This window comes from Tyto alba, unplaced genomic scaffold, assembly GCF_018691265.1.
Source record: "Tyto alba isolate M040663 unplaced genomic scaffold, T.alba_DEE_v4.0 Super-Scaffold_42, whole genome shotgun sequence".
Lineage (NCBI taxonomy): Eukaryota > Metazoa > Chordata > Aves > Strigiformes > Tytonidae > Tyto > Tyto alba.
The window spans coordinates 7,206,787-7,428,428 of record NW_024881318.1 but is presented as its reverse complement, the minus strand read 5'-3'; the positions used below and the strand labels follow the sequence as shown (position 1 = coordinate 7,428,428).

The following is a 221,642-nucleotide window of genomic DNA, read 5'->3' as shown; positions in this document are numbered from 1 at the left end:
GGAAGGATCTTTCAGACAGTAAATCTTAGGACAAAGCTGGAGTGGGCAGGGGAAAACTGAAAGTTTAATTTCAGATGACTTTCTACATTTACTAGCTGCATCAGCAACTTCGGGTGAATCCAGGGCAATCACATCAGAGCTGGAAAAAGAAACAAGTAAGAGCCCTCTGTCAAATTAATTTTTCATTGCTGTAGGTGATGCAGTTGAATGCAGAGCTCCTGGAGCCTGACTGGTGCCTTTTCCGGGGGGTTCCTATGTGTGCCTCTGACAAAATGCTGTCTCATACAGCTGAGGATCACGTTTGCTTTGTCCATGGCTTCACAGCATCGACAGCTTTTGGCTGGCCCACAGTCAAGGACACAGAAATCTTTCCCATTTCCATTCTGCCAGGTCCTTGTGTGTCTACCCTACACTGGGCACTACTGAACTCCCGCGTGATGTCCCTCACTCCAGCCCATCTGACCTCATCCGTGTCTTCCAGTGTTGGCAGCGCTGCTGCAGAACTCTGTGTGATCAGCAGGTTTTAGTAGAAATCTCCAACTCTGTATGCCAAAGTCACTCGTAGAAGTAGTGGCTTTCCACTGCTTCCTTGGAAATGTATCTTTTCTAATGCTACCACCAGCAGATTTAATTATCTGTATCCTAAAATGCTCTTGATTTTCACCCCCATCGTTACAACTGTAGTCCTCCGGATGCCCCAGTGTTTGGCAGCATGGATGTGCAGGGGAGGCTGGCATTTCAAAACAGGGCACATTCAAATCCCTCCCCCCTCTGGGGTTGTACCTACGTAGGAGATGTTTATCTGTGGTGTTATGAGCTGGCAGTGGTCCTGTAAACCCAAAGAGGAGCTTTCAACTCAGAGGTGGTTGGCTGGAGTGATGCTTTTAAGATCCTAACAGGAAATGTGTCACTTGTGTTATGTGTTCTCACTCAAAGCTCATCTTACCTGGCACAGGATATGACAGAGATTCATGAAAGGGTAATTTTCTTCCTTTTCCACATGATTACACTTCCCATTCTGGTCCATTTATTCACACTATTCTTGGGCTGCGTGCGACAAAAGTACCAAATAAAAATACCCCTTGCAGCAGCTCTACCAGTTACAAATCACGAGCCGAGTGCCTCTGATTTATTTTCTGACACCTCACTAACGCACTTCTCTTCTTCTAATGTTTTACAGCTCTAATGGGATCCATCATCTGTGTGAAGAGCCAAGGCAAAGCCCTCCACAATGCAGCGATGCACTGGAAACCATCTCCTTGTGTGGACTTCCCTTCTTCTCTTGGTCATCAGCACGGCCCCAAGAGGATGATACCCCCTCCTCATCTCTGCTGCTCAGAGCAGCGAGGGGGCAGGACACCCCAAGAAATTCTTTTTGCACTTACATAAAGCGGTGATGTGGGTTAGTGGGTAGATTTGGGCAAAGCGGTGGTTCTTCTGAGCGTTCAGGACTGGCTCTTGGAAAGTGAGGGGCTGCACTTGCTCAGCTTCCCTCCTCCATTGCTTGGGAGCGAGGAATGATGGAGGCATCCTCACAACACGGGGTGCCAGTGAGGATGGGACCCATGGGAGTGGGTCGTCACCGAGGGCAGCTGGTGGGTGACTTCTTAACGGGCCCTCCAGCTTTGCCTCTTGCTTCTGGGGGAGAACCCCAACCCCTGGGCAGAAGGGTCATCTCCAGCATGGTGAAGTGATGCAGCCAAAACCTTGGCTTGTAAGCACATCCCTGGTGGGGATGGTCTCTGATTTTCTCAGAAAAGATGGGAAACGGGCCCTACCTGTCTATGAGATGCATCCCAAGGAGGAAAAGACACAGATTTGGGTATTTCATCAAATCCTATGTGTTTCTGATGGTTCTTTATGCATGTTGGGTCTTTTCTTGGATTGTTACTGTCACATATCCAATCCCATGCTGAACATTAGGCTGGACAGGCAGAGATGGGTGCTGACCCTCAGTCTGTGGAAGGACCAGAGCTCTTCAGAGAACTGTTCTCAGCTGCAGACAGATAAGAGATGGAGATTATCCAGACAAAATTCTGGTGGACAATCAGACATGGGAACACCAGCTTCTAAAAACACCGCCATTTCTACAACCAGCCAGATTCCCAAATACCTCTCATTAAAAAAATTCTCTGAGATGATGAAAAATCCAGTCACTGGGAGTCACTATGTGTCCACAAACCATGCCTGTCTCAGGAAAAGCCAGACCTGGGAGCCAGGGCTGTGCAGGGGAAGCAGTGTCTACATGGTACGACCTTCCCCAGGTACCCAGGGCTAGGTGTAGGTTTGCTGCAGCAAGTCCAGGATGTACTAAATAACCAGGCACTCAACCCATCCCTTAGCACCTAACACTGTCTTGTGGCTTTTTGGTGTCTGTTGGCTCCAGGGGAGGTGTGAAGCTGCTCAAATGATCATGCATTACTTAGGCTGCAGTGAGTAAGCAGATGCTTCTGCTTGAATAATTGAAGGCCGCGTGTTTACCTGTGCTGATGCACTCATTTGCCACAGGTGTGTTGTAGATGTATTCTTGATGACGAGCATAAGACAGCCCCAGTACAGCCCTTGGACTCCTCTTGTGTCACCAAGCCTATGCCACCATCTCAGGCCCTGACACATGGTGCCTGGGGTGTGATTAAGGGACTGGAGAGCTTTGTCCTGCCCCAGAGCTGCTGCGGGGAGGTGTAAAACCAGGCTCAATAACATTCTTCATTCTGTTGGGTTTTATTTTATTCCATCTTATTTCCATCACTCACAGTGGGTTCCCCCTAGGTTTGAAGACCACTGTCCCCTGCAGAGGACAGGAGATGGGTGCAAGTGGCCTTTGGGGTAACCCAGTGCAGACTTATATGCCATTAGAAGTCAACAGTGGGAAGGTGAAGAGCAGGCTGGAGGTTTGACATCCAGAGCAGAAGACAAAACACTGTGAATAAATCCTTATGAAAAGAGGGGGAACTTCAGAAGGCAGCTCACAGCATGTCTCGGACAAGCCTTGATGAGTCAAAAACGCTGTTTAGTTCATCTCCTCCCTTGTGAAAGGAGGATGAGCCCCTGGTGCGCACCTGACCATCCCTCCACACCTCCTGGGAGCATTTGAGGACCTTTTTCTGTGGCTGGGATGCTGCTAAAACACGGGCCATTAAAAACCCCATCCCACTTGGAGCTGTGGAACCACTGGCTCCTCTCACAAACTTTCCTTCCTCCAGCTGCCTGTTAAAAGGAAGAACTGGAGCAATTTTTAAAGCGGTCCCACCTGGGCATGGCATAAGGCAGGGAGCATGCTTTCCAGGAGGGTCTGAGCTCCCTGCCAGCCAAAAAAAAAGTATCCTTATGTAATGCTTTATACCCTGGTAAGCAGCAGCACTACATGCTAAGTCCAGGTTTTTGGAGGGGTGATGCTGAACTCCCCCATTCGTCGATGGCTGATGTGAGGTCTTGCCTTAGGCCAGCACTCCCAGCTCCTGAGGGAGAAAGGCAAAATTCTAAAATGCTCAGAAAGGTTCTCGAAACTGCTTCAAAATTAGCTTTACACTTGCACCCTCCCGTGCCCCGGGGAGGAATTCCCTTAATTCCTGGTGCTCCAGGCTCAGCCCGACCTGCTCCCAGCCCCACTGAGGCTCTTGGAGGTGGGGGGAAGGGGGAGTGGGAAGGGCTCTTGGCAGCACTCAGTCTGCAAAGGAGGTAATATTCATGATGTTTAATGCAGTTTGGCCACCGACATTTTAGCTCCGAAAGCCGGGGCTGGAAGCAGCCTGTGGGAAGGCACTAGATGGCACCAAAGCCGGAGGATACAGGCGCCAGGCTGCCATCGCTCCCCCCGCTGCATCCCCCAGAATGGGGGAAAGTGCCCCCAGAAACAGGCAAAAAAAGGCTTCTGGATGTGAAAATACCACATTTTTTTTTTTTTTTTTTTTTTTTTTTCCCCCTAACCATACTGGATTCAGTCACCTTGGCCAGACCCTGCCCACACAGCCAGCATCTGTCCCACACCAGGGAAACAGGCCCCAGGAAAAGCAAAAGAAAGAGAATCATCTGGATGGAGCACTGAAATCAAATCACCCAGCTGTGATTTCGAGGTAATTAACCACTGATGAGTCTGATGGAGGGTCATTTCTCAATGGTATCTCAATAGAATGGGTATCCAGCCCAGGATGTGGGAATGCAGACAGGGGTCATTGACCTTACTTTGGTTTTGGTTAGTGCAAAGCCACCTTGAGAGCAAGGAGTGGATTTCATGGATAATGTATTGCAACGTGCTTGATTAGTGGCAGAAGTTGCAGGGGTTTTGCAGAAGGCTGCTGCCAAGCATGTTGCCAGGAGAGGGCTTTCCGCAGTTACATCCCAAAGCTGCTGCTCCTGCAGGGAGCTGGCGGGATGCTGGGATCGGGAGGGCTCGGGGGACCACCAAGGAAAACATACCAAAACCTCTGCTCCCCAAAAATATGGGCAGGACAGAGGAGAAAGGATGAATTTGGAGCTGTCCTGCTTGAAACAGGGTGATGTGAAATATCCTAAAGCCAAATCCCTGCCCTCTCTGGGAAGGCACAGGGTCGACCTCAAGGGTGTGCGCTTAAAAGTGCAGTTCAAAGGAAGCATTTGATCAGCCCCAATATCCCGCTCTGAACTCAATGCAGCCAAACACTGCCAGCTCCCAGTTTGCTGCAACTGTCACGTGTCAGAAAAATGACTTTATTCTTTAGGCTGACATACCTATGCAAATGGAGAATGAAATTCCTTGAAGCAAAATAATTCAATTTCAGCAAAATGATGAAACATAAATGAGGGCATTACAGAATCATAGAATCGTTTAGGTTAGAAAAGACCTTTAAGATCATCTAGTCCAACTGTTAACCTCACACTGCCAAGCCCACCACTGAACCAGGTACCTAACGTGACACATCTACACATCTTTTAAATACCTCCAGGGCTGGTGACTCCCCCACTTCCCCGCGGAGCCTGTTCCAGAGCTTGACAACCCTTTTGGTGAAGAAGTTTTTCCTAATACCCAACCTAAACCTCCCCTGGCTCAACTTGAGGCCGTTTCCCCTTGTCCTATCCCCTGTCACCGGGGAGAAGAGACCGACCCCCCTGGCTCCAGCCTCCTTTCAGGCAGTTGTAGAGAGCCATCAGGTCTCCCCTCAGCCGCCTCCTCTCCAGGCTGAACCCCCCCAGGTCCCTCAGCCGCTCATGCTCCAGGCCCTGCACCAGCTCCGTTGCCCTCCTTTGGACACATGATGCCCCTTCCCTTTTGCCACAATAAATTGTGATTCTTTCTGAAACGAGCTGGGGAGGGCACTGGGTCCCTCCAAGCAGCTCTGAGCTCCCAAAAATCCCTGCTCTCGGGAGAAGAGGAAAAACTGCCTTCTGCTTTCTCAGGAGAAAGTCCTGGGCCGTGTATCTGAAATCTGCTCTGGCAAAATAGGGGCACAGTGTTCTCTTTCCCACCTGCCAAATCGCTGCTCTTTAGATCTGAGATTTTTACCTGTTTTCTTATTTTCTCCCCATAAAACTTGGAAAACCAAAATGCTGAAAGGTTTCATTTTAAGCAAATGCATAATGATTTTCTCTATCTCACCACTTATTTTTTGGAGAAAAGAAGAAAAGGGAAGGGGTTAAAAAGCAAAAGAGTGAAAATTACAGGGAGGCAGAAAATAGAGGAGCAAAATAAACATAGATTAAATGTCGGTGTAATTATATCTCAAATAAAGCCCTTTCATGAACCAGAAGCCCACAACTTTCTGGCTCCCCACCTGGGTTTGGGTTGTTGTTGCTCCCAGGCACGGCACAATGCTATGGTGTTTGCTGGAGAGGTTTCTCCTCCCTTTTCACCCTTTCTCTATCCATTTTGTCTTTAATTATTCCACCATCACGTTTCACTGGAGGTTCTCCTCCTCAGCTCTGGTGTCCCAAGCCCAACAGGTTTTTCACCTCTTCCCATCTAAGACCTGAGACCCTTGAAATGTCAGAGCTGTTCTTCTTCCTGGGGTAAGACTCATCACTCTTGCCCAGAAGCACCACCACAGATCCAGCCATGGCCGTGCTGTGGTGGTATCACCATCGACATCAAGACATGCTGCCAAGGAAATCATTGTCCAAAGAGTAGCTGAAGATCAGAAGATAATCAAAGCCTCAGACCGTCATCTAGCAAAGGGATCACACCACACCATCCATGTGCTTCATCCCTACCAGATGTGAGTCATCAGGTCTTTTCATCCCATCAATCCCATTGCTCCCCATCCTGCTGCAAAATGGCCTCTGCAGGGTGCAAGGTGCCCTTCTTGAGCACACCATGGCTTCAAAACTGATGGAAAAAGCCCTTCACTGGGTCTTTTCCACTGTCCTGTCAGAGGCCAGCCAAAAAAAAAAAAACCCCAAGGTTGAAGGAAATAGGCTCATCAGTTTTTGAGCTTGACTTCTTCAAGGATTTCATCCAGCTCAGTTTTGCAGAGAAGGTGAAAAATCCCACATCACATTGAAATTACCAAGGGCTTTGAGGTGGGAAAAGGGTGAGTCCCAGGTCTGGCAATGAGCTGAGTGTTATGGTCACCCCCAGACCTGCCCAAGGATGGTGCCTGATGTGCTGTATGTGCCCCAAAACTTCTCAACTGCTCTGTACCACATTTATATGTATTGAATACAAATCTCTCCCCTTGGCTAAAAGGAGAAGCCTTCCCCATGGGACCGAGGGGTGAGACACCCCCGGTGTCCCAGTGCCTGTGCTGCAGCATCTCCAGAACATCTATTCCACGGGTAAACCGGTGGCAGGTGTGACATCCACCAGGCTGGAGAACATTGCATTGAAGAAGAATTTCATGGTGTTAAATTTTTAAAGAGAGCTTGGAACAAAAGCGGGAGGATGACCCAAACTGGGGGTGCCGAGGACCCAAAAGCTGCGTTGGGAGACACCGACAGGCCCTGGCCAGGCGGGCAGGTGGAAGGCAACGGCTAATTTTAACACCAACCCGTGCCTGCGGCATTTGCGCGACACCCAAAGCCCCAGCGACGGATCGGGTGTCCCGGGGAGGGGGGCGGGATGAAAAGCAACAGCAGTGAGGGCTAACCCCCCCCCCCCCCCCGAAATACCCGCGACAACTGCCACGGCGGGGCCGGGGGGCCACGGGAGCAGCTGGCCAGGGCAACTGGAGCTGGTGGTGGGGCTGGAGCCACCAGCCCGGGGCCAGCAGTGGTCTCTGGGGACCATGGAGGGGACGTCGGGGTCCGGGACTCCACCGGGTCCCATCCTGCAGCCATCGCGGTGTCGGTGGGCGCAGGGGGGACAACGTGGAAATCTCTCCTCGGTCGACTCACGCCTGGACTTGGCTACGTTGGCCCCCTCCAGGCTTTTCAGACCTCAAAGACACACAAGACGTGTTTAACACAGCACGATCCAGCGGATCGCAGCTCACTGGTGGGAGCGGTTCCTCGCCACTGGTAGAAATGGGGGGAAAGTGGTAATTTTTCCACGCAGCACCACAAATGGGGGACGGGAAGCGTTTCCTTCCAGCGTAAGCAAGGAAAAAACCTCCAAGTATGCTCCTTCCTTGGAAATAGCTCGACGTGTGCCACCTGCAAATACTGAGTGTAGCAGAGCCGGGGCCAGCCGAGCCATGGTGTGGGCACTGCTCAGAGCAGCATGGTGACAACGGGGAACAAGGTCCAGCCTTTCCCCGCCCAAAAACCCTCCTGGAATCAGCGCAACCTCCTGGGAGACACCGAGGTGGGCAAAGCAGGAGGGAAAATCCAAACTGGGATGCAGCCGGGTGGGCGCTGGGCGGCAGTGGGCACCCAGGAGGTTCCCTGCTCCTGTTTGAGGGGAGCTGGGCGCAGCAGTGGTGTGAAAATTAACCTGAAAGAGCCTTTTTGGGTCATCACAGCTCCAAGGGAGGCGGCGAGGGTGCGCGGGCAGCTGTCCCCACCGCCTGCGGATTGAATTTTGTAATCCTTCCCATGCTGCTGGGGCTGTAATCTGCCCCTCTGGCTGCGGGGCTGGGAGGGAAAAGGTTAAACAGATCCAGGTTGCCAGAGCCCGTGTTTTAATTCAGATGGGGGGCGGGGGGGGGGAAGAAAAAAGAAAAAACCAACCAACCAACCAACCAAAAAACCCCAACAAAACAAAACGCCACAACCACAAAAAAAAACGCAAAATAAATCCAATGATGAACACAATGCATTAATCCAGGCAAACAAATCCACTCTGTGTGTGTGTGTATATATATATATATATATATACACATATATATATATATATACCCACATTAGGAAGCTGCAGAGTGCTTAAACCTGCCAGATGCACGGGATGGATAAAGCTAAGCGGGGATTAAGGGGGGTCCCCACGGTGGGACAGCGGCCGGCAGTGTTGGTGGGGGTGTGTGTGTGGGAGAAAGTGCAGTAAAAACAACCCCACCCTAGCCCGGCCAAGGTGGAAAACCCACCCCAAAATCGGGTTTTCCATCAGGGCTCATGGGACCCCACACCCTGGCACCAACCCCTCCTGCAGGGCTGGGTCTTCCCCACTTGACTCCAAGAGTTTTCAATCAACAGGGGTTGGGGTTTTTTTTGGTTTTTTTTTGTTTTTTTTTTTGAGGGGGGGGGAGGTTTGTTTGGTTGATTTTTTGTGTGTTTTTTGTTTGTTTTTGTTTTTTTTTCTTTTTTTTGGGGGGGTGGGTGGGTGGGTGTTGTCCTTTTTAAGCCATGGAAGGGTTTTCGCCCCGCAAGGACGGGCGCTCCGAGGCACGTGGGGACGCGTGTCGTCGTCCACCACCACCACCACCCAGACACACACCCCCACCCCCCTTTTTGGGGTTACCCGGAGCCATTTTGGGTCAGCGACGCCCCGGCGGGTGAAGCCCTGTCAGGGGCCGCCCACACAAACACGCCGCAGTGTCACCCGTGGGGGGTCACGACACACACGACCTCCCCCTCGCCGCCGGGCCCCACTTGACGTGATGTTTCCCACACGCTCCGCGCCCGCGGGTGGGTGGGTGGGTTGGGGGGGGGGGGGGCTGGAAATGGGCGCGCCTCCCTCCTCACGGGTGTTCCGCCGGAGCGGCGAGGGCGCGCCCGCCATGGGGCTGGGGGTGTGTGTGTGTGTGTGTGTCTGTGTGTGTGTGTGTGTGCCCACGCAGCGTGGCGCGGAGCTGCGCCCACCGACGTGCGCGTGTGCGCGCAACCCCCCGCCCCCCCCCCCCCCCCCCATCCATTCCACCACCCCTCCGCCGCGCCCCGCCCCTCCCGCCCTCCCTCCGCTTCTCATTGGCCGCCGCTCCGCCGGTGGGCGTGGCGCCCGGGCAGCCCGGGCGCTGCCCATTGGCTGCCGTCGCCTTTGTGTGCCGGCGGAGCGGGGCGGGCCGCCAGTCGGCGCCGCGTCGGAGAGGGGCCGGCGGGAGCGGGGCCGCGCCACAAAGGCCGCAGCATGGTCCTGGTGCACGTCGGTTACCTGGTGCTGCCCGTCTTCGGCTCCGTGCGCAACAGAGGTACCGCGCCGTGCGCCGCGGGTTCGCGTCCCGGGGCCGGGAGAGCTGGGTGGCGTGGGCGAGACACAAAACCGGGGGGGGGGGGGGGGAATGCGGGGTGGGGGGGCTTACGCGCCGCCCCGCCCGCCCGGCGTGCTCGGCTCGGTCTCCGCGCCCCCCCCCCCCCCTTCACCAACCCGGTAAGGAGGAGGGGTGCCGCTGCACCCCACTTCCCTAACAGCCCACGCTTTCCCCCCCCCCCCCCCCCCCTTCTGGCTCCTCGGTAGTTGGGGCGAACCCGCCCCGCTCCGCGGGTGCGCTGGGCTCCGCGCCCTCTCCCTCCACCACCCCGCAGTGCCCGTTCGGGGGGGTGTGTCGTGTCGTGTGTCCCCCCCCCGCCCCCAAACGGGGCCGCCGCTCGCCCCGCTCCCGCCTGCACCCCTCCAGCCTCTGCTTCGGTAGATCCATTTTCCTTTTTTTTCCCCCCCTCCCCCCCCCCCCCCCCACTTTCCCCAATTTTTATTTTATTTTTTAATTTCCCCCACCACCACCACCCCGTCTCGCCGTGTAGCGTAGCCACCAGGCCATTTCAGCGTAGCTGTAGACGATAACAGCCATTTTTGTACCTTCATCCTGTTTAGCTGAGTACATTGCACTGTAAATTCCTGTTAAGTGGATTCATTTTGCTGTGGTCGTTGGGCGCAGAGTCTCCCGAGGGGGGTGGAGGGGAGGCTTTGGGGAGTGTGTGTGTGTGGGGGGGGGGCAAACGATCCCAAATTGCGGCTGAAACACCCCGCCCCCCCCCTCAAAAAAAAAAAAAAAAATCACGCAATCGGCCTTCATTCCAAAAATAAAATTGAAAAAAAAGAGTTGGAGAGTGAGGTTTGCGATTAAACGGGGTCGGAGCTTCCCCCCCCCCCCCCCCCGAAGCCGCTGGCCGCAGCATCCCTGCCCCCCGTGGGCGCCCGCCCGGCCCCACCAGCCACAAGTGTCCCGTCCCACCAGCGCCGTTCCGACGTGGCGAACGCCCGTCCCGTGTGTGTCCCGAGTGTCCGGCCCCCCCACCCCCCTGACCCTCCGTAAAATTTGGCTCGCGAAAGAAAAACGACTGGCAAAATGGTTTTCCATTAAACAGGGATAACATTTTTTTCTGCTGTGCTAAATTACTTCCTGTTCTTATTTTGTGGGTAATTTTCTGTATCGAATATCCTTTGGTTGTGTATCTTCACCTTTTTCTTGTACTAAAACTAAAGCATGGTCTGTATTTTTTTACATTACCTAGTTTCTGATGTAAATCTCTCTGTAGAGACATACCCTGCTGAAATGTAATGTGCTGTAGCCTATACATCTGCTCAGTGTACGCTGCTTTTGTTCTGTTGCCCTTCCATAGCATGGTGGGCCTTGCCTTTTTGTATTGTGTGCATGATGACATTGTTACACACGATTCCACTAATACTAATATACGATCTCTCAATAAAGAAACTAGTTTTCCTATATTAACCTAGTGTGCTTTTTCTATTGCTGTTTTCCCATTTATTGTCGTATCCTGCTGTTTAGATTTTTTCCTTGCTTTCCCCCATCATGAGGTTTGAGTGAGTGGATTTTTTCCCCGTAGCGCAGATATGGGGGCTTTTTAATACATGTTTTTTTTTATCCTATCCCATATCTACCCTCAGCATTAGTCTGTGTGTACATACTCCCTAGATGCACGGTCCCTATTACCGTTGTGCTGATGCAGAATTCTGTTTTATTGCAGAATAGCCAAAAAAAAAAAAAAAAGTGTTTAAATCCAAGCCCTCATTATTAATCAAAAAATTTAAGATAAATACTTGATGAAGGGTCTGCCGCTTATTTTATTCTAGTTACAACATTACACATTCCTTACCAGACGGATGTCAAAATGAGAGGGATGACCTACGGATGGATGGGGGGGAATTATGTTGTGGGGTTTTTTTTTGTTCTTTTTTTTTTTTTTTTTTTTTTTTTTTTTTAACTCTGATTAACAAGACTTAAATGAACCTGGGGAAAAAAAAAAAAATCCCTTTAATCTATTCGCTGTGTATTTAAACATATACATGTATGCAAGTGCCCTGCCCACCATCTGCTAGGCAAGAAGTTGCTGTGCCTTGGTCCCGCAGCGACTGGCACGCTATAAATATCTTCACTAGACCCCTGCAAGGCAGGGCTTGTAAAACCGTCCCAGCTGCTAATGTTGTAACTACATTTTCCTGCTTGAAGCCTCCAGGCCCACCATCTTCTGAATAACCCAATTTGGTCAAAAGAGCAAACTATGGCATTGGAAGAAAGTCACCAGGCACTTTAAAATAATGGGAGCAGGGAGGGATGGAAAACCAAATTGTGGTCAGCAAGCAATTTTGCTGCAGCTGCAAAGCGATAATAATACTGGTCACCTCTCCTCATTCCTGCTCCAGACCTCCTTTCCCAGGTCTGCAAAATGTTCCTGTAAAACCTCCCAGTTTTGGCTTGGATGCTGCCAGAAACTGAGGGAAGTCAGGACTCCGGAAAGGAGGAGATGGGGCTGGGGTTGGGCGGAGGGGGGAGCATCTTAATTACATTTCCACAGAAGGGGGGAAGACACAGGACTGGGTTTTTTTGTCAATAATGAGAGGAGGACAAATTCAGCAGGTTGGTGGTTCCCACTGCTAAAATTTCAAGAGGAGCTGCTAGCAAACAAAACAAAAGCAAGTGGCTCCAGCATCCCGCCCTGCCTTACCCCAGCATCCCTCGAAGAGATGCATCATTTTGCAAGGCCATGCCTTTCCACCTCCCTCCTGGCTTTATCCTGAGTTTGGTTGTTGGTTTTTTTTTTTTTTTTTTTTTTCCAGTTTTATTTTGTTTTTAAAAAAACCCCACCCATTTATTTATTATTTCCTTCTCCATATTTCCTTTTCCGTGTATCTCGATAACTGTTTGGCCATCCTGTCCCCCTCCTCTGTACGAGCACCAGTGGGTTGCCCCCCCCTGCTCCCCCCTGGATGTAGTGTATGCTGTGGCCCTTTGTTCTCGCTCCATCCTCGCCCCCGGCCAGCGCTGAGCTCCGTGCGTGACACATGTCCCCATACGCATCCCGAGGAGGGAGGCTGTGCTTCTCGCTTGCATGAAGGGAGATGTGCATGCCTGTTGGGGCTGATCATTTTCCAATGTGATTTTTAATTTTTTTTCTCCCCCCCCCCCCCCCCCCCCCCCCCCCCCCTTTATTTTATTTATTTATTTAAAAATTCAACCCCTCACCCCATGTGAGACAATGAGATTCGGGTTATGGCGTGGAAAAAAATGAATCCCACCCCTCTACCCCATCCCAAAGCCCCGACACGGATAAACCCAGTCCCCTCCGAAACATACCTCGTGCTACAGACACCTGCCGGCAGCTGCCCCTTTGTCTGGAGCAGCGGATTCACTGCAGTGAGCATAATAACCCCCCAGATCTTCTGCAAATTAGCGCTAACACAGACCGAAACTGTTTGGTCAATATACTCTGAGGATACCTCCGTAATCTAATAATACAGAATGCTGCTGGGTTAATGGCAACTGGTACTAAGCAATTTATCATCCACATCATATTTTGACCTGTCTTGTTAGAAACACATTCTTACAAGAGGAAACATTTCCTCCACCACCACTACCACCTCCCAGCCTTATTAGCCAATAACCACCAGGCTTTCATAAGCTCATCATCCATTAAAAGCATCCACAATTTAATGACTTAATTCCTTTGACACTCTGAGTCTTGAAAAGCCACCTGGTACAAAGAAAATATTTTTTTATTTTAGCATCGCGGGCTGAGGAAATCCAAGACAAGTCACGTGCTGGTGATGCTGCTGTGGGTGTGGAGGCACATGCAGTGATTTCTATAGAGCCTATACATTTCTCCAGCACCAACCTGTATTCCTGGGCTGCTTTAAATAACTTCATTCAATCACAGGGAGACGGATAATCCCAGACACAGACAAAACGGGCTCTGAGATTCATTTATATAAGGGTTGTGTAAAGGTCTTATACACATCTGCATGCATTTAATGATGCCAAGGGGGAGCTGGACCAGTCTATCTCTCACACGGGGTTTGGGTGGTGTCACAATTTCCATCGCTTCTAAGAAAAAGAAACATATAGTGGTCACATTTTGCTCATATTGGGAATTATCATCAAAGTCTCACGAAAGCTGATCTGGATTTACCTTGCTGTGTGCAGATCTGGCCCCGTGGGAATGTGTTATTTAAGAACTGGTGAGTTGGTGCCTGAGCGAGAAAGCAAACGCAGCTGGGGAGGAGTTTGTGGGGGGTGTTTGCCACAAAACCCAGGAGCTGCTCTGGTTGGGGGGGACACAAGGCGGTGGGGACACAGCGGGGACACAGTCTGGCATCGCTCGGGGCGTCCCGGACAGAGTGTGGGGTGCCGAACTGGGGGGTGAGATCCGTAGGCACCAGGATGCTGCCATAACCGCCTCTGGCCTCGGTCCTCGCCGAGTCGCCGGCCTTGCGCTGAGTCCTTCTCCGTGAACCTCCTGGAAGGACTGCCCTAGAGTAAGTCTGAGCTTCCTCCTTTTTCGCTGTTCTTTTAAACCCTGCTCGTAGTTTGGGGAGCACCTTGGTAGCTCAAAGGGGAGGATGGAGCACGGCTGGGGCAGGCACGGGGAGCCCCGTCCTCCCAAACATGTCGGAGAACCCACCCACCCACCCACCCCCCCCCCCCCAAAGTGCCACGGGGAGCACGTGTGACATCCAAGACCGACTCATCCCTCTCCACTGACCGGACGGAGGATGGTCGCAACTGCTGGAGGTGCAGGGGTGGAAGGAGAGGGGAGGATGGCTTTTTTGGGGGCTCTGTGGGGCATGACTCTGGGTAGCAAGGGAGCATCCATTCCAACCTGTTCACGTGCTGGTTTAAAGCCAAACCATTTGCTGGGGCTGCCTCATGTCAAAACTGGAAGGTCCTTATCCCTAGATGTCTTCAAAAGGGGGGGACGTGCTGCAGCAGGTCAGCAGAGAAAAGCCTTTCCCACCCTTAACCTTGGAGTACTCGTTTTGGGAAGCATTAAATAAATATGCCAGACATTCAAGGGGAGACTTCACAAAAGGTCTTCTACATCTAGATCATCTTCGATATCTGTAACCTCCCAAGACCAGAGTTGGTTTGGCAACTGGGAGAGATGTAATGGCACTGCCAAATGTCGTGACTCTTGGGCATCTCACGTTACTTGGGTGTTTCTACATAAACTTGCAGCTCCTGGAGTCAGGCGATAGCACAAGGCTTTTCGATTAAAGGGTAGGCTATAAAGTAGAGCTTCAAATCACTGCTTATGGAAAACTTCCTGTTCAAAACTCAGAAGTCAGCTACAACACTCGGGAGGTTTTTCAGCCAGTGCAGTGGTTTGGGAAGGAGAGGGGTGATGTGTGGCTGCAGTGGGGCCAGGGCAGAGACCTGCAGGGAGACAGTGAGAGTGGGGCTAAGACTTGGTGGGGAAAATAAGAGTTTTCTCCCTTTTGGGTTCAGTTCGGGGAGATGAAGGGGGTCGGTCTGCATTCAGCATTGGCAGAGGGGTTGCGGTTTCCTGAGCAGCTCTGCACAGGACCACATGAGAGATACCCCCCATTAAATCCTTGTGTGGCCTTGTTTGACTCCTAAACCTTCTTAGGGAGAAAATCGGGTCTTTTGGGAATGGCTAAATTCTCCTAAAATAAAAAAGCCCCCGATGACTTTCCAGCCAGATCGACGGATCCTGGTGGTGGCAGGGACCGCGCTCCTGTACCAGAGAGCTCAGGTGGAAAGAGCTTGGCCAGGATGAAGGGAAAGCAAACCCATGTCTGCTCCATGCCTCCCCACCACCTTTGCTTAACCCTTTCTGCTCCTCCTCTGCTCAGTTTCACAGTCTCCCAGGACCTTTTCTCACCCATTTTCCTGCCTGCTGGTCATTTACATTTCCCAGCCCCAGCTGGGTTGGGCTGGTTGGCACGTGCTGTCATGGATCCCTCTTGGTAAGTGTCCTTAACCGCTGTTGTTTTCTCTCCTTCCCTTTAAAGGCTGTAAAATGTGCCTACAGGAAAGTTGCACGTGTACGGCTTATAGCTCTTTAATGAACATTATTGCTTTGGTTTGAGCGACTAAGTCCAGTGGGGTCAGGAGCAAAGCAAGAGCTGGAAGCAGTGAAGATGCAGGTTATGGGGAGAGGCAATAAGGGGCAGCTTAGTACCCATGGGCTGGGACCCTTCAAAGTGAGGTCATGCCTGTGGGAAGACGTTTAGATGAGGATTTTGGTAGCTCGGAGAAGGACCTGGATGCCTCTGTCTCTCACACCACGTCCCTGTGCTCCTGGCCACTCGCAGCAGCTGCCCTGCCTGGAGGTGACACCCCGAGGTGTGGGTGACTGTCAGCTTAGATGGAACCACCAGATGTTGCTGTTTTTTCCTGGGGGGCTCAAGTGATGCTGTGGATCTGTTACCATACACTGCTTCTCCATCTCCTTCACCAGGTAGTACAAAGAGCAGCCATGTCCTTAATCAAGGCCCAGAAGGCCAGGCCATGGGTACCTTCTGGGACTTCTTTGAAGGGACCTTGAGCAGAACTCTGGTGGAATGGGACAGCCCACCAGGCCACACGTCCAGGCACCCAACACTGGGGATGAGTTAGGAGCTACTCTGAAAACCTCTAAAAGTCTCTTTTTCCGGGCTTGGGAGGGTCTCTAAAAGACATTCAGAAACCTGGTCCCTTGGACATCCCTCATGCTGCAGCTGCTTCCCGTGTTGGGCTCGTCTATTGAGGGGAGTGGGGTTGGGAAACATGCCCATAGCAAGTGTGCCCTCCCCAGTGGTGCTTTGCGTGGTGTCTCTGGGCTTTCTCATTCTCCTGGTGGCACCTGACTCTTCCTTCAGTCACACTGCTATCTCAAGGTACTGATATATCCAAAGGGATCTTGTTTTTTTTGGAAGCTGTGGGTGCGTAAGGAGGTACCACGCATAAGCACTCACCCAACCAACTTGTTTCTGTGATATGTCTGCTTGAAAACTGGGCATCTACAGACAAAACGAAGCTCTCTCCTCTTTTTTTTTTTTTCTTTTTTTTTTTTTTTTTTTTTTTTTCTGATAGCAGAGGAGGTGCCTGTTATCATGCAGCCCTGCAGCATTGGGTAGGATCTCATTTGTCTGTGCTCCTTGGGGCAGTGGAGGATATTTGTCTGGTCCATTGAGGACAAATCATCATCATCATGGGAGCTGAGACTTAAATAGACTCTCCTGTGAGTCCCAAACCTCAGTGAGGAGCAGCTGGAGTCACAAATGAGCTGTGGGTTCATGGTGAAGCTGCCTGGACGTGGGATCGGGCACCAAGCTGGAAAGGTCTGAACTTGTTTATACCTACAGAAATCCAAAGTAAGTCCTCAACTTTTAAAAGAGTTGCTTGGCATTTATACTGAGATGAGTAAGATGAGAATCTAGTTTCAGGTGGGGTTTTTTTGTTGTGTTTTTTTGTTTGTTTGTTCGTTTGTTTGTTTTTCAAAAAAAAAAAAACCCAAAAACCCTAACCACAGTCTAAAGGTATTTTGTTTGCATGAGGGCTTGGTGATGCATTTATCTTTGCGAGACTATCAGTGTGTTCTCAGCCCTGGTGTGGCAGTTGCTGGCAAACTTGACCAGGAGCTTTTTAAATCTCAGGCAGAGTCTGAAGGTGATGGGAGTGCTAATGCTTCAGGAGAGGTGTTCATCAAGCCTGGCAGTTTCCACAACCTCCAGGCAGAAAATACCACGTCCCTAATTTGCCTAGCAGGAAAGGAGCTGTAAATCTCATGCAGATTACCGCGCTTGTTGTGGTTTGCTAAATCCACATTTCTCTTTCTTGTAGTCTGGCCTTTAATATTAATATCTTTAATTTCATTTATAAATTCACTTATCAGCTTTCATTAGTCATCGTGTTAATGATCCGAGGCAAGAAATTTGTCATTTGACGTCAAAAGGCAGATTAAGGGACTTCTAGAGCCTTGGGAAACAGCTTCATGCTGCACCGGAATTATACTGGTTGGCATATGAGACTAATACTATGTATAATTTGCATCTGCTGCTCAGGGGATGAGTGATTATTTTATATATTTAGCAGAAAACAAGAGCATTTCTTAATCATAAATGGTGTTACATTTCCTGCAAACTCTGCAGTATTATGAATCATTGGGCTATAAACATCTTGTTGCCAGAGTGCCTGGTTTTGCATTACCACAGTGGTAAGTCCTGGAGGGTCGGATCCTGACAGCTTGCCTTCTCCTTGAGGGGTTTTACTTCACAAGTGGCTAATTGAAATTAAGCAGTTCCCTCAACACAAGGAGATGGAAGGGACTGGGAGTTGGTTAAGCTTTGCTTGGCCAAAATTGAGCATCTTTGGTCTCTGTTCTCCCTGATGGGAGATGAAGGTGTTGGTAGGGTTTGGAGATGGGTGTCTAAGGCATGAAAATGGGGGAAAAAACTCACAATATTTGCTCAAAATGTGGAACTCATTGGACTGAAAACAGATGAGATATAGCATCCCCAGGCACTGGTCCATTCAGGACCATCACGGTGAGGTTTTATAGATGTCAGGAGAAACCAGCATGTTGGAAGCAGCCTTACCTTGTTCAGCTGTTACTTGTGATATCCGACAAATCTCTGGGGGCTGAGTTAAGGAGGAGGAAGCTTTCTGTGCAGAGACAGCATGGCATGAGTGGGCTTGGGGTTACAAGGCTTTTTTATTTTAATAGTGAATGTCTCAGTTGCATGCAACCCTATAAAAAAGGGTCCCCTCTTGCACTGTCCACCTGCAAAGCCCATTGGCAGCACCAAATTCCCTCCATACACTGCACCTCTGGGCAGAGCCTCCTTTGACATGGATGGGCTGCAGGTAGCTCTCCATGAGGCTGAATGAAGAAAAATTTATCTGTTGTGTCCCAAAAGCGCTTATGGAGCTGGTTTTGCTCAGCCCTTGTTGGCCTGAGTGGGAAACTTCTATATGAACCTGTGGTAGGTTATCCTTGGCTGGACACCAGGTGTCCACGAAGCCGCTCCATCACTCCCCTATTCAGCAGGAGGAGGGGAGGGCAGAAAATAAGACGGAAAAGAACTCATGAGTCAAGATAAAGGCAGTTTAATACAGCAAAAGCAAAGGCTGCATGTGGAAGCAAAGGAAAACAAAAGATTTATTCTCTACATCCCATCAGTAGGCAACGTCCAGCCACTTCCTGGGAAGCAGGGCTTCAGCACACGTAGCAGTTGTTCCAGAAGACAAACGTACTAGTGAATTCACCCTCCTCCTTTCTCTTAGTTCTGTTGCTGATCGGGTGTCATACGGTATGGAATATCCCTTTGGTCAGTTTGGTCCAGCTGTCCTGGCTGTGTCCACTCCCAAGGTCTTGCCCACCCCCAGCCTATTGTCCTTCGGAGGTGAGGCGGAGGCGATGTTGGAGAGGCAGCCCCGATGCTGTGTGAGCATTGCTCAGTGACAGCCAAAACACTGGTGTGTGATCAACACCTTTCTGCTACCAATACACAGCACAACGCTTTGAGGGCTACTAAGGGGAAAATCAATCCCATTTCAGTCCGACCCAACACTGAACCTGAAATAATGGTTATATCGTGTGTCAAGTGCAGCTCTGGGAGAGCCCGGAGGTGGCAACAAACCTGGCTGCGGGCTGCAGGCTGACCTACACTGTCTGGCATTACGATCACCAGTGAGAGAATCTGTCCTGGGTGGGGAAATGACAGCCTGGGTGAATCCGAGTGGGCGTGGGGCAGCTGGAGGTTGGGGTGAGGTGGGGAGATGGAGCCCTTCAACCTTCTATCTGCAAGGGCTTAAGGGTCACCCACAGTCCAGGGAGTGAAAAGGGCCTGGGGGTGCTGGTCGGCAGCCGGCTGAGTGTGAGCGGGCAGCGTGCCCAGGTGGCCAAGGCGGCCAGTGGCACCCTGGCTGGTGTCAGCAGTAGTGTGGCCAGCAGGCCTGGGGCAGGGATCGTGCCCCTGTACTCGGCACCGGGGAGGCCGCAGCTCCAATACTGGGTTCAGCTTTGGGCCCCTCGCCACAAGAAAGACACTGAGGTGCTGGAGCGTGTCCGGAGAAGGGCAACGGAGCTGGTGAGGGGTCTGGAGCACAAGTTCTGTCACGAGCGGCTGAGGGACCTGGGGGGGTTCAGCCTGGAGAGGAGGCGGCTGAGGGGAGACCTGATGGCTCTCTACAACTGCCTGAAAGGAGGCTGGAGCCAGGGGGGTCGGTCTCTTCTCCCTGGTGACAGGGGATAGGACAAGGGGAAACGGCCTCAAGTTGAGCCAGGGGAGGTTTAGGTTGGGTATTAGGAAAAATTTCTTCACCAAAAGGGTTGTCAAGCACTGGAACAGGCTCCACGGGGAAGTGGTGGAGTCACCAGCCCTGGAGGTATTTAAAAGATGTGTAGATGTGGCACTTGGGGACTTGGTTTAGGGGTGGGCTTGGCATTGTTAGGTTAATAGCTGGACTCAATGATCTTAAAGGTCTTTTCCAATCTCAATGATTCTATGATACTATACTTTGCCTCTCTTATCAAAGCAGCAGAAAACCCCATCGTCCACTCTTATTTCATTGCTCAGCTCTCTGCTTGAGTCCTTCCTAAGTTAAATTAGCTAGTGGTGGCTGGACTGTTGTCTCTGAGGCTGTTCCCTGAATCTGTGAGCTGAAAATGTAGTATTGCATGGGAATTGGGCCCCAAATCAAGGGACGTCACGTCCCAGCAGCAGCAGGGGTTTTCATGGGTGAGCAATGGGTGGTGGACCAGCAGCTCAGCTGATAGCACTTCTATTGACCTGAATTACTGGAGACTAGAGCTGCGTGAAAAAAGAGATATCTGGTTTTGATGATGATTATTATTTTCCGGTTCGCTGGCTGAAAATTTATTTTCCTGGTTTTATATTGTCTCTGAGTTTTTCAGCAAAAAAAAGGGGGGGGGGGGGGGGGCAGATGGAAGGGCTTTTAAATGATCCATTTGAAGTGAGACGAAATAGGCCACTACTCCAGAAGTGAAATGCTATCTTATGGCAGAAAATGAAACAACATCAACTGGATGCAGGGAATAAAACCAATTCATCATAATCTTTCAGTTGGGTTTTTCATACAGAAGTATTTAACCTAGTCATGTTTTTTTCCATATCCAAGAAATGGATTCTGTGTTTTGTATTCATTTGGAAAGCATGCAATGGACAGGAATAGACTGTCCTAGTCCTCCATGTTCTTGTACCATGAAACTGTGTTGTGACTTTAGTGTGTGCAGAAATTGGACTTAATCAACAGAGACTACTTGAATGCCTGAGATGAGTCTTGTAGAAGCAATGGCTGTTCCCAGAGAGGGAGGTTGCAGAAAATGTAGTTGGCCTCTTACAAAATGAGGAAGGTGATGTCAGCCCCTGCTTCTCCTTCCTTCTCACCTCTATTGTCAGTGAGGGTGGGTTCCGGGCTTGTGAGGACCGGAGGTGGTTTCCAGTATGAAAATGGATGAGAGCTGAGGTCTGGAATGGGATGTGCAACCAGTGTTTTGCTCCTACTAGGTTCATCCACCTGAGTTACTTCAGCCTGCAGAAACAAACGGCACCTTCTCCATGGCCTTGTTTGATTTGAGTAGGAAAATCTGTCTGGCACGTGTGATTACAAACTTGCTGGTGGCAATCCTGGGTGTTTTGTCAAAGGAGAGCACAGAAGCACCCTGGAGATAAGGACATATGATCTTGCCCTGGGACATCTGCAAGGAGAGTCCTGTATTGCCAGATCCAGATGGCACGTGATGCCATCCAGGTGCTTCTTCTACAGGGTGCAGGTGTGTCCTGGGGAAGGAAACTATTACCAGCAAGTAGTAAACAAGCTTAGAAAGACAGGACATGGACCAAAGGGAAGGGAGGCAAGGTAAATCCCCCAGTTCCTTGGACAGAAAGCAGTTCCTTCTGAAAGGAGTTGGGGTGATGTGAGGGAAGCCAAAGTACATTTGTTTGGTGTCCAGTGTGATTGTTCTTCCTGTAACAAGCAATTTTGAGCCCCATTAGCAAAATCAAGGACCAGACCTCAACAACGTCCAGGAAGCTCATAGCAGTTTTGAGGATATGTTACACTGGCTTGTGCATTCACCCAGAGTGTGTGGGACTGGCTGTGCTCAACCCCTGTCCTTGTCCTAAGTTTCCTTAACCACAGCCCAGCATCTCTTACTGGAACTCCTTCTACTGGAAATTGAGCAGAGGAGGTCTTTTCAGCCTGCTCTGACCTTGATACTGGCAGTCCCAAGCTTAGACCCATCCTCTGGCTCTTTGTAGAGACATAGCATTTGCCTGCTCTTCAGCAAGTGCGTTATGAAGCTGGTTATATGCCAGATGAGAGGTCCTCCTGGCCAGCACTGATGTTGGTATTACCTTCGCATGATTTCTTCACTTTTACAACTCTTTTCCCCCCCATGCTTTATATATCTGCCATGTTTTCCCCTGTAGATGTTTTTTCTTCCTCGCATTCATTCCTCAGGCACCAAAGTCTTCCTCAGGGTTGGTGCTGTCTCTGGAGCTCAAAGCTGCTGGAAACACTGGAGATGCTCAAGCATGCTGGTCTCTGGTATGTGTTGGTGGAGGGGAGGGTAAGGCACTGCTTGCCATGGGACAGTGTGTCCAGAAGGTAGAGGACCTCCTTGAGAGCTCTGTGTGGGCTGAAGGGGTGAGGAAGCTGAAGAACAAGTGCTGTCCTCTGGCTTCTGCATCGGGAGATGGCTGAGATTGATGATGTAATATCTGGTGTAGGGAGGGCAGTGATGGGGTGGCTTATCTCATCATGGTCACATCGGTCCTTTGGCTGGGGGAAATGAGCATCATGGTGGGATGCCAGCTGGGCTCCAGGTACGTGTCCCTCATCTGGCTTCACTTCTAGAAAATACTGCTTTTAGAGGGGGCATGGTTTTGACGGATGCTTTGCAGAAAAATACCTGTGCAAGAGAGCTGTGGCTCTGTCATCACGTTGAACAGGGAGCGCTGGTGCCTCTCCCTCACCTCCTGATTTTGGTGCACCGGCACAACTGGTCACAGCTTTCTGGTCCCACAGTGGGAATGGGAGTCATCAGGGGCCCTTTCACAATGCCCTGCGATTCAGATGGGAAACAGGGGGACAGACATGCTTTGTAGAAGCCCAACTCACTGGCAGCAACCTTTGGGTGGGGCAAGGAGGTGACATCCAGGCCAGCGTGACAGCTAAAGGGCATCAAAGAGGTGCTGGGACCCTCCTGTGATCCAGGGCTTGGCAGGAGGATGGTGAGGGGGAGGAGGGATGCACCAGGGCACCCAACAAATAACCCTGCTTGGAGCTGCCACCTCTGCAGAGGACTTTGGGGTGTCCTCTTTGAATTCAGCCTCTTGGAGGTAAGTTTAATGGAGCGGGTGGGTGCACAGAGTTGGCACCCTGCCCCATGAGCCAAAATGTTCCTCTCCAGTCCATGAATAGACCCAGCTCTTGCTTGCTTTCCCTTTTTTTTTTTTTTTTTTTTTTTTTTTCAGCGTAAAGAACAAGCCCGTTTCTAGTGATGCTGTGACGCATGCACTTTCGCATCGTGCCAGGAAGCTGGAGCTTTGAGAAAGCCAACAAACATAATGAGACTTTGTGATTTAAAAAAAAAAAAAAAAGGATAAAAGCCCAGAACACAACAGTAACATGAAAATGCAGTGTTTGCCAAGGTTCAGACACCAAAAAGCCAGTGGAAAGGTGCTTTTGTTCTTATTGATGCCTGCTGTGAAGGGTCTGCTCCCCACATCTCTTGGGGTTTGGGGTTGGCTGTGGTGAAATTCTTAAGCTGTAGGAGTTGTTTTCCTGGTATGTCCGTGTGCATACCACCTTCCATGGTCAGAAATGTGGCTTTCACCTCTGGTGTCCTGCTCTCTCCAAAGAGCAGGGCTTTAAAATTCCTGGAAAATTTGCATCCGTGGGAGATGGCTGTGATTGATGATGTAATATCTGGTGTAGGGAGGGCAGTGATGGGGAGGCTTATCTCATCACGGTCACATCGGTCATTTGGCTGGGGGAAAGGAGCATCATGGTGGGATGCCAGCTGGGCTCCAGGTACGTGTCCCTCATCTGGCTTCACTTCTAGAAAATACTGCTTTTAGAGGGGGTGTAGCTGAGCTCTGGTGTGGAAGTGCTGGCTGATGGTGGAGGAGGGAGGGCAACACCCAGCAGGAAGCATGGGAGGCTCTCAGGGCAGCATGTGGTGGACCAGAAAGTCAAGGAAAAATGGCAACACAGAGAGAGGTCCCACACCGTGGGCTGGGGTTGCTCGTCAGTGCAGCCTGGTAATGGTTAGGCAAACTGTGGGTCTCCATCACATCCCAGCTGGGCAGGGGTTGGGGGTGGCCATCGACTGGTTTCTACAATACTAAGAGAAAAGGAGATGTTTGTCAAGGAAGCTGAGCTGCTCTGAAGGGCTGGGCACTTTGGTTGAACAAACCACCTCTTGTCATCAAGAAAATGGGGCGCTTGGGCGTGTGGCAACTCTGCCCGAGCTGCACCTGTAATACCAGGGCATCTCTGCATTTAAAACTACAAGCATGTTAATGCCATCAGAGCTTTACACTGCTGTGCTGCTACCCTGAAACACAAAGAACAGAAATCCATACACTCCATTAGAGCAGAAGAGTAAATTACCTGAACCCAGGGGTCCCAGGAGGAAGTTTGCTAGCCATACAGCTTTTGTTGTTTCTCTAAAAAAAAAAAAAAAAAAGAATGATCCCATTGTGTAAAATGACAGGAATCAGTATTTTGCCCATCCCTCTTTCTGTGCGAGGGTATTCAGGGCTTGGGGATTGCCCACAAGCCTCTCTCTGGGGATAGATGGTTGCAGATCTGCCAAATCTTGGACAGCTTCTGAGCCAGCCAGTACCTCCTAATGGAACTCGGTTTGATTTACTTGGTCAAAATGCTCCTTCTGCATGGAGGAACAGGATTAGATGGTTTGTAGTCCATCTTTCTCAAAAGCACAGAATAGAGTTTAGAAATGCGGCATGTGGCTCAGCTGGTGTTCTAGAGACACCGGGCTTTAATTAACATCACTGAGAAGTTCAGATCCCAACTTTAATTCCTTTTTGTTTGTAACTGTGAGCTCTGAGGAGTCAACAAAATTTTGTGTCTTGAACCGATGTTATTTTTTTCCCCAGAGCTGGGCTGAATCCCAAATACACCTTTGTAATTGCTGCTTTTCTCTCTTCTACTTGGTACCTGTCAGAACCACCATCCAACGGACATTATATGGGTTAGTGTTATTCACGCTGTATTATTTCAAGTTGGGCAGAAGTCTTCTCCTGGATTTAGCAGTTAGTGCTGTGAAAAATCTTGTAATCTTTTTCTGCTTTCTCTAAAGGTTCAGTTAAACTGTGAACCGACAATATAATCGGTAAATGCACATCTAGGCTTATTTTCATTCCAGTCTTTGAGTGAAGTCTGCGCTCCTGGTGAGGCAGAGGTGCTGTGCGCTGTGCCACTCTCTGCCCGTGTGTGCATTTACAAGCACACCCCCTTGCAAGTGTAAAGGAGACTTTTGCCATGTTTGTGGTGCTTTCGGAGTTGTAATGTGAAGGCACATACCCAGCTTCCCCAGAAGATGCTCTTAAGAAAACAAACAAGAAAAAAAAAATGCATCTTCCGCTGGGTGGTGGCAGAATAATTCATCTGGGATGGGAAGGGACCTCTGGAGGTCTTCAGTCCAGCCTCCTGCTCAGAGCAGGGCTACCTTCACAGTTATTGAGTGCCTCAGGGACTTGCCCAGCCAAGCCTGGGATATATTCATGGATGGAGATGACAGCACCTTGGTGATGTCTGCGCTCTGGTCAGCAGTCCCTGGGGGTACAGCCACTCCTAGGGCTGGATGGGCAGTCAGATGGCATGGGTAGGGGTGCAGATGTGCTCTCCCCTGCCAGAAAATTCAATGTTGGACACTTCTGTTCTGTGCTGGAGTCATCCCCTCCAAACAATGTCACTTTCCTTGGGCAGGGGGATCCAGTTCCATGGCCACATCTGCACATGGAAGATCCCAAACCACCATGGGTCGGTCCAAGGCCAAGAAGCTGGGCTGTGTCTAACACCCAGAGCAAACCCCAGCTCTCCCCAGAGCACTGGACGTGCTCCAGCCTACCCAAGTGGCACGTGTGGGTCCAGGTGGGCAGTGGGCACAACAGGCTGACCCCCAGCTCCCCAGATCCCCACTTGGACCCTCTGGTCTTCCCTAAGTTTGAGCGAGTGCTTTCGGTCTCCCAGTTTCATTTCTCCATCTGTACAATGCAACAGTGCCCAGCTCGCAGGCCACTGAGTACAAAATTCAGGCAACAAATTAAATGCAGATTATTCTGCTCCTTTGTAGGTAAAATTCCTGGGAAAATGTAAATGTGGTTGGGGAAGAGTGGATTTCTGGTTTTTATCTTCCTTTCTGTGGTTACTATTGAGGAAATATGTTACAGGAGATGTCTGAAGAATTGTATTTAGCCATAAAAATTTGGTCAAGAAATGGATTCAGAAATAAAACAGGAAGCTGACAAAGCTGAGATTTTTGGATGAAAAATAAAACCCTCAATTCTTTCTTAGTGTCATAGACACATACACACACACCTATATATATAGATTTTTAAGAATGGTTTTAGCATTATTTGGTTTTAATCTGCAGGGAGACATTTTCCCAAGATTACCCACTGCAGTAGTGGCAAGAGTGACTCAGGCCCCATCTCCTCTACGAAATCTGCTTAAAAATAATGATCTGAGGGAAAACCTGGCTGCTGACACTAACTGTATGACTTCTTTAGCTAGCTGCTCTGATCGATAGATTTGCTTTCCCCATGTAGCTGATAGATCTTGACTTTTTGAGTCCAACAGTGACTTTTTGCAATGCCAGCTGATACAGGGCCATGGAGACTTGTGGCCACTTCTCCATAGCAGGGGATTTGTCAAAGTAAATCAGATCTGGAGTCACTGAGAGGGAATTAATGTGAAATGCCTTGATGTTAGTTTTGCAGTCTCTTTAATAGTCATAACTATGCTATTAAACTGATCTGCCTGTATTTAACCCTTATTTGTACTCGAGTGGGATAAATGTTTTCCTTTAGGAACGATGAATCTACAGAGAAAAAAAGAGCTATTATAAACCTCCCAAATGCCTTAGCAATAACAACATGACAGCTTACAGCCTGAAACACAGAGTCCTCATGCTGCTGTAGTGCCTTAAAGTCCTATTTCATTCTTTTCCCCACCTCCTCTTCTCCCTCACCCAAATTACACTTTCAAAATGTCTCTAAAACAATGGTGTTGGGCACACAACTGGTTAGACCTTGAGTAGCAGTACACAACTAAGATTGTCATCTTGCTTCATCAGAGCAACTCCTGACTTCAGCCCAAGTCAGCTTCTTCTCCATGTTGTGTTACATGGTGGAGAACATCCTCAACTTGATACTCACATGGGACTTTGATAAGTTAAGGCTCTATAAGAAGTTGCAGCTTGTACTGGTCTGGTATAGACATGAGCTGGCTGCATCCTTGGGTTTGGGTTAATTGTGCTAAAGAGAAACATTTTCTGATGTTTTTGTAGGTCCTCCTTTGCCCACAGGTGATGGTAGCTATACTGCTTTGTTGTAAGCAGGGAGAAAAACTGCAGGTGTGGTGGGCCACTGGCCACAGGATCGTGCTGGAGGGGGTTGGGAAGGTGATGGGGTGGGCACCCTCATTGTTCATTTCTCTGCCATGTGATTGCCAGCTCCTCAAAGCTGCTTCCCGGCCAGGTGCAGGGCCGAAGGGGTGGGAGGTGGGTGTCCCAGTGTTGGTGGCTGTTGGGCTCTGAAAAGCAGACAGAGGCTAGCACCCAGTAGGTCTGACTAAGGTGGACTTATCCTGATCATGAGTCCAGCAACAGGGACGATCCTGTAGCATCTTTAAATCCTCTGTACCGTCTTTGTGGCAGGCAGTGGGATGCAAAACTTTTAACCTTGCTCATAAAGTGAAGGGCAAAAATACATGGCGGGGGGTGAGGGCTGGAAACTGAGAGAGAACAACCCTACTGAAATCTATTTCTTGCTTTCGGGTTTTTTTTTAGGGTTTTTTGAGGATTTCTTTTTTCTTTCCTCTTCTTGGCTCTTTCAATTGCAGCTTGTGCAGATTTGTCACAGGTCAGGAAAACTTAAGTCATGATTCTCAGAAGATGAATGGACTTTTAAAATCAATTCTGTGGTCCCCGGTGTCAGTGGGGTGCCAATCACTGTGTGCTGGTGCTGCCCGGTTCCTCTGCCAGTATCATTAGGAGGCGCGGGCAGCATTCATTACAGGGAGGCTGAGTCTCGCCGCCTGTTAACGGAATTGAGCTGCCTGACCTTAATGTGTGACTGATATTTAATTTTAAGTTTCTGTGGACACCAGCAGGCTGTAACGGAAACAATACAGGCCCAGCAATGCAAAGCCTTAACTCTGAGAAGAGAGCAAAATAAATGAAATTTAGTAATTAATAAAAATCATTTGGGCTTAGAGGTCACACGTGGAACTAGAAAAAATGTGGGTTTTTTTCCACTTCAGAACTGCACATGTTGCTGGTAGGCTCCTGTGTGCTGTGGGGAAGGGCGTGATATAGTCTGTTTGCCCTGGACCAGTGGGAAGTTTTGAGATGCTCCTCAAAACCATCACCCTCCTGGTTGTTTTGCTGAGATACAGAGGCCCTGTACTCCTGAGACCCTCATCCATGGAGTATCTCCTCATGCACCCATCGCCCCATGGGATCCCTCCTTGCAGGTGTGTTACCTGCAGCAGTCAGGCACCCTAAGGTTCCCATCTGTCCTCAGGGATGGTCATCTGCTAAAAATCCATGGGTGCTTGGAGTGGATGTGGTCACCCCCCATCCCCGGCGCTCAGTTGCAGTCCCTGCTCCACTGAGAAATCCAGACAGCAGGTTGATTTGATATGATATGTCTGGGGATTGGGGAGTGTGCACTGGTTTGAGATGCTCCTTTGGTGAGGTTGTCCACTGTTGAGAACATCTGTGTAGCTGGGTCACGAGCTGGGCTGGGAAGGGGCTGTTTTCCTCCCTTTCCATGGGGTTTTTGAGACTGTAGGAAGAAGCATAATCCTCTCTCTGCCTGTGGCTCAGGGCTCTGGGCTCTGCCTGGGACCCAGCACTGGCCAGATCCTGCCCTGTGAGTGCCAAAGATAAAAGGTATGAGTCTGTGTCTGGTCTGGGACCTGGTTTATTGCCCGTTTCCTTCTCCCCATGATCCCCACTTGCCCCTTGGTGCAGCAGGGTAGGCAGGTGAGGTACAGGCAGGGGGTTCCCAGCATGGGGATCTTGCAAGAAAAATTGAAATTGGAGAATGAGCCCACCACCCCAGCTGTTTGGCAGGGAAAACTCTGGTCCCTCCTCAGTCTGGAGTAGATGAAGATGTCTCTCCAGAGCCAGGAGGAAGCTCTGGGACTGTGTGGTGTTAGCTAAAAGATCAAATTACAATTCCCTAAATGCTTCCTGAATGTCTAGGGCCATGACATTGTAAAAGATGCTCTGTCATACTTTGGGAAGGAAAGGTCTCCACACCTGAAGATACAGGAGTGATATACATAGATGAAGCTGAGCTACCTTATGGTCTGTAAATCTGCTGCCCACCTCCCTGGGGCTGACCTCTCAGTGTCCTCCAGGATGAGTCTTCCCTCTCTTGATCATGCATGCCCATGGTCTGCAGGGCAGAAATCCACCTGCTGCTGGGAAAAATGGTGCATGTAAGGCAAAAAAGGGATATTGAGGCTCCTACTGGTAGAAACTCAGCTCTGTTCTTCTCTGGTTCATCTTACTAGCAATAGTAACACATTAATCAGCGTGGGAACCCTCTGTGGGGTAAATGCCCTCCAAGCATGGGGTGATGTAGGAGACCTTGGCTGGTCATAGGGTCCCCACAGCATCACAAAGAGGCAGTGTGGAAGGGAACAGCAAGGCTGTAGCCTGCGGTTGTACAAACACATTTTCATGAGAGATACGCAGAGGAGAGGGTCTGTCCCTGGGTCTACCACCCACCACTTCTGCTGCCCAGACCAGCTCTGTCCTCTGCCCAGTTCCCATCTCCTCCTCTGTAAAACAGGGTGCATTCACCAGCCCAATTCTCCCTGCAGTGAGTGAGCACTTTGCCATCCTCCCCCCATGCCAATTTAAGTACAGAAACAGCTAATTTGGGTGTGCCGTGTTTTGCCACAGCACAAAAAGTCTGCTTAAAGGCCCTGCAGAGAAACCAAAATCAAACAAATTTCAGATGGTTTCCCAAATTAAGCTGAAAGGTCATAACAATATCAAACAGGAGGTCGTGTGAGGTGCTGCAAGCCTCTGTTAAATATCAGCCACAGATTAGTCCATCCTCTCCAAAAGGCCAAGAGCTCTAAAGGCTCCGAATTTCTTCTGCCACATGTTTAAACTCATGGCATCTAAAAATGGCACAAGCCCCCTGTGAAAGAGAGACACAACTTCAGGAACAGCAAATTCAAGAGAAAATGTCAGGCCAGTGAGGTGTGTGAAAATGAATTTGGAGAATTCTTAGTTTTTTTTAAAGCCAAAAGGGACTTGTAGTTTGTGTGGCTAGCGTTAATTAATTTGGCATTTTGCCGAGCATCACCACCGCAGTTTAATCAGCATCTGTGAAACAGCGTTGTCCATCTGCCAGCCTCCCATCCTGGTTCCTGGGGACAGCAAGGGGCACCTCTCTGTTAGATAGATCACCATATCCTGCATTTGTTTGAAAATCTGGTCTCTTAAAGTCTTCATCTGACATAAAAGTTGTCAGTGCAGGAACTGTACTAGACAGGAATTTCATCTGGGAAAAACAGAGTCAAAGCATCAGTTTAACTGGCGGGTTAGGCTCTTGTGGAAAGAGCTCAGTAAGGCTGCAGCTTCTCCCCTGCGCCACTAACCTCCTAACAATATTGTGTTAATTAGCTGGTAGATTCCTTGGCTCTTGCGCTGACCTGGATGACTGGTCCCACTGAGTTTACTAATTCTCCCCCTGTCCCATTCCTGGTGTCTAACACTGGGTCTCCCACAACGTCCAGAGGTCCAAGTCCAGGAGTCGGAGGAGCAGCTGAGCCTCACACCCATTCAAACCACTAAAATCCCCTATGAGACACCCTGCAAAGATGAAATAATCCATTGGCGTGAGAGGAATCTCACCTCATATGTGGTGGGTAATGACTGGTCCTTGAAAACATGTGGGTGGATGCATCAATGAAGTTAAAAAGTGCCTGGTGTGCAGAAAGCCCTTTCCCTGCCATAGCATCTCACCTCCCTCCCCGCCCAGGTCACAGCTCCTGGACTCCAGTCATTGTCACCATTTGTATTTATGGGGCACTTAACCAGCTCTATAAACAACAATTTACAGGTTGTTCTGCACCGTTTAACTGGAAACCTCTTTATTTTGTTGTGTCTGTTAAGATCAGCACCAGCAGCCCTGGGAGCTGAATTCCCTCAGAATGGCAGTTTTGTTTCTCAACAGCAAGACCAGCTTTGTAAAGCGAGATAACGCGGCAACCTGGTGCTGTTAATGGGCTTCTCCAAGGGGGTTTGCTGGCCCAGCAGGGCTGGGGGCTGTGTAGCCTGCCCGTACCTGCTGTGATTGCTGGTTATGCTGAATGGCAGCGTGTAGGTTTCCAAGGTAGATGGAATAAAAACAACATCCACGTGAGAGAGGAAAAATGTTTCTGTCTGAGCGGGCTTGGCAAAACCACTGTCAGAAATGGTAAAAATCATGATGGGAGGTCAGCTCAGGTCCCAGCCAGGCGGTTTGTTCCTGCCTGCAATAGGAGGAGGCAGTTCTTTGAAAAAAAATTATAAAGGGAGATAAACTCGCCTGCCATTGCCTTGGTAACCCTCCCTTTGGGTGACTTAAGCCCACCTGATTTGGCTTGTCCCCTGCTGAGAAGCACTTTCTTCTCTCAGCAGCATCCTCCAGGTCCCCAGTTCTCCCCATCCTACACGGTGCCCATCATGTCCAACCCAGGGGTTGATGCAGTGCAAGTACTCTGGATCCAGAGCAGATTCCCACCCTCTGATGCTCCGTTTAGCTCTGCCTCAACAAATTTGATGGGGAACAGACTGCTAGAGGTTTTATTTTGCTTAAAGAAGGGAACAGACTTTGTTGCTGGGGTCCTTTTCCCCTGAGTCCTCCTCGTTTGCTCAAGCCCCTTGTTCCTCCTCTGGCAGCTGGAAAACATGAAACCAGGTGTTACAGGTTTTGTGTATGGGCCTCCCTCGCTTAACCAGTTTGGTTCATTTTGGTTTTGTCTGTAGTTTCTGTGTCTTCAATACTCACGTGGATTACTTTTGGCTCTGCAACAGCTTTTCTGTTTGAGGTGGCTGGGTTTGCTTCTTTAGATTAGTTTAATTACTGGCACTCTATTGACTTTAAATCTAAAAGAAAAAAAATAATAAAATCCATTAATTGACAGCAAGCACAGGGAGTGCAGAGCCACCGCTTCCATCTTTCTTGCAGACAGATTGAAGCCAGCATGCATGGATTTGCGGCAGACATACCTGACACAGGTCTGCTGTTAAACAAATGCTTCCCAACATTGGACCGTGCCTGGTGTTTTCTCCAGAGACCCAGCTGTGGGAGCTGGGTTACGTCTTATGTGGATGAGTGATGGAAAGACCTAGCTGTGGTTGGAGATGTCTTTGGATGCGGTGTTGCAATTTATCCACCAAAAAATTTCTGCGGTGGCCTCATTGCAGCAGGAGGATGCTTATTCCATGGGTGCAATTGCTATGCCATGTCAGAGTAGTTTCACACAAGTGACTTCTTGCTGTGACATCTCTTACGTGCTTTATATTGTGGCTTGTGTAGCTCAGGGACTGATGGCCCAAAGTGTGCCCGAATATTTGGAAGTTTTTCTTCTGATTCACCATGGTCTCTCATTCAACAAGTCACCTGGATCCTGTGCAAATCCATACCATGTGTGGGCTATCCCATTCCTCCTGGAGACTACACGTATGCAGGGCTGGTGGCAGTCTGGGACCTTCTGAGACAAGGGGTGGGCTCTGCAGCACAAGCCTCCTGCATTGCTTCCAGTCATCAAATTCCTCGTACCTCTCTTGCGAGGAATTCTTCACTGGGTCTGGTGGGATCTGGGGAGGCTGAGACATGGGACGAGTGCGTGGGAAAGATCTGTGCATGCTGTTGGGTTGCAAGCCCAGCATTGAGATGAAGAACTTGGTAGGAGGGTGTTTTGGGTGGAAATTTCCAATCCTGGAGGGTTACTTTCAATCCTCTCTCTCGGCAAGTGGGGACGTGGCTCAGAGGGAGCAACGGGTGGATCCACACCCCATGGAAAGGACATTTTCCTAAGGTAACATCTACAGAGATATTTTCAGGCCATGTTGCATGATCCTGACCCAACATCAGCCCAGCTCCCCATATCCAGCAGCCCCACATGCCTCCTGCAAAAAAATCCCAGCCCTGCAGGTAACAAAGCATTTGGATAACAACACCAACTTGGCCATAGCCCCGTGTCCCACTAGGGACCCTCCGACCTCTGGAGCTGACTGTATGAGCAAAATCACTGCTATCTCTCTGCTCCAGCTGGGGTGGACTTTTGAAAGGCAGCCAAGCCCTCAGGCTAGGGGTTTGGGGCGTCTCCTTGGCTTTTGGCCACTGGAAAGTAGCTGGCCTCTGTAGAGCAAAGTCTGAGTTTGGGGTAAATCTGAAAGTGCTAAAATCCCGGCGGAGAGCTGACAAAAAACAATGCTCACCCAGGGGCTGGTTAGATAGTTCTGGGCTGCAATAACTGCCTGAACTCTTTAAGAAGTGGGATGTCACAGGCGTGCAATTAAAACAGCGATCCATCCTCAAAACATTACCAATATTGATTAAAGGACTTGTGGATTTTTGCCATGTTTTAACTCTTTCTGAGCATCAGGTTTAATGCACCAAAGATTGAATAATCTAGCATCGCAAGTCACACCCAAAAATCTCAGGTTGCAATGCTGGCACTGTGCTGGGTGAAGGACATTGATCCTGTTAAAGAGTGGGTATGAAAAAGGGAAGATATTTGAGAAATGGCATTGTGGACTGTGTGTATCTGAAAAAAGCCTGCCATTATTCAGCATGAGCTGCTTTTCCAAAATTATTGGAAGGTAGGGAAAAAAATCCCACACATTTTTCTTTTCCCATTTTATATGTTTAAGCCAAAAAGAAAAAAAAAAAGCAAAAAAAAAAAAAAAAAGCATATGAGATTTAAGCTATTTATTACCAAATAAAAGTGCATCTGGGCTGTGTGCTTCTGTGCCAAGTTTTGGCCTCATGAGAACACAAACATCGAGAGTTACGAGCCCCTCAAAAGCGAGGTTGATGACGGAAACATTGACTTAGACTTAACTCTCTCAGGGATGCCAGATGCTGGTTGGGATATTTCAGAAGCTGGTTGCAGGGAAATGAGATGCTGCCTGTGATGTGGAGCCATACCTGCAGCATGCTACCTGCTTGCTGCTGAGCCTCCTGCAGCGCGGGAAGACATTTTTGGTAGAATAAGCAGGAACCTGATTTCCTATTCCTATTGTGGTGGAAAAGCGGGTCTCTTGCAATCAGCCTCCTTTGACTTTGGTAGGAGGGGAAAATATCTACAAGTGGGTGGGTTTTCATGCCGGAAGGGACAGCTGTTGTCACCATCTCCATCTCACATCCTAAAATGAATTCCTGCCTGAGCAAGGGGACGTCCTTTAGGAAACCATCCAGCCTTGACTTTAGCAGCCCGGGTGCTGAGGAGGGGATTTTGGCTGCAGGTATGTGGTGCCTGGTGTTTCAGCCTGTGTTGGCTGCAGGTCAGTCCCAGCTGATGGGCTTTGTCAGGATTATTACCAGGCTGATGAGCCTCATTCTGCCCAACTAGAACAAGATACCATCTTAGGCTGCACTCAACGACAGTTCCATCTTTGCTCTTTCTAATGAGGAGACAGCCCTCTTCCAGTGCTTCCCACCTGGGTGATGTATGCCACCCTTGGGCTCCTCTACAAGCCTCCTTCTGGGCTTTGACAACAATATAAGGGGCTTATTGCTCCCACGGGACTCCATCTCCTGCTTTTTATATAGCAAACACTTGTGCCTTCAGATGCTGCTGGGGCTCTGGGAGCTCATGGTTCGCTGATTTTACCAAAACTCACTTCCCCTGGGATAGCCTGCCACCTGCAAATAGGACCTGTATGTTTTTTCTCAGATGGATTACTTTACATTTAACCCTATAAAATACATATTTCTTGCTGGCTGGGTAGAATTTTCCTTCATATGTTAATACAGCAGGAATTAGCGGCACTAACTCACCCCAGGACCTCATGCAGAAATGTAAAGGGAGAGCTATCTCGACATCGATAAACTGATGTTTTACTTGTACTTTAAATACAGCTCTCCCTCTCCTGGAGTGACACATGCTTATAAACTTCAAGATATTAAGTTCAACAGGGAACAAGCTTCTAGGATCTTTGATTTCTAGCCACAGATTTCTTATTCATGGAGCGTAAGAGGGGAATTGCCAGGATGTGGCATGGCAGGTCTCGGGGTAGCTGGGGTTTTCCCAGACCCGTGCCAGATCACCACGAGCACCCACCGCATCTCATGTGGCTTCTCCTCAGCGTTGGTCCTTGGGACGACTGTGGTCCTGGCTGCTGCCATGGTGCTGGGGTGCAAACAGACCCCTGCATGGCATCTCCAACCAGTGTACAGTGATGACCTAACGTCCAAAGTCTTTTAGGTTAGTTAAATGAAGAGGTCCAGTAGGGATTGGGAGCTTGCAGGAGCTCCATGCGTGCAAGCCCCTATGGTGAGGACAGCTCTAAGATTGAGAAGGTGGGCTTGTGGACTCGTAGGACCTTCTAGCACTGTACAGGGGATTTGCTAAACTTGTTCAATCACTGCATCCCATGGACCCACCTACTGGGAGCATTTCTGCTCTTTCTTATTATATGATCTTCATTCTTTTTTTATACCCTAACCGTTGTAAGACCCTGTTTTATTTATACTGTCACTTGGAAGAAACATCAGCTGCTGAATGGCTTCTGCATTCTGCCTTGTGGGGTGAGGAGGGGTATTTTTTCTGTGCTTTTTTTTTGGTCAGTCTCTAAAAAACTTGAGGAGGACCATACAGTATATTGTCTTCCCTGGGTGGCAGGTACGGCATATGATGCAAGAGTTGCTCTCCTAGCCCCACTGAGGGTCTCATGCAGCCTGGTAAAGGCTTTGCACTCTACCTGGCACATGTCTGCAGGGCTTAAGATAAAAACCAGAAGGTGACCTGCAACATGGGATCAAACAATCCCTTTCTAAGGGGATGTTCCATGTCCTGAGTCCCATCCTTGCCTGTCATTGCTACAAAATTTATTAGCCCTCAGCATGAATAGCGGCAGTAATGACACACCCAGTACTTGCCACTTTCCTTTCTTTAATAGCCAGCCTGACTTCTTGCCACTCTCCAGCACTATGCTCTCTCCATGAGGTCAGACAGCTGTTTTTGGTGGCACATTTCTGCAGATGTGAGGAGAAACAAAAATTGCAGCTGTGTTCCTCTGTCAAAAAATTCTGGATTTGAGGCTAATTTGAGAGAGAGACAGCAAAGAAGAAAGGCTGGACTGCAAAATATCTCCCATCCAACCTGATGTGCTGTTCCCAGAAATGGTGAAACGCTCCACCGGTTTCCCAAACCCGCCTTCCAAATCACTGCCACTTGCTCTGGAGTTGTGCAGATGTGTCAGGTGGGATCTTCCACCTCTGGACAGATAAATAAATCAAGCAGGAAAACCCAGCTGGTGATTACAGACCCATTTGAAATATGGGGGGGGGGGGGGGCAGAAATCGATGCATGCAAAATAGAGATGGATGGGATTAATGCAGAATAATACACACACACACACACACCCCCACACACACCCCCCCAAACCCAGTGTCCTTTATTTTTTAAAGACAGGTTTCAAATGCTGCTCTGATCTCTCCTTAACAGAGAGGTTTATAACAGGTCAGAAAGAGTGCTCCAAAAAGCATCTTTCCCCAATTTGATGATAAGGGGAAAGCAGGATGAAAATCTTCGCTGGAAATCCCTGTGCAGAGAGGACAGAGCTGGCATCAATGCCGCTGGTCCTCCCACAGGGTTGGGATGCTGTCGTTGCATCCCCACAGCCTTTTGGGGCAGAGCAATCCCATTCCCTAGGCTGTGCTGGGACTGAGGACAAGCCCCAGCTCCCGAAAGCCCAGGGGGTGAGGGCAGGATGAAGGACTCGGCTCCTGTCCGAGCCGCTGCAGCATAGCATGGGCTGATGCTGAGCAGATGGAGGTCTGAGGCCGGGTGGGATCACGAAGCCTTTTGTTTAAAGAGGAACAAGAGACAGCTGAGGGAACTGTCTTTTCCCATTAACGCTTCCTCCTCAGAAGGATTGAAGTTGTTTTTGGATTTCAGACCCACCAGGTCTGGCAGCATTTGGGTGAAGCATTTTGGTTTGGAATGTCACAGAATTAGGAGACTCCACGAGTGATGCAGCGCAGCACTCCAGAATCTTCCAGGTCCTTGCAATGTCTAACTGGGGGTTTTGCCCCATACTTTTGGCTTTTTGCCTGATTTTGGATGTCCTGTGTATCATTACTGGTAGGAGGGGGCTGCCTCAAGCCCCCTGGCCAGTCATTAGGAGGAGTTAAGAGTGTTTTAAGGCAGGTGTTGAGCACTTCCAAATGTCTGGGGAGGGCTTTGGACACTGAAAGCAAGAAAAGATTGGAAACCCAAGTATTGAATTACCCTTTCCAAACAACTGGCTGCGGCATATCGCTGCCTGTCAAAGTTGAAGGCTCCTGCATGCACAAGTCAGCACGTTTTTGCATTCCCAAGGGCTGGGATAGGGTCTGCTCCAAGTGCTTCCCCATTGCTCTCTGCAGGCAGAGCCAAGTAATAGACAGCTGTCATGTGACGATTTTTTTTATTTTTATATTGAGGATGAACTTCTTTCCCTGGTTAATTCTTCCATTTCCATGTTGGGGACGAATTCATGTGGATATAACACCCTGTTAGTAATGTATAATGACAAAAAAGATGAGCTCTCTTGAGTCCTTTGACCAAAGGGACCCCTGATCCCCTCTCTTTTCAACCTTTTTTTTTTTTTTTTGAATTGGGCTAACAGTCCAAGCCCTGGAGAAGAGCCATCAAGCCCAGGCACCTGTTAATAAACTGGGAAAAGCTCCCATTGTTTGCCTTCTCCACTGCATGGCATGTAAAATGGGTTTGGGTTACACTTAGGAGCTGGTTGGGATGATGGTGGAGGAGAAGGGACAGGTGAGCACATCTTGTTGCATGGTGGATGGGCAAAGCCTCAAGAGTTTCCTTGAAGTTCAAGTACCACACAAACCCTCTCTGCACTTGGCAGCATCAGGGTTTTGCTCAGGTATAAGTTCTGCAAACGGATGAGCAGTCCAAAAATGTCATTGAGATCTGAGATGTGACCCCTGCCTTTAGCCCGGGTTTTGAGGGCAAGTGATTCCTGTCAGCCATTCATTCTCCATCCTTTGAAGCACCTTCAGGCCAAACAGAAACAGACACATTATAAAAAAGTCACAGAGGGGTTTTGTATCATCTACAAAGCCGCATTTCCTCCAGCATCCTTTCCTGGCAGATGCACAGAGCTGGGCCCAAAAGAATGAGAAATGGGGCAGTTTGGGGAGAAAGAGCTGGGCTGGGTGGGCAACATCACTCCAGGCTGCCAGGTCCAACCATCCCTACAGGCACGTGAGAGACTGGGAGGGGAGGACTGAGATTAGTTGGGACCATTGAATCTCAGAAAACATTTTCTTTCAGCATGGTTTGGTTTTGGTTATATTTTTTTTTTGGTGTGCTAATCCAAAAATCATAAATACACCCTCAAATGCTGTACATTAGAATAAAGATATAATTAAAACATAGTGCGAAGTACAAAAACAAAAAGATGAATATCAGTGCAGTAATGCTGCCGAAGTGTTTCTCCTCCCTCCTTGGAAAATATTGCTGAATTCAACACGTTCCTGAGAAACATAATCTTCAACAAAACTTTTTTTTTCCTCTGAAGCTGGTGAAAAAGGGTTACAGGAAAACAACCCCTCAGCCAGTGCTGTATAAATAGCCATCTCCTTCCTGTGATGGGTCCAGGCTGCCCAGCCATACCCCATCAATAGATCTTGCTGCTCCCTGTCCCCACCTCTCAGCATTGCTTCAGCCCGGATAGAAATATGCTAATAATTGCTGGTTATTGCCAGTTGTAAGTGGTATTTTGTTGAATGATGAGTCTCGGCTCTGGAAGAAGTCCCAGCTCAGCCGTTTTTTGGGTAGATCAGGGCTGTAGGTGATTTCCCCACCGTGGTGTGCAGGAGAGGAGATGCTCTGCTCAGTGTTGGGGACCATGAGTGTGTGGACGAGACTGTGCTCCAGTCACGCTAGCTTATGTCGCACAGCAATTAATGAGAGGCTTCACTGGGGTGAAAGGGTGTTGAATGGGGATCGTACAAGCAGGCAGAGACAATCTACAGTCTCCAAGGTCTGTGTTTATGTGGTTTTTGTGGTGAGCTGAGCTGGGTTTTGCTGTGCCCGCGCAGAGGTCCATAGAAGTGTGGGTATAATAAGGGCTGTTGAGTGGTGGTGACCTTCAAACTGTTAAACAGTGATGGGGGACCCCATCTCACCCCCGTTCCCCCTAAACCCCTTTGGAATCTTTTTCCATCACATGTGTGAGACTCTGAGAGGGAGGATGATAAACCTCCAAAACCTTATTTTTCCACCCAGCCATGCCACTATGGACCAGCCCTTTGCCCACCGCAAGGACTTCATCCTGACTCAGTCCCTAGTGCTGCACAGACTGGCCAAGCAAATAAAGCAAACAAAAATGATCTTTATCTGTCATTAACGTTCCTCACTCGGCCACAGGCTGGTGCTGGGGTCTGCTACCCATTGCATGGCACTGGGTGCATGGGACAGCAGTCTGCACCCTGGTCTGGATGTGAGCTGGCTGCCTGTTATTTTTGGCACGGTTCTTGCCATTTGCTAAATGAAATGAGAAAGCTGTTGGCGAAGGTGCTGCAAGTGAGACAGATTCCTTCTCGTCTGATAAATTTTTCTCAAATTCTTTCCTCCTCCTCTTCCATCCTCCCCACCCCAATCTCCTCGCCCTGCAGTTTGCTATCCTATAATGAGAGTGAGAGGGTGTGATATCTCCCTCTGTGCAAGACTGCTATTTTTTTATGCAGCTGAACATACCGTGGATTTGGTCTGGGAGTTTATTTTTTTCAGTTTTTTTCTTTTCCAGGTGCAATGTCACCCCTCATTTCCTATTAGTAAGTCAATTTAACTCGTTTAATCAGGGTATATTAAAAAATAATTTGCAAAGGGTTAACACATGACTGATGGCACCAGGCAATTACTAGCTTATTTGTAAACCTGTGCAGTCCTTCTCAGTGTGCCACATGAAACTGGAACTGATCCCACAATTTTAGCCTTTACTCGCTCTCTACTTTCAGGACCGATGCTAACTTCCCACCGTGCTGCTGTCTCCGAGGGGAATTTTAATGCATGTCCAGGGAAACAAGCTGCAGGTGCCTGGGCTATTAAAAGCCTGGCAGGCACTCTGCAGAGCCCGGTGCGCTGGGAGGCACGGCGGATGGGTCCTGTTTTTGGGGTTTATCTGCCTCCCCAGGGCAGGAGGAGGGGTTGTGGGGGCTCTAATCAGGGCGAAACGGCCGAGATGGTGCAGCTCCAGCCCCCCGGCTTGGCCGATTGCAGCGGGCAGATATCTGCGGCTGCAAAATCTGTCAGTGAGTGAAGCCAGGGCTCTCCAGGAGCTGCCATCTCCTTTTCCACCGCTGTGGGATCAAGATGTATAAACAGCCCCAGCCTCCCCACTACCCCCCCGGCCCCGGCATGCTCGCACGCAGACCATGAATGCCTTGACAAGCCGGCCAGGTTGCCTTACCCAGGGGAAAAATTCACATGCATTGCAGGCAGCTTAACAGCATAAGACAGATTTTGTTTTCCTCTCGAAGGCGGCTGGGCTCCCTGGGCTGCAGCTGTCTGATCAAGATACCTATCCCCAGCGCCAGCTCCGGGCCTGATCCTGCGTCCCTTCCCAGTAGCCTGACTGCATCAAAAATATTGTTGCCACGAGGAAAGGAGGTAGAAATAAATTGTTCTGCTTTCTGGGTTTTTCTTTTCACAAAGCCCGTAGAATCCCCTGTCTCTCTGCAGGGGTTACCCAGGAGCTTTGCATCTCCGACATGGGTCAGTGTTTAATGAGCACACAGATCCCTTGAGCCCTTCTGGGTGAAATATTGGTGGACGGATATATTTGCATGTACATACTCATCGTCAAATCTTGACTGCTGCTAAAGGAGAATACCCAGTGACAGAACTACCCGGTATCAGATCAGTACTTTTCTGTGACTTGATGTCACATACCAACCTGCAAAAAAATATATAAATTTATCATTTTCAGGGTTCACCTGGGGGTCTGAAGGGAGTGGAAGCATTTCTTTTAATGAAAAAAGTCCAGGCTGCTTCAGATACTGTATAGAAACAATAAATATAACTGTAGAACTGAGGGGAAAAAAAAAAGAAAAAAAGAAAAAAAGAAAAAAAGAAAAAGCTGTAGAAGTGAGAAAGCTGCAGCGAGGAGGACGTGATGAGTTTCCCTGCGGGTTTCCACCGTGTTCAAAGCCTGTGTGAGTGAAGGGTGGAAACGGCGCGGTGGCAAGCAGCCGAACAGGTTCAGCTATCCATGCGCTTGCATCATCTGTTGGCTTTCTAAAAACGAATTTATAGCTCGCTGGCTTGAGACTGCAGCCTGTAACACCATCTTCCAGTTCAGTGTTTTAGGTGCTTCGTAAATAGCTATTTAGCAATCTTCCCTTCGGGTTTTTGAGCAGCAGATCGTCTTCACAGTGAAGGTAAGGAGATGAGGCCATGGCGTTGCCGAGCTGCATAGCTGTGGAGAATACAGCAAACCCAGCTCCATGGCGGGTCCTTGGCATCACGGGGTGAAACAGTGGTGGTGAGCCAGACCGGTTGGGGCAGCTATTGTTCTGCACTCACATTCTGGCAGTGGCAGGAATTAATGAAGCGCGGATTCCCCCCCACCCCCTGATCCCTGGCGTGGACCTTGGCTCTGGGACCTGGCTGAAGAAGCCAAGGGGGAGCCGACGCAGCGGCTATCAGAGCAGGAAGGTGTTGCTGGTGCTCACCCAAAGGCACAAGGCAGATGGGGCATCCTTGGCCACATGGTCCTACACTGTCATGCCATGATGCAGCCTCTTCTGGGCCAGGATTGACCTCAGGCTTGTCAGAGGGCTACGTAGCTCCTCTTTTCCACCACACAGCTAGCCTGGCTTGCCCAAGACTTGATTCACTTCTCCACTGGATCCCGTCTTTGCCTCCACGTGTTAGAGTGAACTTTTAGACTCACAAGGCACTTTTTAGACATGGATTATCTAGGCTCAGACATTAGCTGCTTTTGTGACTTAGCTGAGGCCAGGTGGGTGTAAGGCAACAAGAGTTGTCTAAGCTGGAACCTTGAATGGGTGGGTGGGCAGGCTGAGAAGGACAGAAGACCTTGTAAATGTGTATGGTCAACAGAAGAGCATGAGGAACTAATATGGAGAGGAAAGGCAAAGAAGGGGAGGGGGTAAATACCCATCTTCTCTAATGAGAAATAATTCGGTTTAGATGCATTGGAACAGAGGTCTCTGATCTCAATGACGTTTGGCCTCAACCAGTTAATGGGAGACTGCACAAAACCAGAGTGTGTTGTTTGCTTTGCTTACACAGATGTGACGTATTGCTCATTTCAGAGCTGCTGATCTGATGCTGCTCTGAGCTGTCATCATCTGCCACAGCAACAGCATTTAAATGGAAGGAAGAACCAACAGGATGAGGAAAAAATAATTTCTGGCTAATGGGGAGCCTGCCAGTGAGTCCAGAGAAATCAGCCCTCCACAGCTCCAGATAGGAGCAGCTGGAGATACTCATGCCACCAGGAGGAGCACATCAATGAAGCTCATGCAGCGGGGTGGACCCTCTCCTCCTGACCAGCAGACTGGACATGGGGACATGTGTCTCCAGGTTGGCCTGAGGTCAGAAGCCTCTCAGGGCTGGTGAGGACTCCATTGACTCTGCAGCAGGGATGCTGGTCTTCCCCCTCCCTCTTCAGCTAGATAAGACAAGGGTATGCAACAAAGGCCACTGAAGCTGATGAACATGTTAGGTGCCTTTGGGGTAGGCCATAAAAACCCATACAAGATCTGGATGACCCCTCTTCCTGCAAAATCAAAGTATCCCAATGGAGAAGGAGAATCCTTTTGTAGAATGAGGACCAAAACTTGAGCTCATTGTGCTGGGAGAAGGTCTGTGCCTTAATGATCCCAGAGCAACATTGTCTTCCTGCAGTCACCACCGGGGCTGGTGGTGGGCAACATAGTTCATGGAGGATGAAATTAGCAGCTCTGGACCTTGATAGGCACAGTTTCCAACTTCACCATCTTTGCTGAAGAAATGTCTTTAAAGCTTTGCTAAGTAAAGTATCAGCCCTGCCCTTGTTCTGGGGAGGGAAAACAAAGATGGAGTGTGGTGTCTGGACTAATTTTCAATCATGGATTGCTCTCTTCTTTGTCAGACATTACTGTCCAGGCAAAAAGCAGATGAAATCCATGAATCAAATTTTCCTGAAGCATTTTATGGGCAATACTTCTCGGTTCCAATGCAAATGTAATCTAGAACAAAACTGCGGCTTGAGAAAGAGAAGGAAGATGAACAATGAGAGTAATCATTAATAGACACTGCTAGCATGACATCTTCTGTTGCATTGAATAGGAGTAAGTGCTGTGAGCCAGATTTTGGAGTTGGTCATGGTGTAAACCCAGAGTAAGTCTGCTCAGCTGGTGTCAGCAGGGTGACACTGGATTTACCTTGTGTATGCAAGACCAACATGTGGACTTGAAAAGCAGTCTCCACAAAGGTCCTTTGCAGCTAGATACGATGAGCAGAAGAGGGTAAACTTAAAAACAGATAACTCAGAAATATAATATTCTGGTTTGCACTGTTATTTTTTTGCCAGGGCTTTCTGGAGTCCACCACTATCACACTTGGCAAGGACTGGCTTTGTTGTGCAAGATGATTCAGTTATGCCAGCTGTATGATTTGATGACTGCTAATAAGCATAGATTTGCTGAAGTATTCCCTGAAGTCTTTGCTTTGAAAATCCTCATCAGAAATTGGATTAGTTGTAGGGAATGAACAATTACAACACAAGACAGTGTATTATGTTAAGACAAATTGATGGGCTTTATTTAATCATATGGTCCTGGTCACATCTTGATACTATTTTTCCTATGGAGGGAAATGCATCACTGCATCAGTAGATACCAGAAGAAATACTAAAAGATTCTTGATTTAATTGACTAGTGTCTAAAAAGAAGGCAAATTAACTCTCTGTATCAAAAAAAAAAAAAAAAAAAAAGAGGGTTAGGCTTTTATTTTAGGTTATCTTGGTTCTGTATGTCTTTCTGCCCAGATATCAGAGATAAAGATTGCGCTTTCTGGACCACAGGGAGGTGTACGACCAAGTTCCTCAGAAGGACTGTCTTGGTATGGGAGTAAAAATTCAAGTCAAAAGCTCTGACAAGATGATCTGCTCGCCATGTGCTCTCTAGATCATCATGGCTCTAGCATCAAAGGTCCTGCAGATGCAGCTAAATCAGGCTAAGGCCTCCCAAGATACACCAAAAGGCTGGAAATCCTTGGCTAAGGTTGCACCAGGCATCAAAAGATGAGAGAGATGCAGAAGATTAGAGACTGGTTTTTTCTTCTTTACTTATGTGCTGCAAAATGTGTCTCAGGAAATGTGAGGGAATATCACTAAGCTTCACTATATTTGCTTGTCCTAAGTGATTTTGTCTGAAATCCAGCTAAACTGCTGCCTGGTGGCACAGGCTGTTGTGTCTGGGTGTGCAGAGGGATTAGCACTTTAACCTGCTCTAGCACCTTGACTTTGGGCCCCATGAGAACCTGGGAGTGTAAAAAGGGTCACCTGTGACTTGCTGTTGCAGTTTCCCATTGGGAGGACCATGACCCGCAGCCATTAGAGGTTGAGCAATTCTCCATGGGTTGTTTCTCAAGCACCCAGCAAGCACAGCAGTTAGGAGGCATCTCCATGTGATTACGGTGTTGCTCACCTTCAGCAATGGGTCAGGGCCGCACAGATTCCCCATTTCATTACTCAGTCTTTACCTGTCGGTGGGGTAGGTTGAATCTGGGCAAATCCAACAGCAGCAAATATAACCTGCAGTAGGGTGGGAACAGGGTATGGGGATGCCTCTTGGGTTTGGGTTTGCTGCTCCGTTATCGAGGAATGGTGGGTCTGATCCCACCTCCCCCGGTTTTAATTAATAGCGTAGCCAAATCATGCTATTATCTGACAGCATGAGAAGTTATCACTTTAAGAAGTTCTGCTGCTGGTGGTACACGTATTTGTTACCTGCTGCCTCTCTCAGAGGGGCACTACGGAGGACTAGTTTGTATTTAAGAGATGCTGTGTGCAATGACTCATGCACAGTTTTGCAAACCATTCATTTCTATTAGGTCCTCTCCCGTTGTTTCTCTTGCTGTCATCTGGCTTGCTTTGTGCATCTTCTGTTTCCATATGGGTGTGAACAGAAAGCACGTGGGGCTCCCTGAGCTGCTGTGGTGGACTGACCCTACCTGTCAGCAGAAGGGAGAAGTGAGCAGAAGGGATCTGGGCAAAGAAGGAATGATGTGTGTGCCTGTGCCTTGGGATGACACTCAGTGTCTCTTGGTGCTGTTCCTGGATATTTTGTGCCATTCCCAAAGGTTAAAAAAAAAAAGAAAGAGGTGTTTTTTAGGAAGATTATGTGTTCAAAATACCATGTAAAAGGGTAGGTGACCTATCCTGGGGATGATCCTCTAATAGCCTCACTTGAGTCTCATCCTTCACCTCTTGCATTGACTCTTTCCCTAGTTTAAGAGCCAAAATTTTACTGTGATGCCTGTAAATGCTCCAGGAATGTAGGAATTAATGTGTTGGATTGGGCCAAGGGCCTATCCAAGCAAGAATCTTGAGTGAGGTACAAGCCAGTGCCAGATGTTTTGCAAAAAGCCTCCATTAAAGATATCTTTCACACCTCATTTCTTCCTCATTCCCATCAGTTTCATGGCTGCTCATAGCAGTCCGTGTTGTGTTTCCTGCAGCCGCTCTCTCCCTGCATGCAGCTCATGAGGACAGGATTGTGAAGTTTCTCAGAGAAGACGCACGGTCTTAATCCCATCTCTCAGAGGTGGAAGGTGTCTCATAAACATCCTGCAGTCAGCAAGACAGTTTCTTAGAGCAGAGATTATTTCCTTGCCTATGAGACATTTTTAAACAGGCAAAGTAGTACTTTGAATTGAATGGAAAGTCATCAAGCTTTGTGAACTTCAGTGAGCTCATAACCCATGAAAACATATTTTAGAAAACAGATTATTTTTTTTCCTTTTCTAAAGTGTTGAGGCTTTTTCATAGAATCATAGAACAAGTTGGGTTGGAAGGGACCTTTAAAGGCCATCTAGTCCAACCCCCCTGCCATGGGCAGGGACACCTTCCACTAGATCAGGTTGCTCAGAGCCCCATCCAACCTGGCCTTGAATTTTTCCAGGATTGAGGCATCTACTACCTCTCTGGGCAACCTGGGCCAGTGTTTCACCACCCTCATCGTACAAAATCCCTTCCTTATATCTAGTCTGAATCTATCCTCTTTTAGTTTAAAACCATTACCCCTTTTCCTATTGCCACAGGCCCTACTCAAAGTTTTGTTATTTTTCTCTTTAAGACAGGCAAACCAAAACAAGCTGAAGCAGTTTTCATGAGTATACACTTCAATTTGGAGCCAAAAAGTAATTCTGAACACAAACCTATGTTTTGATTCCAATGGTTTTTGGAGAAGAAAAACTATTAGTCAAAATCAACGTTTTCCCATGTAATGGAAGATGACTGACCTGTTCTCTCTTTTTTTAACCCTCTTGGCAGAGGAGAGAAACAGCTGTTTGTCCAATTCTTGCCCTGGGTGGGCAACCGCTGGTCTGGGCTGCCCTGTCCGCCGGGGGCCCCCATGACAGCCGCGCTCTTCTCTTCCAGGTGCTCCTTTTCAAAGGTCCCAGCATCCCCATGCTACCTCCTGCCGACACTTCCACCTGGGTCCCCAGCCTCAGCTCTCCGCCGACTTCGCCCTGCCTCACGCGGTGCAGCCCCAGCCGGGGCTGACTCCCCACATGGCCCCCGCGCACCAGCCGCTGGCACCGGTGCCAGCCCTGCCCTTCCAGGACGTGGCCGGACCCTCCTTCCTACCTCAGGCGCTACACCAGCAATACCTCCTCCAGCAGCAGCTCCTCGAGGCACAGCACCGCCGGCTCATGCCTCATCCCAGGTAAGGGGCTCTCTCAACTCTTCCCGAAGGATCCTGAGGGAAGCCGCGTCGGCTTCGCTTCAGCAAAGGGGCTTCTGCGAAACCCTGGCAGGGCGTGCTGGCAACATCAGGATTTCTTCACGAGTTCGTCTGTCTACCCCCAAAACGCAGCAGGGTGCAACCAGAAGGGAAGGCGCAAGGCAGGCTGTAGCTGCAGGTGTACCTTTCCCACGGGGATCCATACTGTGCTCATCTAGTATGTCCCAAGGTCAGCTATTATTGCCACTCATGGGAGAAGCACGGTGGTAACACCTTGGTGTTCCAGTCAACTTGTCCTGCGTGGCAGAGCGAGTGATAGACTGCATGCACGAGCTACCTCCTCGTAGCTGCTGTTTCAAAACTGTGTAAGAGATTGTACCCACCTTTCTTGTCAGGTTTTGCACATGAAGAGTTTGCTTCTCTGGGTCTAGGTAGGCTTCCCAGCTCTATGAGGAAATGATGTTGTTGACCTGAAGCACGTTCAGTTACAGAAAGGAGTCTAAACTCTTAATGGGCTGACAGCTTCAGAGAGAATCACTGTAACTCAGCAGAGGTGTAAATGGATGCCTGGCCTTGCCCTTATTGTGCTTCTAAAGGGAGGGGTTTAGATAGCACACAGGAGAGGAGTGCTTTTTGGGGGGAACACATGGAAGCTATTTGTGGGTTGTACCCATGGATCAAAAATCAGAGGATGAGTCTTCATGATAATGCTTCATTTGGAAAGAATGCTACAGGCAGAAAACAGTTTCTTTCCATACCCTTTCTGTCTGAAAATTGCATGTTCTTCTCATCCTTGGTTTTTTTTTTTTTTTTTTTTTTTTTTGCATAAACTGGATTTTAGGTCAATTTAATGATTAGTTAATAACTGGATAGCAAATAGGTGTAAAGCTGAGGCATTGATGATACAAGTGTTTATCTCTTAGTCATAAGCTGAATTCAAATAAAAGCAAGGAACACAATTTCACGCAGAAGCTGCTTTGGTAAATGCTGTCAGAGTTACATTTGCAAGTGGGTTGTGGTGCGGAAAATGGCAGGAACTTCTTGCCCAGTCCCACTGCCTGTTTCCGAAAGCACAGCTTTCAGAGGGTGTTGGAAACCTTACAGGTGTGGGGCATGAGGTCCCAGTAATGGGAAACTGGGTCACACATTCAAAAGGCTGTGTTTGCATGAAAAATTCTTTATCTAATAATTCCCTGCCCCATTTCCTCTAGTGTTTTCTCATTAGATTTGCTTTGTGATGGCTCCACTGGTAAGTTGGGGCTTGACAGGGGGCAAGGGTATGAGTCGGTCTGTAATGCAAATCTTGCTTATGCATCCACTTCATCTCTCTCCAAATGTGGACACTGGTCAAGTAGCACATGATCTTCCCCTGAGTAGTTCAAATAAGTAATAATAATGAGAAGAGACTCAAATATCTTGTTATATTTTCTATCACTTTCCTTTCCCTGCCTGCAAAGTCAGCAGAGGTGGGGGGAGAAGGAGCTGGATGCCAGCCTGGCCTGTCCATCACCCAGAGAAATGTTGGCAAAGGCCAGAGAGAGTAAATTCTGCTTTCAGTTACTCCTGAGTAATTCTGTTATGAATGAGGTTCCCCAGGAGTTTATGAACTGCACGGGGCGATGAGACATCCTGCAGCTTCTTTATGATGATGGATAACGGCTGAAGCAGGGACACGTTTTATCTAGTGTGTTGTTTATGGGGCTGACAGTGGAGGAAAAGAAAATAGTGCGAGTGGCACAAAGCTGCTAAGGAAGAAGTTATTTGGTTCCCTCTTTTTTCTCTCCATGTTGCCCTGTAAACTGAGCATATGTGGATGCCACAGGGAGTGAGAGTGCAGGTCTGTGTTATGTCTGTGGTGACCATGAGTAAATAGCATAGCTCTGGATTCCTCTTCCCATCATCCCTGACACCTGCCTGGACTCTTCTCTTGGACACACAGTCACAAGCCCAACCATCTGGGTTTTCCCCTGGTTTACTGACACAGGCTCGGAGCAGGAGCTGCATGTACCAGTGCTCTTCATGTGGCTGACTTTCTTTCTGGTCTCCTCCCCACAGGCGGGCTCAAGAGCGCATGTCTGTTCAGCCTCACCGTCTACACCCCAGCTTCGACTTCAGCCACCAACTGCAAACTCCACAACCCATGGGGCCCCAGCCCAGGTACCTAGCCGAAGGCACGGACTGGTAAGTCTTCCACATATAGCTAGTGTGTTGAATGAGGTGTTCAAAAAGTCCTGGGATGGCTGCAAGGTCTGGTGAATGTCATCATGGGTCGATGCTTTCATGACAGCTAATGGTTCTGCTCGACAGATACAAATTGGAGAGTGTGCAGTGGGAAAACTCATCTCTGGGAGGGCCATGAGTGAGTGCTAAAGCCTTTATGCATGTATCTGATAACACTGAGGCATCATGCATGTATCTGAAAACACTGAGGCATTGATATTGCCCTTAGCTCTTCAGCCATGGATGTAGAGTGCAGCCAAACATTAATCTTCCCCAGGGACTTTTCCTGCTGCAGGGCACAGACAGGGTCTTTTTCCTGTAGACCACCATCTCTGACTGAACTAGATCTTCTGCTGTCCACCAGGCACTCAAAAACCCAGTGACCACAACGTCCTCTGTGCTCTAAATTAGGGAGAACCATGCTGCCCTGCCCTGCAGGGTGGTGTGAATGAATTAATTGTTGTTAATCGTTCTCCCACTCTAGTGTTCAATACCCTGGAAAAACTGAGCAGGGAATAGATCGTTTCGTTTTTAGAGCAGGTTTTGAGCTCTTGCACAGTTAATAAAGTATGGGGCCCTACTTAGAAGAATAAGAAAATAAAAACATTGTTCTGAGTAGCTGCTTGTTAGCTAAGCAAAGTCCATTCTGTGCACTGAATGGAAAAAATAGCATGTGAACATGTAATTATACGCAATCGCAATGTGTATGCACACAGGGACCGAAATAAAACTGCATAGGAAATCTTAATTATGCCATTTCCTAGCATCTGAGCACTTTGCTCTGCAAATAGAGAGTCCTTTTAGCACAGGGGGTTTTTTCCCCCTCCCGGGTAATAATACACAACCTAAAATATGGCCAGATCCTTCTTCTGTTTTCTTCTCAGGTGTTCCCATTACTGATACCACTGTGAGCTGAATTTGGCCAGGATGACATTGTTCAGATCAGTTTGCAAAGCGGTTCACGTACCATCTGGATAGAGCCATTCTTTCTGCCTCTCTTTCAGCACAGAGTGTTTAATTATAATCATTAGAAGGATCTGATAAAAAATCTCTTTATGTTCTTCTCCTCCTCCCTCCTTTTTCCTCCTGTGTTGTTCCATAGCCTTATAGAACTTAAAGAGTGGGGATGACAGAATTCATATACTGTGTATATATATTTGGATGACTCACTTCCCTTTGGGGCACATGTACAGTTTTGCCCAGTGACAGACATAAAAACTTTCCTCTAACTTGTTACCACCACACGAGCAGCAGCTCAGATGCAGTAGGTATGCACTGTCACGGGAAATGGGGATGGAAGGAAGATCTAAAGGTACTCAACCATCCCAGACAGCCCAGCCTCGATTAAAAATCTTCTGATGAAGAATAAATAAAGTCTCATTTGGTTCCTTAAATCATCTTTTGCATATGCATTTAGTGACGACCACCCAATCTGTTATCTGGAGCCTTATCCTTCACTTTTTGGTTGTTGGCAGCCCATGTACCATAAGCATCACAGCCCTTGAACCTCACAGCTGAGCATCCAGATGATGTATAGTCATCCATATAATACAGGCTAGAAGGTGGTGGTTGGTTTTGGTTTTCTTCAGATAATGTGCTTTGCTTATTCACCCTCAAACCCTGGGAAAACACCATTCCATGAACTACTCTGCTTTGGACTTTCTGTAGACCCACAGCATCATTTCAGGGGCCTTGACATCCAATTTTAAGGCTCTACATGCACCAGTGCACAAACAGTTCAGCAGTGCTGTTATTGCAATTACTTGTGCAAGTTAATAATGGCCATCCATCTTTGAGAAACCTCTTCAGTCCTTGATCTCAAAGCACTTTGTGGATTATCACATCCATTTTGTAGAGAGAGACTATGGGAAGGCAGAGAGGAAGTGGTCAAGGCCAGTGACAGGGCTGGGAGCAGACATAAAGCCTCCTGATTTCCAGTTGGGTCTTCCGTCCACCTGGGAACAGTCTTAAGCAACTGGATAAATCTCCAAAATTGTGACACAGGAGCTGGAAAGTACCCAGTCCTGCAGATTCTTACGCTGGATGTGTTCCTGACAGTCTCCTGCTGTGTTTTATCCTCTGCCAGGTTTTGTTTGTCTAGCACGTGGCTAGCACAGGGCCAGAAAAGATAGTCCCTCTCCTTACTTCAACTTGGTACAGGGTGTCTTATTAGGGTCAGCTAGAGCACTGGAGCTGCTTCCTGGTGCATGGGCTGTTCTGGGTAAAGGATTTCTGTATTTATTGTCCCCTTATGTCTATTATCTACTGTTGGGTGAAAGTCGTTTCTCAGCTGCTGGAGGACACATCTGAGTTGCTCCTAACAAGCCGTGGTGCTCACTGCCACTGCCCTCCACGCAAGGGAAGAGAAGTTCAAAACAAGAAGCCACCTCTGTGCTCTAATTAGCTTTGCGCTGGCAAATGTGAAGACCATGGTTATTAGAGCACTGGCTTTTGTAATTATGATAAAGTGAATGACATTCAAAGCACTTGTTTGCCAAGAGACTCTCTGGCTGTAGAGACAAGGGATCAGCTAATTGGATCACAGATAGAGATGCTGCTCTAGGTCTCCTCCCACCCCCCACCCCCCATGGCGTGGGGATGGGGTTGCAGTTTGTCTCTGTGTGCTGGATTGGGCAGAGCTGTAGGGTTTACCAGGATCTTGGTTATGTCAAATCCTGGGATTGAGCTGGGTTATTTTCCTGGAGGAAAAAAGTGCCCAAATTCACCAAGCTGAGCCTCAGCTCTTCTTGCCCAGGCCAGGTGGTGTGAGGGCAAGTGGGGCCATTGGGGGATGTCCTGCTTCATTGGCTTTGGCCAGCTGGTTGTCTGACATGCTTTCTTACAGCAGTCTCATCCAGAATTTCTTAAAACCTTTATGCTTTCTGCACAAGCAGCAGTTCTGGAGTTCCCTGAGGCTGGGTTCAGGTGAGGTGCAGTGCCTCTTATCTCCCCGAGTCCTATCATGACCTGGGCTGAGACATTTCAAAGGAGAGCACAGGCACATCAAAAAGTCCCCGGACAATGTGTATCTGGCTCCTAACAACTACCCAGGATGGTTCATCACTATGTCACCAGAGTAATTGGCTGTATTCCTGCAAAATATTCAAGATAAAATGTAATTGTTTGCAGTGATGGCAGTACAGGGAGGACCTGGTCTGCCCGGGTTGAGTTACCAAGCTTGGGTACTGATCAGAGCCATGAAAATGCTCTGAAATTAGCAGGCTGTGTCTGTGCAGGTCATGACCCCAGATAACACAAATGCTAACTGGTATAAAACAACCCCCCTCACTCCTTCATGCTGGCCTGTTGGGCAATTAGTCAAATTAGAGGAAATTCCCTTCCAAGCAGTATCATCACCCAGGCTGAGGAACCCACAGCAGCCCAGAGCCACCAGCGGAGGTTGTCCTCTGCCATGAGCATGATCTGATTTGCTGTAGGCCACACAATAAAACCATACATACAGTCAAAGCCCTATCCTCATCCTCCTGCCCACAGGGACCTCAGTGTCGATGCGGGACTGACTCACACCCAGTTCCAGGTCCGGCCAGTCCCTCAGCCCTATCAGCATTACTTAGCTACACCTCGGATGCACCATTTCCCCAGAAGCACATCCTCAACACAGATGGTAAGTGAAACGCTTTTTACCGAGAAATGTTTTATGCATTGTCTGCCAGAAGGCAGTCAAAATAAAGGCTGCTATCTTTCTATCACCTGTCTTCTGTGAATCCCACTTATCTCCGGCTGTGGGAGGGAGTGTCTGAAAGTATAATGTTGCATCATTGCACTCTGGATTAGAGAAAGGAAAGAAAAGCTCAGCTGCTCTGGAAAGATTCAGTCCATCACGCGCAACACTGTGCTCACAAGATGGTTCGCAAAACCTGGGCAGAATGTGATAGACTCAGCAGTTATTACTAATAATATTATTATACTCGAAAAAAAATGCAGGATCCCAGGACTTTTTGTATACAGACAATTGGAAGTAGATGACTCCCTTCTCTGGGCTCAGCCCTGTGGGCCATCCCTCATCACATCATTGCTATCTACGTCAGCCTTGATGCCATCTGTAAAGGTTTTGCATGACCTCTTGAACAGGTGGAGATGGGGTTTGACAAAAACCTGGGCTGACTGGGGTCATTTGCTGGCCCTTCTCCTAGCAGGGTGCTGTATTTGAACTGAGCCATGCCAAACGCTGCTAGTCATTAAAGCATCCGCAAAAAATCACACAAGGGTATTTTTGTCTCATACCCATAGTCAGACCCTGACAACTGTGTGCTACAGCAAGGTTTAAAAAATCGAAGCTTGGATGAAGAGAAATTCACCCATTTAAAACTAAATAAAATAAAATGTCTTTTTAAGCTAACCCATGTTGAGATTCTAGAACTGCAATGTTATAGATAAAACAGGAATTATTATAACAGATAGTTTATTTCAGAAGAAATGTGTGTTCTTAGCTATCATTCATCTATTTAATAAAACCTAATATTTTGGTTATTAAAGGGTTTCACTGGGGAAGGTGTCAGTCCGCTCTTTCATTTTGAATTTTTAAAATACTATATTTAAATCAAGGTACATAAGGCATTTCTATGTGCAAGTACAGGTGGTTTTATTTTTCTTCCTAACTTCTCGCAGGTTGTTCATGAAATCAGAAATTACCCTTATCCTCAGCTTCAGCTACTCGCTCTTCAGGGACTGAACCCAAGCAGGCACACATCCGCTGTGCGGGAGAGCTATGAAGTACGTAGCCCAGGGACTGGAATTATTATCAAATTTTGAAGTGCTGGGAATCTATGCAAGCTCTGGCATAAACTTGTAAGACTGATTTGCGGCATGGAAATTGCGTTGAGTTTTGCAGTAATTTTAGTAGTAACTGGCAGGCAAAGGGTTTGAGTGAGTTTTGTAAAAGATGGTTTACTCCAGGGTGTCTGGGTCTGTCTCAGGCTGACTCTGGCTCGCTTCATGTCTGTGAACAAAGTGCTTCAGTTCTGTGGGGTTTTGTTTCCCAGCCTGCCAAACAGAGCTCAGATTCCACCCTAATTTCTGAAATATTGAATATCCAACTCTCTGCCCTCTGCCTTGAACTCTCAGTTACTGGTCCAAGGGCCAGGGCTCAAATCCATCACTAAAGAATGACTGATTTGGGTTTGATGGACATTTCTGCCAAGGAAAGGGCAAGAGGGAGCCTTGGTCCCCAGCAGGTAGGCTGGGGTGGTGGGACCTCATGCCCCAGGAGGAATGCTGATGGTGCTTTGCTACTGTTCCTGTGCCGCAGGAGCTACTGCAGCTGGAGGACAGGCTGGGCAGCGTGAGCCGGGGCGCCGTCCAGAATACCATTGAGAGGTTCACCTTCCCCCACAAGTACAAGAAGGTGAGTGCCCCAGAATTGCTGCCCAACTGCCGGCCCCTCTCAGTCGGCCAAGGGTTGTGGGCTTGGAGCAGACAGAAGGAAGAACTTCGGTGGGTAGCAATCCTTAGCGTTGGCAAACCGGCACTGTTAATCGAAATATTCCCTGAAATGGGAGAGGAGTGTAAAATCCAGAATTGGTGCTTTAATATCTTGTGGGGCTACCGGGCTGAAACGGCTTAGCTCAGCTGGATGTTTCTCACTTCTAGGCTAGGAAGCTGCAGCCCAAATTTTCAAAAGGGTCTCAACCTTCTCCCACCCCGTGGGTACAATTTCCCCCCTGTCCGCAACTGGTAAGAAAGTGCACACACCAAGGGGGTTTCATGCATGCAAATTTGCCCCGTTCTGCATGCAAGCAGCGCTGCCCGCACGCCCTGCCATGAGGGTCCTGACTCCATGGCGTGGGGGAGCTTCTCCTCCCCTTGCTTTGCAAGAGGTGTCTCCTCTGTTGGAGCTGCTCTCCTGCTCGTAAGGAAATTGGTGCCATGGTTTTGAGTCGTGGTAAGTAGAAAATGAGAAAAGTGCTTGTCTGCGTAGCAATTTCACACGTTGGTCATTCCTGGCTGGGCACTAACAAGTAGGGACATTGCACTGTCCAAGTTGGAAGTGAGTCAACTCCTGCTGTGCTTCCTCTGACCAGATCTCCAGTGGATCCAGAAAAATTACATCAATAGGAATGGATATGTGGGGGGAAGAGAAAAGGGCAGATCTAACATGCTGAGCACTGCCCCGTGGTGCAGAGTGGGGCTAGGCCAGTGGCCAAGCTGGAATGGGGCACAGTGGTTGTCCTTTCTGGCAGTGGTGGCCCCACTTCTCCAGGAGAAGCCTCCAGCAAAGGAGATGATGGGTCCATCCCCAGTTCAAGGAGGAGAGAAGAGGTAGCAGAGGGCTGTGTTAGTGCAACAGAAGACAGGCTGCTCCTTGGGGCACTACCACCAGCCCCACTGCTACTGGCCCCAGGAGGAGACGTGATGACCAACAGCATGTTGGTGGCATCCTCCCCTCACTGGCTGTTTTGGCTGGGCTGACTTCCCCAAGCTGGAGGATCTGGCTGATAGATGAAGCTCTTATTATTTGTCCTCCTGCAACTACTCAGGCTTGGGAGAGCATTAGAAAGTGAAGTCCTAACCAAATCATGTCTGTAACCTTGCTGCAGAGAAGACCGCAGGAGGGCAAAGGTGAGCAAGAGGATGGAGAGGAGTCAGACACTGATGAGAAATGCACAATTTGTCTGTCCATGCTTGAAGATGGAGAAGACGTCAGGTACGATCCTTCCATCTGCTCTTCTGCCTCTTGATGCCATCTGTGTTGTGTTTATTAATGTTGCCATGTGCTGGTGAGATTGTCCCTGTTCCTGTCCTGACAAAGTCACCTGGGCTGTTGTAGTGTCTGGGAACACAAATGTCATTTAAATGGATGTTGGTATGGGCTGTTGATAGAAAAAGCTCTGCAGCAGCAGGAAGGCCAAGGTTTTATAGTATCTCTTGGGTTTGGATCACCTGCTTCAAGGCTGTGCCAACGGACCAGGTGGCAAGTGTCAGAGAAGGATGGCTCCCAGGTCTCAGACAGCCATCTGGAGCTTGGGACATCCACATCTGAGCTTGACAGATGACCAAAGGACAACAAAAGAGAGTGTGGGTGTGAAGTCCAGGGGAGTTTGGCTTGTGGCCAGGACAGAGCTGCTTTATTATAGAGTAAGTGAGATTACTCTGCCCGCACGGTCCCAGGGAGCTGTCCTGAGCCAACAACAAAGCCCCAATTATCCCTCACAGATGCCCCCAGGCTCTTGGCTGAGTCAAATCTCTGTGGCAGAGGATGAGAACAGCCAATTGCAAGGGCCTGAGCTACCACGGTTGAAGAAGCTGCAGGTGGGTAGTGCAGCTGCACTACCTGGTCCTGCTCCTCACCCTCTGATTGCCTTAAACCATCAAGAAAAACTCTGTCCCTCTTGCTGTAGGTCCTTGTGGCTCAGGGTCCCTCTGGCTCATGAGGGTGAATGAAGAGATAGCAAGGGTGATGTAGATGAAAAGAAACCACATTCCCTGGGGAACACCAGACACCCACGCAGGAGTGGTGGGGACACACCTGACTGCTAATGAACTGCAGTGATGAAGAACCAAGAGGCTTTAAAGTATAACTCTAGTAGTCCTGAAAGGTTAAAAAGCAGCGGACAGTGTAATTAATAACTGGAACAGCTTAATTCATGAGGGTGTGGGGTTTTCTCAAGGGCTTTTAGCCAAAAAGGGCACCATCTCTGACCTACTGCCCTGTGTGAGCTGGTATGGCTGGGGAAGGCTGTAGGACCTAGGCAGCAGTGGTGTCTCTACAGCGGTGCTTCTCCATGTTTAAAGCAGCCCCGGCTGCTGCCCTCTGGCTCTTTGTGGTCCCCTGGACCTCCTCCATCCTAACGGGGTGGTAATTCTCTCTCTGCAGGCGGTTGCCCTGTATGCATCTCTTCCACCAAGTGTGTGTGGACCAGTGGCTGGCCACCAGCAAGAAGTGCCCGATCTGCAGGGTGGACATTGAAACACAGCTCGGCTCGGACAGCTGAAAGGACTGGCTGGACACACCATTTTCCTTACCAGGTCGTATGGCCATAAACCCTTGCAGCAAAATTTTTGCCTTCTGAGCCATTTGATTGAGAGGAAAAGTCTGCAGGCACGTTAGTGAGGAGGAGGAGGAGGTGGCGGTACAATATCTAGAGTTAGGAGATATTGCACATACGCAGGATACGGGCCCGGTGAAAGGGAGCTGGCATTCCCGGAGCTCAGAGACCCCGTGCTGCAGAAGATTTAGTGTTGAACATGAAGGAACTAGTTGTGGTAGTCTGGCCTGTCAATCCTGCATTTCATGAGGATTGTATATATACCTCTCGAATACGTAGAAACATGTTAGGGGTCCTTTAGCTATTTCTATGGATGGCAGCTGGAGCATGTTAGCTTAAGAAATGTTGTGTTTGATGCCCTACTCATCTTGTGGTGGACATGTTGCTGTTACCTAATTTGCACCAAATATTTTTTCATAGATTCCTTATTTTGGTGCCTGATTAATACATTACAGAAGGGGAATAAAGATGCCAAACTTTCCCACCCTTGGGGGGGAAGAGGCAAAAAAGCAAAATCCTGTTTACAGTCAGAAAGGTTGGGCTCTTTGCCTCAGCCGCATGTTCTTCCTCTCCTTGCGTTTGCAGTGTGTTTCAAATTTAGAGAAGCTTAAAAAAAAAAAAAATTGGAAATGAAATGAATGAAGCAATAAGAAGAAGCTTCATTCCTGCTTATCTGCTGGTGCTGGACACTTTCTGTAGGGGCACAATAATGGGGTAGATGCTCTTCCTTTTTTTTCTGTACCCTAATGAAGTAGCTTGGCATATCAAAATCCAAGGAAGGGCTGTCTTCTTGTTTGCTGTTGTCCATGATGCTTTCTCCTGTGAGCGGTGACGCTGGCTGGCTTCAGCACTGATCCAAAACGATGGTTCCTGGAGTCAGTGTCTGTAGCTGTGCTCTGGGGTATAATAATGCCAGAGAGGAGCTAACAGATGTATGCCACCAACTCCCCTCCCATGCAAAAGCATCTCTGATAACAGGATGGGAGAAAACTCCCGATGCTCACAAGGCCCTGCTGAGGCCATGAGCATTTCAGTGTGGGAGGGGAAGGCAGGTTGGAAGCAGGATTTGGTTCTTTTCGGAGGGGCTGGGTTGTGACCCTGCCTCGAAACACATGCACCTGCACCCACATGTGTTTGTATACATGTTTCAGGCTGTATCTGTACGGCTGCTTTGAGCCTGGAGGAGTGAGATGTGGTGATCCCTGAAATAAAGACCTCAGCATGCCAGCTGCAGGGACCAAACTGAAAACCCTCCGGAGAACCAATATTCACAACTAGCCCCCTTTTTTTCTTTTTAATTTAAAATGCTTGCTTTTTTTTTTGTTTTGTTTTGTTTTTTTGGATAGTAGGAGAGCAAAAGAGGGACACATGGGAGCAAGGGGAATTAGTCAGGAACACTATATATTGAAAACGCTGATGCGATGGGGATGGTTTCTGGCACCCCTGAGCTTCCATTTCACTGGAGTCAAGTGATGCTCTCCAAGTAGAAACAATCATAAATTACTATCTGAGAGATGGTAGGATTCCCGTGAGCCATAATTTGAAAACAACCTCAGAGGCACCCCAGAGGTTTATTTTTTCCCCCAACAGAAGGGAGGGAAAGAGGGAAGCCCCACAGAGTATGAGAATGCAGGAGCCCATGCAGGTAAGGGGGAGTGGAGGGAGACACATGATGGCACATAAGGAAAACAGCAGGAAGAAATTCTTTACAATGAGGGTGGTAAGAGACTGGAACAGGTTGCCCAGAGCGGTGGTGGATGTCCCATCCCTCGGAGCATTCCAGGCCAGGTTGGTCAGGGCTCTGAGCAATGTGATTGAGTTGAAGATGTCCCTGCTCCAGGCAGGGGTGTTTGGGCTAGATGGCCTTTAAAGGTCCCTTCCAACCCAGACCAGTCTGTGATTCTGTGATTCTACTATGTATTTGCCACTCAGCACAAGCAATGTCTTCTTGGGGGTTGTGGTGGTCCCAGCCCCAATGTCCATGGGTCAAGGAGTGGTCCATCAATACCTGTGGGGCTTGCTCCAGCAGCAGCAGATTGAAGCAGCATTAAAAATAATACCAATATTACTAATAATATGGACAAGCAAAGCAAGGCTTTGCTGGTAAAACACACTGTAAGCCGGTCTGGTCTGTCCAGGCGTGAGCTGGGGGTGAAGCAGGGGGAGGAAGGGAGCGATTGGGACGCTGGCCAGGTAGGCAGGGAATGAGGAGCGCTTCCGAACCGCGTGTATTCTTAAAGCCTATGCGAAAGTATTACTATTTGCCTAATGAACAAGCACAGTTTTTAAAAAAAACAAAACAAAATAAAAAAAAAAACACACACAAAAAAACAAAAAAAAAAAAAACAAAAAAAAAAAAAAAAAAAACAACAAAAAAAAAACCTTTGGTGAAGAAAAGCACCAAACTCCCGTGGTCTCGTGTGAGTGACTGATTCCAAGGTGCGTGCGAATTTACAGCGTCTGGAGTTGCATCAGTGTGTCAGGTTCCTTTACGTTTAAATAATTTGTACGAGTAGGTTGCGATAATAGGATGAGTTTAAAAACAAAATGAAACAAACCACAAAAAATCTCTAGGAACAAAACATTGATAGTTTACAGGGTTTTGTGAGTTTAAATGCCTTATATTTAACAATCATAATTTATGACTAACTTGTAGATATTGTGGGTTCTTATTTAATTATTTTTATAGTTGTTTTTTTGCATTTTTAATTATAATTTATTTATTTAGAAATTAATACTAATTTTTTTTATTACTCCTATTACCTCATTTTTGCATTGTTTCTGGGAATGGAATGCTTTGCATGCGTCGGTACTTTAAAAAAAATTAAACATGGGATGTGGGGGGTAATGCTTATCTTGTCAAAAAAAAAAAAAAAGAGAAAAAAATCAGGGTGTGTGATTACAAACTGTATTACTGTGGTGCTGTTACCTTGGATACATTCCATAAAAATGCAAACCTTTGATTCTGTATGCTGTGACATAGTGGAAAACTGCAATATAGTGACTGTGTTTAGCACATATATATGAATATTATTTGCACTCATAATCAAACTCTGGTGATCCTTTCATTTGTGTCCTTGCACATTGAAGGTGATTAACAGCGCTCTGCAAAACCAAAATGTTTCGGTCAGTTTTTGCTACTGCCCTGTCCCTGAGGCTGCTGGGGATGCTCCTGCTCTTGCTGCATGTGTTACCCTGCAATAATACCCAGCGAGCCCCGGCTACAAGGCTGTGCTCGGGGCAATGCATGCATTTAGTGCAAGACTCTGCAAATTGCTTCAAAAGCCGAGGAAGAAAGCCCAGGCATGGTGGTTCTGTCCAATTTTTGGTGCCTATTGGCGCTCAGGCTGGCTCTTTCCAACCTCTGTGCATTCACCCCTGTGGGCACTGCAGGGAGGATGAAGGAGGCAACTTGAGTTTGGAAGCAACAAAACTGAGGGATTCACTGCAATTTTTCAGGGTTGACTCCTGGCCTAACTGAGAGGGGCTGGGACGGACGCGGGCGCAATTCGGCGTCCCTTTGTAACGTCTGGCCACCAGCGTTTGCCACGACCCAGCTGTGAAACGTCCAAGGAGCAGAAGCCCTCAAGGCTGATCTTCTTGATCAGCTGGTTTCATCCCCACCCCCCCACCACCCCCGTTAAGGGGGAAACCTCAACCTGGAGATTTGGGATCCACTGTAGAGCTGGGGCCCGCACTGGAGCCCTCCTGTCCCCAGGGAGGGGGTCAGCCCCAAGCTGATGTCTTGCTCCAGCAGCGGTGGCCAAGGACCCCCCACCCCTGCCACTCTCACAGCGCACTGCCCTTTCCCGAAAGGATCCTGAGCATCAAGTGCTCGAGCTTTGTAAGAACATCGGAGCACTTTTGATAGCATTTTAAGCTTTAAGCCATAACCGCCCTTGGTCACTGCAGATGCTCGGCCACGTGTGGACAGAAGTGGGGTTCGATGCATGTGCTCAACCAGTGGCCGTACACGCTCCCCCCCCCCCCCCCAGAAAGGCTTTGGATGCAATTCTCTTTCAGGTTAGAAAGGCACAAAATGACTGTACCTTAATTTTTTTCTTCTCTGTCCCTTCAGGGTGCTGCTCTGCTTTGTTGACTTTGCCTTACCCTGGGTGTTAAACCTGTCTGTGTTGATTTCCTTGCTGCTCTGTAACACTCCTCCCCTGTAGCCTGGAACTGCGGTTCTGAGCCATGAGGGGATGGGTGTCGGTTGTTTCCTCCCCCTCAAAGACACTGTAAAAGGGATAAGTAAAACAAGGAACAAGCGAACAAAAATCCTGTCCTTTAATGACCGGGGCTGGTGAAAGGATCACCCACATTTTTGTACTCCTACTGCTGTTCTGTTGTGCTGTGCAACATTTTGTTACATAGACTATTTTATAGAAGAAAGTTAGAAGAATATTTATTATTAATATTAAAGCAATAGTGCATTGAAGAAATAAAAAAACATTAGAAATTGTGTAAATGCTTAGATTCACTTTTGGTGGATTTTTTGTACTTTATTTATAACTAATAAAACAAACTGCATTGCTAACTATAAACCTGTGTCACACAGAAGTCACCTGGCAGAGTGATTGCTTGCTCTTCATTTACCACTCGTTTCTTATTTCTTTGGGCTGGAGTCAACCCTTATTTGACAGCTTACACCTTTGGACTTTGATGTGCAAAAGAGACGCTGCTGGAGTATAAAGTATTCTTCCCAGCTGATTTGCAGAGGCTGTTGGTGTTTGAGCTCCATGGTGGAGGTGAGATGAGGCTTTCCATGCTGGGCACACCACCACGTGTGATGTCCTGTGGCACCAGTTTTGTGATTAGGCACCAAAATCACTTTCTAGAACTAGACTGGAAATTGCCTGTTAAAGAGAAATTTCTCTTTTAAACACAACCCACGGTGCCTGTATGATATTTCTAGCAAGTCCTGCAGAGATACTGACAGGTCCTTCATCCTCCCAGTGGAGAAGCATCTCTCTCCCTGTGGGTCTCCTGTTTAATAACTAAGGAAAGACAAACTTATTGAAAGAAAAAAAAAGATCCTCCAAACTAATACAGATATACTTGAGGGTATTTTCAATGCTTTTGTAACCCGTAGGAGAATTCAATGGGCCATGCACCTAACTTTACCGCCTGCACAGCTCATTTCATAGATCCTCTTGCACTTTTATTTTTTCCCACAATGAAGAGTGCCAGTCTTTGCTCCTGCCCAGTCAGGATTCAGCTGCTCCTCCTCATGCATTTCATGTAGAAAGGCTGAGACCAGTCTCTGGCTTTGACTATGTGATTAGACTAAATAAGCATTGGAGACAGGCAGCCGCTGATCATAGAGATTTGGTTCCCATCGCCAAAGGGAATTGCTGGCTCCTCCAGCATCCAGCCGAGGCTGCATAAGGGATGCGCCATATTCAGGCAATACAAAGCTCCCATTATAGGAAGCTTTCACAAATTCAGAAAACGGGTTAAAAATGATCTGCTGGTCCAGCTGGGGAGAATCTCGGTTGCCCGCTGAGATCTTGCTGATGTCCTTCGAACGGCCGCGGTGCTGAGAGAGCTGCTCGAGGTGGCCGTCGGTTTGGCTTCAGAGCTGCCGCAGCAAACGCGCCGCCGCGATCTGATCACAGCCCTGCCGAGCGCGGCGAGCGGTGAACGGTGGCTGTGCCGGGCAGGGAGAGGGGCTGTGCCCACCGAGCTGTAACGGCACGGGCCGAGATGCAGCGTCTTCATTCACCGCAAGCATCTGCTCTCCCAGCAGCCGACCAGGGTCAGGAAGCTCAGCCCTTATTTGTGTTTTTTAGTACCTAAATCCTCAGCTGCCCCACAGGTTGCAGCTCAGAGCTGTACGCTGCCATCAGTAAATGTAACTTTTCTTTTGGTTGTTTTTTTAAGTGGAGATATTTTTCTGTGTCAGAATGGACCTCTACCCATACAGATGGGGGAGGGGAGACTATAAGATGGATACTTCACAGTCCTCAGGTATTCTGCCTTCATGCACGTAAAGTTGGTGTAGGTATATGATGCTTTCAAAAACATTTCACAACATTTTCATAGAGATTTTAAAATTATTCTGTCTTGCAGAAAGAGACAACCAGTATCCCTTAGTATCCAACGCAGAAAAGCATTCCTTGGTTATACTGTTTTTCACTGGAAGTACCCAAGTGCTTTTGTAAACACAGCACTTCATTGAGCTCCCAAAATGTTGGGGACGACAGAGACGATGGGATTCCCTGGTTTTGCAGACACCTGCTGACTGCTACCACCCTTGTCCTTTGCTATTGCTTCTCATGTACATTCATGTTTTCTGGATGAAGGCATATCCATTAAAATCCCACCAATTAAGAAATAAAGAGAAGAAAAAAAAAAGGTAGAGGGTGTCAGGGGGAGCAGTAGCTGTGTATTTGCATAACATGTGGCTCTAGGGTGCTCTGCCCCAGCAGACAGAGATTGCCTAAGCCCTGCAAAAGGCACAGAGCTAGGCCAACTTTAGCTTTTTTCCTCCCCAGTTCTCTACTTGTCCGAGAACATGTTGGTTTTATCAGCTTAATGCAAATCCAGCCCTCTGAAAAACGCTACTTCTGCCTTACTACTTTTGTAGTATTAGTTATTGCAGCAACGGAATGACTCCCCAGAGCCAGGGTGGAGTTGAATTTTGCACAAACAAGGGGCCTTTTTGAACTATTTAGAAGAAAAAAGCAGAGTTTTTTCATGCTTTGCCAAGGTTGCCTTTCTGGGAGGCAGTGAGGTTGATGACCCTGTAGCAACAAACTCCCCCTCAGCCCTTTTTAGGGCAGCATTGCCTGGAGGTCAGCACAGCTTTTGTGTTGAACATGCCTCTCCAGGGTTGGCAAGCGATTTTGATGGCAACCCAGGTATCTGAAATCCCATTTCTCACCTACGCAGTGACGTGGTGACCCTGAAGATGTTAATTCCTGCTTCATCAGGACCCCAATCCATGGCTGTAGCTACTTGCTATGTGTGACTATTTCCAGATGTGAGCACATCTCACGCGTAAGGTAAAGATTTATCTTTCCTCCTTGCCCCATGGAGTGACGGTGTGTGGACCAGGAGCTGCCTCACTGCTCCCAGGGGCTGGAAGCTTGGAGCAGTGCAGGTCCCACGTGTGTCACAGTGAATTTGCTCAGGGGCTGGCAGGGATTAAACTGCTGCGATGCAGCAATGCTGTCAAACCAGCATCTCTGGCAAATCTGCAGCAAGTGGGTGCTGACTGGAGCCAGCTGGAAACGCTGGGACTAGAGCATTCTAACGGGAAAAACTCCTATTTCACTGCAGCATACATTTGCCTGAAAATGGGACAAATCTATTGACAGGGAGGGTTTTTTCATAGCTCTGGTAGACTGGGGTGGGAGGGAAAGCAGAAAGATCAAAAGCCTGACCCTTTTTTTTTATTTCAAAACACCCACTGGGGAACTGCTGCTTTGCAAGGACACTGCATAAGCGCAGCAAAAGCAAATGCTCCAGACTTTGCTTGTGGGCTCTCCTGTCTGGAGAGCAGGGTCCCAGGGATGCAACATGCCTGATGGCATGATCATGGCACCCACTTCATCCCTCCTGAGGTCTGCTCTACTCCTCCTTTGAGCTCCCAGCCCCCGGCTCTGTCCTTGCTCAGAGCTTGGTAGCCCCAGTCTGCAGTGAGGAGGGAGAACACAGCCACTGAAGGCTGCTATTATTACTCCCATCAGTGAGTAGCTGATCATTGATGAGGTTGATTACTGGGCTCATTTAAGCAACTTGCTCCACTTCAAAACCATCAGTTACCATAAAGGTTTCTAAAATGAATTAGTCTGAGCTATTATTTGTGAGCTGGCACAGACAGCCCTGAATAAGCTCCAGTCTCTTCAGTGGTGTCTGCCGCGGAAAATAAAGATGCAATACTTCCCTGGCTGGGCTTTGGTGGGATGCAGCAGCTTTCAAATATCCAAGAGCAATCAACAGCACCTGCAATATGCCCCTAACTCCTGTCTCAGCATCACTAGCCTTTGCTGGGGCCTCCTTTGCCCATGACCAGGCAGAGATTCAGCAGTGGGACAGCCTGGCCCCTGCCTTTTGGCCAGGAACATCCAGGTCAAGTCCCAGCAGAAATATCCTCCCCAACACAGGGATTGATGGGGGTGGGTGGGCTCAGTGAGTTTAACCCACCCTTGACCCATCTGATCCCCATTTGCACAAAATGCTTTTTTAAAAACAGGTTCTGGGAGAGGGAATGATCTCTCCTAGGACATGGGTAGGCCAAGAGGAAGGTCTTCTTCTTATGGTGGCTCAGACACCACCATTTTTCTCCTCCAAAGGATGTGTCCTGCTGCTTTGCTCCCTGGGGAGGGAGACAGGGCTCCAGAAGTAATGATTTGTAAGCAGCTTTTATTGGTACCTGTAGAGAGGCAATTAGCTGGGAAGAGCTCATCTACAGGAGCACTGGACCTTATTGTGGCCAGGAAATCCCTTCTCCACCACAGAAAAAAATCAAAACAGCAAACTTTATTAAAAGAAAATGAATAGAATGAATGTCAACTGCTCTGAAACAGAGTTGTTATGCAGACCATATAGGGTAAAATAATCCTGAGGCAGCTTTGAATATAGTTAGCACAGATCCCTTGAAGTGGAATTAATTATTTGGTAGGTCTTTTGATCCGGTTGCTGCTACAGCTCTGGACAGACACAGAAAAATTCAGCCCAAGAGCTGGGTCTGACTTTGGGGGAAAGCCCACGGGTGGAAAACACCACCCAGATCCCACCTGTTGAGACCTGTCTGGGTGGATAAGGAGTCCCTCCCCACAATCCTGCAGAAAGCCCTGCTGTGCCCGTTGCTTTCCATGCAGTGCCTTCTGGAGATGTGCATTTGTGTGTACAGATATGCGGTGTTCACAGATGCCAGAAGTGGGAAAAACTGGGATCTCCAAGCTCAATTTTCTTAAATATATTGGCTCAATTCTCTTATCTTCTTTACTCAACTAAAAGGGGACCCCATCAGTGATGGAGGTCAGCAGGCTTTCCCAGCCCTGGCAGGGCAAAGCACTGAAAGCAGAAGATGTTATCTGAGCTATTAAAAGATGGTTTATGGCTCTGCTAGTTGTGGCTTTTAATCATAAATACATGAGAAATGTATTTCTTTCATTCACAATTTTATATGCACTTTAAAAAAAGCAGTATTACTTTTACAAAATGTTAACCCAGGAAGCACATCTTGCTACTAAAAATCTCTCAATATAAAACGCAGCGTTTTAAAAAGTAAAATGTAATATAAAATCATATAATGAGAAAAATGTATATGCAGAAGGGACCAAAACCCTCTTGCAGCCCTGCCCTCCTCAGTACCTAGGAAAAAGCTCCCTCCAGATTAACCCATCGCCCCGGTTTTCATCCAGCCACTTCCCGCAGGGAAATATGGTGGTCACACCAGTTGCCGAGTTGGTGATCTCCACCCGCTCCACCAGCCAGCCTGGTGCTAAACCGCTGTTGTCATGCTCAATCCGGACTTTTTTTAACTCCCCCATCTCCAGCGTTTCCAGGTAAAACCTATCAGTTTTGCCCCGCTCAAAGAGGTTCCTGAACTTCTGCTTCAGCGCCCGCTTTCCCGAGTCCCCGTTCACCCCGAAGATGGTGATGAACACGTTGGCGTCGGTCCCCGCACCTTTTTCAAAGCCTGTGACCACGATGGTCTCATATTTGACTGGCACCAAGCTCCGGGCTTTGCTGGCAAAGCTCTCGGTGACCTTGGCACACTCGAAGACTTTGTAGTCCCGTCTCTTGTAACGCAGAGGGATTTTCACATTGCACCTGAAGAAGTATCTGTCAAAGGAAAATTAACAGCATGTCAATGACATGAATGGCCACTTTACTGGGAAAATGTGACTGGGCATGCTACTAAATTGCCCATCATTAATTCTGCTTCAGTACTTTTCCCTAGATATGGTAGCACTAGAGTTTCTCTCTAGAAAGACAGCCCTGACTGAACATTCCAGCTGCAACTGGAAAACCCAACATCTCCCGAGGACAGCCACAGCCACCTTGCGTGTGGGAGGGTTGGTGTGGGGCACTTGTCACCGGTTTTGCCTGTGCAATGACATGCCCATTTACAGACCCTCCAAGGCAGGATGAACAATCAACCCCGCAGCTAACGCAGCCCTGGTCTGAGAGCAGGGAGATCAACAATTACCCTCACTGATGGCATGGTTAGGGTTGGGCTAGGAACTAGGAAAAAGGGAATGGGAAAGATGGGAGGAGGAGGAGGTTTAACTCCCCACCCTTTCCTCATCTAGATCATCCAGTCCTTCCTTAGCAGGCAAAAAAAGAAAAAGCACTAAGCACAGAAATGATAGGTACCAGATGCCGAAAGCCCTTGGCTCTGCAGTGCTGCCTCGGGTGATGTGCAGGGAGCACATAGCACATCCATAAATTACCACGTACCTGGCACCTGGCCAGAGGATGGAGCACTCTGCTTTTCACGATGTATTTCATTTCCACTGATGCAGATCATTTCCAAATGAGTTTTTTTCCCCCCTGCCCCGCCTTCATTAAACTGCAGCAGGTCCTCCTGGAGGGATTGTAGCTGGATGGCAGTGCGTGTGCGTAAAATAAACACCCAGAGGAAGGGTTACTGCAATTCCAGCAGTACTGTGCTTCTTAAGCAATTCCAACACTTTTGACCTTTTCCACAGCCAAAGTAAAGCACTCCTTTCTCTGGAAAGAAGCTTTGTAAATGAGAAATTCTGCTGGGAAAAAAAATTTTAGGCTCAGGGTCAGAAAAAATGAATGGGAGTGGGGTGGAGCGGTTGCCTGCTGCTGCAGGTTTATTTCCTGGGCTATGTAATGTCTCATGATCTGGAGTTATGATGGAGCGTGCCAGTCTTCACGAGGGGCAAGAAGACAGAAGATGACCTTTCTAGCCCTGAGATTTTCAAGAAAAAGCTTCTAAATACAGCCCTTTCACATACTAAGACCTACTACTAAAAGGCAAAAATTCCATAATTCAAAACTACAGCAATCTCATAACTTTTAATTTGGTCTTTGTCTTGACTGGGTGTGGTTTTTTGATGTTTAGGATCCGGAATACCTGAAGCGAGAACTTACTCTCACAGTACAATCTGCTCCAGCTGATAGTTTGCAGAGCAAACACTGCTGTGAAGTGCTGCACCTCCAGAGCTGGAGCCCTGCTTCGGTACAATGACAGGCTGCAGGCTTTACCTGTATCTCCTGGCTGCCCTCCTTGATTTAAAGCAACTTTAGAAATACTGGGCCTTTATGAGAAGATCTTTGGCCCCTTCAAAACACACTGTTTCAGCAGTTTCAACATGCTCCCAGTGAGTTCAGTGCACAGATTTGATTGCACAGCTGGCCATTAAGGATTCCAGGTTTTTCTCCACCAGGAGAAAAGAACATGTTTTAGTATGTAATTGACTGAGTTTTTGTTCAGCAAATATTATTGTGAATCTTCTGCTGGCTGATTAATTTGCTAGGAGAGACTCTTAGCTTCTAAAAAAAAACCCACAACCACTTCAAGGATTTTTTCTTAAACACTCAATTGTCTCAGCTGGAACAACCCCCTTATAGTTAAATTCTTTAGTAGCAATGGAAATACCATGGAGAAGAAAAGAAATCCACAATTAATATTGTGGATATTTTCTCTGAAGAGCAGTTTTTCTGGAAATGGTTGATCTCCTCTGGTTCTTGCATAGACCCTGTGCTATCTGCTCCTTGAGTAGTGAACATTACCCCTTCTAAAGATGGGGCTCAGACCAAAGCGTTTAGGACCTGACGTGCTCAGAGGTCTTCAGACACATTCATTTTTTTAACCATGGCAGATTTCAATCATATTCCAATCAGAGTAGCTAAGCTGCATGACTGAAACATTTCCAGTGGGCCTTTTGGACCATACCAGAAGGATCTCTCACCCAAACTGGTCTGAATCAGAGGTTCAGGTTTTGTCTTATTCTCAACATTTTTCTAGGACATTTTCTTTTTACTTAAAGGCTGGTCTGTGCAGAGCATCCCACAGACTCCTTAAATTTCAGTCAGTCTAAGTATTTTCCACAAGCTGAGACATTAATTTGTCATAGTTGAGAGATTCAACCGAGCCAACTTGTTTATAAACTTATCTGCACATGCAAATGCTGTCTCTAACAACTCAGAAATTGTACAGGCAAGTCAGGCAGGGATGCTCTGTACTTGACACACCAAACAGCTTGTCCTCAGCTTTCAGAAAGGGATTAAGTTTTGATAAGACTTTCTGCTATTGCTGAAGTCTGAAATGCTTCAGGAGGACGCATTCAGAGCTGCTCAGCTTCCCCATGGCCTCCTGGAGTGGCTCCTTGGAGAGGAGAAGGCACTTACTTGTTGCAAAGCTCCATCTCCGTTATGATAATCTCTTGGACATGCCAGAAGACATCAGCTTTTTCAGATGATTTCTTCCCATCTTTTGGGCAGTGACCAACACAGATGGCTGCAATACCACCAACGTTCTTCGAAGAAAACTGAAATGTGTCTGTTCCTCCCCTGCAGGAAACAAGGAGTAGTTTCAATTAGTATCCTGAAGGATGGCATCAACTTGTCTCATATGGACATTAAGTAATTTACACATGGCTATGTAAGATAGAAGATAAGTCTTCATTTAAAGTCATTTGATTTAACCTACAATCATTCAACACAAACTACAATTTCTATATTTAAGTTCTCTGATTAAGGATGACGCTTTAAATTGTTGTCACTGGGACTCTCCAGGATAAACTTGAGCTGTTTCACACACAAAATCAATTTGCCTCATTATAGATAAAGCTAAAGAATGACTAATTTCCCCTCCAGCACTTATTCATTCATCCTTGACAGATTCTGTATCTGTTATACATCTACTCACCATAACTGTTTTAAACTTGCTAGTTCAGCCACCATTCCTGAAGCACAGCTTGAAAACAGTTCAGAGAAACAATAGGTCTCTGTCAAACCCTTGGCTGGCTCCCTGTCATGTCCCCTGTGTATCTGCAAGGTTTATCTCCTTGGACTAGTTCTTATTCCAACCTGCCTCCAAGAATGTGACTAATGCTTTGGAGAACAGTGTCTTCAACTCCACTGTAGACACCATCAGCTTAAGGTCAGGAGGAAGCTCATCCTGATCTTTCATGTTTCACATGAAATCTCAGCCATTCATATTAAAATCCACATCAGCTGTAATTTCACCTTTCTTTACAGAGACACAAGAAAAACATTTCCTCCCTGCAAAGCAACAGAACATTGGCAGTGTCCATGACTTTGAAGAGGTTCTCATCTCCTAAGGGTGGGCTGTGTCCTTAAAAAAAGTAGAAAACCCATCTCACATCTGGTGTACTTTGGTCCCACATGGGAGAAGGAATCTGCCTCATGTTACACGGATGTGCCTCCAGCTTATCTGTACACAAGGCTGATATTCAGCTTTCCTCATGCAACAGTGATCTTTCAGCCTCACCCCTCCAGATTCATCTGGAAAGTCAAATCTGAACAGCTCTGACAACATTTAGCCTCCAACTATTTTTACTTTCTCTCTGATTCCTACTGCCAGTGAGATGCTGTAAAAGGAACTAAAACCACCTCCAGCTTCTTTCTGCTCCTCCCATGTCAAAAATACACAGCCTCCCTGGGGCTTGCCAGAAGCCTGTTTGTATGTAGTAATACAAAAGGATGGACACACACACACGCACTATCTACATTTCCTTTTACCAAATGCCTTTTTTTTTTTTATCATTTTGAAACATGCTCTGTGTCTGCCCATCAGAAAATAATTTTACATCTTCCTTTTACTCCATGTAAGAAGTCATTAGCCTTTTAGGAAGGGGGATGAGAGACACCATGGCACAAACACAGCTCTATAAGCCACCCTGGAGAAGAGGTGGCATTTAAGGAAGACACACAGCTGTGGGGAATTTCTCTTGCCCACCATCCTGTCTCACTACCTTTCAAATCTTCTTTTCTTGGTCGAGTTTTCCATAAGGAATTCTTTTGAGCGTCCCAGCTTTCCTTCTAAGATGATCCAGATGTTTTCCTTTGTTTCTGCATCCTCTCTGTCGCTTGTTACTGTGAGAATCTCATAGGCTTTAAAGCATAATTAACACACACGTTAAACAGAAAAGGAAGAGCAGATGGCGAGAAAGATCTCTTAATTTCACTGTCACTTTGCTTAAAAACTCTCTTCCTAATATTTATCACAGCACACAAGAAAACATTTGCAAAATAGGATGGAACCACACTGAAATCTGTGGGACTTTTGACTTCTGTGTGCCTGGGACTCAGTGGAATTAGGCAGAGAAGACCCAAGGCCATGGGATGTTAATCTCAGCCACCATGTTTAGCTGTGATGCTTGATCTAGTAGCCCAGAATGTGTTAAGGAGGAAGCTGGAGCAATGTAACTTACAAAGCCTTAGGGTTTGAACTTATTTTCCACATCGAAGACTCAAGCCTGTTATTTCTGATGAGACCATAACCGAGAGTCCTTATGGATTACTGCTGGATTTAACAGCTGCAGATGCGGCCTTCTTAAGTTTCAACCCAGAATGAGATCTTTTTCATTCTTATAAATCCCAATTTATTTCTTTCTTATCATAGCATTGCACTTTTTAACTAGAGTACCTTAAATAACCCAGTGCTTGAAACCTGCAAATACAAGTGCCTATTGCATGGGAAATCTTAGTGAAACATCTTGCAGGAAATGCGGTTCTATGGCCTCTGAGGTCCCTCAGCAAATACAACAAACCAACTCTAAACTTACTGGTCCGTTCCTTCAGTTCCAGGATATCATTATTGTCACAAGCCAGTTCTCTTATGAGCTGACCATCGTCTTCACTTTTAGCCAGCCAGCGATCACACTGGAAGCGAAATGTCTTGTCCATGGCAGAATCTGTCACCTCAATATATTCCAAGTGCCAACCTGGTGCAATTCCTAGTAAAACAACAGAATAAAAAAGATTTGGGTATCTTTTCATGCCTTGGGTAAGGGGGTGAGATACTTCTTCTTGGTAGCAGCCTTCTGGTGCTAGAAATTTTTAGTATTTGCTTCAGATAGTATCACCAGTGAATATTATGCTGTTTTGATACCAAAAGCAATGTCAGCTTGCTTAAGACCATAATCTAATCCCTCTTTCTAGAGTCCGGCAATGCTTTTGAAGGAGTTACTGGTTTTTGATCATATATAAGGGTGTTGGAGCATGGTCCTGGATAAGCTAGAATTCAAGGGGCCATTGCTTGTCCTTGCCCAGCACTTTGCATGAAATGGAGTTACTGCAATACCAGTAGCAGCAGCAGGGAGCAGACAGAGCTGGGGATGGCGGTGTCCTCTGTCAACATACCAACAGGGGAACTGTCCCAGGAAGAAGCACTAGTGTTCATTAGGGATGACAAGCCCTTACAAAGCCCCAGGGAAATCAGGGCCCTACAGAACTGCTTTTTAGAGCCAGAAGCATGAGATGTCTTGGAAATCAGTGGGTTTAGGGGCTAAAGTTAACAGAGCAGCTTCTGTCACAGATACAGCTGCTGATTCTTCCTTCTATTTTAAGGGCAACATGAAGACTTAAAGCCAAAACAAAGGTATGAGTTCATGTTCCACCTAACCTTCGCTCTTTCACCACACATATCTGTAGCTATTAAAACAGACATAGTGGTGTATGTATGGTTTGTGGTGGCTGTCCTGGGTTGAGTGAGTGGTGGAGTTTTTTGGTGGCAGGGGAGGGGGCTATCCAGGCGGCCCCTTGTGAGAAGCTTCTCGAAGCTCCCCCAGCTCCACGTCAGCTCCACTTCTGTTTGGGAAATTGAGCCAATCGGCTGCGCCTCTGTGATAACGTATTTAAGAAGGGACGTGGTGACGGGCAGTGGGACTTGTGAGGAGGAGTTGCTGCAGCTGCGTGAACACCAAGGTCAGTGGGGGAACGGAGGAAGAAAGGAGGGGGGAGGTGTGCCGGAGCAGAGACCCCCCTGTATCCTGTGGGGAGACGGCAGGGCGGCCCCCCCCTGCCACCCATGAAGATCTACAGTAGAGCAGACACTGATTTATGGCCTGTGACCTCCACCTGGTTGATCAAGGTGCTGTGCCCGAAGAAGGCCAGGGTCTCGTGGGAAAAGGCATCCCCACTGCTGTAACTCAGCGCTGGGAGGATTGCAGCATGCAGGGGAGTCCCACGCCAGAGCAGCTCGGGAAGGGCTGCAGCCGTGGGAGGGAATCCAGTCGGTGGAAGTTAGTGACCCGTGACGGAGCAGTGTGGGGAACGCTGCGGCCCATGGGAGGAACTCATGTTGGAGACAGTGTGTGGAGGACTGTCTCCTGTGAGAGGGGGACCACGATGGAGCAGGGGGAACAAGTTCCAGACACTCCCCTCACGGAAGTTAAGGGAAGTGGCAGCGCTGACTGCACCCCCCATTCCCTGCCCCTGCGCCACTGGGGGAGGAGGTAGAGATATCGGGAGCAGAGCTGAGCCCGGGAAGAAGGGAGGGGTGGGGGGAAGGTGTTCTCAAGGTGTGACAATGCTTCTCACTGTCCTACTCTGTTATGTGTTGTTAGTGTCTGTAATAAATGTATGTTCTTTTTTTCTTCCCCTAACGAGTCTGCCTTTTGCTCGTGATCATAAAGGGGAATTTTTCCCCATCCCAGTCCTATCTCGAACCCCAAGCCTGGCTCTCTGTCCCTTCTCATTGCCGGAGGGGAAGGGAGAGAGAACTGCTGAGTGGTGGTTGTCTGCCAACCAGGCCCAAACCACAACAGTGGCCCCTTCACATTTTGGGAGTGCTCGATGGACACAAGCTTTAGAGTTTAGTGTCTTTCTCTATGGCCTATATTACCTCCAGACCCTTCATATTTGGATTTGAAGGTCAGAAGTTAAATCACAATTTTCTCCTTTGGCCCTGTCAACTAGCACATACAAGGAAATTACTCATGCTATCCTGACTTTGCTAAGCAGCTTAGGTGAATTCACTAATGCTGTGGCTCTACATAAACATAGTGATGGATGGATGGATGCATGGATGGATGGATGGATGGATGGATGGATGGATGGATGGATGGATGGATGGATGGATGGATGGATAGACTAAAGTGATGGATGCTCCATCAGGGACCACCAAATCACCTAACTTTTGCCTTGGGGTCGTTTAAGGATTTGTAGCTCCCTTTTAGTTTTCTACTTTCTCTCTTTTTTTTTTTTTTTTTTTTTCTTCCCTCAGTGGAAAAGGAACTTAAAAATTAGGAAAAGGGCATTTGGGAACATTTTCCTGATTTCTTTGTTGAAATAGAAGAAGCCCTTGTTGAGCTTGGGGGGATGGGAAGTTCTGACAGTTCTATTTACAAATCCTGTTATTAGTCAGTCAAAGAAAGGTTATGTTCATGATGAGCGATCTCTGGTGATTTATTATTTACATCCAAGAGACATTAAACAGTTCTTGCTCTTCCAAGAACTCACTGCCATGTACCTACTTCCTTAGTTTGTAAATATTAATCCTCTTTAGCCCTGAAAAGGAAATGATGACACCTTTTTGAATTACATCAACAAGTTACCCTGCTCCTGTGGACAACAGTTCCTCCACACCATGTGTTTGCAGTTCTCTACCAGCCTCACAGTCATTCCTGTTTTGTACTTTGTCTTCCTGGACTTTCCTCAAGCTAGGAAATGATCCACTACAAAGCACAAACCTCAAAAAAAGGCACCACTTGCCCATAAATTTCTAAAGCATAGAACTGCAGAACCAATGTGGCTGACAGGGACCTCTGGAGAACATCTAGTTCAACCAACTGATTAGAGCAAGCTCAGATGAAGCAGGTTGCTCAGGGCTGTGTCTGGTCAGTTATTGAATATTTCCAAGGATGGAGACTCCACAACATCTCTGGGCAACCTGTGCCAGTGTTTGATTACCCATGCAGAGAAAAAACCTTTTTTTAAATGTTTAAATGGAATTTCCTGTATTTCAATTTGTGCTCTTTGCCTCTTGTCCTTTCACTGAGCACTGGTGAGAAAAGCCTGGCTCCACCTTCTATATTTCCCCTTCAGATACTTGTACACATTGATAAAATCGCTCCGAGCCTTGTCTTCTCTAAGTTGAATAGTCCCAGCTCTCTCAGACTCTCATACAACAGATGCTAATTCTTTAGCCATCTTTGTGGCCCTTCACTGGACTCTGTCCAGTATGTCCTTGTCTCTGGACTGGGAGGACAGCGCCGTGTGCCAGCGACAAGCCCTGTGCAAATACCACAGGTGGAGGCAGGGGACTTGGATGTTCTACCCAAGACCTCCTCCAGGTTGCAGCAGCAGGTCAGAGGTACTGAGTGGGGCTTTGGGGGTGGGCTGGCATGCAGTACCCTCACAGACCCTCACCAGTTTGCTGTCTCTTGGGCAGATCTTATCACATTCCCCAAGGTTCCGACCGTGCTCTAACTGGAGCAACTTGCTCCTTGCGGTTGTTTGGAAATTTATTCTAAACCTGTTGGCAGTATCAGCCGTTAATCTTTTTGGCAGGCTCATTTCCATTTAAGTTCAATGAACATCTCTGCAGCATATTCAGAAGACTGCTTCGTTTCCATCAAAACTTTAGTTAAAACAGTACGGGATGAAAGAGATAAAAACATCCCACTCTTCTCCAACAAGAGATATCAATGACTGCAGACTGGAATAGAATAAATTGGTGATCTTAGTCCTGTTGACAGCAGTGCATAGCACAGCTAGGACAGGATCAGTGCTCAGCAGCAGTATCAGAAAAGAGACTGACTGAGAGGCACATTCCCTCCTCCCTCTTCTCCAGTCTGGTCCCAGCAGCTGCTCACCAAGAGAGCTGCAACAAAAACCTGCTCTTTTATCACAGGGAGTTGAGGGCAAAGTAAGGACAAAGTGCAGCTTTTCCTGGTGTTCCATGCAAAATACACACTTATCAGCTCTGGGTTATTTAAAGAGCAAGCTCTGGACTCTTTCAGGGGATCAACACTGAAAACCAAACATCAGCAGGGTGTCCCTTAAAGCAAGGGTGCTCAAAACAAGGGTGCCTCAAATCAAGGACCTGGCTGGTCACTCTTAGAAAAATGGTGCTACTGCCCCAAAGTATCTTTCTGTCTGCTTTAAAGAAAAAATACTTCTCTTCTCTCTCACTAGAATTGATCTTTTCTTTTTCTTGTTTTCCTTCCTGACGGTTAGCAACTTAAATTAGATTAGGAGACCTGGAAGCTGTAAAACTATCCTGTGTTGCTTTTCATGTCTTGAGAGAGATAATTCCCCCCAGGTGAATGTTGTACTGGCTATGTCCAGAGCAGCACATCTTCCCACGCTGTCCATGTCCCCCCAGTGCCATGAGTGGTGTCACATCAAACATTTCACTGCCACATCACTAAACTCCATTTAAAAGCTGATATGGAAATGGAAGGATTGATTCAGGGCTGGAGAAAACTATTCTGCTTTATCAGACAAAGTATTGTTTTTCTCTTGTTTCAGGCTTGGAAAAGATACATTCAATTTATTTTCACATTGATCTGGAAAAAAATGCAAAGTCCAGTAATGCGTACAGTCTAAATGTAAGACTTTCCTTCTGCTGAGCTGGCTCTGTGTGCTGGGGAGCACATGAGTGGAAGGAGAAGAAACTGTTTGCAGAACCACTTTTCAGGTCATGAAATCCTGGTTTCAGAATATTACCCTGTTTACACCTTCTGTTCTGTTCTGCTTTTGCAGAGCAATGGGCTCACAGAGATTACAGCACCTAAGAAACAACAGGAAAGGAAACTACATCCCACATGGATGTAAACCCACAGGCATCAGATCCTCAGCACAATCTGGTTTATGAAGTGGGCATCAGTGAAAGGTGAAAGAGTGAAGAAGAGGAGCCAGAAAAGTGGTGTGGATGTAGCAGGGTGGAAGGAATTTACTAAGTCCTGTCTACTGCTCACACAGCCTGGCCGTGCAGGAGAAACTGGAGGATCCCTGTAGCGATGGCTCATTGGCCTTTTCCCTGGATACTGCTGGATGGTGGATCTTGACCCACTATGAAAGCCAGAGCTGCTCCGTCACTCGGCCTTCAATGCTTGCAGAAGAGCCAGAGCACATCTGTTTGTATCCTGTTGGCACCTTGACCAACAGTACCAAAGGAACAAGGGCTCAGGAACAAATCAACTGCACAGATGTCTTGGAGAAACACCGTGGGCTTTTCTGCAGTGACCCCAGTACAAACCAGGAGCACTACCTCTGTCTCCATTACTGCTTTGGGGCTGCAAGGAATAAATAGCACGTATCTGAGTGCTTCCTGCTTGATTTTGCAGGTCTCAGTCTTTAAAATAGTCTGGCCACCACTGTGCCTTTGTGGAAGATCCCCTATCATTATAACAAGTATTCAGTGTTTGTAACAAAAGGTACTTCACTCCAGGCTGGTTTTGCTGAATCCCCAGCAGCAAACCTGCCCTAATAAAACCCGTGGCTGTGACACATAGGCTCCTTAATGGTCCACAGCTGGAAGTGACATTTTCAATAGCATGCAAAACATTTCAAATATAATTAGAGGAGGAGAAGAGCTTTGGGGAAAACAGAATCACTTTGCTTGCTTGACTCTGGCAGTTGTATAATTCAGTGTCATGTAGGCAAATGTATTCTCTTCCCTAAGTGTCCTTATCCAAAAGAGCAGTTTTTTGTCTCATTTATCCTCCTTTTCAAAAGAGCCCAAGCTGACAACTGAGTGATGCTGGACAATGTCCCTCTGCCTATGTTTGCAAGGTCTTCGCAGGACCATCTTGTCTTTTTGCCAGGCAAGACTAAAAGTCTGTGCTTTCCTGGCATTAGACAGACAGGTTGGATGTAACCCCCTTGTCACGCATTTCTGCAGTGATTAGTGCAATTGAGTCTGACTTTGGAGGTAGTAGATGTAAAAGAGATAATGACGTTACTGCTTCATTTAACTAAAATCCCAACTTGCGGTATCAGAAGTTTCTTTTGGTCCTCTTGGGAAAAGCCAGCACTTGCCCCAGCCTATATTCATCCCTAAAATACTAAGCTATTCTGACACACATAGAAAAATTGGAGGATGGGAGAAAAAGAGTGAGAATGAGCCAAGTCTGGTGGGTTCACAACTCATCAGGCACCTGGTCCCTGACCTTGCTTTAGTGAATATTAACTATTCCTTGAAAAGTGAGATGTGGTGGGATCAACTCTGTGCTAGTAGAACTACATCCAGGCTTGGACACACAAATGTCCGTGGAGGTTAAACTACCTTCACTCTTTGCAGGCTTATTCATTGACTTTCCTCTCCATCCATTGTCTATATGTAGCACATCTTTGGTTTGCTTTTGAAAGCAGTTGATGTCTGATCAAGGATAATAGTTGTCATTACTGGTGCTTACATTTCCATAAGAGTAAAAGAAAAATCCTGCTTGCGACATTGACTGCTCAGGGGCCAGTGAAGAATTGCTGCTGGCCAGCCTTTCACAACCATCAACCAGTGCTGCTCAGCTCCATAATTACATTTTTTTTTTTTCTTTTCACATATTCCAAAACATAAAGTAATGACCATTCCAAAGACCAGTCATCAGCCTTGTGTTCTCTGACATTATTTATCCCCTGCCTGGTTAGATGACCATCCATCCCTAAACTCCACCATATGGGATATCACCCAGAAAGTAGTGGGAGCTTTGATAGCAGCATCAGATCACTAGAAATGGAGTGTTAATTGTGAGGTGTTAAAATTATAGCATCTAGTTTTGCATCAGTACATCTCAAAACACTTCAAGAAGGTGAATAATTTTTATCCCTAATTTGCATAATTGAAAATGAGGTACAGGGATGTGATTTACGCAAGGTCATTCAGCAAGCCAGCGGCAGAATAAAAATAGATCCATTTTGTATATCTCTCCTTTAGGATCATGTTAGTTCACACCACAACATTTCTCATCAGAACAGACAGGCAATGGAAAAACCTCTCACAACCTTTGACAAAGCAAAAGCTTAACACTTGGGACAGTTTTAGAAAATAGGTCCCCTGCCCCCCCTTCTCTGTTTATGCAACTTGTTCAGTCCAGGATTTGACTCAGGTCAAAACTACCCATAAATTACTCTCAGACAAAAAAATCCCCACATCTTACAGATAAACTACTCCAGTGCAAAACCACTTAGCAGCTCAGAGTGAAGATATAGCAGTTTATTGGATGATATTCTTTCAATTGAAGCATATTTTGTGTTTTATTGAGGCATACTTGATGCAAAAGCATTTAACAAGGATGTAGGATAATTTGTCCCCAAGAGGAGCAAAGGAAGCTTGTAGAAAAGAGAAGGTTTTACAGAATTGATAATTCTACAGCTATATCTGGCCTTTTGGGCTCTTTCTGCTCAGTAGCAAAGGGTTCTGCAGTTACAGGAGATTGGGAAGAAATTAATGATTGCGCAAAGTCACCACTGACGTCTTTACCTTCCCTCCAAGTCTGCTGTTTCATTTGCTCACAACTTTTTTTTTTGTTGTTGTTGTTAACTTTATGTCAACTCTAGACTGTGAGATCTTTGCAGTGTCTTCTGATTGTGCTGTCATGCCTGTAGCACATCTTTGTGATAGGATTGTTGAGTATAAGTAAAAAATCTACCACTGAATAGAGAAGAAGGTGCATGGCATGTGAAAAGGGTTCTGTGGGTCGGTGCTGGTGTCTCTCAAGGGGTTGAAGCCAGATTTGGGCAACTCAAGGGACTAAGGAGCCATGGCATGGTTGCTGGTGTGCTACACAGCTCTGCAGCTTGCATGCCCATTTGTGTCTCGTCTAAGGTGTTGACTTCAATCCATTGAGAAAGATGCAGGGGTTGACATTGTCTTCCTCTGTCCTGAGCCATCAACAAAACAGGGGGGAAGATGGGCTCTCCTCTCATTGGGCAGTTTTACACATCAATTTATTTTCCTTTCAATTTTTATTTAAATCAGAAACTATTCAACAAACCTGCCCCATGGATCAAAAGAGTTTATGAGGCAACAGTCAAGTAATGAGGGCTTGAAAAGCCCTTCTCAAGTCTGATAGCTAAGAAAATCCCTTCAAAGAGCTGAAAAGGCAGATCTTTAGGTTTCTTTTAATAATTTATGGCCAACAAGTGCCCAAAAATCTTGGAATAATGTCCATGAATTGCAGAAATGTATCTCTGGAAAAGTCACGTGAGTTCAAGGCCTGGGAAATTGAAGATCTGATCCAAGATATGGCTCCTTAAAAAGGTAGTTCCTTGAGAGAAAGAGAAGGAAAAACAAGGATGTACTAATGTTTTTGAGTTGGTTCCAGATCAAGAAAGAGGAATAAGAGTCTTTCTCTATTGGAAAAATCACCCAAAAGGAATCACTGGGGCAGTTAGGCTATTTAAAACTCAGTTAGACAATGTCATAGCAGTTAGTGTAATTGAGAGAAGGGCCCTGTTGAGGCAAAAAAGAAGTTGGGCTGAATAACCTTATTTACTTCTGTCTTTGCTCCTATAATAACACAGAGAAGTCTGGTTTATCCATAATTAGACTCTTCCTGGCTCCCCTTGGCTGACAGCAACTGAGATAATCAAGAATCTGAAATTAATGACTTCAGAAAGACTGCTTATCATATGGGTTCATATCTACTCAGACAGATGAGGGAGCTAAATCCAGATTTCCCATGTCTCCTTCTGCAAGGAGAAAAAGGCAACAACAACAACAAAACAAAAAAAAAAAGATTTTTCTAGGTACATAATTCCACGCCTGACATATTGAGAAACTTCTTTAAACCATTCTTCCAGAATGGTGATTTAGTCCTTAAACCAGTGAAAAAATTGAGGCCTATATTTAGAAAGCCAGCATTTCTACAGACCTACAGATACTGATCTTGCATAAATGTAGAAGTAAATGAACTGAGATATGAGAAAATACGCAGTGCCTATCTGAGATCAGGAGATAGGGAGTCTGGAAATGATTAAATTTGCTCAGGGAGTCTAAATATATTAGGTTGAACATCAGTATCTCAAAGTAAACAGGGGCAAGATGAAAAGACATGGAGAAAAACTTGAAACTAAATTTCATTCATAGCAATTCATTGTTGCCAGAATCTCACTGGTGAGCTCTAAACATCTAAAAAATCAGGAACAAGTTCCTTGAAATTGCAATTGTGAAGTCTCTAAACTGCCTGTTTTCAAATGAGCGCCAACTTCCTCTCTAATCAATTTTACTGAAGTCAGAGAAATTAGATGGGGGCTTCATTCCTCCTTTATATCTCATACACAGATGCCACTCAGCAGTTTTTGTGGGGAAAACAGCATTTAAAAGCATTAAAGTGGGACCATAAAATTGGCATGCTTTTCCAAAGGAGGCAAACACAGCATTTGCGATTTAAAGACCTTCTGATGGTCTTTGCCATTGCAATTACTGTCTCTTCAACTCTGAACACCCCACCACAGGCAAATTTCAGTGAAAAGATAAATAAAAGTGGGATGTGAACTGGGAGCAAAGCCAGTGCATCAAAATTTCACTGAGCGGGACAGATGGTGAGCTGGACTTCATGGTAAAGTATTTGCCCACCTTGGGTAAATCATTTAAATGTATTTTATCCTGAAATGGGGGGCAGGTTGGTTGACTGATTTCTGGGACCAGGTGATGTCTGAAAGAAAAAGACTTGTGATGGTTAGTTCCCTTAACTAGCCCGTAGGTACTAAAAGGTACCTTTAGTCAAAACAAACTGGTGCTGTCATTGAAACTGATTATTAAGAAAATTAAGAAAAGAATATCAACCATATTCCAAATATTCAGCATGTGAGGAGCAATGAGGTAGGCCAGTATGAGGCTGAGTCTTCCACAGACCATTGGCAGAAAACCTTTTAGTCAAAAAAACAATAAAAACTAAGGAAAGAATGATCAATATCTGATGCTTCAAAGTAATGCTAAAAACAAGCACATTTTTATTTAATACCCAAAGTCCCCCAAGGATCTGACAAAAACCATACACGACCCTTGATCCCTGACCCCACTACTCCTTTCCAAAAAAATAGAGCCAGGAATTTCTAACCAGTGGTACAGCCAATTTATATAAATTATATACAGAGAGCAGGAATCTATGCAAAAGATAGCAATAGCTGGGAATCCCAGCAGTAATAAATACCCTGTCCACCCAAATAACTGTCATGCTGCATTGTGTGAAGTTTTAGATAGGATATGCCTTTCACATGACTAATGCAAGAACAATGAACACAACATATGTTATGATTTAAACTACTTCTTTCTGGGGATAAAAAAAAAAAAAAAAAGCACATTTTTGCTGAACAAAACCTGAGCATGTTGTTTGTCCAAGGCTTAACCCTGCAGTCTACCCTAGGTCTGGTAAAAGTCCTATTAACTATTATTTGTAAGTGGAAACCAGTGATATGAGGGAAATAAGAAAAGTGTGTGAGGTTGCAATGAATGCATAAATATGAAGTATTTTTTCAGGTTTTGGACACATGGTTTACTATTTTAGCTGACTTGTGGTGGCTATGTGGGTACATGCTCTTAGCCCACAGCAAATTTAAACTAATTGAGTCTATTTACTGCTTCACCTAAGGCTAAACTCTGTTACTTCCCTTTACCACTAATCAAGAGCATGCAGATAGCTACTACCATAGCTCAGCTGCAATGGGGTAACTCCCCAACTTGTATCAACAACATCATCAGTGACACAGAGAAAGTGAACTGTGATGACTTGTGCTAGAAGGAAAAGGCAGCAAAACTGCCTAGATTAACAGGGTTCACTTGCAAAGCAGCAGAGAGCAGACCTTTGGGACTTGTTGCCACAGGATGCTGTGGGTGCTAAATGTCTGCTGGGGAGTCTGGACAAGCACTTGAATGAGAAAATTCACTGAAAGTTACTTAGTGGACCAAAAGGATATCCAGTTGCGGAGATGCCCTGAGCTACACGTTATAAGATGCAGGACTGGGGAAGGATTACACACGCTCGCTCAGTTCCTCCTCTTCCTCAGGCACCCAGTGATGCTGCTGTTGGAAACAGCTGCTGGGCTTGACAGACCCTCTCTCTGACCAAGTTGTCATCTTCCTACATTCCAGCCTGTTCACATGCCTGAGCACTAAGGATCGGCTGTGACCTGGTGGATCCCTTTCATTCTGTTAACATGACCAATTTCCAGGGAGCCACCATGTCTCCTGAGGAAAATGTTCTCTTTGTAGACATTTTAGCTGATAATATACTTAAAAATGAATCTGCAAGTCCATGTTGAATTTCTTGCTGCTCTCAGAAGGATGTCTGAACCACCTTTGCAACTGCAGAGATGCCTGTTTGCTGAGCTGAAACTCTAGCAGGTATTTTGATAGACCTTTCAATTTCTTCATCTAAACTGCTGATTCAAAGAATAAGTGTTTTGGCAACTAAAATCAGGTAAAAGCAGCTCCCTTACAGCATTCGGCACCAGCTATATAACATGATATTACAGAGGTTAATCAACTCAATTGTCCTGTGTTGTGGGAGTAATAAATACAAGCCCAGAGCTTGCAGCAGTTGAGAATAAACAGTCATGCTAGGTGGATGGTTATATATCCTGTATTTCACAACAGACAGGGTGTACAATAAGATGTTTTTTTTTTCTTTATAATAAAAATAAGAAGGCAAACTTTCAGTGGGAAAGTCTGATCCAGAGGTAGCATCTTTTATTAACATTGCATGACCTGCAGCCTTCCACATCTGCCACGACTTGGAGAAGTCAGGAAGATGATGGCCAGGCCACATCCATATTGACATATAACCCCAGCCCAGCCATAAACCAGGTGCCTCAGTGCAACCAGGTAACAACTCTGTACTCCTGCTGCCATTCTTCCCAGGACTTCAATAAATACTACTGCCCAAACCACCTTGTTAATGGTGACCCAAGTGGGTCTATGGCAGCCATCAAACTTTACATTTGGGCTGCAGCAAGGCTCTGCTATTAGCGAGCAAGTCATTATTAATGCAAAATCTTCTCTTAGATGAAGATGGGATGGGATGAGATGTCATCACAGCAGTGTGAGTGGTGCGTTTGTTACAAGATGCTGCTTGGTGTCTGAATAACAACACAAATATCTGTGAGAGTGGTAGTGAGTACTGCTCTGCTGTTTGTGATACCAGTTAGAGTGTCCAGCAGCAGGCAAACGTCTGAATCTCTTTCTCTTGGCAGGGCACTGCACACTTACCCACTGAAGTAGTGATTTTAATGAAGAAAGACACAGACTTTTAGTTCTATTTTCTAAAGCTCAATGTGTTATGCCAGGCTGCACTACCCCATGTTTCAGTGTCAGACTGATAGCATCAAATTGCTAGGAAAGTGCCATACTGGCCTGTGAAAAAGGTATTGCATTAAGAAGGTCTGTATGTTGGGATAATAGGCTGGGTGGCTTTGCTTGGGAGGAGTTATCATTATCTGTGCTGTGGTGGTGGCTGTAAGATCAGACTGAAGCTGGGGACCCATTAGAGCAGATACTATGCTAGCACGGAGGGAGACGGTCTCCTGTACATAGGGGGATACGTCTTGACTGGCCAACTGGGACAGAGAATCCAGGTAAAATCCTTGAGATTATCCAGCCTGCGGCAGAGTTTGGAACAGTACCGTCAGCCTGCCCCATGTCCACAGAGGAGGACGTGTTTCCTTGAATGAAAATGTCATCCCAACCTCTGCCACTCCCCCCAAATCACCGCTCTGACCTTTGTTGTCGTGCCAGATCCGCACTTTGCAGAGATCTCCCAGGCTCAACATGTCCGAGAAGCTGAATTCGTCCATCTGGTTCCTCTCAAACTTGTTAGACTTGTTGGACTCCTTCAGAGCCAGGGTCCCACTGTCCCCGTTCTCCCCAAACAAGATTATGGAGACGTTGGCATCGGTGCCTGCTCCTGAAAGGAGAGAGCAAGGCACATCGTCATGAGCTAGCCTGCTACGTAGGGCTGACACCCAGCCGCCCAACTGTATGGAGATGGAGGCAGCAAAGACAGGCTGTAAGCGGCTGCAGTGATGCTCATTTTTCTCTAGGCACAGCCAACGAATTTCAGTGAATTTTTACAGAATCGTGCACAGAGGACACCCCATGGTAGCTAACATGGGGTAGCTAACCCCTACATACAGCTGGAACGCTTCATCCTCACATTTGAGGTGTGATGGCCATGATGATAGTAGCACTAATAGGAAGCAGGAGGATCTGCTCCTGATGGAGCACTGTGCATCATGTCATGTTGTGACTCCCATTTTTCCAAGGTGGCTTGCAAAGCAAAGTAACTTACCCAGCAACATCCAGCAATCTATGAAAGAATGTTAAAGAACATATTTTAATTTTTCTAGCTACAAAGTATTGCTACACATGGTCCTGGGCTTCCCACTGGGCCACAGTCCCTTTCCACACTGTGGTCTCCTTCTGCAACCCCACAACCTCCTGCAAGCTGGCTTGTGGCACCCAGGACACTTCAGCTGGGGTCTACCTCACACTGCTCTCCCGGTGTTCTATGGCACAGAGATTAGAAAGCAAAGTGCAGATCATTATCCAAACTACTACGGCATCTTCTGGCCCACTTTCCCCTCCAATAGGTCTTCCTTCTATATTCCTGTTTCTTAAAACATAGTCCATGCTGCATTTAATGGAAAAATTCCCAGTTTCTCATGCAACAGTTTGCCCCACAAATTCCCACTTCTTATTTATATGTTAGGAAAAGCACAACTTCTAAAATGAACTTTATTACCTGATACTGAATTTCATATGCCCATTATTGTCCAAATTTTGCTGCAGAAAACAGCCATGCTGTCAATTTTCCTGGCTTTTCAAGAGTTCAAGGCCAAACCATCACCTGCAGTGACCTTACAAACATTTTAGCTGAAAGCGTTACATTTTTACCTGGCACTATTTATAATTTGACCAAAATTATTGCTTTTTATTTTTGATGCCACAATAAAAAAGCTGATTCATAGAAAGTAATTTGATTCCATGTGGGCAGACATTCATTGCTGTGCCAGAACCAAAGCTCTTAAATTTTGGAAAATGAAAATGAGATCATCAAACCCAAATCTGTCTTACAAAGAGACTGAGCAGCTGCTGCCCTTAGTTAGATAGCCCAGCTTTGAAAAGTCTAACTGCCTGCCAAGCCATTTCTTACACAAAAGTATCGTAAATTCACTTTGGGCCACATGGACAGTATTTCCCACAGCTCCATTCACAACACAATGCAGAGACAATCTTGGAGGGACAGAAAACTTTTTGAGAAAGCTACCACTACTTCAGGATAATTATTTGAATACAGAAACTAGGAATAAATGATAAGTATTCTTATATAAGGACTGAACAAAATACTAAAAGAAAAAAGAAGAGAAGAGAAAAAAAGTCATACAGAGAAAATGCAAAGCAACATTTGGTGTCCATGTGAAAAATTGCCTATGTTAAATTGTGTCTAATTTTCAGCAGTTCCCTGGGAAGGACTTACAGAGGAAGAGAAAGCATTAGGGATTCAGGCAGTTCATCTGGCAATACCTTTTATGACCCAAAGCTTGCTGAGGTGAGGAACAAAGCAAACTGAAGTCCATTTCCTTACAAGGAGCAGGCTCCCAATTAATGCAAGGTCTCAAAAAGCACAGAACCAACTGTTTCTCAGCAAAACCTTCCCCGCAGGAAGAAGCTTATGAGGACCTCATGCCGTGACATTTCCCTCACAAGCAATTAACAGGAGATGGGAAAGAAAAGAACAGAAATTGCTGAATCAATGTACATTTCACCTATTTGGTTCTTTGATCATTTTTTTGTTGTTGTTGTTGTTGTTAATTCCAGGAAACTGTCAGGTACATTTAGGAACTCTAGCAAATTTGACAAATGAAGAGATGAAGGTACTGTGGTTGCACAAGTCTTAACTGGCAATGAGTGCAAAAGCTCATGGGTCAATACTGGGGTCTGCAGCACTGAACTTCGTCATCAACACCTTAAACAATGACAGACTGAATTCTCAGCAGATTTCCAGACAACTTTCAATTTCGGGGTGTGACTGACATGCTGAATGGCAGAACTGAGAGTTGCTGAATGGCAGTTGAGATTTGGGGATGTTCAGCCTGGAGAAGAGAAGGCTCCGGGGAGACCTTCGAGTGGCCTCCCAGGGCTTAAAGGGGGGGACAGGAGAGGTGGGGGGGGACTCTGGGTCAGGGGGTGTGGGGATAGGACGAGGGGGAATGGTTTTATACTGAAAGAGAGAAGATTTATATTAGATGTAAGACAGAAATTCCCCTCTGTGTGGGGGGCGAGGCGCTGGCCCAGGGTGCCCAGAGCAGCTGTGGGTGCCCCCTCCCTGGAAGGGTTCAAGGCCAGGTTGGACGGGGCTGGGAGCCCCCTGGGCTGGGGGAAGGGGGCCCTGCCTGGGGCAGGGTGGGGCTTTAATGTCCCCTCCCACCCAAACCGCTCTATCATTCCAGCTGAGATGGACCTTGAGAAACTTGAGGACTGGGCAAGTGGAAATCCCATGAAGTTCAGAAAGGAGAAATGCAGAGTTCTGCATCTGGGTTGGAATAAACCCTGCACATGTATGTGCTGGGAAGTTGAAGAAGTCCTAAAGGTTGTAGCAGTAACATTCATGTTCAGGCTGAATCTAAACTAACATTAAGTTCTCAGTGTTCAATGCAAACAATGTATTTGGCTACATCAGGAGGAGCATGGCCAGCAGCTGAAGGGAAGATCTTATCCCCTTTGCTCAGCCCTGAGCAGCCCACGTGTAGACCACGGTGCCAGTCTGGGTCCCTGGGTCATGTCGAGACACTGAGGAAGGCTCAGCAGGTGGTTGCCAAGATGGAAGGGAGCTGGGGCACAAAACTGTGAGGAGAGGCCAAGGGAAATTAACAAGGTCAGGTGAACAAGGGCCCATTGACCACATGGAGAGACAGTGATAACGATGACAGGGCCATGTGCTCTGGAGATGTCAGAGCATACCCCAGGGAACCACAGCCACAAATTGCTGGGGAGGTTCAGGTTGGGCATCAGGAAAAAAGCATTTTTTAGGAAAATGATACAGGTCTGGATCACGTGCCTGGGGAGGTGGTGCCATCACCAACCCTGCAGGTGTTCAAGACTCAGCTGGGCAGAGTCTTAGCTGATTTGACCTAGTGCTGACAATAATCCTTAGAGGAGGAAGATGGATGAAATAGCCTCCAGAGGCCCCTTCCAACAAAAGTGTCTATGATTTTATAATTCTTACTGAGCAGCTGCATTATTTTTAAATAAACTGTAAGCTTGAGTCACAGCCTTCTGAGGCCAAAAAATGTCCTTCTTTTGACTTAGCAGAGACTTGGATAAGGCACAAACTGTCCTAAATTATGTAATTTGTAGGCTGTAACTGAGCTGACAACATACTAATTAATCTTATAACAGCAGAGATAAAAACCTCCTGCTTTGTTAATGCCTGGAAAATGAGAAAGCAGTATTTATTCTTTCTCCATCTTTATTGCATTACTATGTATATGATGTCTGCATCTAGAATACAGAAAGTCTGTGTAAATCAAAACTAACAGATGAGGACACTTTTGTGCCACAGCAAGAGCCATCAGATGGTCTGGCTCTGTTGCAGCTGTGTCTGTGGGTCATACCTTGAAGAAAATGAGATTGTGAGTTATTTCTCTTATAAGAACAAAAGTAAATCAAGATCTTGGTTTTAACTGAAGATTACCCATCTGACTTGGCATGTGTTTACAGTAACAGCCTCTTCTCTCTTTATCTGTGTGTACTTTGAGAGCTGCCATCAGAAGTACTTCTGGGGGCCTCTGGATCTGACCTTTGAAAGAGAGATTTGACCTTTGAAAGAGAGGAGTCTTTCCCTGACGCAGCCTCTGTTACATGATCATCTAAGTTGAATGACTTCTGGAAAGACAAACTGTAACTCAGAGGTTTCTTGGAAGAAAAAGTAAAACAGGACTGATGTTAAACATGTGTGTATGGTGGGAAGGAAATGACTGCTGCTTTCTAGTTTGCTGCAAGTCATTTTTGTGGGATTCATTTTCCCTAACTTTAGCCATCTAGCCTAACTTAATTGTACTGTCTGTGTCTGAATATGATGAAGACAGAGTAACAGAGACACTCCAGAGGATGATCCAGACCACTGATCAGGACTCCTTTCCCAGGTGAATTGGCGAGAGATAGTCTAGACTAGGATTAAAATCACAAGTATAATTCTTTTGAGAGTGACAAATAGGTGAGATGAATCCTACCCTACATTTTATTTTTTTGTTTGTTTCAATACCTCTGGTGAACTGGAAAGTTGAAAGCTATTGCAGAGAAAAACTTTATATCTAGAAATAAACACATCTGATTCTATTCATTGTGGAGAATTGTTGTCCCTAGACAATGTCAGTGTGGCAAGAGATGATATAACATGTTTAAACTAACCATCAAGGATAAAACGTCTTTCTTCCTGAATTGCTCCAACCAGGAGTAATCATGGAATACATAATGATCAAAGAGGAGAGATGGATCATGACTTGTACCCTCTTTAGATAAGCTGGATAAAGTTCAGCATTTTGTCAGTGTGCTGTGTGATCTAATCATAAACAGACTCTCTGAAACCTTTTTGTAATCTGCTCTTTCCTACTGGTTGTCACTGTTCATAATGAAATAAAATGTTTCATCATTAATACCCGTCATCCTTCATTCAATGGGAAGGGCAGATCTGTCTGCTGTTTCTGTCATCTTCTATTCTCCTCTCGTTTCTATTTATTTCAATCGCCTTTGTGAGTTAGGGCTGGATTTCACAAAAAGGTCACAGAAAGATCTACCATTATACTAGATGGGTTGCCAGATACATAAACAAATCTTCCTCTCTCTCTTTTGTTTTTTGTATTTCACTACATGTTTTTCAGACAAGCAGCAGGCAGAGCAGATATGTAGATAACAAATGGTGAGGTGGCACAAAGACACTCTGCCAGGGGAATTTTTATATTCTAAGATCAAACCTCACAAGCTGAATAAATTACCACTGGTAAATTCAGGGGAAAAAAACAAAATAGAGGTAGAGATCAGGAGGTGATTATGTGCACTGGTGTGGCAGAATCCCCTTTGAGGGTCAACTTTTCAAATAAGGTGTCTGCAAGATAATCTCTAGCTTGCCCCATTTTGTCATGAGGCAGCTTGTATGTGGTTGCAGCTTTCATTCAGCAGCCTGACAGAAGTTCTCATGAAAACAGGCAGTGATCCCAGGAAGTGACATAGAAATTCCATTCCTTGGCTCTTGACACTCTGCCGCTTTCTCTATACTCTGTTCCACCTTTTCTGTCTGGTGTGCATTTAGGGATGATTTTTCACAGCCAGGGATAAATGGTCTCAAAACACTTTGAAAAGGAGGGTGAATTATTGCTCTTTTCTTTGGCCAAAGTAGATAGTGTTGATTAAAATCCTGGAGACCATCAGCTTTGGCCATAACATTCTTTCCATCCTATGTGGATGGCCCTGACCTGACCAAAAAGAAAATGGGAGCTCCTGTTCATTACAACGTGGCTTGGCAATAGCTTCTGTTAAGTTGCCTTCAGAGGAAGCAGTGAGGAGTCAAATCTAGTCTATGTGTCTAAATATTGTATGCCCAGTGCTCAGATGAGGATGAATCCCACAGAGTAACTGTTATGACAAACATCCAGCCAAAATAGAGGTGATCCAGCATTGTAGGACTAAATTATACTTTTAAAAACATCATTTCAAATTAAGCAGGAGATGTTTTCCGTTGCTAAAAATCAAACTTCATACTTGAAAATCATAAAATAACCACCATGGACTTGCCTCCAACATCACTGGTTTTAACCTGAAGAGTGTATGTCGTGTCTTCCATCATCTGCTCATCATTTATGATAGCTGGCATCTCACACTCAAGACTTCCACTGTCATTTTTCAGCTTTGACAACCATTCACCATAAGTAAATGTGGCCACTTCTTGATTAGTCAGATTCTTCAGGGTGATCTGTGAAGAGCCAAAATAAGGGAAAAATCTTCAGCTAAACGTCAACTACCATTCGAACAAGGGCAAAGACCAAACCTATAAAGTGCACAGCATGGTAGGATGTGGGTAGAGCTTGGTCATAGATTCAAAACCTGTATTGAGCTCTCTTGGGATAAACAGAGTTCTCTGCTAGGGACAGTATTTGCTGTGGTGACTTGTCTGAGAAATGGTCTTCATAATATTGGACATTTTCAACCATGGGGTAAAGCAAAGGAAGCAGTTTGCTCCTCTGATATAAGTTACAGACTCTAAGAGAGTCAGAACTTTCCTGGAAGTCAGTATGGACTTAAGTCTGAAGACAGAGAAGCAGTGAGTTATTTGAAAACCTCATTGTGTCTCATTGAAGTACACAGTATCTTTCTTTTGCCTGCCTCCTCTGTGCAAACACACAGCAATCATTGTAGAGACATGGACACCAACCCCAAACAGGTTAAAACAATACACAAGATAAAATTAGGCCAGCAAAACTTAGTGCTTCACACTCTTCTCCCTCTGGGAAAAGGTGACAGAACAAACAGTATACAACAGATATTAGTCACACTGTCTAATGTGTCATGGAAAGGAGTTTAGATGTTGTGGTGATAAGAACAGAATAGAAACCTATTTAGAACAAGCCAGTGAGTTACTCCAACAAACACCTAACAAAATACCCACCTTTATGTGTTGTGTTGAATCTGGGCTTGGTGCAGCATCAGTCTATTGGGAGAAAAGCATTACACCTACCTACAGCAAAAACCTAGCAGTAAATTCTCACTCAGTTAGGGGAGTTGGAGGGAAGGGAGGAGACAGGGCTGCAAATTACCATTTTTCTTGCCATTTAGCTGAAACAGATACCACACCTGACTGAAGCAGTACATCAAGAAACAGTGTCTTTCACTCTCTTTGCAGTGTCTCTGCAAAGACCATGTAAGCATGAGCCCAGAAGCACCAAAGAAGTGTGATGTTATTAAGAAGAAATGAATCATGGAGTCATGAAAGATGTTAAGTTAAAAGGGACACCTGGAGGTGTTTTGTCACACCTCCTGCTCCAAGGAGGGCTACCTCCCATGCCCAAATGAATTTTTAAAATCTTCAGGGGTGGGGATTCCTCCAGCACTGTGGGCTTCATTCTAGGGCTGCATAAATCTCACTGGGAAGATATTTTTTACTTATATCTGATCAGGATTTCCCTTGTTGCAACTTGTGTCCATTGCCTCATGCTTTTTCACTGTTCACCTCTGAGAAGGGACTAGATGGATGGTTTCTGTAACCTATTTTTAAGCAACAGAATACTGCAATTAGATTACACCTTAGCCTTTTCTTCTCAAAGCTTAAAAACTCCATTTACCTTAGCCTTTCCCAGTATGTTCTATGCTTCAGCACCCTGACTATCTTCATGACCTTCTGCCCTACTCTCATATAGCAGCCTAAGAAACTTATAAAACTTATCTTGAGATAAAATGTGCTCAAATTCTCTCCTCAAACTGCATGTGACCCCAACCAATATTTGCCAGAGCCTTTAGCAGTTCAAAAGAACATTGCTCTAGGTTATAAAAAACTATTTTAAAGAGGGCAGTAACTACACCAAAGCTGAAGCAGTGGCCATGCTATTTGTGCATTGTACCGTTCCTTGGGTAGGACACTCATCTGGGGTTTTTTCTCTGCCTGATGTTAAGCAGGTTTCTGTAACAGAGCACCTTCATCACAGAGGTACAGGACATTTGGGGCTGTTGAAGCTATCCCATTTTTCTAAAAAGCTGCTTATTCACAGCCGTTGACACTATTACTTTGTGGTCAGAGAACTGCACTGTGAGTCAGAAGTTGAATCAGATCCTTGCTTTGAACCAAGCAGAAATCAGGTCTCCACCACACCGCCTGGTGCCCCCCTCTGTTGGGACACAAACTTGAAGGAAGTCTCCCCTCTCAAGGATGTGTGGATGATCTCTACATCCTCTTCAGATTCCAACCTGGAAACTTTTCTTTGGCTAAAATTTGCAAATTTGAATCGTGAATAATCTCAGGTTGACTGAAAATGTCTGGCTTTTTTTTCCCTTGGTGCATAAACTCTTTGCTGGAAAACATTCAGCCAACTCCACCTCTACCCTGCTCGGGAGTGACAGGGGCTCTGTTAGTCACAAAATGTCCTGAGAAAAGCTTACAGGGAAATGTCAGGAAAGCAGCAGGGGGGTAGAAACAGATTAGAGTTGCCAGCTGGAGTGTACTCGCAGGCGGAGAGATCAGACCTTTCACAAATAACCACCCCATGCCCGACACTCCAGATGCTGTCTGGGGAAAACCGTCTGGCTATTAAAACTGCTGGAGAAAAATGCTCTCTCTTTCCACCCCCAGCCCCTCACCCAGGGTGAGTGATTCCATCAGTAAGCAGCTTCGTGTGAGCAGCTAGCACAGGTAGAGCGAGCTGCCTCCGCTATCTCATTCTGGGATGGTGCTCCAGAGAGGAGCAGACAGGAGAAGGAGATTAATTGTACGAGCTCCGTTTGCTCAGGTGAGGCCACAGTACATGGAGGGAGCAGGAAACCCCTGGCAGGCTGATGGCTCAGTCACAACGTGGGTACGTCGTTTACCTGACCTGAACCATCTAAACGCTGAGCGTCCAGCCCAAAATGCACCGTGTCGGCCCTCTCTATGGTCAGTGCTGGGAGCTGGGTGCCACCAGGGAAGCACTGCATCCCACCCAAGCTGGGGTCAGGTAAACAGCTGTTCAAGCCATCTCTCCCTCTCTCGGATCTCTCTCTCTGTGCTGACTGCAGAGGAGGCCTAAATAATTTGTTAGAAGAGGTGAAAGCTGAACATAGCTTTTTCAATAACTAAAATAACACAAAATGAATCCCATCCTACAAGATGTTTGTGGGTGTTGCACCACACACACAGGATGATGCAGGATTTTGATGTGGATCATGAGGGTCAAGAAAGTTATCTCAGGGAGCTGAGCTGAGACTATTTTTATTTTCTGTCTGTTCCTCTCAGAAAAATTAGCTACCGCTTGGCAATGAGACTCCTACTTTACATTTCATCTAAAAATTTTTTAGGATATCTAGAACTTTCTGTGGATATCTAGAACTTTCTGTGAATATCCTGTGTGCTTTGAAGCTCAAACTTTATCACTAATTATGCATGGATTTTAACTGGGCTGTAGAACACCCACAAACAATGAAAAGAAAACGGGAGCAGTGTGTATGAATTAAATGTTGATAACTTGCTTTGTAGCTGAGCAAATATTGTAGCTGACATGAACTTTAAACTGGTAACTTGAAATTAATTGTGCACTGTATGCTGTAACAGAAAGGTTTGACACGTCTGATCATGTGATTTGCCTCTGTAGGGGCTCACACCCCACTAACACCAAAATACATACATCCTGGAATTAATCTTTAAAGACTCAGCCACAGGTTTTTATGATTCTGTTGGACGTCATTAGTCTTCACTTAAAAACAGAGTCTTCTGACTATAAAACAAAAAGACTTTGCTCTGTTGGAAAGAATAACAGCTTCAGCTACATAATGAATTGTCTCAAGTTCTCTTCATCTCCTTTCTATAAAGGAAAAAGAACTGAATAAAGACCGAGCCCCACATTCAGGATTATTTGTGACGTTTGAATGCAATGTAATTAGTGCTTCATTAAGGCAGCTTCTTATCTGCCTGGCTTTGACAGCACAAAGTAACATTAAAATTCTGAGGGAAGCAACTCTGCAGAATTCAAGCCTCACAATTCCTGTTATTTCACTCAGACAGCTTTCATCCCTTCTTATTTCTAGCTTTTCTACTTCATATCTAAGACACTGGGCAGCAGACGAAATCGTCATGTGGACGGAGGAACTGGATATCCCAGGAGGAGGTTTCCAAAGCATGAATTTAGTTAAGTTTCCTAATTAGAAGCCACAATATGTTTATGATGATGGTGGTGAGACGCTGGCCCAGGTTGCCCAGAGAGGTGGTGGATGCCCCATCCCTGGGAACAGCCCAGGCCAGGTTGGACGGGGCTCTGAGCAACCTGATCGAGCTGAAGATGTCCCTGCTCGTGGCAGGGGGTTGGGCTGGATGGCCTTTGAAGGTCCCTTCCAACCCAAACTATTCTGTCATTCTATTCTCTGATTTTTCAGAAATACAGAACAGTGTCATGGTAGCTTGATGTGGAGGAACACGAGATTCAACATTAGGTCAGAGGAAAATATCCAAACTCTATGACTCTTCCAGCAGTGGTGAGATCTGAAAGTGTTGCTCAGCTTTAGAGGGTTTTTGGTATATCTTTCTGTGCATAGCAATTATCAGTAATATTCATTCTGGCTGAACGCATCACTAATCAAATGTTCCCTCTAAAGGATCAGGTAGCAGCATGTAAAACTTATTGCCATTTTGAGGCAGTTTGAATCTTTGGCACCAAGTTCATTACTTTGCTGAGATTCTGAATGAAATTTCGATGTATTTTATCTAGACAAGAAAAAAAAAAGACTGCTTCCATACTTGTAAATTGAATCTTTTGGCTGTGTATAACATCATTGATAATTCATGCATTTTAATTGGTATTTATGCATTTCTATTTCTGGTAAACTAAAAGCAGTATCAATTATGACCAGCAACAGTTTAAAAAAGGACCGAAGAGAATTAAAAATATAATTTATTGTTATTTTAATAGAACAAGGAAACTGAGAATATGCTGTAGTTAAATGGAGCAACAAATGGTTAATTACGGGGTTGATGGCTTAATCTAGCTTCTCGTTTCACTGTGCTAGTTAGCACTAACTGTGAACCATCTGTCTGAGAGTTTAGCACTACCCCCACAAGTATTTCATTATGCAGTTTTAATATGCACTTTTGACAGAAATGGAAATGGGCTCAGATCAGTTTTCATGTCACACCAGGCTACATAAGTTTTTAAGGCTGGAATACAAATCAGAGAACACAAATCCTTACTCCCCTCTTCCAGAGCACTGCTGTCCTCACTCTGCCTGGAAATGCAAATGTTATGTTTACCTCTGCCAGGAAAGTGGGTGAGAAAACTAATAAATAAAGTTGTCTATGTATCACTGGAGTTAGAAGATCCCCCATGCTCTGTTTCCCTGAGAAAAATAGAAACTACGGGTACAATTTTCAAAAGATTCTAAAAATCTTGTCTCAAAGAGTTGCACACATGATCTGCCTGTTGCTTCTGTAGAGTTATTAGAAGGCTGTAAGCCCATCAGATGAGTCCAAATGAGAGATCTTTTTGCCCACTTCCCTGGGAAAACCTTGCTTTGGGTGGGACAGTCCATCAGGCTGGGAAACTGGACAGAGCTGACAACAGGAAGATGGGAAGGTGCTATCTGCCACTAAAGGTGTCACCGTCCCTCGTGTTTGAGCTATTGCTAATTCATGACTGCAAGATCTGGAATGTCTCTGGATGGATAAGCTTTATTTTATTTCATTTTATATGTATATGATTTATAAAACTTAGGGGAAAGTATCAGGGAACTGGCAAAGGAAGTTTGACCAAGATGACTGAATCAAATCAGGGAACAGATTGACTTATTCCTTAGGCACAGAAAGAAAAAATGTGTTTCCGTGGCATCTATTCTGAAGATATATGCTGGAGGTCTAATGCTTTGGAAAGCTGCACAAGAGCTGCTGAGAAAAGTGACAATGCTCAAGTAAAAAAGGCACTGCATGACAGAAATGGTTTTCCATCACCCATGCTAATGGAGGTGAAGAGCAGTTCACCACTTCACTGGAAACTGGTGTCTACCTAGGACCAGTGTTTAGAAACACACTAATTATGGGAGAAAGAAGGACGGCTTCAGACTAGTTGAAAAGAGTAAAGGACAGAATAAAAAAATCATGTGCTATTCTTTCTGGCCATGGGTTAAGCTATGGGGTCTTAACCTATTCTCATAAAAAAGATAAGGTACAGGAATCCAGCAGGATACCTACTCCAGAAAAAATGTGCTAAATAAACATGGCAGAGGTGTGTTTCTCCCTCAGTGACATCTGATGGTGTGGAATCGGCACATCACTCCAGCTCTATCTTAGAAATACAATTATAGGGACCCATAAAAAGTAATCTACATTTAGCTGTCTGAGTGTAAGTGATCTTTACAAGAAGCTGGTGGTTTGGTGGGGAAGATAAAGGCAAGCACTGTGCTTCTGTGCAAGATAAGACACTATGGAAAAATACAATTGACGGAAATGGTGAGAGATACTTTGCACACTCTATTCAAAATGCAAGAAGAAAATGACACCTGACTTGTATGAACAAGAAAATAAATAAATCTGCCTGTGTGCTGGAGGGAGAAGGGATGGGGAGAGACGGCATGCTTCACTTGAAAGGATGGATTATTTGGAAATGTCCCGCTCAGCCCAGGCCCACGCTCGCTGTCTCTGTCTGGAAGAGGGAAATCCACTCTCCCAGGGGGTCAGAGCATGGCAGGAGTCTGCAGGAGCTGAGGTTACATCCCTGGGTCCAGAAAATATTGCAGGCGCCCTGGGTGGCAAGCGAAGTCTCTTGCAGAGAGTGAGATCTAACAGCAGAGACTGTGGTAAAGCTTTACAACACAGCTTTTGCCCTCGCTCTCTTCTTTTTTGACTCAATTTCTGCAGGAAAAAAAGATGAGAAACCAAATGGGAAAATGTAGGAAATGAATATAAGTGAGTTGATCGCTGCCGTTCTCCTCTTTCTCAAAGGCTGAGAGGCTTTGACACAAGCAGACTGCAGAGAGACGCGCAATGTGAAGTGCATTACCCTTTCCAGGAACCAGTGCGGGCGAGTCCCCTTCCCATCTAACCGGATCCTCATCTTCCTGAGGGGTGCGATATCGGCGATCTCCATAATGAAACTGTCCTCTTGGCCTCGCTCAAACCTGGAGGGATTGAAACACTGAGGAGATTTCCCGCTGCTTTGCAGCATCGCTGCGTCTCGATCCCCTATCCGTGCTGCAACTCGCACCTTGCCAACAGCCTCAGGTTAAAAGTTTATGAGTCCACTTTATTGCCATCACTAGCTACTGTGGTTTTGGCAGGACAACTCAGTGCAGGTTTGTCAGGGATTCCTCCTCCCTTGGAAAATCAAGCCCATACAAGGCACCTGGAGTTGTTCCAGGCAGCCTGTGGTATACATTATCACCCCGTTTGTAACCAGAACAATAGAGACTCACAGTCAGGTTTCTGCACAACACTTTCCTCCTGGCACCTGCCCACGTGCCTGCCCTTAGCCCATCCCAACTAGAAGGCAAAGCAATTCAGCTTAATCTTTCGCTAAGACGCAGCACATAACTTTGCATTCGCTGCGGTGATAGACAGTTGCTGCAGCTCAGCTAAATACGGCAACCTGATTGCAAGTCGGAGTGCAAAGCCTAAGTTTAGTAAGTGCAGGCAAATTGTGTTAGAAAGGAGCCAAAACGGTCCATCCTGAATTTGGGGAATTTGGATTTGTAAATGAGCTCCGTCTTTGCTAAGAACCAGGGTGGGTTTGTGTAACATTGCATGAAAGATCTTACCCTATACTTGGCTGCTGTATATAGGCACAAGGATGTGTAGGAACTGCTCATCCATAGCAATCAGCAGAAAGCAGGAAAAAAAAAAAACAGCTAACATATGCTTCTTGAAAAAAATATTACACTGGCTAGGACTGCAGCCACCTTACCTCCCTCAGCATCAATGGTTCTAGGAAGAAACCCTTGCTCCAGTGAAAGTGTTGCCTCAGGCTCAATATTACTCTGTTCAGAGCAAGTGAATCTTCTAGTTTTGCCCTCAAATACTCTGGCAGACCTCGTGTGGTCTTGGAGATGGAAATTCAGCCTTTGCTAAACAGAAGGGCAGCCAAATCCAGGGGGTCTACCAAGCAGCACCAGGCTACCACCAAGCACTACCAAGCACCACTCTCTGTTGATGTTCCTTTGTGCAAACTTCTCCTTGTGAGTGAGTTACCTGAGTCTGCTGAGGGGTTTGGGGAGATCTCTGCAAACTGTGGTCACTACCATAATACAGACAATCCATAAAAACAGTACCTCATTCCTGGCAACATACTCAACATCCTTTAGTTGTGCAGTGCCAGGACACAGAAAAAAAAAAAAAAAAAGAAAAAACAAAAACATTTCTTTACCAATCTCTGCTCAGATTACACCCTGCAGCATGAATGTGATTATCCTCACACCATTATCTGAGCCTGCATAGCTGCAGATGTTAACAATAGGGATTGGCTCGAGCCTCTCAGTTTTCATCCAGGCATTGCTTTCCCTGCACTCCCAGAGGCATTTGGATAGGGTGTTTTGGTCCCAGTCCATTTCTAGTTATTAAGGGTTATGTTTGCTCTTTGAAAAACTCCCCTCTCTTGTTATTTGTCTTTCTGTGGTACCGGATACCAAGACAGCCTGTCTCACTATGAGAAAGAGAATGTCCTTTTGTGCCTGGACTGGATTGTTTTCCACATCTATTTAAGAAAAAGGTGTGACCCTTCCAGGCTGAATTATACCGTGATCCTATGATCAGTTTTCATTACAATCACTATCACCTACAAAGCTTCATAGAAGTCTCTCACTCTGATCCTTTCCAGGCTGAATAACTCTAAGGTAAACAGTCTATTAGCAAAAGAAACCATTATTTATCTTCAGTAAATGCCCTGTTTATAGTTTGTAAGGCTGATACTCACCTGCTACTTCCAAGAAGTCATTGTATGAGAGGGAAGCAATTGCTAATGTGACAAGCTGGGTGATCCAACAGCTCTTTGCTACCCTTAATTTATAGGAATATGAAAATAAGCCTGAAAAAAAATTAGAAGGGAACAAGTACCCAGACAAGCTGACTGCCACTATTCCTCTTCCAGGACACTGAAGCATTTATCTGAGGAATTTCATTAAGCCTCCCTACCCATGACTGCACTTATAAATATTTCTATTGCCCGGAGGTCTTGGCAATAACAGTAATGTAGCTAAAATTGCCTTAAATCTGCAACAGGTTAGACAAACGGTTCTTCGTAATGCACTAAGTTGCTGTGAGTGAATTGGCACTGGATGGCCCCAATAAAGACGAAGTGCCTTTTACCATTTGGTTGCAGTGGCTCTCACCCATCCCTCACTGCTGGCACAAAGGCTGGAGAGATTTCCATGCAAAACAAGAGCTGGGGAAGCCTGTGTTGTTAACAGCAGGATGAAGACTGGTGGCAGTGGTGTGGAAACAGGCAGTGTGTGTATTTGGGCACATGGGTGTGCTCTGCAGAGTTAGGGGTGTGATACAGAGTGCCTCCAGCTAGCAGAGATGTGCCAGTACATCTCCAAAGAATAGCACAACATTCTGGGGAGATTAACGTATTAATAGGTGTGTTTTACATGTCCTTCTTTATACAGCCCCAATGAGTTTTCAACCACTTGCAGAAGACAATCCAAGCAGCTAATAAGGCACCATGTGTGTGGCTCTCCTTTGTTGTGTTTTCATATCCTTATACCAGTGATTATCCATCCGACCCATATAGACAAATGTGATGGTTCTTTACAGACCACATAGTTTAGGTATATTGCTTGCCTAGCCAGGTGGAGCAAAGCTGCAATCACTCTCTTATGTCTCTTATGCCTCTCAAATGTCTTGGCGTCTTTTAGAGATTTTTGGTTGACGTACCCTGATGTGAAGGCTCTTTACTTTTAAATACAAACAGTTGTGGTCCATTTTCCCACCTATTAGAATTGAAAGTTGGGCTTAAAATACTGGAAGACAGCTCAGTTTGGGATTGCCTGGGGTCTTGGTAGGGGGATGTTACTGATAGCCAGGCATGCTGGTAACCCAGGTGCATTGCCCCACACGTTGATGTGATGGGGAGCAGGGCCAAGAGCTATGGTTTTCTTTATGACTCAGCCATGTTTCTCATGGAGATTTTAGTCAGCGGCACCTCTGCTACATTTTTTTTTTCAGAGCAAACAGGGCTTGTGTTTGTTACTAACTAAATACACGAAGGTTTTAAGCTTGGCTGAACACGCTTGCCCAGAGACCCACTCTACTACCACAGCTGCAACTAACGCATCCCCTGAGCAAACACCTCTGTGCAGGGAACCTTATCTTCAATTATCCAGCCTGTATGTGATACATAAAGCTGAGGCAGAGGAACTGCATCGTCTGGAGTCTGGGGGTAGAGTTCAGCACCACCTCAGCAAGCTGAGCTCAAACCACGTGGCCAAATGCCCCAGCCCTCCTGGTGGTCTGTAGATGATTTGCTGAATAAGATCAGAGGTAGTCAATTAATTAAATTTAAGCCTGATGAAGCCTGTCTCTAAAAGATGGTTAGTGCCATGTTCATTCTTGAGCGTGCCAAAACTTTCTGTAACAAGGGATGTGCTAGAAAGGAACAGGAAAGTGTTATGAAATGGATCAGTGCCATGTGGGTTTTTTTGGCTTCCAGAAGTGCTGGCATCAGGCTAGGGTTACAGTGTTAGTTGTTTCGGCTGAAGAAAACATGAGATTTCACCTCTTTAGTAAAATCAGAGCATGCAGTGCAGCACTCCACTCAGCTCACAGCCCATTTCCATCTCTCTCTGCACCGTAAGGCCACATCTGGGCAGACATATGTCACCACGTGTGCCAGCTGCAGACAAGACACCTCCAGTTCCAAAACCGTGCGGTTACATTAGCATGGCACAGAGCCCGAGCTAAGAATCCCTCTTCTCATAAGGGCCCTCAGCTTACCATCTCAGGCCCTGGCATCCCTCGCATGGCTTCTGGACCAAGCTGGCTGACATCTGGCCAGCTCAGCAAACGGGAGGAGCAGACGGAGGAGAGTGAGCACCTTCCCATCACAGGCACTTCCCAAGGCAGGCGTGTGCATGCTGGTTTGTCTTTCTTTCATTATGCATTCCCATTAAATAATGTTTAAATCAAATTACTTATTTTTCCACAAAATATGCGTTTTGCAGAATTTGCACTTGTGGTTTCATGCAATTTCCATGGTTCCTCTTGGAGCTGATGCAGGACTTCATGATTCATATTTTTGTTCACAATGCTTATCTCTAAAGCAACAGAGGAACAGGTTAAACAAAACTACAAATGACAAAGAATGGTTTCCCTGGATACACAGGGCTCTCCTTTTCTCTGCCCTGCTAAATACATTGCACTAATACTTACAAGGGGCCCAGTTCTGAATCTATAAAGTCAATGGAAGTTTGTGTTTCAGTGAGAGCATGATCAAAGCAGCAAGTTCTTCTTGACTTGACACCAGAATCTGTTGTCACTCCACTTCTAAGCAACAAAAATTACAAAGTTACTGTACCTGTCTCCATTTTTTTCCAGCTGCAATTCCTCAGTGCTCCCATTGGATCCAAAGACAGTCATGAAAATACCGGCATCGGTACCACCGCTTTCGATGTCTCCAGTCACAACTGTGACTTCATAGAGGACCTGGTGAGGATTTGAAACAATCAGAAGGTCTCATTTGAACAGCTGTCCTTAACCAATTCAAAAGCCTCTACAAAGGGCTAGACAGGCTTTGCAGGAGATCTGTTTCTTTGCCAGAAATGGTTACAGCACAGCTTCTTGGTTTCTCTCCACACCAAGGTTCTCAGAGGCAAAGATAGAGACTGAAACATGCTACAGGACTTTCCTTTTTGCATCATCTATGACTTTTTCTGCAGATTTTCTCAGCCTAGATAGACTCAGAGAAAGATACATTCATTTTGACAACCAGATGCTTGGGGACCCATGAAGATGTGGTAAACTCCTTTTCCACAGGAGTCACAACCCTCAAGTCAGTGGGTGGATCTCCAACCCCCTGCTACTGGTGTCTCCTCCCAGCCACCTCCCAGTATGACAGACCTCTGTACTGCACCAAACTATTGCCATTTTTAAAAACAGTTCCCAGAGGCACAATTGTTTTTCTCCCTTGATTTCAAAATATTTATCCCAAGTGTCCATCTGGTCACCACATTGTCCAACATCTCTAACAGTTTTTAAGTCTATACATCCAAATGTTCTCTACAGCAGAAAAATGCAGCTACTCTATTTCCCAGTGGAACATACATTGATGCATCAAATGCAGAGTGTTCCTAGATCTCGTACATTAAAGGTATGCCAATTTGTGAAAAGATGTTTTGCATCATTTTCACCTTCCAAGCCTAATTATTTTATTTTCTCCTGACGTGAATAATAAGATTCAGAATAAAGTATTTCAAAAACAAGCAAGTCCCCGTGTCTGTCAGTGACATTAAAATTTTAGGCCACTTAGATGTTCTTAAGATTGTACCTATGGTAACAAGACCTCTGGATTTAAGAGGTGGAAGAATATCAAGAATGAGCCCCAACAAGATATATTTCAAATAGTACACTGCTAGGCAAGTTTTATTGGCCTGAATTGTGATTGCCCCATAAATAAACAGTGAAAAAGAATAATGTCATAGAAAAATTATTTTTCATGTTTGTTCAATCCTGAGTAACCCATCTATCACATATTCATCCAGACACATTTTAAATGACAGCAAAACATCACATATGCTATAGATAGGAGAAGAAAAACTCCTTTATAAATGCATCAGAGGTTTTTAGTCAAAGTGGTGGACATGGACTAGTTTCTCTATGTATGGGAAGTCAAATACTTAATTTAAAGAACAAAGAGGGAACATCAAGCCAAGAAGAAAATGAAATTGAAATGGGTATATATGGCTGTGTAAGAATCAAGTAAAGGCGAAACAAAAAAGCATTAACTTTCCCAAAGATGTTAAATGTATTAGTCTTCTTTGAACTCTAAAAAATTAAATTAAACTCAGTTTCTAGCTACAGCTATTTACAAGGCAACAGTCCCAAATTCCCTCAACTAGGAGACTGATCAGAAAGTCAAATGTGTATTTCTGATTTCATGTCTCAGACATCTCCCCTGATTTCCTTCAAACATTTCAGCAAGTTTCTGACCCAATATCATAGAAAAAAATTTAGTTATATATGTCTATTTTTGGCATTCTTATGAAAATAAATATTCAGGATTGGGCTTTTAAAGGAAGACTGAACATAAGTCTTCATTAACAGCCACTTCAATCTACAGGCAAGCCATCAGCATACCAGTAGTAATTTGGAAATCTTATCCAGGAGTTTAAACAACTGATGGGATGTTTTTAAGAGATCGGGTTTTAACCTTGGTATTCAGTCTGAGGGAGATTTTTTTTCCTCTTAGGTCAATTCTATCACTGAAACCTGTGTTGTGTTGTCAAATCCTTCACATATGCTAAAAATGTTATCATACTTTTGTATGTCTGGGGAACAAAAAAGATTTCAGGGGAATATTTTTAGCTTGGGAATCAAGAGCAACATAAAGAAAAATTAATGTACTATGAAAGGGTAACCTCACTGTAAATATAAACAGATCTATAGAGATTTTAAATTTCCATACAGGTATTAAACCCAGTATTATTGTCCCATTCATCCATACTGTTATTTCAATTATAAAACTTATGTTTAAAATCATCATAGCTCAGCTTTCCAATTTGTAATTGGTTGATATATGGCATAGCACACATCACTTCAAATTTCATATGTATTAATCAAAAAGGCTATATAGTTTTTTGATTGTTTATTCAATTTTAATCAGTTATTAATTTCAAAAATCAAGCTTACAAATGTCTCCATGTTTCAACAACTTCTAATTATTATTAGTTTCTAAATAAACTCAGTTTCTCTGTCCCATATTAGAAAAGCTGATGTGTAGCCATACTATACAGAGATTAAAATATTTCCACTACTCTGATGAGTTAGAAATAACTCCTCAAAGAAAGCATGATGGAGTTAGATTAAACCAAGGAGTTCACTTTGGATCTGCTCCACTCTGTGGGTACCAGGTGCTACAGTGGGTGCTCCAGGTGTGGTGACAAAATGAGGGCATGCTGCTGAAGTGTGACCTACCTGCTCTGTCCTTCTGCCTATGCCATGGCTGCATCCAGCCACCATTACTAAACAGTGCTCTCAGTGGTAATGAGGTTAAACCATTCCTAAAGATTTTGCTAAAGAATAGCAAAGACACCCTCTGCGAAGAAAAAGCTCGAACCACATACAGAAGTCAAAGTACAAGAACTGCTGGCACACAATGTACATCAATACAGGTCCATGCAACAGCTATAGAGTGAGCCTAGAGCCTACCTTGAGGCCAATGTTAACACAGTCCGCATCCAGGATGTTGAGGATTCGTGACGTGAGACCATCACCTTTGTCTCTGGCCAGCCAGCACTTACAGACAAAGTTATACATGACACCTTTGGTGGGCACGACGATGTTGATCTCTTCCACCATCCAGCAGCTCTCAGGGGTAGCTCCATCATGCCCCACCTGTGAGAGTCAGTGAGAAAACATCTGCTGGTTAAAGGGGATTTATTCAGAGGAGGGACCCTGGTTGGGTGTTTTGACCAGTGATGAGGTACTGGGAGTGTTGACTACATTACACTGTCACACAAACCACTTCCACAGTGGAACGGAGCAAGCTGTGATATGGTTTGTGCCATTGCTGCCCAACAGGCAAGACATCAGCGTATATGGTAGCTGATGTGGGCAAGAAAGCTCAGGTCATCTGCTACTGAGCATGAGGGAAGGTAGGACATTGCCAGTCCTAAGAGTAATCGAGGGAAGCATGAAACATGTTGACTGCACTGACCTTCATGAAAACATGTCCACTCTCTTACTACTCTACCTCTGCTCCATTGACCTTTACCTGATAATTTGCTGAGCTCTGCAGACCCATTTCTCCATCTTTCCAACCCATTCTACTGATGCAGCAACACTTAGAAGTGACTATTTGAAGCTTCGTAACAAAGATGAAAGACACAGCTAGGCAAGCACCCACATGCATTATTTAAGCACTCCTTCCCTCACAAAACCACATCTAAGTCAATGATATGTATCAGGCCATTTCTCTACCTCCCATCTCCTTAAAGTGCAAAAGCTCCATGTATGTATAGGAGCCAACAGATGGAGCTTACATCTGTAGCTGGTTGATTTTCAAGGACCACCTCCTCCAAGCTCAAGAACGGTCCATCCTGCAGAGCAGGAAGTCACACAAGAGTTACAGGAAGCCTGCATGAATGAACAAGATGCTCCTGACAAGAATTAAATGGAAGAAGGAAGAATAGTAGAGCTGGCAGCAGGGACAGTGACCTGAAGAAATACAGAGACACTGCTCAAGCGTGCAGGTATGAGGTCAGGAAAGCCAAAGACCACCTAGAGCTGAGTCTGGCAGGATCCATAGAGAGCAACAAGCAATGCTCCTAACAGGATATCAGCAACAAAAGGATACTGATGGTGCAAACTTCTGCAAGAAATTGCATGTGTCCCTCTTAAAAAACATGGGCAATCTATCCTGAGGCAGGCTTGTAAGCGCAGTTATGTATCCCAGTTGATGTACAAAACTCAGTCAGCCAGTCATTCTGATGAGCTAACTGTAAATAAAAAGTTGAACAAAAGAGCTACCTACATTTCATTATTTTCAGAGCAAGTGTTGTTTGTATCGTTACTAGGAAAATTAGGTCCTTAGCTCTTGCTTTTTTTGTTTTTAAATTACTAGGATATTTAAGGTTGCTCAGAAAGTAATTTTTAATAACAGGTTCATCTAGGGTGATATATTCATGGTGTTTTTTCCCACCCCCCGAAAAAGCAATCTTTTTTATCTGTCTGTCTCAGCCATCATTGCTATTAAAAGTATTATTGCTATACTAATGTCTGTGCAGCTGCAGAAAATTAGAGTTAACCTCTAGGGAAATTCAAGTCTACAATGGATGCATTAATTCTCAGATTCCTGGGGTGTGAGGTGAATGGGAATATAGCACTTGCCTTCCCATTCCCTCTCTGCCTGTTTGGCTGCCCTTCTCCAAACTCAAAGCCCTTCTGAGACTGCACACAACCTCTAGAGACCTGTTGCAGGACGGCATGGATGAGGCAGTGGGGGAATTCAGGGCAATGTCTCTGTAGTGAAGCAGGGACAAAACAGCCAGAGGGAAAATCCCAACAAGCCCATTAAAGTCTGCTGTTCTTTTTGGTTCGTTACAGACCCCTCCTAAGGAATCATTCCAAGACATTGTTAGGTACCAGATTTTCACAGCAACCTTTAGCTCTTTTGGTATCAGCAAGTGACTGGAAGAAAATATCCTGCACATCCAGCTGCCTTCGAGAACCTTCACACAAGTAGATTTCCAAGGGCCTCGACAACAGTGTTGTAAAGTCTGGGATAAATTAGTCTAGTGCTCAGTCTTCTTTATGGCTGGACTTTTAGAGCAGAGCATTAGGATTTATCTTTAAATTCCAAGCAAATCTTTAGATAGACCATGCCAATACAGTGAATGATCCAAAGCCATGGCCACATCAGCAGTGTACCCTGGATGTACATATTAATAACACGACAAGTTGTTTGAGCTGAGAAGTTTGAACTAAGTTCAAATGACAGAATTCCAAAGGCAGGTGGATCCTTGGGATATTTTAAAATATTTATAACTCATTCCTACTGTCCTTGAGGGACTGCTGAGTACTTCATCACCAAGACTAAGATGCACAATTTGCACTGAGCAGCTTAAAATAATATAGAAACTAAATACAACAACAGGGGAGAAATGAGAGGGAATTTAAGTGGCAGATAGAAAGAAAAGATACAAAAAAAGGGAATTTCCTGCTTATTCTGGAAGGTGCAGAGAATATTAGAGAGACCTGAGGGTCTTCCAGGATCAGGTCCCTAGTCAACAAAGGACTGGACTTGCAACACTGGTATGTCCTTGGCTTTCTGCTTGTGATGGAGAAAGGTTCTGAACCAGAAGTGGCTTGGAAATACAGAGCAATGTAAAACTCTTCTGGACATACCAGTGTCTCTCTGCAGCAACAACAGTCTAGGAACAGAGATGCTTTCATTCATTAGGAGAAGAAATACTAAAACTTGTTTTAAGAACACAATATAAAGTGCCTATATCAAATAATTTGTATTATTTATTTTCATGTCAGTGTGTCTATTAGAGTACACCAGTAGTAAATATTATATTTGTAGGCTCATAAGACAGGTATAAATGAGTCCCTTTCAAAATACTTCATGTTCCACTGTTTCTACTTTCACTAGAGTATATTTGAAGCAGGAGAATAATATCAAACTAGAATTGGCATCATGCTTCAATTCTTATGATCCTACTAAATCCTGGTCTGCTGCTTGGGCTATACAGAGGGCTTCTGGAAACTTAATCGCCATTCTATGCTATTTTCACATTGTAACTCATATTCAGAACTTCTTTCCTTCTTCCAGATGCTGCCAAATGCCAAACTGAGAACGAACTGTTCCTCACTTTTCCCAAGTAGGTAACTAGCAATTTTCTGCAATGTCCCTGAACACTGCAATTTTCTACAAGGAAAATATGGACTGATTCCATGGCAACCATGGCAGACTGGCATATCAATGTCAGCGCTGGAACATGGATAAGCAAGAAGAGACCTTCCAAGCAGAGGGCACTGCATGAAGGAAGGCAGGAGGCCAGGAGCAGATGGCTCCTCCAACCATGAACTGGGGGGTTACAAACTAGAAAGGAAAAATGAGCAAGAGGAGAGGCAGCAGTCTGGTGAGATCGCTGAGGACTGAGGTGAAAGAACATGGAAGAACTTCACGCAGCTTGAAAGATATATGCTATTTCTTTTTCTAACTCTGCATTTCATATGCAAACTTTTATTTTCTTTCCTATTTGTAATCCTTTCAAATTATTTCTTTTCCTTGTCTCTGTCTATTTCCAAGTGTTTTCTCCTATTTTCTCCTATTCTCTGTCCATTCCTCAAGCTACTCAGCCTCTTTTCCAGTGACCCTTTCTATTTCTTTCTTCATCCAGCTCAGTCTCTTTGACTCTGAGGGGTTATACTGGCGTTTTCCTTCCTTTCTATTCCAGCCCGTGTCTGTTCCCATGTGCACACAGTCTGGAAGAGACAGATTTATGTACTTGCTTCACTTCCAAAGTTTGACCTAGAAATGGAGAGGTAGAAAGTGCCACTAATACTCAAGTACTTGGAGTGCATTAAGAAAATGGCTTGATAATAAACTCAAGTTTAGTATAGCCACTTCCCAAGATGCCAGAATCCATTGCTTGAATGAAAACTAATGGGAGTGCTTCAGTCTATTAGCTGCTACAACAGGACATACAACTGCAAAGATTTTCTAATTAGTTAGGATTTCTCTCTTTATATTTCTTTCACTCATTTCCCTCTGAATATACAAGCATGCGCACGAAGAGGTAGGTTTACTGCAACACAGGGCATGGGGTAAAACCAAAATTAAATAGGCTCTTGAAGTCCTCAAATGCTGTGGGTTTCAGCTCTTGAGGACTGGAGCAGGCTTTCAGGAGACGGAAGTGCCATATGAAACAAGAATGACGTACACAAAAGTGCTGGAAGAGTCATGTGAAGTTTAAGCTCAGTGATGGAAAGTCTATGCAAATTCTGTCTCCCTGAGCAGTAGAAGAAAAAATGGCTCCTGTACTGAAATCTATTTGTGTATGTTACTTATGAACGATGATTAATTTTCTTCTCTAAGTCTGGGTCCTCCAAACTGTAAAAACAATTTTCATGTTTAGGTAGTAAATTATAAAAGACAAGTTTCTCACTGCAGGCACAATTTATGAAACCCAACTGGAAGTATTGTAAAAATCAGCTAAGAAAAAGACTGATAGAGGACTGCATCCTGGGAACCTTCACTGCATCTGTCAATAACAGGGCTTGACTAAGAAAAAACAATGCCAGAGATGGGACAAAACTGGGACATGTTACAGCTTCCTTATAATTAAAAATTATCTTTTGCCTCCCAAGGATCTTGGTTTTGTGAGATGTAAAAAGTACTTATTTTCATGTTCAGACACATGTGAAATCTTATTAACACATCCCTGTTTACATCCCTTTGTGACCCAAGTGCCTTTTCTTCACCGCGAAGAAAAACAGAAACATGTGCTTTCTTTGGCTATTTCATACACCTCCAGAACTTGTGCTGCAGTCACAAAGTACCTCCACTTTTTTGATCTCCCCAACATCTAGGCCCCAAACAGAAAATTTCTCTACTGAGCCATCTGCAAACTCGTCTTTTCCTTCTGGGAGATCCAGCCACAGCCTCTCCGTCTGCACTTTTGGAGGACCCATGATGATGAGGTACGCTCGGCTGTCGGTGCTGGAGTCGTATTCTGTGCCTGTTGTGATGGTGATGTGATAAGGGATCACTGCAACAAACAGAGGTTTAGTAATCAGAAAAACCACACACATATGCATTTACATGAGACTTCAGAAAATCAGGGGCTCATCCCATCAGAGGGAGCAGTTGTGCATGCTAAATAGGTTCACATCCCACTGAAGTCACTGAGCCACAAATATGCATGGGAGACTACTTTCCCATACACTTGGGACTGAATTCTGCAAGGGTTAATTTCCCCACACAACCCTGCTAGCTGCAAGGAGGTTATAAGTCCAGATTTCTCCCTAAAAGATGACAGAACAGCAAAGGGCTTGATTCCTTATTTACACCAAGAGGCCTTCCTGAAGAGGAGTCTGAGCACTTAAATCTTAAATAGGCTATTAGACCAAAATGATCTTACACTTACCATTCAGTAAAGGCTAATAAATCTGTGCTGACTCCAAGGTAAACCATCACTGAGTGAATGTCCCAGTACAACTGCAAATGTTCTCCTTTGTACTTCATTCAAGGATTGATGTGATCTATGGGGCAGCTGAGGGTTTCAGCATCCCTTTGCAAATCCAGGCAAAATATGAATAATCCTTGTATTAAAGGTAGGTCACTCAATAATTTTATACATTGCATAATAATATTGGTTAAGGGGAAAACCTTTAGGCCAAGGCTTGGGTCTTAGCAGGCTTTTCAGTGGTTTTCAGAAATTTCAGTTCAGCTGTTAGAAGTGAGGAAGTGCCAGACTGCTTTCAAGTGCTTTCCAAAAGCTCATTTGGGTAAACTGAACGGGCAGTGCAGAATTAGATGCTGAATACTCGTTTGATTTCTGAGAATGTTTGTGCAGGTCTGTTTGAACCATTCTGACAATACTCAGAGCCCTAAGACTTGCCTCATCACAGTCTCAAATCTCAGCCTGTATTTTCATCATTTTTTCAATTTTAAAAAAGGTTTATAAACCTTGAGAAAAAAACTTGGTAGTCTTTCAAATCACCCAGGATTGACATTTTGTTTTATGATGACTAACAATGTTTTGGGCATGAGATTTGTACTAGATACTCACATCAAGCTCAGAATATCTGTGCAATATCAGGAAAGTAATGAATTCATGCTGACCAAATCTGTTCTTATGACTGGACAGAGCAGAACCCAAAGAGATCCATTCAGCACCAGTTTGAGGATTTAGTGTACCAACACAAAATGAACTGATGATTAGGCAAGACTTATTGTCCCCTTTATGGTATTATTTACATTTCAGTGTGCACATCAGCATAATAATATGCATCGCATTCTTCACAAAATAACCATTGGAGCTGCTGGCATTAACAGGAGAAAGGGTTTAGCTGTAGGCAGGACAGATTGTATAAGAACATGCTGAGGGGTCATGTTTAGAACAGCTCCAGACTCTTCTTTTAAATAAAGTATATTTTGAATAGAGACAAATTTTTCTTTTATACAGTTTTTACCCTGATCTGCTGTGACAGACTAGGTTCACATAACTACCAGCATTTCCAACTGATGCTGCATCCTCAAGACAGAGTACTTGAAACGCTTATATAAAAAATGAGAACTATGAGAAACTGTTACCATTTCCCACTTTAAATAATGGATACAGAGACATAGAGTAGCTTTCTACCAGACAGCAGGAAACAGTTTGCTGTTCCTTTCTTTAAAAATTAGAAAAGCAATGCTTTAATTTATCTTCCCTCTCCATTGTCTCCCTCTTTTTCCAGGACTCCATAGCTCTACTTCTTCATACATTGAAGAATGCAAAACCTGAAGTACATGGCCACAGCAGGACACTATAGGTGCTCCAGCCCATCTCCCTTTGCCTCCTGCTTCCTTGAGTCCCTGCACAGAGCTCAGGCTGCTTGATGGTCTGCGTCCCCCTCCCAGGGGGATGTAGACCACACCATCTCCAGTAAAGTCTTCCATCATGGAGCAGGGTTCCCAGTTCAGACTCAAGCAGGTTCCTAGTCAACAGGACCCTTCTCTGTGCTCCATCCTCACATCACCTCCTGCCCTGCAAAGATATTCACCATCCTGATCACAACAGGGTCAGAACTGGGTTGCTCATATTGTCATCCCCTTTTCCAGGAAACTCCCAGTACCATTTCTCCTAATCAACTAATTAACAGCGGGCTTTTTATCCAGCTCAGGTGACTGTCTGGCTCACACAGTCTATCTTATCTGACATTCCTTCAAGATGCAGTTTCCTTAATGAGGCCATGTCACTGCAAGAGATAGTCGTGATGACAAATTCCAGGACTCAGAGAAGAAAGACCACCCTGGCACAATGGGGATGATGGGAACAGCTCTGCTAGAGAGGGATTCTCATGGGAGATGCTGATGTTTTACCCATTATTTGTGCAATTACATGGAATGCCAACATGACAGATGTTTTCCATTGTCTCACCACAGAAGTAATATCAGAAGGAACATGGGAATCGCTTATTTTTCATCTGAACATGATATAGGATTACAAAAGAATGATTGCCCCAAGACACATGGGTTGCAGACTTTGTTAAGCAATGCGCACCATTATGTCTGCTTTACAATTTAAAGGCATGGGACATGCAACCCAGGTATCACATCACAAGCTACTGAACATCAGCTGACCTGCAGAAACCATTTGTGTGAGTTTCCTTGGACCATGTCAGTGAGAGTTATCTTAAACTCCTAAGCCAAATTACATCATTTTACACTTGATTAACCATGGAAGTTTAAGATAAGTTTAATTATTTTGCACTTGCTTTGGACTAAGAACATATATAGAGACAGTAACTGTGACTCAGCTGTTGCCCAGTTACTTGTTACAACACAGTATCTTAACCATACATCAAAAATCTTAATTTAAAGCTATAAGACTCCATGTGGGATGACAACAAACTGTAGGTTCAATTTAGATGATAAGTCATTATCCTGGAACACAGAGGTAGTTAATCAAAAAGTATATAAATACAGAGAAAAAAACCTGTGTGGAAATGAAGTTTTAAGGAAATATTGATGGACTGAAAAAATTTTCTGCAAAGGTTAACTTCAGCTGGTGGGCACTGATCTTCCAGTCAGGACAGAAACAAAACTGGTGCGACTTTCCCACTTCTTATCGGAGGCGGCCAAGCAGACTATCCTCCCTGCACAAATCTTGCCTTTAGCAGTCACAATCCACTATATTTTACTGTTTATAAGGTGCAATCCAGAAATGGATTTTTCTTTTATATTCAGCTTTGCCTTGTCTCAGGAACCAAAGCCTAAATACGACAGTCTATAGTAGAGCCACTAACTGTTGCCATCAGTTATTTGAGCAGAAAATTCGGTCCAACCTTCGTGGACTCCCCATCTTCATCACCAGACCTTCCTCCTCTGCCTAGCTATAAGGCAGACCACCTTCTAGAAAAGAACAAACCCATCTGAACACTCTCAGTCAGTGTTCATTTTCTGAGAGCCAAGAGTCTTACCTGTGCTCTTGTTCAGTTCCTCATATCCCACACCCCTCCCAACCCAACAGCTGCTGTGGTGCAGCCACGAGTTGTAAGGAAAAAACCTGAAGGGTTCTGAAAGAAGTCACATTTAAATTCATATTAAACAAACATCTTCTGTGATGAGGCACTACTAGCTTGATCATGAAAAGGGGAGGTTGATTTAATGTGGCAAATAAGGTCTCAGGAAATTCAAAGCCGCCTTTGGTAATTCAGATCTAGTGTTACATGAAATATCATCTTGACTAGGTCAAAGAAAAAAGAGCTGATATCAGCAACAAGAGCTACTTTAAGGAATCATGTGGAAAAGAGTCTCTGATAGTTCAAGGCAGGCTCTTCTGGTGATAACATGTCTGACTTGCCTACTGCCCCTCTCACTCCAAAGAACTTTTGATCCTTTGAAGGACACTTCAGACAACATTATACAAAACTTGCATAAATTCTTCCCTTAACTCTATCAGACCCTGCTGTTCAGAGGGTAGTGTCACTTCTCCCCACCTCTGAAGTGCTCTCTGCAATGAAGTTGTTGGTAGAGGAGGAGGAAGTATAACTGTTCAGGTCAGTGGGTTTCTTTCTGAAGAGGCCCTATGGATGTTGATGACTAGTCGCTCTTCCACATTGGGTGGTGTGAATGGAGTCATCTAACTTTAAGCAACTAAGAGACATGATTTGCTATTGCAGTTGCCTGTAGAGGTCCACTGTGCATTTTACCTCACTGTGTCAGAAAACAGCATACCGTTGAATAACCACCTGCCTAATGATATTGTCACACTGTCCAAAGCACCACATTGTTTGGACAATTTACATCTGCTGGCAACAGAGAAGTTAATTCTGACAAGCTACAGCATCACAGATTTCCACAGAAGAGAAAGAAGAGGATTGGAAACACTGAAGTTGCTGTGAACTTTGTGGTATATTCCACTGTTAGGGTTAAAGAGCTATATAGGAAAAGCAACGAACACAGAAACACAAGCGCCGAGCCAACCTTTCCCAAAGAGGTCACAACACAAGTGAAGAGAAGTCGTTTGCTGTTCTGCCTCTCATTGTGATTCACCAGGACAAACGTAGCCTCTCAAGCACTAAAAGCTAAGAACACATGCAGGCATGCAGTCAAACATGGTGCTTGCTCACATGATCCTTCTTCTGCCGCCCTGACCAAGCGGGATTTTTTCTTCTCTTTTGGCTCTGCATTGCTATCCTGACTGGACATGCTGAGAGATGAGTCATCCAGGCTGTTTCGCTCACCATCATAGTTCTAGTTGGAAGACATGTATGGGAGGGTAATGAGGTTGAGTGCTCAGGTGTTGTCAACTGCTCTCATGTGCCTCCAAGAACAACATGAGAAGAAAACCCTCTAGTTCCCCAGGTAGCTTCTTGCTCAGTGTACCTTAAATGAATTTACTGCAGGTCATTCATTTACTTCATTGGTAACCTTGACAGGCTGTTTCGGGTGTGTGTTATAATAAAAGAAAATATAATGGACTCAGAAAATTCAGATGGATGGATCAGTGCCAGATTTGTTTATAGGGATACACACTATGGTGTCAGAGTAATGTACCTACTACAGGTCAAAGAGCATAAGAGGGACAGTACTGCAGAGTTGAATGATATGAAGCATCCATTGTAGTTGAAGAGTTACTGCAGATGCCTTCAGTGCCATTGTCCAATAAATGTGAGGCTCTTGCCACACAGTCACATAATTAAAAAAAAAACCAAACAAACAAACAAACAAAAAAAAACAGAAAAAAGAAAAAAGGAAAAAGAAAAAAGTGATTAGCTTTTCCTCATTATGAATAAATATGAACAATGGGGTAAGTGTGACCACAGGCATTCATAGCATTGTCTGCTGCAATTTTGTGAGGGAGCATGTGTCAATACTCATCCATGGTGTAACTCTTCTTATATCCATTCTGTTGAATTCAGGATGAGTCTAGCCCAGTTTCATTGATGATAAATTTACTGGTAACTGCCAATTAAAATGTCACTGTATTTTGCAAAGTGGACCCCTTAAATACAATGGACTTATAATAAGCTGCTTTATTATGTCTCACTGCATAGAAGCAAGAGAGCTCTATTAATCTTGTTTGCTAATTTTAATTATTTCATGTACCTTGAATTCCAATTAGCTATATTAGCCTGATAAGCAATAGAGAGCATTTCACTAAAAAAATATTTGTTTTTTTGAGTGGTAGCAAACAGACCAGACTTTTTAATTTTGGCAGTGGTGGAAGAAGGAGCAGAAAAGATAAACCTATCCAGTCCAGTGAGGGTGAAGTCAAAGGACCTAATATTTTGGCTCGAGGACTTTGAATAGTGGGACCCATAACTAACCTACTCTGTGGGCACAGAAAGCAGAGCAGTGGGGAAATATACTGTGCATCAGAAAGGTACTTTGACTCTCAGCTGAAGAGTTTCACTTAGAGTCCTTGTTTTTTTCTGTTGAAATTGCAAATTACAGAGCTAGTGATCCTTGGCTGCTTGTCTGAAAATCACAAGTTTGTTCTGGACAAGCCAAAAAAACCCAAGTCCCTAATGAGCTCTCTTAGACATCAACCAGATATTCAATCATTTTATTTTTATTAGTAGCAGTGGGTTGGGATTACAGCTTTGAGCCATAACTGTACCTGTTCATAAAGCGTACGGTCTATCTTTTTGTCCTCTTTCTTTTTAGAGAGCCAGCGTTCACACAGGAAAACAAACGATTCCTCTGTGGTCTCATCCAGGATCTCTACTTTTTCCAGGAACCAGTCAGGACTGAACATGCTATTGTCGTGACGAATCTTGATCTTGTACAAAATGCCAAGGTCCACAGCCTCTATAGTAAATGTATCCTCCTGCAGAGTGTTCAACAGCAGTTGCTTCTGTTAACAAGCTCTCAACAGATCATCTACTGGACAAAAGTAAATGGAAACTACAGAGCACAACATGTGTTTAAATTCCATCCCACATGATGGTGTTTGGTTAAAAGCTTTGCAGCCGTCTATAGAAGTATGTCTGTATGCTGAAATTGTTCTGCAGGGAAGTGTTTTGAAGCCTACTTCTGCTATGAGGGGAGCTGCACAAAATGTCACTTCTACAAGCAATTAGAATATTGAATTCCTGGAATTTTACATCCTGGTTTTTAAGTCTAAGCATTTTCTCTTTTCCAATCTAGTTAGATTTGAATGGACAATCTAGATAAAACAATTTTTGCCATCGTTATATCTGAGTATCTCCATATGAGGCTGTGAATATGACTCATGGACTGACCACAGAGTACCCCTTCTGGAGTTGTCAAACACAGCCACAGTTTAGGTCCCATCAATTTATCATGTTCTGCAGTGAATTAAAATATGTATCATGTACATGCGAATCAGTTGCACAGAGGCTGTGGGAATGAGAGAACTCAGGTTTTGTGTGTTCTCAAATATGCAGTGAACAGTTCAAGCCACTTTATATGGACCAAGCTCATAATTTGTCTATCAGTGACTTCATGGAAACATCCACTCATTTGCTGCAGTGCCCGTCAATTGTAATACCCAACTGACAATCCATACAAAGCATTTTAAGAGGTAATGGACATGGCAAATGGAATCAATCAATTCATCCCTCATAGGAACACTCAGCCTACAAAGGCAGTCATGAACTTGTTAGGTTAAAGACTGTGAAATGGAAAGTGTTAGTAACCCATTGCATTTGTACCTGTCCTCTTTCAAACTTGTTGAAGTTCGTTTCAGATTTGCTGAGTTTTCTCTCTCCCATGTCCCCAAGATCTCCATAGATATTTAGGAAAACGTTAGCATCTGTCCCAGCACCATAGACATCTCCAGTGAACACGCTTATCTTGTACGTGTGAACTGCAGAAAGAAATGGAGATGTTATTCCTGGACAGATGAATTATAAAGGCCTATCTTAGATACTGGATTTACCTAAGAAAATGGTCCCCAAGCTTTCTGCTCATCACTCAGGTCTTAGAGGTTTAAAATCCCACATACTTTATCCTTCCAGGCCTCTGGTAATAATCCAAAGATGAGGGAATCACTGGGCTGAAATTTGCTGAGTTTCCTTTTTTCTATCTAATCAATGCCTGTGTATTACTTTGATCATATAATGCACAGTTAAAAATGCAAAGAATCATTATGGTTATTACTGGATGTGATGTTGATAGAGGTGAGGAAACTCAGCACCTTTTCATACTGAGGCTCAAGGGACATATATCTGAGAATAAGTGATGCAGTGTTGTGAATTCCTAATACTCCATCTTCCATAAACAAACTCCAGGGATTCAGATGTGCAATTACTACCAGAGTTAATGGCATGTATCTCTATAAATTCCCCAAACAGAAAGAGAACAGGTTTCTGGGTCCTTTTGCTGAGACAGTATTTAATTAAGGAAGTGTTGGAGATGTATTGTTTAAGTACCCTTTCTCTTTAGCTTGCTCAATGATGATCCAATAAAGCCTCATCAAATCTTTAGTAACGTGCTTTACTGAACCTGTTAAATACTCCTATTTTTATTTTGCTACTCATTTCCCGATTACACAGGGAAAACAAACAGTTACTGAAAGCATCCTCTCCAGGAAAACAATTAGGAACTGTAGAAGTCTCTGATTACCCTGGTGGTATACAAGCCCTAGAAAATGACTCCTTACAAATCCTAGGGCAGTGCAGATGAGGAAGAGGCACAAAGTCTTACTTAAGATTCTTCTTTGTTACATTAACAGCATCAAATAAAATATCTATATTATCTTTTTTCTTCTGTACCTAGCTTTCCCAGTAAACCAGGGCCCATTCTGCTTCATAATCCATGAAAGATTTCAATTGATTTCTCTAAGAATTGGATCATGAGCATTCATCAGGCTAGGTTCAATACCAGGTTTTTGATTTGTCTCTTCACAACATGTTCTACAGAGTTACAGCTTTGTATTTGTAAGACAACTGACACATTAGTAATGAAGGAAGCAATGCACATAGTCTAATTAGTCAATTCATCCCTCTTTGGTGTTTACTTGCCAGTTCTAGAGACCCTCAGGACTGAAAAGTACTCTACTATATAAAAAGATAAACCTCAGAATACCACAAGCTGATTTTCCATTGCTGTCATTTACACTACATCAGTGCTCAAGATGAATGTGGACTCTTAGAGATGTAGAAGATATAATTCCTGTCCCAGATATTTTACATCTAAAGCAGAAATTCTCAAATTTAGCCCTAGCCCCCAGGCAAAAGAAACCTTCAGTTATCCAAAAAACCTATTCCATAGATTGTAAAACTTGGTTTAAGGCTTTGCCTTTAGAAGGAAGAAATTAGTCATCTAGGTTAATTAACATGTGGTAACTAATACAAGGTAAAGAAACAGAAGTTAGTAAGTTAAAGAAAATGCCATGCAGATGTCTAGCTGTCATGCCACTTACTAGTTGATATTAAAATTGTCTTTGCCTACATGGGAAAAACTTTCCCATGAGTTATCATATAGTTCCTAACAGGGGAAAAAGTACACCTGTCCCTTCTAAAGGCACAGTGCAAAGGCTTTAGCCTTCCTTACAACAAGGTACCACTTCCCTTGGCAAAGGAAAACACTTAAAATCCATATAAATTCTACCCTGACATTGCTGTATTTTAAATACAAATCAGACTCAAAGAGAAAAGAAACAGGGAGAGGAGTGATTTTCTCTGTTGAATCATCTTGTTTCCAGATGCAAGGACCAAAAATGAAGATGGCAGTCAAATTCAAATTGCTCTGCTCAAGATGTAGGAAGATTCATGACTTCTCTCAAGGGCAGAAGGAATATAGTATGGGGAAAGGAGGTTCTAGAGGAAAAAGAGTCAGTAACAGCTGGGCATACAGAGAAGCAATGAGTTTGGGATGAAACTTCAGTTCTTGTTCAGTTGCTTCAGCTACCAGGAGGACCAAACACTGAATGTAAACTCTTCATTCTCCTCCTCAGAGGCACTTTAGTGAGGTGAGGGTGTCTGCCTAGAACAAAATTTTCAGATGATGTGTCTAAAAATGTACCTGAAGAACTGTAGGAAAAATAACTTTTAGAAGAAAGAGGAGCCTGGAGCCTGAATCATACTGGTAGGGAAGGAAAGGAAGGGGCAGAGTGCACAGGACAGGTGAATTTGGGCACACAAGTAAAGATGTTTGCAGAGTCTGGAAAACAAGATGGAAGAATTTTGTAAGGCATCAGAGGAAACATGCAAACTATGCATATGAGAAAGAGTGTGACCATAACAGGTTTATAAATGTCCCATAGGAAAATAATGGTACTACTGCACAGAAGTGCTTTAGGTATAAGAGAGGGCAGAGAACAGGAAAAGAAAGGAATGTATGGTTGTACCAGTGTTGCATTTGATTGAACCACTCATCTACCAGTTTTGTTCCAAAAAATCATGTGAACAGGTTCCTACCTACTCTTAGGATTGTATTACCTTCTAATGGCTCATCAACTTCTTCCTCTATCTGTTTGAGTGTCCCATCCTTCATGAGTTTTTCAGTAAAAATATCAGTTGGTACCAGTTCTCTGATAATCTCACCATCGTCTTCAGACTTTGCAAGCCATCTTTCACATGGGAATGTGACAGTTTCCGAGCCCTGAAGTAAACATGACAGAGATAATATCTTCAAAACAATGTGAACACGTGTTAGTGTTTTCACTTTGAAAATACTCTGACATGTAGACAAGGATTTTCAAATTATGTATGTATGCATGTGCATGTAGATGCAGACCTGAAATAGTATACAGAAATATATTTCCTTCAGAAAGAGTACATATGAGGACTCTAAGATGAAGCACTGAATGTGTAGCAGTGAACAGTATTCCTAGTGACTGCATGAGAGTGGCTGTATGATCCAGCAGGTCTCCGCCTTTCCATTTTCAATCTTGTAAATTCCTAATCAGGACTGCACCATTCCCGTTGAAGCTGTTTTACTGAGACTCTGCAATCCCTCTTCAATCCTTATTCAGGCAGCAGTCTCTTTGAAGTCAGTAGGGGTTTTTTTCTGAGTCAATACTTCAAGATTTTGCCTTATAATTCTGTGACTCAAGCTGGTTTCGAGGCAATTCCCATACGTGCATTAAGAGGAGAAAAATAGTGATTTAATTTTTGATCTTTTGTTTTGACTTCACTTTGGTGGAAACAAATATGATTTTTATCATCAAACAAACAAAAACAATAGAACATGTGTTTTCCACTTGGTAAACAAAATCAATCCCAGACTACTCATTAAGAACAGACTCCTGTAAGGCCTCCAAGATGGTAAGATGCAGGCGGCTTTCTGTGTGCTGGGCACCCTGGGCTATGTCTCCGTAAAGAAAGGGCATGACCCATCATGCAAGTTGCAGAGCCCACAAGTCTGAACAGGAAAAAGAAGTTAGTTTTAATCTCACAGAAACTAAATAAAGGAAGAAAAAAATGGCCCTTTTCTCACTGACAACTTTATAATTTATCTCCTAAGTAGCACAAGCCCTTCCTGTTGTTTACAGTACTTTGTGCCATCACTTTCATGTATAACATACATATGAATACTGTGCACCTGAAGTACTCTCATGTAATTATTTATTGAATCAATACAGGGTCCTTTCTTCACTATTTTTACTATTTAAATACTAAAATAGTAATATATAGTAAAAGAAAGAAATATCTCTCACTGTAGCAACATTGAATATTGTTATCAGTGTGTACTAGTGCGCTGTCCTGCCTTGAGCTGCCAGATCCTGCCGCCCCCCGACACAGCCACCGGGGAGGAACAGGTTGTGCACCTAAGATCAGAGGCATACTCCAGTCCCTGATGACCTGGAATGAACAGGTCATCCTACCACCACACACAGATCCTGGCTAAGATGATCTGCAGGATCTGAACCCCTCCAAGGGGCTTGTGTGATCGAGTGTCTAGAGTCTGCAGCAGAATCATCCTTTGAACACACACAGCCCAAATCTTCTGCTGTCGGTAAACCACCACTTCTCCTCCTCTCTGCAGATCCCTGCAGTGCTGCTGTTTAACCCCAGACTTGCAATGTTTAACTCCATGAGACGGTTTGGAGCACGTCTTCTACAAAATAGTGCCAAGCAAAACCAGCAGCACTTTAGATGATTTCAAATATTTTTCAAAAATTTCTAGTGTTATTTGTGCTGTACAAGCAAAATGCAGCACCTAATGACTGGTCACACCACTGCTTCTGTCTCCTCATTTCTGTGCTGTCTGTCTGACCACATAATCTGTAATACCTCACTGCAGGTTGAGCTGATGAAGAGTGCTCATCTCCCCATCTACAGTCAGGGAAGAGAAGGCTTTCTAGAACGATGCTTCAGTGCTGAAACTCTCTCCCTGTGGTAGAGAACCCATTTCAGTTATGTTTCTCAATGAAGCTTTTAACTGCTCCTAAACATTCATAATGTTGTCTGTACGTGTTACTGATATGAACACTGTTTATTTGGTAATGGGATATCTAGGGACTTAAGTGCCTGCACAGTGGGGCATAATGTGCAGTTACTGCAAGAGTTAATTGTATCATTATTGTTAATCACCATGTCATTGCCACAGTTTTTATTGGAGTTTCCTTGTTAGTGATTGCATTAATATTTAAGTGACATAAAGTGCACTGGTTTATGTTACCATGGTAAAATCCTCTTGCAGGTCTGAACAGAATTTGTTTCATTGGAGTCTGAGTCTGGCCCTAAGCTAGAAGCAGGGTATGATCATGTGCTAGAAGTCAGTGCTTTGCCCTTCTCCAAGTTGTAACAAATGAAATATAATTATCAGATATAATTGGCATGCCAAGACAGAGCTTTATTGGCATGCAACAATCCTAGTTTCCGATCCAAGTGCTTTCAATTTAATCTGAAAAGTTAAAAAAAAAAAAAAAGTTACTGACCTCATTTTTCTTTTGCAGCATTACAGATATATCTACACACATCTTAGCAGTCTAATCAGGTAGCACAGCTTTTAGAAGCATTGGCAGCATATTTCTATCCTGTGGCAGGTCACAATATCCTGCGGCTGATCAGCAGCACCATGCAGTGCTCTTCTTTCTTCTTTTTTCCCATGCCATAATCAAAAGATTGGCAGAATTGTAAATCTCTCCATTTTTAAGTTGTTCATAGCTTTCCTCCTTTCCTCCACCTTCCCAGGTTTCTCACCATCTGTCCTTCAAAACTGCTGTAATGACTGCAGAGCCATGTAGCCCTGAGACCCTTTCTGGGATTAATGGAAGAGCACCCAACATGGAGCTCTTGGGAGCTTCCCAAAATGCTCAGTTAACAGTAGGTGTTGAAAGAGGCAGCCTAAGAATCTCTTTTCCTTTGGTTTCCATACTTTTGTGCATCCCCCTCTTCATCTTCCCTAGTCAATAATAATATCTCCAAAACCAATGTAATCTTGTTCATTAACATAATGAAGCTGTACAAGGCAGGGGTTAGTCAATACACAGATAGAGGGTCTGATAATAACAGACTGGCAAAAGGTGATAATGAGATATAACAAAAGGGTACTGGCTTGTGAAGAAGCTTGTATGGGAGGATACTGGCTTGAGCATGATGAGGAAGGTTCAAGGTGGACCTCTGAGTTGATCATGAGGCAAAGAGAATAGAACATATCCTGGAAATTTTGAAGGAGGAAGCAAGATGAGAAGTAGGTTCACCATGACTAATCAAGCTGTGTTTACACCAACACTTGATTTTAGAAGTCACTTTGGAAGGGAGCAAACCTAAGCATTGAGGTGGAGATAAAAGTTGACATCTCTTCGGAATAAGGGGAGATAGGACAAGACAGAGGAGAGACCCCAGATCTTTCCAAAGACAACTACATGTCCAATTCTGAACTTGTCCTGAAGATGTTATTTTCTTCTAACTTTCCCTGACCTTCTTGTTCATACAGCCAGCATCTGAAAGCAGGGCCGAGGAACAGTTTCTTATGGGGACAAGATCAAGATGACCCATCTAGCTGAGCTGCTTTAATCCTGTTGACGTGAATAACCAAAAGACTTAGAAACTAACTTGGGTGTTTTTTATATGAGTGATTCAGGGACTTGCACTGACAGGCATTTTGCTTGTCATAATTGTACTGACCCCCTGCATTTATTCTTCCAGAATTAAGGGACTCATGAAATTATTTCTTGTCCATGTTTAGCAGCAATACTTTTCATTTATAAATGCTACAACCTCTTCCCACTTCTTTCCCCATGATTGTTCAAAACAAAACTACACATGAAAATATGAAGCTTTGGCCTCTCGTGTCACTCAAACCCAACAACATTTAAATTAGCCTTGGGCACTCTGGGATGCCCAGAAACAGTGGTGCAGCACAGCACAGGAACATCTGCTCAGCCCTGTAATTCTTTAACTATATTTGCACAGCAGTGGTTATAAACTCAGGAATCTCCCCTCTCAGTGCAGCAAGCAAGTCATGCTAATGTTGCCTCCAAAATCAGCGGGCACATTGCTCCTCACACAAAAGGTAAAGAGTAACAAAAACCTCCAAAAGGTTGAGAAGCAACATCACTGCTTTGCTCTCATCCACTGCCAGGAGGAAATACCTCTATTCTAGTTAAAAGGCTCAATGAAAACAGCATTTTTTTTAAAAAAAAACAATGATTACAGAGTCTTGAAATCAATATTTGAAGAATAAAACATGGTAATACATGTTTGTTGTCTCCAGATCCCCAAGCTCTAGCGAGTTCATTAGTGTGCATTGTTCTTTAGGGAGTAATTTTTCACTGTTAATCACACTTCGTATACAGAAGATGCGCTTTGGGAAATGGAAGTGGTTGTTAATGGAAACATACTGCAGTGCTGGGATTCACAGCCTACCTTTCCATTTGGCAACAGTCTTCGAACTGCCACACGGTCCAAATGCCAACCAGAGTTCAGTCCTGCACCATTGTGTCCTATGCGAATCTTTTCAATAATGTCACCAACATCCTCCAGCTATGAAAAAAGAGGGAAAAAAAAAAAAAAAAAAAAAAAAAAGAAAAAAAGAAAGAAAAAAGAGAGATTATAGCATTAACAACAGGTGACTTTTGAGATGCTACTTCTTTAGTTTATTTCCTATTTGTCCAGTCTGTATGAAGTCCCAGGGGAGCAAATATGAGTGCTGATGCCAATTATGCCCTAACTTGCTTGTTAATGAGAGGGTTTCCCTGAACTTCTGTTCCAAAAATGGAGAGAATTTTGCTCTGCACAAATCACCCACTGTATGAGATAGGCTTGGTAGCACAGCAGACTTCTCTGTATGTGTGGAAATGAAGGCAATTTTTTAGAAACTGCAATGCTACTGCATCTTAGATTGTTCTTTTTATATCCATTTCCTTTTTAAACACTTATGTGCACTCTTATAACACTGGAAGAATAGCTTTGAGGTCAAAGTATAATATTAATAGCCTAGAATTTTATATTACCTCTCTCCTGTTCCATCACAGAAACCCAATACCATTCTGAGCAAGTCAACAGGATAACTATCTTATGAAGTGGCTACTGTTTTTTTATGCCTTCCCTTATTACTTGAGTAATTTATTACTAGTTAAAGTCACCTCCTTTCCAAAGGCTTGAACAGGAAAAATTATATTTATTCTTAAGTAAAAGCTGTTGTTTATTTCAGTGCAAGCTTTTTTGTATAGTTGGCTTTTAAAAAAGTAAGGCTGGCTGCAAACTTCCTTTTCTCGTAAAAGCACTCAAATCTCTTTCTGTCCATAGGCACTTGGAGTCTTTATTTCTTGGAAACATGAGAATACTGAACATCTCAATTTGCACCACTGGAGACTACCCCCTTCTCTTCCTAGCCTAGCTGACAGAATTGCCAATACTAAAGCAAAGACATCTGTAATTTTAGAAGACTCCTCACTCAGTAAGACTGACTGCACTACTCATGGAATTCACACTCCGAACAAAGAGGGTTTGACTTCATCAGCCCTGCCCTGACTTTAGACAGCATAAGTGTAATTGCAAAATAATGAAATGATCCAAACTAATTTCTAAAACTCATGCATGCACATAAATACACAGTAGGGGAAAATTATTTTTCCCTCTTTTGTTCTGTCCAAACATTCATTTTTCAATGAGGTTTTTAATCAATATGTAGCAATAAACTGATGCTTGACCAGTAAAGATCCATGTTAAAGAAGAAGTGACCTTTACCCTGCTGTAGGCATCCCCAGCAAATCATCACCTGGGAGCATAGCTGAGACCAGACTCCAATCTTTTTTATCTCTTGCGAAATACAAAATGGTAGAAACACTAAAACAAATGGGCAGTTCTCAGTTTATATTTCCTGAGCTCCTCAAATTGTTTTTAGGGTCTGTTGAACTCCAAAATATGGCTCTATACAGCTAGGTGAAAGAAGAATATATTTAGCTTCATCCCTGTCTCCTGCAGCAAGAGGAACTGGTGAAGAGAGAATGAAGTTTGGGGACAGGTTAATATGATATTATAAATCTGGAGAAAAAACTGCATTTTCACTCTCTTCATCTTAGAAAAGTACTGATGTTTCAGATTCTACCAAACCTAAAATAAATCTTATAGAACAAAGAAATAACAGTAACACTCAGTTTAAGATTTATATCTATGGATTAATGCAACCTCTATTATGAAAAACTGTGTGCAAACTCCATCAAAATAAGTCTTATTCTTTGTTTTTAAAGATTCACACTGGGGATTTATTTAATGATTCATGCCATATAATAATAATGTTGGCTGGAAGCATTTTAACTGGTTAAAAATATAGTTTAAGATTTGCCTTAAATTACAAAAACAAACCAAACCCAAAACACAGAGAGGTTGCAAGGTCCTGTATGAAGTTAGTGTTGGTGTTTCAACCAGGGAGGGAAGGTAAGGGCATGAAGCAGGATCAAAAGCATAGGCCAGAGCAGGACTGCCTATATTTTTGCCTCTCACAAATTCTCAGCATCAAGAATATATTATAAATAGGAATTGCTGAATATTGTAGATGTAAATGTGCTCGCTCATTGATGTGCACTGGTTTACTATTTACATACAGTTGTGCCAACATTTCCAGAAATACTTGATAAGATTTCTCAAAAAGTTAGTCTCAGGTATTCAAAAATCATGGTGTTCGCAGCAAAGTAATAGTCTCTCTGTCTGAGGATACAGAGAAAGAGAGCTTGATGCTTAGGTTGCCATAGGGTTAGAACAGATGAACAGATCATCCACCCCAAATGAAGTGCTACAGAAGTAGTGAGTACCACGGACCAGCCCCTTTAACATGATCTGATGAAAGAGGAACACAAAATGATTCAAAGGGACTTAAACTGAAGGCAAATGGTTTCAACAATAGTGCAAGCATTTCATTCCTGTTACCTTTCAAAGTATTGCAAACTGCAAGAGAAGGCAAGTATACAAGCAAATAAGCATGATAAGGAGAGGTACAGGTATTAGATCTGGCATACATGGAAACTGATATGCTCTCTTTACAAAGTATGGTCTAGGAAATGGAAGATGTAAAGACCTTCCAAAGCAGCTCTCAACTTTATCTGTAACGGCAAGCTTCCATATTGGTGCATCTCAGCTCCATGATAAAATTGCTCCTGTCTTTACAAGGCTTATCATGGCATTAGGCCACTAGGGATTAGTCCCCATTAGGGACACTGGAAGTTAATACCTTTGAGTTGCTACTAACTGGAGGTCAGTGAGAAAAGATTTGATCCTGCTCTCACAGTCTGTTGCAGAACAGAATTTTGAACCCACGTTGTTTGAGTAAAAGAGCTGAATATCTTTCCCTAAAAGAGGAAAAGTTCCCACTTTGCTCCATTTTCTCTCCTTAGTTCCCTTAGGGCAACCTAATATGAGAGCAAGCATCTTTGATCTTACCTCCACAATGAACTGATTCACTGAGTTCCTTTCAAAATACATCCTTTGCTCTCTCTTGTTGAGGCACAGAGATTTCTGCTGAGTGCAGTTCCCATCACTTCCATAGAGAACAATGAAGACATCTGCATCCGTGCCAGCTCCAAAGATATCACTGGTGTAGACAGTGATCTCGTAAGGAACAACTGATTTAGGAAATGGTAGAAAATTAAAACAAAACAATAGAAGTTATTAAGCAGCATACCAATGCTCCTAATAAATTTTTAATGAAACAAAATCTGGATTAGAAAACTCAACATTTAAAGAGGACAGGGTAGGAATCACACAATTATGGTCATTTAGTTACCAAGCAGGTCAGTACTCTGAGAATCCAGAGGAATTTACTTCAACCCTATAATGCCAATTGATCTTGATGCATGTACATTTACTGAGAAAGCACTCAGTGTATTTATACCTGCTATCTAAAATTACTAAAAGAGGATTTACTTCAACAGCTCAAGTCTTAACGCAAAACATGTGAATTTATAGATTTTTTGAGCAACTAGGCAGATGAAGTTAAATTAACTGGGGGCAGTATATAAATATTCAAGATAATCTTACTGATAAAAAAAATCTATTATTTTCATTACTAAGCAAGTGACACAAATCAATCATAAGGAAAAGAAATAAAACCCTATGCTGTCCACTCTGATCTAGTTTTCTCTTAGTACCACCTTCTCTGTAACACCAAGGCAAACAGGATAAATTTGTACCAGATCAGTGATGAATAGAGAATGGTAAGGATCAAGCCCCTAAATACTTCCTTAGTCCGTTTCCTTGGTTTCTCCAGAATGTCCCATGACTCCAAAATCTGATGCCTCCTTTTGTTCTTTTCTATCTTCAGAGTTTATCAATCTTGAGTCCTGCTAGAGCATGACTCAGACTTGCTCAGGAATAAGATTGACACAGGAATAAGACTGGGGGTCTCTTGCTGGCTCTGCTACAGATTTGGTGAATATACTCAGTTTCCAAGATGAAAGGATGTTTAGATCACAGAGTAAGAAACCTATGTTCAGATGTCTGCACATCGAGTAGGTGTGTACATCTCCAGATGTAATCACTAAAGTCAACGCAGTTTGAAGAAAGTCAGACAAGCAAAGGCAGGCATCTTCCTTGCAGTTAGCTCAATCACTCTCCACATCCACCCTTTGTGAATGACCAAATATTTATTGCAGATAACAGGAATTCAGACACTGTCATGAGGACATGTAAATTCAGGTGTGCCATTTAGCAAACTGAAACCTGTCCCTATCTCCTTTAAATCTGTCATGGTTTGAACCAGCCAGCAGCCCAACCCCACACAGCTGCTCGCTCAACCTCCCCTGCTCTGGGAGATGAGGAAGGGAATTGGAGGGGTAAAGGGAGACTCAAAGCTTGAGATAAAACCAGTTTAATAATTGTAATAAAATAAAACAATAACAATAATAGAAAGTACAAGCAGGTAACACACAATGTGATTGCTCATCACCCACTGGCTGATACCCAGCCCAATCCTGGCCAGTGATCAAAACACCAAGATCCCACAGTCAGAATTCCAGCAGCCAGAGAGAAACCCCCCTTCCCAGCGGCCCCTCCTTTCTATGCTGAACATGACATTACATGATATTGAATATTTCACCGGCCAGTTTGGGTCTGGTGCTCTGCCCGTGCTCCCTCCCAGCTCCTTGTGCACCCGCGCACAGGCAGGACACGGGGAGGTGGAGAGTCCTTGATCTCTTGGCAACAACTGAAAACAGCGTGTTATCAGCATTCTTCTCACACCAAATCCCATACTGAATTCAAAGCGCAGAACTATTCTAGCTACTGAGAAGAAAAATTAACTCTACCCCAGCTGAAACCAGGACAAAATTGTTTCTGAAATCTATAGATGAAAAATACCAGGTGAGGCTTGGGCACCACTGATTATCTGTAAGGACTTCTGCCACAAGCAGACACAATTCTTGTAGTCCTCACCACTACCCACGAGCACAGCCTTTGACACACAGTACTATCACCAGGACCCGCTCCTGGCCATCCCCTTCCTCTACACCACCCACCCAGCTCCCACCACTTCCCATCCCTCACTACAATCTTCTCAGTTTCTTGTCATCTGCATCATCCTACACTGCAGTGACTTCACTCATGTGTGCTATTTACACTGTGTCACGTCATGCTATATCTCAGATTCAGCATCTCTCTTAGAATAGAGAGAAGGTTTCTGGTACCATATCTATTACTGTTGGAGTAACTCTGATTATATGTATGGGAGCCTCAGTCTCTCTACATACGGTTCTCAGGAGAACAGAGATGAAGAAGTCTTCTACAGAGAGTCATCATAGAGGTACTTAATATTCTTTCTGCCCAACCCAATGAAATCTGCTCTGCTGTGTTACAAGTAAACTGAAATAGTTTCTCCAGTATGTAAGGGGGGTGGGGGAAATGCTGGAGACGAAAAATCACATGCTAAGCATTATGAATTTAAAATTATCTTCTCTGCTGAAATCCGTGGTGCTTGCTCTTGTTGCTTGAATATTAACATCAGCTTAGAACTGAATCAGCAAAGCGGCACCATAACAAGGTCACTAGCAGCACAACTTTCAGCTGTCAGACGCCTATTTCATTTACATGGCACTTTTAAAGTTGTATCCCCACAGGGATGATTTTAATTGGACTGCCGATGACATGTTTTCATCATTTGTTTGGCGTGAAACAATTCTGGCACGAGTCATCATAAAACAAATCAAACCGTTTTAGCTACCTCTAGCAAACTGAAATCTCTGGGTTCATAGTTAGGAAACCAGAATGCAGTAAATAGTGCTGTGGGAATTGTTTAAATAGTGAAACAGCCTGAGCTGACACCGAGCCTGGCACAACCTTTTTGCCAGAGAGGCCTGACTATTTTCAAAGGCTTAATGTAGACTCCTGACAAAAATCAGGTTTATACAAACTATGTACTCAAAGGCATGGTATGCCAGAAATTCTTACATCATTGTAATATACAGGGACAGTAATAAATTAAATAGTCAGCTTCTGTGTCAAAATATATATCAGCTGGGATAACATGGAAAAACTTGATGAGGAGCATGTACAAGGTATCTGGGTTATATTCGCTCCTGAGGATGCATTCACTATGTCTATCTACCAATTTATTTTTTTCAGACACAAAGACTAATATGTCTTCCAGTTGACTGACTGAAATGAGGAAAGAAGCAAAGAGTATCCATTCTTCTGCTCCAGGCAGTTTAGGTAAAGAAAGTAAGCCATGGGAAATCAAAAATAGCTTGGTCGAAACGTGAGGGAGGCACAAAGAGGTCAGATCCTCAGAGAAAAAAGATGATTTTAGCTTACAAACTGCACGTTATGAGGATCTGGATGTTGGAGGACTGGCCAGCTAATGTGAAGAAGACCTTCAACATGAACCACAATGTTGACAGTAAAAAAGAAGGAGCCAAACAGCAGTTAGTCTTCTGTGTGGTTATTCTCACAACTACTTATGAAGAAGGAAACAGAGGCAGCTAAAGAGAGATTGGGCAGCTCTAACTTTTGATGTCTAAAAATAAGGAACTGCAGGAGGTAAGGCTTTTGATACCATCAATGCATACAATGAGGGATGCAATGAGGTAGTAGGAGACAGCTTTGGTGTGACCAACTTATCACTTGTTCAGAGTGACCTATGAAGAACCCAACAGGGCAAGGGGTGGAAATCAACTCTCAGGTTCTAGACCTTGTCCATCACCATTGTGGCATCCAACCTAATGAAGGGAAAAGGCAATTTTGATAGGCCCCTGAAATTTGGCTAGGAAATACTTATTGACAACTTAAAATTAAGCAGATCAGGGAGGAACAAGTCCCAGGGCTGTGAGTTCACTGAACATAGTCAAGGATGCACATGTGAAAAGGGAAAGAGAGGGCTACAAAATAAGAAAAATAATGTTTCCAGTCATTTATTTCAAGAAAACCTTATTATCTGGTTCTTGATATTCTGGGGACAGGAAAAGAAATTGTCTGAATAGGAGACTTTGAGGTGCCATAGCAGACTTGAAAATTATGTTTAGTACTGAGAAGGAGCTCCCAAAAGACACTGGTTTTACCTCAAACATTAATTTAGAGTGGAGTGAATTGAAGAGTAAATTGGAGAACACTAAAAGAGGCAGACTGGTACAATACTATCAAAAAATCATCACACTGAAGAAACTCTGGAAGAGGGTCTTTCAGCAAGGGAGAGGGGTGCAATGCCAAAGGCACTGGGGGAACCAAGACTTGGAAGCAAGACCAAAGGGTCTGCTTTGACAACAGAAAAAGCAATATTAGAATGGAGCAAGATCAAAGGGAAACTGGAGACAAGGAAGACAGCTTGGAATAGACTGAAGTCTTGGAGATGACAGGGCAAGAGGGAGCAAAAGACAATCATACACAGACACGTGGCTTCTAATGACTCATTTGGCAAATACAGGAAATGTTAGTCTACAGCATCCAGAGGAACGTTCTTGTAGTAATTGGAAGAGTTGGCATGTGATGTATTTATAAATTTTTCAAAGCCAATTCAAGTGAGAGGCCAAGCCTATAAAACTGCATGAGCTAGTGAAATTTTATCTTCTGTAATGATGGGTGTATCCTGGGGAAATGGCATTCTGCTCACATGGGATATACTCTGTTGTCTGCAGTTCTGCAGGGAAGATGATTCTCTCAACAGCTCCATCATCCTCAAATTTATCCAGCCAACGGCCACAAGGGAACTTGAGACACTGTCCCAGAGATGGGGCATCAATCTCCACCCACTCCAGAAACCAGCCAGTTGAACTACCTGCGGTTGGAGAGATAACAGTGAATAACCCACAAAGACTCTACAGACAACAGAAAATGAATCATTGCATTCCAGACCTCTGAGAAATAAATCTTCCTGTCTTCTGCCAACAGAAAAATAGAATAGATACCATAAAAATCATGGTAAATGATTGTCCAGGTTTTCACTAAGGTGTTTTAAATTTCTATATGTGTCAAGTTAAAGATACGCATGTGGAAGTGTTAATTACTCCATCACTTGGATTAATTTACCTTTGTAGTAAAACAGAGGAGTTATTAACAAACATGTCCCTTGGTGCCCCATAGGGAGGGAATCTATGTGTCCTTCCACTGCTTTCCTTGTTTGTAGTAGAGACAAAGCCATGTCTCAAAAGCAGCCAAGACTTGATGATCGAAACGATAAAAATCTTGATAAAGAAGTGAGAGAAGTCTATAGGTCCCAAGTGTGACAAGAAAAAATACAAGGTTTGGTGATGTATGAGAAAACTATAAATGTGGCTGCAAAACTAAAGAGTCTTTTGCAGAGAAATAGAGGTTGCAAAGTTATCTGCAAGTTGCCACCAATGTGCTCTTATTGCCACAGCCATGGGAATGGTAGTAGCAGCAAAGGTAGTATCAGCAACAGCCAAAGTGACAGTAAGGATCTGTCACCCAAAGGTGAATTACATTTGGGGTCTTGGAGGTAGGTTATTTTATACAGTAACGCACCTAATGCACTAGAAATGCTACATTACAAAGCAGATTATCTTACCTTTATTGTCATGGCCTATCTTGATTTTTTTCAGGTCTCCAATGTCCACAGACTCCACTGTAAATTCATCTACCTTCCCACGCTCAAATTTGTTTTTGTTAGTCTTTGAGGCCTTTAGGCTGACTATCCCTGTTGTGGCAATGTAAAAGGACATTGTTCAGCATGTGAAACAAATCCTCTGGGAATGTCAACAGTGGAACGAGGGAAGTGGTTAAAACATAAAAATGGCTTTTCATCTCAAGATCGGTGCTTTGTCCCTCCCTCTGAGCCCAAATCTGTATCAACACCCAAAATATACAGAATCTCTTTCTTGATTGATCCTCTGGCAGTGACACAGAGACAATGCTGTTGTGCTGTGTTCACCCCTAAAGAAATTGCTCCTACCCATCAGTTCGCTGTCACTCTCACAGGTGCCCTAGTCACTGCACACACAGCTTGGCTGCTTCCAAGAGGATTTACTCATCAGCTGATTAAATACTTCTGGGCCACTCAAAGAGGCAGAGGAGAGCTGGATTTCAGGAGCATGCTGATTCATTGCTGAGGAAAGCAAATCATTCACTGCATTCACTACTCAGTAATGTAGTCCCAGTCAACTGTGCTGTTTCTATAATTGAAATTAAAACCTTTAGATCGGCAGCTGGTGCAAATCAGCATTGCAAAGTTTGACAGCAGCTGGTGGTATGCTCCTAGTTATCACGATGTATGCGGAGACAGTGAGAACATGAAGTTGTACTAAAAAGGATTGAGGAATGGGTATAAAGAAAACAAAAGGAAACCATGACCTGTATTTTCTGATATCCAACAGTGAGGTGCTATCCTGTTTCATCACATGAAGCCATACCTGTATCGTCTTTACTTCCATAGAGAGTGATGAAGACATTGGCATCTGTCCCAGCATTCTTCTTGTCCCCAGTTTTCACTTTCACAGTGTATGTTGTTGATTTAGCTGTCAGATAAAATATCTTAATTTAAGAGTATGAAATATGAACAGGAATCAACTCTACTTTTCATTGCATATGTAAGTTTGGTTTGGGTTTTATTTTGACCGATTACAGCCATGTTGTAATTTCTAATTCCTGTTGTATGCTGTGGTAGCTCATGGGGTGAGCTGGGTATCTGGTTGCAGACTCTTTTACTGCTCCAGTCATTCAGTACATTGTCTGCATATCTACAGATAAGAAATGTGCTTGAGCCTTCCCATTTACTTCCTGGGAATCTGTAAGGCTCTTCAAATCTCCCTCTGCCCATAATACCATTTTGTTCAAAAAACCCACAACACCCCCCCTCCTCTTTATTCTAATAGCATCAAATAATATATGTGCATATAACACATACCAGAAAGTATGTGCATGTTGACATATGCAGTTCATATTCATGAACACACCCTTCACAGTAGCATCATTAGGGAGGTTTCTATTGCACCATCATCTAGCGAGTGTAATAAACTCATTAAAAATATGGAAAAATCTAATATAGTCCTCACTGACTGCAAAAAACTACTCAAGATCTCCAAACAGGCACCCTTCTCCCATAGTCAGACATACGTTTCCAAGATGCTGCTCAGCCAGAAGGTCCTCCTGAACCAAAGGACTATCCAATTTGTGGAAATTATTCATGTATTTGAAAGAATCTGAGGGGGGAGTTTAAGACCTTTCACTTGCAGTGAAGCCAATGGAAGTGCTGGGCACTCAGCACCTTTCAGTGTCAACCCAGGAGTGTGTCATTGCTCTGTGGTTACCATGAAAAATTATATACAAGAGAAACAAAGTTATTCTGGAGGACAACGGATATAAGCAGCAAGATGGGAAGTGAGACAAATTTAGGTTCCTTCCCTTTTTCTGGTCATGCTTGCTCTTTGCTCAGTTTCATGTTGAAGTGCTTAACCATTCCAGTCCATGATGTGAAATGGCTCAGATTTATGCCTTAAATATTAGCAATGAACGTGCATTTCAGTTGAGAGATAATGACTGAACATATTATCCATCTTCCTAGTTTTCTCACTTTGGGTCCAAACTTGCAAGATGATTAAATCATCTTAAAATGAAGAGTGGCCACTCCTTTCTGGCTGACATGCACTTCACGTTTCATTCACATCTGAAAACTTCATGGTGGGGGCAGAATTACTCATAGCCCAGTGAATGCTAACTGCTAATGCCCTCAGCAGGGCTAATAACTTGGTTTCTTTTCAACCCCACACTGGAAGAAATACAAGGCTAACATAAACCTTTCTGTTCCAGGCCCAGCGTTGCAAGAGACTGGCCATCATTTTCCGAATCTTTCTTTACAAATGCTTCATCCACTGGGACCAGCTCCCTGACAATCTGACCGTCATCTTCCTCAACTGCTAACCACCGCTGGCATGGAAAATAATACCTATAAGAATGACAGCAGCACCCAGCACTTACACAGGACTTCACAGGCTTTGATAATATAAACAAGCACAGATCAGAGGCTACTTACAAAAAAAGCAAGATTACTGAAAGATAAACAGCAGATCTGTTTTCATCCTTGAATTCTGGGGTTTTTTTTGTGGGAACTAAATTAATAAATAGGTTAGTGAGCACTTACTGAAAAATGCTGCTTCTGAGCCATCAGCTCCATATCATTGATTCTTTTTAGTTTTCACTCCCAGAAAAAGTTGAATAACTCAAGGGATCACCCAGTCTCCCAGGTATTTTATGTTTGTGAAGAGTGGACCCATCTTGAGGTCCTTAGTAGCACCACCCACCAGAGCATTGTGCAACTTTTAATCATGAGACGTCAAGCATGTTCCAGCTCAAAGGCAAGCCTGTATTTCAGGTTTCTAACAGCCTAGGCTTTGCTTGTCCAGCTGTCTCTGAGAATCATGGGAGTTTGCTTTGATCAGGACTTGGTTTTGGCCCAGATCTTTCCATTAAGTACAAAAGACAAATGAAATGTGATGTCAGAGACTTCCAGAGTGGAGCCTTGAAAGGAAACACGTAAGTGCAGGTTCTGCAAGAGGACCTCCTCGGGAGGGAGAGTCCTTCACAGAAGAAACCAAGAAAAGCTGAGGTTTCCTTCCAAACACTGCTGGTTCCCAAACTGCAGAGATACTGGGACAGCAAACCGCTCCCCCCCTCACCTCCCTAGAGGTACCCCAGAATGGCCCCACATGCAGTATAACAGCACACTCATCACAAGGCTCCCAAAGGATGCCTGCTCCCTGTGAGTTGGCGAGGAGCTACGACGATGTCCTTCTGCATCTCCCCTGCCTTCCAGCAGTTCTGCAGGCTCCTGAGAACGTGCCCCCTTTTCTGACCGTATGAAAGGGTGCGACAGGCTGCTCACGTGGTGCTCTCCTTGAGGTCAACAATCTCTACCCTCTCCAGGAACCAGCTTGGGCTAGTACCAGTGTTATCATGGCGGATCCGCAGCTTCTTCAGCTCACCCAGGTCAATGGCTTTGATGGTGAACACATCCACCTACACAGGAGACAAGAGGTTTTTCCCAGAAAGGGGGAAATACAGGCAGTAAATGGCCAAGGTTAATCTTTTTTCCCATTAAAACAAATGGTGTTTCTGAGACCTCCTTGTATTCTTTGGGTGGAAGTACTAAAACAGCTACAGAGCTGTAAGCTCTCCCATTAAGACTCATGCTTAACTCCTACAAGGCAGTAACAGCCATGGAGCTGCACAACCCTTCACTCCTTTCATCCCCATTTCAGCTTCCTCTAGATTTAACACATCTCCTAAATCTCATTCTTTACAGGCTTAGTGTTTTTCCCCAGGTTGAATCTGGAACTGGACACAAACATATTGACATCACGGAAACACGCCTGTGCACCTCCAACTGTTTTATTTCAAACCACAGAATTTCTTCTTATTGTCATTTACTACAACCAAGATGGTCATTTATTAGCGTCTATTAATGTGACAGGATGGTCCTCGTTATCATAATACTTTAAATGTCTTAATGTGATTAACTTGTTGGTAGACTTTGGGTTTCTACTCCCAAGAGCAGAGCGGGTTACATTTCCAGATTGGAGTTCTTCCCACTGAATGAAGAACCATGTGCAGGTTGCAGTTTCACTGATGCCAAGCTCATAAATCACAGCTAACAGCTTATTTAACAACATTAGTCTCTTTTTTTGTGATTGCAATTTTTCCACAGCTGCTTACTCTTTCTGTAATTTTTCAGAATTATTCCTTGAACAATTCCTGGCTATAAAAGTAGCATGTTAATTGTTCATAAACATTTTTATGGCAAATATTCAGTCTACAAGAGATGTTGTTTAATTGGATTTGATTATAATGTAATTATAGCACACTGTGTAATATTGCTTTTATTCCCTGACTGGTTGAGTAGAACATTTAGAAACGTATTTCCAACCTAAATACTGACATACTAGAGCTGCTTCAGAAATATTCTCCAATATTAATTTAAAGTTTGTGGGTTACAAATATTCCTGGCAGGAAACATTATTACCAGAATGCTTACAGCAAGCAGATGCAAAAGGTGACTCTGATGCAGAATCGGTGTTCAGTTTATTATTCAAATGAATTTCCCTGGAAAATGTTTTGAGGCATTTTGCTTTAAATATTTAAGAAATAAGACACATCTGAGCTTTAAGCTGAAAGAATAAGCCAAGCCTTGCAGAGAAGAGACTGTAATGAATGTCCAGCATGATAACCGAGAGAGCTCTGCCAGCCTTCTGCTTGCTTGAGTGAGTTGAGTGCATGCATTACCTGGCCCTTTTCAAACTTGTTGAGGTTTTTTGACCTTTTCAGCTGGCGCTCACCCGTGTCTCCTCTTTCTACACCATAGATGCTCAAGAAGACATTAGCATCTGTCCCAGACCCCGACACATTCCCAGTGAGAACACGGACCTCATATGTATTCTCTGCAAGTAAAATTGCAAAGGCAGATCAGGAGGAGCACAGAAATAGCCATATTTCATCAGATCCATAGGTCACCATGAAAGCATGTAGCACAAAAAATGCCAGCAGAGTCAGTTTTAAGAAAGATTTTGTCTGGTGTTTATCTGCATCTACCTTAAAACATGAGCAGCTCCATCTTTCTCCAGCCCTTGTCATTAGCCACATAAATAGTTATAGCTTGCTGAGCTCCCAGACACAGCAGTAACTTGACAGATTCACGACCCAAGTGTCCCAGACAAGCCTTGACAAATCCTATAGAAGTCCTTCAGGATACTACCATTTCAGGCTGTCTCCTTCATCCTCTGCCTTAGTTTAACCACTGCCTTCTTCCTCCCCACAGCTGATCAACCAAACCACAGTTTAAGCTATACTACAGGCCTGGGCCAATGGGATGGCTGAGGGGCCATAAATGGTCTTGAAAAGCACCACAGTGTGGTTATTGTCCTTTATACAACTTCTGTATCCCCACACACATGCACATTCCCTCCAATATTTACCCTCCAGTTCAGATTCTCCATCAGGCACCAGCTCCACCACAAGCTCCTTATCTCCTTCATCTCTAGCCAACCAGCGGTGTGCAACAAATGTATAGACATCTATTCCTTCTTCCGCCTTGGCCTCCTCTTGTTCTTCCTCATCAGACTTATTTTTCTTATTTTTATCAGACTCTTCCTTCTTCATGGCAAGCCGCTTCAGCGTGACACTTTCCAGGAACCAGCCATCCCCAATGCCTGTCCCATCATGGCCTATCCGAATCTTATAAATCTTGCCAACATCTGCAGCTTCTCTCTGTCACCAAGGGAAAGTCAGCACCCAGGAGGATATAAGTAATCTTAACTTCCTAAAGTGCATTTTTAAAAATGAGGAGCATTGACTGTATCACCCAAACCACCTAAGCAAGGATAAGATCAATTTTTTATGCAAGTTTACCTTTACTTTTTCCTTCCTGTTTCATTCTTTCATATTTTCCATCATCAGATTTCATCTGAACAGACTGATGTGAAGACATTCAGAGCAACCCTAATGAAGATAGGAGCTGAATCCATATTTACTGGGCTCCCTACTTCTTCCACTGCTCTCCTCACCAGTATTGCCTCTGTGTTGGCATTAAAGGTGAATATGCCAAAATATCATTCTTGGTTTTTACATATTCTCAGTGCCTGAGGTCTTTTTTAAGTGAATAATAAGATTAATTTAATACCTAGCATGAGACATGAACCAAGCAAGAAGCGATAATTGTATAGCGATCAAGCAGTAAAATTGGACTCATATAACCTGATCTCTGACATGGAACATGGGCTTGGACTTTCCTTCTCCTTCCTCTCCTTTGGAAAATTAGAAAAGTATTTTCTCACTTCGCTAGTGTGCAGAGAGGGTACAATCATTATTGATTACAATGCATCAGTGGCAGAAGACTGTGTCCATAAGAAAATTTTCATCCCTCTAATCAATACAGCAGATACAAAACCTTGTTGGTTTAGATTATTTGTCTGGATTACCACCTAATGAAGTTGGATAGAAGGTTTTACTCCATGCAGTCCTTCAACGACCAATGACTTGTTTCTGATGACTGATTATGCTCTTAGGCAGTGTTTGTGTTAGAAAACTTGCAAACATTTGCTTCAGGCTGAAATCTGGCAACTTGGCATGTAAGGTTTCAGTCTAGAAGAACTCTTTTCTATAGTAGATTAAAATAAAATCAATTGCACACAATATGCTTATCAGAAAACTAAAATTGATCCAGCTGTCCTAGCATAAAGAATGTGTTTTTCCTTACATGGTTTTACCTTTAGATTTGCTATAATCATCCTCCATGCCCTGTCTATAACTGATGGCATTTCCTATTAGCATGTAGCTCACAGAATCTTATTCTTGCCCATATCTTTCTGTAAATATTCAGATCATGAAAGAGATAGAGAATCTATCTGTTAATGCTTCAGAGCTTCTGCCTTGTGTGCTTATAAAAAAATCACATAAAATGGGCAGAACTTTAAAGTCTCGCAGTGAACATCTGAGAGAGGATATAAACATGTCTATGTAAACAGAACACTGTACATATGGCTTTTATCATAAATCTGATATTGACTAATAGCTTTTACTCATAAATTTTGGAAAGCTTATTTCCTTTAAAATCAGAGGAACCTAGTCTTAAAAATTATAGAGAGTATTTAAAAAGCAAGCATTTTTATGGTGCTAGTCATTTTAAATCCCAAAGAACTCATTACAAATGGATAAACGTCACTAACTCCATTTTACAAAGCAAGAAACTGAGGCAGGAGGAGATGAACTGATCTCAAAAATACACATTACACAAATGTGGTAAAGCTGCAGACAAAGGCATCTCCATTTAGCCGGTGACAACAGGTAGGATACCCTAGTCTTGATGATTCAGGAGAGATTCCATGACCAGCTCCAAGTAGATGATTAACTGTGAGGAGATGGATCCCACTTCTGTGGCACTGCAAACTCACAAGGAGACCTAGGCACCACCATGCTGAGCCTTGTGCTGTGAGCACATACAACAGATGTGCCTTAAATCCTGCTTCCATCTGAACTCTGTGCTTTATTGTCCAGATGTTGGTGTCTCCTTAGGTCTCAAAGGACATCCTGTACCTTGCTCTAACCCCACACCAGGGCAAGAATTAAGAACATTCATTTCCCCTAGAACTTGGTTTCTCTGGGCAGAAAACCCAAGCAAGCAAGTCAGAAAAGAACAGTGGTCCAGTGCAGCCAGGCCCTGCTCAGGAGAGGATGCCCAACCACACAACAGTTCCCAACCACTGCTCAGCCTCTTGCTGGATTATCCAGGTGCTGGTTCATGCACCTCAGTCCTGTCTGAGGCTTTCCAGCTCAGCAAATGTTCTGCTTACTGTTGGTTTGCCTATAAAGAGGAGTGGACTCTAGAGTATAAACCTGAATGCAAGCCAGACCAATATCTGGAGGAGTGTGCTGTACACCTCAAGTGCCATGACCATGCGGTGCTCGCTGGACTAGTGCTACAGGCAGTAAAATCCATGGGGAATTCACACTTTCACAGAAATTACGGCATCAAACCTCTGCAGGGTTGGGCTGACAACATGTACCTGTCGTTAATGGCATGTGTGAATATGGGCAAAACCAGGATTCTTTATATTCTGTATGGATTTTTTTTTTTCCCAACTAGGTATAGGAAAGGGACAATAACATGTGGTCAGGCCCAAAATATAAGTTGAAGTTCTTTTAAGATCTAACATGAGCAGCTCCTTTTGAAAGTAAACATAAACAAATGCTGCTCTTAGACCATATTCTTCCATGACACATTTCTAGCAGTCCCTCAGAAGATGAAAGTCACTCCATGAAACACAAAACCTCCTAAAAGAAATACAAAATCTCCCCAAAATATGGGTAGTGAACAGCAGATACCAACAGACCTGGCAATTTTGTGAAAAAGTCAATTGTTTTGTATGAATGGGCCAATTACTCTGTGATGTCTCAGTTTTGGCTGGTCATTTCTTTCCCCTCATAGACGTGGAAACAACTGCCTTCATCATACCTTGAAGACATCTGTGGCTCCACGTTCAAAGTTGTTTGATCTGTTGTCTAAGTTGATCAGTTCAGTTTTTCCAGTCTCACCATAAATCTGCATGAAGACTCTGGCATTGGTGCCTGCGGCCCGCACACCTCCAGTAACCACAGACACCTCGTAGTTTATCACTATTCCAAAAATAAAGCAATTAAATCAGCAGAGAAGCTGAGATAACAACATTCCTGAGGGCTCAGGTTCAAAATTAAATTACCTTGTCTTAACAAATGACCATGTAGCCAAACAGCTGCTCTTATCCAAACCAAATGTGAGATAACAAAACTCTTCACTCAGGACTAACCTAATGGTTTTCCTTTTACAAGTATTAAGCCAGTGTCAGAAGGGTGCAAAACAGAGCCTTAAAAGGGAATTTCACTTCAGTATTAACTATAGAATAGTTAAATGATGCCCTTAATATAACACAAGGGAGTGAGTTAAACCGAGTAGAGATAAAACAGCATCTTTTCTCAGGATCTCAAGGCAAATTTTAACCATAGTCTTAAAAGAAAATGAATTTACTGTTAAAAGTCAAATAGACAGTAGGGTTTTGGTCCTTAGGTGTCAAACAGCTTCTCTCTTCCCGGCAATGGGGTAATACAGGCAGGACGGGACATGTGCTGGTGCAGGACTGGGGCAGCGAGGCAGGTAAATGTGAAAAAGTCAAAACCCACTGACATGGTAATGAAGGAGCACAGCACCTTGTGCTGTGTTATGCTGCCCAGGATGTAAATTTTTCCTAGGATCCCAGGAAATAGAGACGGAAAACTCTGTAATGATTTTCCAGCTGTTTTAGGAAACAAAACAAGAACAGGATAATTTAGTTTCCTCACCAACAGAAGCTCTTTGGGACAGAGACTTTTTGGTTTTGGTATCTAACCTAGTCCTTAAAAATGCTAGTAGTACAAACATAGTCCTAGCTTTAAAAAGCACACATTTCTCCATGTGTTTTATCTCACATTTCTCAATAGGCACAATCTCACTTGGGTAGACCTCCACCTCCACCCTGCCATCAGCTTCATCTTTGTCGAGCCATCGGTTGCAGGGGAACATGTACTGCCTTCCCTGGACTGGAACTGCGATCTGGACACTGGCCAGGAACCAGCCAGACCGGATACCCACGTTATCGTGTCCAATCAGTATTCGGTTGATCTTTAAAAAAGCACAGAAACCAACAGGGCACAAAAAACTCCAACACAATAGAATTTACTTAACGTATAAAAATCTCCTTCCCCTCGCACCCTGTTCTTCCACAGTCTTCATGTAAATACCTTATATATGTATTTAACTATAAACATAAAACACTCCACACGCCAGCATGTATGCCAGACCGCCAATGTAATAGTCTATACAAAATGTTTTTTTTTGATATCTAATGTAAAGGTCAGAGACTCTTACATCACATTTAATCCTGAGTGTTACATTGATTTTGAATTCAAACACTTACACAGGGTACAGAGCCACTTGCAATTAATTCTTACCTTCCCAATATCCATCGTATCTATAGTAAATTCATCCACTCGACCACGTTCAAAATAATTGCCTAGATCATTATCAGAGACTAACAGAATCTCTTTGCTGGAGACTGCTTTTTCACCATAGAGTTTGATGAAAACTTTGGAGTCTGAGCTGGCACCGGGGATATCTCCCGTCTTCACGCTGACGTGATAACTGACATCTAAAGTGAGATCAATGTACAGAACACAGACATGTGAGTGGCATTTCCAGTGCTTAGCCAGGCAATTGGCTTCAAACAGAGGGAGGAGGGCTCCAGCTGCAGACACAGAAAGGACTTTGCTCTTCTGTTCATGCATCCAGCATCTTAGGACCACACTGGGTAAGCTATCACACCTTGGAGTTATTCACCAAAACATAAGAGATGCAACAGTTACACTAACGAGCAGAAAATAATTCTGTACTCCTCCCCCTCACTGCTAGATGTTTACCAAGCCATAAAAATGATTTTAGGCAAATGAGGTGATTTCACTTTTTTTTTATACTTACAATTTAATTCAATATCTTTGACTTTTTTTTCTAAAACAAAACAAAAAACATCTCAACCTGAGCTCTGTAAGCGCTGTTTTCTAAAGAAAATTGTAGTATCAGAGCCCTGGTTCTCCAGCAAAGGACAGTGTAATATTTTTGTTAATTTTCTTCTGGGAACACAGTGTTATTTGGTGGAATTTAAGTGGTGGCCATTCAAGATCCTTCTGAGAAAACTATATAAGAAAGCAATTCTTAAAAAATCACAACATTAAGAATCAAAGTTTCTTTCTACATATATATTGTTGCAATTATTCTCTATTATGTAAATTAATCCCATTCATAAACTAGGATTTAAGAGTCAAAGGTATTACCCCTTAAGTGACCTACTGCAGATTCTTGCATAAGAACAGCAGAAAAAAAAAATGAGTAGATTTACTGTGAACTGACATGAATCATGGAGTATAATAAAGCAAGTAAAAACATGCATACACAGCTCAAATCCAGACCACCTTTCTTCCAAGCTAAACTCACTTTTTAGCATTGCTGACTCCCCAGCAGGCACTAATTCGCGGACAATCTGACCATCATCCTCATTTTTGTCAAGCCATCTGGTTTACAAACAGAAGTAAGTTATCTTTGAATAATTAGGACTTATTAGACCTTTCAAAATCTAGTCTGGCTCCACACGTAGTAAAAATCCACACCACAGTCAAAGGGATATTATTACAGGGCTCTGTATCTCTGTTAAGTTTGCAGGAGTTTGACCAGACCCTATGGCAATTGGACTTTAAACTTCCATTTTTACAAGAGGAGAGACCATGAGAGCCCTGCTCCTTATAGATTAGCATCTATTGTGATGTCCGTCTGCCTGAAAAGCACAAACTCCATAATCACAAGTTATTCCTGTAAATGGGCAGTCTCAGACTCTTGAAAACATTGACCTTCGTTGACCAGAAATATTTGCAGCTTTATTACAACATTTATAGCATCTAAATTACTAAACCCCCCCCCCCCTTTTTTTTTTTTTTTGGTGTTTGCTTACTCTAGTTTATCATCACTTTTCCCTTCCTTATAGATAAGTATATAACCCTTTTTTTCTCGACCAGGAAGGGGATGAATTATATTGTTCCCAATTTCGGGGCTGGGTATGTGGAGGCAGCTGGTACCAGCAAAAGGGAGAATTTCTTTTGTTTCTCAACATTAATCTAATGATCCAATTAGAATAATTAAGAAGAAGAGCCAGGCAGAAAACAAAATGCAGCATGATTTCAAGGGAAAAAAATCTGAAAAGAAAATTGTGGGCAACCAATTGATAACCTGTTAATCTTCACAGCTGCTACTTCAGCCTCGGTGATGAAGGAATTATAGCCCAAACACTATCATACTCCATACAGCAATCATTGTACAACAACAGCAAGGACCCTGGAAGAGGTTTCTCACTTTCTACTTCAAACCCAAACTGGTGCAGCATTCGGGATATCCCTGTAAGCATCTGCTCAGGGTCAGGATCCCCACAGCAGTGAATTGGGGCCATTTCAGTCCCCAACATTGCACCATGAGCGCAGGTGCTATTCCCAGAAAGTCCGTTTTTCCTAGGTACATAGCTGTCTGCAGCAGCATCTCTTTCATTTAAAAATATTGTTTAAAACAAGCAGGGGTAAATGAAGGACAAAGGAGCAAGCTCTGACAGGTCATGTAGGGTATTTAAATTGCTATAATAATTCCCAGAACTAGAAACAGAAAAACAAACCCCCAGAAACTGTTTCTTTTTAAAGGCAGGCACACAGCTGTGTGGATGACACCAGACCACAGAAGATCTGCTTCTGCACAAACCCATGTGGGCTTCCTGCAGTGTCACCGTGCCACAAATGTTCTTCTTGGCTGACACTCACACCAAAAATGAGGGGAGCTCACTTTCTATTTAAGTTTCCACCTTTGACTTCGCTGATGAGCCAGCACACATGGAAACCAGCAAACGACCCTCATAACAGGGATATGGGGACATGAACAAATGTCTGCTAAGAGATTGTATCCCACTGGTAATAAGCCAGCACAGCTTACAGTCATGACCAGTCGGACTCGCTGTGATGACCAAGAAGTAACCAGATATTTTGGAAGACCAATGGGTCTCCAATTCATCCATCTGAAGGAATGTTGTCTTTTTAGCCTCCTTCTCTTCCTTCCCACCCAGAGGAAAACAATAAGCACAGAGAAACCATGCAAAAAAACAGCACCAAGAAAGAAATCCAAACATGAGCTAGAGCCAGCTGGTCCTGGAAGCACTAGTAGCAAAGTTCTCATGCAAAAAATGTGTATACAGCCCCACCACAAAGACATGCATCTCCACTCCCAGCTCCTATCTAAGCTTTGGTGGGTTGTCGGGTATGCAGTCTACCCCGTATTCTTCCCTTTCACTCTGTAAAGCAGGTGACCATGTGCAAGTGGCTTGAAAAGGGCTCAGCACGAAGGTGATGAACATGTAATGATCACATGGACCCCATGAGAGAGTATCATATGAGGTGTTGCACCTCAGTGGAGGCTGAGAGATATAGTAGGGACAGAGAAAAATCTGTGGGGAAGACTATGAAATTGATGTCAAGAGTTGAGCAAGGGAGGACAGGAAAGGAGCATGCTAAGAATCATGTTGTCTTAAGAAAGGAAATCTTTATTGATGTTTTGAGGTTGGGGAAATTTTTTTTTACCTGTTAGAACTGGTCCTTAATACCTCTGTACCATGTAGTTCTTGATGGTGGCTCAGGATTCACGTCCTTGGACAGGTATCCAATGGCTAGGGGATCACATCATCCCAAAAGTCAAGATGGTACCGCGTACATGGATGATAACTGGGAGGACCCAGAAAATTTGAGCCTGAACTCCACCACCCCAGGACCATTGAATTCAACATGGCCTTTAGGAAGACAGAAGCTTACAAGGTAGATACACTTCTGCTCTCCTGCTGCTGGTTTTTGTGTCCTGCAAGCTGCTGTTTCTGTTGCCTGTGTACATGCTGTTGTCTTCTGTCACCTTCACCACTGTTGATGTTTTAGGGAAATGTGGGATGAATCTGGTTGAACTGCTTCTGCATCAAGGTGGGACGATGAAAACACATCCCACAAGAAACAGATCTCTGTGTGCAGTATGACAAATGCTAACTGCTTTGGCAGTGAGGACAGATGAGAAAAGCTAATAAAAAAGGAGGACACATCCCTAGATAAAGAAATTCCCTCTACTAATGTTGGTAGCCACTGATGGCAAGAGAAGTATGTCTCAGACTGGAGGAGGAAGAAGGAGGCTTATCAGCAGAAGTGACTTAAGGTTTCTTACTTTGTTTCAGCCAAGAGAATAGCCAGAAGTGGCAGAAACACTATTTTTTCCAGAAGATGACTTTAGTGACAGAGAAAATATTTGGATGAGCAATGCCACTGTGTTCCTTCCCCTTAGAACACATGCTGCAATATCTTAATTATACTTCAATGTAATTCCAATAGTGAATCACTGAGCAGCAGATTACAACCAGGGGTTTATAGTCTTGCACTGAACACAAATGGACTGACACATTATAAACACACCAAGCTACAAAAAAAAAAAAGAACTTTTCAGTGTAGTGCTATCATATTCCTAGCACAAAAGACCTGCCAAAATATTTTATTTTATCAGATGTTCCATACGATTTCAGTGCATGTAATTCACATGCCACTGTAGGTTTTGCAAGGATGTAGTTGTGTCTTGTATCACATACTTGGCTCTAAAGCGATATTGTATGTCCAAAAACCCAAAGTGGACACAAATATGACATGAAAGCCACTTCAGACAGAATTTCTATAGGATCAGAGTGTCAGGGAAACACTGGAAAAAAATATGGCAAGACGTCATACATAGCACTTGAAATCCAGCAAATGATAGCCTGCGTGCAATTAGAATGATTAGCACGTCCATTAGATTCAGAGATACATATGTATTTGTGTGTGTCTTTAAATATAACCTATATATAAAAATATGTGTGAAATCAATAGACATTTCAGTCTATTTTTAAGCAACAAAAAGAGGTTTCTCTTGATCCTTTGTATGATGAACACGTTTGGCATTTGATTGAATAAATGTTTTCACAGGAGTCGCCTAGTGTGCCATCCCATTCACCGTCTATCTGTTGTTCTTCAGAGAATTAACTATGTTCCCTTATGCTTGTGCTGGAGAAAAATAAGGACAGTGCAGTCCATATGCCTAGGAAAAAAAAAATGTAATGAAGTATCATTGAAGATTTCTGTAGAGCTATAATGATTTATAGCATATAAAATTCTATCCTATCATGAACTCATGTCTTTGCATGATTGAAAATTCATTTCTGTCTGGGATATAAATATTATAAAAAATAGGCTATTTCAGAGAATGTCAGCTAGTCCATTCCTGGACTTCCACAGAGGCTTGAGGAGAAAATGAAATCTGAAGAACTCAGTTCTGAGTTTCAAAAACGTTTGACTCCAATTCTGGGGTGAAAGGCGAACTTCTTCATTTTGAACTTTCTAGGGGTATTCATAATCACAACACCTAAACCACATAAGGTATTTATAAGGTATAAATTGTTCAGTTGTGCCACTGAATGATTCAGTATTCAGTCCCTAACAGCATGGATATTATAATGTCATGTGGTCATATGGGAGAAATAATACTGCAGTGCATCCAAGTGATGTACTAGTAATTCTGCAAATAACTCTTGGAGATGTTACTTTCATTCACTTCTTGCAAGCACGGATCAAGTGACCGCTTTAAAAATCACTGACTCTAAGAAGAGCTACAAGCCATTCCCTTTACAGCCGACTATTTTAAGAGTTGAAAGCACAGGCCCTCGAGTCATTTCTCAGTGGTCCTCCTGAATCTGACACAAACTCACAATTAATCCATTTAGCTCCTCTTTATCTCTGCTGGCTCCCTTGTACAACAAAGACAGTTCTTCTTATAGAGCTCTTGTGAATATTAGGTAATAGATGTTTCTATAGAGTCATAAAAAATCTTTCAATTTAGAAAACAAAACATAGCCATGTATATGATTATGTAAATAACAAGAACAAAGACCAGCTATATACAATGAAGATCTACAAGGATAACCTACAGACCTTAGTTATAGCAGAAGATGGTAAGCCAGCTCTCTACTACAGTATCTGCTCTCCACATGCTGATACAACCTAGTTTTTACAGAGGTAAGAAGGCTGTGAAGCTTTCTGCACAGGTGAGATGTGTTTCTGCTGGAAGGCATTTTGTCCTCTAGCTGTCTCACAATAGCAGCTAAGCAGCAGAAAGTCAAGTGAAGCAGCTTTCAGTAAAGACAGAGCAGCAGAAGTTATTTTCTCCGGATCATGCAACTGTGCTGTGTAGAAGAGTGTGGAAGTTAACCAGATCTTGGAGGTGAAGGCAGTGAGAACATCAGCATGTCTACCGGTTGGCCACAGGCTGGCCAAGCAGAAACAGAAGCTTCCCTGGTGTCCCCCAGATGGAGTCTCTACCCTCGCTTACATTGGCTTACTAAAAGAAGGCTGCTCTTCTTGGCCAAGTCTTCTTCAACATCTTGTTTCTGAAGAAGCAGGTGAAGCAGACCTCTCTGAGCACTTGCCAAAGCAGCGAGGACATAAGCTGTCCTTGGCCTACAGGACTGGAGGGGAACATCCAAATGCTGCAGGTCATGGAGATGTTTCTCCCTCACATGGAGGATGCAGTGGGTGAGCACCTTCGCTCTCAGATATCTCCAGACTCCATGACGACACCCGTATACTGCGATGATGCCCCCGTCTCTTGAGAGACACAGGCACCAAAGAGAGTGAGAGGGAGCAGCTGTCCCTGTGTTTGGAGGTGATCAGTCATGTTACCTTCTCAATCTGAGAGGAAGAGATAATGCTGGCACAAGGACAGCAAATAAAGCTGCACAAACAACATTGATATCACTTGGAAAAAGAGACATAAAGAAAGGTAAGAAGAGTGGAATTCCATCACTTGTGACTTGAAGCCTGAATGTACACCATTAACATTTTGGGTATAAGGTCCTGGGTTTTCTTTTTCCCCTCCTTTTTCAGTCCCTGGCCTGAGGGGAATGCCCTGTGGATTCTGATACTTCTGATCCACAAGTGTAAAGCTAAGGGGAATGGGGTCATCTCTCCAAGCTGAGGGAAGACACCCAGTTAAACAGTCAAGTAAGGAGACAATTCAAAAAGAAATCTTCAAAATGAGCCAGCTGCACAGTGCAGTTAGACACAGAAATATCTCTGGAGTCTGAGCAAAACAGCTCTTCACATGGACACTTCATGCCCAAGTAAAAACCTGTCTAGATTTCTTGCTTAACTCCATAAAACATATGGTTGTTAAATATGTATCAAAAGGCAGCAATGACAACATGGTGGTTTGTTCTTTGAAAAGGCAGAGACTGGATTGCTTTTCACAACCAAGATGACATTGCATCTGCTGTTCCGTGCTGTCTCCCCGGCGAGTTTGCTCTCTGATGTGATGTGACTTTAGCAATGCAGAGAGGCTGGGGCTGGCTCCTGTTTTGCATTTGGCTGACTGTCCTCATTATTGTGGAATTCTTGATTTACAGTGACAAGAGACAAATAACCAGCTTAGCGGTTTTACTTTTGTGAGCAATTTAAAAATAATTATGTTTGCGTTTTATAATTCCACTTGTCCCCTAGGAGATGACTTTTTAGAACAAGTACTTGGTATTCCTAAGTGGAGCTCAATGAACTTCCATCCTACAGGGTGGACATCCTGACAAGACTAGTGGGACTTTACAGAACACTAAACTACACTAAAGTTAGCCTCTTATGTTTTCACCCATTTCTCTCTAGTTTGTGCTGCAGTGTTGAGGCAGACCCTAGTTAGTGCCAGGGCAGATGGTACATCTCATTCCCCATGGGGAGCCTCAGCACAGCACATTTGTTTCGGCCACTTGGTTGGCTACGAAAGAGAAGAATACATTTATACCTCACCCATAGGGATAAGTTACAGCCCTCTGCTCAACTGTTATCTCTGTCTGCATGATACGGATTTCCCTTCATGCAAGGAGGTCTCAGTATGGCAGCATAATAATTTCGCATTCTCCCAACACAAAAATAGCATCCCATTGCTCCTGGAAAGATGGGATGTGCATGTGAGGGACCAGAACCTCATCCCACACATGCAATAAAACTAGCAGATTGCAGCAGATTGCACAGTGTGTTTCTGCAGCAAGCAATTGCAGTGGCACTGTATGTGGTACTGGAAGGTTCCATTTTACCTTTTGGAAATTCTCTGTATTACTGAGCTAATTGGTGAGAAGCTCACAATTCAGATTGTTGTTTGTTTAGTAAGGGGACTTATCTGTATTTTAAACCTCCCAATCCACACTCTTTGCTTTCAGGCTTAGCAAAAATAAATGGATGAATAAATAAAAAGGATTAAGCTGTGCTCAGAAAATTCCAGTCTTGGAACAACAGCTAGGCTCTTCAAACTCTGGCAAATGCATAGCTGGAGGAATAATTTGAAAGCATTTTTTCTAGTACCTGTAGCAGGGGAATTCCACAGCCTCACTTTCTGGCTGTCCTTCTTCCCTCACTATCACTTTGGCAAGGTACCAGCCACTGCTTCCTCCTTTGCCATCATGCCCTATCCTCACCCTCCTCACCTGCTTCAGCGTTACTGCTTCAATGAAGAATTCATCAGCCTTTGAGAAGGAGAAGAAAAAAGGTAAGGTAATATTTCTGCTTCAAAACAAACAAACCAACCGAATTTATTATTGCAATCAAACCAACATCATCAGCATGCTGCAAGATAATTCTTTACAAGATGAAGGAGAAAGTATGAATTAATTTACTAAAGAATGAAAGCTTGAATATTTGTGCTAGACGTATAACATTAGATTTACAAATATACGATCTGCCAGCATTTTACATCTCCCATGTCATTGCATGACCTCCACAACTGTAAAAAATAAAAGTAATTTGATGATTAAGAAATTCATACAGAGAGGCAGGAAATTGAAGTTCAAACCTCTGCTCAGGTATAAGCTTTCTGGGAAATCCAGGGCAGACTACTTCCAACCAAATCCACAGAGGTATTTAGAGGTACAGTTCAAAGACATTACCCCATGTTAAATTCAGATGACGTGGACTACTAAGCATAATTAAAACAAAGCCATTTCCTGGCATGCAAGCACTGGCGGCAGAGGGTATTTCCAGCTGCTCCATAAGTTGTGTTCAGAGGTTGGTGTGAACATAACCCAGCAGCTAAGTAACCTTAATACCTTACAACAGACATGAATGTTATGTCTTTATTTTTTTTCCCCCTACAAAAGCGCTCACATCCCCGACCTACAGATTATCCCAAGTGGTGTCCCCTCAAGACCAGAGCTCTGTTGCCCAAGAGTGTATGGGGAGCAGCAGTTCCACATGGCTGAAGGAAGAGAGATGTATTGAGAGAGAGAGTTACTCCCATGGGAATCAGGCCAGACAAGTATCTACTGTACATGTACAAATGTACACACGTGTATGGTAAACACACATCACATCTGAAGCATTTAGCCCAGCAGACAGACATGGATGCTGTGGTTACCATCTGGCTGAAGTCCCTCGCTAAGTAAGAGAAAGCTAACCAAACAGTGCAGTTCGTTCGTTCTTCATCTCCCAAAAGCCCATGAAGCACATATGGGGGTAGCATATATCCAGATACCTCCCAGAAAGCATGGTGGCAAGGCAATATTTATTTAAATATTTCAATTTAGTGAAACAGTAGTAGTTTTTCTGTCATTCAGGACTCCAAACTGACTTTTAAAACAAAGACAACTAAACATACAACCACTGTATTAAGTGTTAATTATGGGCTTACATACATGAACAAGTGCTACTTACATAATCAAAACTGCTGAATTTGGGATTTAAGGTATCGAAACCTCACTGAGTCAGTCTAAATCAATGAACTCTAATTCTCTAGGCCTGGTGTTCATCTTACTTGTTAACAACTGATATAAATTAATGAGTAAGTAACTAACCTGAACTACAGCAGGACAAACACTTAATTTAAAGGCATCTTTAAATTTTACCTTCTATACAGGCTGTTAGTTTGCATCTGCAAGCAAGCTTTTCAAGTCAAATTGGTAATCAAGGTACTATTGGTTTAAGTGGCTGTAAATTAGAGACCACACTGATTAGCTACATTTCTTTTTAACAGGGCAGCTGAGTTAATCAGTGTAGATGTACTCATCCAGTCTCTTGAACATATGAGCTCTAGGTTTGTCTGGATCAATCCTTAAACAGCTTCCAATTAATTCACCAGCTTTCAGCTCCTTGTGCCAAGAAAGCAGTTTTCCATTAACAGGTTCCATTTTACTTTGTATCATCTGGATAATATTAATCACATGAATTGATTTCCAAAATGAGTTCTGCATTTTTTTTTTCCACTTCATGCAAGTTACCCTATAACTCATTTTTCAGAGTAAAAATAAAATAGTTATCATTTGTGTTTAAAATATTTGTTTCTTCTGCAAACCAATCACCCATCATTCTTTGGAACTCCATTCAAACAAGCGTGAAACTACCACAAAAACATGACTCAGTTTGCTACCATTTTGACAAAACTAGACTTTGCCAGATGACAAAATGCTGTCCTTTACAGCTTGGATCTACCTTTCTAAAAAAAATAAAAGAAAATCTATAATGTAAGTGCATAGGCAGAAATATGATGTTTGTAATGCCCATGTCTGCAAACCTTTATATCATTTAGAAACAGAATGAACCTTCACACTATGTAAATGTCATGTGTTTCCACAGACAGATCTTACAGGCACAAAATCTTTGATGGAAGTTCTCTTAAAGTCTAAAAAACTCAGTGATTTCAGTGAAGAACTGGAAATTTTGGACACTCAAAGGCAAATCCAATGTGCTAATGCATATTTCAGAAGCCTAAATTCAGCAGTCAGTTTTGAAAAAGAGACCTCCTTTTATCCTCAGTTTCTTTCCATTTCAAATCTTCAATCAAATAATGACACAAAAGATGGGAAATCTGCAGAGGTCTGTGATCAGATTCTCAAAATCTCCTCCAGGAGATACTGATTACATTTTACCAGTCTAAGTTGGACTCTAGAGATCCAAAATGTGCCTCATAATTGAATACATATTAAGTACATTGACCCCATAGATCAGATCAGCATACTATTTGCTTGTTAATGCTGCAAGGGCTTTAACTACAGTTTGACCTCTTCATTATCTCCATCTTTCCAGGGAACAAGCTCTGTCTTTAGTTCTGGCCATTTCCACCCCCTCCATTCAAGACACAGGCATACAAAAACATGTTGAAAACCAGATTGAAAATAAGACACAAAAAGTGAGTGCAGAATGGCTGAAGGGAGGAAACCAGAGAAAATATAAAGGAAACATGTTAGGCTTTCAATTTTGATTTTCACATTAAATAAGATGCTTTTTCTTCCTTTGTCCTGGGAGCCACATTTTTCACATAATAGATGGGGAGGGTGGGGGGGAGTGGAAAGGCTCCCTCTTGTTCTTGGAAGATGGACAGTTTTCCTGGAAGCCTTACCCAATCTGCAGATGTAATTTCATCAGTCAGTACTTAGGCAGGGAGCAAACCAGGAGACTCTCATGACCATACACATGTCAAGCAAGGGCATACTGTACCTGACATAAACCTCCCTCCCACTGCAACCTCTTATGATGTTCTGTGGACATGATTTATTTCTCCCTACTGCCCTAGCTCAAACTGGCAAGGAAATCAACCAAATTTACAAATACACATATCAAAAAAAAAAAAAAATCTACAAACGGTCACACACTTAAAAACCCATTTTAAGGAGCTGCTGTGTTAACTTACATTGCCTTTCTCAAATTTATTGACACTGTTGATGCAGTTGTAGAGAACACGGTCTCCTGTGTCTCCCTGGTCACCGATGAGGCAGATAAAGACGTTGGCATCTGTGCCACTCCCACTTACCGTCCCAGTGCAAACCGTCACCCGATATTTTATCACTATAGAGACATAAATCAATAAAACAATTTCAGCAACACTGTTAATTGCCATTTAAATTTACTGCATTTTCCACAGACTTGCAATTAACTTTAAGTGTTCATACTTCCAGTTGGTAGTTCTGCTGATGTATTGACATTTACACTTCCATATTATCACTAGGAAAAGAAAAAAAAGCCAAAATAAGAAGGCCTAAGATGTTAAGAAACCCCATAAAAAGCCCTCCAAATGATGAAACAAAAATGCCATCCCCTTCAGATAAAACCTCATGAATTAGAATGCATAGCCTCCCCAGGGCCCCAGTCCTCCTACCTCCCTTCCTGAATTTCTGAGAGGGTCCTGGTGACAGGGGATCTTGTAACAATGTGTTTGGGGAAATAATTTTCAGCATCCAAGGGTGCAGCAGGCAGACAAAAGGGTTAAAAAGAGTCAAGAGCTCAGGTACCCGAGGAACAGGCTGTTTATGTTGGCTTTATGGGGAAGGACAAGCCCAGCTGGCCCCATCTCCTTGGGACCCTCATAGTGCAGGAGGTTAGATTGCCTCCTTGTCACCTTTGAGATCTTTATTTAGGATTTTGCAGGATGTATTTTGAGCTGCCACCTTCCTCGCCCTTTCCTGCCCACCCATCCCATTGAGTGAAGGATTTCCAGAAGAAATTTCACAACAAAGACCAGCCTTCAAGAAAGAGAGACCTTCTTCTCCAGCATTGGGAAGGGACAAGAAGCAATGCTGCCACCCTCCTTCCAAAACCCTCCTGCAAGCCCATCACACAGGTGCTGCATCTTGCCTCTGCTCAGCACAACTGCTCCTCATGGGAAAGTGCCTGCATTTGAACTCAACAGCCCTCTCCACAGTTGATTAAAAATACATTTCAAACCCAGGTTTATTTACATTTTAATAACATCTACAATTACACTTATTCTTCCTTTTCTGAGGAACTGCTGAACTGCATGCAGATCACTGAGTTCATCGGAAATTACAGAATAGAGGAGAATCATGGTTTATGGAGTGTGGAGCCCCATTGGGTGCTTAGGTGGAAATAAGAGAAATTCCAATGGCCACCTTGAGATATTCTACTCTCCAAAATTCTTCCTCCAAGTTCATTTAGTTCTTGTGACACGAGGTCAAGACAGAATTGACCACTTTAGGAAGTCAATGCAGAGTTCTGCAGCTTTCCTTAATTAAATCACCAATTCAAGCATAATTAACCTAATAAATAGTTTAGATCTCTCACACGTACCAAAAGTTGCCAATGCTCTTGCACAACTGTTCTATGCAACTTCCTATACATTTATACATATAGCTGCATAAATGTGGATATAATTAAATAAAACTTTAAAGCCTCAAAATCACTGTTAAATGTTAGACTGCATTTCATCTGAGCTTGATTTTCATGAACATCCCTTCAAACCTGGCATTTCACATTTTAAGAGAGACTGGGAAAAATACAAGCTTGGAGAAAAAAAAAAAAAAAAAAAAAAAAAAGCTCTGAAAACAGTTGTGCTGTGGCCAGACCTCTCCCATCTCCCACTACACAGAAATGTGCTCAGAATAAGATCCTGGGATTTCTGAGGCTTCATGCAGCTAATGATGCACACAGAAAATACTGCAGAGAGAAAGTGCCAGAAAGAGAAGCTAATTGAATTGCATCGGTCTGCCTGCGCATCCCTTACACAAAGAGGGTTTCTTTCTATTCAGGTCCTAAGCGAGCCCCTGCACGGAGCCCGTGGCTCTCACCTGGCATGACTTCAGTCACTAGAGATCCCTCCGCAGGGAGCTCCCGCACAATCTCATTGTCTTCTTCATTTATATCTAGCCAGCGGCCACAGTTGAATGAGTATTTTTCTTTTGTCAGCGTTTTCAGCAGAGTTACCTTCATTAAACCAAAACACTGCATGAGTTCATAAGCTTAGAGACAAAAACGCAACAAGCTCCTGACAGGTTTTTGCCTGGGAAGCAAGGGTAGGTAGCAGCAGAGAAATAACACACATTAATAATGAGATCGTCATTCCAACTCATGCACCGCAGTGATGCATGGAGCAAAGTCTGTCATAGCTGATGGCTTTTCATTCCTTCTTTTCCAGTCGCTCCATGGTGTTGTGAAAGATTTGATGGATACCATGGCTCTTAGTAATTGCTCGTCATATGCCACTGTATAAACCCACAGAGCAAATCGTGGATGGTGTTTGCACTGCTGGCTCTCAGCTTAAAATCACTGCATGGCACATTAGGAAAACAGCCACAAAATGGAAGCAAGCATGATCAAAGATCTGCAGTAGCTTCTAAAGGAGTAATGAGCAAATAAGGTGGGGCTCTGCAGATAGCTGGCAAAATGGGCTAAGGGAGAGTATGATGGATGAAGGTCTACAGAGTCACAGATGGCATGGAGAAGGCAGAGGGGAGGTCAACTATTCTCTCTTCTGCTACAAGAAATACAGGGCATCAAATGATGTTTGTAGAGCAAAGTTCAAAGCAAACAAAAGGACACAATCCACCCCTGAACTCCTTGTGTAAAGCTATTATGGTTGCTGAAAGTTTAAATGGTCAAGGGGAGACTGGAACCTTTGAGCAAATAAAAACCTACTAAATGCAAAACATTTAGTAGATCTGCTCAGGAAGTCTTCAACAGAAACTGGTCAAAAACTGGAAGAATGTTAGGGGGAAGTATCATAAATGCTTGTCCTTTTTTTACTGATCTCTATCATGCACTTGTGTGACACAGGAGAGAGGATGTTGGGCTAGATGGACTTTTAGCCTGACCAGTGTGGCTGTTCTTGAGTTCTTGTAATAGAAAATGGAAGCCTGTCCTAACATGAATGGAGCCTGACATGAAATGTGTGAGGACTGGATCAAAGCATTATTAAGGCTTCATCTAAATTCCTAGGTGCTAAAATGGATGCACAAGTGATGGGCTTCACATGCAATGAGCTTGATGCCTCCAGAAAACATCAGACTGTCTGTATATGGGCAGATTGATTTAATGCATTTTCACCAGCTTTGCTTAGACAGTTTGGCCCAAAGTGAATCCTAGACACACTGGCAGGTACCTCTTGTCCTCTCTGAACAAAATTTCTGTTCAGGAAAAGAGGATGTCCCAGCAAAATATATAGCTATGGAAGGTCTATGCATTCTTGCTCATCATCTGTGAACAAAAAAATAGAGACTGTTGCATTGGCTCAAAGTCTGACCAGCACTTTCTTTTTGATAAGGACCACAGCCAGACACCTTCTCCCACCACATGGTGAACACAGCAGTACTTGATGCCCTCTGCCAGCTGGAGAGGTGTTTGGTTGTGTACGCTTTCTCACCTCCCTGACAATGCAGGAGAGCAAGATCTGTCAAAGCACATTAGAGGCAGGCATGAAAAAATCTCTAAGCGGTAAATTTTGATTTATCATCACAGTTACTTATGAGTGCAGTGAAAAGTGTGGTTTTTAAGTGCAGAGGGCATCTTCCAAGCTCTTCAGGAGTATGGGTGAAGCCTAAAGATGGCAGGTTATGCTCTGCTGTACAATAAGACTCTGCAGTAATCAGTTTACCAGTATGATCAGCCTAAATATGCCACAGGAGGAGTGGGTTTGCCTCCCTATGTAGTAATGATGTCTGAAGAACAAGCGAAAAAACCCCTGGCAGCAGTGAGGGGAGACTACAGTGGTCTGATGCTGGAAGGATGGGGAAATGTGATTTTCACCATCAATCTGGGCTGTTTGGAGCTGCCATTTCCCATTGCTCTCATTTCCCATACACAGCTGGGCTGAACTGAGAGGGACAGGAAGGAGAAGGAATTTTCTCAGAAAAAAATATGCAATGAACCCTTCTCTCCCCACATATTTTTGCAAATGCTATGATGTGCTCTCTTCACATCCCATTTTCATTTAGGATTTCCACTTCCGCCCCTTGGCCAGCACCATCTGTAAAGGGAGGCACCTCTGACCACTGCACATCAAACTCAGCTGCCAGCTGGGGAACGCAGTGACCCAGGACTGTCAGTGCAGACCTCTGTGACCAATCTGAATTTTCAGGTCTACCTGCCCTTGATGTCCTCTCACCTTGTTTAGATGCCAGCCAGCAAAGGGACTTCTTTTCTCATGCCATATCCGAAGCTTATAAAATGTTCCCAGATCAGGGAGCTCGATCTACAGAGCAGAAAAAAAAGTGCATTATCCATTTCTGTAAGTCAGCAAGACATGTACACAAAGGAAAACTCCAAACATCTTTTAAGAGCCAAATCAGAGAGGAGTCAAAACTAGACTAAAAAAAAAAAAAAATGTTCTTTAAAAGTAATAAACTCTACTCTGCAAAGGTAGCTTGATGCATCTCTTTTCAGGACAGAGATCATATAAATGAAATCTATACAACTTTGATCATGAGAGCTCCTTGAAACTACTCCTCCAAGTAAGAACTAAGGCCAGTTCTCAAGTTTCAGCTCTTTCTCAAGCAGGGTTTGCAAAACAACAACACGCTTCCCCTCCAGAAGACATCTATGGCTGCTGGTGCAAAATGAATAAATGTTTGGGCTACAACCTTGCATTAAAGTCTGTTTCTCAATTTTTCTCTGACCAGTTCCCAGTTAACTTTTAAACATATTTGTTCCTAAACACAAGAAGACCCTCCCCAGCCTCCAAACTCAACATGGAGCCCCAAACATTCATGGAGGCTCATGTCCAAGGAAGCTGAAGACCAGATCATCAAGGAGAGGAAACACCACCACAGCTAATTCTCCTCTAACTAGCTAATGACCACTTAGGCACTGGACAAGAACATATATAAATTATAAGCTTTAGAGAGGCATGGTCTAAATGGCTGGAGCAGTCTATAACATGAGTGAGGCTGTGTCTGAGGGGGAGATGATCTTCTTCAGGAGGCACAGAGGAGATATGGTACTCAGTACAACGATGACTTGAAGTAATCACCACCTGAGCATCCAGGAACACCAGCTTAATCCCTGTTTGGAGAAGACAAGCCATATCCATAGGTGGGGAAATTATTTGCATCACCACCAAACTGATTAACTTCACCTCCAATTCAGAAGGATCTACTAAATTAAAGATCTCTTGTTGATGATCTTCTGTGCAGGGTTGAAGCTAATGCCCTGGAAAACAATACAAAGCCAAATTTACCACTTGAGCAAGATTCATACCATGAATTTGTCAGTCTGTCCAGTTTCAAAGTTGTCTGAGTTGTTGTCCAGCTTCATCTCATCTGATTTCCCCTTGTCTCCATAAATCTGGAAGAAGATGGTGGCATCTGTCCCTGCATTCTTAATGTCACTTGTCCAGATCCACAGAGACCAGGGGCTTTCTACAAAGAAAGGTTCAAGACATTTTGTTTAAAAAGTAATTTTTAAAGGTGTTCTGGTAAAAAACAAAATTCTCATTCTTTCCTCCGGGTGGTAGAGAGAGCAGGATGGTGTGATAGATGATCAGGACATTTTACTCTTCTCTGCACAAACATAATCAGCTTCTACATGACATACAGGAATGAGATTGCCTGGAAATATAATTCTGTGTTTTCATTTAAAATAAAATAAGAAAAATCATAAACCACCACTTTCCAGGTGAACCATATTCTTCTGTGTCATACATTATTGACAGAGTAATCCAGGGATGTGTTCCATCTCTGTAGTTTCAGTATACTTCTCTAATACTTACCACTCTAGTTTTGAAGACCATTTTAATGCCAGGGAAATATTATAATCTTTCGTTTTATCAATGAGAAGAGTTTCTAGTTACTTGTCTATGGTGCAATGCAGCTCCGGGTAGCCCCTAAAACCTGCTCCAGATGATCTGTGTCTGAAACAAGGAGCAATATGGATACAGCTACATATCACCTCATCTTGAGTTAATGATCCTTCCTGACATGGAACCAAGTACCCGAGATGTGCAGGACAGGCTGACTCAGAGCCCATTCGGGTATCCTTAGCCAGGCTGCATCGTGTGGGGCAGACAGGCTCGAGAGCTATGTAAAGATATTTTTCAAAAGTTTCTATATTATTTAAATGCCTAAATACCATCTGACTTCAGTTAGCCCTTCTATTACTTTAAGTGACATGCCCAAAGATCATGGCAAAGCTACAAAATTTTTAGCTCTTAAGTCTTCACCCAACATTTTAACTGTAAGAGTAGTCCACCTGCAGCAACTTTACATTAGTTTTCATATCAGAGCATGGTTGCATACATAAAGGTGACTTTATTTCCTCTAAAGAGCCCCTCATCTGCATTCTTTATTGATAATAATGTGTTTCACTTCTGCAGGCCTTGCAGCACCTACAGGAGAGGGAACAGGCTTCTTTCCTGACTCAGACAGCAGCTGAATTATTAACAAATCCTAATGAAAGAATTGCTAACCCTTTCGGTATGCCCGAGCCCACATGAGCACGGCTTGACCTTCAGAGCCCAGAATGGAATATAAAAATATGATGACATGCATATAAATTAGATTTTTACAGATCTACTCAGCATTTGACTTTAAAAAGGAGGCAACCGCTACTCAAAAAAATGAGGGGGGAGAGGGAAGTCTCCTTTAGAAAAAGTTTTTCCTCTATTTTAATAATATGCAAAATGTTCGTGACTGCTCCTTTCTGAAAAGCACCAGCAAGTTTTATCTGAGCAGAAATGAAGCTAAGGCAAGTTTGCGTATGGCATGTGATATAGCAGCTTGCTCTCCCTGGGGAAAAGAGCAAGGGCAATGCAGACACCAGAGACTTCGCTCATCTGTTTGGTTTGGCCTCCCTGACCCCTTGCTGAAGGAAAAGAGAAGTGATGCATGCAGGGAGGTGGAAAAGGGAACTTGTACCAGGATTAAATGCTGATAGAGGACTGTCAGGGAGAAACCACACAGGGAGAAACCACACAGATAGGTCTGCAGCTGCCAGAGGAGACCAGGCATTTCCCCAAATAGCCATCATCATCTTCTCAGGGCTCACTGGGCACATCCTTCTGTTTCCTATCACTTCACATCAAGGGATCTAGGCAGTTTGGAAATTCTCAGAGCCAGAGCAAATATTCCCCAGGGCACAAACACCAGGGAGGGCTAGACCTGACACAAGTTTCCAGGAGAACACTCAAGATAAGGGAGGGAAGGAAATAAAAAGAGACAGAATAAATACAAGCTACACGTCGAGCTGCAATCCGCTGGAGGAACAGCTTGCAAACGCTGTGCAGGGAGCCATTTCACCATGGATACCCAAAGTGAGGGTGAACCAAGCTTTGATCAGCTCTACAGAAAGGGACAGTCCTGTATGCATGGGGAGATAGGCGAGATGACATAATAGGTCTTTTCTAACTCCAAGTCTTATGCTTCTATAATCTGGCAGCTAAAGGTCACAGATTTCTCAAGGCTAATGCTCTCTGTCTATCTCCTGCAATGCAGCAGCAGGGGAATTAGCCTGTCAATAACAATCAGAGCTGATAATAGAGGGTTAAAGGTTGCCAATGCTTTAGTTAAATGGACCGAGACAGAGATGCAATGTGGTTATAACACTGACTAACATTTAGATAAAGTTTATTTAAATGAACTGCTGTTTAAACAGGAACCCACCCGAAGCATTCGGACTAAACTGTATCTATTACCCTAATTCAAATGTTCTGCTTACACATAAGCACTGACACGGGCGAGATGACAGAAATCTGATCTGCTCTGTGCAAAACCAGCCAGTGAGGTTGGGTGCTGGGGTGGTGTGTGGGTGGGTGAATGTGCAAGTAGCTGCATGGCACTTTCTGGCACCTCCCAGCAAAGGCATGACATTGACTCCCCTTAAAGAAGAGGCTTCAAATGCAGCACTCACGTGTCTCACGTTTGGCATCTGGACAGGACTAAGAGCTGGTTTTTTTCTCTAAGGCCAAGATTCAAAAAGTTGAAGCTGGTGGGAAGAGTTTGGTTTTTCTTCCTGTTTTCCCCCAGGTTTGTCGTTTTATTATATTTGGGTTTTGTTTCATCTGGAACAGGAAAGCTTTGCTTCTGTAGTGATAAGAAACATAGCCTGGCTTGTCTGCAAAGGTGAAATGGCAGCAAACCCAGAAAGGCTGCCAGCTCAAATTTCTTCCCTTAAGAAAATGAGTGCAGTTCTTAAAAATATTTTTAAATTGTTAAACTCCCCAGACCAGGATGTTCAAAGCTGAAACTCTTGCAGGACTCAATTCACTTGAGCCCCTACTTGACCACGGGTCTACCCATGTCATGTTGCATGGGTGACACCCAGGGTTCTGCTGCGTGGGAGGTGAGGGGGTGTCACAGGAGGCTCCTGGGCACTTGTACCTACTTTTCAGTCTTTTCTGGCGCAAGGAGACCATTTCGTAGAGCTCCCTCTCTATGAGACCATCTCCTTCATCTTCATCCAGCCATTTCCCACATGGGAAAGTTTGCTCAATACCAGTGAATGGGCAGTAAACCACCACCTAGGAAAAGAGACTGCGAAGGTGAGTTTAAATATTCTGTAACTGGCAGCCCATATGACTTTGATACTGAAAACTTCAGTAGCTACAGCAAAGACAGAGCTGGAGATCTTGGTCCTGCTCTGAAAATCAGGTTTTCTGAAACAACATGAACTGGACTGGTTGCATGATTCCCAATTTGGTGTATAGCTAGGACCCATCTGTCCTGTTATTCCCACTCTTCCAGAAGTACATCAAAATGGGTCAACCAAGAAGAGGTAAAACACCACGAGGGGAAGGGAACAGGGACAGGGAATGTGGCTGCAGGAGTCAGTGTTGTGTCAGTGTGCAGCACACACCCTGCGCCACACCAGTACACAGTAGGGTTCAGCAGGAAACACAAGATGCAAAAAGGCTTCAAACACAGCTTAAGACGGTTTTGCTTTCCAGGAAAAATTTCCTCCCAGCTTCAGGTTAGGCAGCTGCCTCCCACTCCACCCTCCCATTATCTCCTGTTGATTTTGTACAGGATCTCACATCACATATTGCTCCACTACCTCCCAGTAACAGCTGTGGTCAGCCACTTTTTTTTTTTTTTTTTTTTTCTGAGCTCCAAAGCAGCATCTAAAAACTTCAGGAAAGTCTGAGTATAGATGATAACTTTGAAATGGTCAGCACAACCTGAGGCTGCATTTCTGTCTGGCCCCTTGGGTAAACATCTGAAGGTGCTTTTGGCGCTGAGCAAACAATAATCTCTATCTTTGTGACTGCAAAGGGGCAATCAACCCAATTAGTGAGTGATTGACTTATGCATCTAATATGCCTTTGAGGCAATCAGCTACTACCATGCATTATGTATAATATTGACTTGTTAAACCAGGGATATTGTAATCCAAAAAAAAAGAAGAGGTTTGTTGGTTTTTTTTTTTTTTTTAACAGTATTTGGTTGTTGGGATAGGGTTATGAATAGAAAACAGTCTGACATCTGCCTACCGACAAACAATTTAGTCTCACCTTCTCACAAAACCAGCCAGAACTGACACCGCAATTATCATGCCCAATGCTGACTCTGCTGAGAGGGCTGAGAAGAGCAGCTATCTCCACGTTAAAGAGATCTGTCCTGGCACGCTCAAATTCACCTCCTTCTAAGAAAATCTTCCCACTGTTCTTTAAGCCTTTGGAGCCGTGGAGGATTACGTGGATCTTGGAGTTTGTGCCAGCTCCTCTGATATCTCCTGTCACTACAGCAACGTTGTACACAATACCTGAAGGAATCAAGAATTTGGTTAGGAAGAAAAGAAGGGAGGAAAAAAGGCTGAGAGTAATAATTTTGATTGGATTTACATTGGGTTTTACTGGTTTCCCACTGTCTTTTTAGATTTTGACATACACACAGTACAATGCTTCTGTTGTTTCTGTCCCACTCATACCTCTGAGAAAAGCACATACCTCCGAGAAAAACTACTTTCAGACTGCCCAAGAGAAACAGGTTTGTGGTGACAAATTTCCTGTCACATGGCTCAACAGAAAAAATTAGTTTTTATCACCGTGTGGTGACAATTAGGTGAAGAAAGGTAAAAAAAATTGAATTGGCAACTAAGTTGTTTGATTTTGAGAGGTACCAAGCACCAAACACATCAGAGGATTCTGAGAGGATAGGGAAGTGTTGCTTTAAACATTGGTGGCAAGTTCTGTAGCATCACAAAACTCCTGATACTTGGGCTTAGCAGCCTACAACGCTGCTGAATCCAGTAGGACCTTCACTGTCACTGTGAGACCCTAAAGATCTTAGCAAAACAAGTCTTGGGAGAGGTATTAGCCCAGCTGGAAGAAAGAAAAACATTTCTTAAAAGAAGTCTATATGTGTAAAAGTTTGCTTGTTTTTTTCTAGCTCTAACAGTTGGTCTAAGAAAGATAAAACTTCTTCCTACAAGCCTTACTTCTCAGAAGTCTCATTGACAGGCATATCTTAGACCTGTGTCACGGCATCAAATAAAGAGATACCGCTGTAACTATAGCAGTGTTTTAAGAAGTATGGAAGTATGTATAAAACAGTTGAGGCCCGAGCTAAGTTCTTCCTTTGCTTAAATCTTCCAGAAATTGCAATAGGGACTTTGGATGAAGTAGAAACATCAGAACTCATGCTCTTCTAAACAATCCTCTTTTTGAAATTTATGTTAAAAAATGCATTCAAGCGTGTTTTACTGTGCATATATCTTCAACAAAACCCATGACAGCAAGAAAAAAATGCACAGTCATGAATGGTAAAAAAATAAGGGAAGCTTTCAGTAAATGAATTGCTCTCTTTTTCAGGTTTCTTTCCCATCTTCCCTTAATTTTTCCCAACATGCGTCCTTCAGTCAGGACTCTGCACGCAGACCACTTTCCTCATGCACTTGCAGGGGGAAATAGAAGGCCTGCAGATATTGAAGACCACACAATGGAGTAAGGAACGGCTGTAATGTGCATAATCAAAGTGTTCACCTTCAGTCTAATGAATAAATACAGGCAGAACACTACTCAAATTATCTTCTGCCTCATCGTAAGTTCTTTTATTGACTTTACATCCAGGTTTCTTTTAACAGAGACATAACTTTTGGTTGTCTCTGCTCTAACCATGTTGGATAATAAAAATGCCAGTTTTAGGGCTCAGCACTGCTTTTCTTGATTTGTAAAAGGATATGTTGTTCCCCAGCCAAGAATGTGAAGTACAATATGCGCTACTGGGTGGTACATTGGTGACTGTGGAAATAGCAATCCACTGAAAGCTGGTGGGAAACTTGCTGAAGTACAAGCCGGATCTTTCATCCTCTGCCCATCAGTCCCTTATCCAGGTACACTGGGTGATAAATCAGCATGTAGGTCCTGCACAGGTTTACCAGTGAGATAGGGAAGTGGGAAATGCAATGGTATTTCAGGTATCCTTGCACAAACCAGCTGGTCTGCACAAACCAGCAAACATCACCAGCAGATGCTAAGCTGCAGGTCTCCCTAAGTGTAAGGCATTCAATCTTCTAAAGAAAACATGGATAGTAGCATTAACCAGGCCTTTCTATCTTTGCATTTCCCACCATGGATTCATCCCATGACTTTACCTGTGGCTTCAGTGCCCCCAACAAGAATGTCCCTCTGGATTTTTCCATCATCTTCATCTAAAGCAAACCAGCGTTCAACTGGGAATTGGTACACACATTTATTGCCAATGTCTTCAATGATCACCTAAGAGAAAAGAAACAGCACTTCTCAGAATAAAGTAGACATAGCAAAGGTGCTACAGAAGCGGTGACAGAAGAGCAGAAGCTTAATGTACACACACTTTCACCTGATATTTAATATATTCAATACACAAGCAGATCCCTCTCCACGCCCTAATTAGTACTGATAGAATTTCAGAATATCAGTGAGGAAAACCAGGCTTTTTTCTTTTCTGCTTTTTATTCAGTGAACTCAATCTGCATCTTTTGCAGTGTATGAGACCAGATGTCTCTGCTAGCAAGACCAGCTGGCTGGCCTGTCTTCCTTCTCTCCAGAGCCCATTTGCTGACTACTCTTCTCCATCAGCTGAACGGCAGCTCTTTGTTCTGCTTGGGGAACAGGCTGTCTTCTTTCTCTCTCAGTTTTAGAGACTTGTTATAAAATAATACCAAAGAATTTCAGGACAAATCAAGACCATCAGGTCAGCTTGTGTGACCTAGTAATATTTTGTTATCCCACTCAGTTACTCTGGGATGGAATTATTGCAAAGACAGCCATGAAATCCTGTGGTAGTAGTTTCTAATTTGGAAGGATTTGGCTCTCAGACTTATCTGGATACATATTTTGATGAAATAGGCCAGGGAACAATCTTTCCCTTTAATACTAGATTAAGCCAGTGTTACCCACTTGGAGTTTCTTGCACCTCCTGCTGAGGTATTTCTTACTAATATCTTCTTCTGAGTTCCTGAATCTTGCCATAGAGTTACTTCAGTATTTCAAACAAGTAGTGAAGAGTACTGAAGATTTTCAGCCAGAGAAGAAGAAATCAACATCTCTACTCACCTGAATGGGTTATGTCTTAGAGAAAAAACAAACAAACAAACAAACAAAAATCACTATTAGGGATAGAAAGTCCTTGCCACCTTGCCTTCTCAACAAAGGGGGAGAATCCAACATCTGTCATTGCTAATAGATTTGTGAAAACATTCTTTGGAAATCAGAGCTTACCCTCCTGTCACTCATCCCACACTGTTCTATTACCTGTAGCATTACCGGTTCTCGTTGTACCTCTGGAGACACAGACAGCAGTGTCTGCCAGGGCTGGGACCGTCAGCATGAGAGAGTGGTACTGTGATGGAGAGTTAGACATTAAAATCTATGAGGTTGAGGAGAAAGATCAACACTCAGATTCCCCTCTACCAGCTGATCTTCTTTGAGTTCCTGTTAATATGTATATTCATATATTTAGAGGTGAAAAATCAGTTCTGAATATAAGCCATGCTGAAAACACAGGAAACATGAGGAAAACTTCTCATGATGCTTAGCAAGTTCATCCAGGAGTGACAACGGTAGACTCCCCAAGTATTGGAACAAATTACAGAAAAACGTCTACCAATGGTAGATGATAACTGGGCTGTTTTAGCTCATTCCTCCAAACTTCAAGTTGAACTTGCAAGGCACAAGTTGCCTTTTACTTAATCACAAACATCTCAGTGGTTCCTGTGGCAGAACATAGGATTACCATGTTGGCTGCAACTAGTTACTACTTTAGGCTTTGGGACTTAAGCAACCTAAGCAACATCAAAAACCATGTCATGCAGACTTCATTTGCAATGTGAGAAAGAGTTTCCTTTCCTGCAGGTTTACCCCTCCCCCTCATTTATTTCAGGGAGCACAACAGCTCTGTTTTTCGTCTTCTGCATTTTTCATGTACAACCATTGCAACTTTTAGTGCAGCATATGGTGATGGTGGAAAACCACGTGCTAATACTTGCATTTGTAATACATCAATTCACCCTGTTATCTAGGATTTACAAATTTGGGGTTAGACCTTCAGTGGACTAAATCCAGATGTGTTAAACTACACCAGTAGAGGAAAGAAAATCAGATCAGAGGAAAGAGCCATAAATTTTTCCTTTTAAAATATTACTTCAACTATTTTACTAAAAGTTGCAATACCTGCACACCTTCAAGCAGGAGATTAAAATGGGGAGGAAAGTGGGAGTGGAAGAAAAGAATTTTTGTGGTAGGTATATCTTTTTTGCTGTGTCAATCATAAATCACCCAAATTTGGCCAAAGCTATAAGTCTTTGCAAATTTCCAGTGTGAACAGACTCAACAGATATTTCTTAGACTCTAGTACCTTTACAATCTTGATAATGAGTTAAGTCAGTAGAGTGAGAGGGGGCTTGGAAAACTGCCCCTTATCTTTTAAATAAACTGCTGTTACTAGGACATAAGAAATATTATTTGAGCAGACAAATTCAAGCCTTACAACTGGATTTTCTCACTGCCACAAAGTTGCCTGAGATACTTGACAATGTACCCTAACCCAGAGTGTCCCTTATTTTCTAACTACCCAATCTGAATCTACTGCACCTGATTTAGATGCACCTTACTGGCACACAGCAGGCTGCTGCCAGCCCTTCATCAGCCCCTCTTTGCTCTACAGAAAAAGCAAGTGTTAGAGAGGATACTTCTGGAAATGTGAAAACTTGATTTTTGCCTTTCTCTATAACCAGGAACCTGTATCTCCAGCAAACGCCCTTGCATTTCTTGGCATCAGACAGCTGAGTGGATAAGTGACATGTTTTGATCCCACAATATGTTTATGTTAAATGTCTCAGAAGTAACTAACCTTTGAAAGGAACCAACCAGCAGATCCACCCTTGTTATTATGCCCTATATTAATTTTCCTTAACCTTCCCAAATTCGGAGCATCGAGTGTGAACTTGTCCTCTGCTCCTTTTTCAAAGTTGTCATTGTCATTGTCCAGTTTCCTTACACCTGAAAAAAATTAAATAGAGAAAAAACAAGGGGGAAAGGGTTACTGGCACATGGGTGTTTGTAAGTGAAGAAATACCTAGGAATGTCACCACTGACTGAATCAAATATTCTTCAGGTACTAGTTCTCTGCAACCAGAATCCAAGATAAAGGCAGAGGACTTTATATTCTAATAAAAATGTACCTTTTCTTGAGCACACAAAAGACCAGGATTTTCACTCTAATGTCACAGTTACTTACAGCTCTGAGAGTTTTCAGAAAGATATATCCAGATGGCTCTTGCATCTTTTTTTCATACAACCAGATTTCCCTTTTATTTTTAATGTCTTTAAAAATCTCCAAACAGTTTTAAAAAGGCTTTGGTCACAAGCTTCAGATTTTGACATTTCAGGACACAGGATTCTTTGCTTCATCACACAGGAAGGATTTCTTTTCAAATTAGGACCCAGCCAGGGCTATTGGCTTTTCCTGATCTGACAGGAGTTTGCCTTTATGAAAAGTATTAAAGCGCTGACCTCAGTTGCAACCATCACTGTTCCTGTGCGAGTGATGCTGCGAGTGGGATTGAACCCCTGCGAGGCACTGGTGCAGGGAGAGGTGTCAGAGGGAAATTCATCCCAGTTACTTACCTTAGAAGGGGAGGACAAATCATTTTCTAGGGGTGTTATTTCTCTGTGTAGATATGACAGAGTGCCGGGACAACCAGCTTAGATTTAGACTCCTGCTTTCAGATGTCTCCAGTGAGATCAGTTGAATCCCCTTGTAAAAGTCTGGAGAATTAATCAAGGATAAGACCTATCCACTAGGTTTCATAATCTGTTCAAGGACACTTGGCAGACATCATATCATTATTTCTTGAATTTGATAGGATAGGTGCAGTATAGAAGAGAGAGAATATTTGCTCTCTGGGTCTTCAGGAATTTCCACCCACTCTTCTCCATGGCGTGACCCAGAGAGTTTGGTCTGAGCACATGTTTTATTACTATTCAATTAAAAATATTTTTTTAAAAATTAGATGTAAGTTCGTAGACTAGTGTTGCAGTACAATCTACATTAAAAAAATAAAAAAAAAAAAAAAAAAAAAGAAGAAAAAACTACCACCATTAATTTAAAGCCAGCTAATACAAACCTTGGTCAGATTATCTTTCTAAATGGCCAAGCAGGCCATGGACACAGAAAGATGGGACATGCAGCGCTCACTGCATGCACTGTAAATACACATTTGTGCTGGGTCCCTTATTGGACTGGGACTTACTGCACTGGTTTATGATGGTAGTTTTTGCTGCATTTTCCAAAAGTTTGGGGGTTTTGATGGTAGGTAACTTCAGTCATGCTCACAGACCAGCCACAATTTCTGGTCTGCAGACACAGCTTCGAGAAGCTGTGGATGTGAGAAACCCCGTAGCTAACACCACCATTTGTTGTCCATTTCAGCCAAATTATTCTACATTTGCCAGATTGCTGCTGTGTGTTGTTCAGATCACAGGCCTGCAGAGCAGGAAGAAATATTTTAGGAAATGATTTGCATTTGAATACCTGTGTCTCCTTTCTCACCGAAGATATTAATGAAGACATCTGCATCTGTTCCACTGCCGCTAACATCACCAGTAAAAACTCGGACCACGTATTTGTTGACTGCAAGGAGAAAGGCAGAAATCCCAATACATTAATTACTCAGTGGTTTGATACAAAACATAATGGTACAAACCAATCCAGGCTGTGCTGATTGTATCTTGATAGCATGTCTGAACCATGGCTCCTAATACATTGACTCTCTCCTCCATAAGAGGAATAAAATCCATCGGCAGAGCTCTGACACTGCGTATTCACTGCACAGGGCAAGAGGAACAGATCACTCAGTTCCTGACCTTGACGTGGAAGTTGAAATAGATGAGAAGAAGGTGCAGATCTTGGTGTTGATACATGGTCGTTAAATGAACTCAGAACTACACACTAGCTTTGCTTTTTCAAAACACCAATGAGTTACAGAGCCAGCCATCTGCCCAAGATCAGACATGACCCCTCCAGTCCAAATGCTATCCTAGAGTTATTTTTGCAGCTTGGCTTATATTAAGCCTGGCTGGTAACAACAAGTATTTTGAGGAAAAGTAAATCACACTGCATGCGCACAAAAATTTGAAGGTGACCATGCTGTTACTGTGCTCAGTTTAAAGAAAAAAGAAATAAAACCAGTCCTTTCCACTTAATGGAGAAATAGGAGTAAAGTCCAGGAACAGTGACACTGTGAAGCTACATCGTGTGTGCCACCAAGTAACGCAAAAATCACATAGGTGAGCAACACCATGAACATTTCACACATGTCACATCAGTGAATTTGAGAAGCAAGTTCTTCAGAGGGATTGGGATGGGACTAGCTTGGGAGGACAGCAAGGGTGAACTCTGCTTCCTCTGAAACCAACGAGAAAACTGCCACGGCCTCTAGTGTGACTGCATTTGGGGCAAACATGAGCAACTTTCAAAACTGACCACCAAAGTCTACCTGACTACCTTGTTCCTCCAAGCAAACTCAGCCATGACAGACATCTAATGCCATACCCTCTGTGCAGAACAAGTGCTGGAGACAGACATCATGGTACAAAACAAAACTGATGAAGATTAATGCAAAACCTACTACTGAACAGTACATGATGTTCTATAAGCCCTCAACAGAGTATCTGTTACACCCTGTACTACTGAGCCCTGGCTAGCTGATACCGAAAGCTCTGCGTTACATCAGCTCTTCATTTCCAAGTCCTGGGCATGCTGCTTCTGCAAAGGGACAAAATGCACAGGCTGACTCACACGTACCTCCCTTTTAAAAGCAGAACTTTTTGCACCATGACCCATGGTGAACAACTTTTTCCCTTTGGCAGGTGTAAAGTTAGGGGGAAAGATTGTCTGGGCTTCCCAGACAGCACCAGAAATTAATTCCCTCAGGAGCTACAGACCATCATAAACCCTGGGTTACTACTCCCAGAGCTGATCACCTTCCTCCTCCACCATAATCAGTGTATATCAAAAAGTATTCTAAAAGGCAGCAGACACTTTGGTGCATATGTTCCTGCTGAGGCAGAGGATGTGAGAGCAAGCGTATGCGAAGCAGTTGTTGGACCATCCCCTGAATTATAAAGATGCGTTCAGCTCCCAGGGTGAGGAGTACAAGGGAAGAGCCTAAACAGCAGGCAAAATCACCTGTCATGGTTTAATGAATGTGCTCTGAAAAGGCTAAAAATCGAGCTGACATTCTTGGCGCCCCATCACAAAACATGCCATTACAAATAAAATAATAATGATAAAAATGCAATAAATATTAAATAACAAGAAAGAGGAGGACAAAGACAGGCTCAGACAAGGGAAAAAATGCTTTAATGTTTCTCTTTATCTCTTCTGCTTGAGCTGATACAGCTCTAAGAATCTGCTAGAGATATGCCAACACCAAAGCATTTCATTTGCATTAGCCAGAGATGGAGATGGTGTTATTTACAGCTCCCATTTGACCACTAAGCTGCTCTAACTAAAAGTGACCCATTGTACATTGGGATATTTAATTACAGACCACATTTTTCAAGAAACTTTGCTCCTTGCACCTCCTCTGGAATATTTATTCTGATGTTGGTGATTAATTTTCCACTCCACTTTTCAAGGGCCAGAAGAACTCAACAGGATACAAGGATCCACAAAAGAACAAGCATCAACAGCTGATCTTCGATTACCCTTGTAGCATCAGGATTTATGCCTCTGAAGTATAGACCCAGAAGGATGCCTGAACACATGCAGGGCACCAGGGAGGACATGTAGAGAACAAGTCCATGAAGAGAGCAATCAGCAGCAGTGACCAAAAACTGGGGAGGAAAGGCACCTTTTACAGCTTCTGCAGAAATATGTCTGGTCAGCAAGAAAAATTCCTGAGCCCACAGAGATGGGCAGTGCATTGGGTTATCATCTGGGGCTGCTGGCAATCACAAGGCACTGCACAGCAAGGGTTTTATGTTGTCCCCTAAAATATAAGCCAGGCTGGGGTGCATGGCATGTGCTACCATGCCTTTCCTCCATGCTCCTTGCAGATGTGTTTCCATAGGGAAAGCTGCTCCAAGAGCATCAGAGGTCCTTGGATTAGGTCATAGCACATCCCTGCTTCACAGACTACAGTATCATGCCTAGTGTGTGCTCACCAGGTTTTCCACTTGATTTTTTTCATATGTTCCCAACTCTGAAACCGCACCGAAGCCAGTCCCCACACCTGCCCCACTCAGCTCTGCATGCAGGACAATTTTATTTCTTTCATCTTCAGGAAGCAAACAGGATCAATCCAGAGCCATGTTGAATTTTTGCCAGCTCTCTCCTTCTCTAAGCAATTCAACACTCAGCTGCAGCAGAGAGAGTAGCTCTTCATTCTGCTCAGGGGTCCTTCTGTGCTTCATACATCAGCACATCTTACAGAATTACATGGTGGATGTGCAAATTTAAATAGAAAGGAATGCTACATCTCAAAAAGACAGTGAGGATTCAGCTGCTAGGAGCATGCAGGAAAAGACTGTCATTGCAGCCAGGCAGAGATCTGGCTGAAGTCAAGCACTCTTCATTTTAAGCATGGGTGGATGTTCCTTATTCTGTAAGTCCTTAATCATGCATTATTTAAAACAGTAACATCATCTTTTCAAAAATACCCACTTAGCTTTTTTTAATCTCAATACACGGCTCTGAGTTCATCTGCAAAACAAAGATCAAGATGTTGCCTGGGTATTTTTTTTCTGAATGCTTCTCCTAGCACTGGGAACATGTAAACTGATAATGTACGGCTGGTAAAAGCTGTGACTCCATCAAGAAGTGCAGGCTTGCTGCAGCACAGGCACAGGGAGAGGAGCTTTCCTAGAAGTGAAATTAGCAGCTTCAGAGGCAGCAACTGTAAGATGTCAGGGGTAGAACAGCTAACAAAAATCCAGTAGCAAAAGCAATAACTATTTCCTATTCTCTTTCCTCTTCCCATTGCAGCACACAAGCACAAATGTTCTGTGTGGTTCCAGCACCTTCCTTTTGTTTACTGCTCCATTAAAGACAATCCAGCTCCCCCTGACATCTCTCATCCAACAAACTGACACACACAAAGCTCTCCCAAGGAGGCGTTTGAAGACATTGCCAGGATGCCATCTCTGGGGAGCAGTGGGGTGACAGTAACTGATATGACCCCACTGCAGTAATTTAGCAGAGGTGTGACAGTCAAGCAGCTTGTCTGTTACTAATCAACTCAGCCACAGCTTTCAACAGCTAAGAGGAAATATTAATACTGCACCACGGGCTAGAGTCAGGCTCTCTCCACAGAGAGCCAAGTCGTTTATTCTGGTGAAGGGCTGTGATGCTACCGGCACCCCCAACACTGCTCCTGGGGGAAGAAGGGCATGGGGCTGCAGACCTCCTACCCCCAGTATACCCCATCTAGGCTGGCCCCACTGCCATCTCCATCCCAAGGAGCCAGGGTGCAGCACTAGCCCAACACACCACCCAGGATTTTTTTATCCAGCCCCAGCACCCCTGGGTGTTCTTGTACAACCTCTCTCCTGCCTCCAACCATGGAAAATGCATGGACATGTCCCAGCCAAACCCTTCCACCTGTAAGCCTCAACTGACTGCCCAGCCGTGTGATATTCATCTGTTAATTCCATTTATTTAGCAAGATGGTATCAGGGTCACCTGAGATGCTGTGGGATGGAATTGCCTAAAGAAATCTTGTATTTCATGTTATTTGGGGCATTAGACAGGGTATTTACACACAAGCTGCTGAGTTTGTAGCAGCAGGAGCACCAGATTTAGTCAGGGATAGAAAGTCAACCATGCTTCATTACCTAGAGGTATTAACTCCTGCAGGGCACAGTGAATTCTCCACTAGACATCCCTGCCTGCCTCTGCCATGTGTGACCTGCGATGGAGCAGGGCAGCAGCACAGCATCCAACAGCTAAGAAATGTTACATCCCTCAGAAGCAAAACACGCTGGGTTAAAAGCAGGGAGCAAAGTCGTAGGCAGCGATGGATTCTTCTAATAAGGCAACATCTAGCAATTATCCTTCTGTTTTTGCAGTGCTCCCAAGGGTGGCAATGTTTTAAGATCCATCCTGTACTGCTCAGCACTGAGCAGGCAGATTTCAGAAGAGAGGAGGGGTGGAACGGGTAGGGGAGGGGCAACGCTACTGCTGCTGGCGAAGAAATACATTTGTGGTTATTGTGAAAAGAGAAAAGAATCGCTGATAGAGGGAGAAGCAAGGAGCTGGATCTGCAGGCAAGGCGCGGGTTCAACCTGAGTCTGCCACAGCTTTTTTGCACGAGCCCGGGAAGGTGGTTTAACATCCATATGCCTCGGTTCCTCGCTGTCAGATGGAGTCAGTCATTCCAGCCCACCAGAAATCGTCCGACAAAATCTCTTCTTGGTGGAAAGCACTGACATGTCAAAACAGAAGCTCCCTTTTTACCACTTCTGGCAGCGTATTCCTCAGTGACAGCTAGACTTCTTGGTCAGAACAACCTCAAAAGGTCAGACAGCCTATGTTTAGGGCACAAGGCTGGGATCTGGCATCCCAACATGCTTGATTCAGAGCAAGCATTTCAATTTAGCTCTTGCCTGTCCTGGGAAAGAGCCCATCCCACCAGGCTAACACCACCTCTTCCTCTATGACCTCCTCCTGACCTTCTGGTGGAGATGCCTTACTGCGTTTTCATACACAGCACTGTCTCTGGAGTCTCTGCAAACGCCACAGAGAAGGAAACTCGCCCAGCCCTAATCATTACACCTCTCTCTACTGCAGTAGCAGGGACCCTAGAGATAAACTACTCAGAGCAAGACATAATGAGAACCTAAAGCAACCCCTGTAAAAGCAGAAGAACCCTGCTGAGTTCACCAGGAGCTAATTCTGTCTGGAAAGCACTACCCATTCTTTCACAGAGTAACTGCACACAGTTAAGGAAGAATTTTTTTCCACATCCAGGAAAAGGTGGAATTCAAAGGGTTGGTTTAGAGCTTGAAAATAATTAATCTCTGTCAAGAGTAATTGACAACTATCTTTCTTAATAAGCCGCACCCCGAGAGTTGATGAACAGCTCCTTAAACCAAGGGTTCAAACTGGAAATGCAAATTACAAGCACACCTGGAGCACGGGGAATGCTGATGGAGAAAGACCTTCACATTGCTTTAGGCCATGAACACCTCTGCCAAAACACAGTGTTAGTGGGGAAGGAATGCTGAAGAACCTTTGGATGACTTTGGGGTGCACTCCATCGGAAGCATTGCCAAGGGTGCAAGGCTACCACCACCTTGGATCAGCATTTCGTTAATATCAGAAGAGCTCTCTAAAAGTGTGTTCTTAAGAAAGAGGTATTATTGCTACCACCCAAGGAGACACAACACATGGGAAATGGAAAAGAGTATGTTTGTTCCACTGAACACAGCATTATCCTCAACTGTTGCCTCGGGCACCTCCTATAATGAACTCAGCCACTTCATCTCCCCATCCAGCCCAAAGACCATGAGATTCAGCCCCATTTTGTGTGACTCTTATGTGAAAACAAAGTATGCATCAAAACAGTTAATATATTAAGATTCAGACTGGATCATCCCTTTGCAAAGCCTGTGAGAGGCAAATTACCACATGCAGGAGTCTTTTGCTTGTAGGATATGCTAAACTGATATTCCTACTGTGACTTCAGAGTGATGATGACATTTTGAAGTGAGGTTTAAACGACCTTGCTCAAGAGACAATAGCGGTTTAGCTGCAGAAGCATGAAGCTTTGCACAGGGCAACACACCTTGTGACAGCAGCATGGAAATCCTTGGTCATCTAATTCTCCAACATTTCTCATTATTTTTTCATTAGTTTAGCCACAGGGTGGGAGCCAATGAGGGGAAAAAAAAAAAAAAAAAAAAAAAAGGAGACATTTCACAAAAGAAATATCCGCTTCCTGCTTTCTGCAGATCTGCTATTACCAAAATTCGGAAAATAACTGAAAATAACCTCTTGGGTAAAATATTTCTGCTGCATGCAAACAAATAGTGAAATAATTTTTTTACAGTATTGTTTAAAATCATATTATTATCACTGTACTTCAGTCTTGCTTTGTATAAATAAGATACTTAAATAAAGTTACTTTATTTCAAAACAGGTAGTTGAAATAATTACAATATCTAGACATAATTGGTCAAAATTCTCCCCCATCTTCAAAATGTGCTGCACTATCAGTTTTACAATGGATACATACAGGTCTATATATCAGCCACACATAGAAATGTCTTGTGCTTCTCCAAAATATTTAACTTGAAACATGAGGTCCTTTACATGAATTACAAATCTCTATTTCCATCCCATTTCTGAGCTCTGTGCCTCTTCTCTTCCTTGCAGTTTGCAAGTCACCAGTGTTTCTTTTTATTTCTATATTTCAATTCCTCATTGCCATTACCTATCTTTAGAGGCAAAATAACAGTTTAAAAATATGTTACTAATAAAATGTCCATAACTGCCTTGTTTTACACATGATAATATAAACTGGGCAAAGTTTGCAGGGAGAGTAAAATCCTTATTAGACCAACTGAAGTTGTTTTGTTTTTTTTCTTTAAAAAAAAAAGACATCTTTGGATACTCAGTGTGCCAGATAGCATGACAGGTTTTTTTTTCAGTGATACCCTTTGGGTAGTAAAAGATATTACTCTCTCTACAAACCTTGTTTGTTGGATATCTCAGCGTGTATCAAGACCTCATCCTTAATACAGGGGGTATTCACCATTATTCAAAAGCAAACAACTCATATTTATTTCATAAATATACTAAGCTGCATTTTCCTGTGCCAACTATACACTTCCAGTTCTCAATGTAAATAACAATGAGTTTTGATGAGCAGGTAACACCTATTAATATTTCATTCCCGCTCCTTCTACATCCTCAGAAATAATATTTTCAGTTTTTCTGATCATGGAAGTTTCCAAAATGTAACATTTTGAATCATGACCCAAGGGAGACAGGAGAGGGATGAGTCCCACTCTCCCAGTTTGGTGCTTTGTAAAATGAGGCTGCAAAGCCCCACAGGGCATCATCATCAACTGGTTCCTCACATCTAAAATGCTGCTCCTTATCAGAGCTTCCAGCACCAGTCTGTTACTGGGACATACTGGCCACAACTTCAGTTTGGACCCAGTCCAGCCCTGGGGGACATGCGTGTCCTGTTGGGACAGGAAGGATTTAGCCATTGACTCAAAGTCAAGCATGTGTGTCAATAGCTGCTGCCCCAAGTGTTTCCTCAACCCAAATCCAGGTCGGTGCCTCATGTGTCTTAAGTCAGCCAGCATTAAAACTCTGGACAATAAACTGTCAAGTCTTAGCACAAGCCTCCTTTGCAGAGGAAAGAAATAGCACAGCTCACTTTCCCAGCTCAAATATATGAGTTTTAGGTCCTAGTGGATCTAAAAGCCTCAGAGAATATCGAGAGCATGTTAACTCCACATGTGCTTGCTCAGATGTTCTATAAAACACACCAAGCAGAGAAGTCCAGCACAGGTTGCTGCATCAAGTGCATAGACTGCTTTCATAATGTCTGCAGGGACAGCCTTTCCGGCCTTAGAAGAAAACTGTTCTGTTGCTCTCTCTGACTGTGGTCTTCCCCTCTGATCCACCATGAACACAAACTGTCCAAGTCTCCTCAGATGATCTCATTAACTCTGCCCCAGACGAGGACAGACCAATGATTCAAGGAAACTTGTGAAGGACTAATGGATTGGGGCTGACCTGCAACTTGAACAGCTGAACTTCCCTCGGTTGTAATTATGATAAATATTGTTCTCATTTTTTAAAGGCAAGACTACTCTCTGGATGCACAAGTACATGGGCACATTTCACCAATCATCTGTCTTCACAGGAATCGTTTCCAGTTGCTCAGTGTAACCTTACAGCCATTCCAGCTTAAATTGAATCCATGCAAACTGTCAGATGCACCATATGTCACGCCCAAATCAGGCCAGAATTGACACAATCACCAGCCTTCCAGTTCAAGGCTAGTTCTTGTCTCAGCAAGACAGAGTACTCACGTCTACCTGCAAAATACCATGCAGACTTAGCCCTAGATACAGCGCAGCTACACCCGATCTGGTCTTGCAATCCATTTTTTACATAGTACTAATAACAACAAAAAACGATAGGTAACCAATGCCTGACACTTTTAAGTATGGAAAAAAAAAAAAAAATGCAACCCAACTGTGTGGGATGCTCCCTTCCTCAAGGTCTGGGTGTGTCACACGCTGTGACTGCCCTGCTCCTCAGTACTGTGCTGTGTAACGCACCCGTTGTAAACACATTCATTATTAATAGACCAAATAAGACTAAACTTTACCCAGAAAAAGCAGAGAATGGAGGAGGAGTGTTACAGTTTGAGGTCACACATGCAGTTCTGTCCTCCTGTGAATATACAGCCTTAAAATAGTTTGACATGAGCTGCTGTCCCATGCACATTTATAGCCTATTGTGTCCTATCCTAAACAATTTCAGGGTGCTGATGGCCAAAAATCCAGATGGAATTCAGTCCTTGGATCTCAACCTCATTTGCAACTGGCAGGTTGGCAAGACTTGACCAAAATTTGACAGGTTAGCATAAAGTGCAATTGCACAATCAATTGAAATAGTTTTCAGGTATCTGTGCTCTTGAACATGGTTTTAAGGACCAAGTGAGTAAACGCCCCCTTTGCAAATTAATGTTCCTGCTTTCTCTCAGTAAAAGAGCATGTATAGAGAATGGTTTTGATTAGGGAAAGGTTTCAAGTGTAATCAAGAACAGCCAATGTTTTGGTGGTACCTAACAGTAGCTTCTTCCCTCATTCTGAGGAAAACTGAAAGTCGTGCTGCAGAGAGCCTAGCCTAACCTCAACCAGGTAAATAGCAATAACAGCCTGCTCTCACCCTAGAAAGGTGGCCCATGGAAAATTAACATATCATCTAACCTGACTGAACCTCAGTTTCTTTTATGAATTATGACAAAATGTAGCCTTGCAAAAATATTCCAGTATTATGTTTTGAGATGCTCTCCAAACCACCTGAAGATTAAATTTCAGGAGTCCCTGATTTCCAGCTGGGTCATAAAAGCTGTACCCATCACACACAGGAGTGGAGAAAGGAACAGCCCTGATCTCCCATCTGCAGCAGATGCAGAGCAGCTCTGGGGCTGCAGACCACCAAGGAAAGGTGAGTGATGTCCAGCCAAATGAGTCACCATGGGGTGGGAGACATAAGGGTCTGTCCACAGAGTGACACAAGTGATTCAGGACCAGTCTGCAGATACCGAACAACAAGCTGGGCACTGGCTCCTGAATTTCATTTGCTTTTGAATCTCAGTTGGGTCAATAGTTCTTATTAGTGCAGCTACAAGCTATTATGAATGCTCTCCTTCCCCACCGCTTTGGTAGGACATGGGACACCCTCATAGTGACCCAAAACCTGCCACACTCAAAGGAAAACCAGCACCAGACTTCAGTTTTGAGCCAGTCCCTTGCATAGAAGCTCATCCACAGTCATACAATCCTAAAACTTCATAAACTCAAGCGAAGCAGCATAAGACTAAACAATAGCCCTTCCTTGTAATTAATACCTGTAATGTAAATTAATCCATGCTGCCAATAGCAGCTGCTGGGTAAATAAGAATCTGTGGCACTATCACTGTCAAAGGGCCATGGGCATACGATGCCATTGATTTGAATGCAGAGAATAGAGGATCATTCAAGCAGGAACACTTAAAATGTAACCTGTTCTCCTTGAGAAATGTGTGGCATTCAACAGTGAACCCAACAGAAGCCATTTTATTCAGCTAAGTAAATGCAATCACTCAGGCATCTGCAATCACTAAGTATTTCTACCATCCCTGGTAACTCTATTTGGATCATGAAAAGAACTCTGCTTTTGTTTTGTGTATGTCCAATTTTCAATTATATGTTAACTATTTTTTGGAACATACTCTTTTCTGCATTTTTTAATAATGCCTCTCTTTTTTTCCTTTAAATTAACTTCTTCAAAGCTCACAATCCTGCAGGGATTCTCTGGTTGGCCTTTGCTCCTCGCCAAGAAAGAGGATGAGTCTCCCCATAGCTTGTTAACTTTCACTCCAAACACCAACAATCCCCTTCAAATATGCTTCAAACATCTCTACAAAGCTTCAACAAAGCAAAAATACGACAAAAATAATTTACTTTTTCTCCAATCCACATCCCACACATATCACAGAGAAGATGCACATCTCAGCAGTGACCTCCAGTTCAAGAGAGGAAGGTAAATCCTCCTGACAGAGATGAGAAAGCTCTCCAGGAGAAGGAAGGAAAGGGATCATGAAGGAAACTTGTTTTGTTACCTCCAAAAACATACCAGACTGTGGCAGCAAACAGAGCATGAAAACAAAGCATGAGACTAAGGTCTGTAACAACAGTGTCAGGGTGGTTTACAAAGAACTACTAAAGAAAAAAGAGGAACAGTGATTGAAGAGACATGACCAAAAAGGAGGAGGGTATAGCACTGAACACTGCTAATGGGAGCACAGACTCAAAAGGGAGAAAGTAGTCTTTCCTTGCAGGCACATAAAACCGTCAAACCACATAATTATTCGTTTGCCTAGTAGCCTAGGAAATATTAAATACTCAAAGAGTAAACATCACTGTTTAATCCATTTGGAAAAAACAAAACAAAACAAAACAAAACACAAACCAAAAACAACCCCCCCAACCAAATTTAGGGTAAATAAATTGTATGTACAAAGAAAATCATATCACAATTTAATTTCAGACCTTTACAGATCCAGAGAGAGACAAATGAATTTAGATAAATTTACATTCGCAGTTGACAGTTCACCTCAGCAGCCTGGGAATGTTTATCTTTCATTAATTATGGTTCAAGGGGAACTGCAACCTGAGATAGCTGAGCTAACCCTCTCCTCTTACAGATTCAGACCTGCCGCCTGGAAGGCATCCAACCCTTCACCCGTGCCTCTGGCCTCAGCCCAACTCCCTGCGTTTGTACAGGCAGCCACAGAGCATCCAGCCCGCGCCACTCAAAAGTGGGCTTTTCTATCTGATAAAGGCCATTAGAACAGATGCATTTCTGACAAACGCCCGGTTAAATCTCTTCTTTCATACTCCTAAGGCAGGAGACAATCTTACTCGCATTTGTCCTGGACCAAGCACATAGTTAGCAGCTGATATATAATCCAAAACCACTTGCCCAGAAGAGTGAGCGCTTGGGACTGGCTTCTCGGCCGGTGAAATGCACAGTTGCTCCAGTAATTTAATGGGAGCTGCACTGATTTTTACCAGCTGAGGGTTTAGCCCACAAATCTTTTCCTGCTGAGAGACAGGTGTTGAACAGAATGGATGAAATCACATACATTCCTTTGAATCAGCTCTCCCAGGTAGGAGCAATAATAAATTCAGATAAACTGTTGTGTCATTTGCAGATCTATTAAGATCGAATGGTTGACTTCCTCCTTGAGGAAACCTCTCCTTAGTTATATATTGCTTTGACTCATCCACTACCTTCTCCAGACCCCTCCTGCTCCCCAGGTTGCCTTAACTCTTCCATTTCACAAATGGAACAGAAAAAAAAGAGTAGCAGAGGACTTTGGCACATACAGACAGTAACTGGGTGGGTTTCTGTCAGGGCATCTCCAGACATTATCTCATTCCCATGTGGCAACCTCTGTGGAGAGGTCTGCATTTATAAAATGCTAGCACATACATATCTTGTCAATGGATATTATTTGTACACACTAACTCACATGCAGTGTCCTTTAATACTTACATCTTCAACATACTGAAACTGTTTTAGGAGGTTGCATCTTAATAGGGCAAAATTATTTAAAAATTCAGGGACAGTGTCATGGTGTATTGATTCACTGCTAACTTCAAACAGGATCTCAATAAAAACAACAATACTTTGCCCTTCTAGAATATTTATCAGTGCTCAAAGCACCTTATTAAGGCTGTCAGTAAACTGCTTTTACCAAAAAAAAAAACCTCCTAAGTGGTCATGTCAACAACATTAGTGGAAGAAATCTACTACCTGTTTTCAAAAGATGTGATGCTAACAAAAACATGCTTACCCTCTTTTGCACCAGACTATACCTCTCCTTTCCCCCAGACATGTGGCTAGTGGCGAATGTACTTCACTTTCCTTGCCCAAAGTTAAACTCCCAGAAAGGAGCAGTGTGGTGGTGAGGTCCTCAGGAAAACAAAACTTGGTTTCCTCATTAGCGCTTGCAGATAAACCTGAGGCTGGTTTGCTAGCTCCACTTTCACAACTCGATCATCTTCCCACTCATGTTACATGCACTATACATCACCGCATGGCCTACACGCTGATATCAATTTAAGAGTACATGTCTGGTTTGCAAGCTGTCCTGGCTTCATTTCAATATCATTAGCTTAAAACCACTCTGAAAAATAGGCACTAGTTCAATATGGATATCATACGCATACAATAAACCAGCGTAGAATTACAGCAAGAGGGTTGGCTTGTTTATGGAAATTTCCTGCAGGACATCACCAGAGCCTGGAAACACCTAACTTTACACACAGGACTTCAACTACATTGCCTCTTCTGATAGAACACAATACTGCCTACATCTTCCAGGGTAGGATGCCTCTCATCTACAGGTAGCCATTTAATGTAATTTAAAGTAGTCATCACACATCCTTCAATATTCAACTAGCGAGCAGAGTTTCTCCAAATAGTGGTTTATCCCACCCTAAGATTTCAAGTCTAACTTTGGAAGACAGAATTACCCTCTGGAGGCATCTTGCATCTTTGTATTTCTCTCTCCACTGACTATAAATAAAACTCAAATTAGCTTACACTACTTGATTACTTTTCACATGGCTGAAGTAATTTGAAAGCAACCCTGTACTTTCTGACAGGACACCAGAAAGCTGAGCTTTTTGAAAAAAAACTTACTTTTGGGCACATCCATGGGATCCAGGCTGCCGATGAGGTCTCTGACGTATTGTCCATCCCCATCCTCCTTGCTCAGCCAGTTGTTGCAGGGGAAGTAAAACCGGAGGTGAGGTCTGTTCATGTCGGTCACAATCACACGGTCGAGGAACCAGCCCGCGTTCAGTCCCGTGTTATCATGCTCAATCCTAGAGGAAGAACAACCCTGGATTTGACATTCTGATTAAGACTGGCCACTAGCACTGTAATTCTGTGGAATGTTTTATACTAGGCAAGGCTAGAGCAACTACACACAAATGACCCGTTTATACCCATCTATCCAAAGTGTTTCACAGGACTTTTGGGCTTTTACAGGATATTTTGAAAATAACCACCTTCCATATGTACCTGTGGGCAGATATCATAGGTGCATATGTGGGCTATTTCCTGCAAAGGAATGCACACAAATGTACACACTCCTGCATGTGCATTTAACATATGTATTAATTCACTTTACACTGTATATCTAAAAGATAAGTGACTCTCCTCCTACCCTCTATCCTTCCTGCTCTTTTCTCTTCTTACTTTGTTTTATCCACCTCTTCTCATTTTCCCAGCTTTCATTGTACTACTTACCAATTTTTAATTTTATATGGGTCAGTCAGGTAGTGGTTAAACGTAATATTATAATTTACATTACACTAACAAAAAAGTATAGTGAACCCATTTTACCTCTGTCAGGACATAAAAACAGTCCTAAATACCCTCCTTCATGTTTACATATGACAGATATACAAATCTTGGTGGGAAGCACAGATAGTTATAAGCAATATCGTAGGTGATTTCACACTTCAGTTCAAATCTTAGGCAGTAAACAAGCTTTTACCAACCCTTAACTTCACCTTGATAGGAGCACATTAACAAATAATGAATAAAACATGGCAACTTCTACAGCCTGTCATTTGATTAACACCTCATGGAGCAGGTACTGTGGTAGTAACATTGTGCAGATACCTTATTTTCTTTATTTGTCCAACGTTGTTGGTTTTTACTCGGAAAACATCTGTTTTGCTTCTCTCAAAGGCTGTGCTGCTCCTGTAATACACACGCACCAAAAGCTATGGTAAGAAAAAACCAATCTTGTGAGCAAGCATACCTCATGGCCTGACCATGCTAGTGCTTAAGGATAAAGAAATGTCATTTCTAGCACTGGAAAGACCTACTTTTCAATGCCCTCTTCCCTGTGACAAGTTTTGGATAGCTCTAAGTACTGACATTTAACAGACTTTTTCCCTTCTTGAGCTCTAACAGTCCTTCCAGAAGCTGAGACGGAATCTTTGGGGGAAATGCAATGCTGGCCCAAGCAGATGCAAACCTTGGATCACATTCCATATCACCTCCAAGAATAAAACATGACAAAGGTTTTTCAAAATCCTCAACTAATTTGCCAGTAGAGGCAAGAGCTGGGGGAACTTGTAAGTCAGTGAAATATTTCAAAATAGTGCCAATGAAGCAAAAATTACATGAAGGACTCCAGCTCTTTGGTAACACCTAATCTGTGGCTCCTCAGCTCTGCTAGCCCACCCATCCGTAGCTAAAACATAGGGGTAACAGCAAAAAACATGGGGGTGTTTTCAGCTGCTCCCCTCCAGGGTGGCTGGAAAGTGCCTGTTCAGAGTGCTTGACTCAGCTTCATTTCACCCTTATCCAACAGCCTTTGTTGGCCAACTAACATGGAAGACCCTGGTGAACCTGGACCCCTGAACAGCTACCTCAGTTGCTTTAGAGGGCCTCAATATGCTTTTCATCTCTGTGTCCCAAAACCAGAGGTATCCTCTCCTGCCATCCTAGCCTCTGGGCAGAAAGCAGACCCGCTCTTGGTGATGGAGCAAAGGGGCTCTGTGGCTTGGCGAGTTCCCAGCGGAGCTGCAGATCTGTCCAAAGCTCAGCCAGAGATGAAAGCATCCAACCGCATCAAAGGTTTCTTTCCACACCCATCTTCCAGCATTTTTTAACAGCCACTAAAATTTCCTTTGCAGATTTCTGCTATGATTTGCATCTAATTCAAAGAAAAACAACTGTAGGGCAGGGAATAGTTTGATTTTTTTGTGAAGTGTTACATGTGCAGTTTGTATTTCACAGGTGCAAGTGGAAGGCAATATCAAGTATATCGGCCCGGATCAGGGCAAGTAGAATTTAATTCCAAGTTCTGCTTGTGGTGTGATCTTTGGCAAGCACCTCCATCCTTTCTGAGCTTGTATTTTCCACAAAAACACTATGAGTAACATCAAGGCAAAAGCCATCCTTGCTCTGAATTCACAGCCTCTCTCACCTGCCCTATCTGATGAGTCCCCATTTCACCTGGGCTGCTAAACATTGCTACAGGTGATTAAACACAGTAAAATCCAGAAGTCATATTAAAATGAACAAGAAGCCACAGCACTTCAGTGGCATAAAGCCACAGTGACAAGCAGCTGGTACTCAGAAAGTTAATGAATATTAATAATCTGAGCAAGGGAGTTCGGTTTTGCTCAGCTCTCTTCTCCACATCACTGGATCAAATCAGAAGGATCTGCATACACTTTTGTTTAAAGGTTATATTGTGTGTTCAGCAAATGCATGCGCAACTCTGCTCCTCCTCTGTTTTGCTATTTCAGATACCGCTCCAGGAGCATTGCTGCTACATGAAAAGGCTAAAATAGTTAACCTTGCTGTGAAGACAAGAGACAATTAAATCCAGCCCAGCCTCCCTGAACCAGGATGTCGGAGAGAAAACAGGGAGTGTGAGGTGATTAGTTTGTCAGGCTTGAGCAAGCATCATAATGACAGAGGCTTCTCCCTGCAATGGTTTCGGAGATCAATGCAGTGCTGCAGAGTGCTACTGAGATGGCACAAAAGTATTAAGTAGGAGTAATTATCCCAAAGCTTCCAGGGCACCAGTCCTGGTGGCTGCTGGTTTACAGCATTCCCACCACCGTGCTGGGCTGTTTTAGCTGCTGGGATGGTGAGAGAGCTGTGGGGAGCAAACCTGGTGTTGGAGAAGCATCAAGTGGGCATCCAAAAGTGCCCACTGAACAGATGCTTCATGCATCTTGAAAGAGCTTGGAGAAGCATCGGGAAACGTGACTGTGGTCCAGGACTCAAACTCTGGGGAAGTCTTGCTGTCGAAAAGCAGGAAGAATTTGACAAGTCTCTTCCCTTGAGACAGATAATGCAGCATCAACAGCACAGAAAAGGGGAATGTTTTAAGGAAAAATCCAGTCTTTCCTTCTATCATTGTTCTAACACTGACAATTAAGTGGGGGAGAGAGAGAGTGAGTGAATATCCCACAGTGAATGGCTATGTTGAAGTTTAGCCAAAAAAAGAAATAGAGAGAGAGAAGGAGAAATTACATCTGGGCCGTGTCAGTCTGGTTCAGTCTGGGGCTGGGGTAAGAAATTCATAGCCTGATTACCATAAGGAACTCATTACACCAAACAATGCAGCGTGCTGGCTGGAACAGCTTGGGTGACAAACAAAGCAGGGAAAAATCTGACTTGGAAATTGCAGAACTAAATTTCTAATGTTCGGGCTTGACTGGATTCAGACCCAGGGACTGGGCATGGCTAGCCATAAGCAAACACTTAAAGATCAGCAGAAGTTCACTTGGAGCCCTATAATTCAGCTGGGATATCAGAGTAGGGCAAATTCAGAAATATATTTCTATCAGTCTTTTTATTTCACATACTTAATTGGCTTTAGCAACTCTATTTTTATATTCCATTCTAGTGTTTTACCTGATTACTTTGTATGAAACATCCAAGGAACTTCACCAAAGATTAGTATATGAAATTAGCAAATGTGTGGTGGGGGGCACGCTGAGGGCAGGGGTGGCACCCAGAGGGACCTGGGCAGGCTGGAGAGGGGGGCCCGGGCAAACCTCCTGGGGTTCAACAAGGCCAAGGGCAAGGTCCTGCCCGGGGGCCGGGGCAATCCCCAGCACAAACCCAGGCTGGGCCCTCGAGGAGCGGCTGGAGAGCAGCCCCAAGGAGAGGGGCTGGGGGAGCTGGGGGGGGGAAAACTGCCCGTGAGGCAGCCCCGTGCGCTGGCAGCCCAGAACCCACCCGTGCCCTGGGCTGCAGCCAGAGCAGGGGGGGCAGCAGGGCCGGGGGGGGTTTCTCCCCCTCTGCTCCGCTCTGGGGAGCCCCCCCTGCAGTGCTGGGGCCAGCTCGGGGGCCCCCAACAGCAGAAGGACCCGGAGCTGCTCGAGCGGGGCCAGAGGAGGCCACGGAGATGCTGGGGGGGCTGGAGCAGCTCCCCTGGGGGGCCGGGCTGAGAGAGTTGGGGGGGTTCAGCCTGGAGAAGAGAAGGCTCCGGGGAGCCCTTCGAGCGGCCTCCCAGGGCTTAAAGGGGGGGCAGGGAAGGGGGGGAGGGACTCTGGATCAGGGGGTGGGGGTAGGATGAGGGGTGATGGTTTTTAGCTTAAAGAGGGGAGATTCAGGTTAGATCTAAGGCAGCAATTCCTCCCTGTTTGGGGGGTGAGGCGCTGGCCCAGGGTGCCCAGAGCAGCTGTGGGTGCCCCCTCCCTGGAAGGGTTCAAGGCCAGGTTGGACGGGGCTGGGAGCCCCCTGGGCTGGGGGAAGGGGGCCCTGCCCGGGGCAGGGGGTGGGAATGGATGGGCTTTAAGGTCCCTTCCAACCCCAAACAGTCTATGGTTCTATGATTCTATGATTTTTTTTTGTATCTGAAGCTGTTTTGTGTTTCTTTTGGTTGAATGATTGCCTGCAGGTTGCACTGCTTGTGGTACCACAAATGTGCAGTGATTCAGAGCACCATCTCCCCTGGTTGGGTAAGTCACATTGCTAAAAAGCACCACAAGAACTGGTGCATATATGAGCATAGTATTTATAAATCCCTGTGTGCCTCTCTTCTGTTGGCCACTGGTACAGACAACAGAGCCAGTGCCATGAGAGTTTTGATACTACTTGGTATGTCGACAACAAGAAACTAATGCAATTTTAAATGCAAAAGTACATAAAATAAACAATTGCGCTAGTAAATCACCTTTTTTTTTAAATAAAGGCGAAATTAGAGAATTCCACCACCTAAATGAGCATCACATTTGAAATTGAAATTTTGAATATTTGCAGAAAACAGTCTTTACTTCTGATCAGCTAACAACACCCTTTCTAGAGCTGAGCTCTTAGGAACAGAGAGAAAACCTGGCTACTGATCACAGCAGAAGCATAAAAATAATGACCACAACCTTTAGCAGTAATGGAGTAACCTGAACCGATTTAGTTTTGAATCACTGTTTTAATGATCATTTACATTGCCTTTCTATTAGATGTTTTCTCTGACAGCACTTTGTACACACAGAACCACTTGCAAGAGCACCATGGGTGAAGGGCTGCACAGAAGCACAAAGTGGTACCACGGATGTCAGTTCAAACAAAATTTCAAAGGTGATCCATTACATCATCAGAAAGAGTCAGTTCTTAGTGACACCTTCCTGCAACTCTGCCTGTAGGTCCACCTGCTCCTGCCACTGATGGTTAGCAGCAGGGAGTTAGGTACCAGGAGTGATTTCAGGCCAAACAGCAAAATCCATCCTATAGCCTGTCACTCTCTAGGGGAAAAATAATGCTGTTTGGATCACCTGCTATCTCATGAGAGGTGAGCTTCTCATGGACTAGGGTTGGGCAGAGTAGCTTTGACAAACAGAGGTGGCAGGGATGAGCACCAGTCTGTCCCTGTTGTTTTCCTGGCTTGAAAGTACAAGCAGCTTTGCTCATCCTCAAATTATCCAATATACATTATAGGCTCAGTGAATCTGTGTTATCAGGCCTCTGGCTAAGACAGCAGCTTGCCACAAGATGCAAAAAGATATTTGAAAATGCTTACGATGTGTTTGTCTCATTCTTGTGTTCCTCCCTACGCATCCTCTATTGATCACTCCTGGAGAGAGGACACTGACCTGGATGGACTTAAAGACAGTCTGACTGCAAAACAAATATATGTTCAATCCATATTTACTCTTAATGCAGAGCTCCAATAACAGCATCATTAACCTCCTTCTTGGAGCAATGAATACTCTGGGGAGTTTGGTCTGCAAATATTTTGCCAAGACTGTTGTCATGAAGCTGACAACATCAGTCAGCGGGCGGCTGGAAATACTGCATAAGGCAGCATGCGTCCAAAAATACTCCAGATGGAAAAGAAAAGAGCTGAAAAGCACAGTGACTGCAAACATCTCTGTACCAAGGACATTATATTCTTTTTCTACCAATAACCTGACCAGCAGAATGAATCTTGCTTAAACAAGCACAGAAGAATTAGTGAAAAAATTAAAGGATTTAATTGAATGAGATAAATTGCTCAGGGGTGTAGCAGCGCGATGACACCCAGGAGCTAAACACCAGCCCAAAACTGTGAGGGTCTGTGTCTAAACTTAACCTGAAATTTTACGAAGTGCCGCAGGGCACAGTGAAACAGCCCCTGCCTTATCCATAGGGATTCCCAGTACAGATTTTGACAACCTTAATGGCACACATTATATATGTGCTCCTTTACTTTGTACTTCATGGAGCAACACTAGCTTAATACCAGTTTTTGATCCTTGGCAGCATGATTTACATAAAGAAAGTAAAACAGTGGTATTTAATTTATAATATGTTAGCTATGCTTTATGTCTTTTTTATCTGCAGTTTGATTGTTATTTTCTGGAGAAACTACATACAAAGCAGATAGTACTATTGATAACAGTGCAAAGGTTGCTCGGCACTTCCCAATAATAAATTACATTTTGAATTACATCTACTTTGCCAAATTTGGGGGCAAGTTTTCCTCTGCTGAAAATTTCTATCCCATTCCCATGCAGAAATATTTTTGAAAATTTTAATGAGAATGAGGTCAGACAGTTTTAAAACCAAGATTAATGAGTTGGGATAGGGGCAGAATTTTGAGCAAGGCAGAAAGGTTGAATTTGTTCCAGGAAGGTGCCTTATACTTATCACTTGGGGAAAACTGGACAGGTTTTACAGTCTGGAAAATGCTGCTACCATTTGCTCAGCAGGGACCGGGTCTAGAAACTAAATTGCCTTAAAAGTCTGCTTGTTTTGAGTAAATTCCTGTTTCATGCTCTCAGGTATGACCTTCCTTGTAGTTGTACCACCATCTGCTACGTGCATAGCTGCAGGTGGATTATAATTTATACATGCACCAATTCTACCCGCTCTTATCTTCGGGTTGTGCAACACCACTGTCTAAGCAACCTCTCAGGTGGTTTTGTTCCTGAAATGCTAGACACAGGTTAACCCATAAGCCTGAGCATGACAGACAAGGGATTTCCCAGTTGATTTCTTTTTCAGAAGCTAATATAGACTTTGAAGTGTGCTGTCACTTAACACTACCCCAGATCATTAAGTCCTCAGAGCGCAGTGTAAGTGCTGCAGATTTGTATGGGCATAAATCAGAGCATGGTTAGATATATAAGCTGCTTTAAAATAGGAAACATCCCTTGTCATTAAAGAAAAAGGTATTGCAACTCATCTCTGAAGAAATGCTTCAGCAGCGGTGTGAGGAGAAGTTCTCCATGGCACTTGGGCTTTGTTTGCTTCCAAGCCTGAACAGCCCCTTCTGTACCAACTTTCTAACACTTCTTATTATAATAACTGTTCAGAGTAAATAAGCTTGCCTTCCTGTATTTGTTTATTTATTCCAGAGCAATTAAACAACAAAATCAAATCTTCTGCAACTTGGTATGGCTTACCTGTAGTAGAGCTATAAACATTAACATCCTCTAAAGAGCACCACGTACATAGTCTGAAATTCATATGTATTTGCTGACATTAGGAACAGGAAAAGTTTTGTATAGCAACCCAAGGCCAGGCAGAAGAATCTGCCAATTAAAGGTATTCAACATAGGAAAATAAAAAAAATTAAATCCACTGCACAGTCCTCAAATTCAGTAAGAAACCAGCTGTCATTTACCAGTTATTTCATCTTCCTTTCAGATTGCTGTAGCTGCTAAATCCTTTCTATCTCTCTTTTTTTTTTTTCTAAAAAAAAAAAAAAAAAAGGGAAAAATCTCCCTATGAATATTTATTGCAGTTGTTAGAAGCTGTACCAGGTAAGCCTGACACTAAGAAGTGGATTAATTTACACTAACATCAAATAAATAAGTTTGCCACTAAATACTGTGAATGAGGTGGCAGCAGCATTCCCAGCTGAGTTTTGTATTTGGTCCTCAGCCTCAGCGTCATGTAAAGCACATGAGCATGGAGAAATAAAATACTATGGAGGACCAGCACTGTTTGATCAGCGATGGACCACAGAGAAGCAGCTCATGCCTGCTGAAAGGAAACGTCTTGGCAGCTGCCAAAATGCCACCAGGCAATGCCTTGGTGTCCACCCATGTGCCGGTGATGGAGCTCGTGGAAAGAAACTTATCTGTGGTAGTGCTTTTAGCTTGTGGCTGATCTGTAGCTGGTGCAGGATGGCAGGTGGGGATCAGGAGAATTGTGTGAGCTGGGTTTTGAAGCGGGATTGTGCCAAGAGCAGACAGGGACAAGCAGGACTTTGCCAGAACCCATCCACCACTTCCAGCACCGCTGGGGAGGTGTTACCATCCCCCCAAACTGGCAGACAGTGACTGCAAAAGAGGATTCATTCCAGTCCTTCCCAATCCCAAACACTGCTTGGCTAAACCTCCTTGCCTACATAAATGCATCCTGTGGACAGAATTTGGGTGCTGCCACTTCCAGAACTGATGTTCCTCCTGACAACTCATGAAGATTTGTGTCTGTTTTTCACAGTTACCTTATTGTTGGCCAGTGTTAAAAACACATGATATTTCATCAGCTTCCCATGTCTTCCCTTTACCACGCATGACAACAAGATCTGAAATGTCATGTATTTCACTATCAGCACACAGTCACAAAAGAAATAAGAAAAACCTAATCTAACCAGAAGCTGAAATGGCAGTACCATCTTTAGGCAATGCATGATATTTTCGTTTTCTGTCATACACCTATAAAATGTCATGCATTTGCAGTCATAAGTGAACTCGTGTAAACATTTAGTTGAAAGATGCATGAGATTCCATCCTTTTGCCATATTCACAAAGCTGCATAATAAATTTAGGGGCAAACTGAGTATTTCATGGTTTCCTTCATATTTAGGAGACAAGATTATCAATTAAGCAGATCTGCAGACACTCTTACTATTGGACTAATTTCTCACTGTTCCTTCATGAAGCACTGTAATGCACCAGACTTTGATTAGAGATGCAGAAATTTTGCTGATGTTTGGGAAACCCCCAGTGGAAAGCTGTAGTTGCAGTTCTAGCGGTCACCTCCTACGGGACTAGTTTTAAGAGCCCTGAACTGCAGAAAGTTGGCTTCCCATGCCTTTCATCCTTGGTTACCAACACTTTAGCCATCTGCTCTTTGCAGCAACAGTGTCCAAGACCAAATTGCTAACCCAGATCTGAACAAACTCAGATTGCTGCTGCTGCAACCTAAAATAATCCAGGCATGTTCCTTCTTTTTTTCTTTCTTTCTCAAAAGAAGTGGTGAGTCTGGGAGGAAAGAGCAGGCATGAACCAGAGTGCCAGCAAAGATGATTTGTGACACCAGTAGCTCATTTAAGGTCACAACGGATTAAGAAATCTATCATGGGGATCTACTGACTTCTTCTCTAAAGGGCATACAGTATTTTTTCTCTTTTTTTAAAGGTAATATTTGGATTCTTTCCACAGCCACAGTGCAGAAGAGCACTTTCATAGTGAAATGGCTCTTCACGTAAACGCTGACCACAAGAGAACTCCCTGGAAAGCAGATGCTGCTTTGATGGTTTTGCCAAATACCACGAGGCAGGTTTGGATGCTGGAAGCTCTTCCTGCAGCAGACCTGCTGCTGCTCTCAGCTCTGCCACTGACCTGTTATGGGACCATGTCACCTTTTATCTCCATGCCTTGGTTTCCTTCTCTGTTAAATCAAGAGAAACCGTATTCCGCTTCATAAGTTCATTGGGATGTCTGGATGAAAATCACAGAACAGAGACAAAGCATTTTGTATAGATATATAATATACAATCAGCAACTTCTCCCTGGTGTTTCTAGGGATGCTGGGATAATAAAACTGCTTAGCTCTGATTTCTGAATTTCAAATATGGCAAACAGGGCTGAAATTTCATGTATTTTCTTTACCATTCCCATATCATTTTCTTTACAGACTCTCATGTTTGAGTTGCTTCACTGGGAAGAGAAGCTCTTTTGAGGGTAAAATTTAAAATAGCTGCAGGTACCTCTTGTCGGTGCTGTAGAAATGGAGAAAATGTGAAGTTACCGTGTGACATTAGCACAGGATTAATAATTTCTGAAGCACATTTTCAAGAAAACCAAAACAATAAGAACACCGAAAAACAGAGACACACAGCCCATCCGAGACTCTGTGGAGAAGGGTTTTCTGCTTTGTCTTGGTGAAATTTTCTGGCTAAGGGAAAACTAGTACATGCAGAGCTGTGACTTTATTAAAAGTCACCTTACTTTCATTGGAGCTGAGCACCTGCTGGCCTTGATGCTCATTTTTTTGTTAAAAAAAAAACCCAAACCCACAAGATATTAAGAGATTCAAAAGCCTCATAGTACATTCTTAAATTATAAAATATGGTTTCTGCTAAGTTCAACATAGTGATAAGAATTGAGAAGTTGCATCCAGAAGGTAGCATTGGCATCAGCCTGAGGAAAACAGAAGTGCCACCACAACAGTGTGCAACCACAGCAGTGTGCAACCAAGCACACAGCAGATAGAATGGAAACAGCCTAAATTAGGAAATGGCTTAAATTCTTAAATTTGCTTGCCTCAGATTTCCTGTGGCTGGGTGTGGGTGGTTACCCATCAACAACGTTACTTCAAACCCACTGAGTTACTCTTCAGAAATATTCAAGGACACTTATCTCTGTACCTGACTGAACATGGGGACCTCAGTGGGATATAGGCGTGCAAACATGGCCCATCATTCCCACTCCAACAAGTGGTGAACATTCTCAACTCCTAAATTGGGAGCTCCTAATTTAAGCTTTAAGAAAAGCAAGTATCCCCACACCTTGCAAGTGTGAGCCTTACATAATGTGGATCTGAACACACATTTCCACCTACAGAAAGGAATGCAGGTTTGCAAGGGATTTGGTAAGAAATATGCAACAGCAAAAATTCAGATTTCCCTGGTGATCTCAAAATACCTTTTAGATTTATTCCCTCTGCATCCATCAGCACAATATTATGTTTCATCAAAATACAATAAAAGTTACTGAAGAAATGGTCTCAAAGATAAAGATTTCCTTCCAGATACTCACTTGCTTGTGAGATGAGTCTTGGGAGTAATCCCAAACTCTCCAAAGAGAGTAACAAAGACATTGGCGTCAGTTCCTGCTCCCCGGACATCTCCTGTCACTGTCACCACCTCGTAAACTGTGGAAGAAGAGAAAGATCAGGACAACAGGAGAAATCCCTCACCCTATACAATATAGATCCAAGTCATCCCCGAAACTGAGCTGAAATACTGACCCCAGAGACAGAACTCTGTACCCACGACCGAAACAAACCCATGTCTTGGACAGGACATCGTCACTGCTAAACATCAACCTAGCTGCTGAAAATTATCATATCAAACTAAAACTGCTGGAGACACTTTACACGGACAGAGATGGATTGAGTTAGGACAGATTTTGCTGAAAATAAAACACTTCTCTGTGAACACATTGCCTCGTCAACTGTAATGCATGTGCATGTATTACATAGAACAGATGAATTTATTTGAGGTGTTAGAGTAAAACTGTTGAACCATTTTTCATTTATGCACATGTCAATGCAATGCACGCTTTCCTGTTTGCTCTGATAATATATTTGTATGAAGCTGAGAAATCACTACAGCCAGAAAGTTTGCATTTCATTTGTTCTAGAGACTTTATCAAAAACAAAATGGTAAATCATGATAAGAATAAGGTAGGGAAGTGCTTAAATTAGAGTCTCAAAGCTCTATCAATTTATCTTTCCAAGCAGTAGACTGAGTGGAGAATTTATTACCATACATCGATATCTTGGGAGACACACAAGTTAGAAATAGCCTTTTACTCAAGTGGAGAAAGGCATGACAAGATCCAGTGGCCAGAAGGTAAAGCCATGTAGATTCAAATTAGTCAGACACACATTTCTTAAGCAGGATGATGAGTGAATTTAGAACAAGACTTAAGGCTTGAAAACAAGTTACCTTTCCGAAGGACGTGTCCTGGTTGGATCAGTACAGAAGGAATTGGAAGAAATTATAAAGCCTTGCCTATGGTCAGACCAAGCTTCCTGATGGCTATTTTTGGCTTTAGAACACATGATGATCATTAGATAATAATATTTTGGGCTCAGACCTATAAGCTGGAGGACAAGCTAAACTTTCACCATTTCATCTTGCATAGCCTGACTGCTAAGTATGTGATTTCTCAGAATTAATGCTGTAAAAATGTCCTTTTGCAAGGGTGCATCAGAACTGTTATACATTTCATTAGTGACCATCTTTTCCTCACTACATCACATATATATTCAAAAGAGACAAAAAACATATTGGGACTCTACTCTAAGCATCAGATATTTTTCCCCACTAACACTCTTCCCTCAAAGCATCATGAAGAAGAAATTAAATCACCATTTTAATTGAAAAGCATGGAGACAGTGTGCTAGAGCAAAACCCAGGTCACTCATGTAAAACTGATTAAAAACTATTCCTCATTTCCAGTGTCTCTGTTGCACTGAGACAGAAAAAAATACCATAATATTTTTCTAGCTTCACCTTTCCATGAATGTAAATAGGGCAGAAAGGAGACATTATTATAATAAATACAGTAAGTTATCGGTGCTCAGCTAAACTTTAAGAATCCGTTCACTTGGCATATTTCATTTATGGGCTCAAAGGAAGAGGAGATTTCTTTGCAAAGAAAAAGAATATGAAATCCACAGCTTGCACATGAGTAATATATATGAACGGTGTTTTCATTTCACCTTCCTCCTGTTAGCATTCACACATGCCAACGGGAGATGTCTGGCATAGCACGGAGAGACAGACGACATCGTCGCTTTAGCCATTAGCAGGAGGAGGACTCGTAATCCACCCTGCCCCAGTGATGCACCACTGATTGCTTCGTGGTTTTCAGCACTGTGTCGACTCTGCTTTGGAAACAGGGAGCTTACGTCATTAAGTTATAATATTGCTGCACTTGTTTATAGCAGCCTTTTATGTCTGTCCGGCTCAAAGCGTATTGCAACTTGTCTATACCGTGGAAGTACTTATCACTGTCAGAGCATCCTATAGGCATTGCCAAAGCTGCAGGTATGGCTGAGCATCCATCTGCAAGCTTTCATTCGGGAAAAGGGCCTTTAACACATCGTCCCCCCTCTCCCCACAGACGCTCAGCAAAATTTGGCCCTGTTCTTGTTTTCAGGGGGTGAGGTCACGTTGTGCCCAGCTCCGTGCCAGCGGGCACATGGCTGAAGGCATTTTTCCTGTGAAAAGGGAAAGAAAAAGTCATCACAACACTCCAGAAGTTCCCAGAGACCTTTCAAAAGCTCACTCAGGAATTCTAATGAGGTTTTTCTTTACTTCTAGAGAAGTTCTAGGTTTTATAAGTTATATGTGGCAGGCAAAGCCTGTCATGTTATATCTGCCCATGTTACAGCAAGTGAAACCCATTCTTCAACTGGTCTGCTGCACCTCTACAGGTATTGATGTCTCCTCAACTACATGGCTAACCTTAATTTCCTTACAGAAGATGTAAATCAGACTGATCTACTTCCACTTTTCAACTCATAACAGTGAGATGATGTGATACAAGGAAATTAAGTGTCTAAGCCAACAACATCAACAAACCATGATATTCCCCCCTTAAAAAATCAAATTCCTTCTCTAATTCCCTCATTGGGAATCTTAACATTGCAAGGAAACACAAGCCATGAGTACGTACAAATTTGCACTTTAGGTTCACAATCCCAAATTCAGCCTCCACGCACTGCAGTGAGCAGGAAGCACACGGATGAACAGTTTTTACTAGGACAGATGTGCTGAGCCCTTCCTGAGTAACACATGTCATTAGTGAGCATACATTGTGGTTAGCACTGTTTTAGTTAACTTTGCACAGAGGAACAAAAGGAGGGGCTGAGTTGCTGACACCATCATGTCACCACATTTGACAAGTGCCACGATGCACCCCTGGAAGGGTGAAGGAGACCTGCCCCCCCTTCTCCAGTACTACAGCTGTGCAAGTAAATGATGTTGCAGCTTTCCAGTGATGTCATAGATGCAGAGCCCATAACTTCCTTTTCAGGAAGAAAATCAAAGTTTAATACCAATATTGATACTAGATCTTTCTGAAAAAGGCACCTGGAGACAAATGCAGCTTATTTAGCCACTTCCTTTGAAGGCATGGAAGTTCGGTGGTCTGGATGCAGGATTGTTTCCTTTCTTTGCATTTCTTATATTTTTGATCAACCACTGACAGGTAATGGGTGTTATCTCTGCTAGGAGCATCTCTGCAGCTTGAGGAACCAGCAGGTAGAAAAGGCTACCATGCTGGGGTGGGAGGGTGGAGTAGGCCACATTCTGTACCCCAAGCACCTTTTCTGGGAATGGCATCCGTGATGTAAGACAACAAAAACTATTGACTAGTGATATTTCTTACCCACCCCAGAAGTTTGTTGCTGAATATTTGGATATTCTGTGTTTGAGAGAACATGTCCAGCCTTAGCAAATCCCAAGCATAAACATCTTGTACTTTATGATTTTGGACAATAAAGCCAAATTAGATGTAAAGCTTGGAATTGGATTTCTGTGGAAGTCATACTTCTAAACAAGGGTAGAATCTGGGCTAGAAAAAATAATTTTGCTACTTCAATGCCCCAGCTGAGAAGGGGAAGATTAAGAAAATACAGAAATATCTCAGGTATCATATAGGTTTCATCATGCAAGCTAGGTCTTCCCTTCCTACCAAGTTCCTTGTTTTCTTTTTGAACGATCTCATGATGTTTCCAATCTTATCCTCATTTTAAGTTCCTGTTTTTCAAACCCCTCTCCACCAGTCAAGAGATGTGCCTTGCCTACTGAGGATCCACCTCCATCACTGATGTGAATATTCTCAGGATCATGGATGTTAATGCTGACCAAATATTTGAGTGTATTGTGCAAAGATATCAGCCCTCAAAGACCCTCCATTGATGGAAAATATCTACCTAATCTCTCCAGAATCTTCCAATTCATTTTTAACAGGGGCACTGTGTAAATAAGTTTGGTCACTCGTTTATTCACTTTTATTATCTTCCACCTGCATCAGTTTCACATGGAATATATGCTTATTACCAGGTGAAGTTTAAAAAAAAAAAAAAAAAAAAAAACAAAATGCATCCAATTTATGTTGTCAAATTAAAGTTTTTTAAAAGGAAAATACAGCTAACCCACAACAAAACTGCAATATTCCTTTGCAAAGTAATGAAATACAAAGGTTGCTGTTATCTTGTCCTTTGACACTGATGCACGTAATCAGTTCAAGATTTCTTTTGGGACTGTTGCTTGATCCATCAACTGAAGAAGAATTATAGCAAAGTTTTTTAGGATAGAATGAGGTTTTGGTATAGCACTCCAGATTTGGCTGTATCCTACTATCTAGACTCCTATTCAATGGAAGCAATCACTGAATACAAATAAAGAGATCATCCACAGAGATTTATGGTTACCCTTGATGTTTCCAAGTGCATCCACAAAGTCTCCCTCTTCCCTTACTAATTTATTAGACGTCAGCATGTAGTGGCTTTGCTTTTGGCTATCTGACATCATTGAGAGTTGTAGTGGGGAATCTTTAAGTTTGTCAATGAGATCGGCTCTCAAAGGGGAGTTTGGAAGGGCTGATTCAACCCCACTGACATGTCCTCCACAAACTCAGCTGATGGACCAGTCCTAAGCAGACACTGCAATGTTTTACCAGCTGCACACCTCAAGAGTTTCTGGTTTTCTGATCTTAGTCAGCAGGACTTGAAACATGAACTTTCTTCAGAGCTTTGCAATAATTTTTGGTCCATGATGTGAAAAACAACTCCTTATATGTATTCCTACTGGTCTTACACATTGAGATGTACTTTGACAGAGATGTCTTAGCCTCTGCATGGATGGATAGCTTTGCACCCACCATACCCCTATTTCTTTCTTGGTCAAACATAAGGTACAAACTATGACATTCCCATGTCCCTGTATCAAATATTGGCAGTGGTCATCCCTCTCACATCAAAAATGGACAGAATGCCCCAAATGTCCATGCCTCTTCACCCAAGCTGCTGCTTGGTCAGGTCATTAAGCCAGTGTTAGTATGCTCCTGCCCATCTGTGCTACTCCTTCATGCTTTTCCTACCAGTGTTGGCTGGGCTCATCATATTGTATGAGCAGAGGATCCCCAGAGAGAGGTCGCAAAAGCAAATAGGAGACTACTGGTTCCCAGTTTGAACATAGCCCTGCTGCATGGGCCAGCACTCACAGGAAAGCATCTTCATTTATCTGCTTTTAATTGGCAAACAATCTCACCCCCACCCACGGCCAAGGTAAATCTATTCTGAGTGCCCAGAACATGGCCAAGGTACAGTAAACTAGTGTTAGTATGGGAATGATTGAGTTTCAGGCCAGTCTAAAAATCCTGCTTTTCTCTCAGTGAGCTAGGTAGAATCAATACAAATCTTTTAATACAGCCAGTGATACAGGCTCTTTTATTCCAAATATTATCTCAATCAAGTGGAATTCAGTTCACTTATCTCATCTGGTAGATATTGAATCCCCAGCTGACTCCAGTGTTCAAATATCCAGCATGAAAACTTTGGAAACTGGGGAAAGTTTCAGCAAGCTAAACAGAACTATTTGCTATGGACTGCAAGTCTATTACTGCTTTTCATGGGCACATACAAGCACAATAAAGGAAATAATAGAGACTAGTTTCTCTGCTGAAAATAAGCATTCAAAAATGGTCATTTCATACACAAGATACAGACAACATAAAATCAGTATCAAGTTATATTGCATCATTGCTGGAAGAACTTACATCCATTTCCTTGTCTTGCAGAAAGAGCTGATGCTATAAACCCATCCCATTCAATGGCCAGTAGAGAAACACTCACTTCAAAATAGTTGCTAAAATTATTGTAAAGCTGTAAAGACTAACAAGTGGAGACCGAGATCTTCTAGCTAAGAGCATACAAAATTCCCTTAGCTCCACAAGGAAGGAATATCTTCAGGGTAGAAGAGTGCTTTGGCTGATGAATTCAGGTTTTTCTGATTCCAACAACATGGGAGTGCTTAGCACTGATTATGGCAGTGACTGCAGATCCCCTTGGGTCACATTCTCGTACAGTGAATATGGAGAATGGAGCTGGAGCTCGTGATGGTGCCTAACTGTTGTGTAGCAAGAGTGGCCCTTGGTGGGAAAAAGGTAAGGGCTATGTCACAAGAATGATTAAACAGGTAGAATAACACAGCAAAGCTAATGAAGAATCATTAAAGAGTTTGGGTAAGGAAGAGGGAAAGCAGAAACAAGAGCTGAGCCATTCTTATAGAGTGGTCAGGGAAACAGAGGGGGTGAAACCTCCCAGGTGGCTGCAGACATGAAACATCTCAGGGCGCACAGAAGCACGGCTGTCCTGGAGACAGCCTGCCACCCTCCTGTATCTCGGCCTTTCATTCCTCTCAGAGCTGATCTATCACATACCATCATACACCACACCCACGGCAAACCTCATCTCCCTCATCAATACCTGCTTCCTCCAAACCCATATCTCCAAGCTGCATGCACAAGGTGAGCAAGAGCTAAACCCTCCTACACCAAAGCCATGGAAGAAACCAGCACAATGCTGTCTTCGTCCTGAATATAAACCCAAACCAACACAAACTGATTTGAAGCTATGGCTATCAGAGCTACCTTTGGATGCATCCATATAGAAGGATGCATTTACCTCATCATTGGAAATGGTTGTTTGCGCTTCACAGTATTTCCAGTTGGGAATTCACTGATTATTCTCAATATTCACTTAATATTGATTCATGCAAAGCAGCAATCACTTTGGCTCCTACTGAAACACTTCATTGTATGTTTGACTCGGAGCAGCTGAAGAGTACCTTGACATTTATGCAAAATACTTGGAAGTCTTTAAGGGTTTGTGCTGACTGTTACAGGTTATGTTTGCCAAAATGATGCTCTTTGCACATGAACACACTGGTTAAATACTTACTATGGTTATAGTTTTATCAGGACCATCCTTTACCCACCATGAAGATGGGCCTTTGAAATCAGCACTTGTTTGTTTTTATCAAGCCACAATTTGAGCAATAACCCCTTGTCATACACCAAATGAGTCAAATTCTTCTCTCATTCATTCCAGGGCAAATCCTGACTAACTCCGTTGACTTGAGCACAATGACTTTGGAGTCATATTGGCAAAACTATGAACAGATTTGGGCCTCACACACTACAAGAGATTGCTTGCTTTTTATATGCTTTATCAAAAGCAGCTTTTGAGTCCAGCATGGATTCCAACTTAATTATTCAAAGCAAAAGAGAGGGATTTTTTGCCTGGATATTTGGACTGCTTTCACACTGTTATACATTTTGTGATTCATAGATTATATAATGAACTGCAGAATTAATAGTATCTTGCATTTTGAGACACTCCATGGACATGAATTAGGAAAGTTTCCTGTAAACTTACCACTAGTACCCATAGATAGCACTATCTTGAACTCTGAAACATAATTTATCTCTTAAAATACAAATCCAAAGCTGAACACTGTCCCATTTATTCCCACAGGCAGAGTAGTTATGGTTTGGAGTTTGTTTTACTTCATCAGCTATTTCAAAATCAACATTTCATTCTAATGCACCGTAGGAAGTCAAACTAGATTCATCTGGTGCTCCAGCTATCACTTAGAAGTACTTTTGTCTTAGCACCACCAGAAAACACATCTCAGTTCTTTGCTGGAACAGCAAAGTGGAATTATCTTAGCAATTGGCATCTTTGTTATTCAAGTTTAAATTGCACCAGAGGAAAACACTATGCCTCAGGGGAAAGAAATGTTTTTCTGAGAAAAAACCTGTTTCTTTCATTATCTTTTGGAGACAAGAAGGGCCTGCCAGGACATGAGGTGCCTCTGAATCACAACTGTGGACAAGAACATGGGATGTGTAAAATGCAGCCTGGGTAAAATATGATATTGATTTTACCTGCAGCACTGAGTAAAGTCTATGACAGAGCAATGTGTATTCAGAATGCAACTGGAAGTAATTCTCTGCTGTTATCACATCACTAGATTCAAACAAGAGCTCCACCTTTGTCTAGTTGTCCAGGCAGCAGGACAGCCAAGACCAGAGACACTCTCCTTGCTGCCAGGTCTGACCGGCAATGCCCAGAGAGCAGGAAGAGCAATTTCATCAGACATCGTTTTTTTGCTGACCGCCCCCAGCATCCTTCATCTGGAGGCATTGCAGGTGTTGGATGCTGGATATTCCCTGATATGAATAGGGCATTTCTCCCAGCTTGTTTCCTGGGAATGGCTGAGTTGGTTTTGCAGAGAAAAATACACTGACGACATGTTTCAAAACCGCCTGGCCTGAGGCAGTGAATCCAGCAAGAGACAGCGGTTGGAAAAGCCACCAAGTCAATGGTTGGCAAAGCCACCAAGTCAACAGCTGGCAAAGCCACCAAGTCAACAGCTGGCAAAGCCACCAAGTCAACGGCTGGCCAAGTTACCAAGTCAATGGTTGGAAAAGCCACTGGCAGGCAAGGACCAGATGATGTTGTGAGGAGGGACAGGCTAGGGGCAGTCACCCTGCAAGCAGGAGGTTGACACTGTACCCTTGGCACCTCTCAGCTGAGAAACCAACACATTTTGCTTGTGAGACCCTATTTCCAGCAGCATTTCATGTTGATGTGTGGCATAAGCAGAGACTTGTTATAAATGCAAGTTATGTCTGTTACCTATATTTACATACACATTGTTAGATGCCATTATGAATTAATTATAATTCCATGACTTAATCATTCATGACAGACAGCTGCTACTATCCAACTAGCACCTTAGAAGAGATTTAAAAAAAAAAAAAAAAAAAAAAACCAAATATGAATGGATACAAACTGCAACCTTCCCAACTCCTACCTCTTCCTTCCTTGCAAATATCTCCTGATTAACACTTGCAGCTCATAGAGTAAGTCTGATAGAGATACTACAATGATGCAGACATGTATAAAATGGAGGACACCAAAATGATGTGGAATAATCCAGCTGATCTGAACATCAGGAGGTGCAGTGCCAAAAAGTCTGAGAGTTTCTAAGAGCCACATCGAATTACAGCAACAATGAACAACTACTTTATATGTGTCCAGTGAGTCTTGCAATGTGTATAAATCCATCAGCAAAAGCCACAATTATTATTTGCAGGCTGGTTTTAAATATTGCTACTCAAGTATCTGTGACATTGTGTTGCACAGAAATATCCAGCAAGGAAGAAAAAACAAAGGCAGAAGAAAATCACCTCTGACAATGTTTGGGGAAATATCTGCACCCACAAGACACTATAAATAAACAAATATTTGTTGTTAGCAGTGATAGTAAGCCAAAAGGAACTAGAAAAATGTATGTTATAAATCTGAAAGTTACATCATGGTTGAATCCTTGACAGCTAACAAAGGAACTCTTGGTAAATCATAGCATGTTCTCAGTGATCAAATGCTCTCAACATCAACTCCACTACAAGTTTCTGCTTTTCTGGGGCTCAGATGGGTAAACCACCTCACCTGAGGCTGTGCAGGGGATTGACTCAAGCGGGAATCAAAATGTGACTTGCCCTAGTTCCCTGGATGGAGGTAATTCTTCTGTTTTAATGACACAGCATGCAGATACAAATACCCAGGGACATGAGGATAAACAGCTTTATGGAGAGCCTGGAAGATGCGTATTTAGCAAAGTATAAATGGGAACAAAACTCACAATTCTTAAAATATCAATGCCATTCTGAAACTTGGAACCTGATGCACAAGTGGAAGGAACTACTCTACCTGTGAACAAAAGCAGCTCCTCAGTTTTCTTTCTGCAACCAGATAATGAAAAACTACCCTGGTCAATCTTGGATTTTCTAAAAACACATGAATCTTGTTTAATTTCTTAAAGGTAAAATAAATAAATAAATAAATAAAAAGGAAAAAACCCCAAAATCTTCTTGAAATAATCCAGTGTGATCAGTTTCTAGTCCTGCATCCTCTAAAGGTCACCTTCCTCAGAAAGGACACCTTGCCCTGCACCTTGGAATTTACAGATCATTAAATCTAGGCTGATGGGACAAATGGGTGTCCTGGGTTGAGTTCCCCTCCGGCAATGGGAAGGGACAGAGAGCCAGGCTTGGGGTTCAAGATAGGACTGGGATGGGGAAAAATCCCCCTTTTATGATCACGAGCAAAAGGCAGACTTGTTAGGGGAAGAAAAAAAAGAACATACATTTATTACAGACACTAACAACACATAACAGAGTAGGACAGTGAGAAGCATTACTACATCTTGAGAACACCTTCCCCCCACCCCTCCCTTCTTCCCGGGCTCAGCTCTGCTCCCGATATCTCTACCTCCTCCCCCAGTGGCGCAGGGGCAGGGAATGGGGGGTGCAGTCAGTGCTGCCACTTCCTTCATCTTCAGTGAGGGGAGTGTCCGGAACTTGTTTCCCCTACTTCATCGTGGTCCCCCTCTCACAGGAGACAGTCCTCCACAAACTTTCTCTGACATGAGTTCCTCCCATGGGCCGCAGCGTTCCCCACACTGCTCCGTCATGGGTCACTAACTTCCTCCGACTGGATTCCCTCCCACGGCTGCAGCCCTTCCCGAGCTGCCCCGGCGTGGGACTCCCCTGCATGCTGCAATCCTCCCAGCACTGAATTACAGCAGCGGGGCTGCCTTTTCCCACGAGACCCCGGCCTTCTTTGGGCACAGAACCTTGATCAGGCGAGCAGGAGCAACAGGCCATAAATCAATAAATCAATGTTTGCTCCACCATAGATCTTCATGGGTGGCAGAGGGGGGCTGCCCTGCCGTCTCCCCACAGGATACAGGGGGGTCTCTGCTCCAGCACACCTCCCCCCTTCTTTCTTCCTCCGTTCCTCCACTGACCTTGGTGTTCGGGCAGCTGCAGCAACTCCTCCTCACAAGTCCGACTGCCGGTCACCACGTCCCTTCTTAAATATGTTATCGCAGAGGCGCAGCCAATTGACTCAGTTTCCCAAACAGAAGTGGAGCTGACGTGGAGCTGGGGGAGCTTTGAGAAGCTTCTCACAGGGGGCCGCCTGGATAGCCCCCTCCCCTGTCACCAAAAAACTCCACCACTCAACTCACTCAACCCAGGACAATGGGTTAGGGGAAGCACATCTAGAATTGAATATATTAACCTGCATTTAACAACAGCTTCTCAGGGAAATCTTGTTAAATGTCTCTTCAGGAACTCTCAGATGTTTTATTTTAACTTCCCAAACCCAAACATTCAGTCTAAAAAGTAGCCACAGGCAATCGAGGATTTAAAGCTGAAGTTGCCATTCCATTCAGACTTAAGTATTTTGGGTGTGAGGAGAGCAGAGATGCTGGAAAACCACAGCCCTCAAGCGTGGGTTTTGCAGGCACCAGCCAGCACCTCAGCTGCGCCGTGTCTTTGGCACCCCAGTGCCTACAGCTGTTCCTCGATGCTGTTTTGGGTGCTGCCAGCTGGGCTGAGCCATCCCAAACAGATCGCGTGTGGGTTAACAAGGATGGCTTTTGCATAGGCTTGGGGGTCCTGGGTCCTGCCCGGGGAGAGGGAGAGGTGGCGGGTACACGAGCACTCACTGCCCCCAGCCTTGTACCTGCACTTGCTCAGCACACACCTGCAAATGGAAGGAGACATCTGCAAGGGCCAAAACCCTCAGATCCCAGCGAGGGCTTGCTCTGAAATATTTATTTGCACTCATCTGCTTTACGATGCTGATTTTCCATACCCTCGACTAGCAGCAGCCCTGCTGTAGGTCAATGGCTGATCAGGGAGGAAGAAGAGCTGCTGTGATTCCTTGCAAAGCCCCATCCACAGCATATTAACAACTCATTTCCTACCCCATTTCAACAGGACACCTCCAGGTAACTAACTCTCACAAGTGTGTAGGGGAAGGTGACTAAGAGACAGGACCAAAGATTTTTCAGTGCCTACATAAAAATATTAGCAAGTGTTTCTGCAACTTAATCAACACTTTAAGAACACAATTATTTTGGTGTTGGTTTGTTCTGTCACACAAGCTGATAGTTCCTGGGTACAATACTCTAACAAACACTAAAAGTGATCTAAGCTTTTCAAAATTCATATTTCATGCAGTCATTTGTAACTATGGAAAATGCTGAGGTGCAAGCAGATGCAATCCACCACATCTCCAAGGCAGGTGCAGCACCACCTTCCCTCAGGAGCATGCTTTGCATGTCCCACCGGATCACAAGACATAAAATTGCCGTTGCTACAAAACTCTTCTCTGAATGTTTTATGCCTAAAACTAAAGCTCATTTTGGTAGTGAAGAGACAAAAAAATCTGTCATCCAAAGAGAAGTCCTTGCTGAATTTGATTTGGAATATTAATCAAAGTCTTGGTTGAGGAGGATCAGTGGGTGCAGGGCGCAGATGAGGCGATTTTGCAACTGATGATCATCTATCATAAAACTATGTGATACATCTCTCCAGTTCTGTATATAACACGAGAGAGCTGGCAGCCACACAGCACTTGATCTCCTCCATTCCACTGCTAAATTATATTAAACAGAATTTAACAATAAATTCAGCATGTCCTGAGTGCTTTTTCTGTGTAACCCTTTGCTGCAGTTGCTAAAGGAACATAATGTGATAAATGTAACACAATAAATTAGATGATGCACATCAATGGAAATGATAACCAGCTTGTATATCTATTTACAAATCAAGTGGCCGTTTTCCTCCTCCCACAACCATTTGACACAATGTGCTAATGAAAACATGCATTTCTTGAATAGCTTTCTTAATTTTATAATTATTATTGGCACAACCAAGATGACTGAAGTCCAGCTTCACTCTGTGCAATAAGGACAAACCAACAGTATTTCACACAAAGTGCTCAGCATCTGTCCCTGGAAGAAACAACTACATCCTCAAAGTGCATGTTTTCCATGGACCCCTATGGCATCTTTATCATTATCAGTCACCTTAAGATTTCATAGTTATTTACTGTCACACAGAACTGCCATTTAAGAGACTGCATGTATGGAAGTGTCTTATCCTTCATCCCTGGGAATCCTGGCCCTGGAGATGGTGACCAAGTGAGCATGGTATGGTGGGTCTGACTACACGCTAGAGTAAAACTTCCAGGAGACAAGGAAAACACATTAGAGGACTTGTTTCTCTTAAAAGGAAAGCTATCCACATCTTAATATCCAGATCTGAAACTTGTCAGGAAAAAAAAAAAAATAAGGGAGAAAAGAAAAAAAGAGGATTTTATCATCAACAGGACCCACAAAATATTGTTTTCTTCTGAAGTGAGATATGCCTCTTGGCGAGCCACAGCTGTACAAAGAGGGGGGCCCTAAGATCACTTGAGTCAGCAGCAATTTACTGTGACACAGTACAGGAGGGAGCTTTCCACCCTCTGCCACAACCTGTGGATGTCTCAGGGCTGGAGTCACCAAGCCAGCAGATACCAGCACAGCCAGAGGGAAGACTCAGTTAATGGCATAAAAGCAAGTCTGGAGAAGGAAATATTTTCTTTCTTCCTACCAACCCAGAGATACCCATGACTTTGGCAGAAGTGACCCAGAAAACAGATAGTGACACTTGGTGCCTTCCTTCATGGTTCTCTGATCCCAAACCTGAGCAGGAGGATAAGTGATGGTGCCAGTCTCACTCTTCCCTATCACAGACAAGATCTGAGATATCAAGAGAAAAGCATGGAGAAAGAAAGAGAGAGAGTTCCTGTAAAGGGTTAGTTTCAGGTGTCAGGCATCCACTCTGAACCTCAGGTAGCTGGTACATCTAGAAGCTTTAGTGATGGTTTAGGCAGACAGGGAGCTATATGAACAGTCTCAGTATACCTACTTCACTTTAAATCTACTGATTCCAGCAATTAAATTTACATTATGCAGGGTGCCCTGTTTGCAGTATTTGCATAGTGGCAATTCAACATTATAAAAAGGTTTAAGTTGGAAGGGACCTTAAAGCCCTCCCAGTCCCACCCCCCTGCCCCGGGCAGGGCCCCCTTCCCCCAGCCCAGGGGGCTCCCAGCCCCGTCCAACCTGGCCTTGAACCCTTTCAGGGAGGGGGCACCCACAGCTGCTCTGGGCACCCTGGGCCGGCGCCTCACCACCATCATTGTAAAAAAATTCTTCTTTATGTCCAATCTAAACCTACTGTCTTTCAGTTGAAAACCATTGCCGATTGTCATGTCACTTTTTCACCCACCTTTCTTGTAAGCCCCCTTCAAGTATTGAAAAGCTGCAAGAAGGTCTTCATAGAGCCTTCCATACTGTACTGTAGAAATAACTTTGCAAATACTTATTAATAAGTAACTAATCTCATTAACACCAGGATCACAGGCACGTACAACAGCTGCAATCAAGTTAAAAATGCCTGCTATCTCTGCTATAATTTTCTCAGATACACTATCACCCAGACACTTGATATCTTTTGTTTTCCTGTCCCCAGGAGCTGGATTTGCCTTGTTCTTCAGTCATCGATCAAATGTGATGGGGGGCATCCCTTCTCTTGTTTGCTAATACAATAAGATAAAGAGGACATCAGATGACACAGGCACCATTGACTCCCTGCTTATAAAACATTTACAACATCTCTTTTTTCACAGTAAAAGAAATCACAGCTTGTGGGCTGAAATATACCTCTACTGAATATTTACCAGTATCAAGGGAAGCTGACATCCCCAAAGCTTCTGGGAGGTTTTTTACAGAGGTTACACATTTCTCAAAAACTTGACCAACAACAGCCAGTTTGCTCAATGGTCCTTTGGAAGAAAATCAGCAATGGCCTCTGACTAAGTCACAGAAAAAATCTACTGTTTTGAATCAAAATAGGAAGAGCAGCAGCTTAGTGTGTGGCCGAGGAAATAGCTGAAACTCAAGCAAGAGGACTGGGCAGTTAGAGTTTGCTCCTGAGCTTTTGCTTTTTTGGTGTCAAATGGCCCAATACCAGGTTTTAACTGGTAGAAAACCTCAGTGGCTCATTGATTGCATATGCCCTACCCAACATCCTTCTCCTCTCCCTAGTCCTCTGTTTCTTCCTTCACATATGTGCACACTCCCTCCCATAGATATCTGGAAATGGAGACTGAAAAATGCTGAGACATAGCTCAAGGAGGTGAGTCCATGATCCAAGGGATCAACCAGAGGTTCACCCTTGGAACTTCTGGCCACATGACAAGATTCTCGGCAGTCCTGAGGCTATCACGACAGTAAGTGTTGCAAGATTTGGACCAAGTTTTTTAACTTCTGATAGGGACTATAAGAATCAAATCCCTGCTTAATTAATTCCCCAAAATGTTGAGAAGCTGAGAGGAAGACCACATAGAGATTATTACAAACATTTTCTGGAACTTTTCTCTCTGAGAAGTGCAATCATTATTATTCCTCTACTATTAAAAAAAATGTGGTATAAAGGGAGACAATCTCTCTCCTTCTAAAAAGCCATCATAAATTAAGTAAGTTATATCTACAGCCTAAATACAGTGACTGTATATGGGAGGGCCTTGCTTCTCCTGCATCAGAGTAGTTGAACCATTTTTCTTTTCCCAGAACGGCCATATGGCACCATTACAGAAGTTATCAGTTATGGTTAACCTATAACCACACCACAAGAGTGAGATGCTTTACAAGATTCCTTAGGCATGTTTGGTTCTCTAAACTGCCACATACAAGACATGCTATTACTCTAATTAACTGATGGGGAAACCACAGTGCTGAGCAGTTAAGTGTCTTGCCCCAGTCATGACAAGACCCAGTTGCATAGGCAATGGGTGGCTGGTGTCACCCCTTGACAGCTCATTACCCCTTCACTGCCCACCTCTCTGATAAGGAGGTAACATCACTGTGCTTGGGACCATCCTCCTGTCTACTGAGGGCTTTTTCTTTTAATCATGGAGCTACACCATGGGTCTTTGCTGTTCACCTTGCATTTTCCTCACCTCTCTGCCACAGCGCTGCAGGTTTGCTGGGGAGGTGGGGTATTACTAGTTGCCACAAAGCAGATAAAATGCTAAAGTGCAGTCTTTTTTCACAAGCTGTCTAGAAGTTGCCAGGCTGATGGTGGCAATCCTTCCCCAGGCCATCCTCTTCTAATGAAACTGAGTGCATCATCTAAACCTTAAGTCACTGCACAGCTCGCCATACATTGAACTGAAGTACCTTATGCATATAAAATCAGTGGACTATTTATTGTATCAACACAGTATTAAGGTTTAGAGATGAGTAGCAATATTTCCCCAGCCTACCTGGTTACTTACACCAGTCAGAGGGATGGTGCGCTGGACCTCCCGCTTCTACATCAGTCCTAAGTGGTCCACTGCCTGCTTGTCTGATTGCTGAAATCACCGGCACACTCCTGCTGCATGTGCTCGAGCAGGACTGTGCATCTTTGTTATGTATCCTGCTTATACAAGGGGAATCATCATAGAACACCAGGTTGGAAGGGGCCTCAAGGACCATCTGGTCCAACCTTTCTTGGCACAAGCCTGGTCTAGACAAGATGGCCCAGCACCATGTCCAGCTGAATCTTAAAAGTGTCCAATATTGGGGAATCCACCACTTCCCTGGGGAGATTGTTCCAGTGGCTGATTTTTCTCATTGTGAAAAATTTTCCTCTTGTGTCCAATTGGAATCTCCCTAGAAGTAACTTCTACCCATTACCCCTCATCTTTTCTATGTGACTCCTTGTAAAAAGTGAGTCTCCATCTTCTTTGTAGCCACCTTTTAAATACTGGAACATGGTGATAAGGTCTCCCCTAAACCTTCTCTTCTGAAGGCCGAAAAAAAACAGTTCTCTCAGCCTCTCCTCATGTGGCAGACTGCCCAATCCTTTGATCACCCCTGTAGCCCTTCTCTGGACCCTCTCCAGTCTGCCCACATCTGATGATTGCAGCTTCTGAATGGCACCACAATGCAAATATTAATTAGAAGAATATAATTACAGCAGTACCATGCACACAACAAAGTGACTTCATAAACTGAAAAGTTAATACAGACATAATTTGTCAGTGTCACCTCACATAGTAAAAATACTTATTTAATTAGAAATACTCCCCACCCAGGAAAAACAAGTGCCCGCACCCCCAGGAAGGTTCCCAAGACAGGAATCTGCAGGGCCAACAACATAACTGCCCGCTCAAGAGGCAAGATGAGAAACGATGGAGCTGACCTTTTTTTTTGTTGTACTCATCTTCTGTCGCATTGGAGGCATCCGAATGATAGTCTCGAAGCTCCTGTTCGTACATCTCCAAAAAATTGTCATCTTCCTTTCCTTTCTTGGACTTGTCACCTTTCTTCTTCTTCTTTTCCTTGCCTTTTTTGCGTTTTTTCTTCTTTTTTTTCCTGCGCTCATAGTCATCCTCATCCTCACTGCTATATTCTCTTTCCTTGGTTTTTTTCTTTTTCTTTTTCTTCACTTCCTCATCAACATCTGAGTCTTCAGACTTTGATTTCTTTTTGCTTTTCTTCTCCTGACTTTCGTCTTCCCCATCTTCTTCAACTACCTCCTCAGCTTCCTCTTCTACTACCTCCTCTTCCTCTTCCTCCTCCTCCTCCTCTTCTGCTTTGTTCTTTTTAGTCTTTTCTGTCATGTCATTGTTTTTCACCCCTACACTTTTAACAACACTCTATGTGATTGCCTTAACCTCACTTCTGCCACCTACTCTGGTTTCTTTACCAATTGTTGAAGTCTTTTAGTCCTCCTCTCTGCCTAGGGCTGGGCTGCCCTTCTTTCACAGTGTCCTTCCTCCCCACCAGCTAGGTATGTCCTTCCCAACCCACGGGTGCAACAGCTCACCTCCTTCTGACTCTTCCTGCCTCCCTTCACCTCCCCGACTGAGGCACCCTCCTCTCTCTTTTGTCTCTCCTGGTCTTTGGGTTTTCTCCTTTTCGTTATTATTATTTATTCATTGGTCTGTGCTGAGAACTTCCTCTTTTTTTCAGAGCTGCCTCAGCCTCTGCTCAAGGTCAGTTGACAATCTGGGTCTATGGTATCAGGACATGCCAATCAAGGTTGTAGCTCCCTGGAAAATCAGTCAGATGAGGGCACATGGTCAAGTTGTTTCTTGTCCTTCATATGCCAACTAAGGAATGGGGGAAAAGAGAGACATTTCTCCTCCTCATAACGTGTAGCAGCTTCATAAACCTCATGAAAAATTACTTAGTGCTATCCAGTCATGTGGTTTTAAGACAGATGGGCAGGTGAAAAAGGAGACCCACCAAGCAACCATATCTCACTAGTCTGAATTTCCTCTCCATTATTCATGGTGTCAGGATCACCTTACTGATAACAAAGGTCTCAACTTTACATGGGGGGGTTTGGGGTTTTTTTGGCTGTTTTTTGGGGGGGTTTTGTTGTTTTTTTGTTGTTTTTTTTTTGACCAGCCATGCCAGTGACCAGAAAAAAACAAACTATTCCAGGATCTCTGTCTGGAGAACTTCAGCATCAGCAATGCACTCCTGCATCCAGCTCCTCCATCCCCCAGTTACTATTCTGCACCTCCAGCCAAATGAAAAATCAATGCTCAATAAATAAATAGAACAGTCAGAAGAAGAGACTGAATGAACTTCGCGTAAGGTGCCCTTATAACAACCCATCTTGGCCAACCAAAGAGAAATAAAACTTAGATGAATAACTGAGCAGAAGCACAAATATACTCATCTGAGAGCTCTCATGGGCAAATAATGAGGTGAGATAGGGGGAGGACAGGAAAAATAAATAATGTAACATCCTGGTTGGAGTGACACGGCGGCATGAAACTTGCCCAGCAACCCACCCGTGCCCAGGGGTGTCAGCATGGGCTCACCGAACATCCAGTACATGCAACAGGGGTTTCACCCCCATGCCCAGGGACAGATATTCCAGTGGGACATAGGCAGGGACTGAGGGCCCTTCAACTTCTCTCTTCCCACCCGAGCCACTGGTGCAGCCGGGGTCCAAGCCCCACGATGGTGTAAGTGTACAGCCCCAACTGTTCAGCCTGCGTTGGACCCAGCCCTCCTGAGCCTCTGGCTGGCTCTTGTGGCAGGGAAGGGAAGGACAAACACCATGAGAACGGGTCAGCCTCAGTTGCAGTCAGGAGCAGATGGCTGAAAGTCTGATGGAGAAGAGGAAGAAAAAAAAAAAAAAGAAGAAAAATCATCTCTCTTCTTCAAAGGTGCTCTTATGGGTTTTGTCATAGAAAATGAAGTTTAATTAAAAACTCTGGTACAGAAAACTATACTGAGTTTTTCTGGTGTAGCTCAAGTGTGTGTAAACCAAGCAGGGCAGTCAGCCTGGCACTAAATCACACTAATGGAAGAAGCAAGACCTGAATTTATGGCAGGTCTGTAGGATGATGATACAGAGCCTCCTGCTACCACCTGCCCTGCTTGTGGGATAACTCAGCCCACAGCTTCCTCAAATGATACATTAAGTGTGATTTACTTGATGGTGTGCTGCCCAAGTTAATGATACTGTAAGTACTGGTAAGTCAGAGGGTTCAGCCTTGCTAAGTCATGTAACGCACACGTTTTAAAACTCTTCCTGGATAAATCTGGGGGTTTCCAGGAGCCAGCCTGGAAAGGGGGGATGGAATTAGTGGCAAGTTATCAGGGACATCAGGAACAGACATTCTGATGGCAGGATGTGCAGCCCAAGCAGGATGGCAGCAGCATTGCCCTGGGAAGGAGTGGATGGGGAGCACCAGGCAGGCCCAGAGGATCCAGGGTTGGTGCGGTTCTGTCCCATCCTCTTTATCAGGTGTTTGGCACCATTCTCTGACAATTTAATGTGAATAATAATTAAAAAAAAAACAAAAAAAAAACAAACCAAAACAAAACAAAACAAAACAAAAAAAAAAAAAACACAAACAAAACAAAACAAAAACACTGTATTTTGTATGCTCTCTGTTGCTGAATGGAAATCTTTCTATTAAGCATCATAAAGTGAATTATTCAGAGATACCTTCCAAGTAGGTTAAAGCTCAGATATGGGATGAAACACGAGAATGGCTTTTCCAAGGTCTTAAAATCATAAAGAAAGAAAAAAAGATCACTGTCCCTCCTTACAATAAAGCTGTCACTTCCCAAACTCCTGGGACATCAGAACCACAGAACCTGCACCGTGACTGAAATGCCCTGTTTACTTTCAGGTCTTTATTTTCTGGAAAGCAGCAGAAAGGCACACGCTGCATCTCTGCATGACACTTCTGAGAGCGAACATGGGACGGCTGGCTCAGCAGGCACCAAGGGCACGCTGCTCCGAAGGGAATGTCCGGGCACATGGATGCTGCCAGTTCTGAGGAGCTGGGGGACCCTGCAGAGAAATTTGATGAAGCAGCACATTTCCACAGATGCTTTGCAGCATAATATATTCATAACTGTTACTTTTCCCTTCTCTGTGGCAACCATCAGCCCACAGCAGAAATCACAGGCATAGCTTAAACCTGGGAGCTGGATTTTGGTGTTGGCCTCAGAAATGCCAGTCCTTTCCACTGAAAAATAATCCCATGGAACAGAAAAACCCCACAACTTCAGAAAAAGAAAAATCATTGTATGTCTCGGAAACGGAATGTTCCCACCTTTGTTATGCTTTTGCAAGGTAAACACTTCATCACATTGAGTTTGTGACTGCTGCTGCTCCAATCAGCTCCAGCTCTACAGAGCAAAATGCTGACAGCATCAACATCTAAGGCCAAAAGGCAGCATTACAATTATTCAGGACAAGTCATCCAGGTGCAAGATTAGTCTCTTCTAGCCTTAAAATACTTTTCCTAATATCTGCTTTCCCCTAACCCCTGCTAATAGTAAGTTACCTGCCTTTGACAGCAGAGCTATTGGGGTAGAAGAAATGCCTTTTTCCCCCTCCTGCACTGGAAGATTCAGTTTTAGGATATTCAAGATACCTCTGGGAGAAGCCTCAGGCTGATGCAGCCCCAGCGAGGGCTGAGGCCACTCACTGACCCCAGATACATTTTCAGAAATGCCCCAATTAATGAGTCACGTGTCATGAAGAAAGATCTGGGGCACTAAAAGCACCAGTGGGACACTGTGGTTGCTGCCCCTGTGAGAGCCACCCCTCTGAGCTACCTCTAACCCTGCACTTCTCCTTCTCCTGGCGCAGCAGAGCAGGACCTCAGGTATAAGCCAGAAATAAATCACCCCTAAGAAATGGGCTAAAATGATAGGGGGAAGAGATATTTACCATGTCTCATTCAAGCTTTGCTTCATACGCTTCCTTCATCTGTTGTTTTAATTAAAAAGAAATGTGCCGAGAACGCTTCAGCTCGCTTTTGTTCTTTTTGTGAATAACAGCTGGGAGAAGAACAATGGGGTTTATTGGTGCATAAAGAACTACTGGGAAAGCAACCAAGCTATTGGTGAGAACCATTAGTTAAAACTGTCAACAGCATTTATATGAGTTCATATTCTTACCCTGCATTCAGCCAGAGATTCCCCCAAATCCTCCCTCCCAAAAAGACTCAGGCCAGAACCACCCACCAGAGCACCATGAGCCCAGGGTGACTTGTTGAATTATAACAGAGTTGGTGGAGCACAAGAGGTCAGAATTTGGCTCTTTGAGGTCCTAACTAACCTGTAACTTGTTTCCTAGGATGTTGAAACCTGTACGGTTCTTAACCTGTAGTTATTTCATTGTTAGGTAATGACATTACTACTATTAATAATGACTAGGTAAATATTAGGCAAGGCATGAACACACCTTTTCTTTAGTTCATGCTCTTCTATGTGATTCCTGTTTTGCACCTGTTACCATAAAATTCAGATGTCCTGTACCCAGGCATCACGCAACACAGCTGATATACCCCAAAGAAATATTTGTTCTAGTCTCCTTCCCAGGGCAGATGCAGTGAAACTTCTTGTTTCAGGAGAGGTTATTTTTCAGTACATGCTGCTCTGAACTTACAGTTAGAGAAGTCTGTCATCCTCACTGCACAGTCTGGAGGAAATTGTAAGAAAAATTATGGTCTGTATTTCAGTGCTCTTTTGGTGACCAACACACCCCATGGATATGAGGGTGAAGAAACTGGCTGTAAAGGACAGACAGCAAGACATAGGTCAGATATAGGCAAAGCAATTATCCAGATATTTTATGAACCAGCTGTATTAGTTTGCCTCCCCTACCACTCCTGTTGGGTTCTGGTTGGGGTATAATCCAGAAAAAAAGTGCATCTTTGAACTCTAACTGACTTACCCCAGTTAGCAGAGCTTCGGCAGGGGTTGAGGCATGCAGTGCTCTGCCCAGGGCACCTGCCAGTCCAGTGGGCACAGCCTCAGCTTTAGTACTAAAGAATTCCATAACTTTTTCAGTGCATACACTTCGCAGTAGGGCAGGATCTATCCCCATCTCCGGACAGGTTCTTGAAAATACCCCCTGCAGCCCAGAACACCATTTACTTATAATATATATACACATAGTCTTCCATCTCCTTCAGAAAATAAATGTATTTAATGCCACAGAAATAAATACCAAAGGATTCCTTTAATAGATATATTTCATTCCTCTCCCATGTACATGAATAATGCACAAGATTACACCAGGCTGGGCAGAGGAGGTGCTGGGGGAGCCACTTGCCCATGTTGCAGTACCAGTCATTACAGATTTAATCAGACCTCATGGTGCCTACTAAAAGCATTGCATTTTCTCCCAGACCCGGTTGGCTACCCATTATTTTTTTTATTTTTTAACCCAGATAACAATATCTGCATCTGCACGGGAATGCCATCAGCCCAGCATCTCAGCGAGAGGCAGCTGGGGATACTGGGGGTACAGAGTCCAATCCATCTCAAAGACAGAACGGAAAGGTTTTAGTATGTCCATGGGCTTCAGTGGGAGATCGCTGCCTTCAAGCGTATGGGCATAACGGCCTCTGCTGGTAAAATGGAGTTTAGCCAAGAGAAATATTTCACTAGCAAAATGCAGTGAGAGCAGTTAAGTGTCCCACAGAGAGGAGCAGGAGTCCCTGCTCCCTGGAAGCTGCAAGCATCCATCAACAGGGAGATGATTATAGACCCTGAGCCCTCAAAAGCCTTGAAACAGCAGATCCTGTAGCCATTTCAAACTCAAGACTGGGGAAACTGCTTTACTCAAGATCGTAAGAAAAAGCTTCTTAAACAGGAATAAAGCATGAGGGCTCTTAACAGAATTTGCCGGAAAAAAAAAAAAAATCTATATACCAGCTCTTTCAAGAGCAGATGACTGGAGTTGGGGGTCTTAAATCCATTGTCAAGATAGGGATTTATGTGACTTTTCCACACTGCAGAATGAAGTCTCTCCCATTGCCTGAACAAGCACGCTGAAGAGCACAGACCCCACCAGCATCCCTGGTACTTGGAGCTCACCTGCACCTCCTAAGACACAGCCAAGCAAGAATTAACCATTCCCTGTCCAGCTTCTGGTGCCAGAGGAGCTGCAGGAACACAGAGCCCAGTGTAGGTTCAACACCCACGTATTTCCCAGAGGTTTTTACCCTGATGAAACTCCTAATTGAAATAAGGAGATGCTGGGAGAGTGCAATGCCCTTGTCTACTTTTCCCTGGAGCTGTGGTACCTCTGGTTTGAAGGCTCCTGCCAGACATGTAGGACCTGCTCCAGATACCCACAGCTGGCAAGTTACACATGCAGTAATCTGTTAAAACATATACATAGCCATGGGTTGTTTTAAAAGCCACAAACCTGGGAATAAGGAGCATCTTAATGTTTCTGGCATAAAACAAATCCCTTACAAGGACACGTGTGTAAGACTGGTGAAATAGATGTTCTTCTTTTTTATCAATATAATTCACAAGGTTTAAGTACTGCTAAGAATTAATTAGCGACAATTAAAAATAGGTTGAACTGTGATTATGGCTGTGATTATGTGTCCTTAGGAAGTCAAGCTGAGCCTACATGTGCTCAGCAAAAACAAGCTCAAAACATCTCTATTTGAGACTTTTGGCATACACAGAGGGGTCTCAAAGCTGCGAAGTCAACCTCTGTCACCAAAAGGGCTGTGAAACATGGGTTTGAGGAGAATGTAATCCAAGCATTCTCACTCAAAGGAGTTTTGCAACACAAGAAAATAGGAAAAGAGCTGATTAAGTTTTAACCTGCTTCTCCAACTGCCTTTTCACAAAGCAAAAATGAAATAAGACCAACAGAGACCAGAAATTTCAAGTGTACATAGATACGCTCCAATGCATAAGAGACTAGATTATCAGCTAAACAACTTAAAGGACATTACTTCTACTTAAGCCAGCTGCACAGCCAGTCCTAACTAAGGCATTATCTACAATTATTTGTATTGCACATGGTTTCTCATTGAGGAGAATTTCTCCCTAAAGACTAATCATTCAGGTCCTGCTGATTCCAAAAGAATGAGAGATTCAGCCCCAGGACTCTAATTCATCTATTCCTTTTGATCATAATATACATTAGCCCAACCACCAAAAATGGGAAGAGGGATTCAGAGAACTGACCACTTCTGTACCAAGTACTGAGCATCCTCACAACTGGTGAGGCTCCTTCATCATCTTGTTCAGGAGTTATTTTAAGTTTCCCCCAGGAGGGATCAACCTACTTCTTTGCCCCTTAAAACTTTTTGATGTACCTGTTCTGCCAGAAGGATATAAAATCCAGAGTTTCTTAAAAAGACTGCAACAACAGACTTGATTCACATCAGCTTAAAGTATTTCAAAGGACACTGCTCTTTCCCCCCAATGAAGAACTCCCCCAGTGTTTAACATCTTTGCTGGGGACACAGGCAGCGGGATCGATGCCCCCTCAGCAAGTTCCCCGACAGCACCGAGCTGTGTGGTGGGGGGCACGCTGAGGGCAGGGGTGGCATCCAGAGGGACCTGGGCAGGCTGGAGAGGGGGGCCCGGGCAAACCTCCTGGGGTTCAACAAGGCCAAGGGCAAGGTCCTGCCCGGGGGCCGGGGCGATCCCCAGCACAAACCCAGGCTGGGCCCTCGAGGAGCGGCTGGAGAGCAGCCACAAGGAGAGGGGCTGGGGGTGCTGGGGGGGGGAAAACTGCCCGTGAGGCAGCCCCGTGCGCTGGCAGCCCAGAACCCACCCGTGCCCTGGGCTGCAGCCAGAGCAGGGGGGGCAGCAGGGCCAGGGGGGGGATTGTCCCCCTCTGCTCCGCTCTGGGGAGCCCCCCCTGCAGTGCTGGGGCCAGCTCGGGGGCCCCCAACAGCAGAAGGACCCGGAGCTGCTCGAGCGGGGCCAGAGGAGGCCACGGAGATGCTGGGGGGGCTGGAGCAGCTCCCCTGGGAGGCCGGGCTGAGAGAGTTGGGGGGGTTCAGCCTGGAGAAGAGAAGGCTCCGGGGAGACCTTCGAGCAGCCTCCCAGGGCTTAAAAAGTCTGTCTCTGTCTTTCTTACAAGATCCCTTTAGTAAGGCCTGTAGCAATAAGACAAGGGGTAATGGTTTTAAACTAAAAGAAGATAGATTCAGACTAGATCTAAGGCAGCAATTCCTCCCTGTTTGGGGGGTGAGGCGCTGGCCCAGGGTGCCCAGAGCAGCTGTGGGTGCCCCCTCCCTGGAAGGGTTCAAGGCCAGGTTGGACGGGGCTGGGAGCCCCCTGGGCTGGGGGAAGGGGGCCCTGCCCGGGGCAGGGGGTGGGAATGGATGGGCTTTAAAGTCCCTTCCAACCCAAAACAGTCTGTGGTTTTATGATTCTATGAAGAACACCGCAGACCACAAGAGGCAGCAGCAGAAGTGAGTATGTGGCAGGTTTAAGGGGAGAAAAGCAGCTATCTTCAGGCACTGTGGCAGGGGTAAAGAACCGAAAGTGTTCAGTTTTGCAAGGCATTGAGCATAGAGACATTAAAAGCATAAATAGAAACAGTGAAGTCAATGGGGTCAATCAGTGCTTGAAGTGCCATCTGAATCAGAGCAGATCGAAATAAACCTGAGAGCTTTGCTCCTACTCCAGTGGCACACAGCATGTCAATGCTGGCTGCACTCATGGGGCTGCTTCTCCCTGCAGAGCCAAAGCACAGCTCTGCTTGTTCCTGCCCAGCTCCCAGCCTCCACAGCCCAAGGAACCAGCTGCAGCACCATCTCCTACTCAGCTTTTTCCTTCACAAGGCACCAGAAAGGCTCAGAAGTGGGAATCTGAGCCCATATCAAGTCATTCCATACCACCCTGTTGAACCTACTGTTTGTGGTGGAGGGCCAGGCACTATCCCAGCCCAATATCCCCAACACCTTGAGCCTTCCCCTTCTCACACCAGTACTATCTTGAGCAAGGGCAGACGGACATTGCAACCATCCCAGCACCCACTGCCCCAGCCCTGATCTTCATCCCTGGCTTAGTGCCTTTTTCTCCATCTAGAAGAACCATCAAAGCCATCCCTGATCTTCAAGGTGCATGCATAGCACACCTCTCCCCAGCTTGGGTTTACAACCCCATATCCACCTGTACACAGGGATACCACTTCCACTGGGGAGAAAAGATTTAAAGAGGAAAAAGGGAGGGAGGGTGTCAGATCCACACTCTCTTGCTAATTCCGACCAAAGGACCAGGCTGTGTTCCCACCCGTTTTCTAGCTGCATCATGAGCAGCATGTCTTTGATCCATCGATCCATCACCTGCAGCGATAATCATCCTTTTCATTAACCTAGTTGTTCCTGGGACTAGACC

At 44.1% G+C, this 221,642-nt stretch overlaps 2 protein-coding genes across 7 annotated transcripts; one reads left to right on the top strand and one right to left on the bottom strand.

Annotated features, from left to right (window-relative positions):
- The first annotated feature begins 9,363 nt into the window (after positions 1-9,363).
- On the top strand, positions 9,364-61,682 carry RNF165 (ring finger protein 165). 6 transcript variants are annotated; one of them, XM_042804729.1, is made up of 8 exons: positions 9,364-9,470; positions 46,606-46,894; positions 48,968-49,093; positions 52,628-52,757; positions 53,762-53,866; positions 54,402-54,497; positions 55,690-55,796; positions 56,967-61,682. In XM_042804729.1, exons 1-8 carry the CDS (start codon positions 9,410-9,412, stop codon positions 57,082-57,084), a joined length of 1,032 nt encoding a protein of 343 aa, XP_042660663.1. In that variant the 5' UTR covers positions 9,364-9,409; the 3' UTR covers positions 57,085-61,682. The 6 variants fall into 6 exon arrangements, with proteins under 6 accessions (XP_042660663.1, XP_042660665.1, XP_032867077.1 ...); XM_033011186.2 differs by lacking the exon at positions 9,364-9,470 and adding an exon at positions 13,831-13,990; XM_042804732.1 differs by lacking the exon at positions 9,364-9,470 and adding an exon at positions 16,624-16,798.
- Positions 61,683-66,274: 4,592 nt separating this feature from the next.
- LOXHD1 (lipoxygenase homology PLAT domains 1) lies at positions 66,275-184,761 on the bottom strand. Its single transcript, XM_033011102.2, has 39 exons — positions 184,718-184,761; positions 183,728-183,912; positions 170,312-170,410; positions 168,629-168,777; positions 165,891-166,014; positions 163,810-164,060; positions 162,684-162,819; positions 159,564-159,724; positions 158,473-158,559; positions 156,161-156,296; positions 154,270-154,424; positions 150,954-151,114; positions 143,962-144,038; positions 142,926-143,122; positions 142,404-142,596; positions 141,418-141,578; positions 138,383-138,674; positions 137,694-137,848; positions 136,297-136,430; positions 135,212-135,360; positions 133,829-133,933; positions 132,988-133,116; positions 132,073-132,237; positions 127,419-127,600; positions 124,407-124,523; positions 120,030-120,192; positions 117,300-117,454; positions 116,243-116,452; positions 114,750-114,873; positions 109,971-110,179; positions 105,111-105,296; positions 102,262-102,389; positions 97,756-97,873; positions 90,827-91,004; positions 84,756-84,941; positions 71,880-72,050; positions 71,067-71,205; positions 69,478-69,639; positions 66,275-66,936 (listed from the first exon to the last, which is right to left on the bottom strand). Exons 2-39 carry the CDS (start codon positions 183,846-183,848, stop codon positions 66,456-66,458), a joined length of 6,246 nt encoding a protein of 2,081 aa, XP_032866993.2. The 5' UTR covers positions 183,849-183,912; positions 184,718-184,761; the 3' UTR covers positions 66,275-66,455.
- Between the last annotated feature and the right edge of the window lie 36,881 nt (positions 184,762-221,642).

What these genes read in the sequence shown, in the direction of transcription:
- RNF165 (XM_042804729.1), top strand. Translation starts at nt 9,410, where the DNA reads ATGGTCCTGGTGCACGTCGGTTACCTGGTGCTGCCCGTCTTCGGCTCC. An exon ending in CGGCTCCGTGCGCAACAGAG is followed by an intron (nt 9,471 to 46,605) that starts GTACCGCGCCGT and finishes CTTCTCTTCCAG; the next exon opens with GTGCTCCTTTTCAAAGGTCC. An exon ending in CTAGCCGAAGGCACGGACTG is followed by an intron (nt 49,094 to 52,627) that starts GTAAGTCTTCCA and finishes TCCTGCCCACAG; the next exon opens with GGACCTCAGTGTCGATGCGG.
- LOXHD1 (XM_033011102.2), bottom strand. Translation starts at nt 183,848, where the DNA reads ATGAACAGACCTCACCTCCGGTTTTACTTCCCCTGCAACAACTGGCTG. An exon ending in CTGGTTGGTTCCTTTCAAAG is followed by an intron (nt 166,015 to 168,628) that starts GTTAGTTACTTC and finishes CTTTTCTCTTAG; the next exon opens with GTGATCATTGAAGACATTGG. An exon ending in GCTGGGCCTGGAACAGAAAG is followed by an intron (nt 133,934 to 135,211) that starts GTTTATGTTAGC and finishes TTTATCTGACAG; the next exon opens with CTAAATCAACAACATACACT.